Source organism: Falco cherrug, chromosome 4 (genome assembly GCF_023634085.1).
Source record: "Falco cherrug isolate bFalChe1 chromosome 4, bFalChe1.pri, whole genome shotgun sequence".
NCBI classification, from domain to species: Eukaryota; Metazoa; Chordata; class Aves; order Falconiformes; family Falconidae; genus Falco; species Falco cherrug.
Window position 1 is genome coordinate 28,982,216 of NC_073700.1, and position 232,301 is coordinate 29,214,516.

At 49.7% G+C, this 232,301-nt stretch overlaps 6 protein-coding genes and 1 pseudogene across 23 annotated transcripts; 5 read left to right on the forward strand and 2 right to left on the reverse strand.

Moving 5' to 3' along the window:
- The first annotated feature begins 902 nt into the window (after positions 1-902).
- Positions 903-48,433, forward strand: SMURF1 (SMAD specific E3 ubiquitin protein ligase 1). Of its 4 annotated transcripts, none has more exons than XM_055708500.1 (18): positions 903-1,139; positions 28,583-28,621; positions 29,287-29,395; positions 30,002-30,135; positions 30,257-30,322; positions 31,204-31,279; positions 31,641-31,894; positions 32,685-32,769; positions 35,054-35,200; positions 36,464-36,668; positions 36,921-37,024; positions 38,715-38,829; positions 39,801-39,979; positions 40,801-40,938; positions 41,269-41,389; positions 42,885-43,086; positions 43,903-43,987; positions 44,734-48,433. In XM_055708500.1, the coding sequence occupies exons 1-18, from the start codon at positions 1,085-1,087 to the stop codon at positions 44,831-44,833; spliced, it is 2,214 nt and encodes a 737-aa protein (XP_055564475.1). In that variant the 5' UTR covers positions 903-1,084; the 3' UTR covers positions 44,834-48,433. The 4 variants fall into 4 exon arrangements, with proteins under 4 accessions (XP_055564475.1, XP_055564477.1, XP_055564478.1 ...); XM_055708502.1 differs by having other exon boundaries at positions 43,912-43,987; XM_055708503.1 differs by having other exon boundaries at positions 31,656-31,894.
- Positions 48,434-50,993: 2,560 nt separating this feature from the next.
- LOC106630916 (urotensin-2 receptor-like) lies at positions 50,994-53,887 on the reverse strand (annotated as a pseudogene). Its single transcript, XR_008731954.1, has one exon. The product of XR_008731954.1 is annotated as a urotensin-2 receptor-like (transcript).
- Positions 53,888-54,934: 1,047 nt separating this feature from the next.
- On the forward strand, positions 54,935-135,925 carry RNF216 (ring finger protein 216). Of its 4 annotated transcripts, none has more exons than XM_055708285.1 (17): positions 54,936-55,087; positions 69,933-70,061; positions 71,192-71,322; positions 72,388-73,260; positions 75,042-75,118; positions 78,831-78,933; positions 79,842-80,006; positions 80,910-81,024; positions 81,310-81,449; positions 82,400-82,450; positions 83,455-83,592; positions 84,588-84,736; positions 85,180-85,258; positions 120,313-120,410; positions 122,910-123,132; positions 131,524-131,593; positions 132,193-135,925. In XM_055708285.1, the coding sequence occupies exons 2-17, from the start codon at positions 69,995-69,997 to the stop codon at positions 132,510-132,512; spliced, it is 2,799 nt and encodes a 932-aa protein (XP_055564260.1). In that variant the 5' UTR covers positions 54,936-55,087; positions 69,933-69,994; the 3' UTR covers positions 132,513-135,925. The 4 variants fall into 4 exon arrangements, with proteins under 4 accessions (XP_055564263.1, XP_055564260.1, XP_055564261.1 ...); XM_055708286.1 differs by lacking the exon at positions 54,936-55,087 and adding an exon at positions 55,146-55,699; XM_055708287.1 differs by lacking the exon at positions 54,936-55,087 and adding an exon at positions 64,957-65,130.
- A 2,327-nt stretch (positions 135,926-138,252) lies between these two features.
- Positions 138,253-149,070, reverse strand: FSCN1 (fascin actin-bundling protein 1). The gene is made up of 5 exons (XM_055709448.1): positions 148,207-149,070; positions 140,936-141,092; positions 140,335-140,456; positions 139,886-140,053; positions 138,253-139,781 (listed from the first exon to the last, which is right to left on the reverse strand). Exons 1-5 carry the CDS (start codon positions 149,027-149,029, stop codon positions 139,579-139,581), a joined length of 1,473 nt encoding a protein of 490 aa, XP_055565423.1. The 5' UTR covers positions 149,030-149,070; the 3' UTR covers positions 138,253-139,578.
- On the forward strand, positions 141,473-145,668 carry LOC129736005 (transcription initiation factor TFIID subunit 4-like). Its single transcript, XM_055709449.1, has one exon. The coding sequence runs from the start codon at positions 144,491-144,493 to the stop codon at positions 145,622-145,624; it is 1,134 nt and encodes a 377-aa protein (XP_055565424.1). The 5' UTR covers positions 141,473-144,490; the 3' UTR covers positions 145,625-145,668.
- Positions 149,071-172,520: 23,450 nt separating the features above from the next.
- On the forward strand, positions 172,521-177,320 carry ACTB (actin beta). The gene is made up of 6 exons (XM_055706687.1): positions 172,521-172,657; positions 174,016-174,144; positions 174,466-174,705; positions 175,230-175,668; positions 176,034-176,215; positions 176,569-177,320. Exons 2-6 carry the CDS (start codon positions 174,022-174,024, stop codon positions 176,710-176,712), a joined length of 1,128 nt encoding a protein of 375 aa, XP_055562662.1. The 5' UTR covers positions 172,521-172,657; positions 174,016-174,021; the 3' UTR covers positions 176,713-177,320.
- A 63-nt stretch (positions 177,321-177,383) lies between these two features.
- Positions 177,384-228,364, forward strand: FBXL18 (F-box and leucine rich repeat protein 18). 11 transcript variants are annotated; one of them, XR_008731669.1, is made up of 8 exons: positions 182,698-182,894; positions 184,077-184,277; positions 185,170-186,710; positions 189,478-189,696; positions 208,962-209,116; positions 222,081-223,429; positions 223,624-223,699; positions 224,372-228,362. XR_008731669.1 is itself a non-coding variant. In XM_055706685.1 (6 exons), exons 1-6 carry the CDS (start codon positions 178,114-178,116, stop codon positions 222,134-222,136), a joined length of 2,328 nt encoding a protein of 775 aa, XP_055562660.1. In that variant the 5' UTR covers positions 177,384-178,113; the 3' UTR covers positions 222,137-228,364. The 11 variants fall into 11 exon arrangements, 5 of the variants coding, with proteins under 5 accessions (XP_055562660.1, XP_055562656.1, XP_055562659.1 ...); XR_008731671.1 differs by having other exon boundaries at positions 222,081-222,970; positions 224,372-228,361; XR_008731668.1 differs by having other exon boundaries at positions 223,624-228,363.
- The last annotated feature ends 3,937 nt before the right edge of the window (positions 228,365-232,301 follow it).

A 232,301-nucleotide genomic window follows, 5' to 3' on the forward strand; every position in this document is an offset into this window, starting at 1 on the left:
ATGCCACCCTGTGCACTCCACGTCCCCTCCATGCCACAGCCATGTCACCCCCATGCCATTTTCCATGCCACACCCAGGCACCCCTGTGCACCCTGCATGTCACCTTGCATGTCACCCCCATATACCACCATACACACTCCATGCCACCCCTGCTGCCACCCTGTGTGTCACCCGCAAGGGCCCGTATTCACCACCATGCCACCCTGCACCCCCGTGCCACCCAGTGTCACCCCTTTGCCACCTTCCATGCCACACCATGCACCCCACATACCCTCCATGCCACCCCATGCCATCTTCCATGGCACCCTGTGCACCCTGCATGTCACCCCCACATGCCACTGTACACTCACCATGCCACCCCCGTGCCACCCTGTGTCACCCCTATACCGCCTTCCATGCCACTCCCAGGCACCCCTGTGCACCCTATATGTCACCTTGCATGTCACCCCCATATACCACCATACATGCTCCATGCCACCCCTGCTGCCACCCTGCATGACACCCCCAAGGGCCCCTATTCACCCCCGTGCCACCCTGAGTGTCACCCCTGGGCCACCTTCCGTGCCACCCCACATCCCTCCATGCCACAGCTGTGTTACCCCCATGCCACCTTCCCTGCCACCCCCACGCCACCCGTAGGTCACCCCCCGTGTCACCCCATGCCACCCCTCCACGCCACCCCCCAGCACCTCTGGAAGCCCTCATGTCCCCTCTACGCCACCCCCAGTCCCCCCCGTCGCCAGGGGGCGCGCCCCTCCTCCCCGAGCCTGTCAGCCAGCGCATGCGCCCTCCCCACTCCTCGACCTTCCCATAATGGCGGCTGAGGGGGCCCCGCGCGGCGCTGCGTGTTGACGTCACACCCGCGTCGTGCGCGGGGCGGGGCGGGGGCGGGGCCAGCGCTCTCCGCGGCCGGGCCGGGCCGGGCGGGCGCGTCGGGGTGAGGCGGCTGAGGCGAACGGCGGATCGCGGAGGCCCGGGGGCTCAACGGCATCGCCACGAACGGGCGGGCCCGCATGGGGGGGTTGCGTAGAGCCGCCGGTTGATCTCGGCGCTGTTGCTGCCGCCGTCGCCTCCTCTCGGCGCGATGTCGAATCCCGGTACCCGCCGGAACGGCTCCAGCATCAAGATCCGCCTCACAGGTAACGGGGCGGCGGCGATGGCGGGGTGTCCCCCCCCCCCTCACTACATCGCCTGGGGCCCGGCTCCCCCTCCCCTCACGCCGACAGGCCGGGGAGGGGGTGGCCGCCCCCTCCCCGGCCTGTCGGCGTGAGGGGAGGGGGAGCCGGGCCCAAGGCGGGGGGGGGAGGGGGGGGCAGCGGCGTGAGGGCAGGCCGAGGCGGCGGCGACCGAGCTCCCCTCCTTACCTAACTTTTATCAGCCTTTTTTTACTCCCCCTTCCATCTCCGTGGCCAGGCTGAGCCGTTCTTAAATCGTATTTATTTATATTTTTTTCCTGTCCCCCGTCCCCCCCGCCCCGGTGTGGACTCCCCCGGCTGCTTCAGCCCTCTGGGGCTGACACAAATTGGGGGGGGGAAGGCTTTTTGAGGGAGGGAGGGGGGCTTTTTGAGGGAGGGGGTGTCCCAGCAGGCCAGGGCACCCTGTTCCTTCCTGGGGTCTCTTCTGTACATTCCCCCATGGGGGGGTCCCTGTGACACCACACACACCAGCGCCCTGCTGCTTGCTGGGGTCTCTTCTGCACCTTCCCTGTGTGGGGGGGTGTCCCTGTGACACCCCCCAGCAGCCCAGGGCATCCTGCCCTTCCTGGGGTCTCTTCAATACATTCCCCCATGGAGGGGGGAATCCCTGTGACTCCATGCACACCAGCACCATGCTGCTTGCCGGGGTCTCTTCTGCACTTTCCTTGTGTGTGTGGGGGGGTCTCCCTGTGACTCCCCCCAGCAGCCCAGGGCATACAGCCCTTCCTGGGGTCTTTTCTCTGCCTTCCCCATAGGGAGGGCCTTGTGTCCACCCCTTCCAGCAAGCCAGAGCACCTTGCTCCTTCCTGGGGTCTCTTCTGCACCTTCCTTTTGAGGGGGGGCGGGCCTGTCCCTGTGTAACAGCCCCACACACACACTTTCCAGCAAGCTGGACCACCCTGCCCCTTTCTGGGGTCTCCTCTGCACCTTCCCCAGGAGGAGATCCAGGGACACCTCTCCCACAGGCTGCGTTCCAGCGAAGCCTTCCATAATGTGCCTTGCTTTGCTTTAGTTAATAAATCCCCCTCAGCCTTCCGTGTGCCAAGGAGGAGAACTTGGTTGCTAGTGAGGAAGCATGCGTTTAGTTGTTTTTAGCTTTTTTTTTTTATAGTGGTTTGGTTTTTTGGTGAGGTTTTTTTCCCCCTCCTTCCTCACAACTTGCTCTCACCTGGCAAATTGTGCATTCAACTTCTGAAGCTCCTTCCCCGAGTAAGAGGTGATGCCAGAAGCGGTATGTGTCGTGCCTTCTTACGAGGCCTCGGCGAGGGTACATGTATGGATAAGCCAATTTATGTTGCACCCTGAAAGATCTGGATTAAGACTTCTGGAAGCTGCTCCGGTTGATGCTGAGACTGCTGCTTTAATGGGAAGAGACATAGTTTCTGCTTCTTGAGACTGCTATATGAATTATTAATAAATAAGGTCCAATTCGGTCTTTCAAAGGCAACAGGTGGATGCTTGGAGATCTCTTGGGCTGAAGGAGCCACGGTGCTACTCTGGGTCACTGGTATTGATCTGTATAGAGCTCTTTCTGTGGGTGCATAAAACATTGTCAAATAATGAGAAAACGGCGCTAGTTAAACTTCAGTTACAGGTTAACTTGCTTCTGGCATATAACGCAATCAGTCAGAAGCAGCTCTTCAGAAAAAATCCTGGTTTTCTTTTAATCCTTTTTTTTTGATTCTGCACTGCTTGTGCTTTAGAGGACCAAAGTTTGTGAGGATAATGTAAATCTGAAAATCCTTTTCTTGGACGTGACAAGGCTGAAAATATTTTTAGGTCGTATGGATGATGTTTGATCTGAAATTAGTTTTGTGGTGATGTATACTAAATGTCAACTCAGTCATTAATGTGGCTTATTTTTATGCAAGTCAGTCAATAAAAATGTGAGTTAAGTCACTTGCGCCGTGGTCATAGCCCTTCTTCTGAGCTGGAGGATATCATTTAAATAACAGAGAAGCTGTTGGTTTTAATTTGAAAGAATGAATGCTGCATCAAAATGCTTTTTTACTTTTAGCATGCACTAGTCTACTTCTCATTGTCCTAGCTCAGAACATTTTCTAGAAGAGGCTGAAGTTTCAGTTTATTGAGCAACTTTGTGCATTTAATTTTTTTTTCCTCTCCTTTTTTAACTGTATTGAGGAAATCTGCTTGTTCAAACACATCTTCTGTTTTTACAAGCGGGAAATCTGGGTAGTGTGACAAAAATTGCTGTATTGAAAAAAAAATTGCTTTGGGAGGGGTTTAGCTTTAGAATCATTAGGCAATGCTGTATTCTTGGCTTTGCTGGAGACTAGTGTGCTGACTTTACCTGTTTCAAATAGCTGTAGTTAGTGTGGCTTTTGTTTTCTCATCTGTTTCGCTATAGGGAGATTTGTGCAGATTTAAATCAAGACAGAGGACCTCTTTTGTTATGATTTACTACCTGCATTGTGTTTCCTGTGATTAGAAACCTTTTTACATTTTGCACTACTGAAAATAGCTGTGTAAATACCACTTAGTCTAAAGATGCTTGTAAGCCTTACTTTATAAGTGGGAAGTGAACAGTGGTAGAATCTTTCATGCTTTTTTAAAGACATAATTTTTTTTTTCCTTCCTATATTGGAAAGGTATCTGTAGTAGCAGAGCGTTGGGATCATTTAATGTGAATATATCTAAAAGCTGTGGATCCTCTGATGATTATCAGAAATGATCTTCCAGCTTACACAGAATGGTGTCAGTCCTGTCACATTACAAACCGTAACAAAGTAAAATGTCAAATAATGGATCCTGTTTGGAAATATATAAACAGAACCCCAACATCAGCAAGTAAGTTGGATGGTAGGTTACTATGGCTTTGTGTCCTATGGATCTCAAATATGCTAATCTCTTGTCGTATTTCAGTTTCTCCAAAAGCCTGTTCTTATTTCCATGGAGGCTTTCACCACTGCTGGTGTAGGAGTGGCCTTGTCTCTTGCTGCTTGGAGCAGTAGGCAAAGTGTGGTAAAACTTATTGTTAAATCTGTGGTCTCCTCATGTCTGTACTGTCATCAGAGCAGTGCAAGGGTGGCAGAATTACCGAAACAGGGATGGAAATAATGAAGAGATAATTGTGTGTCTGCTCAAAAAGTCTGTTCGGGGTTCTGCTGGGTCAGGGAGGAACATGATCCACAGGCCAGGGGACCTTCGTGGAGCACATGTCTCTTTTTTACTGACGTGCTTCTCTGAAACCTTTGTTTTCTGCTGCAGTCACTGCTCCCTGGGGAAGTTCCAAAGGGTTCATCATCTCCAAGTCTTACATATGTCTTGCTCGTACTGTTATATCACCCTGAAGTACTCGGGGAAAATTGCAGTCTCATTGTGCTGGGTATCAGAGACATTCCTATTCCAGGTAGCTTGCAGGTGAAGGTTGCAAATGGAATTGGAAAGGCAGTGAAGAAGTGCACTAAACATGTAACTTTTCCACCAAAAAAAGCTGCAAGTTGTGTTTTGGCTTCATCGGTACGGGCTTTTTCAGCAGGGTCTCAGCTGAGGTGTTACAAGCTGGCTGGCTTCTGGTGCCTTTGTGCAACCAAGAAAAGATTGGGAAGGAAAAGGTGCTAGTTTAAACTTTATGGATCACTTCATAGACGGAGCAGGCAGGGGGAAGGATCTCCTGCATCAGGTCAGATGGCCGTGTCAAGGACTGATGGCGAAGCCAGTTTCTGTAACAGAACGGCCGGAGTCAGTATAACAGGAGAATACAAGTAATTGTCTCCAAGCATCTCGTTTAGCTGCAGTTCAGAGTACTCGAGTATAAAAATGCATTCCTCCTTGGCAGACCTGCCCTGGGAGGGTGCTGGGCTGCTGGTGCTGGTGCTGGTTGTTGCAGCTTTGGAAGGAGGGTGTGGGTTAGAGCCCTCCCATGTGTGAGGGGGAGGAAAGTGCGTGCCAAAAGCATTGGGGAGGAGTGAGGAAGATGATGGGCAAGCGGGCAGTTTCTGTGAGGTCAGGGGAAGGGCTGGAGGGGATTTCTAGGTGACAAGTATGATTCCTGTGAAAAGATGGTGGTGCTTAGCAGTAGCAAAGAAATGGAAACAGGTAATGCAGACAAGCATCCTGAACGCCACTTTCAGTTCGCTGTAGTCAGCACAGTTTAAGGAAGTCCCATCCACAAAACCTGACCAGTTAGTAGCTGGTAAATGGGTGGCTTTGGGTCTTTTTGCAGATATGCATTTGTAATTTAAGAAATACATAAAAGAATACAGCGACTTGAAGGAGAAAATAAAATATTACATTAAGAGCAGTGTTCGCATAGGATTGTTACAAAGGCACAGGTTAAAATGTGTCACAAATGTGGGTATGTTTTGCTTCCCTTTCATGACTGATGTATTGCTCATTGCAGCAAAGTTAACCGACTGATCAATAGCAACACTAATATTGGTGACCTGGACAGTTTTATGTCCAGTGTTCAGAAACAATGACTACCTGTTTAGGGATCTCTAGATCAGATGTCGTAAATACTTCATAGATAGCTGTAGTTTTATGGTCGTACATTAGAAAGGCTGCAGGTTACGGGCTGGGAGTGTTGGTGCAAGAAGGCAGAAACAGCTGGCTGCTCAGCCCAGCCTGCCTTGGCAGTTGGAATTTAATATTGAGCCGGTTTCATGCAATGAGGAACATGGTGGGAAGCAGTAGTTTAGTAGCTCCAAATTTATTTTGCATGGTAATCTGGGAGTATGTCGAAATCTATGTCTGGTTATTTTCCTCTGGTAAGGATTTTCTCTACTCCGCGTCTTCTGGGAGCAGGTTGCCTGGTTGTGGTTGGAGTGCTGGGCTGGGACTCGCCACTGAGCTTCGCCGCACATTTCCTGCGCGATGCTGAGCAAGGCGCTTAATCTCTCTGCCTCTTCCCCATTTGTGTTAGGAAGTAGCAGTGTTTTTGTGAAGGTAAATTTACAGCCGTTCAGAGTCCCTTGTGTAGGGATGGCAAAGAGGCTTGGGGCATACAGCTATGGGGACTTTAACAACAACAACAAAAATCTTGCTTTCATGGGGGGAAGTGGAAAGCGCAGCCTTTGCAGCCAGCCAGCTGGCATCTTTGGGCTGCCGGAGCAGGAATCCAAAGAGCAGCCTCTTCCTCTGGGCAGGCGATGGGTAGCGAGTCTCCTTTTTTGTTTCTCCCAGTAAGTCAAAACTGTGCCAGCACCATTGTCCTGGTGGAAGTAAATTAAATCTCCAAAAGGAGTTTGTTTGAATATCCCCCTCAGGCAGGGAAAGTAGAAACAATAACTACTTTGTTCCTAACTTGAAACTTTCTTTTCTCAAATTGAATGTCTTCATATAAAGAAACGCAATTTGGGATGTGCTTGTGCAGTTACCTAATGATTTCTTCTTTTTTATTCCATACTACCCAGCAGTCTAAGAACAGTTGTCTCATCGGTTTCCTTAAACAGTTTTATCACATTTCTAAAATTTTGTAGCATCATACTTTCTCTTTGTGTTGCAAAATTGCACATCAATTCTGGGATAATTTTTAGTGTTTCCAATTTCTCAGCGAGGAAGTCGATTTTTTTTCACTGCGATGTTATCTATGCTGGGTAGCTGCTGTCTTACTGACAGCAGCTCGGAGGCTGCTAAAACTGCCACTGTAAATAAAGATAAACGAGCCCCCTTGGCTGTTTCTGTAGCTGGCTGGAGGTGTGCTTGGTGGGTCGCAGGATGAAGCAGCACTGCATGGAAATAACATCCGCGTGTGGTGGAGGTTTACCTGGATTGCTGCCCAACTTGAAGCCGGTCCAGTTGACATGCTTAACGTTGGATTAATCTGGTTAGATTACTTGCTGCTATTTATGGTACTACAGCTAACTACTCGCTCAGCTGCCTTGTTGGTTCGGGCCGTGTTGGTTGAGGCAGCATGATAGGGAAGAGTGGTCTGGAAAAGATGCAATTAAGTCAGTTGATGTATACACAGCAGAGTAACTCATTTAAGACTAGAGTGATAAGAATATTAAAAAAAAAAGGCTAGAAGAGACAGTTCCATCTGCCATTTTTTCCCTAAATTAACAAAAAAGATTAAATTCTTATGTTTTCCTATTATGATTCCTCTGGAAATGGTCAAAATATTACTGTGAAAAGGACCAAATTCTGGAGTGTCATTAAAAGCTTTTACCTGTATTAGTACTTTGATGTTTTTCATGAAAACTGATGCTGATTTATTCTTCCAGGGTAAAAGAAGCTGTTACTTCTTTTGTTCTTTCCTATACCATGGAAATGGTTTGTTCTTTCCTATACCAGCAGTTGCGGGGAGAGTCGGCAAGATCTTGAGTCTTGAGATACTTGTTGACAACCACCACGTTGTTTCTTCTGTCGTGGATCTGTTTAGGTTTTAGTGTATGTCTCTGTTGAGGTCCCACGTATTGTCCATCAAGGACAGAACTACAGTTGATTGACTTCCAGCTCTTTTTACCTTGGCATCATCTCACCTTCTTTAGCATGTCTATTGGAAGGCCCAAAATAAGCATGCACGTCGTCAACATCAAGCACTCCTGTTATGGCTGGTGGTGAGGAGGCTGCGCTGCTTCCAGATTATGATGTTTCAGGTGCTTACAAATGAGTTCCTGCAGATACTGCTGCAGTAACTCAAGGTGTTATCTCCTTGCTAGTCTGCTGACCCCCATTGGCAAATTTGTCACCCACCGCAGGAAAACTGATGGAAGAAAACCTGTGCTCGCACTTTAGCTGCTTCAGTGCAAATTCAGCTTTCCTGTGTAAGTCTAGCTCAAGAATTTAAACCAAGATGCTGGACCTTGGAAAGCTGAGGTGTGTGCATGTAGCCTTCTGTTAGGATTTGATTTTGGGAGAGAAAAACAGAAACGAGAGATTTTTTAAACCACGAAGCAAGCTTTGCTAGAGCTTGTTTACTAGTATAGATCAATTTACGGAAGATTTATTTAAGTATTAATGTAGTCTAAGAAGAAACCTGCACGTATGTTTGCTAAAGGAGAGTCAGTAAGTCTGTAACAGGTTAAAATGCTGCATGTTTTTAAACTTTGTTTCACATCTCTTTGAAGGGAAACTCAGCAATTTCTGAGAAGGGGATCCCTGAGGATGTTCTTCTCTGTTTTCCATCTCTCTCTCTTTGTCAAAGTGTTAAAATGCAATAGGAGGACATAGCAAACATGTTGAAAGTTTTCCTTTTAAATATTCTCTTATGAACTGGGAACTACATTGGGAATATTTGAGGGTGTAGGAGCTGGATGATAAATTTGACGATACTCTAGTTGAATTGGCAGAATAAGCATGCATGCTGTTTTAGAAAGAATCTCTCCACAGGGCTGTAATAGCTTGATGCCTTCCTCTTCAGTAAGTCATTTTTGTCAAGTTAAAGGCCAAAATTCAAACTGGCTTGTTGTCAAGGACACTAAGCACAGCAGGCAAAAATCCCCAAGGCTACCGAATTCACAGCGTAGATAGATAAAGCTGGCAGAGCGTGGTTTACTCTTCCTCCCCTCCCCCATGAAAAATCCTCTTGCCTGAGCTTTTTTTGAGGATATGGGCACTATTATGCATACTAATATAATTTAACAGAACGTATTTAAATGGAAGGTTTGTTCATCTGTTTGTGGGTAAAACAATCAGTTATTGTTTGGGAGTAATGCAAAAATAATGCACAATCCCCCCAGTGACCGAGTGGTGCTGAGGGCGGCTCTGCCGTTCCAGCTGTGCTCACCTCTGCCACAGCTGGGGGGAATTGTCATTGGCAGAAGACCGGCTCCAGCATCAAGGCCTGGTGAGAACCAGCCCTTTACGTTGGCTGAAGCGTGTGGTGAAGCGGTTCAAATGGGTTAAACTCACAGTCCTAAATTGTGCTGTTATGACCATAAGAAATGATGGAAAATCCTGTGGAATTAGGTGTTTGTAATAGCTTTCTATTTTACACTTTGGTTCCTGATTCTCTCGTAAGAATATACAGCAGCCCATTTAGGAATAAAGGCCGATGTTAAACCACACTATTAACTTCAAGTATTATTGACCACTAGAACACTCCAGGAATATTATGTATCCCTGAATGTCCTCGCGAATGTGCACTTTTAGCCATGGTTGGGGTTTTTGAATGGTAGATGTTTCTTTTCCAACTGATTATGAGGAAGCCGTGCTAAAGAAAATAAAATTTGTTTCTCTTTCTTTCATAGATAACCTGGTATTATCTTTCTGTTGCAGTAGTTTTTGCTTTGACAGGTAACTGGTAGTAGGTAAAGAAGTATTTCTGATAGGATGCAATCTTCTTTCCTCAAGTTGATGAGGTCTTTCTAGATGCGTTTTATTATTTGGAGTAAAATGGCATTTTTGAATGACTGAATTGGGAAGAATAGCATTTTCTTTGACCTTTTCATATGTTTGCATGTTTGTCCTCCATAAAAATCTGACCATTCCTCTAATGGTTAGACTAAAATAAAATGCTTATGTTCTTATCAATGTAAAGTTTCCATCTCATTTACTTCACAAAAAGGCAAATTAAATTTGCATCTGTTAAAATCTATTCTTCTAATTACTTTCCCTAGTTTCCAGGACAGTATAATAAAAGCTGTCTTTTGTATTTTTCTCCTTAAAATAAAGGTTAAAAACCCCTTGAAGATAGCTGCTTTTTTATTTATTTTGAATTCAAAGCACTACTAACATCATTCTGGACTCTTTTTTTTTTTTTTTTTTTTTTCATGGTCCTGACTTTTCTTCCTCACACCCTAAATGTGGTCTAAAGCAAACCTGACATTGCAGCAGAAAATTCAGTCCCTGTGGTCAGTGTTTTCACATCTTCTAGCACTTAAGGTGTGTGGCCCAAAAAGTTTATTGAAAAGGAAACATCTTTGGAAATGCACATGCTCCATTTTCCTGAAGAGCAAAAGAAAAAAAAAAGTCCAAACTGCATATGAAAATTAACTGAGTGTGTGGATTGTGCTGTTGCTTCAACGTCGGTTTTTGACTACCCAAGTGTAGAATTTAGAAAAGCGGGGAATTTCAATTTGATTCAGGCTTGCAGTGATTGATATACTGCCAGGGGAAGCCTTGTTCTTTACCCTTGCAACAGATGCGTTTTGTTTGGTGGGGGTTTTTTGCGTGTGCAAACATCTTTAGAAGCATGTGGGAACTCTGAATTAAAATACAGAGAGGTGTCATATTCTGCAATATAATATAAGTCTAATTAGCAGATACCTCATTGTTGAAAAGGGCTTCTTTAGTGTTAATGGGAAGAGAATCCATTACATTTGGTAAGCTTTGGGTTTGGAATTGGGTAGGTGAATATAAGCTAAAGGTCTGCTGTCAGCCTTTGAAAGAAAAACAGGGTGAATTTTGGGGGCTCTTGAAATGATATTTACTTCAGCATTGCATGTAGTAGAAATTCCAAGCAGTATCTTTTGTGTCTCATTCTTTAAAATGTCTGCAGACAGGTAACTGTCTTGCTAAGTACTACGATGCTCATGTTGCTATTTCATGTGTCTGTAAATATCCTACAGAACAAGAGATCAGAGAGAACATAAATGGCTTGGTGAGAAAAAAACAAGTAAGTGCCTGAAGTATTGGGGCTTTTGGAATTTGCAGAGAACTTGGGTGTATCTAATTTTGCATCTCCCAGCTATTTCTTAGGTGAAGCATTTTTATGCTGTCATCTGCTGATGCATTTAACCCACCCCTGAACTTGTTTTTAATCGGAGTGAAAATACTTCTGTTGAGGTCCCACTTTCACAGATGAGTGCTGAAATAAGGTGAGATAAGGTTAAAAGGTATAAGTGACATTAGGGAGCTAGTAGGTTTCAGCGAGTGGCACAACTGCTTGAAACACAGCGTGCTACATCAGCCTATGACTGTACTGGGGTCAGAGGAGGAGTCCAGATTGTGAACTTGTCCTTTAATGACTTTGTTCGACTTGGTAACTGCGTGATGTAGCTAAGTCGTGTGGTATAACCACGCTCGGGTATAAATCTCTGCCCCTGCACCTTTTCCCAGAGATCCTGTAATTCATTAAATAACCCAACACTAAATTTGCTACTGTAAAAGCACAGGCTGTAGAACTAAATGTCTGGCTCTTTGTATGACGGACTTCTGCCTATTGTACAATAATTAACTAAAATATAGTGTGCTACATATACAGCTAATATGCCATAATAGGAACACCTACATCTTTTCTTCCTGCTTTCTAAGATTTTTAGGGAATTGAATGTTAATAGACTCTTTTCGAGACATATTAATTAGGTGCATCTGTTACAGCATGATAAATGAGCACAGGTATGAGAGTCAGTCAGCCAGGCTGACAGCATCATGCAAGCCCTAGATCTGCTTAGGGTAATGTAATCAGTTCCAATAACTGCACCAGCGATAGCTCTTGGTAGTAGTGCTTTTACATGGTCTAGAAGCAGACTTAGGCAAACAGAATAAACGGGCACTTTTCTCTGTTGTGTTCCTTAGTTTAAAATTAAACTCAAGAGTTAAAGGTCTGTCTGGTAACAGGATAAATAATATTTCAGTATAATCCAACAGCTTGGCTTGGACTTGCAGTCACAGTCATATTTTTTTAATTTTTTTTTTTTCAATCACAGAAGTAATTTGACTTGTCTATAAATAATGTTTTGATAAACTTCAATAGAAATTAGCAAACTAGTCATCAAATGGGATTTATAAAAAGTTGCTTGGGAAAATGTGTTGTAAGTAGTCTGCAATTCAAGGCATTTCCTTCGCAGGATGCTTATCAAGTCTACATGTGCTACTTCCAAATTGAACTAGAACATAGATGAGAACTATTTTTGGTAGAAGGGAAGGGGGGCGGGGGGGGGCAGAAAATAAAGCCCGACTTTGGAAAGTAGTACCAGGGTTTCTTTAATTGTTGCCTTAGGATGTACATCCTACAAGTGTGCAGAGAGACAACAGACTTGGAAACACCAGAAGGAGACACAGTAATCTGTGATGTTTGAGATGATACTGGTGTAGTGTAAACGTGATTGAAATAGTTATTGTAGGAGTGGTGAGTAAATATACTAGAAGCCTTTGAATAAACTGACTTCTCTTTGATAGTTCGTAAAAGTGAAGTAAAGACAAAATGTCCTGCTTGTTTCTGTGATGTTTCTTCACCAGGGAGGCTGTATCAGGAGCAGCTGCCAGTTTTAAGGATGGTCATGCTTCCAGATGCCAATGTGGAGCTATTTTTTTATGACAGCAGCAACCAAAGATCTGTGCAGGGGGTCCCGGTCACGGCTGCCAGCTTCTTCTGGGGTGGTGGAATTAAGTTGTTGAGATATCAAGGGGAAAAGGATCCAGCAAATATTTTTGCAGGGGTTTCTTCTGGATCAGAAAGCTGATATTGATCAGGTTTTTAGGCTTTTTGTGGCTTCACAAATCAGCCATGAAACCTGTCACACAGAAGCTGTCTACTTGGGAAACAGGGCTGCCTTAGTTGACCATCAGGCTGGTGGATAAATTTATGGGACAATCTTAATCTTTCCAGAATAAAAAATCAGCAGTCTGAAAAAGGGATCGTACCTGTCATTCTCTCCTGACTAATTTTTGGCTTTTAACCTGATCTCAGTCAAATTTGAGAAAGGGAGAGACATTTGAGAAAGCATACCAGGTCTCCAAGACTCATGGAGATGAGTAGCTTGGTAGAACACGTCCCCCCTCCTGAGGTTCACCAGAGCTGCCAGAGCAGGCAAGGATGGGTGCCTGGTCCCAGCTGTGTGGACAGGAGATGTGGAAGGAGTAACCTGGGAGAGGAGCTCTGAGGTAGGAAGGGGAGGGTCATCTATGTGTTAAGTCCACCAGACACCTATTGGTGAATTAAACTCCTAATTGGAAAACTGGACTACAAGTGCTTTGGTGGCTTTTCCCCCCTCCAGAACTTAACAACGTTCTCTGCAGGAAACATCCAGATGACTTTATCAAGCACCTGTTTTATAATACTCCCTATATGTTTTTTTTTGACTTAGGGGTTCTGTTTTGCTTCTTAACCCTGATGAAATTGTGTGTTAATTCCTTACACAAAGGTTCATCTGCATCCTGTGAGCCATGTCGCTTACAACATCAGACAATGCATCAACCTCCTACTGGCATTTTTTAATTAAAAGAACAGCACTATCGCTTCAAATTAGTGCCACATAGCTTATTTTAGTAAGGAGTGAAATGGTGTTTAAAGGTTTTTCTCTTATGAAAATGTTTATTAAATTTTGCTCTCTTTTGGTTCTATCTAGTAGTTTGTCATTCAGTGCTTGGACAATATCAGATTGCTGGGTGTGCGAGTCCTGTTAGTGATAGGAATGCAAATAAAAGGCTTGCTTTTAATATCTCAACTGTTTGATAAATAGGAACCACCTTCTTAAAAAAAAACAAAACAAAAACCAACCAAAACACCAAAAAACCAAACAACAACAACAAAAAATCCCCAAACACCAAGCAAACATTATAATATTTTATGGTTCCCACAAGGCAAGCATTAGCCTATTTTCAAGTGCATTCACTGTGTTGAGAAGGTAGTGAAGAAATAGATATTTCTAGGAGCTTCTGTGTCATGAACTGTGAAGAGATGTTTTTTGTAATCCTGTTCAGTGAAATTGTTAGGCCTCTGTTATACTAAATTACTGTGAGAGCAAGTAATATATCCAGTGAGAGCTAGCCCTAGTGAGAATTTTCCTCATACAGCATTTCATTTTATCAGGAATATTAGCACTCTTAACCATCCATGCGAAATGTAATGTATTGAATCTATTTAATCAATTTAAAATGGAAAGCAAATGTCTTAGGCTTTGACTGAACCAGCTGTCCTCATGCATTGCTGGTTTTAGATATTAAATTTTGGACTTTGGATGTGTTAATGTAGTAGTTTGGTAAAGAACGTTTTGTTTAGGAGAACTGTTTGCAGGATCCTGCAGCTGAGTGGTGTCACTTGCATAAAATCCCATGTCTGAATATGAAACACGAATGTGAAGGTTATATAGGCAGCTTCAGTTTATTTATATAATACCTTTGATCGAGATATCTCAGAGCAGTAGTGGAATTATAATTTATTGATGTAATGGCCACTGACATTTTGTACAAGGGAAATAGCACACAGTTGCTGTTGCAGGCAAAGTGATGAATGTGTAACATTGAGAAAATTGTAATCAAACATCCTGGTCAGAATAATGCACTCAAACGTTTTCATCAAAATCCCAGCCTTTGTGACTGAGGATTCAATCGGAATTAGAAAGGTTGTTTCCTTTGAGTAGCTTGCAAGTGGTTCTTTAAAAAAAAAATAAAAAAAAATTGCCCAGAGAGGGAGGGCAGTTAAGCCACTGCTGAGAAACTGACTTTGCAATGAAAGTGTTTATTTTTTTAGTTAAAAAAAATAAATAAAACTTTGCTAGATTGCTACATGCATGCTGTATGTTATCTGTTTTCATTCTAAACTCTATTTTTATTTTGCTCTCTGAAGCCAGTCTGTAACTAAAACATTCCTGGCGTCTTTTGGCTGGAGATACACTCAAAGATGTTTTTCATCCTACTTTCAAGAAGAAGGTTCCAGCCTTTCTTGAAGCTGCTCCAAAGGAAATTTCCTTCCATAGCGGGTATGGTGACAACGAGGGAAGTTGCTGCTCATGGTCCAACAGCTTAGTGACGTCCCCTTGCTGTTGTCATGTCCTCCCATGCTTAATCTGAATACAAATGGAAATATGTAACAGAGCTAGGTGGTACAAGATAAGGATTGGAGTCACCGTATCAGTGATGTTAATTCTGCTTGAGCTCACTCAACTCATGAGTTGGTTGGTAGCAGGATAATGTGGATAAATGTTTTGGGGCACAAGGGAAAGGGGCTGTGTCCATGTCCACAGGCAACAGACCTCCCTCCCCACCTTCCGACAAAATCGAAGGGTATTTGCTGTTGCAGACTGGTTTTTCTTGCTCAACCATAGATTGGCTCTGACCAGTCTGTTTGTTTTGTTGTTCATTCCTGGTGACTGTCAGTAGCACTGGGCTGAATAAACAGAGACTATTGATCAAATTTGAAGTCATTAACTTGGCAGTTTAAATAGATGCTGTCCTATATAATTAGAACAAGGGAGTAACACATAGGCTGATACAGCTTTATTCTGAATAAAAGCCTTCTTTTAATGAAATCTTGTTTGGTGCTATTCAGCTCTCAGTTTTGTGCCTCCCATAGGTCACTGAAGAATTAAACATTTTGTTTAAAATACCTAAAGTGGATTGCTTTGCTTCTGTAAGAGAGCGGTGACACTGATGTAACGTGGGTCTGCTGAACTTTAATAGTAATTGGAAATAGCGTTTGGAAGACGGGGGTGCTAACGTGAGGTTGTTGATTAACCACATCCAGCTAGAGCATGTCTTGGGGAGGAATACCCCTCCGTATTGCCTTCCATCTGAGCGAGCGGCATTCCTTCCAGCTCTGAAGCACTAGCGGTTTTTGATTGTCCATCTCGCTGCTGCTCAGCTGAGCGAAACACACATGCCCGTTAGATCGGGATGTTTATACTCAAACACAACGGGTGATTAATTATTTCTGAAGGAAGACATTTCCATTTAATGGCTACTGTTGTGCGATATTCCTGTCAGCCTTCTAAATCATTTTAACATTTTAGGTGGAGCGTGGCCATAAGACAGACGGAGTATTTTGGTGTTTGTGTTCCGCACTCCTTGAAGATCTGTTACAGACGACTGGTGGTGTAGTGTGAATGCACCAGCAAGGAGCAGCAATAATCTCATTAATACGTGTGCAGTGTGTGCCTGCAGACAGCCCGGTGCTCCTGAGTCACACTGCTGTGAGTCCCTAGAGAGCGTGCAAATTCAGCAGTAGGATGCACACGTATTGACCCACATTTCCTCGGGCAGAGCAGCAGTCACGTGCATCTCATTGCCTGGAAATCAGATGAGAACTGATGTGACTTGGTTCATCCAGCATTTGCATGACCCAAGCCAAAGTGCTTTTAGGGATTTACCACTTGTGTGACTAATAAGTGATTAGGTGGATTGTAGAGAGTGTGTGTATAGGAGTCTTGTAGACAAGACTTACTGTATAACAATGGCAGCATCAAAATGTCTCTGATGCATCATTGTCCTATTGTAGCTTTTAAATAGGACTGCTTATTAAATCAGATTTTTTTTCTCTGCATAAAAGCTTTCATACTAATTCCTAGGAAAGTTTGTTAGGTAGGGATGTTTTTCTTGCAACAGATGGAGAAATGTCCTATAGAAAAAAAAAATAGTGGTTCTGTACAGGGATTAGTAGAAAGAACAAAAGTAGGTGAATGAATGATAAAAATTTGGCTTCCAAAAGCTATTAATATCTCCGTAATTGCAGTCTTTTTTTGGAACAAGTCTCGTTCCTGTCCTGCTTTCCTTTCCCCCCTGCCACAGCTTCCTTATGTGTGGCACATAGACAGACAGCCCCCCTGCTTCCCTATGAACTGGTGCCACCACTGTCACCTCCCGCTCCCCGTGCACCCCCTGCGAGTTCAGCAGTGCTGGCGCGGGGCCCAGGCTAATAAGCCGAGACGAGGTTATTGACTGGCAGGTATCCAGCATCACTGCTCACCTTTTAGCATCGGTGCCCTTCACTAATGCAGTTGTGTGTTTGGTGCTTTCCGTGTTTTTGCATTTGTAAACAAGGAGGGTTTAAGCTGAGCTCTCCGAACAAATGAAAAAACCACCAACAAACCTGCATAAAGAAAGTGGAGAGCGATTTGTAACATCTTGGGTGGATGTTGAAAGGGATTACAACAGGCTGAATAACCACAAAACAAACTAGTGAAGAATTCGGAGTTGAAAATTTCTGGGAATTAAAAGCAATATTCTAAAACAGCTGATGTACTTTATTCAAAATCAGAAGTGATGCCAATAATTTAATTTGGGTGAACACAATTTTTCTTTCCTCTTCCTGAATTTAAACTTTGCACCTTTATTTTAGATTTTGTATTGCAAATTACTAAAGTAATTTTTCCCTTTATGTAGCTAAGCACTTAATCAGTCTGAATTAATTTTTTAAAATTTTACCTGGACAGTCAAGGTGTCGTTTTTCCAGTTTTTAGCATGTGCCTTTTGAATTGTCTGGAGCTGGATGGATGTAATTTGAATATGAACTGGTAAAGAAGACAGAAATAGATGTCTGGCTGCATTTTGCCCGGTGTCAGTACACAGAGTTGCTGTAACGGGCTCATGGTTGGTGTACCTACAGAACCCCGGTCTGACAGTGGCTGCTGCAAGGGTGATCCCCATCTGTGCAGATGTTGGGGGGGCTGTGCCCCTGCCAGCGACCAGGTCCTGCTCAGCCTGGCTGGATGGGCTTGGAGGAATGCTAGGAGGTGCTTTACGTGAAACCCTGCTCTATTCTTGACGTAAGGTGTCAGTCGTTTGTGACAAATGAAACTGCTCACCTCCCTTTTAGTACAGATTTGCTACAGCAAGGTATCCAGGTAGCTTTTTTTTTTTTAACCCCAGTAATACCTTTACTCTTGACTGTGTATTTTAAAACAAATGCAGTCTTCCCATTTCAGTAATCTCTACTGTCTTGTATTGGCACTAGCTGAAACCCAGCAAAAGAGTGGCGGTTAAAACTGTTCACTAAACATTACCTGTACAAGAGCTGGTAATAAGGTTACCATCATCAAGACAAGAAGTCAGTACAATGTTTTAATTCCATCTAGCATGGGCAGTTTTCCCCACAAGACACTAAAAGCATTTATACCTCAGTACTAAGATCCAAGTTAGGATCAAAACTTCATTTATTATGGGCTATTAGGCTATGCCACTTCTCTCCAGCACCAGCTCAGTCTTGATGATCCATGTGTTTGTTATCCTCAGGTTGATAACGACAGCCCAGGGAGCTACAGGAAGAAAGAAGTACTTCTGAATGAATTCCAGCTGTCCATTCACTAAGTAGCCTAGAACAAAATGAACTCATTGCTCTAGGCTTTTGTACACTCTTAACTCTTCACTGAATATTGACTTTCACCGCCCTGATTTTTAAGTCTGAGCTCGCTCTCAGTCTGTTCAGAAGGTACTGCTCCATCTCATCTGTTTGCTATCATGCTTACTGCAAAACGAACAACAGATTTGTGAATAAGGAAGGCAAAAGCTGTAAGAGCATGAAAAAGTTTCTTTGGCAGTGAGACCTGTGGCTTTGAAAAGCTTTCTATGACAAGACTTGAGGCTTTTCATGTTTCTATCCAAACATGCCAAAAAGCACTCAGCATACCTCAGTTAAAATACAAGCATGGGAAGCAACTAGATGCGCTAGAAATTAGGGCAAGTTTGTAAGTCATTTGTTAACCTGAGGTATGTGGTTTTAAAGCAGTGATACTGTGCTGATGCCTTGCTTGAAAGAAAGAATGCTTTTCATTTACTTGCAAAAAAATTTGGGGTGTTGACCGTGTCTCTTGAAAAGTCATCCAGTGCCTGTTGGAATTTGTTCTGGTAGCAGTTACTGAAGTTGTTAGTGCTAGAAGAGGTGCTTGGTAAGTGTTATTCTTTGCAGTAGATGTCTAGCAACTGCTTGTTCAGTTATTTAAGAAATGCAAAATGAGTCTGAGTATTACTAAACCAGCTTAAGCCCAGTGCACTGTTCTTCCTGAGGTTTGTTCTTTTTATACCTAATATTCTGTAGGCTAATTTTTTTTCTGTACAATTTCTGTATTGGAGAGTTTTCACTCAAATGTTTCAGAATGAACAAAGAAGCATGGATTCTTGAATATTGTGACCACAGCGGTCATAAGTGTATTATACTTTTATTTGTGACTTCTAAAAATTACTCTGGCAAAATCTGTTGTTTCATATTTTCAAGGTTTTTAAAGATTTTTTTTTTAATTTTTATTTTTATTTTTCATTTTCCTGGCAGTTAATTTCAACACCAGCAGCGTCCTAGGTCACCTAAGCAATTGTCTTGCCAGCTTCCCATTCTTGGTTCACAGTGCAGCGTTAGTTTAACACAGAGTTGAACAGTCCTACTTTGACCAGAACCAAACCTGTATATTTAGCTTTAAAGCAGTGTTCCGTGTGAATTGTTTAACTAAAACTCCTCTACTGATACACTTAAGCCTTCATGGGATGAACTAATAGTTTACATAGTTTACAACTTACACATAACTTAACGCCATTCATTTTTTAAATAACAATGTTCTTGCTTTTGAGCAATCTCCTTCGCTCTTGATGAAAACCAGACATTAATTTTGTAGCATTTATTAAAATACCCCCATTGGAAACTTTTGTTCCTATGAAGTTGATTTTGTACCTTATTTAATTGCAGTAAGATATCAAAGAAGCCAAATACTGGTTCTGTCTGGAAAAACAAATCTCAGTTCTTAAATTGAGATTGAGAACATGTTCATTTGCGTTTGTTTTTAATCCTTTACAATAGTTTAGCATTCAGATTGCTTTGAAATATTGAGACTACCTGTACATGAAGGGATGTAAATACCAGCCACTCTTTGGAGATAAAAAACATATGTTTTAGGTTTAAAACTGAAAAATCTGCTTCATTTTAGCTTGGAAGTTTTAGACCTTTACTGTTCGATAGAAATTCAGTGTTTGTATTGAAACGTTGCTTGGCTGTATTTAGTCAAACGTTGCCAAGATTTTCAATACCAAGGTTTCTGCTTTCACAGGTTTTACGTGTTTTGCAGTGGAAGGTCAGACTTTTTTCTGCTTTCTGCAAAACAGGCAGATGTTTTGAGGCAAGACAATATGTATGTGAAGAAAGCCAGAGATAATATTGGGTTAGAAAGTACAACAGTTGTGTGTTCTGTTCCTATCATTTCAAAAATGTTTTGCTCCATGGGCAGAACCCCAAGGCTTACGATTGCTTGGGCTTTCAACTAACACTGGGTCTATGGTTAGCACCCGCAAATGTATTGCTTCTGGTTTTGGTCTCCTGTCCTGTACTTTTTTTCTCCTTTATAAAGCAGCAGAGAGCAGTTGTGCAGGTTTTTCTCCTGGACTTAGGAAATGAACGTCTTGTAAAATCCCTTAAGTCTGTAAATTGGATGGTGTTTTGTGGGTGGGGGAAAAAAAAAAAAGCTGCTGTTAATACAGAAATGTACTTCTAACTTGAGTTTCACAAACTCGTTATAAAACATATAGTTGTAGTAGTGGTATGAGTAGCCCCACAGAGAGTACCTGGGAAGAAGGGGAATCTAAATTTCTGTGTTTTGTAGTAAACATAATACTTACTGGAAAAGCTTTTTATGTACTGAATTAGTAAGCAAATGATCAGCTGCACAGGAGACTCCTTATAAGCTTCTTTTTGGTAATGAAAATAAGGTGTTTAACACTTTATACATTTAACTTATGAAAGTAGAGATCAGAGGCATATTAAATTAAATACACCTAAATTAAATGCTGACTGAGCAGTAGACTGTGCTACACCGGAGCTCTCCTTCTCCGTTACAGGAGTGTCAACTATTTAATAAGTAATTTCTGCCTAAGTAATATCTAGAGTATTCAGGAGGGGAGGTTCTATATTTGATTAGTAATTCACTGCTGTTCATCTAGCATTTTCCAGAGAAACAAATCTGTATGCCGGAGGATTTGGACAGTATTTCTAGAAAGGACCTTTTGTTTGCTGGGAGTATGGGAGTGGGGCAGCCTGGGACCTGCTGTGAGCAATGTTGGGTTGAGTATATGATCCTGTTAGGTATTGACATTTGTAGAGATTTGAAAAAGGTGCTTTGAAAACTCCCAAGTGTTAAAAGTACAAAATATTTTTGGCAATCTTAGTAAAACTCAGTTTGGAATCTGAGTTATGAGTGCATGTGGGTGGAGGAACATGTTTTTCATGCTTTAGGAATTTTTTTCCAGATGCTTTCTCAGTGCTTGGGTAACTATAAAAGTGAAGTATTAAGACTTCATCATGGATTTATTCCTTAATTTTAATGTAATTTAAGAAAGTTGAGCTACATAGTTTCCTGGTGTGTTTTTAACTTTATTATGGCAATAATGTTGCACAGCGCACATTGGTGTCTGTTCCAAAATGTGAGCACAAGTATGTGCAAGCTGTGCAGTTAAGCCTGTCTTGATAGACACCACTTGCTTGAAAATATTAATTATTCAATGTAAGTGCACGTGGTTGGAGATACAAGAGATGTAAGGGAAGAAATCCAGAATCGTGTGTGTGTGAATCGCAGTGACTACAACTTGCACAATGAAGTGGGGAGTAAATGTAAAATGTGATTTTGTATTTCCAGTAGGAATTATGTCATTGGATTGGTTTTGTTTAGCTGTCAGCTAAGAGATTGTGTTTGCCTTGAGAATGGGATATTGTTCTGTGTGGTTTTAACAGAAATTTGGAGTTCTTTCCAGATATTTCTGTTTCTTGCTAATGTGTGCAGAGGCGAACACTATAGCTGAAGCCTGAGCATATCCTTTGTTTTCAGAGAGTTGGGAGACCATTTGTGGACACTTTAACAAAGGAAAAGCTTGACTGAATTTGGGAAATCTCTCTCTACAAAATTATTACTGCACTTGGTTGTGATTCTGGCAGATGTGTTGGTGGGAGTGGAGGGACTGAGTTTTGCAAACCGTGCCGTGGATAGAAATGATTCTATGTTCTGTTCAGTTTTTCTCTGGTAAAACTGTGTAATTGATAGGGTGTTTTTTGAGAAGGGCTGTAAAATGGCGATAGTAATAACTGACTTACCTCTTGAATTTCAGTTCTCAAAGTAAGCGGTTGTGCTTTGAATGTGTCTGTGCTTTGAATGTGTCGGAAGATAGTTGCAAAGAAAAGCTGCAAGGATGTGTGAGGGAGGATGGTGCTTCAAGGGCATCTTCTTGACGACAGAGGCGGCTTCACCAGTTAGGGTCTCACTCTTGCCGCAGCACCTCTGGCTATATTTCTTACCGCTGAGTAGTCACTGTAGGGCCAAGAAGAATAATTAGCTGAAGGTAGTGAAGCAGCAGTTTGTGAAAAGTTTGCCTTTAAAAATAAACCTTTTTTTTTTTTAAAAAAATATCCCTGGAAGTACAATTTGAGTGAGAAATAGGAGCTTAATGTAGCTGGAATGTGCCTTGCAGTACATGGGGCAAATAAATTCCACGGGCAGCTTCTGCTTTTGGAGCTGAGGCTGGGCTGAGGGTGATCTGCAGAACCCCAACGGTCGGGGGTTTGTGTCTGTCTAGGAAATAGGAGACTGTGTAGAGAGTATGAGAAGGTTCTTGGCCTGGAGTAGAGGAAGGCATAGCAAAGTTGTAAGAAAACTGATGTAATAGCTAGGATTTAATGAAAGATTTAATCTGGGAGGTAACCTTTATCTCAGGCATTTGTTAGGGGTGAGCTGAGGGGGAGGGGAAGAAAAGAAAAGTTAGTATGCAGGATAATTGGATATGCTTATTTCCACCTCTGATTTGTGCCTTTCTCTGATTCTGTACATCAGAATTAATTCATCTTCCTATTGATCTCCCTTTTTTATCCCTGCAAAGATCTTCAGCTAGTTCCATAACTCTTAGTGTTTCTCCAGGTTTTACACTAAGTCGGTTTGTTCTTAAACTTGCTTTACTGGTCTTGCGTTGCACGCAATCTCAGTTAACTGGGAATTTAATGAGTCTTGTTCTTCCAATAGTCCTATGCTGTCTTTTTAATGATTTATGTTATTGAGGGCTAAATCAGCCCTTGCTGGTGTGTATACGAAGACTTATTGTCGGTCAGTGCCCAGGAGGATTTTTCAGTTTGAGTAATTCTTAGGAATCCTGGGGATGAAACTCTTCTGTTTTGTCAACTTGGTATTGTTTGCACTACGAGGACTGACTCTTGTTCATGACTGGTTTCTGCTTAGGTAGGATGGTATTTTGATTCCTGGCTAAGTAGATACTTTAATGACATGTTAATGGGCTAATAAAAATGGCTTTTTCTGGGTGTGTGGTTTTTTGAAGATCTCTTCAAAGTTGTCTAGTGTTTGCAACTGGCTGCACGAAGCCAAGTTCCAACCCACGAGGAAAGCATGCCTTGAAAAGAGGCTTTGATTTTTACTGCAGCCTACACAAAAGGGCCACAAAAAGGCTTCGTGTATCAAATCTAGCAACTGTTTGAGAATTAAGGGTTTTTTAATGAAGCATTACTTTAATCTGGTAGTCAAGGTCTGCTTTAGCATGAGTTCAGGCAGTCTTTCAATGTCGAGGCATGATGTATGCTGGTCCTGAAGTCTGAGGGGTCTCTGGAGTTTTTTGGTTGGTTTATGTGTCAGATTGCAAATCTTGTTGGCATCACGATGCTAAGATTATTAGTGAAGGCCACTCCATGTACACGCCTGTATAAAATTAGTTCTGTACAGCTAATTGGTTTATTTGGCAAAGGTAATGGAAGACTTCAGTTTTGTTTATCTTTTTCGGCATGCTAGGCGCTGCAGTGATTCAGGTTCGGTTACTGAGAAGTTAAAGCAGTCCCTGGATTGATGCATTTCAGTCTCAAGCAGACAAAGAGAAAGACCAAAAGTATTCTTAAAGCAAACAAAAAGAGGACTAGAATAGAAACCTTGGCCTTTGTGGTGACGATGTAAACTCTAATTTGTGAATAAAGTGGTGTATTTCAGTTCAGTGATGTGGCTAGCTGTAAAGAAACAGCATTTTTACACTCTTAGTGTCTTCAGCCATCTTTCCTTTCCCATTAAACCCTTTCTCTTGTACCCTACCAAACAGAAATTGTTATCCTTAAAAAAAGCCAGAACACTTAACTTCATGGGTTGCCTAGTAGTAGAAATAAAAACAGACTTTCATCTGCAGTGAAGTCTCATTTAAAGTAATGTGCAGAGAATAGGAACAGTAAGCAGGGTTATTCGTAAAGGCAGTTCAGAAGGGGTGGCTTGTGGTATTCAGAGTATTTTCCACAAAACACTCCGAACCATTTGGACAAGAAGTGATTTCACATAACAGATTCAGCAAAGATTTTAATTGTGGGCCACAGCGCTTTGGGGCGTTAGAGCAGCATGTGGTAAATAGCTGATGTTTGCTTTTTCTTTTTCTTTTTCTTTTTTTTTTTTTGAGGCTTTTTTACACTTCAAGCACATTATTTTTGCTGTGTAGCCTTCTGAAAACTGTTTTTCAGAATGGCAGAATTTTTGCTGTGGAAACCAGCCTATAAGCTAGCGTGCATGGGGGGCTGTCCTGCTTTCAAAAGCAGAGCTGGAGCAACCTTACCTCCAACACAGGGTACCAGCTTCACAAGTCAGAAGCTAGGCAAACTTTGAAGATTAACAGCGAAGTTTCCATTACTTGGATGCATCAAATTTGACCGGCTTTGCAGCCTCTTTTGTTTTTCAGTGGTAACCAGTAATTTTAGTTTCATTTTATGTCAAGATCTTTATTCTGCTCTCTTCCAAAGCCTCATTGTTCTTCTTTATTTCTTATATCGTAAAACAAACCAACCAACCTGCAATGCTTTTAATGATTATGCTGCATATCTCTGATTAAAGATGGTCTACACAGAAGTAAATATTAAGTAAAGTCCTTTCTACGTCATCAGCCTGCTGGCCTGTGTTTATCTTCTGTCAGAAAGTAAAACGAATGTATCCTGGAATCTAGCTGCCTGTTTGTACAAGCACAAATGATTAACCTGGAATATCAAAGGGAAGGCCAAAGATGGTGGAAAGGTGTATTTGCTAGCATCGTTCAGTATGACCTTCCCCCTGGCTTTTCTAAGGAAGATGTGAGCATACTGCTGCTCTGTCTTGTCTTCAGAATTAACTTGAATGCTAAATTGAAGGCCATCTTTAGCTCAGGTCCTGTCCATGTGTAAAAGTCCTTAGTTTGAGCAAGGAGGCTCTTGCCTTTAACTCGCAAAGTGTGAACGAATGCAGTCCCCGCTGCAAATTTGCCTGCTGATTTGCATTGGCACAGGCTGGAACCTACAGAATATTTTCATCGCTTACTTCCCCCCCTGCTCCCTCCTGGTCTTAAACCACGATTACCTAGTTTTTACACTGTGCAGCTGAACACAGTTGTAGCAGCTTAGCACTGTGCTGTGGGATGGGGTATGTTGCCTGTGAATAAATCCTGTGTTGATGCAGAGACAGCGATGTGAGGACTCTCTTGCAGACCAGCAGCCATCCTTTGGACGCTGCCTATTCAAGAGGAGGAACTTGCACACAAAGGCTTTGATTTTGTGGGCTGGGTCTGTTTGGGGATGGTTGAAATGGTTCCTCACCCAGGCTGTCTTTCTCTGCCTCCTTTCCAAAAACGCTGGTCTCGCTGCGGAGATAGGTGTCTCGGTGATGAAGCAGCAACTTTCTGATGCAATTCTCGGCTGGGTTGTTCAGACATCGGTGCCACTCCGTACTTTCCTTACTACACCCATCTGTAGCTTGCTCCTGCGGCACCTCCTGAACCACAGCAGATGATTCATTTCTGCTTTGGAAGGAGGGTGGACAACTGGGGGCTGGCAGAGGAACCACTCAACTCTCTCAAGTTACATCTGCATTGAAGACATCCCCAGGGTGAATACTGACTTTGTATAAGGCTCGTCCTTCACCTCCTGCCAAATATGCTTTCACAGTAGTACTTTGCCCAGCTGGCTAATTTGGCCTTTGAAATTATCTCAATAATGTCAGGTACTTAAAAAAACATTCCCATCCCTTTATAAATATTATAATCTAGATGTAAAGACATTGTTTCAGTGTTGTTTGGGATCTGTTGTATTAAAAAAAAGTTCTTTGGTGCTGTGCAGCAATCCAGAGCGGAGTATAAACAAAAACTATGTCAAGCTGAAACAAGTCGGTTGACTTTGAGAAGGCAGAATGTAAATGCCCAAGTCAGGAGAATTAGTACCTTTTGTAACATTGCAACAAACGCGGGGAGATTGCTCTTGCTGACATGCCCTAAACCTTTCTTGTTTAAAAGAAAGAAAAACAAAAAGAAAAAGCACTTTGGAAAGATGGAAAGTAGGGAAAGATGGTGTTGGTGTGAAGCCTGTGTAAGGCGCCTCTCAGTTGCCTGGTTCACAATTAAGTATCCATCCCGTTCTCCTACACCGCCTGTGATGCAGGGATAAAATTAATAACTTTTTAAGCCTTCGTAGCTGAATCTACCCGAGTTCAGGGGTTTCAGGCTTGATGTAGCAGCAGTCAGGTCCTGCTAGCAGTCTTGCTGAAGTCTTATTGGAGACGATGCATTTAAGAAGCAAATCTGGCATATACCCAGCTTTACAGAGCAGGGAGGGGCTGTCTGCTCTGCTGCTGGCATGGTTTCATGTCCAAGTCTCCCGTTGCTGACCTTTGTCACCTGTTTCTTTACTGGAATTTAGAAATCTATGGCTTTTCAGTAATAGAGCACTTGAAAATATTTTTTACTCTAGTGGGTTTAATATGCAAATAGTGGAACAGAGCCAATGGTCCATCTCGGGCAGCATGATTCTGGAGATTGCTCCATAAAGGTTTATTTTGGCTGTTAGCTGCTGTGCCAATATTTTTCTTACAAGAAAGAGTAATGGTTTTTGCAACCTAAAATTGAGGGTTTCACAGGCTGCAACTGGAAAATTGGCAGCCGTGCTCATCTGCTGTAGACTGAAAGCGTGTGGCAGAGGTAAAAGAGTTAAATGAAAAAATAAAATTCTTCAATAATGGCTTTAGAAACTTAGGCTGCTAGTTAGCTCTAGAAAGCACACCTGAAGTATAGAATAAAGGTAATAATTATATAGTCAGACTATATGCAGATAGTTACATATGGCATACTTTTCCAGCTCAATAACATATTCTTAAAATTGAGGATGGGGAAGTAAAATGAGTTATTGAGTAAAAAAAAAAAAAAGCTCCACCTCTCACAAGAACGTTAAAATTCCTTTTGGCAGGTACTAGAACGTTCAAATTCTGATTTTACCTGTACTTATTCCCTGTTTTTTCTGGTATTTTTTCCTCTGAAGCACTCACAAAAGGAAGAGGAAATTAAAGGTTGCTCTGTTGTCCTTCCATAGAACAGCGGATGGTGATTCTGTAATCCTGTTTTGTTTCAAATTGAATTGCTGTAGTCCTGCAGACTTCTCTTTTTGGTCAGTTGTTTAAAAAAAAACAAGAGAAGCTTTCTCTGATTATGCATTTTGCCGATGTCAGGAATAAATAGTTTTTAATCCAATCTAAAAATAGTTTTGTAGTGCAGCTGCTTTAATTATTACTAAGACGGAGGATTTGTGTATTTTTTGCCATGAACATCTGGGTTAAACAGTGCACCTTTTGGCTCTGTCTGTCTGACATCTGAATTGAGGCAGTTTTTATTCCATTAGCTATGTTAGATGGGGAATGTTGCTCTGCAGCTGAGAGGTGGGCTTCTAGCAGAAGGGTAAAAAACCAAACGGAACAACAAAAGAAATGAATAAAATTGTTCCCTTATTTTTGCTACTACATCTCCATTTTACCCAATGTAGAGTTCATGTAAGAATGAGTGTAAGTCAGGAGCAAGGTGAGATAGAAATGAGGAGCAATGGTCCGTACCAGGGGAAATGGCCATTTGAGTGTCTTCTGAGCATTCATCCTCATGCTGAAAGATCAGAACTGGGTGAGAAAGAGACCACCTCAAAAATAGCTCTGTCTTTTATTGTTATCTTCCCCTCTTAGGTGCTAGTTTTAAGTAAGTTAGAGGTCTTAATATTTTCATCTTTGGCTCTGTAGTTATTTTGCCTCGCCTGTTGTAAGAGTTTAATGGATACTGAATAACTTGTATTGCTGAGATTGTACTGAGCAATCCTTACTGAAAAGCAAAATTAGACTTGTAGCTGATAATAGACCTGGTAGACATGGAGATTGATGTGAGTTTCCTGATCTGATTTTTGCTTAAACTACTGTGCTATTTAGTACAGTTGGAGAGAGGGAAATTATGTCTCTTTTTTTTGGCCCTTTCAAAGGGAAACGTACTGATGCAATTTTTTTTTTAGTATTTATTTTTTCTCTCGAGCGAGGTTCTGCCATACTTGCCACAAACCCTTTCTGTATTTGCAAACTGCTTAGGCCTTTATAGCATACCTCCCATGTTTTATTTTACGATGTATCACATAGTTTTGTGTGCAGAAAGCAGGAGGCTGCACTGTATTTGATGGGACTTAGGCGCAGAGGTCTCTTCCAGGAGTCCCAGAACCATTCTTGATTTAGTAACTGTTTAGTCCTTGTTCTAAAATGGGTGCCTTCTGAAACAACAAAAATCTGCCTTAGCACCTGTGTAAGCATGCAGTATAGAAAATTAGGAGGTTTTAATACAAAGGGACGTTCATTAAATCTTCTGTGTATTCTAACAATAGAACAAAAGCAGCAAAGGAATTTTTCTCTTTATGTAAATCCATATTCCAGTCACAGATAAAGAAAACAATGCTCACATTTAACATTTGGGTGTGTTTTTATGAATTATGATCAGGTAGTATTGTATGGTATGATTGCTAGAAAAGGATTTTTTTATGGTTTTAAGATTTCTTTATCTGATACTTTGTTTTGCAGTATTATGTGCCAAGAATCTTGCAAAGAAAGATTTCTTCAGTAAGTATGCCCTAATTCTGTAACTTTCTATTCTTGATTAATCAGATTTATTTGTAGATTATGCATTACTGTTGGGACTCATCCATGTATGTCATTTGTTCTGTGGTTTCATTGGTGCAGCAACATTGCATTGCTACATGAGTACACGTTGCCCTGAATTGTATTTAGATAGATTGTGTAGACTCCAGTAGGGCTGTAAAGACCAAGGACTCACAAATTCTAATTGAAAGTCTGGCTGATGAGACTGCAACCTGCTTGCAGTCTCACAGTTCTGTGTTGGGGGGTACCAAGAGCATCCATCTCAGGGTGGCTCTATTTGTAAAGGATGCGAGTGAAATATCCCAGTGCTGCAGTCTTGATACTGTATTAAGGACTGAATAAAAATGACTGCTTATCAGTATGCATGAGTCACTTAAGCACATTTAAATTAAGCACATTTAACCTTGTGTTTTCTAAAAGCTTTCACAATTTTTGGCAGATATAAATCTGTACGACAGAAGTTATCTAATGATGAAATCAGTTCTCTATTCTGGATTTCCTACAATAGTTTTAGGATAATGGTAACTTTCTTTTTTTGGGGGGGAAGCAGAGGCTCACAAAAGTATTATATTGGAAGAAACAAAACAAAAAGTACTGTGCTTAATAGCATCTTTTTGCTTCCACAGGACTTCCTGACCCATTTGCAAAAATAGTTGTTGATGGGTCAGGTCAGTGCCATTCAACTGACACTGTGAAGAACACATTGGACCCCAAATGGAACCAGCATTACGATCTGTGAGTTGTTTGTAAGGTCATAAGTAAACAACATTCCAGAGATTTCCTAGTAATTGGAATGCAAGGGTTGACACTAACTTCATTTTGTGTTAGCATGAAGAGTCACATTTGCTGAGGAGGACTGGTTTTTTTGCAACAAGAAACTACCTGTTAATAAAAGAGTGGTACTTTGCTTTTAGGTGTTTGAATTTGGAAATATTTGTGTGTCACGTACACAGCATAACTGCTTAGAGTAAGCTCTGCTGAGCGCTGGAGTCCAGCTTTTACAGAACACTGTTCTGTTGTAGTGATCTGTTTCCTTCAAATTATTAGAAACATAAACTTTGAAGTTTTGTATATTAATCAACTTGTTGCATAGCTTTTAATGAGGCTGTCTGTACTTAAATTCATGTTGCAGCAATATCAATTTAACATGCTGTGTGAAATCATAGTGCAGTAATTCATTAATAACACCATTTCAGACTTAAGCACTTCTGTATTTATAATAAAGCAGCATGACCAATGTACTAAAATGTATTAAAATTTGTACCAAATAAAGCATAAATTCTGCAGAGTGAAGAGAGGTTATTTTTTCTAAAGTAACTCTTATAATACATATTTTTCTAGGTATGTTGGGAAGACAGATTCCATAACCATCAGTGTATGGAACCACAAAAAAATCCACAAGAAACAGGGAGCTGGCTTCCTGGGGTGTGTCCGACTCCTCTCCAACGCCATCAGCAGGCTAAAAGATACTGGATGTAAGAACAATTCCGACCTGGCGCAATCAAGAACCTTCCATGCTTTGTATCTGAGTAGTGAATAGTAGTCCCACCCACCCCTCCCCAGTGTTTTGTTGATCTTTCCAATTCTCATTTGCAGACCAGCGTTTGGATCTATGCAAACTAAATCCCACAGATACCGATGCTGTACGAGGCCAAATAGTGGGTAAGAATACTCTTAGCTAAACTTTCACCTTCCTGGGTAAATATACTGTATGGACAAATGTTGTATTAAAAGAGAAATGTGTAGTCATTATTGCTTCTGTACCTTTTCTGTGTTGTTTCTTCTGACTTTAATGGGATTAAATTACGTAACCTGAAAATATTTGTTGTACTGCTATGTGGGAGTTTGTTTTCTATCAGTTGATAATGGAAAACAAAAAGAGGGAATGCACCTGGTGAGGTCCCTAATGCAGCTCTGGGAGGGTGAATGCTGCTGTGAAACGGATTGCATTTGGGCCAAGGGGACGGGCAAAGGGAATCTTACGTGGAAAAGAGGATCTGGAGGAGTTACAAGAAATTCTGCAAATTGCTGTTTTAATACCTTTGGCTCACATGTAACTCATTTGCAAATTTCAGTGAGGCAGTGCTAGTTTTATGGTTAATTTAGCCCCCCCCCCCCCCCCCCCTTTTGCTGCCCCCCACCCAGCCCAAGCTTTTCATTGATACAGAAATATTTGGCAAATGCCAAATTCTCACCGTAACGATGACATCTAGTGGTGAGTAATTTTTTCCCAGTTTACTTTTCCGGATCCTCATGGAACACAGATGTAGAACTTGACGTGTTTGGTATTTACAGAAAGAGACTCAGCTTAAGTTTTGAGGGGGTGATACCTATGGTTTCTCGTCTCCCTTTTTGAAAAAACAGTGATGCTTTAGGGTTGTAGAAGTAGTTTTGGTAAGTGGTGTGCTCTCATGTGTAGGATATACCTTTCCTTAATATTTTAACCTGTATAAATGTGAGTTGTTTGGCTTTATGTTGTTGGGTTTTTTTAAAGGGAACAGTTGTTCTTTTATTATTAACTTGTGTTTGGTTTCTTATTTCAGTCAGTTTACAGACACGGGACAGAATAGGCACAGGAGGTTCTGTAGTAGACTGTAGAGGGCTTTTGGAGAATGAAGGGTAAGGATTGTTTTCTTTACTCTTAATTAGAAAAATGGTTTATATGTGGAAAGAATGTAATTAACACTAGGAAAACTAAACGTCAGTGTGACTGAGATATTTTCTGGGAATATGTGTCGGGTAGTAAGGTTAGAGCTGGATACTTGCTTAAAGAAAACAAGCTAAACTGGGTAGGACTTGATAGTTTTTGTTACCTGTGCTTCTGGCACTTTTGGTGCCAGAAAACTGAGAAATTTGGGGTATAAAAACATTAAGAAAGTGACATATCTTGCATTAAAAGTTGCAGTACTTGAAGTAATGGGGAGAGAGAGAGAAACAGTTATTTCTGCATTCACTTCTCTTGTGATGGAAACTCTTGAAGTTTCCCCATTTTCAGAACGGTTTATGAAGATTCCGGACCGGGAAGGCCGCTGAGCTGTTTTATGGAAGAACCAGCACCATATACAGACACTACGGGGGCTGCTGGCGGAGGTAACTGTCGCTTTGTAGAGTCCCCCAGTCAAGATCAGAGGCTTCAGGCACAGCGACTTCGGACTCCTGAAGTCAGAGGTCATGTACAGACACCTCAGAACAGACCGCACGGTCACCAGTCGCCTGACCTACCAGAAGGCTACGGTAAGAGTTTTCCAGAACTATAAAATTGAAGCTTTTTTTCAGAAGACTTCAGAGAAAAAATCTCCCATTTTGATATATAGATGCAGCTTACCTGTTAGGACATGCAGTATCCACGTGCATCTAATGGTCTGCGTTTTGGAAAAGGAACTAAGCAGTGCAGATGGGAATTTGAGATTGGCTAATTAGCAGTTGGCTATGCCAGGATACACTGAGGGGTTGATGGTAAATTAAACATGAGGTTGTGGTATGATGCTGTTACAGAAAATTCACTGCTAATCTTGGCTGTGTATCCAGGGAGAACAAATGTAAAGAGATCTTTAAAGTAGAGCAGTAACGCTATTTTTTCCTTCCCCCTTGGCATGTTGTGTAGGTTTGAGCCCACATTTGAGAAAAGATCAGGAAAATAGAAAAGCAACAAAGCAGCCAGTAGTACAGAAGATTAGGGAGGATAAGAATAAGCATAATTTAAATCTTGGAAAAGTGTATGCCAAATCTAGGAGTAAAGAACTCTAGTTTGGGGATTTGGGTTGTCTCAAAAATCTAAAAATAAAAATACAAACTCAAACACATTGGTGCATGACTTGTGAGTTGCAAAAAGAACGTTGGAAAGTGTAGTCAAAGTGAATTTGTGAAGGACAAAACAGTCCATGCTGCAAGAGCTCAGGGGGATGGCTGAAGTACTTTCTCCTCGATCTGACAGAAAGATAATAGTCTAACGGCTTTAAATAAACTGTTTATTCAGATTTTTTCAGATTTGTAATTTAGAATAATCTTTCTTTCTTTTTCATAGAACAAAGAACAACGGTACAGGGACAGGTTTATTTTTTGCACACACAGACTGGAGTTAGCACATGGCACGACCCTAGGATACCAAGGTATGTACTTACAGTTACAGTCAGGGGGGTTTGGTGTTTGTGTCCATGACAGTAAGCCGAACCTTTAAGAGCAAAAATCTGTGAAATGGCCTGCTAAACTTAAAGGGAGAGCTACAAGCAGAGGAGTAATTCTGGATGTTTCTAGTTACCTTTTCACTAAACTGCTCTTTCTGAAGGAAAGCATTATCTTGTGAATTATGTAAAACAAAAGGGGGAAAAAAATATGTAGCCCTTCAGGAATTCCCATTTTCTTCCTAAAATGTCAACATCACTTTTGTTTTTTGGTGAAGCAACAGATTTCTGAATGTTACCTGATATTTTTTTTTACTTTGTGTGAAAACAGTTTGGACTGCAAATTGAAGAAAACGGTGACTGCTTTCTTAAAGCCCTTGTTTATTGAGCATTTCACTTGTAACTTTGTTTCTGTTAGAGCTCACTTACATAAAACTGAAGCAGAGATTACTTCTCATCTTTAAACTTGAAGTGGTGGGGTTTTTATGCTTTGGACCAGTGATTTGCAGCTAGAAAATTTGAATCATCCACATGATTAATGTAGTAAAGCCTCTTTAAAACCTTAACCTGCAGTTAATCCAGGTCTTTGTGACTAAGGTCTGGCGCTCTTCCTTGAGAAGTTTTGAATCTGGGGTGTTTCGCTGGACCACCTGCACACCAGATTCAAGAGCGAAACACAAAGTTTGTAACTTTTCAGCTGCTGCGCAGGCTGGATAATACATGACCGTGGTACAGGATATTAGAAAAATGATATAAATAGCATAGGCAAAAGTGTTGATAAAACCACAGTACATGGAAGGATATGAAAAATAAAGTTGGGAGAGAGGGAGAAAATATCTGATGGTAGATTAGCTAGTATCACTGGAAGAAGAAATGACAATGCTCATTTGTTCATGTCACTCGTGTCCGGCTTGTGTGCCCAAAGCATTGTCTCCTCTTCAAGTGATGCTGGCTGGCCTAATGAAAGGTATTGCCGCTTCTCCTGACAAATCTTAGAGCCAGGTTTTCAGGACCAGCAATGTAAGTGGACACGAGTGTCTTGTGAGTCACAGGTCACACTTACTTCAGTTAAAAGTGGCTTTTGTATTGCCAAATTGCAGTGCAAAAACCTAACCTTGGCAGTTAGCATCGATGTATGTTAAAACTTGATGTAATCAGATCTTTACAGTACTTTCAGATGCCCAGCTGATTGAAACAAATGGTTACAACCATAATCATCTTTAAGGAGCCTAACTAAGGCTTGTCTGTCTGCCTATGTATCCCCTGCTGTCTTACGCTCACTGTGACACTAATGAAGCCTTTGGTGTACAAAGTGTTTCTGCTTTTCTAAAACCTCTCGGTTTACTCATTTATATTGGCGTTGCGTAGGTAGATTTAGGTAAGGAAGTACATGGAGCGGTGTCTTCAGCCCTGGATAACAGATGAATCCATGCCAGCTGCCTAGAGAATACTTTACTTAACAATAGCTTTTCTGTCTGAAAATAATCTTCAGGTTTCCCTCCTTTCTTTTCTTGCCAGTCTTGGTGTTTGCCTTTATTAGGTGGCGGGGGCCCTGAGTGTTTTCATTTTTCTAGGTGTAAATACATCCTATGTATTGTATTTAAACACTACCTGGAAGTGAGTGACTTCCTTTAGCAGCACTTAGAATGATACCCAAAATTTATCTGTGATGAAAGGGATGAATGCATTGGTAAAGCCTTACTCTCAATGATTTATCTGTGAAATAGTTAGGATTCTAACCTTGTCTAATTAAAGAGGTGATTATTTTTTTTTTTTGTGACCTTAACATTTGGCTGCTTAGCCTCTTAATTTACTTGGGTGTTTGGAGACAGTGGTTTGTGCAGAGGCCTTTGGTAAATCATTTGGTTTTCTGCATGTGGATCACATTAATGTTAATGGGAATTTTTCTGTGACATTTTTGGTATGAAAAGTCTCTTCCTCCTCCTACAGCCCTGAGAAGCCCTGTCACCACCTAAATGATGATGCTGCATATTGAAGTTACTTCTAAGCTGTATGGCTTTGTTACTTTAAGGCCTTTCAAAGACGGGTGTTTTGCTGATTTATCTTGCTATCCGTGTACCATGCATACATGGGGAGCTGCACTGCTTCCATTGAGGATTCTGAAAAGGCAGCATTAGAATAGCTATTCTGTCCTTTCTAAGACTTTCATAGCCTAGAATCACCAAATTCATTCCCCCCTCTCCCCTGAATGTAAATTGGTTTCATCTTAACTTCAGAAGTGCTTTAACATTTTGTTTGTTTTTCTCCTTAGAGACCTTAACAGTGTGAATTGTGATGAACTAGGACCTTTGCCTCCAGGTTGGGAAGTTAGAAGTACAGTTTCAGGAAGGATATATTTTGTAGATCATAACAACAGAACCACACAATTCACAGATCCACGACTACATCACATCATGAAGTAAGAACCCTGCCTGATAAATAATTTGTGTCGTTTGGATTCTTAGACCTTTTATTTTTATTTTAACTACAGTCTAGGAGTCATGAGGGGCTGAAAAACTGCATGATAACGATACTGGGGAACAGATGCAACCAGTGTGCTAGTCAGGGTCCGAGCATTGGTTCTCAGTGCTGGGTTTATCTAAACTTTTTGCAGGGACTCTTCAAAAATGTTTTTGCTATGCTTTGCAGTCCTCAGGTTTAAGGGAGGGCTGGCTTATTTCTGCACAACACTAGTCTCTTTAAGCTGGTTTGACAAAATTGCCCTAAGCTGTGCTGGAGTGAACACGCAGTTCTGGAATTGCTGGTAGAGGGGCTGCCTGGCAGTTCCACAACAGTTGGCTCCTGCCTGCCTGGATTAACAGTTGTAGCTCTGTGCTAGCTATGGGAGACCTGAACAGGCTTCATGCTTCCTTGAGCTCCAGAAAACAGGAATATAAAGCCAGCTAGAGTCTGCTCATTTGCTGCTGTGCACAGCCAGTTCAGGTTTAGCAGCATTTAATAAGCTGCAGCCCTGCATCACGCAAAGGCAGCCAAACTGTTACAGTACTGACCCTGGAAGCAGCCTGGTGGTGCTCGTTGTGCCTAAGATCAGACTTTTTCCTGGATCTGAGTTGTCTGTGCTTGAAGCCAGCTGAGGAATCCCTGTACCTAAAAAATAATTGCTCCACAACCCAAATAAAGTACTGATGGATACTGACAGTTGAATGTATGAAGTTGCAACTATTTGGGACAGGTACCTCTTTCTCTTTTGATAAATATAGATACGGTATTTTTACTGTGTCAAGAATCCCCAGCCTTATCTTGCATGGAGCTGGAGTAAAATTCATTGTGGTTGTTAGATAGTTGCATTTATAAAGCTGTAGTTTGTTCCATTAGATGTCTCTTTTCATGTTAAACTCTTGAAAGTTGACTCCATATGGGAGTAATACCAAACAAACTTTTTAATTACTGCTCAGTCAGCATTCAGTGATCGTGCTCCACAGCCTTCCAGAATGTATTGCCATATGAAAACTGAGCTGAAAAGTGCTGAAACTCCTTATTGTAAATATCTGTATTTCTTACATCCTTGAATGTAGGGTAATGATGCTATGGAAGTTACCCAGCTGAATACACATTTCACTCCAGGTTCCTCTTAGAGAAGCTTAATCAGTTCTTCCATCATTCTTTTAGATATTCCTTATTGTTATGCTTCTAGAATAAATATTTTACTTTGCTTTCAAAGCCATCAATGCCAGCTAAAAGAGCCGAGCCAGCAGCCTCTGCCAGCTCCAAATGAGGGATCACTAGAAGACGGTGAGGAGTTGCCTGCACAGAGATATGAAAGAGACTTGGTACAAAAGTTGAAAGTTCTTAGACACGAGCTCTCTCTTCAGCAACCTCAGGCTGGTCACTGTCGCATTGAAGTGTCCAGAGAGGAAATATTTGAGGTATTTGACTTTTTTTACTACTAATAGCAGCTTTTGTCACTCGAGTTGAGTAAAACTAATCTTTGCTTATAGCAAGTTTGCTTCAAGAGGGAGGTAGTGAATACCACCCACCAGTTTGCTTCAGAATTAGCACTTTTAACAGAATAATATTTTCGGTAGTTGAGCAGCAATCTGTGTATTACAGTAGTGCATCTTAGTAGACTTAATTATAGGAAGGAAATAAAATACCTAATTGTAAAAATACACATATAGGAATCCTACCGTCAGATAATGAAGATGAGACCAAAGGACTTGAAAAAGAGGCTTATGGTGAAATTTCGAGGAGAAGAAGGCCTGGATTATGGAGGAGTAGCAAGGTGAGATTTGGGGGTTTGTCTGACACTTTTTAACTGTTAAATTGTCCTTAAAGTGACCCGTGGCTGATATCACTCCCTTTCAAATTACCTGTTAGTGGTATGCGTAAGTTATTCGTTTATAGGCAGTGCTTGTAACTTCGGTCTTCATATCATGGTAGATGGGAAAGTGGAACCATGTGATTTAACAGTTGTCCCACAGCCCTCCTGGTGTTAAAGGCTCATGCTAAATGACTTGGTATGCTTTGTATTTGGGAACATTACTGGAATTAATACCAGATTGACGCGTTTCTGTTTCCCCTCTTCTCCATAGGTACTCTGTTTTCATCACCATTACCCAGTGAGTGTAAAAGGCTTGTTTAGGATAGGCTATTGATCTTACTGGAGAAAGTGCTGATCTCAGCAACAGGCTCCAGTTTCATAAGTGAAAGTGTGATCAGCTCAAACTGTGAGGTCTTTCAAGAAGCACATAGACTCTGAAGTAAAATCCAAATCACAGCAAAGGATTTGTTAAATGCACCTCTCTGATTTCCAGTGAATAGATCGTGAGACGATAGGGGTTCCTTTTTGTTATGCCTCAGCCACATTCAGGAGAGTCCTCTGATCTGTTGGAGCAGGAGTTGGAGATGAACTAATTGTAAACTAAAGGCTAAACTTTTAGAGAGGACTTGCCTCCCTTTTAAAAATAGTAGTAATTCCCTGTGGGTTTAATCAGATCTGAAGTTGATTGTAGCATCACCAAAATGCTCATCTTTGCAGTGGCTCAAATGCATTGTGTAAATTCACTGAGCGATTTCTCAAATCCACAAAGGCTGCATCACCCACTTAGATGTCTTTCAGTAACCCATCGCTGGACAAAGGGAAAAAGTTGGAACATTCTGAGCTGCCTTACCCGAGGCAACCTTGAGTGTTGACATCCTGTTGCCCTGATGGCTTTCCTAATTGCCCATTTGTTGCAACAGGCTCTTTCAGATCACCATGGCTCCACATCTAAGCATTACATTTGATAGTTCTCTCAGAATATTTTGGACTGGGATGGGTGTCCAAATTTAAGAATAAAGGGGCATTTGTCGTGGTGAGTTGGGAGGTCATAAATAGCTTTAGTTCCATTCCAACCTGGTATGTTACTGAGGTGAGAGAATTTACCTGACCCCTCCTATTTTAATGTGTTTGGTCTCTCTGCCCCTTCTGGCAGCAGAGATTCTGTAGTTATCAAGCATTTGCAGAAAAACAACTTTTCTAAAATCAGCTCAGTCACTGGAGGTCTTTAAACAATAGATTTTTTGACCATTTCTTCATACTGTACAGGTTGCAGAGGAGCCGATCTCTTAGTTTCCAAATACCTGAACTCTGTACAAAGTCAGGATTTTTTTGGAAGCGGGTCTTGTTCAAACTCAATTTGTTGATGGTGTTGTCTTAACAGCCTGCTATAGGCTTCTCTAATTGACTTTAGTCCCTTCAGTACTTCCATACTAAAACCAGTCTGCCTGTGAGTGGAGTAAGACACTGTGGGTTTTTAAGCATACCTTTTTGGTTTGCAAATGGAAGGCAGTACAAGGTGATCTGAGTTTGAAATGAGCATTTCATAACTGATGATTCACATTAATTGTGTTGTCTGAAACTTAAGTGGAAGTTGTACCCTTCTAAAATACTTTTTTTTTTTTTTTTTTTTTTTTTTTTCCCCGTTGGGCAGAGAATGGTTGTATTTACTGTGCCATGAAATGCTGAATCCTTATTATGGACTCTTCCAGTACTCTACAGATAATATTTACATGCTGCAAATCAATCCAGACTCTTCTATCAATCCTGTAAGTATGAACTTCTGAGCGAGCAACATACCTACTTCAACAGCTGTCCCCTGCGGTTTTTTGTTATAGTTGTTTTTCCATGACGAGCATAAACTGAAAGGTAAAACAGAATAAGAATGTGTTAACGAATCTTATATTGATATAGTGTGAAGCAGAAGGGTTTTGTTCAGAAATTAAAACCTTGATGGAAGAGGTGTCCTTTGATAAATACCTGTTTTCTTTGAGATGCACGGTGATTTTTAGAAGGTGGATGGAGGTGAAATTCATCTTCATTGTGAACGCAGGCGGTTGTGCAGACAGCGCTGCATTCTAAGCAGGGTTCACCCCTGGCAGTAGGGGTTTATGTGCCTGCCTTGCCCTTTCTTAACAAGCTGCTTTGCTTGCTTTTTTTTTTTTTCCCTTACTGGAGGATTTGTATTGATGCAGACGCTGAAAGGAGCAGCAATTCTGTATTAGTACAGGCGAGTTCTTCCTGTCCTGACATTTCCTGACATTTGCTCCGTAAGGTGGGGAAGATGGATTGGCAGAATCTCAGCTGTAGGATTTAGGCCTCAGTATTCAAAAGTCAGTTTATAAGCAACATGAAAGACATGAAGGAAATAAGCACGTGGCTTGCTTCCTGAAGAGCAAAAAGATTTTGATGGTTAAAGAAGAAACTAATGTGTTTGGAATCGTCGTATCTTCTTGGATTCTGGAGGTTTTGTGGGGATTTTTTTCTTCCAATTTTTGCCCTTTGAGAGGGCTAGAGAACTTGTATCCAATTGGTTAATCGGGTAATGCACAGAGACTTGTTTGAGGCATTTAATCATTAAATGCTTGTGATGTTGGTTGCCTTATGAGGAAAAATGGTGGCTCCTCTTGCCCAGAGGGTTGCCGGTGGCTTGCGTGGGTCGCCGGGCTGATGGCGCAGACATAACCACAAGATGTCAGTCTCTGCTGCTGCCTGATTTTTCTCTCCTCTCTCCCTGCAGGACCATTTGTCTTATTTCCATTTTGTGGGTCGGATAATGGGTTTGGCTGTGTTCCATGGACACTATATCAATGGGGGGTTCACGGTTCCATTTTACAAACAGCTTCTGGGGAAGCCCATTCAGCTCTCCGATCTGGAATCTGTTGACCCAGAATTACACAAAAGTTTAGTCTGGATCTTGTAAGTACTGTATTTATCAATTGTCTCACTGTAGGGAAGGTGGGATAGAGTGGCAATAGCAAGATAATGCTTTACTGAAAATGCAAAAATCTTGTCTCAGTGGAGATCTACAAAATTACTAAACTACTCTTTCTATGTCAGAAAGCTCAAGGTACTTGAGGAAAAGTTCTCATTGCACACTCTGTGTTAGCTCTCCTTGCAGCAAAGTAAATACTAAAACATTAAATGTTGCATGAATACAGTAGAATATCACAGCATCAAAATCCAAACTCAGGACAGAGTTCTGAGGGGAAGTACAGCCTTGTTCAAAAGAAAACCGACTTTGGTTAAAATGGAAATAAATGGAAGTAATTTGGATTTCTGTATGCTTGCAGTTCAGGAGAAAATACAACGTTCAGTGTAGCTTTGGGACTCTTCAGCATTTGCATTATCTCAATTTCTTTTCCTAAATGCTGTTTTGAATTTTTTATTTTAAGTTACTGATGTTGTTGAAGTGCTTCACACTGGTATGGACCAGATTAGTGTTGTGTGTATGTATACATATATGTATGTGTGGCTTTGTGTATATAGAGTTTTATTCATTACCCTGAGTACTACTAGAATTAGACGGATGACCTACATCTGACCAGGCTCTTCAACATGCATTAAGTGTATGGAAATGGGTGGCTGTGGCAGTGTTCCTCTTGAGGTGTGAAATGCGGATGGCTAGTTACCAGGTGTATCCTGAGGACAAAGTGTTCAAATAAACTGTCAGAATCACCACTGAGAGTTACCAAAATATCAGAAATACTCTGTTTACCCCTCTGTCTTTCCATTGCCAGAGAGAACGATATCACCCCAGTTCTGGACCATACATTTTGTGTGGAACACAATGCTTTTGGGCGGATTTTACAGCACGAGCTCAAACCAAATGGCAGGAATATTCCAGTGACAGAAGAGAACAAGAAAGAATATGTCAGGTACTGCAGAACAAAAATATATCCTGCAAATGTAGTGGAAAGATGATTTTTCTTAATATAGTGAAACTAATGAAATAAGTATTTGAGGAGGAAATACCTGATTTATAAATTACATGAGTGTTTTCATACAACAACAAAATAAGATGCGTGAAGATGAAGCTGTGAATTATACGTTCTTTCTTCTGTTGATGGTGCAATAATTAATTCTTTCATAATACAAAATGTGTGTATTAAAGCAAGTTCCTCTGTAAAACGAGAGTTTTCCAGCTCTGCTACAAACAGCCCAGTCCTATCTAGCTCATCATCCTTGACTGTCTTTACCCCCCACAGGTTGTATGTAAACTGGCGTTTTATGAGAGGAATAGAGGCACAGTTCCTGGCTCTGCAGAAGGGTTTTAATGAACTTATTCCTCAACATCTCCTTAAGCCTTTTGACCAGAAGGAACTTGAGGTATGTATTTTATCCACATAGAATATTGATTTGTAATTTGTTCGATCCACAATCAAGCACCAGTTTTAAAAACAAAACCCCGCAAGCAGACGACAAATAAACACACAAAACTTATTGCTGTTTATATACCAGAAAGCTATGTATTTGTTTAAAAAACCCTTTTCGTTTTTTTCTGGACATTCTTGAGAGGGCTACTTAAAGAGAGAAAGACAAATACACCGTGTTGTCTAACTAAGGACTAATGCTGAAAGCAGGTGGTCTGAGCAGGGAGAGAGTACTGCAAGTTTGAGGAATTCTTGGCAAGACCTAATGTGTTATCTACCCCAGAATTTGTTTTCCTCATAACTTTTCATGCATGGCTGGTTTTACATGCACATAAGGCATGGCTTACAGGGACTAAAATAGAAATGTAGGACATATAGTAAAGAAGTTAATTTGTCCTCTCATTTAATCCTGAGGTGCGGAATGCTGCCTCTTAAAATAATTCCTGTTACAGCAATTTTTCCTCTGTTTTTGCCTTTTTTAAAAAAAACGAGGCAACCTGTGGAATATCAACCATTTGTGGTATTGGAAGCACTAGCTTTGTGCTAGTCGTTCGTGCATACTGATTAATCCCATGAAGTTATTGCATTCCATTTACTAGCTGCTTGAAAAGGCAGATTAAAAATCCATTAAATATTTCAATACTGTCTGCGTCAGAACAGTCACAACTGTCCTAGTAATGTAAACAAGTGTAAGTGGGTGCTGTCTTGGCATGGAAAGGCAGCTGCTAAACGGTAGCTCTCGGAAATGTGATCATCAATGTGGAATATTATGGGATATTTAGAATATGACACACATTTTGTTTTGGGGGATAGAGTTTTCTCTAAGCCGTTTATTTGTCACTGCCAGGGGAGGCAGTTAGGTTCATGGCCAGCAGTGACTTCCATTTATAGTATTTTGCAACCTGGTGTAATGTGGGAGAGAATTGAAGTAATATGTGCAGTCTGTATCAGAGCCCCTCACAAGCGACATCAGAAAACAGATGAAAAGTTTCTGTAGTTTGTTGTGGAACAACAAAAAAACCAGGATGTTGCCATAAACTGAGCAGGATTCTGTCGCAGTTGGTACTGGCACCTCTAGGACAAACCTGCATCAGATCAGTGGTGTGGGGCGCAGTAGGTGCCCTGCCTTCTTCCAGGAAGAAGATATGCTGTACTTATAAAGATATGCTGTACTCTCCAGATAGCATAGATTTAACAAAGCAGGTCTTGAATGGGCTTCTAGTTCCCTGTGCAAATTCTCATTCTGGGAAGTGGACCCCTTGACCTCCGTTTCCTTGCCATTACACTAGAGAGATTTACTGCCAGTTCAAAACTGTTCTGAAGCGTTACCTTGCACCAAAAAGGTGCTTCCAGTGGATGAGGAATGCCAGGCTTCGTGTCGGATGTGTGTTTTTATAGCTGCAAACCTGAAATGACTCTGAATGTTAAAGCATGTTCTAATCCTTTAATAGCTAATCATAGGAGGCCTGGATAAGATAGACCTGAATGACTGGAAGTCAAACACGCGTCTAAAGCACTGCATGGCAGATAGCAATATTGTGAAGTGGTTCTGGCAAGCGGTGGAAACATTTGATGAAGAAAGAAGGGCAAGGCTGCTGCAGTTTGTGACGGGTTCGACACGTGTCCCGCTTCAAGGTTTCAAGGCTTTACAAGGTGACTGATGTGGAGGCCGAGTTAACCGGTGGTGGGAGAAAGAGATAAAAATCGTGTGGTATTTACTAGCCCCTTGTAAAATATCAGCGTATTACTGGATAACTCAAGCACTTACAAACTTTAGATCCCAAGAGCCGTTTTACATTTGTCAGCAGCTCTGCTGATGGCGAACACTTTAGCCATTGCTGATAGTGATAGGAGCTGGTAAATCTGTCATCATGAGCGCTTGGACTGGTGTCAATATTAGCTTATCGGTCTCCTACAAAGCTGTGGACTGATGTTAAAATCATAGCGTGCAACCACACCACACTATTATAGAGCTGACCAAACAACTTTTTCACATGAGAATTGTAGTCCCTTCGTCGTTTGGCCACAAACCATTAGACTTCAAAAAAAGTTCCTGAAAATCGCAGGTTTTGTCATGGGAAAAGGTGGCAGTGTCCTAGACTGTTGTGATTCTCAACATTCTACCTGTTGGCTGACAGTAAACTGATGTTCAAAATTAAAATACCTAGTTCTGTTTTACAAGGAAAAGCTCCTTGTACTTAAGCCTTTTCATTTTTAAAGGTGCAACTTCGTTAATGTAAATTTAGCAGCTTTCCAAAATAACTGGTCTGCAAATTAATTGTCATGAATAGTCCTGTCGCTTCTGCCATCCCTTCATCAGCTGCACATCTGATCTACAGATCTCGCCTATGACAAACTTGTTTGCAGCTGCAACTGTGATTTGCTCTCCTGCCTTTTTATAAGTAGCAAAATTTGCGTGCGTGAATGATGTTTAGTTGAAGTGCATTAACTAGAATGTCTGTCTGTAAGGTTCTACAGGCGCTGCAGGACCCAGACTGTTTACCATCCATTTAATAGATGCAAACACAGACAACCTTCCAAAAGCCCACACTTGGTAAGATGAAAACATTCTGCATGCCACTGCTTGCTTTCCTTTTGTCTTGGTTTAAAGGAGAGTCATCTCTGTTTGTCCTGGGTATGGATTAACCATCTGATGAGCAGAGATGACTCCCAAGTGCGCTCTGCTAGCTTGAAAATACCAGTTCTCTGCAGCCCGCAAAATAATCAACTTCTCTTCTTATAGCTTGATTTGTCTTCTATACTACCTGTGGTTTTCATTTACCCCAGAGTTGATTATTCTGGATAGCGAGATGTTGTAAGTTTATTTCTATGTGTTCAGCAAAAATATTCACCAAAAAATCACTCACTGCAATGAGACCTCGTGCAGGATTACAATTTTCAGATGTAAAATGTAGGAAAAGCATGCTATTGGTATAGTATAGGCACAGAACTGAGCTCTTGTACAGAAGGCTCACTCTGTCAGAGACGGGAAATCATTTCGGCAGCGGCACAGATTGTCTGCAGGCAGAGCAGGGAGCAGGCCTGCCTGAGGTCTTGCTTTATTTGCAAGTCCTCTGCATCTGCCACCTGCCACCTCCTCCTCCTGAACGCTGCCCTATTAAGTCATGCATTCCTGCTGCAGAAATACAGTTGGTTTTTATCTTGTGTCCTTCGGCCACTGAAGTGGCTGAGGCTTTCTTTGATTTTTACAAATTTTATCTATATGTCGCTGATCTAGAATTTTTTCCCAATAAATATTTTGGATTCACATGCTGCAATGTGTTGTTATTTCACCTCTAGCTTTAACCGGATTGACATTCCGCCTTATGAGTCATACGAGAAGCTTTATGAGAAGCTGTTGACAGCTGTGGAAGAGACATGTGGGTTTGCTGTGGAGTGAAAAAGCAACCAAAGGAAACAGATGCTAGCTCATGGACCACCAAATCAAAAGCTAGAAGAAGCTTGCTGTGAACTTCCTGCTAAGCTGTCTGAAGCATCGGAACTCTAGACAACTTAGAGATGGGGCTGTTTCCCTTCCGCCGCTGGTGGATGAGGGTGGGGGTAGGGGCTCTTGTTGGTGGCTTCCAACTCAATTTTCTCCCCTTTGTTACAATAACCCCTTCCCTCTTCTTCCATCCCCCATAAAACAAAACGCAGCCAAGTTCAGCATTTGGCTTTGGTTACACAGGATATTCTGCTAGATTTGTAACACATATTGTGATAGGGTCGGTGACCTGTGGGGTTTTTTTAATAGGAGAATCAAAGTGTAATTAAGAATGAGCTTAATTTGCTGAGGACTTGCAACTGGTAGGTGTACCTGGTTAGTTTGTCTTAAATCAAGCTTGAGCCCTTGTAGAGTCCAGCGGGTGCAGAGCGTCTGACTGGCACTAGAATTTGCATTGCACATTTTCAACACCTGTTTAAAAAGTAAACTTCTAGCAGAAGATACCTCCATACGAACACTTAACTGAAAGGTAAAGAAATCCAAGTTCTGCCTTAGCAGGAAGCTCCCAGTGGAAGCTGTGGCTCACCTTGAGAAAAGTGAAGGAATCTGGGACAGCTTAAATGGTATTGTATGATTTCTTTGTGGTTGTCCTGGCTGAAATCTAATTGTTTTGCACATGAAAACAATTATTTTCTCCTGCAGAATTACTTTCCATAGTTTGTTCAGATGTAAGTACCTTGCAGAGAAGCCTTGTTAAGGAGGAGACAGAGGATAAAAATCTATTCAATCCCAAAGCTGTGATTTCTGTGCCACTGTTGTACCCAAGACGTGTTTGTGTGACTTCAAATTCTAAGACTCACATGGAAATTGCTAAAAGCTAAGTTAACAGAGCAGACTTCTGTTCCGAATTTTTTGGCCTTGGGAAAGGTTTATTTGGAGGTTGAGGTAAAAGGGTAACTATATAGTGAGTACATTTTAAATGTTACGGAAAGCTATTGGAAGAATTTATGACTTCAGTTCTGTAGGGATGAAAATTTCTCCAGGGAGCCATGTAAGGCTATTTTTTCAAATATCTGAAACTAATATTAAAAGGTTTGTTCTCTAACACATTGCTAAAACAACTTCCCAGGGGAAACAAAAGCAAATCAAGTACCTGAATCACTAACATTTTTTCCAGTTTGCACACCAAGATGAGATAGTATTTTAACAAATAACATGGCTTCAGAAAGACCCAGTTATCTATCAAACATGTCTAAACTTAAGTAAAGCAGACTTGCTTGTATAGGATTTTTTTTTTGTCTTTGGCAAGCCTGGTTTTTAGAGAGATTCATTACTGAAACATTTAACAGATGTTATGTTTATGGAATAGTGCATTGAAATTCAGCTGTGGGTAAGAGATCGTCCTTAGAAGATGTCTACTGGAATACTTCTATTTTGTCTTTTTTTAATTGAATTTGATAATAGCTTTAAACTGTGATAGGACAGAAAGTAGACACTTGTCAAAACCCTGGCATCTTTCTCTGTTTTGCTTGTGGTTTTCTTTTTTCCATTGACCATGTTTCTTGTGATTTGTTGTTGGGAGTAAGGATTGCATTGGAGGTGTAAAATTGTACCATATTGTGAGATTCGCACAGGGTGGCTAAAGATGCTCATCCTGCAAGACTGTACAGGAGAGGTGTATTTAGACCCATGTTCTGTAGGAATCTTTTGGCACTTGGGGACCAGTTTCTACAGTACTGGTTGTTGGGACGTAAATGAAACTGTGATTTTTGCAGGAGAGAGAGGAAATGCAGCTCTCAGCAGACGAGCGTCTGTACGGTCTTGGGCTGAGTAGCAGAATCCCCGCAGCCCTGGATTTTCAGAGTGGCTGTGAAGTCATACCTGTTCATAGAGTGTATTTAATCCTTTCAGTACGTTTGAATGTGCAATAAACCAGTCAGATAGGAAAAATGCAAAATGGATTATTGCCCAAAAGCTTTGCATGCAGTCTCATGTGGATTTTTCACTAAAAAGAGTTTAAAAAATGCAGATACTAAAGCCCACCACCAACAAAAATCCTATCACGCAAGCTGTACTTGCAGCACAACCAGCTCAGTAAAAACCAAGCGAGGTGAAGGTAAGGCCCTTGATTTGGAGATCTATAGGTCGAGTAGCTTTATGTCAATGACACAGTTGACATACAGTAGTTCCTGATGTCTTTGCTAGGTCAGTGTTTTATTGAATGCACAAAATAAGAATAGGCAAGGATTGTGGTTTTGAAAAGTCCGTCTGTTTTTTGCTGTATTTAAAAGCCCTTGTCAAGGTACCTCCTCCATGCTGACAGTAATGAGAATAGGGCACTGTCCTTTTTTATTATTTCAGTCCTTTCTTAACCAGCTTCACCACCTCTCCCATCGTGTTGTCTTTGCAATTTTGTGCCACTTAGTGACGACGAAGACGTTCTTTTGTATTGTTCTGTACATGCATTTGAGGCAGGCCTTAAAGCTGGTTGGGTAGATAGAGAGAAAATAAAGAAGCGAGGCGGAACGGGTTTTAAGCGATGGCTTATTCTTCCTGTGGCTGGGTTCAAGGCTAGGGAAGGGTGAAATGCAAACAAGAGTTTGCATGACTGGAGCCACTGACTCGTGGAGGTCTCGGGAGCTGTTCGAAAAACCTCAGCTGTCTGAATCTGTATGTTCATTCCCACTCGGTCTGCCAGCACTTGAACTGGTTGTTGAACTTCTCAAACTTGCCCAAAGAATAACATCAAGTCTGGTGTTCATTTTGTCTCTACGCGTTTCACCTTGTACATGGACACTCTTGGATCTGACCTGAAGGAAGTACAAGGTACAGTGTGTCTTTTGTTCCTGTCCTAAAGGCGAAGCTAAAAGCTGGTCCATTGGCACAGACCTTCAGTGCTTGCCCTGATACTGCTCATCAGCCTATACTATATGCTCAGGGATGTAGGAAAACCACCACTTTGCTCGTGTTTTAAATCGGGAAGAAACGAGACTGTTTTATGAATGTTAGCATTAACTTGGGCATTATGTTAGACGAGACCCTGCTTCAAAAAGGCTGCTCGAAGCTCCAGATGGTGAAATCAGCGTTTGCTCAGCAGTATGTACTTAGTTCAAGTCGAGGTGGTTATGAAATCCAACAGATTTTGTAAATTAGTGATCCAGCCACCGGGCCCTCTGGAGCTGGTGCCCAGGTTCAGGGCCGTGTGGCACAGCAAGTTCCCAGAAACACAGTATGGATCTGTTTTTAATTTGTTATTTTTTTTTTTGTTCCTCAACCACTTTATAATGTATTTTTTTAATTTATTATTTTGTAATGTCATGTTTAAGTATTGCTGCTATCCTTGTTATTCTTCCCACTGTTTTTATTGCAGATTTATTTTGTGAAAGTTGTACACTAATGTTTCATTTTATGTCTAAATCAAAGTATTTAAAGAAATACTAGTTCTATTTAATGTGGTTATGGAACCAGCTGGAATAAACAGTGATTGTATAGTAGGCTGGACCCAGGAGGTCATGTTCATTTTTGTTACATATGCAATAAACTCACAACTTTAAATTGGCATCTACCATTTTGTTTGTTAAAATATTTATGGAAGTCACAGGAAGATTGATACGCTTGGAATTAAAGCGTGGCAGAACTGTGCTTAGCTTAGCTGGAGGTGGGGTGGAGGATAAAGGCAGAGCGTTAAAAGCAGCAACAAAAAAAAGGTATTGCTGTTACCGAAAATGGTGTGGCACTACAAAATAGTGAGTAAAGTTTAAAGAAGAAAAATCCAGTTTGTTTGACAGACCCAGAGTTCCGTGTGATGAAGCTGCCCTGGCCTTAGCACCGGTCTCTTACACGTATTGAGCATCAGTGTTTGCTCACAGCAGTGGCTCGCTCTGTTGTGAGTACCAGCACCCCGGCCGTGGGACTGTGGCTGTGGTACCTCATTCCGTGGGCAAGGTACAGAACTGCAGCTGATTTAACAGATTTATATGAACTGTCCAGATAAAAGTCTTCCTTTCCAGGTAGAATGCTTGTTTCAGTCATTTGTCCTGTTATTTTTCTAATCTCAGTTTTCAGGAAAGAAAGTATAATCCCCCCCCTCCTTTTAATGAGAATTGGAGAAAGAGTCATTAATGCAGATAAATCTCTGCTTTCCTGATTGTTTGTTCTAATTAGTAGTGTTTGGCAAGTAGAGAAAGGCGGGTCCGAGGATGAGGATGGTGCTGGCAGCGATCATTCGGTGCTCTGTGTTGGGGTGTGCCCTGCAGCAGCGCCTTCCCTCTCTAAAGTTAAAAGCTAAGATTTCTTTAATCTGTGCATATTTGTTTGCTTTTTTTTTTTAAAGGGAGGAAAATTCAGTAATATTTTTTATTCCTTGAGTAACTTCACAATATGATCAAATGCAGTACTATATAGTGAGCAAATGGCTGGGGAGCTGGTTTCTCCCACCCCCTCGTTTCAGCCAGCAACAGGGACTGCGTGATGATTTGGAGCAAGAAATGCTTTCAGTCCTTCGGTGCTCTGTCAAACACTGGTTCTGCTGTGTGTTTTCTTTAATAAATACTTTTTGTGAAGTATTCCTGATTTCTGGGATCCTTTTGGTATGTGGACGTAGCGAACAGAGAGGGCGATTCCTGCAGCCCGCTCCAGTGGATGTGGTGTGCTGTAGGACTTGTGCACTACGTGAACTTTTTGAAAACATGATAAAAAAAATAATATTTCTCTTAGGAGATCTTGCAGAGCTCAAGGAATTGACTGCCTCTTCCATGGAAGTTTGGCAAGTCAACTAAATTCCTCAAGTAAATTTTACAGTCTCTGCCTCTTCCTGCAGGACGTACAAAACAAGACTGAGCAGAAAGTGCTGCTGTCATAGTGGCAATTTCTTTTCTGATTTGTGATGATGCTCCTGTGTCCCGGGCACTCTGCCTGCCCTGCCCCCTAGTATGCGCTTAAAAAAGACATGGCAGAATAGGGTTTAATTCACAAAGCTCTTTATATTTTCTGTTGGAGCTTTACAGTTTGATGCCTAGCTAAACCCTCTCCCTTGCTTCCCTTTTCAGTCTCTCTTCGCATGTGGCTTAGGGTAAAACTAAAACCCCAAAGCTCTGCCAATAAATAATCTCAGATTAAATCCTTTCAGGTGTGGTGGGGGATGGAGGGCAGGAGGAGAGGATGCTGCTTCAAATTAGCATGATGAGAGAGAGGCAAGCTCAAACAAGACCAGAAGGTTATAAAGATTTATACAAACCCCCTTCTGCAATCTGACAACTCCTTGCTGGATGGATGATGCAAACAACGCCCACTTCTGCAGATGCTCTCCCAGCCTTGGCTGCAGCATTATTGTGTTGCTTCTATCCCTCTAGAGAGCAAGAGCCCCTGACATGGGGCCGCGGCGCTGCTGCATTGTACAGGCACGCAGTAAAAGAAAATCCGCTGGGCGAGCTCGTGGCTGGACAGGAGATGGCAGGAAGGAGGTCAGGCACCAGCGGGTTGAGGAGGACAGATGTTTTCTTGCACCATCACCTGGGGTTTATGGCCTGCAGAAGAGAGGTGTTGCAGGGGCAGGTGAGTGTGGCTTCACAGATGCTGTGCGAGAGTCATGCCAAGTTTGCTGATCTCTGTCCCAGATTCAGAAGCAGTTGGCACCCGAAGCGGAGGTCAGGCTGCGGCTGGAAACCATATGGCTGAGCTACAGCGGTCTCTGCGCAGGGTGGTGGGGGGAGAAATGCTCCTGGGGGGTGGGGAGACCCTGGCCCTGGTTGTGGTATTTGGGCAGGACAAGATATGCAAGAGAAACCTGGATGCGGTGATGCTGCGGTAGGAAAGATAAGCAACGTGAGTCTTGCTGGTCCAGCCTGGTGACCCTGGTCGGAGAGCTACCGTGCATTGCGTCTTCCTGGGCTGGTGTAAAGCATCTGGTCTGGGAGATTGAGAAATTAAATTTTAATTGGATGCTGATTGAATGAACCTGGCTGCCTCTCCCCATTCCAGTCTTGGACACGGCCAGGCAAGGCCTGCCATCGCGGTCCCGCAGGGCTCTGGAGCAGGAGCGTGTCTCGCCCCGCTGACCCGAGGGGAGGTGGCCGGTGGCGCTGGGCTTGGGCAGCTTTTCCCGAGTGTGCCGAGGATGCGTGGGCCCGGTGCTGTGCGCCTCGATACACCTCCAGCAGCGGCAGTGACGGTGACATGTCTGCACAAGGCGGATCTGGGCTGGATGCTCCAATGGGTCCATCTCCTGGTGTGGCTCTGCAGGAGGGTGGCAAGCCAGTGCCCTTTACCCAAAGGGACTGTCCTGCTTTCAGCTGCCATAGAGTTATTTTTTCGTCTCAGGAGCTGGTACGGCACTGTGTTTTGGGCTTAGTCTGAGAACAACGCTGATAACACACTGATGTTGTACTTGTTGCTAAGTTATGTTTAAATGAAGTCAAGGACTTTTCAGTTGCTCAGGCTCTGCTGCCACAAAGGCTGGAGGGGCATGGGAAATCAGGAGGGGACACAGCCAGGACAGCTGACCTGAACTGGCCAAAGGGCTGTTCCATACCATGGGACACCACATTCACTGTGTAACTGGGGGAGTTGGCTGGGGCTTGCTGGTCACTGCTGGGGACTGGCTGGGCAGTGGTCAGCAGGTGCTGAGCAGTTGTATTGTGCATCACTTTCAGGCTTTCTTTCCCCTTCCCTTTGGATTTTATTCCTCTCCCCTTCTCTCCTTTTTTCATTATTATTATTTAATTTCAATTATTAAATTGTTCTTACCTCAATCCTCAAGCTTTACCTTTTTCCCCGATTCCCTATCCTGCTGCCGGGGGTGACTGAGCAGCTGTGTGGTTCAGTGCCAGCAGGGGTTAGACCTGGACAGGGACCGATCCCTGCCCTCTGACATGGGCTGTGGTTATTGTCACCCTGTCACCAATTACTGTCACCACTGTCACCGGCTGCCTGCGCTGTCCTGTGACACAGCCTCATGTTCAGGCTTTGGGATGGCCAGGGCTGACCCCCTGCAGCATCGGCTACTGTGCCCTGGGTGTGCCTGGGCTGAGCCCACCTCGGCGTCAGCCCCCCGCCACCCCCAGCACTGCCCCATGGTGGGGTCACCGCCACTGGCCGAGAGGGAAGGGCAACATGTCACTGGCTTCGCCTCCATGAGCATCGACAGCCGTGGAGGGGGCCAGGCTGAGGTCCCCCAGCACCCCCATGCCTTGCTTAGGGCAGGGACCCCCCCCTGCCGGGGGTCCTTATGCCTTTGCTTTTTGGTGGAAATCCAAAAGGAGTTCCCCACCCCTTCCCAGGCACTGGAATTTCATCCCCCTTTTGTGGAATGGGGGAGATGGTGGTGGCACGTGGACAGCATGAGAGGGTGGTCCCTGGGGAGCCCCCGGCAAAAGGCTTAACTCAAAGGGTCTGGCTGAACTGATCAAGGAAAGCGGTTTCCAGAGGACTTGCAGGGGGAGCCTAGAGCCCCACTTCCCTCTGGGAAATTGTTTTTCAAACTAATTTGGCAATAAACTGGTTTTTAATAGAGTTCCTAGATAAAAACTTCACTGCCAGAAAGATGTTTAACAAAAGGCTGAGGGTGAGTTCAGTGATCAGAGCTGCCCCGCCGCCGGGGAGCCGATTCTGTCCCACCGTTTGCTGCCGTAGCCGGTACCTCTTACTGACCAGCATCGTGTCCCCAGCAGAAGGGCTTAACCGGCGTGCAACACGGGCACCCACCTCTCCCAGGGAGCACCCATCCTCTCCAGAGCCCCTGGGAGCCAGGCAATGGCCGGGGGGCAGCAGGGGCTGGGGGCCAGCAGGTCCTCGCTGTAATTTTTGGGGAGCAGCGAGTTGAGAAGGGGGTGAGGCAGCTGTTGCTGTAGGCCAGGCAGGTCAGGAGGAAGCTGATGGAGATGATGGTGGTGCTGCCCCAGTCCCCCTGCTTGTACCGGGATGCTGAAGAGCTGCCCTGGCCAGAAGGGCAGGGAGCAAGCCCAGGAAGCGAGCGCAGTGCTGAAGATCATATACAGGACCTTCTGCTCGGGGCATCAGCTGGTGTCCATGCTGGGAATGAGAGCCCGCTGGAACCTCCTGTAGATCCCAGCCAGCTTGGCGTACAAGCAACAGATGGTGACACCTAGCGCGAGGATGCAGGTGTTGAAGAGGATGGTGAGGTACAACTTGTAGGTTCCCATCCACCACGTAGGGTGGCACACGCGCTTGGTCACCCTGTCATGGTGGCTGGTGTGCAGGCCAATGAAGGTCGTGCTGGGGAGGGCGAGGAGGAAGGCCACCAGCCACACCAGGTGGTGCCTTGACCTGCACAGGGTGTCCAGATGCCTGACATATGGCCAGGTAGTGCTCGGTGCTCATGATGGTGAGGAGGAAGATGCTGGTACACGTGGTGAGGAGGTTGAGGCTGAAGAGCTTTCTGCAGCCCCGGTCTCTGAAGTGCCGGTCATGCACAAATTACACACAGACCATGTGGGGGATGGTGGGCAAGTGCAGGAGGTCGGCCAGGGTGATGGTGTACATGTACGTGAAGCTGGTGCACCTTGTGCAGATGGGGTTGACCACCAGCGTGTGGCTGGTTCCCACCATCCCAACCGCACACACGGGGTCCGAGGAAGAAGGTGACCAAGAGGTTGCTGGTGCTTTCAGCAGAGGCACTGGGCTGGCTGGCAGCATTTTTGGGGTGGCAGGGCACCAAGACACGTGTGCCCAGCTCCATCCTCCCTTGCCAAGAGCTGCCCAAGGAGCTTTCCTGGGGGAAACCCCACGCTGCAGAAGCGGGCCCAGCCCTGCCGGCAGCAGGTCTCTGCCCCGGTGAACCGCGCTGCCCGGCCCTGCCTGGAGAAGCCATTTGCCTTCCCCGTGCACAGTGAGGTGGGGGACCAGCCTCGTGGAGGTGGGACTCGTCCCTCTGCCCTCACGGCAGGGACACCAGGACACCCCAGCCACCCACCAGCCCTTCCTGAGGCCTCCAGCACCTGCCCTGCTCCTTCCGTCACGTGCGTTGCTGCAGATGGATCATTTTCTACGAGATTTGGGGTTATTTACTCTTCTTTTTGATCCCCACCTCCCCCCCCCCCCCCCCCCCATCTCCTGGGCCTCTCCAGCTCTGCAGTGCTGTTTGACCTCGGGTTCATGGCCCACCACCCGCCTGCCTGCTCCCCATAACCAGGTAGCAAAGGAGACATTAATGTCATCAAAAATCCGCCGTGGTGTCTTGTCCCCAGGGCTGCTCTGTCCCTTGGCTGGGCCAGGGGGGTGACAGGGGTTGCTGGACTTTGAGGGTGTTCTGGGGACGGCAGCCGGGCAGAGGCAGCCGGGGGGGTCCCAGGAAGGTGAGGAGGGTCCATGGAGCAGCTTGGCTCCTTCACGAGCCTCCTCTGGGAGATGGCTCCTGGCTTCAGCCAGGCTTTGGGGCCAAGTGAGTGACACCGGTGACAATAAACCTGCCCGGTCCACAGGCAGCAGAGCCCCCCAGCTCTGTTCCAGGGCCGCCTGGCACCCCAACCCAGGATTTAAGGCCCCTGAAGGCAGCAGAGCCCTGGGGGGGGTGTCACCCTGGGATCTGGCTCCCAGCCCAGGGGCTCTGCCAAGCCCCCTCCCCCGGCACAGCACCCCAGGGGCCCTGTCCTCCTTCCCCCCCCAGCACAGCACCCCTAGGGGCCCAGCACGCCCCAGGGACCCCACAGCACCCCTAGGGATCCAGCACCCCAGGGGCCCTGTGTCCCCCCACCCGGCACAGCGCCCCTGGTGATCCAGCACCCCCCTGGGGCCCTGTCGTGTCCCGTCCCCGCCCCGGCACAGCATCCCCCCGGGGTCCTGCGCCCCCCCATGGCATAGCAGCCTATAGAGGCCCTGCCCCCCCCATGGCACAGCGCCCCGTGGCGTCCCTGGCCCCCCTGCAGAGCCCCCCCCTCCACCCCCGGGAGCCACGTGCAGCACCTCGCCCCGCCCCTTCCCCTCAGGCCCCGCCCCCTCCCCGGACCACCGACCGCCCGGAAGGGGGCGGGGCGGCTGTGCCTGGAGGACCGCCCTCCCCCGCCTCTATGGTAGGTTTGCCGAGACGGGACGGCGTGGGCCGCCCGTCTCTCCCTCGCCGCTCCCTGCTCCCCGCCGCTCCTCTCTATGGTGCGGGGCGGTGCGGTCACGTGGCGCGGGCCGGCCGGAAGGAGCCGGGCAGCGGCGGTTAAATGAAGCGGGGCCGGAGGGGCGGCGCGGGGGTGGATGGGTCCGGTGAGTACCGGCCGCGGCCCCCCTCCCCACCCCCGTGGGCTCGGCGCGGCCCAGCTCAGCCGCCCCGGGGAGAGCGGTGGCGGGTTCGCACCGGGGTTCCCCGCCCCGTCCCCTGGGCCTCACCCGCCCCCTCGGCGGCGGGCTCGGTCGCTGCTCCCGGCTGGGGCCGGGTTCCCCCCCGGCTCCCTTCCCCTAAGGGCCGGGTTCCCCCCCGCTCCCTTCTCGCCCTCCCCGGGGCCGGCCCCGCTGTTTCCCGCCCTGGGTCAGCGCCTGGCCCCGGTGCGGCCCCCGTTCCCCCGGGGGTCCCCCCCCCAGCGGGGCGGTGAGGCGGGTGGGGGACGCCCGGGCGCGGTTTCGGGGCGCTGCTCTCCTCACCGGTTCGTTCGTTCCGGGTGCCCCGGGCTGGGCGTTTGTGCTCGGGAAGAAAAACCGCGTCGGCTGCGGAGCTGGTGGGGGCAGGCGGCTGCGAGCCTGTGCTGCTCCCCTGACCCCCGGCTCGTTGTGGAAACACGCGGTGCCGTTGGGACATCTTGACATTTCAGGCATCTGCTGTGGGAGCTGCTGCAGAAAAGAAACCCAAAACACAGCTGTCCTCGGAGTTGAGGGATCTGTGTAAGAGATACTCCTCCTCCTCTTCCCCCCCTCTCCCTACCGATTCGAGTACTAGCTCAGCTTGGGGGGAGAGAGCAGGCGCTGGAGTGCTAACGCACGCAGCATTTCTATAACGGAGGTGTTTGGTGGGTGTTTCTGCTGCTGGAGCCGCGCTTGTTCCTCCAAACAGCTGGAGGAAGGTCGGGGTTTCACCAGCTTGTGAGGCTGAAGAGCTGTAGCTCACTCCCGTGTGCGTGTGAAGAGGAGCGGAGCTAGCCCAGGCAGCGCTCCTGCACGCCGCTTTGGGGTGAGCGAAGTGTCAGGTTGGCTTAAAAAGTTGCTGTTGGCCTATAGATCCGCTGGCTTCGCAGCTGTGCTCATTGGAAGCCCTGTGTGGCTGCTGGCAGGTAACAGCTGCTTGCACCTGTGAGTCTGGCGGGGAGGTTTTTCTTTTCATCTCACCTTCACTTTGTGACCTGAAGTGTTGTCTTCAAATGATATCTAATACCTTAAAGTCTTGTTGAAAAATACTTATGGCAGAAATGTATCTTGCGTACAAACAAATTTAGTTGCTGGTGTTTATATTGAGCTTCCTTACTGCTCATCAAACAAGGTTCATTTTCTCAGGAGAAGTGTCAAGGTTTGGTCGCTGTTTTCTGAGACCTCTGATGCTTTAAAAAAGAAAAGCTAATGTTACTGCTGTGCACTTTCATTTTCATTATCCAGTCGTAATGCTGACAGCCTATAGCTCTGTTGTCTGTGTGCTTTTCACAGTGTCTCTTGTGTTTCTTTTCCAGCTTACTGAGTGCCCTACAGAGCAGCAGACTCTTCTTACTTTGTTTTGGGCAGCAGTCCTAAAAGCAGTAGCTAATTGCCTTGGTGGCTAAAAGGCATGGGCATTCTTAGTGCTAAGACCTCTGAGCAGATCCCTGTTCTGTGTTTGTGGTTGTTTCTTCCTTTCTTACAATTTTTGCTGTCTTAATTGATGTGCTTTGGAGCTGCTGCAGGTTTCCAGGAGTAGCAGTGGAGAAGGAAAGTGTCCTCCATCAGGTCGATAGGCTGGGTTTTGTCTATCCTTGTGTGTGGCTGCCTTCTGCTTCCAGAGGGGATGGCATAAGAGCTTTTTACTTCCAGTGGCCTGTTTGGAAGGTGAGGGAGGATATTCTGAGACCCATCATTCTGCAGGCCCAGATCTTGAGCAGGTTCTGGTACATTCCTGTACAGGTACTGGGCTGTAGGAGCATGCAGCACAGACCATATGGTGGAACCCATTTTCTTTAGGACTAGTGGAATTGCAGGGACAGCTTTTAGTTGCAGAACTTTGGATTTATAGCTTTAATCAGAGCTTTTCATTTCTAGGATGAATGCTGTGCAAAAAATTCCACTGCCTTACATCAGGCTTTTTGATACTGTAAACATCTTAATAGAATTCATGTGCCCAGTGTCCACATGGTGTGACTAGATGCTAATAAACGATCATCTTGACAGGACTTTGTGCCTGGAATACCAAGACTTGGGAAAGAACTTGGACCCACTTCCTGAAGATCTGTAGAAACATTCAGCCTGCTTGGTAGTGCTGCATTTTGGTAATGGGCCTTCTTCCATTGCTTTTTCTTTCCTTCCTGGGATGTTTTCCTGTTGGCCTGGCTCGGGCAGCTGCATAAGTCTGGGCACAAGTAACAGTTCCTGGAAGAGTGGCTGGATCAAGCTTTACTGATGATAAGGTCCATGCCGGTTTCCAGCCGGAGGGTGCTGGCAGCCTGTTCCTGGGCTTGTGTTTCAGAAGCTGTCTCAGAAGTCCAAATTCCTGGGTAGACCAATGCTTTGTCTGCCTGAGAATGCAGTGGGCGTTACTGCTGCCAGTGAGCTACGATTGCTGGCAGCGCAGCTTGTGCTTTGAAATTGGACACAAATGGCTAAAAAGTCCCGTGGCAAAAATAGGTGGGGAGAGTGTGCAACTCCTGCGACGTCGGCGCAGCTGGAGAGAGGCAGGAAGCCTGTCTCAGGGGCCAGGAGCTGCTTAGCAAGCCAGAGTAACACAAACCCAAGCGCGAGAGGGATGGAGCCCTTCGGGTGTTTTTTAGTGCCTGCTGGAAGAAGCTCCCATTTGCTAATTTGCGATGGGTGTCTTATTTATTTCTCTTTAAAGCCATTGTGAGTGGTTTACTGTGTCATAGCGCCGGCAGCTTGGTGTGGCAATGGGTGTCAGGGCTTGCCACTGGCTGCATTCTTTTTGGGACAGTCAGAACTGCACCGCTAATTCATCTCATCGGAAGCTTGGGAGTTTTTTTGCACATGGATTTGGTCTGGAGATATTTTAAGTCTCCATTTAAATTATTGAATTCAGACGTCATCTTAACTACTGAAAGGAAGGGCGCTAATAGGCTCAGAAGTCTGCGTGCGCTCTAAAATAATAGCGGGTTTAATTGCTGTTGGTAGATGGGTGGGCTTTTCAAGCTGCTGCATGTAACTTTGGTTACTCTCGGTAGGATCTATCCCTGGTGGGCGGGGTGGTGGTGGTGTAAGTGCCTTTTTTTAATACCATGAGCAGTGGAAGGTGTGAAACATGCAGCTGACTTGAGACCCTAGCTTCCAGTGGCAGCCCAGGAGATAAGGTTATTTGTGTACTGGTGTGGTAGTTCCTGTGTTTGAAGTGCAGCTGAATAACATGCTGATCAGCATTAGTCTGAGGAGGAGTGGAGTAGTTTCATTTTAAGCAGGTTACTGGAACGGGAAATGTGGGAAATTGGGGGAGGGTAGGCAGGGAGAACAAGAAAAAAAAAGGAAAAGGCAAAAAAGGCCACTTAGCAGTGCCCTGGTGGCTTGAATAAGTTATCTTTGCCAAAGCACTGAGATGGAAGATAATAAGGAATGTTTTACTGAGCTGGGATAATCTTGTTCTCAGCAGCATTCATGTCACTTTTATAGAATTTCAGGTTTATTTTGGAATATCTCAGGAGTGATGTTTTTCCCCTGGGTCAGTGCTTAAGAGCTTGTGGTAGTTTTAAATTTGTAACAACCTTTGAGAAAGCTTAATTCCTGAGGACTAGAAATAATATTCCTTCTGAATGACACCTTTCTCTTAATTACCAGCACCACTGTGGTCCCCTCCCTGCGTTCGCGAGGGGAGCTGTCAGTGCCTGATTAAATGGAAAAAGCATTGGGCTTTGGGGGAAGACTTCAGCACAGGGGCAGCTGCTACCCTGAGTCATGATGCTCTCTTGCAGCGTTTCTGACCCAGGTCACGGGGAATTGAAATCTAAGCATGGCTTTCTCGCTGGCTTTGGGGGAGCCAACTCCTTTGCTGATGCCAGTGCAGCCTGCCTGTTCATGGGGTGACTTCTGGAGGCTGTTGTTGTCACTTGTAGTGAGAAGCAAAGTTGGCAAGCTGAAATCTGGGAGTGTACGTAGGTGTCAGGGTGACCTGAAATGTTTTCAGTTGGCTTCTGAGGACAAGCGCACTTGATTTGCTTACCTCTGTAAGGAGGCCAAGCTAGTGTTTGCATTATTTAGATAAATATTTGGACAAGATCTGTAGAGGCATCATGTGCTATTACACTGTCGTATAAGGTGGTCGGGATTGGTACCAGCTAGAATTTTTTTGGGGGGGAGTATAAGGATGGAAAATGGCCTCTAGTAATACATGCCTGTCAAAAGCACCTCTCCATAAAGCTCCCGTACTTTGTTGTTGATGCTGACGTGCTCTTACCAAGCTGTGGGCACTGGTGGTGTTGTGTCCTGGTTGGAGAAAGGCAGACGGCGGTTGGCTCTTCTGCAGCCTTTGCAGAACTAGAGTTAGGAACAGATTTATGCTTTTACTTCCAAATACCGTCCCAAAGACATGATGCATTCTTATATTTGATGGATGGGGGGAGGGAGGCCTCTCCCTGATGCTTCTTGCAGATCATTTTTGCTTGAAGGCACCTGAAGGCTGGTGGTGGAGGGAGCGCTTGCCCGCATACCTGTGGAAAGTACAAAATGTTGTTGGCTAAACATGTTAGTGGCACAGCAGAGTGGAACAGGCAGCGATGTTGACAGCTGCCTGCAGCACAGCGGCGATGCTGCCTAGAAGACTTTTCTCCTCTCCCTGCTCTCGCCATAGCGTGCTGTAATGCAATTTGAGGAAGATGACAGCAGCAGTATAATGGGGAGGCAGGAAAAAAGCTTTTATTCCCTTGCAGGAAACCAGCAGCGTACGGTGTTTCATACTTCCCTGCTGCTAGGATTTCCAGCTACAGATGAACGAGACTAGCAGGACCCATTAGCAGTAACTTGGGTAGCATAAATAGTTCATGTCCTCTCTCTATATTGTTAAACCGGAATCCTATTGTAGTTGAGCAGGCTTCATTGTGTATAAACTGGGAGGTGCCCTTGGATCAGCCATGACGAGCACAAACCAGCTTGCAACAGCTGGAACGCACCTCTGACTCGAACACAGTCTGAAGAATGCTCCTCAGCTTAATGTTTTTATGTTTGTTTAGCAGTTTGTGGCTGCTTTTAATGACCCTCTATCCCAGATGGTTAAATAATCTGTTTGATGTTGTACTGTTGCAACACCCAGGAAAAGAATTTATATTTTACTGTGTGAAGGCTTAAACAGTGTTGGACACTTGACTGCGATGACTAAGGGGTAGGCACGCAAATTTGCAGCCTGAAGACAGTTGTGTCCTTAGCAAATGGTCTGATTGCAGCCTGTGCAACCTCTTGGCTGTGGCCTGTAGTGGTTTTTGTAGTCTTGCTTATGCAAAATGTTTGCCTTGGGATAAAATTGTTAGGTACCTTGCAGTCTCCTAAATCTGTATGGCTGTGGACCTGGAGGATTAATGTGCAGTGTGTGCTTCTTTCCTTGCTTTTTAGCTGGCCAGCTGATCATTGTTTCATTTATGAACTTTAATAGTCTCAGAAGAGAATAATGCTGGATGTGGAGCATCTCTATAAATCTGGCCATGATCAGACTTCAGCGTTTTCAGTTCTGATGTAGTGGTATGCTTACCTCAAATACAACCTCTTTGCTTTTCTGCTATTTTAACATATTCTGCCTAAACCCTGCCGTGACCACTGCCACGCAATGTGGATGAACTCAGACTGGACAACTGTTGGGAGCCTGGAAGGGCTGCCCTCAGTTTTTGGTGCTGAGGGCTTGCTTGCTGGGCTGGAATTGGTTGGCCACAAGGCTAATGCATGAATGCGATAAAAAAAAAAACAACCAAAAACCAAAACCTAACCCCAGTTTAACAAAAGCAATTGCTGGCTGGCTTGAAAATCTTGTAACAACTGGCTGTGTGCAGTGCTTGAGCAGTAAGGGTGTAAGTTACTGTTCTTCAGAAGGGTTGGTGGTAATCTCCTCGTTGCTGGGTGCAGTAGGCAGCTTTTTTTTTTTTTTCACTCTTTCCAGCAGGAATCGGTGCAGAGTGTGGACTTGCTGCTCAGGTGTTGCACATGCCTTGCAAGGTTTCCATCGGTATTTTACTCTCGGTATGTCAGGCAGTTTAAGATGTGTTTCACTGTGCAGGGAACGTGGCCTGTTGGCTCAGTATGGCTCTAAGCTAGCTCTTGCATGTATTGAAGCCCTTCATCTGAACGTGTAAAAGCATCTTTCAAAGGCAGTGCCTGATCTTGGACTGGGAACACGTATTGCTTGTGTGCTGGTTGGGTATCAGCTGTGGTTGCATAGTGTCAGCTCTTAGGCAGCAGTTTAAGATCTTCCCCCTTCTTGCAATTTATTTTAGCATCTTAGTTGTGTTCTCCCACTTATGCCATGGTGGATGTGTGAGGAGAGAAGGCATCTGATCTGAATTCTACAAAAGACATTTTCCAGGGCATTTCTTCTCAAAGCTTAACAAATGCAGGTAGAACTCTGTGTGAGAGGAGGGTGACATGCTGTGGTGTGGAAACGTGACCATCTTAAGCAGGTCTTGCAGTGAAACCCTTTTTAACATGAAGCCACAGCTTCTGGCCGCTCACCCTTGAAATTATGGCAAGTGCAGATGCTTAACGTTGCTTAAAAAAAAGGGTACAGTTGGAATGACCAGAATATGTGACCTGTGAAGTCATTCTGTTTGGAAGTCCCTAATTCTGGGATGTTTGACACCTAGACTGGTGGCAAGCTTTTAAGTCGATACTTCTAGAAGTACTGTGCAGATTGACATGGAAATCTTCCTTTTTTTTTGCTAAGGTGGGCTAATGCAGTAAGCTGTGGTTTTTCCCCTTCTGTGCCACCTCAAGGTCAAGTCTCAGCTTTTACATTGTCAGCAGCTTTGCAAAATTGTGAGCTGTGCTTTGTGGACTGCAGCTATCCTTGAAAACAAAAATATTTTTTTTTGGTCACTTTAAAAATACAATTAAAACACCCTGCCCCCTTTCTTTCCATATTTGCTGCTGGTGGTGTGTTGTGCTTTATTCTGGAACACAACTTCCCAGGGGCAGCTTAGATGGTTTCCCGAGTCGCTCTGCTGGGCAGCAGCTTAACATCTAGGATGCCATTGCAACCTATCAATCCTTTGTTATTTTATAGTCTTCTGGCTACTAGCGCAACTAAAACTGACGCTTTGTGCTTTCTGGCCCTCTTGGTTTTGGTCTAGTCAGTCCCTCGCCGCTGCTGTTAATAGCAGTTTGCCAGTTGCGTGCGGCCTGCCTCCTCCTTATTCCCCGTGCCCCCTGCAAACAGGGCTGTGAACGGAGCAGGCTGCTGGTGCCTCATCTGTGTGATCATCAGTGCCGGAGTCCTAGGGTCACCCTAACCAGCAACCTTAAATCCTTTATTTCTTCGTTTCCTCTCCAGTGAAAAACAGTGCTGAGATGGTAACCCGAAGGCTCCTGAAGACGTGCATCCACTTTGTTAAGTAACTACTTAAAAGCTTGCGCTTGGTTTTCTTTGTTCGGTTATACCTTTTAAAGGTGACATTCAGGATCCTTGAAAAAAAGGAAAGAAAAAAGGGAAAAAAAACCCCCAAACTACTAAGGATTTGGAGAGGAAATGTGTCCTCTTTCCTGGAGAGTTCTATGAAGTGTGAGTAACAGAGGAGCACTCTCATGTATGTCCTGTGGCACGAGGGCACCTCTCTTGGTTTTTTTCTGGGTGGCTGCTGGGTTGGTGGGGAAGAGAAGGCAGCTGTAATTAATGTTACGTAGGGCTGTGACAGGGTGCGTGCAGCACCCGATCGTCCGTGGAGTCCAGCTCCTTCAGGCACTGGTGGGTTTAATAACGGTGCTGCTCAGAGAAAGGAGCCTCTGCCGCCGCCTCTTCATACGTGTGAGTTCAGGGTAAGAAAACTGGAAGTAAAACTCGCTCTGGAAGCGGCAAAGCTGCAAATCACATGATGTTGTGTGCTCTTCCGTTCGTCCCCACCCTTATGCCACAAAATCAGAACAAAACCGTTCTTTAAAGGGATGGTTTGGGAGGTTGGCCGTGAGCCCACGGAGGTTGGTTTTGCGTGCGCTGCCCTAGCGAAGTGCTGAGCTGCTAGCATCTGACTTATTGCTGAAATGCTAAGCTGGTGCCTGTTTGTGATGTGGGAGGGAGGTCTGGGATTTTGGGGATTGTGCCGGTTGACCTTGCACGTGCCAGAAGTGTGAGACAGGTGGAGTAGATAGCTCTTACAGGAGCTACCTGTGGAGACACCTTTTCTTCCCTCAAAGCCTTGAATTTCCACTTTGCTGTTAAAATGAGCCCAAGGCAATGGTATTAACTCTCCTTTTTAACCGGACTTTGTAAATTTAACTTTTTTTTTTTTCCAGGTCTCAGTTTGGTAGGGGAGGCAAATGACTGATCCAAAGCTCCCCACCTCTTGTGCGGGGCATGTTTTTTTGCATACGTCAGAATTGGTGGTCTCACACCAATCAGAAAGATGTGATGATAGGGAGCCCTGTTATCAGGGATTGTGGGAAGGAACTGAGATGTCCAGCAGTTGATCTTGGTACCAGTCATCGGGCAATAGCTCGAGGACATTGGGAACTTTGAGTTGAATTTAATTAGTAGCTGCCCAGTTTTGGGGAAAAAAGGCATCTTTTAGAAGTTTTTCATTTTAGAGAAGAGCTCACAGAGCAGAGATTGGTTTTGCTAGGAAAACTGGTACGTTGTAGGTGGCCAGCTATTAGGTGAATAAGATAAAACTGGACAGGTTTCTTTCCTCTTGTACTTTGTGTTCATAGATGCAATAAAAATGGAGATTGGTTATTTCAAAAAATTAGGATTAAGTGATACTGTCACCTTTAATGGAATGATGAACTGCAAGTGAAGTTGGTAAGTCTAGTGGTGTGCAGACTTCCAAGTTGACTTGCAAAATGAGAAAAGTATAGTTATGGATTTGAACCCAAGTAGTCCTTAAAAATCTGCTCTCTTAATTGCTCCTGACTAAGTGATTTTCATTATATTGGAGCAGTGACACATAGAGGTGGCTCATACCCTGTGAGTCCATAGCCTCTCTTCTCAAAATATCTTCTGGTGTGTTCTTGGTAATGCTGATGACTGAGAATTGACTGTGAAAACACACAAGCAGAGCTTGGAATGAAGCTACAACAGACCATACAGGATGTTAGTAAAGCTGGACAGCCCTGTGTTGGTGAGCTCGTGGTTTGCTCTTCAGGGATGCAGGGACCACTAAGCGCTCTGCAGTTATCGAGAGCCGTCACATCGGCTGTGAGCCTCGGTGGCAAGGGCATCCCTGGCTTCGGCACATGTTTCACGGGACAGTTTGTCTTCTTGGGAGCTTTTGTGAGAGAACTAGAAGTTGTGATTGCTGCCAGAGAAGCTTGATGACTCCTTGTCCCTCTTGTCCATCTCAGTAATGTTCTAGCCTGGAGCGCTGCTTCCAAAACCAGTTATGTTGCTGGTGTGGCTGCAGGAATAGTGGCCGCTCTTTTGAGATGTTTTCTGAACAAGGGGGGGGGGGGGGCTTATCTTGTATATATTGGGAGGTAACCAGCTTTGATTTACTTTTCACAAAGTAAATCTAATGCTTCTAATGTTATAGTGTCTTCTGTTTTGGTGTGACAAAATCAATTCTCTGGCTTTCAGCAGCAGAACTGTGGTACCTGGCTCTTAACGGAGAAAAAAAATTGTTCAGCTTTTGCTCCTTGATTTTTCTCAGTTCTCAGGAGTCCTGTTTTCCCCTTCTTAGAGGGCGTACATGTCTATCTAAAATAATCTGGTAAACCAAGCCAGCTGCTAATGTCTTGTGAAACATTTAGGGAGTGTTTTAAAACTTAAAAACCAATTTCATTATCAAATGATCTTCTTGTCTGTTCTTCCTCAGCAGATGTTATGGGTCCAAAAATCTACATGGATGCGGTCATCGTAAATCTATCCCCGTTCTGTGCTCTTAAGAGGAGCCTTTGTGTGGTATCTGTAGCTGGTTGTGCTGTTTTTGTAGCAAACCGAGCTGCTGCTGGAAACCAGGTGGTCTTGCCTGCGAGCCACTGCCCACGCACTCCTCTGTCTTCAGGAGGCTGGGGTAAGGATTTTGGGCTGGGGCCAATGCTTTTGTTTTGGTGTAGTTTCCTGCTTTTGCCAGAGCTGTGGACGGGCCTCCATGCAGACCTGCTCGGCAGAAGCCCTGCTGCAGGTTGCTTCAACCCCTGGCTTTATTCCTTTGCAAGGTATGGTGCGGTGGCAGTAGCTGCCTTGTGCATAGTAAATAGGGCTTGTTTGTGCCTAGCGGTTCTTGTCGGGCTTATGATCAGGGGATTTCTAATTTTTCGTTGGGATGATGCTGCTTAACACGATCAACTGCTGTTAAACTCTCCCTGCTTTTGCTAAGTGAGTGTTACAAGCAGCAGCCCCCAGCAAATCGTGAACCCTTTGAAATGTTTCAATGAAACGCTTGACAGTGAGTCAGGCTGGTTTATTTCCCTTCTGTTGTGCTTTATTTTTTTTCCGGAAGTGCTGAATTTTTAGCTTTTCATTTTGGTGGTTGTCACAAGCCATGCATTATTCAAGTAGCTTGTCTGTGTTTTAGCAGCTTGAAACGAGCTAGAAATTCACCTTGCTTGCAGGCTACCGGCACACACGTTTGCTGCCTGCAGGCAGAAAGTAGGAGTTGATGCTCTTCTGTCAGTGTAGGTGAGCAACAGTGGTGCTGCTGTATGGGGAAGAGGCTAAAACACGCAATGATTTGATGTTGCTGACATCTCTTTCAAGTTGCTCTTTTTTCTTTTTTTTTTTTTTTTTTTCCTCCTCCTTTCCCCTCCCCTGCTTCAGTTGGATTTTCAATTCCTACCTCCCCTGCAGTGCTTTCTGTCTGATCCTGTTGCCTTGAGCTAGAGCCAGAAAAGTGCTTTGAGTCTGGTCCCATCTTGGGTATGTGGGAGTTCAAGATCTCAAATGCTGTAAGTAAGGGAAAAAATACATTACACTGTGTCTCGGAGGGGGTCTCCCCTCGACTGTCGCTTTAAATTCCAGCACCATCTGAAGATGCTCATTGCAGCACAAATGCGAGGTGGAGGGAGCAGATCCGAGTTCTGCTCCAATTACTGCAGTCCCAAAACGCCTGCATATACTGGGAGTTTAAATATATGCACAGTATCAATGCTTGCTATTTTTAGGTTAGGCTAAAAATATGTAACGTGGTGTTTGCAGGGATTTTGAATGTGTTTTGGAAATCTTTGTGTAAGCATTCCATGTGCACCTGAGACCTGCTTCATCTCTTAGCAGCTGATCCCTCAACCCACGGTAGTGGTTGAGACCAGTGGTGTTATAGATTATATTTTTGCATGTAGGAGAAGCTGGTTTGGGAAGTACGTGCGACTTCAACTGCCAGTCTAAGATCTGTCAGTTCAAAGAACAGTTACACGTCAGTCCCTGATGGTCTCTTGATTTTTCCAGTGCTGTTCTGTTAATGGGTTTTCTCCTCTCAAGTTGCTGTAGGAAAAACCTGAATGGGGAGGATTTTATTGCCTGTGCAGTGAAACAACTTGGATGTGCAGAGTCATGAATACGTGGAGTGATGTGGAAAATGGAGGGGAGGTTTGGTGGAACCGCATCTGCAGCGTGGTGATCTTTGCTGTGCTGTCAGTGGGTGGCTTCAAAGTCATGACGAGAGTTTTGTGTCAGCCAGATTCTCTATAGGGATTCAAGTCCCAAGTCCAGTTTGGTGTGTGTACAGGTGGGAGTTTATAAGAAAAAGAAAAAATAATAATTAAAAAAAGGCTTGCATGTTGTATGTCTGCCTGCTGCCAGGTCCTTTTCTGTTGCAGCGGTTCTGGTACCCTGTCCTTGACTGTATTGCGTAAAAGCTGATGGTCATGTTAGAGCTTGGTTATAGGTAGCCTTATTCTTTACCTATAAATAGGCACTGAAATCACTGAGGTAGTGTGGAATAGCTGCTTTCCATCTGTCTTGCTTGCATTTTTATTACGTTGTTTATGTAGGGTAAGACCCTAGGGTGGGTGGCTTTGATCTTGTTACTTCACATTCTTGGCAGCCTAGCGCTATAAACATGAATAAACTTCTTATTCATGCCACTAGATGGAACTGGCCCATGCTTATAGATATTTGTTTAAACTTGAGCGCTGTATTGAGTATTGACACAATGAATTGCTAGCTCTCGGTGGAAGCTTGGCTTCTACCCTCAAAGCAGTGCTTTATTAAGCTGCTTGGGGTTTTATGCAGTCTGTTTTGAAACAGAAAAGTGGTATAATGCCAGTTCTTCCCAGGCTTGGCTTTTTTGTTGTTGTTGTTGCCTTGACTGTGTATTACAGTTAACGCTATTTATTATATTCCTGCTTTTAAACCACCATGGGTCTTCTGGTGATGTGTGAACATCTTTCACTTCTGGGGTTGGAGCAGGAGGTAGACAGTCTGTTATCCCAAATATAATTTCAGATTATTTGCTGTACCTCTTTCTTGGTGCTCAGGGTTGAAGTGTGCAAGTTCCTCTCTGTGGGAAGCAGAGCTGCCTGTAGAGAATATGGGCTTCATGTTAGTCTTGGGGCTTATCCCTTGTTCTTGGATGTGGACAGCTGTGGTTTAGCCAGCATTGGACATAGCACCTTTTGAGCTGTTTGGGAGAAGACTGTGCTGAGCATTTGCAGTGTCGACCCACCACACAAACACGCGTACCCAACTCTGCTAATGCATTGCATGCCCCCGTAGGGGAGAAATATCCAAGCTACTTAGCTTTGCTCAGAGCAAAGCCGAGCAGACACCTGTCTAGCCCCTGTCTGCACCGCTTGATGCTGTGAGGGCTGACTTGTGGCTTTCACAATCGTCCTTGGTCTTCCCCAGCCAGTCTTGGAGCGATCCTTTGCTGGTTTTGCCTGCTAAGAGGTTCCTTTGTTGAGCATGAGCCTGCATGAAGGTGCTGGGATGAGGCAGGTGCCAGCTATGCAGGGGCCCTTGGTTGTTGCAAGGAGTGCTTTGTAGGACCAGCCTGCTAGGAAACAGAAGTGGCTGGCATGGGTAGAGGAGCTGAGGAAGCCTGGGTGCTGCTCCTGGCTTTACTGCTAGCCTGCTTGGTGGCCCTGGCCACACTGGTCCTTTCCATGCTTCCATTTCTCCATCTTTTATATGGCAAGAAGCATATTGATCTTGATTCCTAAAGTACTGAGATAGCTAAGGATGGAAAAATTCTATGCAGGGCTAGGTGGCAGGGGGAAAATACAACTGAAATAACGTGGATGTGACCTCTCAAAAAGGACAGGGGCTGTGCAGGCTGCTGCTGCCCAAAGCTGGCTGACTCTCAGCGCTGCCATGCAGCGTGTGCTTGCTGTTAAATGTGGCTTGGGTTTTAGCTTTAAGTGCTAAATTATACTTTTTAAATTTCTTTTCTTTTTATCCTGTATTAAAACATTTTGAAGATGGTAATGACTAGTTCCTTGAGGGGGGTGTAGATATGAGTACATAGTATGCATCTGAACTGATTTCTTCATTTTGCTGTCCTAGCTGCAAATCCTATTCCCTGCAGAGGAGGTTAAGTAGAATTATTGAGGAGGAATTTATACAGCTCTTGTGTACTAGCAAACAGGGCTTTATAGCAGACCCACCATTTTCTTCCACCTTAAGCACCAATAAATATTTAACAACACAGATTCCTCTGTGCTCTAATAATGAGATGAATATTTCTCAATAAAAAGATCTCCGTTCTCATTGCAGTGATCAAATTGTGCTCAGAGTCCCCGTATGTATTCAGCTGCTCTGCAATAGTGGAATTGAGAGCTATAAGCTGACGGAGCATAAAATGGAAACCTACTGTTCAGGTTGCAGTGATTCCTCTGACCCCCTAATCCTGTCTGGGAGCCTCCAGCCGTCTCATTGTGCCTCTCTGAGAACAGGTGGGGGGAGCAAATTTTAGTCCCCAAAGCTCGGTCCTGTGGGGGAACCTGATCCCTGTCGTGCTCGCTTTTCAGTTTGAGAGCAGGTGGCGTGTTCAGGAATTTGTACCAAACCCTTGTTGAGGAGGGAATGTGCCTAAACCAGGGAGGTCTTTGCTTTAAAACAGCAGATGGTGGCTAGGAAGTGTGCTCTGTAAATGTGACTTGTTCACAGTGCAGGCACAAAACACACGCTTATATACTGCCCTGCCAGGGGTGCGGCTTCCTCCTGACATGCCAACAGCATGGATGCTGTGGAAGTGAGCTCAGAGCATCTCTGGTCCCTCTGAAGTCTTCCCTCGGCTTGGAAGCACACAAGGGCATGGAAGGTGTGATGCTGGTGGCTCCGTTTCAGCTGTGTGGCTCAGCTCCTAGTCAGCTGAGCTGCCAGTTCAGGCCCATAATATGGGCTGTTCACCACTTGTCTGTGGTAGGACATCATGGCGTGGGGTGCTGTGGGGGATGAGCTGTGGGCTTACATGGTGTTGTCTGTGGCAGCTCAGGCAAGAGGCTTTCGCTGCTCTCGCCAGTAGATGGTGGCAGTAACACCGCTGTGTGAGATGATGCATCAGGTTTTTGACTTGGAAACGGGAGAAGATCCACATATGGGGAGGGTTTGAGTCTTGGCTGAACAGAACTGCATTTTTCCCCCTCCCTGCCTTTCTGTGATTGCGTAGCTACAAGCGTCTTCGTGTCATCTTCAGAGAGGCTCCTCGGGCCTGATTGCGCTCCTCAGTTGGCTCTCTTTACTGTCGGAAGGGAAGATAACAAACGTGTCTGCTTTTAGGCACTGAGAAGGTGGTATGGAAAAGTATCCTCATGGAGGGACCGTACTGGGAAGGCCAGGAGAACCCCCCCCAAATGATCGAGCAGCTTAGTCTTGGGAAAGCTTGGTCAAGATGCTGCTGAGTTTGCCTGACTCTGCTGTTTCTGTTTTGTCCTCTAGTTCCTCGTGTGAGCCTGACTGCCATGGCTGGGCATTGATGCTTTTCAGTACAGCTGTTCAAAATGGCAGAGAAAGGTGGAAATGAAGAGGTAATTAACTTGAACAGCTTCCGTAGTCACCGAGGGAAAGGTGAGTACAGATTTGTGCGTATTTCTGAAACTCTTTGTAAAACTCTGGTTACAAGCAGCAGGATTCATAGACACTGAGCTGGCAGGAGTGCTGTTAATGGGGGCTGGCTAGTGGTCTGGTTTGCCATGTCATATGCTGCTCTGTTACACTTCCCAGCCACCTACAGAAAAGTCTTTCTTTTTATGCAGACATGCAAAATACTTGGCTCTGGTCTTTCTCATGTTGTACTGCCTTAAGGCAGATTGCTAACTTCTTGGGAACACCATGTAGAGGTATTTCGGCAGATCTAAGGGGCGTATGGTGTTCCACCTTTCCGAGAATCTCATAGGAGAGAGGCTGGCTCTGCATTCGTATCCTCGTAGGGCTGTATGTATTGGCACCTGTTCCTCCAAGAGTGGAATTCAAAATGATGCTTTCTGTGTATGCCTGAAAGGTGATAAATGAACGCTCATGAATACTTCAGCTAAAGTATAAGCCAAAACTTTGTATCACATCACAGGGAAGGCATGGTTGTATGCTCTTTCTGCAGTACAGAAACCCTCTGTTTCTGTACTGTGTGCATAGCGTGTGTATTCCACCCTTGACAGGCCTTGAGGGACAAGGTTGTCATCTAATCGCAGGATATCTTCTGTACCCAGCACCAGGGGCTCTATCTCAGTCTCACATAAGGTACTCCTGCAAAGTCACACTCTTTCAGAAGAGGCGGAATTGCATGAACAACCTTATCTCTCCTCTAGAATGCACTGCACGTTAATAAAAGAAAAGGAATCGTCCCTGAGATACTGAAAGTTCAGGACTTCTCTACAGAAATTAGGAATAGGTAGCTTGTTTGGAATAACTTTTGCAGCAGCTTGACTTGTGCTGATATTTGGGATAGAAGAATTTCTGTGTAAGTGTCAGAGTGACTGGTGCATGTGCTGGTGTGTGTGCAGGGGTTTTGGTCAGAGGGCCAAGGGAGGTAGGAGTGGTGCTAACAGTAACTTGCGAGGAACCAGTGACCTTTGAGCGCTTCTTCCCTGTTGCTGCAATGCAAATGTGAAGATTGCTTTTTCGGATGTTTCGGTACTTGTGCCCTGTAATTTCAGTTATTTACCTTTAGCAAATAGCTAACTTTACTTACTTTACTACAGACTGCATAAACCGCAGGGATGAAGGTCTTATCATGATATCAGATTCCTCGGATGAAGAATTACCCTTGCTGGAAACGCCAGCAGAGCAGAAGCATGAGGAAGATGATGACGATGTAGTCATCTTGGCAACGGTAATCTTTCATTCTTTCGCTTGCCCTGCTTTATTGATGGCCTTTATAGCAGACTCTTGTGCAAATACCTGATGCATTCCTTTGAGTGTACTGTCCGGTTACAGTAATTTGCTTTAGATGTCTGAAATGAATGTTGAAATGATGGCATTTTGCTGTCTTTAAGTGTTTAATCGTATTTTGGGCGTGGGGGGTGAGAACTAGCCTGCTAAATTGCAGTGTTAAGGTCTACTTAACGAAGGCTGTAGCTTCCATAAAGTTATTTATCTAAATCCAGAAAGGTAGTGCTTTGTAAGAGGATTTGATGTTCCTTAGAAGGTGGGTTTTCAAAACAAGCCTTGTTTGACCTTGTATGCTTTATATTCCTCTGCGCTATTTGGATTCTTGTTGGGCTGTTGCAGGCACTTAAATTTTTGCAGTTTCACAAAGCTAGCCCGCCTGATAAATCCCTTTCCACTGGTACAGGCGGTCACACAGAGGAGGGCCAAAGGCTTTAGCTTATCCTGACTATTTTAAGTGTCTAACTTCGTATCTAAGCTATACTAAGAATACATTAACTAGAGGCATTGAGGAAATGGGTTGCAAAGCTGACCTTTCTGTTTCTTAGTTGAAAATGGTAGCACAGGATACTCAGAGTGTTGGCATACAGCATTCTGTCTGCTAGAAGCAAGAACAAGGCCAGAGATCAATGTTTTGAGCTTTGGTTCCTGCCTGTTTAAATAAACTGGTGAGAATGCAAATATGCCATCAGTTAGTTCCTCCTTCCCAGACTGTTTTACTGGGAGGGAAGTGGGTACTGATGTGAGCTTAGGAAATTATTCCATTCTGAAAGTCCTGTGCATCCTTGGTTCTGCCAAATGTTTTCTTAGCACCTGGGGACAGACTGAGGATGGAGTTCAGTGAAACAATGATATATAGATTGCAGTTTTATGCCTTAAAACTGTTTAGCAAGGTGCCTTATTCATTGGTTTTCCCATCAGAAATTGATTAGATACAAAAGATCATCTGGAGCAAGGATTCTGACATGCCAGAAGAACTCCTGCTTACTCTTGTCTATCTTCTTTTTAGATCCCAAAGCATCAGCAGCTTCTGCGCCCCAATGTCATCAGACCTGCTGCTCAATGGCAGGGTGCAAACCCTGTGGGAGAAGGAGGATCTAAAAGTGCAGTCGAGCCCTTGAGAAGCGTATATCTGCAAGATGAGATCGCGACTCTGCTGTGCCAGGGAGACCGGTATAATCACATGGTGGAGAGCAGTGCTGGACCGAGCTGGGACAAGAATGTGACCTTTGCCTTGCAGCAGCCTGGACCATCTGAGCTTAATGGTCCCAAGTTTGAACTTACAAGTAACGAGGAGCCTGGCCCAAGTTTGCTTCCAGCAATGAAGACGAGTCCACAGCCTGTTGTTAACAGAGAAGTGGTTAGAGTGGAGAATGCAGACCTTCCACCACAACAGGAAGAAAAGGTAGAAGCCCCAGGATGGCAAGGAGAGGACTTGGAGCCAGAGCAAAACCCCAGAGGAAAAGGTGCTACAGCCAACACAGACCTGGAGATCCATGAGAATCCTGAGATCCATGAGAGCCAGCTGGATCACCCATACTTCCAGCCGTTGGAGGGTGAGCCACATGCTGTAGTAAATGGTTGTGCTCCTCAGCAAGGGCAACCTGAAGCAGACCCAGGATCTTTGAGGGCATGTGGAGAGAAGGCTCCTGGGCCAGCCTTCCCCCGACCTGAACCACAGCAGGATGGGATTCCAGGTCCTGCTTCACCCCAGCTGGCGCATCCACCAGAAGAAACGGGTCAGCAGGCAGCAGTAGACAATGAACAGCCAGGTCCAGCGTTCCCTGCACAGGGCTCTCATGAACTTGGCTGTAGTAATGTGCCAGAACAAGGAGCTGCTGGGCAGGACCAAGACCTCACTGCACTGCTCATCAGAGAGACAGTAAGTATTCCCAGGGCTAGTTTGCCTTCTGTGTGCCTGTTATTTTCAGACAGGTTTTTCAAGGTGTGTAGCGTTTCACATGCTCACAGCACATCCCTGTTGACTTCAGCTGCAAATCCTCTTCGTTTTGGCTGTGACTCAGCTGTGCAGCAGGTGAAGAGCATGCAGTGAACTGTCTTGGAAAACTTTGGTTTGAAAGACTAGCCCCAGCACTATGGCAGAAGTGGTGAGAAGGTCTGAATCTGGAGGGCACTGTTAGCTTTGGGATGGGCTCTTGGCCATAGAGGTTTTACGAAAATGATTGCAGGGTCTCAGGGGCGCAGCAAGGTGAAATAACTTGGGTCTGTTCCCTTAAAGGCTACTGCCCTCTCAGTTCTGTAGGATTTTTTTTGTCTGGCTGATTCCTAACCCAACTCTGTAGAGCTGATTTAGGAATGGAAGTAGAGCTAAATGAGCAGAACTGAGACACTGAACACTGGCAGAGGGATGGAGGGTGGGGCAGAGAGAGCTTGGAGGTACATGGCTGAGGGCTGCGGCTGCTTTCAGCAGGCTCTTCTGAAGTAGTTAGGTCCGTGGCCACATTTAGGCCACCATGGTGGTCAGGGGTGGGTAATGGTTGGCCTTGTGGTGTGGATTTCCAGGCAGTAGCACTGAGGGATTATTGGATAAGCAGCACCAAGACTTGTGTGTGTGAACTCCACATGCTCCTTTCTGACACTGCGTGTGAAGCTTAGCATGAGGGACACTAGCTAGAAGAACTGAACCACCAAGAAGGGTACTCTTTTAACCTTTGGTGTATTCAGCAGCTTGGGCAATGTGTATGTTTAAAAACAAAACAAAAAGTGGTGATGCTTCACATGGTCTAATGTTCCCCCCACCCTGCCCCATGCACACTTCTCCCCTTCGATTTACTGGGAAGGAAGGGTCTCTCTTGATGCCTTATGGAATACTTTTTTGTAAATAAGTGTGTACCACTAAGCCCATCCCCTCCACATCTTCCTTCCACATCCCATATCTGATTCTGTTCGGGAAAACCGGGGTTGAGGAGAATAATCGTTAAGCAGCAGTCCAACAAAATTCAGTTCTTTCCAGGTAAGACCTTGTTGATCAGCGACTTGCCTACAGATGGGCAAGTAGAATCTCTTGCATTGTCAGGATTGCTTGATGACCCTGACCAGTCCAGTCTTGCAAAGCAAAATATCATATGGTGCAATTAATTGCAATACCTGTACAGGAACCCAACAAGAGAAAGCAGCAAAGGGTGCTCTTTGCTGCATGGCTAATGCTGGGAGAGCTTTTACAGACATGCCAGTAAAGGTTTGTTGTCTGTTCTGATCTTGTTGCTAGTGTTTCTGCGTGCTTTGGGTGTGTATACATATTGTTGGGTTTTTTCCTTTTTGCTTTGGAATGTTGTATTTCAGCACAGTCTGGAACTCCTTAATCTTCTGTCTGAAGGTAAATATTAGCTTTTCTTCTGTTGTAGATCATACCTACGTGCCTCGCCTCTTGCTTGTTGGGCCAGGGGCTCATGGCCACTCACATCACTGCCCTTGCTCTTCTTGTGAGAAAGAGCTGTTAGCAATCGTTCTGTGGAGCAAAGGAAAGCCAGCAGCTTGCAGTATCCAGGCAGGATGGATATAAATGGTCTCTTGAAATTCATTTTGGCCCTTGTCTCAGGAGTGTGCTAGATAATTACCTATAAATCTCTGTCTCTGGTGCTGTTGCTAGGTTGTGCTGCACAGCTCCTCTACCTATGTAACCTTTAGCTTTTTCTACTGTAGGAAGCAAGATTCCCAGATGTGAAGAAGGAATATATTGAAGAGCTAATCAGCATCAAGAACTGCTATGACTTAAATGTGTAAGTATAAAGCTAAGAGCTAAAGTGTAGCATACAACAGTCTGGCTGCAGTCACATTTTCATTTCCCTGCCCACTAATGACGCTGTTCTAGAGCATATCCAGGCTGGGAGTCAGCACTGTGGTGATAGTGCCAAAAAGCAGTGGTTTAGGGTTTTTTCTTTCCTTTTAATAGAGCTTTTTTAAAATCCTCTCTAAGTTTGACATTGTGCTGTAGCTTCTCTTCTTTTAAGATAACTTGCTTATTTAAAGATACTACATATAATTTCCTCCTAACTATTACTAGGGTTCTTAAAAAGGGTGAGTGTCAGGATTAAGGTGTTCAGATGATTTCTGTAAAACTCTAGTATGAAGGTGAGTTGGTGAGGTTTGAGTTGAAGAAAATAGTTTCCTACCTCTTCATTTCACTGGCTTTTGGCTTTTTCCAGGTAAAGCTGACACCAGTTTGGACTCCCTTATTTAGTGTTGTGATATTGGCTTTTATCCCCTTTACTGAAGCAAGTAGCAGTGGTATTCTTTGAGTTCTCTCACGTCACTTTTTGCAGATGGAATAGAGCAAACACATTTAAGGGCTGGCAGGATTGATTCTAGATATCTGTTGAGGGACTGATTTTGGTCAAACTGAGCAGAAACACAAGCCAAGAAGGGAAGTAGACAGAGTGGAAAATCATGGTGAGTGTTGCTTTCCCAATTGTGTTAGCAGCTGAACAATTCTGTGGTGTTCATCATGCTTGGTATCTCTGGGAGTCATGTTAGAATCAAAAGTTTAAAATAAAGTCATTAACCTTAATGATAAGTTGCATCATCTCCCTGCCTTTGGGTAAAGCTTGCACAGCTGAAGGGTGAAGGATTGCGTGTGTTGGCACCAGCAACACAGAGGGAAGAGTGGTTTGAAGTAAATCACTTGTGACTTGTGTCTGATGCTAGGTGGCCCCTCTCTCTTTCTCCCTCTGCAGCTGTCACTGCTATTTCAAACATGTTGAAACTAGTTATTGTGTGACACAAGAATGAAGAATAGGTGTTGGTTGCCAGAGTATTCACCCTATCTTGTATGAATCCAATGCCCTTTCCAGTTAACTAGGGCACTAATTAAGCAGTGTGTAAGTGCATGAGGCTTAGAATTAGTTACTGGACCATAAATAAGTTAACTGGCAGGGAACTAAGGATGATCCCATCCGTTGGGCATAATTTCCTACTCTGCTGCTTTTGCCTGTGTTGTGAAGTCGTGCCTCCAAAGTAGGGCTTCTTGGTTAGAAAGTCATCAGCCTGTAACTTCTTTCCTCCCTTTCGAAAGGGCTTTCCCTGGAGCGGTGGCGTAGTCTGCATGAGAGAGGCTTTCAGGTGCCCACACCGTGTACTTGGTGCACCTCAGTGTGGATGCTTGAGTTGGGAGCGGTAGGGCCATTCCTCAGGGTGACTGAGCTCTTGAAGTTGGACATCTGGCTGCAGGACCCTCTCACAGATTGTGTGAAAAAACTCGTTATTGTGTCCTGCGGGGATTTAGCGAAGCCTGGTAGAATTAAATCCCAGTATTGGCTTCTATCAGTCTTAATGTGTTCCTTCCCTTTTTGCTACCGAAATCTCTTCTCTGCTATTGTGTGCCACAGACCCAGCGAGATGAAAAGGTGCTTACAGGCTTCCCTGTAGGCCATCTACAGTGTCTGCTCAGCGGTGCGTTACCCACTTACTGGATGATAAAGATTTCTTCTCCATATTTTTATTCCTTTAACCAAACTATCTTTTGAGTTGTCACTGCATCTTTTGTATGAGAACAAATGGGTCAAAGCACTGGTCAGCCTCGCTGGCAGGGTCTCTTTGATCTCCGTGGTACGTCAAGCTGAATCAGGCTTGAAATATAATAAATAAGGGTGGCTGGGTTTGGGCAGGGATGAGGCTTTTAACTGGCTCCGTGTCCTGTGGTGCAGATATTAATGAACAGTGCTGCGAGTGTGCGTGCATTGCGCGCTGGGACCCACTTAACTAATTGTCAGACATTGAAGGTTAACATCTCTGAAAATCCCGAGCATTGAAATGGCAACATGCAGAACAGTTCAAATGTATTCTGACTGTGCCCCAGCTGAAACCCTTGCATTTGAGCTGCAGTGGTTTGAGCTCCTTGAAGTTTCTGTTTTGTTGGATTAAAACAGTTATCTTTTGTAAAAGGGATGCGGGGGGAGGGCTGGAAGCTATTAAGCACTCAGTGCCAAGATATTTTGTTGTTTTCCGAAATGATTGTCTTAAAACTTTCAACCGATGTGAAAGATAAGATGTGGGAGCTCCTCTTAGCAGGGTATCATCTATTCAGCTTTTGTGTGCAGAGGCATTCACAGTCAGTCAAAAGCTTCTGGCTCAATATGTCAATACCTGATTAAACAAAAAGAAATGCCTCTGCTTTGAATGTGAAAGCAGGCCTAAAGTAATCGTGCCTTGATAGTGGGTTAATGCTTTAAGCCAGTTCAGATTTCTTAATTAGGGACTGATTTCTGACATCAGGAATGTAAATTAGCTGCAATTATGTCTTTGCTGCAGCCTAGCACCTTCTCATTCAAAAAGTTTTACAAATGTTAATTGCTTGTCCTAGCTCCTTTCAGAAGGATATTATTCTAAGGCTGGGGAAACTGAGGAACAGCTTATGCTCCTTGACCCAGTGAGCACAGCTGGTTAGTGGTGGTGGAGAATAAGCTATGACAGTCTGATTCAGACAGGTAGCCTACAACAAGCTTCCCTGTCAAAAGGGCTTCTGAAGTATTTGTGGATCTCCAGCAATGGGGTATTCTGAAACTATTTGCTAGAGTCTTTTCTAAGCTGAAATACTCAGTTAAGCTAAATTTCCCTGACAGTTATGATTGTTTGTGGTAAGACCTCAGGTATGCTGCATTTACAGGCTGGTATGCAATTTTTTCAGCAATCACAGTTAGTGATTTTCTAAATTATATTCTCACTAGACCAGTTTCTAGTGGAAGTGGACAATGCTGGTGTGATTTCAAGCTTTATTACAATGAAACCTGTATTCAGAGTACATGTTACATGTAAACACAGTTTAAACGTGTTTCCGTCTCTGCTGTAATGTGAAAGTAGATTGAGACTGGAGGCTTTAATTCAAACGAGGGTCTTTAATCTTTTGTTGAGGAAGACATTGGTCTTTCAAGGGTTTTGTAGGGGGTTGTATGCTTCTTTTTCCATAGATGCATTTGTATTGGGCACAGTAGATGACAGCTGTGTTTCAGTTAATGCTGCTAGTGTTGTCATTGTTTTTTCTGGTACAGTCTTCATCACGTTCATTCCAGAGTAGCAGGAAGTTAGTACGCCTCAACTCTTAGTCATGCAGGAATTGACATGTGCTTAAAGGAGGTACCGCTTTGCCACGACTTCACCCGTGGATCTGAGTGGGGAAGTAACCCTAACTGTTTACCTCTGGCATGGGGAGGTGTCTGTTGGCTAGTAGCTCACCCGTAAAACCTTCATGAGTATAAATTTAATTGTCAAAAGACAAATCTATTTGCTTTTCCTTCTGCAATTATACAGGCAATCATTCTTCACTCAATCCTCAGTCATTTACTTGCAGTTTGCTATAGTCTGGGACCTCCCTTGGTTCTTATAGGGCAGGCTGTGACTTGCCTGCCTAGCCTCCTAATTACAGGATGCTGAAAATTAGACAAGCGAGGAATGAACCTGAGCTCCCAAACCCTGAAGTAACTATATTTATCTTTTCAGACTTTGTAACTTCCTTCTGGAAAATCCAGATTACCCAAAGAAGGAAGGCAGAGTGGTTTTAAATCCCAGCAGCAGCCTGCTTGCCAGCCAAGATGAAACAAAGGCAAGTGAGAGAGTATCCTTATCTATAGTATGCCTCTCATCCAGTCTGTTCAACCGGAGTGGACCTTGGGATGTCTGGTTCTATTAGCATGTATTTTTAGAGTGTTTGGTTGAGCCATACTTTCGTAGGAGGCTTCTGGGTGCATTTAAGGTAGTGTTAAATAGCAACAGTTAGTTGCTTGCAAGATGACTTCCAAGACTTCCCTGTTTTGCTGTTGCGTAGCTGCACAGTGTCTGCTCTTTTGCCTTCAGCGAGACCCTCTGCCCTGCCTGCCTGTCAGCTCCCCCAGCTGAAGTGTTCATTTTGATAAGTGCTGCAAGAATTCCATCGTCATTCTGTCACATGAAGTAGACTTGGCCCTCGGGTCTCTCTTGTGTGACCTTTAGGCATTGCCTTTCAGCCTCCTAACTGCACATCTCCCTACAGCCTCTTGATGATTTTTCTTTTTTTTTTTTTTAAGTCCATTTGACAAAAAAATTTGAGCCACTTTGAGCATGTTGAAATAGCTGTGCGTGGCCCGAGAGAGAGAAATGCTGAGTAACTCTTTCTACTCTTGGAGGCATCTCTCAGCCTCAAGCTGATAGTTGTTCACCCTCTACAGCAGCCTACCCGTAGCCTCTCCTCACTCTCATGCAACCACGTTCAATGGCTTTAAACTCCATCGCGTGGGTCCAGCTGGGGACAGAGCTGCAGTGTGGTGCAGCTCGGCTCAGGTTGCCCACACAATGTGTATCCCCATAGGCTTCACACCTGTGCTGCGCTCTAAGCTGCTGCTTAGGCAGGTGCTCAGGACTGGGTGCCGTGTAGCCTGAATTTTGGGTGGTCTTGCAGAAGGTCCTGATCGCTGAAAGGGTGTTCTTGTCTGTATTTATACCAGCCTTTTTACATCTTTCACATTTTTTCCTTAGGTGCCTAAAGTGGACTACTTCGACTTTTCCAAACTTGCCCCACTTGACCAGCGGTGCTTTATTCAGGCAGCTGACCTCCTTATGGCAGACTTCAAGATGCTGAGTAGCCAAGACATCAAGTGGGCGCTACATGAACTCAAGGGACACTATGCAATCACACGAAAGGTTCTCCATTTCAAGTCTGTTTTCTTTCCTAGGGTTATCTCTTGTGTCTGTGGAGAGCAGTGTGACGTCTTTTGCCTTACTGGACCATCTGCTAGTGTGTGGTTATGGGTTTTTTTAATACTCTTCCTTTTCTAAGAAGTATTAATCCATTTAGTAGAGACTTGCAAAATTTATCAGCTAGATGGAACGCTGCAGGTAGCTTTTACTTTTCTCTAATAGGAGAACTGGGGAAAACACTAGCTAGTTGATGGTAGGTGACGCATTAAACTGAGAAGTGTTCCTGTCTGTCACCGCTGAAGTGTGCTATAGTTGCCAGTAAAGCCTAGGCATTTAGCTAAATCTTAAAACATTTAACTGCTGCTATTAGTTAACTGACTGCATGTAATTGAAAAGAAGCCCAAGTCTCACTGTCCTGTTTCTATTTCTATTCTTGTGGAATGAGCCCTATATCCTGGAGCTGTGAAGACACCGGTTTCAAGTATCAACAAACTGAATGTAAATGTGGCTTTAAGCTTTTGGCCAAAAACTCTTTGTCTCTTCACTTGCTTGATTGAGCACTGAGTATTTGAGCTTTTTTTCTGTTGAGTTTGGTTTTTTTATTTAAAAAAAAAAAAAGCCCAACCAGCTCTGTTGCATCAGAGTGGAAACCAGCTGTGTTAGAGTAATAGCTGAGGTGTTTTGAAGTATCATTTGGTTATCTTGGTTTTTGTGGGATGGCTGTTTTAGGAGTACATAAAGCAATAAGGTGAGCAAAGGAAAGGTATACTTGCCTCTGTATGGGGTGCTGGGCTTTCACGTTTTGGATCAGTCTTACGTGCGGGTTTAGTGTGCTTCAATTTGAAGTATGTGCTTCTGCTTTCTTCCAGGAACAGGCAGGATTTAAGTCTGTATGTTATTTTCTAGGCCTTTTCAGATGCTATCAAAAAATGGCAGGAGCTGTCTCCTGAAACCAGTGGGAAACGAAAAAGGAGGAAAGAAATGAATCAGTATTCATATATAGACTTCAAATTTGAGCAAGGTAAATACCAAGCTGTGCGTCTTGTTCTCTCTGCATCATTACTGTAAGCAGAACTGGCTTGCAGCAGAAAGTGCTGTCCTTGGGAAGGGATACGGTCCTGAAAGAGCTCCGTTTCTGTCACTGTCTGGTATCTGTTTTGGAGATACTCTTCATTAGTACCTCTGTTTGGTACGGTGCTATTTGAGATACTGAAGTTACGCAGCTGGTGGTGTGTGGAGGAAGAAAGGTTTAAGCTTTGTTCTGGCTGCTCCATCCTGTTTCATTGTGTCTTTAACTCTGCTTTAGGGGATGTGAAAATCGAGAAGCGCATGTTCTTTCTGGAGAATAAGAGACGGCACTGGAGGACCTACGACAAGCGTGCTCTTCTCCCACCGGTGCTACTGGAGCAGGAATTCTATGAGCAGAAAGTTAAAGAGATGGCAGAGGTGAGTGGTAGGAGCTGCCTTCATCTTGTGTTGCAAACGACTTCAGCTATGGTAGAGGTCTTGGCCCTAAACATGGAAATCTGCCTCTTGCAGAAATTCAAACACTGAACAAAATATTGAATAACTGACTGCCTTTGCCTCTTCACTACCTGTTAACATGTATGACTCTTCCCAATTAACTCATTTTTGAAGGAAAAAAGCCAAGCGCAGAGTTTCATATTTCCTTAAATACATAGCTGCTGCTTTTACAAATACTGTTCTGAGCCTTTTGCGTTACGAAGTAGTAAAAGCTCTACCAATTCATTCTTTCCTCTAACTGTTAGCAGGCTTCTCTGCTGCTTTAGGACTTGTAATTGCAGCTCAGTGGTGGTGGTGAACAACCACCAGGCCCAAGGCAGTCTGTCCACTCCCTCTGCCTTCCACAAGTTGGCAGTCCTCTGTCTCCAGAACGCCTTGTCTCGTGCTGAGGACCATGTGTTTTGAAGCAGAACCCTGCAACACCCGCTGGCATGTTGTCTTCCCCTCGTAGTCTAAGGGAAGACTGCATTCACAGCTCTGCACCTACAGTCTTTCTAAAGTAGCTACTGAAAGATCCTTGTCTCTTAGGCAGATGGATAGCATCCCCTTTTAAACACAAAGCTAATGTTCCTTGGGGCTTTCGTTGGAGGGGCCTGTTGGGTAGAAATCATTTCTGCCCATGGAAACCTGAACCAGCAGCCCTCAATAATATAGAATTTGGTTCTTTGTTCTTGCTGCCTTTGCTTTTCCCATCTGTTTTAGCTGAATCATAAATAGCTTAATGGATTGGAAGGATGGGCTGAATGATGTTGTAAGCAGACAGTGAGCTTTTTATGGTGGTTTGTAAGTCCTGAGGTAACGTACAAGAGTGTAGAGGCTGGAAAATTGCTTTATCTATTCCGTAAATACAGATGCACCTGTCTCTCTTACAGCATGCAGACTTTCTCCTTGCTCTGCAGATGAATGAGGAGCAATATCAGAAGGTCAGTATCTATAATGTGGTCCATTGAGTTCAGCTTATGCATAGACGCTGTTCTGCACTTACTTCAGACTCTTTTGGCTTCTGGAATGGAGCTTTTCTGAAGCTGCATTTGCACTGGGCTGCTTTTGAAGAGCTGGCAAAACCTGCGTAGTGTGTGGTTGGCTGGCTTCCAGAAAAGGTAGACAAGAGCGGAGTCCAGCAAGGCAGTATTGATGCATGGAATGATCTGTAGTAATTCAGTCAGCTGCTGCTTGTATCTTTACTGGCCAGAATAAATATTGCAATAGAATAGTACCAGGTTTGCTCTTGCTGCTACCATTATGGCTGTTTGAAACAGATATGCCGTTGTTGGAGCACTGACGGTGGAAAGGCCTTCCTCATTTGTAGAAAAGACTCTTAAAAACCTGAAAATCAGGGGAAATCAGGTCTTTGCCTTTAAACAGAGAAAGTTAGAGATCAGTTCAGCAGCTGTGGATTGCCTTTTCATTCTCAATGCCTGTTTCTTTGGAGAAGATGCTGGACCTTCGAAGAAGTGGGTATACTTGCTTTTTAACCGTGACACGTTTCCCTAGCCCTGCAGTGAAGAGAACAAGACAAGGTCCTCCCAGGCAGATGGGTAAATGTAGCTTTAGAGGGCAACAGACCTGAAGCTTCGTTTTCCCCATATGAATGGTGTGTACTCTGGGCTGCTTCCCTGTGATTGCAGCTTCCCGAACTCAAGATGCTTCTCAGCCTGCAAGCTTAAGAAATGCTAAACACCATGTGTTCTGTAGCTTTTTGGAACCTGTCAAACAGGACATGTAGATATTAAGTTACTTAAAACTGAGTTTCCGGTTGTGCTTAGTGAGTTTTGACTGCCAAAGAAGATATCTAGTGGAATGGTGTGTATCTGTTGCCCTTTTTTAGAATTAATGCTGGCGTTTATGGCTTGCACATGTATGCGGCTGTATGTTGCTATAGCTATTGATGTTCTGATGATGATAGTACCTCTGTTTATGGCTGCAGGATGGTCAGATGATAGAGTGCCGCTGTTGTTACGGGGAGTTTGCATTTGAAGAGCTAACTCAGTGTGCAGATGGTCACTTATTCTGCAAGGAGTGCCTAATTAAATATGCTCAGGAGGCAGTCTTCGGCTCTGGGAAGGTAAGAATTTCCCAACTGGGCAAGGTGAAAATAGGCAATTTGCCATCAGGAGATCACATTGCTGTTGGTGTAGCATTGCTTAAATCGGACGTAACTGCACTTCCCAGGAAGTACTTGGATGGAATTGCATCCTGAAACCCAAATCCAACAAGTCAGTCTCACCATCAGGTGAAGCCAACAACTTCACAATGGGATCTTTGCTGAATAGGATTTCGGGTTTGTTAACCTCCATCTTTTATGCTCTGTGCTTAGCAACTTGGATTAGGAAAACGTTGTACACCATTCATAGTAACAACAATAACTTGCACTCATCTGGTTTTTATTTTCTACTTAATAAACCAGTGGTGTCTGCACAGAACACACTCTTATCTCTGACTTGGCCAGTCTCCTCCTAGCTAAGAGTGTTTATTTGTCCTTCATAATATCACTGTGACCCCATCTTAATTTGGGGGTTGGTTCCTCTAACCTTCTTAGTCTCCAATTTAGTTAGCGATTACTCTGGTACTTAGCTGAGCTATAAACAAGTTCTTAACCTGCTCTGAGGTGTGCATGCTCCTTTGCCTTGAGATATGACGATCAAACTGTGGGATGCTTTTGTACCCTGGGATCTGTTTCATGTAAACATATAAGCTGGCAGCTGTTATTGTAAATGACCGTACTGAAAAGAATGCGATATGCTGTTTGTGAGCGGAGTGCTTTTTCTCAGCAGAGATCGTAATAACTGACCGCCCTGTAGTCACAGTGGACTTGGTGTGAGTGAACTGAGGTCCCAGCTGTCTACAGCATCTTCGTGCCTGGTGTTTGTGCGCAGCCTGGCTTGTTTAACTAATCCTGTTCTTTCCATAGCAAACCCATTTTCTGGCAGTTATCTGCGGAGTGAAGCTGTATTCTCTCTAAGGTTCTGCACTGGTTTATTTGGAAATGTTCTGGGTACTGAGTCTTTTAGCCTTTTGCTGGTATCGTACTGAAGCTGAGCGCTCTCCTTCCAACCCTAGTCGGAGCTCAGCTGCATGGAAGGCAGTTGCACATGTTCATTCCCCACCAGTGAGCTGGAGAAAGTGCTTCCAGAGAACATCCTCTGTAAATACTATGAGCGGAAAGCTGAGGAGGAGGTGGCTGCCGCCTGTGCCGATGAGCTCGTCAGGTGAGTGTCCAGCAGAGGATGCAGACTGCACTTACCGTTGTAGAAAATTGCTCCCCGAAACCCTAAATGCCTGCTGACTGTGGGAAAGGTAGCTTTCAAAGAGCCGTGTTATAAATTCAGGCTTCTGCCTTCCCAGATCTGTTGTTAGGTTTGTCTGCCTTTGACCAGGAGCAGATTAAAGTTCAATAGACTTGTCTCCCCTAAGACTTGCTTGCAAGCTCTATGCTGATACTCTAAATTACATGGTCAAAAGCAGTGCTGAGCATATAATATTTTGATTGCAAACAGGGAAGTGATGGAAGAAATATGAGCAAAAAGGCAGTAGTCAGCACATCCTGGCAGCAGGGGTTTGGTTGGCAGCCTGATTAACTACCACGTAGCTATTTGACTAAATCTGCTTTCACTGGCACTCTGCATTAATGTCATCTTATTCTGGGCTGTAGGTGTCCATTCTGTAACTTCCCGGCTCTGCTGGACAGTGATGTGAAGCGGTTCAGCTGCCCTAATCCCCGCTGCAGAAAGGTAATTGGGGGATACTTGCCATTTGGTCTCTCCTGGAGTGTTGGGCAGGAGAGCTGGGAGGACAGCTCATACTTCTGAGTAGCAGGTGAATGAATATCTAACGTGGCTGCATGGGGCAGCAGTCAAATTATTTGCTGGATCCTACCGATGTTCTATAAAAGCCTGTGGTTGGACAGATGAATTTCAGGGCACTCGATAAAGACAGCAGCATTCCTTCCTTTCCTTGGAAGATGTTGGCTAAAAAAGCTTATGGATGCCATAGGTTGCTGTCTTGCCTATACAGAAATGTTGTAGGTGAACAGGGAGCTGCATGTTTAAAAGGCATAAAACAAAGTTGTAATCCTTTATCTAATGAAACTTCTGGAGAATGAGCTGAAACAACCTGATGCACTATCCTTAAGAGAATTAGCATCTGCATTTTTCTTTTTTGCTGTGGCCTGAATACAGATTCAGTTGGAAGTGACAAAAAACCTTGGAAGAGCTCACTGGAATGTGAGTTGTTCAAAGGGCAGAAGATCTTTGTGGTGCTTAAAATCTATTGATGGCCGTAATGGGAGAATCGTCAGGTCCAGTGGGGGGGATGGAGCGGGGAAAACTTGCTGCTTGTGCACCATCTGTTCTGAGGAAAAATACAAGCACAAAAATGTGTTTCCCAGTCTCTTGGATGTATGGAGAACCCTGCTTACATATGGTGCCAGTGAGCCAAGGCAGTACAGTATCAGTGCTGCAAAGTGTCTTGTGTAACTTTAGCCACAACAATGAATTCTCGTGCAACATTGAGGGAACCGCCTGTCCCCCAGCAGAGATTTCTGCTCATCACTGAAATTCCTTTTGAGTGCATTAGCCTTATGCTTATAGCTGCCATAGCTTTGGGTTCTCGTAGTGATGCGTTGCCATCATTTGTCTGTATTGAGAAATTAATAGAAAGTAAAACTCCTTTCTAGAGAAGTTGAAGTTGCCAGCAGTGAACTTGGCATTCTGTAGTGAAAATTGAACTTGGGGCGGGGAAAGCTGCTTATGAAAGATGCACAATTCCATTTTTGATCTCTTAATTTCCAGATATATTTTGCTAACATCTACTGCTAGCATTTGGGAAGGAAATACAATTCCAATGGATTGCCCAAGTGTCACGAGGAGGAGGTTTGCTAGTCACTAGGTGGCAATGTTGATTCACGTTTAAATGAAAATTTTTTTCTTGCTGTTTTTGCAAAAGCTGAGTTGTATTCAAAACATACATATGTCGGCACCACGGAACAAAATTCAGGCTTGAAGAACATGAACGCTTCAATGTGCAAAATGAGTTGAAGTATCATTTTTTCTTAAAATGTGTAATGCAGCACAGTAACTGGGGTAAGAGGGGTCAGTGCTGAAACGTTCCTTTCCTTCTGGTTTGCTGTTTCATTTCCTTCCTAGTGTACTGCCTGTACCCCCCTCCCTGGGGTTACAGCATTCCAGTGGGCTGGATTTCTGGTTTCCTGGACAGCTTGTGTTGATTCATTAGCTGAAAATCTGCTGAGTAGCTTTGTGCTCTTCTTAGAAGTCTTGAATGACTTTGGGATTTGAAGTTGAGAGTGAGGAATTCAGATAGCAGGATGTGGTGTTGTCTCACAGCATCAGCTGCAGTGGTTCTTCATATTCCTGCTATCTTGTCTTTCTCCAGAATGAAGAATTCCAGTTAATGCTCTTGCTTGCAGGAAACTGTTGCCCTTAGGGAGGAAAGGGCTAATCTAGGGAACTCTACGGTGGTTGGAGAGGATGCGCTGGCTTTGCTAGCAGTGCCTCTGGCAGACTCGGCAGTGGTGATGACTGATCCTGGAAGGAGTCCCTCTCGGGTTGGAAGGACTGCACTTACACAGCTGAACCTAAAACAAGGGGAAGTGTGGAAAGCGAAAGGTCAAAATGTGCCTCTCCTGAAACCTCAAGGCTTGTCAAGGGTGGGGAGAGGAGGACCAGATGGTGGACCCGTTGTATTTCTGTGCTCCACCACCTGGATCCTTGTCTTGCTTTGAGAGTTCATCTTGATACTCTTAGGCTTTCCTTTAAATCTTGCAGAGAGGTTCATTTGTATTTGGGCCAGCTATGGATGTGTTGTAAACTAAGTGATGGGAACTAGCTAGGAGCCTTCATTTTGGCTGTATATACGTGTGCTGAGCTCAGTAAGAGCTCTAGACATACCCAGGTCACTGTTTATGCATCTCATCTGTAGTTCCAGTCATTTGCACCTTGCAGGAACCAAAATGTGGCTAATTGTAACCTGAGCAACAGGCAGAGCTGCCAGTCGCCTTCTGTGACTGAACGGCTGCACAGAGAGCATGCAGATGAGCCTGCACCATCTGCCAGGGCCACTGTGGCTCCAGCTGTGTGGCGTGACGTTTGGCTCCTAGTTAGGTGGCCAGGGCCTGAATCTTAGTATCACAGACTGCAGGGTGGTGGAGAAGCTTAATTAACCAAGGAAAAGTGTTGCCCAAGCCACCCTATGGATGTGTTCTCGTGTGTGTGTGCAGTCTGAGCTGGTGCTGGGGGAGAGGCAGCTTTCACTCAGACCTGGCTGAGTTTTGAGGTTTTGCTCTCTAACAGGTTGCTGACTACGTGTGGAGCCAGCTTGCTGGTGACAGGAGGGTTTGCCAGCATGCTTGGTCAACCTCCATCTTACTCTGCGGAGGGATCCCTGCACGGAAGCAGCACTCAAATTTCTCGTCTCTTAATGATGTGAGTTTCTCCTCCCAGTGCTCTGACAGCAAACCAAAGCTGGCAATTCTGGTAAAACTAGGAAAGGCACGTGTTGCTTGTTGACTTGTGCAGCACTGGGAGTGAGCGTGTACTTTGTCATGTTGAGGGAAGTGCTGTTTGCCACCAGAAAAGGAAGTCTGTCCTTTCTGCTCAGCCTCCCTCCTCCCCAGACCCTGTATTGTTGGTGAAGACAAGGCTTTTGTTCCTGGGCTGCTTGCTGCTATCCCTGGTGCCGTGTTGCGGGTGAAGGAGATAGTTTCCCCTCTTTGCAGTCTCAGCACAAAGCACTGCAGGGCTTTCAGCCAGCGAAGAGATGGGGAGGTGAAAGCAGCTGTTGCCATGGAAATAAGGCATGCACGGAGCAGCACTGTCCCTCCGTGCTGGAGAGCTCAAAGCCCTCGACGCTCATTTCATAGCCAGGCCACATTGCAGGGACTTGCATTTTCCAAGACTTTTCTTTAAAACCCCTTTGCATAGCAGAGGGGTTTTGTTACTTTATTGCACAGAGTCAGTGTCTGCATCGGTGCTGGCTGGATGTGAAGAGGTGATGGCGTATGGCTGCGTGATGCTAAATTGCATTGCCCTCAGACCAGGCAGTTGTCACTCTTGTTCCTGGCTCATTAGTGCATCCTGTTAATGGGCTGGGACTGGGTTTGCCTGCTGGGCATCTGAACTGCCACACTGGAAAAGTGAGCACTGGTGTGCCTGTGTCAGATGGATAAAACCCCCATTCTTTTACTTTTTAGTCTTCAGGTTAGGCTCTCTGGCCGCAGCAATCCTTCCATGTACTTTTAATTTGCAGGACTAAGACTTGGTATTTTAGGGGACTTCTTTTTAAGCTGCTGGAATGTCTCAGGATTGATTTCAGGGTGCTGGCTAGAAACAGGTACACCCAGCTGCTTCTAACCTTCACCTTAACCTGCTTTTAAGCTTGGACAGAGCTCACCCTAGCCAGCTGTGTCTGAACATGGCTTCTCTTAGCAGGGTGCCAGCACTGCGTCCACAACCCGTGTTAATAAGCCGAAGTCACGTTGTACAGTTTGCAGTAACTTGGACATGAGTGGCTTTGAAAGAAATTGTTGCATGATTAACGAGACTTAAAGCTACAGAAGGAGCTAAGGGGCATGCTGCAGTGCCTGTGATCTGTGTACCTGGTGTGGTAATGGGGCATTCAGAGGCGGGTAACGAAGCAGCCCCAGCCACCTATGATCCAGTTACAACCGTTTTATAGGGTGCAAGGGGAAACGTTTGTGTAACCAAGTACCCAGCAGCAGGGGATGTGTTCAGGATGACATAGCCTTGCAGGGATGTCATCCAACACATACCACAGGGCCCATTACTTCTGTGCTAGAGGCTGGCCCATTGCTGCCCGGAGCTGCCCTGCCTGATTCCAGATGTGCTGTGGTTTTAGGCTTAAACTATATCAAGATTTGTCACTAGCAGGGTGCATGTGCAACGGGGGGGGGGGGGGGGGGGGAATAAAATTGTTCTCATTGGAGAAATTGAGCTTGTCCAAAATGCCTCGGAATAGGATGTGTGTATGGAGAATTACTTAATTCTCCTTGTTTTGCAACATGTTTTCCCAGCTGTTGAAGTCTGCTGTCTCATCTAGCTTCCTGACAGCAGCGCAAACATTTTGCAGGTCCCGTGACCCTGTCTCATTCTCTGTTTGGCCGTTCTTATTGCTGTTCTCTGTATGCTTTTCCTTGAGCCTGTTCATTTCGATTTGATTGTGGGACTAAGCTCTAAGTAACAGCTTTAGTGGAGAGCAGAGCCGAAGGTGGCACTCCCCTATGGCAGACCCCTGTCACTTTCTGGTGGCAATGACCTCGAGGCCCAATTCCTGCATTTGACTTCCCATCCTCCTATGTCTGTGTGAATGCAGTTTAGCAAAATTTGTTGGGATGAGGAATGAAGGGAAATGCTATGTGGAGGACCTGGCTATGTGTCTTACTGGGGGGGGGGGGGGGGGGGGAATGGAACACCCATGCCTACTTTCATCCAGAGGCCTGTCTCCCACTTGTCCAGGCCAGCAGAATGGTCTAAGCCCTCTTTTCATGACTCTGCCATCTTCCTCCTCAGCACTGCATCCCCACAACCTCCTGCTCTGGAGCTGTCAGCTTTCTACTCCAGCTCAGTGCCTTCACTGCACCCTTTTTAAATGAGCGGTGCGCATGGGAACACGCTCCGCTTTATTACTGCCAAAACCACAACAAATGGCAAGTTTCCGTCTGTCATCTCAGCTCTGAGGCCCTCCATGGCTGGGCAGGCGATTTTCATTTTTCTTCCATAAAAGGACATTGAAACTCTTCTGCAGCGGCGGTGCTGTGTGCCGCAGGCAGGGCGAGTGGCGATGCTATCAACAGCAGCGCCGGCGGTGCTGCAGCAGGAGTGCCAGCGATTTCCCTATCTGTTCTCGAAGGGATGGGCACAAGGGAGGGACCAAGGCCGAAGGTGGGGTTGAGGTGATTGTAGGTGGCAGATAACCTCAGTAGATCTTACGGCTGAGTCCTAAAAAAAAAGATAGATAACAGGAGAGTGCTCCTGGTACAGCAAAGCCTTGAAAGTGCAGTCCTATGTAGGAAGAGTACACGTGTGCTAAACCACGTGGGCTGTCCCACTGAGGTGTGTAGGGTCAAGGTTGTACAGGGAGTGCTGAGAGTCGGGAGATTCTCTCATCCCCAGCTTTATGCTGGGCAAGCTACTTCTCATTTGTGGGGGCTGCAAGGGGAAGCTCTCCTTGCTTCCCTGGAAGGTGGATGGTGCATGCCCACAGCTTGCTCCCTGGCTGAGAGGGAGCACCTAGGAAAGCCGGGGACCAGGAGTGAGTTGCTGTCCCCGCAGGTACTCCCGTAGTTTGCTTTTTGGGGTATCCTTGGTCTGGGCTGGGAGCAGATATGAGACTTGAGCGGTGCCAGCAGTTGCTTGCTCCTGAAGGCCCCTTTCCATGACAATCAGCCCAACATCACGCCTTGCCTTGTCTACATAGCTGCCACCCTTCCTTGGGACACGTAGGGAGGGGGTGTAGGAGCTCTGCAAATACCTCACCTGGAAAGAGGGTAGGAGTGGGCTGGGTTAATTGCTATGCTGGGGTGGAGAGACTCCATTAGTGGGAGCTCAGGTGCTGCTGCTTTTACAAGGTCAAGTCTATTTATGCAGTGGTATGTGGAAATGCTTCACTTGATAAATGAGTCTGACAGAGGAGGAGGGGGTGAAGCCCAGCCTGGAAATGGACCTGAGGAAAGAGGTCAGTTTAAATGGGGTATCTGTCTCTTAGAGAATTAAAAAAAAAAAAAGCAAGTTGCTGAAAGCAAGAGCTCAAACTAGTCCCTTTTAAAATAGACTGTGTAAGTCAGTGCAATTTCAAGCAACAAAGCTTACTCCTGTGCTTGCTTTCTGCCTTATATAGCAATATCCATTCAGTGAAAAGGCAATTCTCCCGCTGTTTACTGACCGGTGAATACCTCTTTGTCAGGTCCGTAAGAGGTAGCAATGCTCTCTTTCCTTCGTAGCTTTGTCCTTTGCCGAGGAAAGGTCTAGAGGTAATAAGCTGAACACAACTTCATGTGGAGACGGAAAGTTCAGCCTCAGCAGTCTTGTCTCGCCTTCTCTCCCTGGGCACAGCCTGCAACCATTTAGGTGAAGGAGCCACTGAGAGCAGCTACGAGCCTGTGGTGGTCACTGCTGCCGGTGGCTTTGGAGATAAGCTGATGGGTTCCATGAGGGGTTGGAGAAGAGCACCCCTGGGCACGTGGTGCTGAGGTGTGGAAGGTCCTCAGCTGCCTTGAATGTGGCAAGTTACCGGAGTGGTCCTGTAGCCAAACTGCTGGGGCTGGAAGGACCCTGCAGGCTGTAGTTGTGCTGAGGGTGGAGCAGGGGCTGAGATGAGCTGTCAGCTTTGCCTTTTCCTCCTAGGTCCCCTGGAAGGAGAAGGGGAGGAGAGGTCTTCTTCCATTTCAGCTGGGAACAAGAGAGGGAGTAATGTAACGTGATCACCTTAACATCAGGGAGAAACCCCTAAATCTCTGTATGGACCAGAGTGCTCAGATCACGGTTTAAAATACAAATAAAACAAGTAACTTGGCCTCTGTCACCCGGCTGTCCTCACAACAGCCCTGGTGTGCTCCTGCCATGGGTACAGGTACCCTCCGCGGCAGCAGGGGCGAGTTTAAGGTTAAAAACTTTGCCCAGTGCTACTTGTATTTGCAGAGTATCGGAGCAGGGTTATCATTTTGCTGCTGCAGTGGAAATGGAGGCTGGAGAGGCTGGAAAAAGGCTGTTCCCAAGGCAAATAAAAAACATTGTTCTGACCTTACTCAAGAAGCTACATCTTCCCTCTCTTTCCTCCCCCTCACATTCCTGTCGTAGTAATCACTGATCTCTAACCTCAGCTTCATCTGCCACAGCTAACCACTTAAAAAATGCACTTAAAAACCCCCGACCCTCTGCGTGCACCTCCTCTCGCTGTACCTGAGCGCTCCCAGGGCAGAGCTGCCTTTGGAGGGGGTGAGTCAGCGCTGGAGGTTTGCAATAGCATTGTGTCAGGGCAGCTGGTGACTGTCTCCGCTGAGATGGCCTAACCTGGCATGTGCAGTGCGAGGAGGTGCTTTGCTTCTCCTTTCTGTTTGCACATAAACAGATTTCGGCAGATGACACAGTCATCAGACTTCCTGAGCTAACACAAGGCTGTTGCAGACGATGGCCGTTTTGAAGGCTGTCAGTAGAGTTTGTTTCCTAATTTGGTCACAGCGTGCTCAGGGCTGGCCTGCTTTCCTTTTTTCTGGGTGTGTGGTGGTTTTTTTTCTTTTTAAAAACACTCATCCTTTTATATCGTCTGGAGGGGAAGCTGTATCGGAGAACCTCCAGCTCCTCTCGCTTCCTCTCCACAGAGGAAGTGATACTTGAAAGGTCTCTTTGAAAAAGCAATGCAGTTCTGAAGCTCATCTTTCCAGTGGTGGGGTTTTTTTCTTCCTCCTTTGCCACTCTTGTGAGCTCATCTCAATGGGCCTACTGGCTTTTTATCCCTTCTAGGTGGCCATCAGAGCCCTTCTGTGCTGGAGGAGGATATTGGAATAGTTCTTTTAAGTGACAGTGAGCTGTGCTGTAGTTAAATAACACTGATAAGCTGATGTTTTGGAATCTGTGTTGCAGGAGGGAGAGATGTGTGTGTTTCCAGCTAATGGAAAGAGCACGCGTTTTGTTTTGGTTCGTACATCATCACTAACAAGAGGCCTGGCACCAATGTAGGAAGCTGTAAATGCCAGACACTGGGAGAAGAATTGTGTGGCTGGTCAGCTCTGCTAACAGGCCTTTAGAAGTTAACTCACGTTCTTACAAATCCTCAAGAAAACTAGAGACCACCAATCCCTTTAGCAGATGCCTGCTTTGTGGTGTTGGACCAGAGTCCATCCCAAACCAGCTGCCTTCCTGGCGTGCAGGGGATAGCTCAGCCTTTCCCCTGCTGATGTGAGTTTTCATTCAGCCCTACGAACAGGTGAGGAATCAACACCAAGCCTGTTGTCTCCTTTATTACTTTTATTTCTATGCTGGGCTTAGCAGGGAAAGAAAGAAACAAAAAAGTTTCCAGGTGATGCCCTTGAGGATGCAGTTGCAGCAGCTTTATCCAGTGTGGTCGGGAGGTCGTGGTGGTGGAGCTGTTGCTGTTGAGGGAGCTGCTGGTGGTGCTGGAGAAGACTCCTTGGCCTTGGAAGCATAGGGAGGTGCTGGGCCATCTACTCCAATCCAGTACTATTTTAGGTTCGGAATACATGTCATAAACAGCTTCAGCAGTGCCCGAGGTTAAGGTGCAGCAGGAGCAGCTTGGTTCCTGGTGGTGACGGTTTGGCTGTAGGTGGGCAGGGACAGGCTGGGCACTGCAGAATTTCCTCTGGAGAGACGAAACTTGGGTGCGAGTCGTGTGCTGGATGCCAGGTCACCGTCGACCTCTGAAACATGACTAACAGAGACATGGGAACACGAAGTGGTGAGGCAGCAAGTTTAGAAAGGGAAAGGGAAGGTGAAACAGAAGTTTTCTTCTTATTTAGGAAAAATCACTTCTATGTGTCATTCTTATTTGCATATTATCTTCTAATTAGCCATGACTGACTCACCCACCACTTCCACCTGAAAGGAACGGTATGTTTTGAAGTATATGGTTTATAATCTCAGTAGGCTAGCATTTCTACTCCTACTCCTCCTCCTTCCCCTTCCAGTGCCCCCCAAAATGCATTCTTACTGCTTTTAACCTTCAAGCCTCTTTTCTTCTGCTCTTTCTCTGTTGCTACTCTTGCATTATTAATGGGACTGTAGCAATTCAGCCAGAACACTGACATTACTAATTACTACTTGTAGCAGAGGAATGAGGGGCAAGATAGAAACTGGGTCAGGAAATGTTGTCATCGTAAAATGATAGCACTAGAACTGGGCAGCAAAACTCTTTGTATGAGCAGGTTTGCGTTGGAAATGGCCTCCTTCACCCAGTAGCATACCTGTGCACGTTCGCCACGTGCATCCTCCTCGCTTAGTCGCTGCGTGCGGATGGGAGGACCATCTCACACACAAAAAGGTTAACGGACCTGTAATTTCCAGGAGCAGAGGAACAGAGTGATATGTTACGTTCTGGCTGGTAGCACTTCAAGCATCACAAAATTTTGTGTGCTTTTCCTTGCTGGTGCTGTAGTAGGAAGCCCCTTCCCTTGTTGGTGTCTAAGGCTGAGGAGGCATAAGTGGCTGCGTCTATTTTTGCATTCAGCGAGAGCCTGTCACACTCGATGTCTTCAGATTGTCCTTGGTAGTACCAAGGGCATCCTATAGCAGCAAACAGCTCTCTGTGCTCTGTGTAAGAGAATACGTCTGCTATGAAACCAGAACAAGAACGTTATTTGGAGATGCAGTAATTAACCTGTGAATACTGGGTGCTGTAAGCATAAGGAATTGCCTGCTTCTGGTTAATGGAGCTGTGCCTCATCACTCGCTCGGGCAGAGCACCCGCCTGGGAATCTGGCATCCCTCGGAGGCCTTGCGTGAACACTTGTGCACGTTAACTTGCTCCTTGAGAGAGGGGCAAGTGTGAGAAGTGTCACTTACTGTAAAATGAATCAACTCTTATGATAAGCAGCAGAGAAGGTAATCTCTTTAAATGCATGCTGTCTTCTTTGAAATAGTAAAACCAGCTAAAATACATAGATCAGCAATAAAACACAAATACAAAATTGATCGGCGTGTGCTGGGAAAAGACTGAAGTCCATCTCCTGAGGAGATGCTTAAAAGAAAGACAAACTGAAGTCTGATCTCTCCCAGAGGTATAAATTTGCCTGCTAGTCATGAGGGGATGAGAGCACGTCTGGGTGATATGGCTGGTTCAAGGTGGCAGATGCCTTAGAAGTCTCCTGGAGACGGGGGAAGGGCCTGTGTGTTTCTTCCCTTTCTGTGTTGCTGGTCCCAGTATGGTGACCACCTGTGCGTGCATCAGTTGGGTGACACTGCTTTTGGATGAATATGGGGGAGCAGCAAAGCAATTTGTGCTCGGTCCCTGCTAGGCGGTCGTGCATCCAGAGGCACTAGTAGCGTGCTTCACTGATATTCTCGACAAAGCCGGGAGGCCAGCGCATGAGCAGCGTGACTCCCTCGCAAGTCAGGTGGTAACTCGCACAAAGCGAGCTGGATATTTAGGCTGGGCAGACTTGACAATATCCCCTTTCAAAGATTATCCTTTAAACTGTCCTCGTCACACACTGCCTTTGGCGCCTGCCTGAGCCTTTTGTAAGGATGAACAGTATTTCAAAGAGAGACTGGCTACTCTAATCTCTTCTCCGCGAGCTAAAAAAAAAATCTGTCCTGCTGTAGCTAGCCAACTTTATTTCTCTAACTGATCAAAAGTGTAGGGCTCTTAAATCCTGGCTCGTGTTTTATCCATGGTGTTGGTGGGGCCGCCTGTTATCTTGAAGTGAGCCCAAAGCAGAGCTTTGCTGGTGCGGTTTAGGGCGTTTGAGGGAGAGCGGGCGTTCTCGTCAAGCGGGACCTGATGGTAGGCAATAATTTCTACCACATATTTAATAAAGCCATGGTGGAGGTGGAAAGGTCTGGAGTTTATGACCTCGGTATTCTTTTTCTTTTTAAAAGGCAAGTACTGATTTGCCATTAAAACCGCACATTGTTGGTAAGGCAAATACTTTCTCTGTCCAAAATTTTCATGTGCACGTATTTAATTAAAAGGCAACAGGGTTAATGAAGCTTTGAGTGCATAAGGCCTCATTCCCTGAATTTAATTTTCTGTAATTGCACCAGAGATTGAAATTCCCAGCTGTGGCTATCCCCTAACATGTGAATTAAGGAACTGAAAAGGGACAATTTGAATTGTCTTGTTCAGTGCCAGCTTCTTCCTCTTCTACTGATTCGGGGTTTTTTTATCTCTTTAGTTGAAAGACAATTAGATAAAAACGCTTTCTTAAAGTCGCTGTCTTAGCTTTGCAGTGGAATTGGCAAAGCTGTGGGCTGCCGACACCTTGGACACCAGGAGTGAGGTGCAAAAAAAAAGGGAGCGTTACAGTTTTTATTCTTCTCCCACCCCAATACCCATCATCACAGTCAGGCTCAGTGGGGTTAAGTTAACTGACTTGCATGCCACAGCCCAAATCAAACCAGCCTTCATTAGCATGCAGGTTTGGGGGGGGGGGGTGGGGAGAGAACAAAATAAAAAACAGGTGTTTTAAGTGTGGATTTCTTGCTTGTTTGCAGGGGCATTTGAATAGTGGTTTTAGTGCCGAAGACGTCTGTGAGAATCAAGGTCGTCTTGTGGTCCTCTCTTGTTAACGGTTGTGCAACTCATAATCCAAGCTTTGCAAAGCTCTGTAGAAGGGCAAAAATCTAAAATGCAGCAAATCCATGTACCAGCAAAACAGTGATGGAAACAGCTGATCACATTCCTGACTTCATTATGATAAAAACAACCGCTGCTGAATGCCCCGCATGTGTTACACTCTATCTCTGTTTGTGGCAGATGCTGTCAGATATCCCAAGGCCACTGTATGCTTTTATGTGTCCTTACAGGCTTGTTAGCAATTACAGCCTGGACTAGATGGTTAATAGAAAAGAAAGCTTCCAGCAGCAACAGAAGACATCACGGGTTAATTTAGTGCATATCTAACATTGGGGCAGTAGGAGCAACAAGTGGTTTAGTGTTTTGCCTTTTGGAGGTCTTAGCTGTCAGAAATCCTTGGGGAAATATGGAGGAGCATCCCCTTGATCTGGTGGAGCCTTGCTGTATCTGCCTGGCTTGTGGTATAGATACATAAGCATCCCCTATGTGAACAGGTATTTCGAAGCTGTCGGGCTTTCTCTGTAAGATGCTGGCAGCTGCCGGTAAGCTGTGCTGGGTAAGGTGGTGCCTGGGGTGTGTTCGGGGGGCTGGGGGGTGTTAGTTTGGATGAAGTGTGCTTTGCTTTCAGGAGGGTATTTGGTCTTTTCCCATTGCTGTAGGAAAACCCGTCCTGTGGGTACCCCTGCCCTGGCCGTGGGGCCGGAGGGGTGCAAGGGTGGGCTGGGCACCCAGCACCCCAGTGATGTGCGTTTGGAGAGGTGGCACAGAGAGGTACCCTCCATGTGTGATCTCTAACCTGCATTAATGAGCTGTATCCAGATGAATCTGTAAAACCATTGGGGTTAAAAAAAAAATCATGAGTTTCTGTCATGCTTTAATCCTTCCTTATTTCCAATCAACCTGCTCGTCTTCAGCTGGAGTCAGCACAGATACCTCCCTCAAGCTTGCACTTCTAGCCTGAAGGAAACCACCTTCTTTGCTACCGTGTAACACCTCTCCTGCGCCTTGATGGTTTTAGCAACCTCTGCCCTGTCGAATAACTAATGGCCAGGTCGCCGTGCTGGGGGCCAGGAGGTCCAGGGCCTGGCCCATGTGTGTCTGCTCCTCCCACTGTGGGCTCGGGGAGCAGAGGTGATGCTTAAGTGGTCTCCATACTGCTACCAGTGTAAACAGAGCAGATGTCTCCCTGAGTCGGGGGAGCATTAATGGAATGCGTCGGCTCCGTCTGATGTAAAGCATTGCTGCGAGTTTTGGGGATGAGGTCAGTGGTACTGAAAGCTGATGGGAGTTTAATGCCGAGTCTGTCTCTCTGAGCTGAGGGGTCAACAGAGAAAGCCATGGCTAATGGAAACGCGAGTACACTTGTCATAAATCAGTGCCAAAATACTGAACAGGCAGAGCTGCTGCTGGATCCCGCAGCCAGCGATGTTTCTGTAACCACCCGTTAGCTGTTCGGTGGCTGCTTTTCTCACCGGGTGCTCTTAGTCTTTGACTCTAGAAGGGACAAACAGAGGCAGAAAACAGAGGATTGCAGGAAAGCTTTACCTCTATGCGCTGGGAAAGCCCTGCCTGCTTCACCACCGTCCCCATCGCGTTTGTGGGGTCCCGCAGTTACTGCATCCCACTGATTTGGGGAATGGCAGGAGGCCAGCTGGGATCTTGTTTCAAACAAGTTGTCCTCCTGGTAAAAGGAGATGGATCGTATTCCTGCAGCGAGGTTGCTAGGAAGTTCCGAGGCATCTAGGAAAGCGTCAAGAAGCAGGAGGCAAAGCAGGCTTGGTGCTGCTTGAAGATTGTATGTGGGTTTTTTGGAAAAAAAAAAAAAACAAAACCTTGTAAAAAGTAAAGAACAGCATTTTTCTAGACAAAAGTTAGTTTACTCTCCAAACCAACCATTTCCTGTAAAGCTGGACATTGTAACATACCATTTGCCAGCAAGATAAGGTGGTTGTATTTGTGCAGTGATTTATCCTCTGTGAAGCTAATCTGAAAAAATGCTGTATTGCTCTATTTATTTTTCAAAAGAAGCTTCTTTGACCTCATTTTTTGTGTTGGGTGCATGCATGCCTTTAAGCTAAATCTCAAAGCCGGGTTGAAATTGGAGGCTGTCTTCAGGGTTGCTGCTTAAAACACTGTATCTGTGGACTGTTAGTGGCAGAGATGCCATTCAGAAACAGGGAGGTGAGCATCCCTCCCCAAGGCTTTTTCTGTATTGAAAAGCTTTGCCACAATATCCAGCCTCATGCATACCAACAAAGCCAGTCTGCAGCTGGAAGGGGTTTGGGATTTTTTTTCCTTTCTGGGCCCTCCTTAAAGGGCAAAGGTTAAAACAAAACAGATGCTCTTGGATGATGTCTCTGCTCTGCTAAGAGGTAGTTGCTCTAAGATGCCTTGGCTCCTGGCACATGAAGCTAGGATGCTGCCTCCTATTTGCAAGCAGATGTCAGGCTTAAAAAAAACATTCGGAAAGAGCCAGATGATCCCCCTGAGTGGGGCAAGAGAGGAGTGTTATTGCATTACCTCGGTCCTAAAGTTTGTGTATGCAATTACCCATGTAAGTAAAACCTGAAAGCACCTCCCTATGACATCTTCTCCCCAAAGAAGGGAAAGGATTGCAGCTGTGGGATGGCCTGCGAAGAGAGGGATGGCTCTTTCAGGTAGCTGGGAAGCCATGCCAGTTTGGGTGTTTGCTGGTAGCATACTACTATATTTAGTTTCTCTTGACCTCCCAGAATGAATGCATTGAATCTTTCTAGATATGGAGATAGGCACGCCACCAACCAGCTCTTAACAACAGCTCACCAGCTTCTGGGCTTTATAATTGTTGTTTTCAGCCTTGGTCTTCGCCATTCCCATGTTTGGGGTAGAGGATAGTTAGATGAGTTATGTGAACAAGAGTTGGTTTTGTAGCTGTTCTGTCGGCAGGTGAAAGCTGGGGTATTTTTTGATAAAAGCTTCTTTTTGGAGTATTTTGTTATCCTGTGGCTTTAGTCCTTTGTGCTGGATTTCAGGTGTGTGGAGTGGAGGAGCGCTTTGCAGGAGTTGTTAGGTAACTTCCAGTTTGTACCACAAACAGGCATGGAGATACTTTCAGACGCAAATTTCTTTTACTGTAAGAGATCCCTGTCTTGAATAATTCTGAACTACCCATGTAATTAAATGAAGCATTTCTCTCTTACTGGAACTTTATTCTGGTTGCAGCTGTTCTATAAGCTATAGATTTCTAGATTTGTGTCAGAAAACCATGACTTCAGACCACTGGGATTTTTGTGGGTGGGTGAAAGTGGTAACAGATTAATGAGTTTTACTGAGCATCTCAATCTGCCAGATTAAGCCATGTTCTGCATAGGAGACAACACAGCTGTTTTGAGCTGGTCCTCTAAAAGCAAAGCACTCTTTACCTAGTCAAAGCTGACCCTGATCTAAAAAACACACACGGCTCTTTTAGAAGGCAGTGCCTTATTGATAAATGTATTTACTTTCCTTTTCCTGACCCAAGTGCTGTATTAAACTCAAAGCATGCAAATGAAGAAAAGCGATGGTCATACAGAGAGATGCAGGTGATCCCCTGCGGATCAGGTAGAAGCCCTGGGTACTCACCAAAGATGTGGATCAGGTTCCTTGTCTGAAATTTGAACTGTGATGTGTTGCTGGGACGCTTGCAATTGCCTTCCCTATGCTTTACCTCTGTAAGTGGATAAATTAAAACGTGTAGTATAAAACCAATTATCTCAGTCCCTACGTAGGTGACACGTACCTGAGGAAGATGGCTGGCAAGCGATAGCTGTGCACAGCCAGATGCGTAGAAGCATACACGCTTTCTCACATTGCAGTTGGCTCAAATCTCTGTCGCTGCAAAGGGCAGCCTTAAAGTCCAGCTGCAAGCAGAGCCTGGGTGAGGAATGAGATGACCTGATCAGGCAAAAGCCACTGTGTGTTAGCTGTAAGCTTTTCTGCTCCCTCCTGTGAGCCCTGGAAGCTAAATGGGAATGAAGTAGCTGCTGAGTAAGAGACATGTTATCCTTCGCCTGCATCCGTTTGTATGTGGCAAGTTGCCATGGCTAAGACACCAATCAGTTATTGTTAATTTTGAAATTTAGGATTATTCCTCAGGGTTTTTTGTTAACAAAAATGCATATCTTGTCATCTCCAGTGCCCAGAAGGTATCTGCCAAAGCAAGTGTTGATGTTAATGTGTGTGCTGCATGTGTGCCGACACATACGCACTCCCCTACCATTCCTATACACCCTTTCTCTAATTTTTTCATTGCCTGTGAGACTGGATGAACAGCCCTGACCCTAAGGAACCCAAAGGCGCTGGGAAGTTGGAGGGTGTGGGGGAAAGGCTGGCCTGGCTGATTTAGCTACGTAAAGCCGAAAGGTATTTACTCAACATATTGGGTGGACTGTTCTTGTATGTACTGAGTTGTGCAACTGCACAGCTGTATCAAAACAGACTGAGGTCCTCTGACTTGTCTCCCACATGGACTCATTACAACTAGTTGTCAGGAAGATGCAAAATTCCCGTGATCTGTTTGCATGCGTTACTCCAGATTGCTTTCTGCTCAGAGTGCCTTTCTGTGTGGAGTATCAGTCGGCTGCCTTTCTGCATTCTATGGGCTTGGTGACAGATGCTAGTCTAAAAATTTGGAGTGGATAGTTCCTCCAGGTACCTCACATCATCACGGGGAGGTGAAAGCAAGCAATGCGATTACCAGGAAAGCTGCTGTAGTCCTTGGACTTGTATGCCAGGGCATGTAGAGTCAGAGAAGGATCGTAGTTTCTTTATATTATGGCATTAGTGACACCAAGTGCTTTGTTCTGATTCTTGATCAAGAATGATGGGAAGGTTAGAAAAAGTTTTAAAATATTCTCTGCGGTCTAGAAATCGTGCCTTATGGTAAGATGTTAAAGCTAACTCCATAAGGAGAAATGTTGAATTCACTTGGTGAGTCTGTAAATGTACACCTTCAGAGATGTATGCAACATCTTAAATGTAACAAGTAATGATGAGATGGTATTAAGAGTCTAAATGGTAAAGCTTGTTGAAAACCTGTGCTTCGAGTCAGCTTGGAGCTTTTGGATCAAGTTGGATATCTTGTTTAAGAAGGAGGAGGGGGGCGATTTTTAGACTTAAGGGAATTTTTGATAGAGGGAATAGATGCTTTTAATAGGACTCCCTACTTTAATGGTCACTTTTTGGCTTCATTCTGGGTTGAAGCCTATTGCTTTCACATCATTACAAGCTGTAGCCCCACCATTTCAAGCTGTGATTCAGCTAGATTGTCCAGGCTAAGCCAGGCTAGGTGTGAACAGACAGCTGGCTGACAGCCAAGGAGCCAAAGAACTGCAAGAAGTGGTAGCCTGGATTCAGTAGGTAATGTTCTCCTAGGGGTTGTGTAGTGTGTTAATTAGCACTACCAGGGGAGAGACAACCTTGGAGCACGTGTGATTCAAAGGCCAAGGTACAAACTCAAGGAAAAAAAAAAAAAGAGAGAGCTTTTAGATGTAGTGCCACCGGTGGTGCAGAAAGTCGGTGGCCCAGGGAGCGCAGCATGCAGGAGCAGCACGGCTGCCCTGTCCACAAAGTGCTTCCCACCTGCCCTCCACCTTCCTATGCTGGAAACACAGCTCTAGGTGGACTTCTAGTGGCACCACCCAGTGTCATGCTAATTATGCTGGTGGAGAAAACTAGCACCATCTTGATACTGAGGTGTAAGAGGTCTGTATGAAAAGGGTTGTAGGTGTGATACATGGAGTAATAACTTGTGTCAATTGGATGATTGGTACAGAAGAATGGAAAACCAGAGTAGACTAAGCAGGGGGGCAGAGTGACAGACGGGAAACAGGTGCAGGAAATGGTTGCTTGCATTAGGAGTAGCCATGTGGATATGGTATTGTGAAATATTTAGCTGAGCTTTGCTGTATTGAACGAATCACCTTGTATGGTAAGAGAAAGAAGTCAGCTCTTCAGGGTGAGAAAGAGGACAAGTGAGCAAGACCTCTAACTTCATCCCCGACGACCACCAAAGGGACCCTCAACGTTAAGCACGCAGGCACAAGGAAAGGTACGCCTATCTCAAGAACTAATCTGAATAGCCATGCCGTTTCCAGGTACAGCAATGAATATTTATTAGCACAACAAGCGTAAAAGGGAACGTGTTGTTGTATAGGGGTGCGTGTTGGTGGAGCGCAGACTCCCCGCGCACCCAGCGCTGTTTACTTGCCTTTTATCATTCATAATAAATATTGCTAAATTCAGATTGAGTTGTATCCTCATTTATAAGATAGGTAATCCTTGAGTTTGGGCAGGGTGGTTTATTAAATGACTCTTGTTCCAGGCTGGGGTAGTTGGTTCTGTATGTGTATTCTGAGAGAAGGGTTATGCTATGAAGCAGGGTTCCTCGATTTCTCCTGCCAGCCCCATGGACGTGGCTGTAGGCAAGCGGGAAGGTCCTGCCCTGGGTTCTTCTCTGTGCGTTTCTGTTTGTGACTCCACTTGGTGTTGAATACGGATGTTTATGCATATACTTAGAAAAGGCTGCTCTGGAACTAAACTCCGCTTTGCAGCACTCCACCTCCCGCTTCATATTTTAAGACTTTATTCTCTCATAGTAATTTCCCAAGTGGATTAGCGCAGGTCACAGAGGCATCCACATCCGTAAAATACAGCAAGATGTTACTGTCATCTCCTGAAACACTCCAGCACTCCACCCCATTGCTTATCAAGCCGCACTCCAGTAATCCTAATAGCTATGTCATAGCAAGATTAGCAGAAAATCCAGGCAAATATTTATGGTTCCCTTCGAGGTTCATGTTAATTCGAAACTGAAGTGAGGTAGGTGCTTTATGAGGAGAACTTGGAAACCTTGCTCGTGGGGGCTGAGAAAGAATTCTGCCAGGCTGGGGAGGCTGCTGCGGTGGTGTTAGTGAGGGTGCAGGGGGGATGCAGGGGCTGGGCAGCTGTGTGCCCAGATGTGTGGCATCCCCCAGGTGGGGATGGGGAGAGGAGCCAACTGCAGCTTGAAAAGGGGGGACAAGGACCAGTGTCTTAGTTGCCCTCAGTGCTCTAGCAGCATCGTACAGCAACTCTGTAACGAGAGAAAGAACAAGAAACACAAAGACAAAGCAGAGGAGGAGCAGCTTGAGGCTGGAAGAAAGAAGCAGAAGAGCTGTACAGCAAAGTGGTAAATGCCTGGGGAGGCAGTATCGGTGGGGAGATGATAGTTTTAATCGTGGTGAAGGTTTATTCCTTTCTGTCTGTGGAGCTGTGCAGGTTTCTGGAGTTTGGGGAGTGACACGAGAGGACTAAAGAGGTACAGCTTCCTCCCTGAGGGTACGTCTAGTTCCAAGATGATCAGCTGCCAAAGTCCAGTCTAGCTAATGGTGAGGATACTTCCCTAGTTTTAAAATCTCTTGTGCTTATAAAAAGGTCTAAACTAAGATTTTCGTAGCAGCATGTCAACACTGACCAGAACCGTGCGCTCGGGGGCAGCTGTGGAGGAAAACCGAGGGAGGAGCATGGTGGATGCTGCAGCTCAGCTGAAGTCGGGCAGAGCCTGGTCTCGGAAGGGGATTGTTGGAAGAAGCAAAGGATGCTCTTCCTGGCTGGAGATCTGAACTCTAGGAGAGATCTGTAATGTTGTTAGTGTGCTATAGTCAAAGAATGCTGTGTGCCTGGCAAGGCTGTGGTAATTGCTAATGCTTATAAATATTGCCCCCTCTGTCCCAGAGCAGGGAAAAAAAGCAGCATTTCTTGTAGTTGGTGTGGGTTTGGGGAGTGGTTTTCTGAATGGGCTGCAGAGCTGTGGCACCAGAGGGAGCAAGGGAGCCTGAAATAGTTGCTTTCAACAAAAACCAGCAGCAAATAATCACAGCCTTTGCAAGAGGTAAATTAAAACCATCTCCAGCCTGGGAAACATGCAGAGCTCAGCATCTTTTCTCCATAAATATTTCCCTGCTGTTGAATCTTTGTAACCCCTTCGGAGCCCAGCAGCTGTGCTTTTCCCTGCTAGCAGCAAGCTGCCTCCTCCCTGCATGCTCCCTGTGTGTCTGCTGGGCAGAGATTCTGACCTGTTGATAACTGAGCTTTATCAGACCTTGCTGGCCTGTGGAAGTCAAGGAAGGATTGGCGTGAATCCAGTCTGGCCTTCTGGCGTGGCACTGGGCTCCCTGTGGAGTGGTGGTTAGTACTGGAGCAGTAGATTTAGCCATTTTCTTAGCAGCTCCCATGCGTTTCTAGTCCTAAAGCAATATGTAGGCTTTGGAGGAGGTTGGTCTCGCTGTCTTCTGTCACCCTTTTTAAACATGGGGGTTGCCCAGTCTTTGCACACTCGTCGGGAGCAGTGAAGGAGCTGGAAGTGTGGGTTTTCAACACTTGCATTATCAAAGCTCAGGCCCAGCCAAACAATGTTCTTTCCCACCCTATCTCAATGGCATTGCATCCTTGTCTACACAGAGATATTACGAGGCGTATGTGGGATTTTGCTCCGAGGAACCTGAGAGCAAGCTGCCATAAGAGGGCTCCAGAGCCCTGTTCTTGAGTACGCTCCTTTGTGGAGCGATCTTCCCTTTTTTCTTTACCAGTATGTCCAAGCTGCCTTGGCAAAACCCTCTTACACCTGCTCTAAATTTTTTTTTTTCTTGTATTGCTCAGACTCATTACGAACCTGGTCTCTTCATTCCAGCTTGTGTAGTTGTACGTACTACAAAAATGCCGCGTACTAACAAAGCTTCTTTCTTTGTCTGAATAGAGAAATTTGACTTAGTTGCAACAGGAGAAGGGGAAAGAGTTTTACTGTACCCCCATCGCGGGAGCTGTGTCAGTACAGCTGCAGGGAGAGGAGGTCTGAGACCACTTGGAGAGGTGCCGTTCATCTGTATGCAGCGTGCTGCGTGCCCGTCTGGTAACAAACACAATGAGACTGGGGACAGGGTTTGGGGCAGGGGAGGGAGCTGTGTTGCCATGACAATACAAATTGCAAGAGATTACTCTTCAGATAAAAGCATCGCATTTTTCAAAGGCGGGGCAGGGGGAAAGGAAGTATAAAATAATAGCAGTTGAAATATGGTGTGAATTCTAGCTTCAAGTAGGTGCAGCTTGCTAGAAAAACATGGGGCTGTAGGTGCTGATTCTGGAAATGCTCTTCCCCTTGGGGTGTTGAGGGAACATTAAGAAGATCAGGCAGGAGCCAGACATCCTATGAGTAAGCGTCCAGCAAGTTTTCCATGCAAATATTTGGACATGCAGTAATGAGTTCCAGTAATAGCTGACTGCTGACTCGCACTATGGGAGATACTGGGAGAGCTGGGATGGTGCGCTGATAGCATGCTTACCAGCGAAGGTGCAGCTGCCGGTCAGGTACAGTCAGGCGCAGTGCAGATGGCTAACTATTTATATTTCTGTTGTGCCTAGAGCAGATTCTTCTGTGTTACCTCTCTCTGGGGCAAAGTAAACGTTCCCTGGAAGCCAGAAGCAGTAAGGATGTATTTACAGGAAAAAATAGTGACGTCCAATAGACCTAGTCCTGCTCTAGGGGCTTTTTAGGAATCTCCTTGTTGATCCTGTTCAGGTGGAACATTTCTAATCCTGTGGTGAATTTGTATTAGAGACTAGTTTTGTTTTCAAGTATGGCCAGCGTAAGATCTGCTTCTACTTTTATCTGGCACCTAGCTGCTGTGTGCTTGTGCCTTTTCGACATAGATTCCAAAGGCCCCAGTTAAACAGGCTTTTTTTAAACTGTCATTCTTCCAAAACTGTTCACAAGGAGAAACTGAACTTAGGCAGTTGCCTGTAATTCAAGATGTGTGATGATTGCACTGGTGTCGCAGCCTGTTGTGTCTTGTTGAGCACAAATAGAAATTCCAAGGAAGGATGGGATAATGAGAAGCAATCTAGTGATTCTTGTGACTGTATAAAAATAACAGGACTTTTTCAGGATGAGTTATTTTTAGCTGTCTCATGTCAAAAAAGGTTTGTGGGATTTTGCATTAAAAAAAAAAAACCCTCAGTAAAACAAGGTATTGTGCTTGCTTTTTTCTTTTTTTTTTTTTTTTTTTTCTTCTGACTGTGATGTGTGCTGAGGGTCTTGCTTCATAAAATAAATTGGCACTAGAAGTTGTTGGGATAGTTAACAGTCCACTGCCTGGCTTGCAAGCAGACATCCACATCGGGTTTAGCAGAACCAGCCAAACGCTTAGTGGGTCGTGAAGATCTGATTTAAGAAGAATATGGTTCAAAGAATACACCCGAAGAAACCTTGCAGCCTAAAGCTGTGTGATGTCTATTTGATCTCTGTTTAATTTTGGTGGTTTATTTTGTCTTAAGGAAGGTGACTTTTTTCCTGTTTGCCTGTCCAGTAATGAGGCTGAGATGGGGTGTTTTTCAGGCTTGGTCTGAAAAGCTGTTCTTCCAAGGTAGAGGTTCCAGATTGGCAACCAAAGCCAAAAAGTGACATTTTTGTGGGTTTTCTGTTACAGTGTATCCTCTTTGCGCTCCTGGCAAGTCAAACAGTAGTGTTTATATATTAAAAGAAGGGGGAGAGGGTTGAGGGTCTCAACAGCTGCGCACTCTGGCTGCCCAGACGACATCTAAGCTGCCACACCGAACCACGAAGGTACTCTGTTGTAGTGTGTGTGTGACCAAAGGTAAAGCTTATGCACCTGAACAAGGCTAAACCAAACTCAAGATAAATACTGGAAGTGGTCTTGGGTGCTCAACTGGTGGGACTTTTGCTGGAGAGCAATTGGAGACGTTTGGGAGATGCCCAGAGTGAAGCAGCTTGTCCTAAGGTCTGGTGTGGGATAGAGCAGTATTTCCTTCGGTATAAAGGAGAAGAACATACATCCTTCGGTGTTGTCTGGCTCCCTTCTTGCTGGAAGTCTTCCGGTTTGAGGGGCTGGTACTGGGGAAGGGGCATGCACCAGTCATGCATGTGGGAACCACAGCAGGGAAGAAACTTGGATGCATTTGTGAGTGCAAAGTGGTAATTCTTTTACTTTCTCTAAAATGTCTTTTAACATAAAGCTCAGACTATGTAGTTTCCTCAGTAATAGCAACCTCCTCCCAAAAACCTACAGGAGAAGATATCTTGGGATCTTAATGTGCCCAACAAGCATTACACTGACTTTTCTCCCCAGTTGCCATTGTGCAGACATATCTCCCTTAATAAGACTTGACAAAATGAAGCTGGGGTTCATTTTTACTTCTGGAGTCATAATCAGCTTTGTGGTTTCCACCCAATAACTGCTGCATTGTTTTATGTGTTTCTGAAAGTGAAACTAGCGCCCAACAAAAAATGAAATTGTTCTGGCGGCTTTTGTTGTTGATGCAGCTGAAGTGCGAGGTGTAAAGCACGGATGGCAACCAGCAAGCAATTGCCGGTGGAGGGTCACTTGGCCTTCATCTTTGTGTAAGTATGTGTTTAAGGGTGTAAAGGGAAGAGAGTACTTCTCCATTTAATAAAAAAATGCATAAAAGCAAAATTACTGTTCCTGAATAAAATCCCTTCTGACTGCTCTTATTTTTGGATTGAACTTGTCTGCATTTTAAGCTCAGGAATTTGGATTATCTGATGGAAGAAACGTAGGGGTTTGTTAAGCAAACATAAACATGCAATGACTAAAAGGCCAAACGCATTCCTGATTTAAATTAAATTCTCAGCTTGCTAAGCATCGTTTTCCTGCAGATATGTAAGTCGGGTTGCGTGGAAAGGAGCACATTGGGTCACCTGGTATAACAGCGCATCGTGCATTTGCGGTGCCTGCACAGCGGCTTCCCGGACCACACGTGGGAGCCCAGGGCAGAGCTCCCGGAACACTGCCTGACTCTTGCCGGTTTGCTTCTGCCTTTTTTTTTTTTTTTTGTTTCCCCTCTCCTTTTGTCTGCTTTTAAAATGAGACATCTGTTCTTCTCCACTGTCTGCTGTCGTTGCCCATGTGCATCCCTCTCGGAAGTGGGAGAAAAACCCTTTAATCCTGACAGGGGAGATGGCAGTGGCCTTTGGTGTTTCCGGAGTTTTAAGGAAGTCGCTGAAGTTCCTCCTTGTTGACTCCACTCTGCAGAAATGTGACAGATGGGTCTTTGCCTTTTATGGCCAATAATGCTGGTTTCCCTTTGCAATAAAATCCTGGGTCAGAAGTGGAAGCGAGAAGTCAGGCAGGGGGAAGGGGCTGGTCTTACCCGCTCTGAATGGGTGGGGAGGTGATTTGCGACATGGTAAATTCTAGGCTAAAATAAACCAAGTTACAACATCTACCTGGAGGTGCTGGTTTTGTTTGCTTGAGGGGTGCCTTAGGTTCTCAGTCCTGTTGCTTAAGACAGCAACTAGGAATTGTGGCTCTCCTTCATTTCACAGGGAGAAGTTTATCTGCTCCAAACCCAAGATGGTTTCCAGATAGTCTGAGTCCAGGTGACTCTGAAGGACAATACCCACTCCTTTTGGTTATCACCTTCAGTCTTTTACACCAAGCAAGATCTGTTGGCCTCTTGGGGGGGGCTCTCTTGGCCTCTTGGGGATGTCTCAGTATAATTTTCTTTCTGAACCCTAAAGAGCAGTTTTCTGCAGCAACTGATACAGTCTTTGTCCCTGATGCATGGCACTGGCTCTCTCGTTAGCTGAGAGCAGGTAACGTCCCTCTGGGCGGTAATTTTTGATGGTGTTAGTAAGCCAAAAGCCAGCTTTGTCAGCCAATAACATCTTTTACAAATCATCCATGGCTGCAAAATACTTTTGAACCTTAAAAGTATTTTTCTAATAAGGTGAATCTCCTTTTTCTTGCTGCGAAGTGCTTCATATCCTGTTTCACGACATTAATGCAAATGGGTCATTTGGCAATCGGTTAAACGGCTCAGTTTTTGAGTGGTACAGCTTGTGTTTCTGCCCTGCAAAATCTGTTGGCTGATTGCTTTAGTTTCGGTTCATATTCAGCACTTGAGCTCTGAAACTGGGGGGAGTGGCGGGGGGGAGTGGGGAGTAACTGGCTAGGGATGTTGTGGTGTTCCCGGGATGTCCACGAGCCTCCTTCGCTTTCAGGAGCTGCTGACCTAAACAAAATGGTTCATTTACAGGCTCCCCGGCTCTTCCCTCGGGCAGGCAGCCGAAAAACCGTTCTTACCCTGGTCTGACTGGTTGTTATTTCCCTACCTGCACCTTTTGAACAAACAAATCGGACCTTTGAAGTGAGAGCAGTGGACATGGCCTTATGCATCCATCTCAGTATATTACAGATCTCGTGTTTAATTCCAGCCACCCCTCACCAGATCACTGCTTCCATTGTGGGTGTGCGGCTGGGGCTTCTGTTTTGGAGAAAGGTGTTTTGAAGATCTCCATTCCTTGGTGGTTGACTGTAGGAAGGGCAGCGGGGTTTGCTGACATGGAAAGCCTCTTCCCCAGGGTTGCTAACTGGTGAGTAGGAGCTAAACGCTTCCCCACTTGTTGGGGAAGCATTTTGGAAGTAGATTTCAGTAGCATCCGCATATTCTTCAACTCTGTTTTAACAATGATGTATTTGTGATCGCACTTTTGTTTTTTCCTTCCTCTCCTTGTCTTTACAATAGAAGTACCAAGAAAATAAGAATAGGATTTATGAGCTGCTCAGGGGCTGGGGAAATGGCCGAAAGCAGGCCTGTTTCTAAATACCTTCCTTGTGCTGCCAAAATTGTTGATTTAATCTTTCGGTATCCCACACTCTGCATTTTTGTCCGTGGTTCATACCCCTCTGAGGGTATCATACTTAATCCTTTTGGAGGAACTGCACATACAGCATAACTTAATAATCCACCCTTTTGATAAGGTAACCCCCAAAGCACCACTCTTGATCCTTACCTACGTTTGGCCATACCAAAGCGCTCCATCCTTGCAGTTCTTTTATATTTTTTTTTCTTGCCGTATGGGTGTAGGAAGAGGGAGATGGTCTGCGTGTGGTACAGGTGACCGGTGGACCCCCCCCCCCCCATCTTGCAACAGCAGCCGCTTTCCTCGGTGGCCTGAGGTGGTAGGATGGCTTTCCTTCTCCTGAACCAGCCAGGATTCTCCCCTCAAAACTGAGTTGACGTCGGCGATCCACTGTGAAATATTCCGGTTTGTTTTGTCATTGTGCTTGGGTGGTGGCAGAAATGACTGTTGCTACTTGGGAATGACTGCTGGGGCTCAGACGGATCCCTGGGGATGAGGTGGCTTGGACATTTTTTGGCTTTTATAGAAAACAGGCTTGTAACATCTCTGGTTTGTAGGCAAATAGTTGAGCACCTAAGCAAGCACACCGTTCTAGTGAAGCAGGGGGAAAAGAGGGGAACCGGTATTTGAGATCAGTGTTTGTAACAAAGGGAACTGCTTGCCTTGGGATTTCACAGCGCAGAGGGTTGCAGCGTGCACTTCCCATCTCGCAGCGATGGGCTGTCTTCTGCGCGATGCTGGGACCTCGAACACGTGTTCAAGACATTTTCTGTCTCTTTTTCCCTGCCTCTTGCCCAGTCTCACACGATTGTGAGGAAGCGAGCCTGTCTTGCTGGATTACCAGCTTTTGGTTCAGAGCTGGTGCAGGTGGAGAGGCTGCCCTTGGAATTACTAACTCAGTTTAGCTTCCAAGTCTGCAGGTCTGAGGTGGTTTTCCCCTTACTCCAAAACATTTCCAAGCCCCACATTTTTCTATGACTTTAAAAAAAAAAAATAATGGAAAGGGAATATATGATTGAAATGAAAATTAAATTACAGATTAAACAACTCTTCTAATTAGAAGACAAATGTGTCCTGAGCTACCCTCGTTTGGCAGGATATTGCAGCACCACTGCTATTAACCTGCCCGTCCTGCCTCAGGAGTTAAGGTGGCTGATCGGCTTTGGTCAAGATTAGACTGGTCTGAGGGTAAGCAGGCACTTTGGGTGGTGGCCTCAGGTGGCTGTATCCCCTCTGCCATGCTCCTTGGCGGGGCTGGTGTCTTTGCAGGGTGTGCACTGGGCATTCCTCTGTTATTTCCAAGCCTTGAGGCTGATACGATCCTGCCTGCAGAATACCCCTGTTGATGCACATGGTGCTGGTGCAGTAACCTGTGGGATGTGCCAGCGTGCCCCTGGCAAGGGCTGAAGCTAGTGATTCTCCCCCATTTGCAAGGTGTGCTTTGAGTAAGAAATACTTCTGATCGTTGCAGCCTGTGCCCCGATGGTTTTGGACATCACTTGTCTCACTGCATCTCCTTCCCGTGTCTGCCTGCTCCCTGTAGCCCTGGGGAGGCGTGTTACATCTACTAAAGCTGCAGGGCCAAACAGCCTTAGCAGGGCTTGAAAAACCACCCCAAGCTGCAGTTCTGAGCTTTCTTTGCCGCCTCTGCACCAAACAGAAACCCTGGCACAGCTGGTGTTAGGCTGGGCTGGTGGGTGCTTTAGGTGCAGGAGGGAATGGAAGCGTCATCTGGGAGCTCTGAAAGAGGAACTGGGGAGTTACTGGCACGTCTATTGCCCTGGTCAGCTTTCAGTACTTTGCTTTTATTTTGGTGGGTACTCATTTGCTTATATCTTTATTATCGTTATTATTATTTTGAACAGGCATCTGAATAGCTTTTGTGGCGCGGGAGGAAATTCAGTGGATATCTGCACTGGAGCTTCAGGTGTAAACTTCCATCACGCTGCACTTCTCAGTGGTTTTGTCTTTTTCAATTCCACACGGCGCTCTTTCTTGACGGGAAGTTTCAGCAGTCTGCTGGTACGGACCATGGGCTTTGGTTTTACCGCTAGCTTATTTTAGCATAGCAAATGAGCTGCAGATGACTCACTGTCACGTTGGTGAATTTGGAAGATGGAGGTTAGCAGTTCAGAGGGCCGTTTTCAGTTTATCTGCCATAAATACTATAGCTATAAATACTATAGTTGAAAGGCTTGTAGCTGTGGTTCGGTTCAGGGGCTGCAAAGCTCTCTTAGCGTCTGCACCGAGCTCTTGTGGCGAGCAGCAGGTACGAGGTAACTGTACCACATAGGCATTAAAACAATAAATCATCTGAACTTCTGAAGTTTCAAAGAGGCCAGGTATCGCTTTGCTTTAATTTTTCTTTATCCTAGCTAGTTCCCCAACATTTTGATTTATTTATTTTTGTTGTACTGTGGCCAGTTTAAAGCTAGGAGCACTTTACTTTGGGTTTTTCCCCTCGTTTGGGTTTAATTTCCCTAGCAAAGCAAGCTGTGCTTGCCCAGTTTCTGAAGCTGTATTTGTAACTAAACTAAAGCTATTTATCGGCATAGGTGCTCCGCTCAGACAGTTCACCTTTTCTCAACCCTTGCTGGTGTTATAATGACCTGGAGTGTTAACTTCTGCTGTAGGTCAAGAGTACAGTAAATTGGAAATGAAGTGCATTTAATGCTGGTAAATTACCATCAAAATTGCTATATTGCAGAGGCTCATTAAAAGCGGCTGTAGGAGTGTTAATAAACTGGGTCTGCACGCAACTGCTGATGGAGAAGAGGACATCTGTAACAGAGTTCCTCGTGCAATCCTTTTGTAATACAATAAAATCCGGGAGACGGTAGGGGGAGAGAGAACCACAAGAAAAATAGGACAGATCTGGAGGAGGCTTTCTCCAGTTCCTGCCACCCAAAGCCCTGGGAAGGGATTTGTGTCTTGGGGGTGGGTGGTGGTGACAGCATGGGGTGGGGAGGGAAGATGGGAAGATTTGTTTATCATGTGGTGATATAAGAGGGGAGTTTCAAAATGAACTTCAGTAATTGTTCCTTGTCTCAGTCTTACAATGCATCGTTAGCAGGTACCTCTGCAAATAAGATACCTTGCCTTTGTTACACCTTAACCTTCTTGATGTCCTTGGGTGCCACCCCTTGAGTGATCTTCCAGAGTTATCCTTTAAAAATCAGGTTGCTTGTCTTGAAATCTAAATCTCTTCCTCTCCTAAAGGTGTCTGTTGTTTCCACCAGCTCCATAGTTGCTGCCCGTGTTACTTAGCCCTGCTAGATTTCATCATGTAGAGCTGCAGCTCTTGGAAGCAGCATCCCTTTTAGGGTCAGATTGTGTGTAGGATTAAATGGATAACCTCATGGACCTCTCTGCTGAATGGGGTGAGGCAATCTGCATTGCAGGGAGAGGCAAGAGGGTCAGCTACCGAGTGCTTGGAACTAGTCTGCTAGTATTTAATTATTTACATTGGCTGGGAAGGCATATAGCTATTATCTGCAATCCAACACATCTAAAAACTGTGGTTAACAGCTACAGATGTGTTTCCAGTAACATGCACTGAATTCGTTTTAACTTTGGGCCCTATGACCTCAGGTATACTGATTTAGACAACATCCTCAGCATGAGGTCACAGGCTCTGTTTAACCTGGCTTTAAAAAGTGACCAAGCAGAGGTTTGCTCTGCCTGCACTGCAGGCTGGCTCAGGTTGGTGGGTGATCACCTCTGGGTAGGTCACAAAGCCAGTCCACCCTGGCCATATCCAAACTTCCCGGTGTGCTGAGCTGGAGAGGCACTGCGTGCGGTATCGGTCTGCTCAGGGCAGGGGACTAGCTTCTGAAAAACGTTACTTCAGTGGGGAAAGCTTATCCTTATGAGAAACACTTGTTTCTCAGTTCAGGGGAAGGGATCCCAGTGCGATGAACGTGTGATGCAAATACTCCAGTGCTCATCTATGCAACTGACCTTCTGAATGCATTCCTGACACCTCTGGAGCTTGAGAAGGAAATAGCTTTGAAACAGAACTCCTTCTTTCAAAACATCCCAAATAATGGAAAAACAAAAAACTTTTAACATTTCGTACGAGTTCAAATTAAATCATGACCCTACTCAGTGAAGGAGCTGTTTCTCTTACTCTAGTTGCACTATGGTACGTGAGCACGAGATCAGCGAGCGATTTCTCCTGCTAGCACAGTTTCCCCCTCTGAGCAGCTGTAGGGTGCCGTTGATGCTGAGCAGCACTTCTTGCGTGAAGCTGCAGGTATTTTTGCTCTCTAGGTCTCTAACCGCTGCATCCAAACCAGCAGTTGATCTGGCCTTTTAAAGTCAAGCTCTGGGGAGGGGAAAACCTTGCTTTGGTGTATGTTTTTCAGGAGCTTGTGAATTACAGATATGAGATAGTCGTCCTGACTTAGGCAAGCGTGGGGTGGGAGTTACCACATGTTTCTGGTTCTTAGATTCTAATGCAGATGACCCAAACTACCATGGGAACCAGCCTGCCAGCGTGTTTGTGGATGCAGAAGGGCATTTTGTATCTCCAGTGTCTTAAAGATGGGGAGGGAGTGCAATATGCTGAATTTAACAGGAACATGCGAAACAGGAGGCATTGGCTGTGGGGTCATTGCTTTTGGTCATGGGGTTTAATATATGGCCGTAGAAGCTTGAACCAACCCTCCCGGTGGGTGTTGGATATAAATGCATGTTTTCTTTATCCAGCTTCTAACTCTGCATCACTGGTTTCTCTTAGCTGCCGTCTCCTCCGTTCTGTGCCAGGGCCTGTGGTGTGGCTGGTGGCCGCTGAGCGGCAGCGCTGCCCGGGGAACAGCCGTGCTGGGGGAGCAGCGAGCCCACCCAGCGCCCACCTCCTCCCTCCCCAGTGCCCCTCCGCAGCATGGCGTTTGTTTCTCCATGCCGCCTGGATTTTGTGCCTTTGAGGTTGGTACCTGCCTCCTATGTCACCCGTGGCATGTGGCGATGCTGGCGGCTCCAGGAGCAGAAAGTACCGGGCGGTCAGGTACCTGCAGAGCTGTGAGCTCACTTCCCCATGCTGAGTGTTTGTACATCTCTAAAGAGGGGTCTATCACCAAAATGGATTGTCTCGGGCTGGATTATAGCCTCTTTATCCCAGCTTAACATTTAGAAAATCCCAGAAACAGCCCTGAAGGAGTTTGCTTATGAGAGCTTATCCATGCTTAAAGGTTGTATTCATTTAGCTACTTCTGCATCCATTTTTAGTTAAGGTCAGTGCAGCTGTATGGACAGTGGAGACTTTGTGGGGAGGAGGACTGTGTGGTTCTTTGTTTTCCCATTAACTCGTCTGGTTGGGAATTGCAGCCCTTTAATTAAACCAGTGCAGTACGGACTGGCCCTGAGGTGCTATTCTAAGACTCTTGCGTTCACATCTGCTTTTGGGTAAAACTTGGCCTGTTTGAGGTTAGCCTGCGCTATTGTGTGTCTAAAAGCAGGAAGAAGCAGGGAATCAATCACTGGGGCTCTGTCCCAGCGAGCATCGAAGGGATACGCAGCCTGCTTTACCTCCTTCTTGCTCCTAGCGGGGAGCGCAGCAGCCGACGTCCCCATGTGTGCCATCAGCGGAGACTGCTGGAGTGTGCAGCTGGCCCTTCCTGGGGGGACACGGGGAGCACACAGCACAGCAGCAACAGGATTTAATTAACCAGCATATGGAGAGCTAAGGCGAGCGCTGGACTCAGCTCAGAGCCACCACTGAGAGCTGGAGGGCGGTGACGACAGCCGGCTCCATTGCCTGTTGTTGTTGAAGTTGAGCCTCCCCACCTCCCTTTGCATTTTGCTCCATCAGTAAATGGCTTCGTGTAAACTCCTACAGAAGGAGCGGGCACGCAGGAATGCTGTGGGCAGTGGGTCTGTGATCTCTGTGTATCATCTGATGTTTTTGTCCATGTGGCATTCGTTTGGGTTGAAACCAGGAAAGCTGGTGCATCTGCACTGGCAGCAGTGTGTATAACAGCCTGGCTGGAGCCAAAAGGATATGGAGACTGGCAGGGAAAAGTTGATTGCTTGCGTTGGGTTTTTGTTTTTTTCCCCCCTGATAGATAAGCTGGACCTTGGAGATTTATTTTCTGTGGACAGTGGAGTGGAAAAAAAGTTTAAGCTGTGTTTGAAAACTGTGGCATCCATTGCAAGTACCAATAGAAGTACTGACGAAGGTGGTAGGTGGGTGTGAAACTCTCCCTTCTGCCTTCTTTAGGTGCTGGGACAATTAATAAGGACATCTAAGGATTGTGATGCTAAAAGTAAACTGGCCACCCTTAGCCAGGCTGGCCCTGTGCACAGAAAGCTGCGTATCCGCACTGCTGACCCTGGGAACAAAGGATCCTCCTGAACCCAAACATGTTTGTGTTAAGCCCGGCTGCTTCCTGGCAGGCAGCGAGAGGAAACGGAGCCACTACCTCTAACAGATGTACAGTGAGGAGATTACAGTGTGCGATTAAACACCCTCTCCATCACATCCTCCTCTCCGCCGGCCCAGCCCGGTGCATTAATGGACTCTCCCAGGCTGCCTGCCAAGCTTGGGCAGATGTAACAGGCAGCAGATACTTAATCTCCTGCATCCATGCCTGGTTTGGAGCCGTCTGCTAATGCCAAGGCTTCTGCAAACACACCGCCCTCGCACCGAAAGCTGCGTTAGCGGTACCTGCCTGCGAGGAGGAGCGGGCTGGGGAAAGGCAGGAGAAACGCATGGAATTCACGCTATCCAGAACTGATGAATTCAGCTGAAAAGCTGTTTAAAACAAAACGTGCTTTCCCACGTCATGTTCCCCTTACCTGAGCAGGCTAGGGTTTGCTAATGGACAAGGTGCTGAAAAGTTGGGAAGGGTATTTGTTTTGGTGGAGTGAGTTGCTTTTTGGCTGCTGCGCTTGGAGCAGAAGATCTCAGGGCTGGGAAGGATTCGTTCTCTGTTCGTGTGGGTTTTGGTGCCGCCTTACATTGTGGTAGCCAGTCTTAGTGCCAAGTGGTGCTCTTACAATAGACATAATCTAGGCTGGTTGCAAGAAATCAGCTATCCTACTGTCTGTTTAGGATAATTAACATGGTAACGGCAGAGTATGTTTCTTTATCAAACAAAAAGCTGCTTCTAAAATACAAGAACCCCCTGTGGAAAGTGTGAAGATCAGAATTGTCGCTACGTGAGATGTGCGAAACCCTCGTCAGCCGAGTTTGGATTCGACTAAAAGTAAAAATCTTTAAAAGTCACTTTTCTTCTCTCGAGCAAGAGCTGTGATCTCAGGCACTGGTGCAGTCGCCTTTGTCTGAACCAGGGGATTTCTCCCTGCCTCTGTGTGAAGGGGTCCAACGCGGGTTCCTGTAACTGCCAACAATGTGCCATTGTCTTGGGTAGAGCAAAGGGAGAAGTCGCATCGAGTTCTGCTAATGGCACATGTATCATCCATTTTTGCCCTGTCTCTGTTTTGGGGATGGCACTGCTCGGTCAGAGGCAGCACCAGGTGACACTCGGAGTTAGGAAGCCACGGGGACATCTCTTTGTGGGGTGCATTGGAACAGGCAGGCAGAGCTGCCTGTGGGTTTGCAGCTCCTCGTGGCCAACACGTCTTGGGAGGGATCCCAGAAATGTGCACAGCTGTGATGGCACTCGCTGTGCAGCAGTCACAGTAATGCAGAGAACTGGATACCTCCTATCTCATGCCATCCCAGTGCGCTTGGGAATCAGCATTGCCGTGCCTCTTCCCTATCTCCTTGCCCGCACAGAAATCCCTTTTCCCTAGTGTAGGAGACAACTGTTTGGCCAGTAACAGCAGCCTCAGCTCAAGGGAGGGCATTGTTTTTAAATAGCTGCAGCACACAAAGCAAGGATGGTGGCAGTAGCAAAAGGAATGACTTGGTACAAAAGTATAAGCGGTACCATCTGCTTCAGAAGGGCATCGTTTCTAATTCGGCAGCAAAGGAGGCTCCTGGAGTTAAGTAATTGGGAATAGTAGGCTCCTGGCTGGAAAATGTGCCAACCCTTCTGGCAAAAAGCTGCTAAATCTCTGTTGCTGGCATGTGAAAGTGGTTCGGTGTAGCAGGGCTCCAAAGACTGTCTTTTAACCCTTGATGTATTTAAAAACCCAAGACCTACGGCGCTTTTGATCTTGGAATGGCATGTGGCTGGGTGTTGAGAATAAAAGGGGAAGGTGGGTCCTCATCCAGGTCCATGAGCGGCTCAGAGTGTGATCCTCCCATGCCGATAACAGCCAGATGTGACCTGCCAACAAACACACACAAAGTGGTGCCTGTTTTAACAGCTTTAGCAGGAAGACACAGAGTATGATGAATGATTCATGAGGATCAATAGAACCAAGGCATTTACTGCCCCTGAAAACTAGAGCCTGCCTGCCAAAGGGTGCATTTGCAAGGTGAGTGATCACAAAATCCTCTTGCTGAGCTTTTGGGATGCAATCACACACTTGGCTCTCCTCATCCTACAGCCCTTACCCTGCAGTCTGCAAACATGTCCAGCTTAGCCAGCCAGCACGAGGAGTCTTTAATTCTCCAGATAAAAGCACAAGCTGTTACGCATCTCCCAGCAAGCACAAATACAAACAAGCCAACGTTTTGCAACCCCCTCCTAGGGATGGCTTCCTTGGAAGCTTTGGTCTTCATCCTGTTTGTCTGATTCATGATCAAAAACAGTGTTGCTGCCTGCGTGTGTTTTAAGCAGTTACTTCTATCATATCTCGTATAAACGTTCAATTTCTTCATTAAAATAAAATGAAGGTAACGTATTCAGACAAAATCTGTTGCTGCAGTTGTTGTTTTTCACTAATAGTGTGACCAGGGCTGGGCAAAGCTCTTTTGGGACCTTCTTTTGTGTGGAGGGGAAGAGGATGCTTCACAGCCATATGGGTTTTCCTGCCAGGGGGAGAAAGTTGGATTTAAAACCCTGAGCCCCAGCCATCCTGAAGATGAAACAGTTGGACTGTGAAATGTGTACTTTTTCCAAGTTTGATCTGGGTGTTTTTAAATCTTCCTCAAATTAAAGGAAAATCTCTTGTTTGACCCAAAACAAAATTATGTTTTCTTTGGCCAGCCAACGGAAAAAATCAACTTATCCCCAGCGTTAGTCCAAGTTCCCTTGCCAATAGTGCCTCCACGGCTCTCCGCTTCCACACAGCTTTACCAGGCTCGGATTAGAGCCTTGTTGCCAAAGAGTTTACAGGAACAGGCAAGTTCAGTCACTTGCTCTTAGTTCAGCTCTTCTGGTTAAATTAATAAATATTTGTTCATATCCCACATCTGGTTTAGGGACATTTGTCCACATCCTGTCTTTTTAAGCTGTTTACTCACATAAACTGCTTTAACTTTATTTTGTCAGGTTTTACAAAGCGTCATAGGGATTTGCTTGTATGCATGGTTGAAGCAGTTTTTGATGCAGCTGCGAAGTTTCCATCGTCTGCTGAGTTAGAAGCCCTTTCTAGAAAGGTGAATGGTTTTGGTCAGGAAACAGATGAACTGAATGTCCTTTAGCACCACATTTTCATCTCCGCCGTCTCCTCTGGGAAGTAACCGGTGAACCTGTTAGCTGTTCCGGGAGTTGGAGGTGAACTAGGATTTGTGGACTCTTTCTGTACCTGGGTTCTTGTGCCTTGGAAAACCCTTTGGCTCCCAGTATTTGATGCACCTATTCTGGTCTCCAGCGGAGGACAGACCTGCAGACCTCTATATACCGTATTGCCAGCCCCATCCTCAACTGAGACCCTCCAGCGTGGTGGGGGAAGAGATGGGAATTTTTCCAGTTCCTAATGCTGTTAGTGGTGTGCTGGGTCTTCTCTTCCTTTAATACTTGTTCTTCTCCTCAGGAGACGTGTCGGAAGTGCCAGGGGCTGTGGAAGGAGCACATGAACCTCACCTGCGAGCAGCTGGCTGAGAAGGATGACATCAAATACAGGACATCCATGTAAGTGAACTCCCTGACCAGGCAAGAATGGGGGGTAGATGAACTTGCCATAGCAGGACACTAGGCAATCTACTCCAGGGTGGAGGGGGTGAGAAACCCCTCTGTTCTTGCAACTAGCCGAGGCCCTTAAGTCTTGCTGGGTGTCACTACCTTCCATCAGGGAGGTCCTAGGGACGTCAAAGCTGAGGGGTCAGAAGGCTCCCAGGATGGGATTTCTTTCTGTGAAAGATCCTTGGTGGTGGATTCAGCTGGTAATTTAAGAGCGTGGGAGAGTTGTTACCAGAGCAGCCTGCTCCTCTGGCTAGCCCAGCGTCTCGCAGGCTGGCACCTGGTCCTTCTCTGAGGTGACAAACCCCCATTAGAGCTGCTGCTGGGGGGAGAAGGGAGGTGTCGCGCAGAGGCAAAGCAGTGTTGAGTCACAGTAAGTCATCATTGCCCTGTGAAAAATCTGGAATGGAGACAATGGGCGGTTTGCTCAGCTACTGCTTTCTGGCTTTGTGGGAGGGGATGTGTTTTCTTACAGAAACATGTCTCTGTTTCAAACAGGTTTGTAGGAATTGTTACAGAGCAGAGTCATATTTTGTAATACGCAGGTGTAAATCCCGAGTGTTTCCCATAAAACCTTTTCAGGGTTGATCTTCCTCATTGCTACAGTAAATGACAAAATTCTCTGCCTTTAAGAAAGAAGGGAAGGTTCATCCATGGAGCTGCATGTCCAGTGCAGTCAAATGGGACTTGCCCACATCACCCAGTCCTTTCCTGTCTGGTTCAGTCTCAGTCTGGCATGAGCAGAGGTTGGAAAGCTCCACACTGGAGGCTGAATGGCTGTTGCTTGCTCATTGCACAGTCCCTAATTCAGAAAAAAAATCTTTACAGATTTGATATGTCATTTTTTTTCTGCCACTTTTCCTCCCTCTCGCCTACAGGGAAAGAAACGAGTTTTCATGTCCCCTAATAAGGAAAAACTTAGCAGTTGCAAAACCGTTAGCAGAGCGTTGCTGCGGATAGAGGAGTCTAGCTGCCTGATGCAATGCGAGCTTCCTTTTGAAGCAGCGTGTAAGGAAAGGGAAGCACAGCTGGAGTTCAGGCCAAACTTCCTGCCTTGCTCCAAGTTTCCAAAAAAAAATCTGCATGAGCAGCATCCTGTTGAGTGGCGAAGGGAAGAGCAGCTGCAGCTCAGAGGAAAGTCAGTCTCAAGTTGGGTTGGGTTTTTTTTGGTGGTTTGGTTTTTTTTTTTTTTTTTCTATTCTTAGTGTATCTCCAAACGCCTGGATGCAGGTCAGGCCAGGTATAACTGCAAGGCAGCTGAAGTTTCCACCTCGCCGTCCCCCACTCCTCCGGTTGTGCTGACGGAGCAGTTGGTGGGGCTGTACCGTAGCCCGTTTTGCTGCTGTGATCCTCCTCAAAAATACCTCCCTGTCATCTCCCAAACATATGTTGATTTTGCAGGTCCGCTGGAGTAGCTGGGTGGAGATGCCTGGCTAAGGGAGACCATTCCCCACTGCCAGGTCAGCGCAGCCAGAGAACTGCGCTTCCCTCAATGAAAACACAGTCTCTTTACTCTTCTGTCATCAGATTTCACTTCTAGGTTGTGAATTAAATTGTAACGTGATCTCCAGCGGTCAGAAAATTGGCCCTTAGGATGACAACTTATATTCTTAAGTCTTTTAATTAAATGACTGAGGCTTTCCTCCATTTCTGTGCCAAAAGAGTATTGCTGTGAGCTGAGCCCTTGCACTGGAGCACGTGTTGCTGCCAGGATGTCTCCTGGGGACAAGGACCGTGCTTTGTCCTGGATTCCCATTTGCGCTCCATTAGGGTGAAACCCATCTCTTGAATCTAAAGCAAGAATCTCTGGAAAATGTATGTAGGGAATCTTAAGAGAAGAGGGAAAGCCCAGTCTCTGTGGGGAAAGGTGTGATTATTTTTCAGTTACTGATTTAAATTTAACAAAAACCAAATAAAGCTGGAGTGTAGCAGCCAGGGTTGGAGGAAAAAAAAAAAATTTAGTCGTGGCAACTTTGTAGCTGGAGCAACAGGCAAATATAAAACGAGCTAGCAGATGACAGCGGGAGGGTTTGCTTTTCCTGAACTTTTATCTCCGGAGCTGTATTTCTCCTCAGCCAAGTCAAGCATCCACATGCCCTTTGGCCCTTCAACTTTACAGTTTAAATTCCTCCCAAGCCAGAGCCTGGTGCTGCAGTGTCTTGGCTCACATGGAAACCAGGATCGGGTCTGCAGCATGCAGCCAGTGATTGACTTTCTTTCACTTAATTTGTTCTTGAGTTGTTATGGGCTGCTTCCAAGTGGAGCTGAGCCCAGACCTCCTTGGAACAGTGGTGGGGCCGTGGGGATGGTGTAGGAGGAAAGAGGAGGGGGAGAGGAGCACTGGGGAGGGGGGGTTAAAACATCGCTGGGATGGTGTAATAGTAATTTTACCGCAGGCTGGTGGCTGCAAGCACCCCTTCTCTAATTCTTTTCCCTCCTCTTGCTTTGCAGAGAAGAGAAAATGACAGCTGCCCGAATTAGAAAATGCCACAAGTGTGGGACTGGCCTCATTAAATCGGAGGGTTGCAACCGCATGTCCTGCCGATGCGGTGCTCAGATGTGCTACCTCTGCCGGGCTGCCATTAACGGGTACGACCACTTCTGCCAGCACCCCCGCTCGCCCGGGGCTCCCTGCCAGGACTGTGCAAAGTGCTCGCTTTGGACAGATCCCACAGTAAGTAACGAAGGACTTTTGTGAATGATTCGCACCCTGATTTCAATTACTGTTCCGTGCCAGCGCGCTGAAATACACGCCTTCCACCAGAGGAAAACGGCTGGGTTTAGACAGCGCGACTTTTTCCCTTTCCCCAGGCAGTTAAAAAATACACTGGAAGCCTACATCAGCACAGTGTCACATCTGACCGCAACTTGGAAGAAACTGGTGTTGCTTTAGGGAAAAACAGCTCCTGTTAGACCAAGGGCTGTGGCTGGAAGTGCTCAGAGTGGTGTTCGGGGGAGCGGGGCTTGTGGAAAGAGCTGGTGGGGAGCGTGTGCTGGCACCAGGCGCAGGAGCCAGCGCTGGGATTACTGGGACTCGTTCCTAGTTTTGCAGCTGAGATGCTGTTTGGTATGGCTTTCCGAGCTGGAGGCAAGGGAATTTGTGTCTTTTTGGTGCCTGGATCATCCGGCTGCTGGCTCTGCGGTCCCTTGGTAGAGCTGGGCCGGTGGAGAAGACTGCCTGCAAGCCAGCAGGCCGGGCTGTTCTCACGGCTGTTGTCAACAGCTGCAAAGGGAGAGCTGAAGCATGTACTGAGCTGTAAGGGAAGCTGTAGTAACTTAATACAGCTTGTAGCTGTGACAAGCATGGGAAAACGTCCTGCAACGTCTCTGTAAATAGAAGTCTTCGATACCGGGAATTCGGAAGGACTGTAAGTAGGAGCAGGAGTTGAATTTGCTGATTTCAGCAAAGCAGTGGAGCAGCGTGGATGTGGATCTGCCAGATCTGCCTTCGCAGGCTTGTCTGAGCTTTGTATTTCCCAACACTCCTTTGTTTTGGGCTGCTGCAGCTTGCCAGACTGCTAGCAGCCCCTCTTTCTGCAGGGGATGTGCACCATCCTGCGCTTGTACAGAGCCCAGGAAAAGCCACTCTCCATCTCTCCCTTCCACCTGCATGCCCTTGGGGACATCCCAGCAGTGTCGCAACCAGTGTAAACTTCCTAGTCCTCTGCTCGCCTGCTTTTATTCCCTGCATTATCCTGTCAGTGTGAGGCGTTAAACCAAACACAGACATCTCCTTCTAGGCACCCCCGTCGTGTTTCTGACACCTGGTTCTGCACTGCTCGGATTCCTGTCCCACTCCTTCCCGTTTTCCACTGGGATGCGATTCAGGGTTCTGCAGCGCTGGCATCCTTTGTTCCCATCAGGCCGCTGATTGTGCTGCATGATGGTGTTTGTTCGGAGCCAGAGAAAACATGAGGCCTCTCAAAAAGCTCCTACTGTACTTTTAAATAAATAAATAAATAAGGAGCACAAAGGGGGCACTGTCACTGGGCCATTTCCAGCTCTCTAATTAACCAATGTTGTGGCAAAGAAAAATTTCCCACCATCAGCAAAGTGCTGGCACTGCATGCTCTTTTTTTTGTTTGTTTGTTTTTTAAATGACGGAGCATTGATGGGCTGGGAGATGAAGGTGGGTGGCTGTCCTCACTGTGCCACAAAGAATTACGTGAAACTCAACTGTTGGCATCTTAAGACTGAAGTGATGGATACCTGTGCGCATGGTCCCCCTCTGTGAGGTGCTTAGTGACACTAAGCCAGTCCCACCTGGGTGGTCTGCGCTGTCCTCTGGGAGATGTAAACAGGAGTTAATGTGGTATGTGTGAAGAGGAGGAAAGCATTTGAATCTTGGCATGGGGATACGAAAGAGCAAAAGGCCATTGTATCAGTAGAGTCTTGTCCTTTGTCAGGGATGATGTGCATCCAAGGGATTACCCCATCCCAGCTCTGTTGGCTGCTGCATTGGCATCTGCTCGTGCCTGTTCCAACTCCTCTGTTTCTTCTGTTGGCTCAGTTTCTTCTGTTGAAGTCAGTATACAACAGATGCTGTGCGTGTAGGAAGATGGTATCTGCCATGGGCTTGCACCCGTTTACAGCCATGCTCTATGTGTGTGCAAGTACAGAGAAGACAAGACTGGGTCGTCTCGTCCCCTGTGAAATTTGCAGCCCTATCGCTTAGGAGCTGTCACCCCTCTCCCTGCATTAGGCTTTGCTGCGAAATGTGGAGGGCACACGTGTGGCACCAAAGCCTGGCTTCCACTGGGTGACAGGGTGTTTTTTCTTCCAATTTCTGATATCCTCACGTACAGCCTTAACTCAGACCTGCCTTTGCAGCAGAGCAGTGGCACGGTGACAGCACCGTGGTCTTGTCCGTTTGTGTTTCACGGATGTAGGCTTCGGCATTCTGTCAGACCTGGCTGATCTCATACCTTCGTGAAGGGTGTGGTTTGGATCTAACTCCCCATTACCTACAGCAAAATTGAGGGAACCTTTGTGCTTTTCCAAAGGTTTAACGTTTTCTGAGTTTGAAAGGATTCTTGCAAAAGTATAAGTAAACCTATTCATTAGCTTGGGTTAAAAACAAATTAAAGACAGTCCTCTAGGAACTGCAGCATCTGTTAGTCTTTGTCTCAAATGATCTTGAGAGAGTAAAGCAGACGCTTCAAAATTTCCCATAATAAAAGGTTAGTTAAAATCTTGTCCCTGTGCTGTAATCAGACTAGAGTCTAATTTAAATCGGTGCAATATTTGCTGGCTCAGAGACAAGCTGCAGTCGGGCTGTGGTCAGCAGCTTCTAGGGTAGCAGGCAGTAATCGCTTAATCACTGCATTTCTTCTAGAGCTAATCTGTGCCCTGCACCCCTGTAGGATGTGAACACGTGCCAGGAGCTCTCCTCAGTAAGCTGCTTGGCCAAAAATCCTCGTGTGCCTATTCCGCAGGCAGTGCTAGCTTTGGCTCGGCTTGCTGAGACGTTGCTGGCTGCAGGAGGGGCTGATGCAATATTGCCAGAGACAAAGCTCAGGACAGAGCAGTGAGAATCGGCTCTGGGACTTGGGGGCTGCCTTTTCCCCCATTTCTAAAGAGCTGTAGCAAACCTGAGGCTGATGTGTGCGTTTTAGCCGGTTTGTACAAATCCCACGGTGCAATTTGACTAATGCATTCTGATTGTTTTGGTAAACCAGGTTCTGCTCTTGTATGTATTATGTTTAATTTAATACCCGTCTTTGGACTATCAGTAATATTGCACAGCGGTGTTTTTGGCTTTCAATTTTAAGATGTTTTCACTAAACTCTTAAAACACTCCCAAAGGCCCATCATTAAAGTTCAAAGCAGAAAACTAATCAGTATAAGGTGTTTGCAATTATCCCTCCTTCTAGCAATATAAAAATAAGATGTTGAGTGAAGACTCTGTAAAACTACAGATGCATTAAGAAAATGCATGAAGTACACAGCGCTGCCTTTAGGAGTTGGAGGTGGGGGGAAGCACCCCTAAATGTAGGGCGGAGGGTGGTTTGTTTTTTTGTTTTTGTTTTTTAACATACTATAAAATGCCTTAATCACAAGCATACGGGTGATGCAGGGTATTCCCAGAAAGCTATCAAGATGGAATGCCTGTTGTTAAAATAGCTCTGCGTTTCTTAAAACACCAGCGTGTGCTTCATCCCGGTCCTGGCCCCCCTTGTCCTGCAGCACTGCGGATGCCCCGTTCCAGTTCCAGCACAGCCTGCTTTTATCCCTGCCTCCTGCTGCATGGCGGAGTGCTGGAGACAGCCGATGCCTGCTCTTGCTCAGGCTCTCCGCAGCTGATCTGGGAATGATTTGAAACAAAACCCCTTAGTCCTTTGGAAGGCTCCGTCGTGAAAAATCATTTCAAGTTTATTAGTAACGGCTGCGGCCACACGTACGTGGAAAAAGCAAGCAGTAAAAAGCCAGAAAGGGGGAGGCGGGTGGTGGTGAAGGCGCTTTCTAAAGACAGGGGAGGGGTTGTGCAGCCCAGCAATAGTTACCGGGTCTCTTGTTGTCCCTCTTTCAGGAGGGGGGCAGGCGCTTTCCTGCGACACTTCATCATTAAAGACGATGAGAAGCACAGCAGATAAAAACAGAGCTTTCAAAAGCTCGGTGGAGGGCACTTTTGTTCTGGGCAGAGGAGGTTTTATTTGGGGGAAGGGTGTCCGTGTGTGTCTTGCAGAGCTTTTATCTCCTTTGCCGCTGTGTGTTGTTGTTCCTGAGGGGCCGTATGTTTATGTGTGCAGGGCCCTGCGTGGGTGCTGGCCGTGGCTGCCACGTCCCAGCATTGTTGGAACAGGCCTCCCTGCCATGAAAAGGTGCCTGGCTTAGCAACCCAGCCCAGCTCCGGAGTTAATCCGTCCGCAGACCCCAGCCATGCCTTCTGCTGTGATTGGCTCTGTGCGCGCCGCATTCCCTGGATTCAATGGGAGAGGGCTGAAAGGAAAAGCCGCCTCCATGCCCAGATCCTTCGGCGGGTGGGGGATCGCAAAGGCAGGCTCTCGGGCTGGCCAGGGCTGAAAATTTTTGGTGGCTACAGGACTGGAGATGGTTCTGGCCAAGAGCATCCCACTGTCCGATTCAGGACAAAAATCCATCCATCCATTGTTTTGCTGCTTAAAAATGCAGCTGCTATCAATAGCCGCATTTGCTTTCTGCAGTGTTTGCAGATAAGGAGGGTGAACACATCTCATAGAGCCTTTGCATTTTTCCCTTGGCCACCTCCCTTCTCCCGTGATGCAGCGGAGCCCGGGGAAGGGCCATGCTATAGCATTGCCCCGCACGGAGAGCCAAGTTATGTCCTTGCTCAAAAAACATGCGAGCTGGCTGGTGCTGAGAACCCCCCAGGGTCTGGGAGGTTGCTTTTCTTTTTTTTTTTTTTTTTTTCTTTTAGAGGAGGGGGGTTGTGTGGTGGTGGTTTTTTGCTGTAGGCAAGGCAGCTGACAGGAAGATGACTGTTAACTTGACAAGATAAATCCCTTCAATCCATGCAGCCTGTGAGTAGGCTATTAAAATTATAATCTAATCCTTTATTAAGGGACTTGAACCCGCTCAGGAAAATGGACACAAGAGGCTTTTGAAATTGTACTGCAGCCTCTACCCCATGTGACATTAAATGGTTTCTTACCACAACTGCCAGCCGTAAGTGTGCTAATGAAAACTTAATTTTTGGTGTGGATGCTTTACCCCTAGATGCATCTGTCATCTCTCTCCAGTTACGCTGGAATCAAAATACAGCCTTTGCTTCCCAAAGAATTAGAGGTGTTTTGCAGAAATCACTGTTGTACATGGTGAATATTTGCAGCACTGAGACTTCTTTTTTAATTCTGACCTGCACCGGTGCAAGATGTAATAGACAGAACATGTGGCGTCAGCTTTCCTTCACAAATACCCTAAAATTATCTTGCTGTGCACATAGCAATTTTTTTTTGTTCCATCTGGGACATGAATCTTGCTTAAATACTGCAGGTATCGAATTGTGCTGCTTGCCAAGTGTAATGTCACCTCCTGAAGTAGGGAGGTGCATATTGTGCTGTGTATTTTTGTTCTTTCTATATTAATGGATACTGGTTTTTCAGAAATACTGATGCAAAAATCATTCTAACCCAAGGCTGGGTGTGCAGGATTAAGTCCAAATGCATCTTAACCTTCCAGTGTGGGAATACATTCTTATCAGCAGAGAAGCAACAAAGCTGATAACTGCTGTTCTCGGAGACAAGGTTTGTTACACCTCTGCTGTGATTTGCAGTTGCCAAACCAGTTGGGAACTGGTCATCTTGATGGGCATCTGTTCTCGGCAGGTTTTTTTGCACCCAGGGCGTGCTGCAAGGTGCACCCCTGCTTGAAGAGCAAGAGGGGAGGAGGTTGAGTGGGGATCTCTGGCTGTTGCAATTGGGGTGACGTGTTTTCTGTTGTCCTTGCAAGACAGACATCATTTGGGAGGTCGGGCAGATGGGGTTTGCTCTTCAGTGTTTCCCTGGAGCTATGGGAGCTGCAGTAATTGAAGCCAGCATCACCTTGGGTCTGCATGCAGCTGGCTCGCCAGCCCCAGGGGCAGATGGCTTTGTCAAGCCCTCGTTAGTGCAGAGGTCAGCTGCAGTTTAAACTGGGAGGGTCGAGTAGCCCTTGCTGCAGGAGGATCTCATAAAGTTGTGTTGTTCGTGTGCCCTGTTCCCCAGCCTTCTGCAGGACTGCTCGGTGTCAGCAGCAGCGTTTGCAGGAGCTGCAGCATCACGGTGGGGGGGTGGCAGGATGGCAGTGTCCTGGGAAAATGCTCTTTCAGGGGGTTAATCACAGCCTTAGGCTAAAGTAAAAGCACTTTTCATAAGTTAGAAGGTGTTTCTGCATGTTTCTAGGCTTTAAGGTGAGGTTTATCTTTGTGTGAGGGAGAGAGATGGGGTGACATTCAGTTGAGCTTAAAATATGTTTCTTGTCATGTAACTAAAAAAACCCTTCAGGTGCATTTTTTCCAGTAAAAGGCAATAAAGTGGGGAGGGGTGGCTGCCTCCATTTGCAAAGCTTTGGGGCCACCCTTTGGGAGTGCCGCTCAAGCGGCGAAGGAGCGGGGGGGGGGGGTTTGGTTGCTGGTTGCAGACCGTGCGCTGGTGGTTTTCCAGCCAGGGAACACTGGAATCTGATACTGGGGGGGTAACTAGAAGTTCTGTATAGGCTCAGAAGAGCCATTCTTCAGCAGTTTTTATGGAGATAGATAGGCTGTAATTAGCAGTCCGTGGAAGCAGCCTGCTTGGAGGGGGCAGGTGGCGGGGAGCATGTCCTGGGAAGTCTTAATTTTAACCATTGACTCTCAGAATACTAAAAGCGGGGGGAAGTATTGAGTTTGTTGGCTTTCTGCGCATTAAGATAACTTCAGTCTCCCAGGGAAACCTTATCTGCTGGCGGGAGGAGGGGACATCTTAGCGAGCTTCCCAGGCGTTGCTGCTAGACATGTGCAGGACCATGAGATTGGAACTGGGAAGCTGACTAGACTTAAAATAATTTCAACATAGCTGCACACATGAAGCATATTTCGGATTTAGTCCCAGAGCGCTCTTCAAAATAGAGGATATTTTCCGCATTAAGAGTGTTCAGGAAGAAATGAATGGGTTTTGGCAATACTGAAATTAGGATGAATAAAACGAGGCAGAGCCTTGTGCATTGTGGGGTGCTTGGGGCTTGGGGTTCCCCTCCTGCTCCACCGTTAGCGCTCACGGAGGAAGTGCTGGAGCAAACAGCATGCTCCTTGCTGTGCAGGTGGACCCCGAGTGCCTGATGCAGGTGGTGTGTGTCATCCAGCAGCTCCTGTTCTTGGCCTTCTTCCCTGATAACTAACATCAAGAGTACCAACACTGTCCGGGGGCTTAGCTCTTCTCATTTGTTTTCTGAAAGTGCCAGGTAGTGTTTCATCCCAACGGATGCAAAGCAGCAGCGGACGCAACCCTGCAGAGACCGGGAGGACCTCTGTTGCCATCACTGCACATATGGCCAGCAGAAGCATCTGCTGCCTGGCACAAAGAGGGAGATGTCTCTGTAGTTGTTCGGTGTGATCTTTGTTACCCCGATAGCTGTTGCATGCTGTGGTGCAGTGAAGAAACTCACTTTTCACAGCCGTTCTTGGGTGGGGACAGTTGGATCAGGGTGATTCTCTGGTTTCCTAGCAGCACTAGCACGGCCTGGTGTAAAGCTGAAGAGCTGCCTGGACCCTACGGGCTGTCGGTGCCCGTGGCCATCCCTCCAGGCAAGCCTCTCCTAGCTCAAGAGCTGTGTAGTCTTCTGCCAAGACTTTGTCCATCACGCTCCCTCGATCTAGTAAAAGGTGGTGTAAATGCCATCTCTCTAGATATTTGCAGCACCTGAGACTTCACCGCGTTGTTCGGTCTCACTGCTGCTCCTTTGGGTTCAGAAAACTGAAGATGATGAGAGGCAGAAGGTGCCTCTCATCAGTTTCTGTTTCAGTTTCTGGCTTGTCCTTGTGTTCTTGTTGAGCAGCAGGTCTGAATATTCTTGCTATAACCTCTAGATAGACACTAAAGAAACATATTATGATTTATGCCCTCGTCAGATTTACAGATAAGATCTAAATGGCCTCGTCACAGCAGCGTTTAGCTACTAGAGCCAGGATTTAAGTTGTGTTAATTCTAGCTGTTGGGCCAAAAACTCTAGAAGCGCTAGCATAATGTAAATATTTAATAGGCTATTGCCATTTAAAAGATTAACAACTCTCTAGTAACTCTTCAGATGGGCGGAGCTGGGCTGCAGTTCTCTGGTTTCCATCAAGTCAATGAATTTTAACACTGATCTCCCTGGAAAGCTGATCTTGGCCTCTTAGTCATGGTCCGTGGAGTAGGCTTGGCTCTACACAAGTGGCTTGTGCTGCCATCCCCCGTGGCAGCCTTGCTTTTGACTAAGTCTAGGTCAACCCCAGATGAGGACAATTCAGCTGAATTTACTTTTTCCCCCCTCCCCCCCGTGCAAACGTGCTGAAAAGAGCAGCAGTACTTGGAGAATAGAAGGTTGCTGCAGCAGGACTTAGCCTGTTGACTCTTGGTACTCCTGTGATTTCTAGGAAGACGATGAGAAGATAATCCAGGAGATTCAGAAGGAGGCTGAAGAGGAGCAAAGGAAGAAAAATGGAGGTAAGTCCCAGTCTGTACCTGTGCTTTGAGATCAGACTGAGGATGACAGGAGAGCTCATGGTTCCCAGCTACTGACGAGTCTGAATCATCACTGGGTTCTTCCCAGAGCCTGGCTGTTTGCAGGCTTCTCTGTGCATTGCTGTGCTGCACCCAGCATCACCCCAGTCCTGCTCCAGAGGGTGCAAGCCTCACCCTGTTCCTCCGGGGAACCCACCTAGCTTTAAAGGGCTGTTGCCAGCAGGTTTCATGCGTGTTCAGCTCTCCTTGGCGTCAGATGTCGTGGATGCACAGACCTGTCTCCTCTCCACTTGCCCTCCACTGAAGGGCAGCATAGCCTCTGTGCTGTGTCACGGGGGGTGCAGAAGGAGGTGTTCCCTGTCTGTGGTGTGGTGGAAAGATGAAAGGAGCCGACCTGGAAGGCTAGTGCCGTGCTCCCTGGTGCGTGGAGCATGGAAGGGGCAAGCAGCGATACCGCAGAGAGCGTGCTTAAGGAACGTGCCGGGGATGGAGGATGCCAACTGCAAATGTAAGACCATGGACTGAGCTTGGTGAGTTCTTGTTTGTGGGATGACGGGTTCTTTTCTCTCCTCCCTCTGCAGAGAACAGCTTCAAGCGGATTGGCCCTCCTGCAGAAAAGCCCATGGAGAAAATCCAGAGAATTGAAGTCATCCCCAGACCTGTTCCTCAGAACCTCCATCAACCCCGGATGCCCCCTTACCCCTTCGTGCACCCTCCCTTCCCGCTCCCTCCCGTCCGTCCCATGTACAATAACATCCCCCTCAACATCGGCCCCATCCCTGCCCCCTACGTCCCCCCACTACCGAACATGAGGGTGAACTATGATTTCCCTCAGATCAATGTTCAGCTGGAGCACAACTTGCCTATGCACTTTGGCCCTCAGCCCCGACACCGGTTCTGACCTGGTTCAAACAGCACTTGGTGGAGGGTCATTGCAGGGCGAAGCCACCCCCGTAACACCACCACCCTTCCTTCTGCAGCCCCCCTTGGTTTAGCCAGCGGGAAGGGGACGGGCTCTGGCTCACAGATACCTGCACTGCACCCTTCTCTAGAGCTTCTCTGAACTTCTGCGGTCAAACATTTCAACCTGTGCTGCTACAGGGCTTGGTGCTGCGTTTCCAAGGGGTCTCTCCCTCTGTTGGGCATCCAGATGTTTAGATTTGACAAAGCCTGTTCGGGTAGCTGTTGGGAAGAAAAGTGAGACTTTGTGGGGAGCACAAGGATGCAGCTGTCACTCGGGGACTTTCCAAAAATCCTACCAGTCGGAGCAGCTGCCACACAATCGAGTGAGTCTTGGGGGAAGGGAGGAGAGACTTGGCATCTGAGTAAGACCTTCAGGAGCAAGGTAACAGGAGTCAGCAGCCCTAGCCTTCTGCTTGCAGGGAGGTACAGGGCTGGGTTCCGTGTTCTCCGGCATCCCTGTAACCTGCTAGCACCTCACAGCAGAAATAAATTGTTCAAAACCAAGTCAGTCTAGTGTTTCTAGCATTTCTCACTCTACAAGTGGAGTGAGGGGATGCAGCAGCCATCTCATTGCTGAGATCTCAGTAGGAAGCCCAGGGCCATGTCTCAGGGCTTTAACAAGTAGCAAAAGACTCGGGCACCCTAACCTTTGAACTTGCCCCCTTTGAAGGGCTCAGGACTTTTTTCCCCCTAGGGGTGAGTGCCTGTCAGCTTCCAAAACATGGCCTTTGCTGTTCTCATCTGGCATCCCACATCTCCCCCTGCTTCTGGCAGCAGTCCTTACAGAGCTGATAGAAGCACCTGGAGCCTGAGCTGCATTCTTCATTGCAAAACTGCTTGGGCAAATAACCTGGTTAGATGCATAGATGGTGGTGTGTGATGTGTGTCGTAGCAGAAGGGTGAGGAACTGCCCCTGTAGTCGTGCGTGCAGGCAGCGGTGAGCCGGGAGCCCCCTTAGCCGACCCCCCTGCAGCGAAGGGGCAGCTGTAGCCTTGTGCTGCAGGAAGCTGGCTGCTTCCGCGGCGCTTAATGCCTTCTGCAAAATGTGTGTTTCGGCTTAATTGGCTTTGGAAAAGCATGTTAAAAGGCAAACGTGAGTATTGCTGGACTTAGGAAGTGAGGATTTAGGAAAAGCAAAACTTCCTTGTAAGAAGCAGGGGGTGTATTGCTGGGCTGTGGGAGGAGTGTTGGCACAAAGCCCTCTCCCCACAGGCCTTGGCTGTGCTGTCTCGTATGGGCCCCCTCTAGAAAAGAAAATGGTTGAAGTGGAAAAAAAAAAGCCCCAAAACTCTTCCCAGAAATGCTGTGCTAGCTTTTAGCAGCCCGGTTGTGCTGTTGTTGTTTCCCAAGTGGTTTGATCCGGGCTTTGTTCTGCTCTGTCTGGCTGGGAGCTGTCTGGGTGCGTTTCCTCTCCCGTTATTCCCCCCTGTATCTTGGCATCCAGGTATCTCTGTTTGATTTGTTTTTCAGGTTAAACTCCCTGCCTCTGCCACGCGGTCCCTGCCAGACCCTCGCGCAGCTCTCCATGTCCGCTCCCAGCACAGCGTCCCCTCGGGCACGCAGTGAGCGATGGGTGCAGTGCTGGTGGCGGGATGCTCCTGGGGAAAGGTAGCCTCCACCGTGGCCTGGGACAGCACCTGGGGACCACTGTTCCCAGAAGGGTCTCCCAGAGGGGACTTCTATGTCTTTTGGAGCTGAGTCAGCGATTTTTTCCACTCTTGGGCATTGCCTTGGGGTTGGACATACCCTGTGGAGTTCCAGCTCCTCAGTGCCGCCGTCTCTCTAGCAGTAATAACCAAGTGCTATTCCCTTGCTGCTATAATTTTCTTTAATTTATTTCTGGAAGTAGTCTGGGGGCTGCCGGAGCTTATCACTTGCTGCTCAGCTGGGTTTTAACCAGATTTAAATCCTGCCTTGCACCAAGCGATTCCCTGCGGTAGCCAGGAGCAGGGCGTCCCGTGGGATCTGGGGAGGGAGGGCTGTGTTCACAGCACTAGAGGGTGGCAAGAAAATGGACTGAGGTCAGAAGAAGCATGGCTGCTTCTTAGAACCAGGTCAGAAGAAAGGGAATCCTGGTTTTTTAGTAGCTGAGATTTTCTGGGCTCAAGGGTCAGCTTGGATGAGCCCTCCAGGCCTCCTGAACCTTGTGCCTTTCCCAGCAGCATGGTTGCGGTTGTCCCCCAGCACCTGCCTGTGCGAAGGGGGGGGTCAGGCAGTGGAGGGGGTTCGAGCAGTTGGGGCACAGCTCAGGTGCTGAGCCGGTGGCCCAGACGTGGAAGGTGAAGGAAACGTGATGGGTGTCACAGGGCGATGTGGCTGGGAGCAGTAACTAGCAAAACGGTGATTGGGTGCGTGTCTAGAGCTGCCTGGAGGTCTGCAAAGCCTGGGCAGGGGGGAGCGCAGAGATGGAGCGTGAGGGATGGAGGAGTGTCGGGCAGAGGTGCCAAGGGCAGGTTAGTGTCAGTGCTCAGTCCTCGTGGTCGGGATGTGATGAGGGTCTGCTGCTGCCGTGGTGTGATGGTTGTGGTCTTGGAGGAGCCTGGTGGGCGTAGGGGAAGAGGGGACCACTGTCCCCATGTCCCCTGCTAAAACCATGAGCTTATTTGTGTCTGAGAGAAGAGAAATGGGTGCTTGGTCTGCGATGCGGCTGTGCCCTGCGCCCAGCAGCCCCCAGCGATGAGCCTTAGCCCTCTGCCCAGCCCTGGGGTGGTGCTGGGCTCCGAGCTGCTTCCCTCCCCAGGGATCACTCCCTTCACCGAAAATTACTCCACAGCCAACGCGTGTGGCCTCTCCTCCCCTCTTAACCCAAGAGACCTTGAGCTGTGGTTTCTGATAGCACTTGGATCTGGGTCAGTTTATTTTAAAAGAAAAAAAGAAACCCAAAACTTAGTGCAGAAGCACCAGAGCCATCTGTGATCTGCATCCCGTTTTCCCTCCTGCCCTGCGGTCCTTGAAACCATTTGTCCTTCAAAAGGGGACAGGGAGGTTGCTGTGCCCAGGCTGATTCCATAACAGGTACTTCTCATGGTTAATTGCAGTGTCCCATTTTACTTGCCTTAAAGGTGGAGAGAGAAACTTAGTATTTGCACTTAGCAAAACATTATATTAAAAGAAAGAAACCCTGTAAAGATGTGCATGTTCTGCAACTTTGTATAACAATAGCTGAAAATAAATAGGTGGTTTGTTACAAAAAAAAAAAAGAAAAAAAAACCCCACACCCAAAAAAATCCCCCAACATATTTTTCTTTACCTTCTGGTAGTAAACTGTTCTAATATTCTGTGTGTAAAAAGTTCCTGTATTATATTGTAATTTGAATTTTTTGTAAATAAATTTGTGCACTCTGGCTTTTACCTCCGTGCTTTCGTTACAGCCGAAGCATCCTCCTTCCAGCCCAGATGCCAGGGCTGATGGCAGGCGGCGGGGATAAGCAGGCAGGGCTCTTGTGCCAGATCTCAGCCCGTGCAGTTGAAAACTCTGTAAGTTGCAAGGCAAAACCCATTTAACCCTCCTGGAAAAGCTTAATACGTTCCACATGCTCCCGAGGAAAAACTGGACGGGATAGAAAATGGTTTCCAGTTGTTTCTTTAAATGGAAACCAGGATGCGTGTGTCGAGTGGAGGAAAGGCTGTGGGGGACTTCCCCCCCCCCCCCCCCCTTGCAGGAGTGATGCTAAATGCAGAATCTGGCCTTAAAAGCAAAAGGAAATGTGTGTTGGCGACTGGGGAGGAGGGGATGGGTGAGGGTCCTCCCTGCCACGCTGTGGTGGCTCTGGAGCCCCTTCCCCGTGCTGGCAAACAGCTGAGACCTAGCTCTGAAGGTCCCTCCGGCCTGTGCCCTCCCGCCCCCCCCTGGGTTGTGCGACTGGGGGCAGCTGGCAGCCCCCCTACTTGCCCCACTCTTTGGTTTTACCAAACCAGCTTTGGATGGTTAAAAGCCAAATGGGCCGTCAGTGACCTGCAGTGCTCAGCTGGGCTGTGGGAGACAAGGGGCAGCGAAGGGGCTGGCTGCTTGGTGTGGGTGATGGAGCTGGTCCCCAGCCCCTCCATCGATGGATGCTGCACCCCAGCTTCACAGCCGAAACTGGGGCTGGCCCCAGCATGAAGCCTGGGTGGGTTGGTTGAGTTTTAGGGCTGGTTTTGGCTGTCCTGGGAGGGCTGGGGGTACATCCCAGCCATCCCAGCTCCTCCGGCCGGCTGCTGTGTGTTGGCCTGGGCTGGCTGCAGCAGGTGGGCATCCCACCTCCTTCGTGTCCTTGGTTCTTTCTTTTTCTCCTCCATATCACTGAGCAGAGATGCCACACTGCACCCAAAACCAGCATCCCGCTCCATGCAACCTGCTCTAGCAGGGTCCTGAGTTAAATCTCCAGAGGTCCCTCCCAACCCCAACCATTCCATGATTCTGCAATCCCACCGCTCTTCCCTCCTAGCAGGTGCCTCCTCCCTCTCTCAGGGACATCATATGGGGCAGGGAATATCTGAGCCACGGGGAAAAAAGGCAGTGCCTTCACAGGAGAGCTGGGGTGCTGGTGCATCCCTGACCGCTGCACAGGTGGGTGCAGTGCCCTGAGCATCTCGAGGTGACCAGCCTCCAGCCGGCTTTGGCTTTAGTCCCTTGGGTAGGATGAGCCTGTTGGCCACTGTTCCCTGGCCACCCACCCGCCCGAGCCCTCCAGTTCCAGCTCAGTCTTGGTGAAGCAGTTTGGCCCCCAACTGCCCCACGCTCAGCCTCGTGCCTCATTAAAAGGCTGTTGCAGCCCCAGCTGCAGCTGCCCTGACAGACCACACACCGCTGCTTCTATCTGAATGCAAGTTTTTTTTATTCATCTTTCTCCATTTGAAGCTTTTTTTAAGTTATACAAATGGCACTTACAAAAAAATAATAAAAAAAAAAAAACCCCAAACAAACCCAAAACTTAAAATTTTCAGAGTGAGATGTTTTCAGAGAGTCACGACACCCGATAAGGAGACAGGAGAGATGATGACCTAGTGTCACATGGGAGAAGCTGGAGCGGGAGTTACATGGTTCCAACTGCGACGGGGGACAGGGCAGAGGCAACACGGTGAGGGGGTGAAGGCCAGCAAAAAGTGTGTGCCAAGTCACAGGGTCACTCAGGGCTTCATCAAGACACTCTGTCCTTCGAGGGGCAGCGCGGTCCCCGGGCGGGTGGGCACCACAGCCCCTGGATGTGAGCGCAGAGCCGAGGTAGAGTCCCAGCCAGGATCCCCTGCGCCGGCCAGGGAGCCTGGCCCAGAGGTGTCCCCCTGGCAGGGGATGGGTCGCTCGCTGTCCCAGCTGAGAGGTTAGCACCAAGCTCCTATGGAGGGCTGCCCCTCCACATGGCTTTAAGGCTGACGAGCCCCTACCTTGCCTGCGGCGACAGGGACCGGCCCTGGTTTGGCACCGCAGCGATGCCGCGAGCACCCTTGGTGTGGGGTGGGCACCAGCGCTCCCTCCCCAGTGGGGGCCCAAAGGGAAAAGGCTCCTTGGTGTGTTTGCAGGGAGCGAATCCCGGCCCCAGGAAGGCCCCCAAAGGATAAAGTGCCTTTCAACACCCTAACGAACACGTCAGCATCACCTGTTACAAACAGCGTTATACTCTAATGCAGACCTAGTACAGACAACAGCTGGTAACACAGTGCCATGGAGAGCATATATAAATAGAGACTAACAAAAATACTGTTTTGGTCTTTTTTTTTTTCTTTTTTTTTTTTCCTTTTTTTTTTTTAATGTTTCCAGTAGGGTTGCAATGGCATGAGAGCCGAGCCCAGGTGCCCCAGGGGCGGCGAGATGAGGAGCTGCCCTCCTCAGGGTAGCCCACAGGAACGGGCACTTCCTAATTCAGCATTAGGTGTTCAGTGATTTGCCTCACTGTTCCAGTATTTTATGAGAGAGAGAGAAAAGAAAAAGAAAAAAAAAAAAGAGAAGGAAAAAAAAAAAACCACCAACAAAGCTACTGAGCAAATATCACTGTGCAAAGTTTGCTAAGGAACTTTTCTATTCTGTAAACCAAAATCTGCAGTTTATGCTTCCAGCCACCGCCCAGGGCAGGTTGCATCGGCCAGCTGGGCTCCTGCGGGGACCAAAGCCTGCCAGCGCTGGAGGTGGGCTGGGTGAAGCCCCCACCCGGCACGAGCTCTGCATCCCCCCCACGCCATCCCCTCCCAGGCACAGCAGCAGGACCAGCTCAGGCAGCCACCCGCCCGGCCGGCCCCACAGCCGAGGTCTATGATGCTCCTCCACAGCCAGAAGCACAAGGAGGGGCAGAGGGACACAAGGCGTGTGGGGCTCCATGAGATGAAAGACTGAGGCTTTCCAGACGGGATCACCCTAAAAAAATCGTTTCCAGGTGCAGGGGTTGGGGGGGTCAGCTTGGTGGCCCTTCCATGGGGACCCATGCCGGCACACACCAGCCCCAGGGCTGCTGTGATATATAAGGTCACCTCAGCGGCTCCGCCAGGGATGAATCCTGCCCCGAAAGCCAGGAGCGGAGAGAAGCTGCCAGGGAGAGCCAGGAGGAGCTGGCTGAGCCCAGCACCATCGCTCTGCCCCTGCTTGGAGCAGGTCAGGATGGCACAGGTGTGCTGGGGGACACTGGCAGGACAGATTTGGGCGGCGCCAGCGCTGATATGGTGGAAGCAAGCATGGAGGTGATCTTATTCCCTTTTTTTCAATCGAGGAGTGGAAACTGAACTACCTAAGGTGATGCTCAGGGCTGGGATGGGGGTCAGCAGTTTCCAAGCCCAGCAAACCTGGAGGGAGGCAAGGGGGGAGGAGGATAGAGACAGACCCCTCTACAGAGCTATAGGCAGGCTGCCCCATCACTTTTCCAGTTCTTACAGGGATTTATGGAGACCCACCTCCCACATAACGCACCAACTCTATGGCAGGAGGAAAGGGCAAGCCAGTCTGAAAATCCTTTTACAGAGAGGAGAAACAAAACCCAAAGAAAAAAGGACGGAGGAGGGAAAAGAGAAGTTGGCAATGGGAGGTATGCTAAAGTGCATTAATATTCCCAGAGGGTGGAGGCGTCAATGGCGTCGGCGGATGCCTTGAGGACCCCAGCATGGTCACCCTTCAGGTATTTGCCATTGATTTTGATGGCCACTTTGTTATAGTCGCAGAACTCAAAAAAGAAGTCCACGGGGGTGTCGCTGCTGCTGGTGACGGACGACTCACTCCCCACCATCCAGTACTTCCCAGTGGCATCTGCAGGCAAGAGGGAGAGGGGACAAGGTGGCCCTGTGAGCCACCACAGGGACCCCAATGGCCGTCACCCTGCCCCCAGCCCGTAGCCGCCCCCAAGGACTCACCCTTGATGTTGTAGGCTCCGTCATTGAACTCCAGCTGGAAGACATCGTAGGAGGATCGGTTGGAGTCCAGGGTGCCGGTCACCTTCCGGCACCCGATGAAGCCGTGCTCGCCACGGAGGACGATGATGGGCCTGTTGATCAGCTTCATCACAAAATGCTCCGTCTCACCTGCGCCGGAGGGGAGAAAGGATATGAGAGCAGCCCAGGGGGTGCAGCGCCCGGACCCCACAGCCGGCAGGCAGCAGTGAGGAGGGTGGGCTGTGCCCCCCACACATTTCTCACCCACCCCATCTGGCCTCCCACCTCACAGCATGTGAAACTGTCATTAAGAAAACTTACTGCCTGCATCCCTGAGCATCATTCGGAAGAGGAGTCTGGTTCGGAGCGGGGACTTTGTCCATCCCCTGCCACCCCAGCACAGGACAGGGGTCCCTAAGGGGGTCCCTTACCCGCTGTCTCCATGGAGGCCGCCAGCTGCCCGTTCTTCTTTGCCGTCACGTACTTGCCGTTGGCAGCTTTCAGGGTGATGCGCTTGTCACACCACTCGATGTCAAAATAGCAGCTCGCGTTCCTGCAGGGGCAGAGAGAGCCTTCAGTGGGATGTGACAGATGGGGACCTGCCGGTGCCACCCCACCACCTTGGAAAGGGTCACAGCAGGAACCGGGAGATCCCAATTCGATCCATTTTTTGCAGGATGGGCCACATCGTAGTGGCCATCAAAGCCCTCACCCCACGGGCAGGAGGCAGGCAGGCAGCCAAATGCATTTTTGGGGTTTCTGCCTGGCTCGCAGAGGGTTGAACTGCGGGGTAAAGCATTTCAACAGCCCCAGCCGGCCGGGAAGGATTACGTGGCCCGAAGGACTTCCTGAGCATCGTGGGTGGCAAGCCCCGGGCCAGCCCCAGGGCTCTCCAGGGAATTCACCGCCTTCGCTGGAAAGCGTTTTGGGATGAGCGCCTAGGCTGGAAAATCCCCAGGATAACCCTGGCAGATGAAGAGGGGTCCCTGAAGCCCATGCACGGCCCCAGGCTGGTGGGGGCAGGGGACTCACTTTGTGGAGGCGGTGGACTGGATGCCCCCATTTGAGGTGAGCGTCCAGTACTTCCCAGTATAGGTCCTGAAGGCGCATTTCTTGGTGTCCTTGTTGATCTCCAGCTGGTAGGTCTCCTGGTCACCCTCCTCATCTTGATTGGCTGAGAGGTCCATCCCTGCAGGGCAGAGGCAGATGGAAGTGGGGGTGCACAAGGCCGGGGGGGACCCCAAACCACCTCTAGCAGGTCCAGGTGTGGAACCAGCCCAGGAAACCCCACTGAGAGGGGCTCCCACTCCCCTGGGTGAGCTTTGCTGACTCCCAAATCCCTCGCACACCATCCCATCCCGGAATTTTGCGTTCAAATCCAGGTTTGCATTTGGCTGCTCAGGTGTTGAGGCCATAAACTGGACTGAGCTGAGGCAGCCACCTGACTCTCCGGCTCCACCACCATCAGCTCCATCACGATTAAGCATCGAGCAAAGACCAGCCAAGGTATTTCACGCACAAAGGGCTGTAGTTTTTTAAACACACACACACCCTGAGGGTGACAGCCAGGTTACTGAATCCATTAGCAGAGGCCACTGGGCCACCTATGAATCCCCAGCTCACGGCGTGGTTAAGCACCGTGGCACCATCTTTCATCCATAAATTGTCACAGCCTGTCAGGGCTCAGGGCGGTGAGGTTTGCAGGGAGGCAGCTCGGGAAAGCCCTGGGGCAGCCAAGCCTTTCCCAGTCAGACCAGCCGGTCCCCCAGCTCTGCCAGCCAGGATGACCCATCCCTGCACCAACGGGACCAGAGACAGCATTTGCCCTTGGCAACCTTGGAGGCAGATGCAGCTGGTCCTGGGGCCACCAGCCACAGTCCTGGGGCAACCGCTGGCCCCCCCAGGCCACATGCACATCCACCCACAGGCACTGAGCCTAAGCAAACCTGCTTAGTCAGGGCTAGCGGGGCCAAATCCTCTCCAGAGCTCTCCAGCTTGGTGGATTTCTGCCCAAAAATACTTCTGAGGAGGCGAGTCACAAGCCGTAGCCTGCAGCCAGAGCAAAACAGCCAAGCTGCCGTGCTGGGTTTTGGGGAGGGAGCTGGGGCGCGGTGCTCGGCCCCCGCTTCTCCCTGTCTACCTACAGCTGGGATGAGTGGAGATGGGCCCCAGTACCACCAGTGGAGCACAGGTCCATAACCAATGGGAACAGCTCAGGGGAGGATGGCGATACAGACTGGGGTCTAGTACAGCTGGGTAAGTTTTTCACAGCAGAAAGCACCCACATCCCTCTCCTGTAGCACCCATGTGGTGTCCAACCATGCACCAGGTCCTGTAAAGGATGCGAGGTGCGTGTGCAACCTTTCTGCCCAACTCTGCCTTTTCCTGGAGCCAAGGACCTGCTCGTGGGGCTGGTCAATGTGTTTGGCCCCTTGCACCTTCCTCAGCTGCTGGGAGTGGGAATGCCGCAGTACAGGGTCACTGGGAGGGCTCCAGGGACCGCCGCCGGGGTGGCCCTTGTGTACGGCACAGCCACCAGTGAGTCCCACCAGCTGCACCCACCTGAGGAGGGACCATCCACCTCCACACACCAGCTGTCGGCCTCAGAGGTGGCGATGGTGGCTTCCCATCGCCCGCCTGCATCTCTCGAGAGCCGTCCCCATCCCATGCCACCCCTATCCCAGGAGCCATCTCTGCTTCGCTTATCAGTCTCCCACCTTTCCCAAAGGGATCAGGCTTTGAGGGCTTTGCTTTGTTGGCTGTAATCTTCTCTCCCACACCCAAACTGTCCTATGGCTGCCACACCGCTGCCTGTTCTCAGCTCCCTCTCCCACTGAGCATCCTCCGGCACCTTCTGCAGCTCCCGATGGACACGCCACCGCCCCGCTGCTCTGCTCCCCGGCGTATCTGGGGCAGCACGGGGGGCAAAGGGGTGCTGTAGGGCCACCAAGCCCAGCCCCGCCGGTAGAGTCCTCGGCTGGCACAGCTGTCCCACACTCGCCGCCTCCCAGGGCTGCCAGGGGCTGAGCCAGCGGTCGGTGGAAACATTTGGTTTTGATTTTTGCACCCCCGCCGGGAAAGCAGCGCCGCAGCGGGCTGCTCCGAGAGCTGTACAGCCGCCTGCGCGCTGCACAGGGGGGCTCTGCGGGGGCTCACAGGGACAGACTGGGCTGCGGGCGGGGATGCCGGGAGGTGCAGCCCAGCACCCAGGGCTGCCAGCACCCCTGAACCCCCCTAACCTGCAAGTGCTGATGATGATGATTGCGGTGGGGGGCAAGCAGGCAGCAGAGCTTCCTCCTTGCCAGGCTTTTCAGCAAAGAGCTGCCTGACCTGCAGGCACCAGGATGGGGAGAGCCTGGGGGGATGCTCTGCGCCACAGATGGGCTGGAGGGGGGACAGGAGCACTGGGAGCCTCCCAACACCATCCCCTCACCCCCAGGGACCCCTCACCACAGAGCACAGCGAACCCACCGGGCTCCCCCCACCCCGCTGCCGTGCAGTTGCCCAGGCTCTGGCCGTGGCAGGGAGGTTTGGCTTTTGCTGGTGCTGCAGGAGGGTCTCCCACCGCCCCCTCCCCAAAAGCGGCGCTGGGTTGGGTTACACCGACTCAGCAGAAAGGAATGCAATTATGGCGGGGGCAGAAGGCAGCTTCAAAGGGCTGTAACTGAGCTGGAGCAGGAGGTTTGGGGGGTCAGAGCGGGGAGGGATGGGATGAAGCATGGGCAGAGAGGCGGTAGGACCATGGCAGGTCTAGGAGCGATGTCCCCGTGTCCCCATGGTGAGGACACAGAGGCTGTCCCTCCAGCCACCCCCTGCCACCACCCCGCTTTTTGCAGCCCAGGGCTGTGGCAGGGAGCCCACAGCCACCCGCCCTCCCGCAGCGCCCGGCCCGGCTGTGCCGCTCCCATTGCAATCACGCTTTAATTACCGCTCTTGGTAAATTTACAGTCTGGAGCCGCACGACTCTGCCTGACCTTGACAAAGCTGCTAATTACAGCTGGAGGCTGGAGGGGGGCAATCACACAGCGGCAGGGCAGCGTTTGGGGAGCAGGGGGGCACGGCTGCTCCCCCCCAGATTCCCTGTGTGGGATGTCCTCCGGCTCCATCCACAACATGGGTTTGCTAGGGGGGTCCTGGGGAGGATGCAGAGGCTGGAGGTGGGAGCTGAGGCACATCCCCCCGCAAGGGCTGCCTAACACTGTGCCCCACCCCCCACCCCCAAACAAAGCCCTGGGCTCAAGGTCCTCGGAGAGCCAGGGAGGGTGATGGGGGACAAGCCGGCGCTGGCGCAGGGAAGGGCTTCCCAAGCCCCTCAGCTGCTGCCAGCCCCTCGGGTTTGCAGGATCAATGCCCCAGCCCTCGCTGCTCTCCAACCCTGGATGGCAGATGCGCATGGAGGCCTGTGGCCATCCCAGAGCACGAGCCTTCCCACATCTCCTGGGGAGAGGCTTCTCCATCTAAAGGAGCAGTTTGCTGTACCTGTGCCACCAGGGGCCACACACCCAGTGTGGGGGTCATTTACAGCATGTAGAAGACCTTCCCTCTACATTAAACTCACACAGGTGGTGCCCTACATGCCATCCTGGGATGCTGGTGAGACCCAGTGGGATGCGCTCCATGGGGAGGAGGCCAAGAGCCCGGCGGACCATGGCCAGCCAGTGGGACAAGCCAGCCGGAGCAGTCCCCATGCTCGGACCCACGGGGGGCAGACCCACACGTCAGGAGCTGCCCGTGCACAGGCTCTGCTCGCTGCCTTCCTCCAGCTGGGAGCTGGCAGGACCCGCAGGCAGCTGCCAGCCCTGCCCAGCACCCGGAGCAGACGGGAGGCTGCACCTTTCCCATCCTCCGACTCCCCAGAGGCCAAGAGGCTCCCTTGCAGAAACACCACGGTTATGGCTGATAAAACCTGAGCCTGCCTTCCTCCAAGGGAGTGCTGGCAAAGCCCCCGAGCCCTCGTGGGTGGCAGGGCAGGATTTCGGGTCCTGGTGCCCCAGCAGCCCAGGGGATGCTGCAGCCAGCTCTGCCGGCGCACGTTGGGTCCGGTCTCCCTGCAGGGCTCTGGCACCCCACACCACAGCTGCACACGTGCTCCGAGACTCGTCCCCTCCAGACGGGCTTATGCTGCAACCGTACATAAATCCAAAGATGTTTTTATCTAAAAGCAACAGCCTGGAGCACCCAGGGACCACACAGCTCCTCTGCTGGGGGTGCAGCTCTGCAAGGGGGTCACGGGTGGGGGTGAAGCATGGATTTCCTGGAAAACCCGCTCCTCCTTCCCTATGGATTTCCTGTGGCTTTGTGGTCTCCCCCAAGCACCAACGCGCCACTTGGCATCTCCAGATGAAAACCTGCACCCGAGCGTGTGCCCCCAGTCACGCTCCCCACCCAGAGCCACATCTCCCCACCTCAGGCCAGGAGGGCTCCCAGCCCCGGAGCAGAGCTCCCGGTCACCAACCTGGCATGCCCAGGCGCACTCCCATCACCGCCCTGCTCGCTCGCCCCCCTCCCTGGACCCCCATTTCCCGAAATGCCTCGCTTCCCAGTCGGCCCATCCTCTCCCCCCCCACGGGTGGGGGGGGGGCAGGCGGAGCACCTCTGCCGGGCGGGGGGCTGGCAGGGGCCCAGCGGAGCGGGGAGGACGCCAGCGTTCTGCCCCCGGGGACCCTCGCGCCCACAAAGGGCCTTTTGTTGCCGCAGTCGGGGCTAGAAAGGAGCCATTGAGGCGGGGAGGAGGCCGCTTTCTGCTGGCAGCACCCCGACACGGCTCCGTTCGGAGGCGCGATGGGGAGATGGGGGTCTCACGGAGCCTGAGGCTCCCCAGGGTGCCCATCCTGTGGCTGGAGGCAGGGCAGCGGTGCCAGGGCCCCCCCAGCCCCAGTGCTGGTGCAGAGGCAGGGCTGGCACCTACTTCATGCTTCCCCCGGGATGGTGGTGTCGTGGTCCCCAGTGCCCCGTATGCAGGCGGTGGTGACACCGGCCATCCCAGGGACAGGGAGAAGGCTCCCGGCCAGGAGCTGACTCGACACTTGCGGGACAGCGCTGTCCCAAGCTTGGACCAGCTCCAGCTCCCAGCCAGGGGAACCACAAAATCCCGGTGGCCCTGTCCCCACTCCTCGGGGGGCGGACAGCCACTGCCATCCCTGCTCCCTCCCTAACCCCAGGCGGGCACAAGCTGCCCATTCCCAGGTGCAGCCGCTCCGTGCCCACCGCCCGCCTCCCATGCCCACCACCCGCATCCCGGGCAGCCATCCCGGGTGGCCATCGGCACTTCTGCCAGCAGCGCGGCGCTTATCAGCGCGGCGGGGGAAAGGGCTGTCTGCAACCACTTCCTCCGACGGTTGTTTGTCGGCTGCCTCCTCCGAAACCTTGGGAGGACAAGGCACTTTTCCCGACGGGAGAAGGGAGGGCGAGCCCAGAGCGCGGCAGCTCCCAGCCTCTCGCTGCTGCCGGGCAGGATAAACCAGGTAGAAACGGCTTCTCCGGCCAAAATGGACTCAAGCAGCGAGGGTGTGCAGCCCCGGCGCACCCTTCCCCACTGGATTTTGCTTGGAACGGGGCCGGGCCCAGCCCAGAGCCCCCTGTTGCTGGGGAGATTTGTGCCCCCTCCCCTTCCCACCACCCCCATCCATGTGAATCACACAAAGCCGGCAGGTCCGCCAGCAGTGCTCCCACTCACGCCGTGGGGCTCCCGCCACCGCCACCCCATCCCGCACAATCTCCCCCCACATCTGGTTTTCCCATCTCCGGTGACAAAGGGCTGCAGCAAGCCCTTCCCCCACGGCGCTGCGGCAGCCTCCCGCCATCTCCATCCTCCTCCTCTCTTCCCCAAACCCCTACGCCTGGGCAAATAGTCCCCGCTGCCCATCTTCGCAGGCATTATTTTGGTTTTTTTAAGGGGCTGCTCTGCAGCACAGGATTTGCTCTCTGAAAGGAGAAAGGTGGCGAGCTCCCGGCAAGGAGCTGCTCAGGCACAGACGAGGATTCACCCTGAAATATTGTATATACACACAACAAAAATTCCCCGCTGCTTGTTCCTCCAGGCTTCGCTGCAGTGAGACATGCTCGCACCCATCCCGCGCCCGGCGTGTGCCGGCCTGACTCGGCGTGCCGGTGACGTGCCCCACGGCTCCCACACCAGCCCGGCAGGCAGCCATGCACCTCCAGCATCGCCCAGCCCGCAGAGCCGGGACCCCCGGCTCCCTGCCAGCACCCTGCAAGCTAGGGGGTGGGATGCGCACCGGGTACTCGAGGGCAGGCAGGCGGCCATGTGCCCAGGGCAGCCGTGCCGTGTGGCCGTGACGCCCGAAGCAGGCAGCACGGTGGCCCCTGGGGCGAGCGGCAGGAACGGGGATGGGTGCGGGCGGCGCGGCAGGCGCAGCGGCTGCCTTTGTGCGGGTGGATGTGGGATGCGGGTGCATGTGGGATGCGGGTGTTTTGGCGAAGCCGTTTATGTAACACTGCCAAGGCTGGGGGTGGGCTGGGCAGCACCCAGCCCCCACACACTGGGAAATGCAGCCCCACGGGTTTGGGGGGAGGGGATTACTGCCCCATGGGGGCAACCGCAGCCTCCCCAGGCCCCATTCTGCAGGGCACATGGCTGAGGGAAGGGGGAGGTTGGTGGAGGCTTTGTTGGGTGAACAATGAGCTCTGCAGGTAGGAAGGCGAGGGATGGCAGCCCTGCCTCCTTCCAACAAGGGAAGGCCCCATCCACCCCCACAGCCCCCCTGCCCTGTCCATCCCCGCACCCCAAAGCAGGCCCCTCACTGTCCCCCCTGCCCAGGGCACCCTGCAGAGGTGACACTGAAGGGCTGGGGGGGCCAGGGGACCCCAGGCAGGCGATGCTGCAGGGCTGGGAGAGGGGGAAGGGAGGGGTGCGGGGGGAATGGGGGTGGAGGGGTTGGGGGAGGGACCGCGGGCAGCCATGCTGGAGGGGAGCAGGGGTGCCCTGGGGCGATGGTGGCTTCAGGAGAGGGGTGTGGGGACTTGTGCGAAAAGGGGTTCAAGCGCGAGGGGGGACACCCTAAAGAGGTGATGGCAGAAGGATGCAGGGGAGCCCCCTTGGGGCGGGGGGGGCTGCCGCTGCAGGAAGGCAGGGGATGCTGCAGGGACGCGGGGGGCTGCCAGGGGGGCAGCGCTGGGGTGGCACTCCGGGGCGATGGAGGGGATGCGGCGGTGGTGCCCGAGGGATGCAGGGGGGCAGCTCGGGGCAGGCAGCTCCCTAGGGACGCCGATGCCGGCGGGATGCAGGGGCTCACCCCGGGCTGGAGACCCCAGGGACTCCCCCCATTCCCACCCCCTCGTACCTTGCCGGGTAGAGACATTCCTGTCGTTGCCGGCTCGGAGCACGACCTGCGGGCAGCTCTGCTCGAGGGCGAAGAGCTCGTCCTTGCCCACCTTGGCGCTCTTGCCCGCCTTGAGGGTGCCGCTGGGGCCCGAGGGGGCGAGGTAGCGACCCTCCCCGTCGCGAAAGGCCACCTTCCCGCAGCGGAACTCGAGGGTGAAGGCGGTGCCGGGCTCGGCGGCGGGGACCAGGCGGCCGTCGCAGCGCAGCAGGCGGTGGTCGCAGCTCTGCAGGCTGTAGCGCTGCTCCACGAAGAGCAGGGTGATGAGGGCATCCACGCCCCACGGCACGTCGCGGTCCACGGCCAGCTCGTCGCGGCGAGGCCCCAGGTGGGCGTAGCGCTTGCGGGCCAGGCTGTAGAGGTTGGCCTGGGGGTGCATGGCCAGGTGGACGCTCCATTTCTCGGTGGCCGAGACGGCGGGGGCGAAGCAGGAGAGCCGGTCCTCGGTGCCGCCGAAGAAGCGGCGGTGGGGCTCGGACTGGAGCGACCAGCGCCCGTCGCCGTGAGCCACCACCAAGAAGCGACAGTCGGGACCCGGCTCCTCGCTGTCGCAGCTCACCCGGCCGTCCTTGTCGGCTGCCAGGTAGCGGCCCAGGTGGCTCTTGAGCAGCACGGCGCTGGAGTCCTCCCCGTCCTGCTCCAGCGTCCAGATCTGCTTCTTCTTCATGCTGGCGGCCGAGGCGTTCACCTTGAAGCCGAAGGCCTCCGCCGTCAGGTACTTGTTGCTGCAGTTGATGAGCCCGAACTGGATCTGCACCGGCTCCGCCGTCCCGTTCGCCGTCATCCTGCCGCCACCGCCGCCGCTGCCGCCGACCGCCGCGCCCGCCCCGACGCCGCCTTTATAGCGCCGCCGCCGCGGCACCGCCCCCCGCCCGCCGGGCCGGCCCCCACCGCGACCCCCGCCCGCCGCCCCCCGCCCGCCGGGCCGGCCCCCACCGCGACCCCCGCCCGCCGCCGCTGCGCCCCCGCACCGCGGCGTGGCAGGAGCCGGCCAGCTGCGGCCACAGCCCCCTCGGATGGCGGGACAGCCCCCGCGGTGAGGCTCCACTGCATGGCAGGAGCCTTCCCCGCGTTACAAAAGCTCCGTCCAATTGGCAGGACCCTCCCCACTGCGAGACCCCCCTGCATGGCAAGACCTCCCCAGGCACTGGAGAGCCCCCTCGAATTTCAGGACGCTCCCCACCGCAAGACCCCACTGCATGGCAAGACCTCCCCAGGAGGATCTCCCCCACTGCAAGACCACACTGCATGGCAAGATCCCCCCAGGCACTGCAGAAGCCTTCTTGAACTTCAGGACACCCCCCCACCCCCACCCCGTGCCTGATACGTTGCAAGACCCCTTGGCATGGCTAGAGCCTTCCCTGCATTGCAACAGCCCCCTTGCACTGCAGGACATCCCCCCACATTGCAAGACCCCTACTGCATGGCAAGACCCTTCCCTGCATTTCAGGAGCCCCCTTGATCTGCAGGACACACAGGCACAATGCAAGTGCCCACTGCATGGGGAGACCCCCCAGGCACTTGAATTTCAGGACCCCCCATATGTGCTAAGACCTCTTAGCACAGCCAGTCTTCCCTGCATTACAACAGCTCCCTTGCACTGCAGGATCCCCCCACATTGCAAGAACACCCCCTGCGCAGCAAGACCCCCTCCCACACTGCAAGACCCCCTATGCATTGCAGGAGCCCCCACATTATAAGACCACCGCCTGCATTACAAGTCCTCCTCCTGCATTGCAAGAATCCCTCTGCATGGCAAATCCCTATCCCACTGCAAGACTCCACCTACAGTGCCAGACCCCCACAAACACCCCCTCTGCCCCACCAGGCTGTTGGCCACGCTGCAGGGCTGCAGGACAGGAGGGGAGAAGGGTGAAAGGTGCCATTGCCCACCACCACCATCTCCGAGCCATTGCAACACCCTGTGCCAGGCACCAGTGAGGCTGGAGCATCCAGGCCCTGGGGAACCCGGATCCCGGCAGCAAAGCCGGAAGCAGACGATGGGCACCCCTGCGCCAGGCGGGTGCTCCAGGTGGTTTCCCAGGGTGAAGGTGAGTGGTGCTGCGGTGCAGCACAAGGCCATGCTCCGCTGGCACCCAGGGCAGGGCTGCCACCGAGATGGGAAGGGACCAGCCTGGGTGCAGCACAGGGAGAGGCGCCTGTGCTGCCCAGGAGTGCTGCCCTTCCGCTCCTTGGGGACAGGGACACTTCTCGTGGATGCTTCCACGTGGAAGCAAACACAGATAAATACGAGCATGGCTGCAGACGCAGATTTGAAGCCCCCCTGCTGCATGCGTGTTCCCGGGCACTTGCAGGGGGGGAGCTGGCTGGGGGAAATGAGCTGTTCACTGGAGAAACGTGCGGAACCAGAACATCGGAGAAAGGGGAAGGGAAGGACGCAGAGGATGGTTTTCAGCTGGACGAGTGAGCTGCACCACCTGCCCCAGTTGAAGCAGGACAAGGGAAGGGCTGGAGCCTGGGCAGAGGTGGGAGGGTCCGGCTGTGCACCCACTGGGGGCTGGCTGGCACAATGACCCCCCCCAGGTTCATCCAATGCAGGCAGGACCGCGTCCAGCCCCCACCACCCCAGGCCCTCCAGGCTCCACTGGTTCTGCACTGGCTGTACTGGTTAGTGCCACTGCTCCAGCTCAGGGCTCAGCCGCCGGCACCCATCCCTGCCCTGGGGGGCGATGGCACAACTGCCCCAGGGCAAACCTGCCAGCCCTGGATGGGGTTTGTTTGCCTGGATGCCTCGGCCAGACCTGCTGGTGCTCCTGCTTGTCCTGCAAATCTGCAAATCTGGACAGACAGACAGACAGACCATTTGCAACCACAACCAACCCCACAGTTGGGTGGGAAACAACCCCACCCCACCCCCCAGCTCCAGCAAGGCAGATCCACGTTTGTCTTGCAAACCCCTTTTGCTCCTCTTGCTAAAGGTACCCGGGCGCTAGGACCCGGTCATGAGGGTGAGCAGCTGCCCAGGCCCACAGCTGCTGGGATCTGCCTTCTCCTGCCGCAGCAGGCAGATGGTGAGAAAGAAATGGCTTTTCTGCTGGACACACACACACACACAAGAAAAAAAGCAATTATGCAGGGGGAAAAAAAAAACCACCCTGTTTTCTCCCCATTGCCCAGCATGGATGGCTGGCACTGCCTGGCTCAGCCGCGCCTGCCCTCACAGAGTGGGCAGCCTGCCTGCACCCTCTGCTCGCTAGGGGGGGATGGGAGAGCCCCAAATCCTGTCTAAGATGTCCCCACATGTCACTGTGGTGGCAAAGGCTGACCAGTGTCCCTGAGCCTGGGGATGCAGCGGCCAAAACCTGTCTCCTGAGTGCATCCGTGCGTGCCGTGTGCGCTGGAGCAGTAAGCAAGGCGCTGGGTTTCCCTCTATATATTGCATTTCCCTTCGTCTTTGCAAGCCACCGTGACTAAACGCTTCTGAGGTCACACCCCCCGCAGCCCTCCCACCACCGCTCCAGCAGGAGACCCAATCCCTGGCGCATGGCATCCATGACAAGGGCTTTCCGGAGGGCGGCCGTATCCCCTCCAGAGGGGCTGCGTGACTCACCCGCTGGGACTTCAAATGAACCCGGGCTCGGAGAAAGAAAAGCAAAGAGAAAAGGAGCCCCGGTCATGGGGTGACCCTTGTCATGCCTGCCTTGGGCACAGAAACGCCCTCGGATTTTCATGCTTGCCTGGATGCTTTTTGTTGCAGCTCGGCTTCCTTGGCGAGCAGGCCTGGGGCATTTGGTCCAGCTCGTGAGATCGGGCTAGAGGGGCTTGCAGAGGGCAGAGATGGCAAATGCATCCCTGCAATGCAAATGCCACATATGGCGATGTCTGCTGAAGAGTTATAGGGGTGCAATGGGTTGTTTCATCCCTGTGCCCCCCAGGAGGGCAGCGGAGCCATCCCAGGGCAGCAGATGTCCCCGGGTGAAGGGGCAGCGTGGTGGCAGAGGCAGCAGCCCCAGGCACAGCAGCGGGGGATGCTCTGGGTTGTGTCCCCAGCCCTGCCGCTGTCACACAGCCCCTTTGGGCACGGCTGTGTCACGGGGTGTCCAGAGCTGGTGCAGCAGGTCACCTCTCAGCACAGCTGTCCTCTGGCTTCAAGACACATCTCGGTTGCCAGCTTGGCCTGAGCCCTCCTCGTCCTTGCTGGAGCAATCCTGAGGGCTCACTGCAAGGGGGCTGCTCGCAGGTTTTCATCCCAGCACCACAGGGGGCACGGGCTGGCTTACAGCCCCCTGCTTCCCGCAGGACCCCTGCATGCCACAAACCCTGGCTTAGTGTCACTGGCATGTGCAGACAGGCACCCCAGGGGTGTCCATGTCCCTTGTGGCAGTGGCTGTGAGATGGCCAAGGCTGGCCTGGGAAGCTCCCCCAGGGTGGGTAGCCCACTCAACCCCCGGAGGGGCTTAGCAGAGATTGGGGACTGCAGTGCTGGGTGGCCACCATCTCTCCAGCCGCTTCTGTCCTTGAGCAGTACAGGGCTTGGTGACAAGACGAGCCTTTGTACAGGACAGAGTGACCTTGTGCAGCTCAGTGAGCTGTCCTTTGGTGGGATAACGGGCTTTGCTAAAACAGCCCAGCGATCGGGGACCACTGGACTGGGGCTGGGAACAAGCCCCAGGCACAGACCAAACACCCTGGCTCGAGGCTGCATCTCCCCGGCATCCCCAACACATCCCTTGCGGCTGCTGGGGGCCACGGGGAGCACCCCAGGGTGCCCGGCTGCCCCGGCCTCACTGCCATATGCCACCAGGCAGCTCAGCAGAGGTTCCCCAGCGTCTCTCCCGACAGTTGGCAGGCGCCCCGGCCTCATTAAAATTGTATTAGGCAGTATTTAAAAAAAAAGCAGCAGCACCAGGGAAAACAAAGGGCAGCCCTAAGAGAGGGGTTTGGAGTGGCAGACCGTGCTCTGGGGGAGTTTTCCCATGGGATGCTGCCCCAAGGGGGCTTGCCCAGCCCCACGATCTGGGAAGCAAGGGATAGTGGTGGAGCATCATTGAGACTCAGACATGTCCCAGTGTCTCACGACCTTCAGGAGTGGACATGGTACTGGTCATGGTGATTGCTTGGTGCTTCATTAGCTGGGTTTATCTCATTAGCCTAATTTAATTGCGTCCAGAGTGCAATAAGGGATGGAAATGCTTGAAGTGCCCCATTTCAAGCAATTTGGGTGTTGGGCATAGGCAAGGCTCAAACAAATGAAGGAAGAAAATGGACAGGAAAGCACGTACGGCCAGGCAGTCCTGTGTCTGTGTTGGGACCTTGTCCCTCTCTTCCTGCTCAAGCTTGTTTTCTGGTGTGGTTTTTACATTATCGGAAGCCAAGACAAAAACCTCCAGCTCCCCCCAAGGACCCCACAGAGGTGGGACAAAGGCCGGAGCCTGGTTCATCCAGCAGGAGAATTAATTTTATTAGGAAAGCTTAAAAGACCTTCTGTGTAGTAGTTATTAACCTTGGCCACGGGGACGATGCTCTTTTTCCTGGACCCAGCACCCTGCCTGGTCCCCGGGGGCTCTGCCAGGGCACGAGGCACTGTAACCCCGTGGAAGTGCCCAGGTGCAGCAGCTGAGAGACGCAGGGCAACTTGTGGGCCAAAATAATCAGGTAGCAGGGGATGCTTTCAAGCCTTTCAAAAGAAAAAAAAAAAAAAGACCAAAAAACCAAGGGAAAAAAAGAACAAAATTAGGGACGTGACCATTCTTTATTGCCCATCTTGCAGCAAAATTTAGCACATGTTGCAAGCAGAGCATGTGACAGCCCTGGGGACATTTTGTAGTCCCTTAGGGGACAAACAAGCTACCTCTGTGTGACGGTGGCAGGTTCCTGCAGTGGCCTCCACCTGTGGGCAGTGTCGCAGCGTGTTTGTCTCTCACCAGCCACCCTCGTGGTGCTGGATTTTGGCCCCAAACCCAGTTCAGAGGAGGCTCCGGCAGAGGTGATGCTGCCTGCCCTGCTCCCCCCGGCTGCTCTGGCGAGGGGGTCTCAGTCGGGGTCGGGTCGGTCTGTGGCAGCAGGGGGGTGATGCTGGGGGAAGCCACAGCGGTGCTGCTGCCCAGAGGTGCGATGAGCGCGGGTGTGCTCAGTTCTACCTGCAGCTCACACCCATCAGCACTGAAGCCACAGCCACGACCCCAACCAGGAGGCCAAAGGGGAAGATTTCAGTGCCACCCCGGCGCCCAGTGCACGTCCCTGCTTTTAACTCCCCGCTGCAGCACGGAGTCAGCATGGAAGAATTTGCAGGGAAGAAGAAAGTGTGTTATCAGCATCTGCCCACGCAGCGCTCCAAAATAACACGGCCCCAGCCACTTGGCTGTGCCAGGCGGAGCAGGTGACTCAGCTTGCGACAGCAGCTCCTTTCTGCTCTGATTTTCTCACTTGGTCATGCCTGGATCCATGTTTCCCACTGCAGTCGGTGCACCGTGCCCGATGCACAGCCCCAGAGCCACCTCTGCTCCTGGCCTCATCCAGGGTTGCCAAAGGGTTTGGTGGACAGAGGACTGGCACTGCCTGCATCCCCAGGGCATGGCTGCTCCCTCCGAACATGCAGCATGCTGAAGAGCTGGTCTGAGCGAGCCTGGGGTGGCAGTCCCCACCCCTGGCACACCACCGCTGCCATCAGACACAACGCAGTGGCTCCATCTTCACCTTGGGGTGGTGCCCGGCGCATCCCAAAGAGGACATGGAGTAGCCTTGGAGCAGCTAGAAATGAGTGAGAGGGTGGCAGGGAGGGATGTCGGGAACAGGGAACAAAGCGAGCAGGCTGGGAGGAAGCCACCAAGGATGGTGGTGGCTTGTGGTTTTGTGTTTGCCACCTCCCCAGCTTCTTGCTGCAGGCTCAAGGCGCGGCTTTGGAGCAGATGCACGGACTCCCTTTGCAGTGTGCTGTTGCAGAGGGGCCAAGACCCCTCTCCCCTCGGGGTGGGGTGGGGGGGCTGCACCCATAGGTGCACAAGTCTGTGTGCAAACCCCTCTGGTGAGGGGAGAGGCTCAGCCTGGAGAGAAATCAAGGCCAAGCCCCAACAGGACCAGGGATTCCCCCAGACACCCCCTAAGCAGGAGGGGATCTCTTTTAAGGTTGAGGGAGCAGTAATAGGAGCGGTAATAGGAGCCAGCTGGGAAGCCCCAGGGGACCCCTATAAAGGGCTGAGAGGGGTAGGGAGGGGGAAGCATTTACTGTCTGGCTTGGAGAGGAGGTGAGGGGGTTACTTGCCTCCTCGGTGGAGTTACTGGGGCAGGATGCAGGGCAGCAGCAGTGCATGCAGCCGGAGCAGGGAGCACTGGGGTTGGTGGGGGCTGGGATTTTGGCCCAGGGAAGGAGCTGGAGGCCGTGGTTTGAAGCTGGGGGGAGCAACCTTCCCTGTCCAGGCACAGCCCCTGCCAGCTGTGCCTTCCTGGGCCTGGAGATCCCCTTCCAGATGGATAACTCCTTTGTCAGTGGTGAAAAGAGTCCATTAGTCAGGATTAGGAACGGGGCCTTGGGGGATTAGCCCTGCACCTCCCACCCAGCCCTCCCCCGCTTCCTGTGGGTGCTGGGCTGGGGGGCCTATCTCTGCCTCCTTGGGGTGCCCTCCCCCGCCCCCTGCTCTGTTTTCGGATGCAGGAGGGAATGGAGCCCTTGTTGAGCTGTGGGGCTGAGAAATGGGGGAGCTGGTGGGAAGCGGTGAATTGGGTCCCCAAGTCACCCACCATCCTGCTCCCTGTTGCTTTTTCTCATGTGCTTGCAAACTCCCCCCAGCAGCAACACCCCTTGTGCAGGGGCGATGCAGCCCCGGTGGCACTGCTGCCTTGTCCCGGTGGGGAATGGCTGCTGGAAGGCAGGAGGGAGCCTTTGGGGTGAGCACAGCCCTCCCTGCTCTTGCTGGGGGCAGGCTGTGCTTTTGTAGGGGTGGGGGCAGCTGTGTGCCGGGGGTGCTCAGGGCTGCAGGAGGGAAGGGGGTGTTGTCCCAGGGCAGGATTTTGGCTCTCGGACAGCCTGGGAGTGCTTGCAGACCCTCGACCCTCATTTCTCTCTTTTGGGTACGTCCATGCCCATCTCCCTTTAGTATCTGGGCTCCCTAGCATCATTACAGGGTCCCAGGGGAGTTTTGCAGATGGGGAAACTGAGGCAGGGGGAACCTGGCAATGCTTGCAACTTGTCACCTGGAAAACCACACCTAGGCTGAAAACAGAGGCCATGCTTCCTATGGGGCCTGCAAGGGGGAGGGGCTTGGGGGGCAAAATTTGGACCCCCTGGCTGCCCATGCACTTTCCAAAGAGGTGCTGGATCTGACTTTGAAATCAGGGGGCTCTGGGTGTGAAACCGGCTGTGATGGGAGCCAGGGCACTGTGGGGGGACTTTGTCCTTCCCCCTGCCCCAGCCCACCGCTGCCTCATGCCGTCCAGTTGTGGGGGACTGTGGGGGTCGCAGGGAAACCCGGAACAGCAGGAATGTGGGTGGTGGGTGCTGGTGGAACCCAAACCTCGGTAGGGCCCCGCTCGGCATCCAGCCTGGCTGGGGGGTCCGGGCCCCGCACCCGCGGGGGGGGGAGGGCGGGGGCTGGGCTGGGGGGCTGTGCAACCCCCCTACAGCGGAGGTGCTGGTCACCGGCTCACCAGCCGGGGTTAAGCTTCCCAGCTGGAAATGGAGGCGAGGAGGAGACTAAACCCCCGATGATGTGGGGCTGGGGGGCACGGGGGAGGGGGGGCGGTGGCACACAGCGGTTACCTGGCCCTGGGCTGGCGTGTGCATGCCCAGAAGCCCGGCTGGGGGTGCTGCGCTCTGGGGGGGTGCTGGTCCCCCTGTGCAGGGCCACTGCAGGGACAGGGGCTGCTGTGCCTTTGCAGGACAAAGCAAAGGCCCTCCGGGGTGGAGGGCACAGGCACTGGTGGCTGAGTGGGGGCTGGAGCTGGGTGATGTCCTTGGTTGGGGGGCCATGCTACCTGCAACATGCACCTCAGTGCCTGTGATTTCTTGTGCAGCACGCCTGTGTTGGTATGTGCAATCTCACATGCATCAGTCATCTGCACACAATTCCTTGTGCAACACATGTGTTGCAATCCCATGTGCAGTGTGCACCTTGGTGTGCAATCCATGTGCTGTGCACATGCAATTCCTTGTGCAACATGCATTTGTATGCAATCCTGTATGCACCTTGGTACGTGTGAGCTCATGTGCAGTGTGCGCTTCTGTGTGTGTACCTTAGTGTGTGTAATCCCATGTGCTGTGCACATGCAATTCCTTGTGCAACATGCATTTGTATGCAGTCCTGTATGCACCTTGGTATGCGTGATCCCATGTGCAGTGTGCGCTTTGTTTTCAGCCCGGTACGCAGCGTACACTTCAGCATGTGTGCAATTTCTTGTGCAACTTGCATGTTGGTGTATGCAATCCCATGTGCAGCATGCGCCTAGGTACCAGTGATCCCACGTGCAGTGTGTGCACTGTGCTTTGTTTAATCTGGCGTGCAGGGTGCACCTCAGCATGTGCAATTCCTCAGGCAACACGCATGTTGGTGTGCCATCCCTTGTGCAGTGTGCACACTGGTACAGGTGACTCCACGCGTGTCGGGCTCAGGCCCCGAGGTGCGTGTGCGCGGTGCGCAGCCGGGTGCGCAGCGCTGCAGCGCAGTGTGCATCCCAACACTGCCACCCAGCAGCCCGGCCGCGCTTTGCAGAGGGTCGGATGGGTGTTGCAGCTTGTGGAAAATCCTTGGAGGGGTGGACAATATGGAGACCAACCAAGCAGTCTGGAGGCTTTGCTGCCTGCTCAGCCCCCTTCGGAGCGCCTCTGAGCCCCTCTGGCGATGCTGCGTTTTTCCAGGAGCAGACACCTTGCTCTTGCACATCTCTTGCACACGCAAACCAGGAGTCTGCAGCAGTCTGGCAGCTGGTGTGGCAGGATTTAAGGCCAGGGTGGGAGTGAGCATCACAGCAAGGGGAGCTAGGTGCCCCAGTGCCAGCCAAGCCCCACCAGTGAAGCTGGAGGCTTGGTGCCCCTGATAGCAGGCTCCAGCCTGATGGCTAGGGCTGGTTCATTTTGCACTGTCATATCACACAGTGATGCTGTAACTACTCACTCCATCACAGTCTGATCCAGATGGTGGTACCTAATGCAGGGATGAGAGGCTGCAAGTCCCCCAGGCCCCCCAACCCACATGATGCTCTTAGCATCACCCTCACTGCTGCTCCCTGTGGCTGGGGGAGGACTGGCTCTGGCACAGTCCCAGTCACCCTTCGCCAAAACATGCAGGAAAACTGCACTAGAAAAGCACAAACTATCCCAAAGCCCTGGTCATCCCTTGGGGCTCCCTTTCGTCCTGGGACACTGCACACCACACAGCCCCACACACACCTTTGATGCTGTGAGACCAGAACACTTCCCCAGGCTGTTATCACTGGGGTGAATCACTTAGCGGGGCAGCCAAGCTGCCTGCAACAGCCTCGTAACAGCCAGTGCCAGCTGAGCTCAGTCAGGATGACGGGGGTCTTGCACCCCAGGCATAGCTGTGAGTGGAGGGGTCACTGTTGGTCCCTCTGCAGGGCACCAGCTACAAAAGGGGGGTTTAGGTGATGGGGCTGACAGTTGATGCATGGCTGAGGTTGCTGCCCACCTAGGGTGGGTCTGTTTAGCCAGGATCTGGGGCAGCTCTGGAGTGGGAACCCAGCCGACATCTCACTGCCAGGATGGCTGCGGGGCTGGCTGTTGCCCCTTTTCTGCTTTGGGCTCCCCATGAATGTTTTTGGGGTGTTTGCCCCATTGCGCAGGTGGGGGTGACACTGTGCTGATCCCCTTCCAGCTCTTTGGGTTGGGGAAGGCTCTGAACTGCCAGGCATGGTGACAAGGGGTGTGTGGGTGACACAGCCAGCTGGGCTGTGTCCTGGGGCGATGAGAGGAAAAAGCCGCTCCCTTGCACCCCCGGGCATTTGTTCTGGTGACGTAATCCCGGGTGGATGTGTCACACGGGCAATCCTGATCCCTGGTTGCCTCTTGAGGGCTTGTTAAAGCCCCCTGGGGTGGCACATGTCCTCCAGGGGGAAATGGAGGCAGAGCTAGGGCCGGAGGAGGTGGCATAGGGATGTCCCAGGGATGCCCCGTGTTCCACACTCTGCATGGCTGGAGGATGATGGGCCAGCTCGGGTGTCACCTTGGAGCAAGCCTGGCACTGGGATGGGACCAGGATCCTGTTCCTGTGCTCTAGCTGGACTGGAGGTTCTTTCTGTTAATGGTGGTCTCCATGACGCCTGTCCCATGGGCAGCGAACGGGCTTTGCCCACCAGGCTCCAGGTGCTTCAAGGTGCTCCCGGGTGCATTTACATTTCTGTGCCTCTAGACCAAATTCTTTGCAGAAAGCGAGATTTTGGTGCCTGACCCACTGCAGTACCACCGCACCAGGTGCCAAACTTGCTGCTTTCCCCATGGCACATCCTTCCCCCGGCATCTTGTTGCGGGACCGTAGCAGCATCTCCCCAAGCCCAGCGACTTTCAGCCAAGCCCAGCGTGTGGTGGCCGGCACAGGGTGCTTTTGGCACCATGTTTGCTGAGGCAGAGCTGCTCCTCCCTGTCCCGTCCCCCCCCCCCCCCGCGCAAAGGGGAACGCGGGGAGGAAATTGCTGCTGACGGAGCGGAGCTGCCGGACTGGGGATGACTAAGTTTGGCAGTGCTACCTGCCGCCTGTTCTTCCTTTTATGGAGGATTTGAGCGAACCGCTGGAGCAATTCTCCGAGAGAACCCAAAGGGATCCACCCTGACCTTGGGCATGGGCACTGCCGGGTTGGGGACAGGGTGGCTGGGGAGCAGGGGGGGTGGCGAGGCACTGGGACAGCATGTGGCTGGTGGACGCGGGGATGGATACCCCCCCCTTCTCCCCCATCCGGACTGGGCACCCAAATGTTTTCACTTTCTATTTTAAGGAGCTGGATGCTGGCCCTGAGTGGAGGCCTGGCCTGTGGGGCCAGCCAGGGCATGCTGCTGCTGGCACCCTCCGTGCCACCCGCCTTTGAGGCCACCCCTCCATCCCACATCCATCCCAGTGTGACTTTCCTGCAGGCTGGGGGTCCTGTGGGCACGGGGATGAAGGGAGAGAGGATGCAGGGGTGGCAGCATCAGCTGCACGGGGGCGTGCTGTTGCAATGTGACAGCATTGCAGGGGGGACATCACCACAAAGTGACACCACCCCCCAGCTCTGCACCCCAGGGCTGCTCCGTGGGGCTGAGGTGGAAACAGGGCAGCTCAGCCTCAGAAAGTCCCCAGCTGGTGAGAAATGCAGAGAAACAAAAATAGCATCTTTCCTTCCAGCGGCCGGGGTGGCTCTGGGGCCAGGACCAGGCTGTGGCCAGGCTCCCCCAGCACCAGGGTGGCTGCCCCATAGCCCCCAGCCCATGCTAGGGGTTGGGACTGGGCTTCTCGCGTTGTGTCCTGCATTCTTGGCATTATTCTCCTTTTTTCTCCTCCTCCTCCACCCGGGATGAGCTCTCAAACCTCTCCATTTATGGACAGGAGGTTAGGTCAAGTGGGAGGCTGAAAGGACGCCTGGGTCCCTGGGGAGGGATGGGGGTCCCACGTGGGAATGGGGCCCATGCCCACCGCTGGGGGTCACAGCAGTGATGGTGTGTGGAAAGTTGAGGGACACCCCGGCATTGCCCTGGGACCCCCATCATGATGCCCTGTGCCACTGGGATCCCCACCCAGGCTGGTGGCTGGGGTCACCCCCTGGACCCCCCAGGATGCTGGAGCACCCTAAGCTTCTGCGAGCAGCCAGGGAGAAAACAGTCCCTGTGAATGGGGAGGGTTTGTTCCTCTTGTTTTACATTTTATTTTGAAACCAAACACTGCCAGTTTGGGGGTGAGGCTGCAGCAGCTGCCCCACCCCCCCACCCCCCCCCAGGGGAAGCTGGATGTGTCCTTAGCCCCAGGCCACCAGGGAGTCACTGGGGCATGGTGAGATGACTCCAAAGCAGCTCTAGATGATGAAATGTCCTGATTCATTCCTATCATTAGTCTTATATATATATATATATATATATATATAAAAGACTAAAGAGGTGACTCAGGCAGTAGTACCCTGCCATTTGGTGGTGACGGAGCAGCTGCTTGGGGTTAGGCTTTTGGGGTAGATCTTCCCCCAGTCTATAATCACCTTTTGGGATGTTGCTGAAGGCAGTGAGCTGGGGTAGAGGCAAATACCCAAGAAAATGTGGTGCTGGGGATGGCCCTCTTGCGCTGCCATGTGAGGCAGGGCTGGGAAGCAAGGATGCTTTAAAGGGCAGCACCTGCAAGCCCCCCCAAGTCCCAGGTTGCCCCCTGGCTGGGGAAGGACCTCGGCACCTCATGGGGAAGGGTGAGATGGGTGAGCCTTGGCTGTCTTTTGGTGTATTAATCGGCCCCGCAGTCCCCTGGCCAAAACCCTGACCCAGCGGGCTAGGGGGCAGAGGGAGGGACGCCAGGGACTTGTCCCTGCTCCCTGTGGGGACCCATTGTCCCCTCCCCGGCTCCTGGCTGACTCAGCCAGACGGGATTCCCACAGTTTCCGTCAGGTGCTGCCTGGAGTAAGTGGGGAAGAGGTTTCACAAGCCCCAGTAATTAATGCTAATTACAGAGCAGCAACATGGGAATCATTTCTTCCCCAGGTGTCCTTCCAAAAATGGCTTTCTGCAGGTGTGGCACCATCCTTCGCCTGTCATTAGGCACTGCTCCGCCTCAGAGAAGGTAAAACCTTCGAAGGCTGGGACTGTGGGAACCGTGTGACGGAGGACGATCCCCGCAGCCCTGCGGGCGCCTGGCCCGGCTGCAGCTGCTGGCAGCTGGGTTTGGCTGGAGGGCACGGCTGCTCAACCCTGGGTCAAGGCAACCCATGGGGAAAAAATACCATCCAACCTCCCTGAGCAGCATGACTGCTCCTGACAGCTGCCGGCAGAAAATTAAAACCATGGAGAAGGGGCTTGGAGCTTTTTTTTTTTTTTTTTTATGGCTTGGTTCTGCTGCCTGCATTTAGAGGGACAATAAGGTCCAGGACAAGGAGCTCATGCCAAGAGGGGCTAAGCTATTCTGAGGCTTGAAAAAAATAGGGTGAAGAGGTTTAGAAAACTCTTTTGTCTTTGTTTTTCTTCTCCTCACTGAGCTGGTTGTGCTCAACCCCCCTCCCCCCCCCCTCCCCTTGTGTGAAATATTGGAAATACAGTGGGGTGGAGGTGAGCTGGGAGACCTGAGCTCCAGACCCAGCCATGATGGGGTGAGAAAAGCCTTGCCTGCCTTAGAAACGTGCTGAGCCTCCCCAGTGCTTGGGCTGCAGGGAATCTCCTCTTCCACTTATATGTCTGGAGAAAAGAAGTTAGAGGAGATGCATCCGGGCAAGATGGAGAGGAAGGGACCACTTTGGCCTTTGTGGCCACAGTGACTGATGGCAGAAAACCTAGGCTGAACCATCAGTGCCAGAGATGTGGACGAGAAGTGAGGAAATCCTTCCCATGCAGACTGTGGGGTCACTGTCCTTGGAGCCTGGTTTTGTGTGATTTTTCTGCAAGATTGAGCAATGGGAAGCAGGTCGGTAGTGACCCAGTGATGCAAGACAATAGCCAACTGCTGGTGGTGGCATCACCTTGAATAGTGAAAATCAGCCACCCTGGACAGCAAAGTGCTGGCTGGCTGCAGGGACTGACCGCTCTGCTGGTCTCCTGCAGCCCCACTTTGTTGTTTAAAACTGGTCTTAGAACTACAGGATTTAGGTCTCTACCCAACAGGGGTGGTTGTGCCCTATATTGTTTAAGCCTCAGGGCTTTTGTAGCAGAGGGAGATGAAGGGGCTGGTGCTTCCCTGTTTGATGAAGAAGCACATGTCCCATGCTGGAAACATCTTTTATTATTTCAGAGTGGAAACAATTTCAAAAGACTTGGTTGAACCTCACAGAAGAAGAAATCAGACGGGATTAAATCCACCCAGAGCCAGTTTCCAGGTTGTTTCCATATTTCTTCTCCAGGAGGAAATGCTCCCAGTCCAGGGGCTGCAGGTGCTGCGACTCCCCGGCCAGCCAGGGTGGGACCCTGTGACAGAGCGGGGCTGGCGGACAAAGCTTCATCCCCATGGGGCTGGAGAGCTCAGAAACCGGTCCTGGCACAGAAGAAATCCATCTCCTCTGCAAGCTCAATGAGAGCTGTCTGTGTGGTTTTTAAATAATCGTGACTTTGCTGAGCTTATTTCTTTTTGATGTGTGCAGACTTTTCCCTCTGACTTTCCCTTTGCAGATTTTCCCTTGCAGCAAGGGGAGTTGCTGCATGTATCCCAACGGACAGGTCTTCTCCCACTGCTCCATCCTTGCTCCCTTCTGAAGGTAGGGTGGAAAAAGGCAACACCAAAACCAGTGCTCCTGTGTGCAAGCCAATTCCCCCAAGGACGGTTGCTTTAATGAGATGTCACAGCTAACAAGTCTGCTGGCAGAGCACTCATGGAGAAACACGCTGGGAAATGGTAACGCAGCAAGTCTTGGCGTTGGGATTGCAGCTTTCTGGGCTGTCTGTCCCATCCCAGAGATGTGAATCCATGGGAGCAGCTGGGTGAAGGTCCTTGGTCTCCATGCCAGCATCAGCCAGCAGCGGCTTGCTGACAGCCCACTGCCTGCTTGCTGTCAGGATGTGATTCAACCAAGTGTAAGAAATAAGTGTATTTGAAAAAAAAAATAAAGGGGTGATAGCAAACAAACTGGTCAAAGCAAATATTGGGAGCTCCGGACACGCCGGGCACCCATGTGGGGTTCATTAGGTAGGACTGGTGATTTGTGGGAGGAAATCTGTGAGGCTGGTGGACTTGTTCTGCAGTGCAAGACCCTGCTTTGCCCATAGCCCAGCGGAGAACACTGACCTTGCAGAGGGGCTCAGGCTGCTGGTGGATCGGTGGCTCTTCTTCACAGGCACTTGGACTTGAGGGGGCACCTCGAAATCCCCAGGTAAGGGAGCATCCAAGCTCCTTTCCATCCCAGTACATGGAGACTTTGGGAGCTCAGAAATGTTTTCACTGCTGAGCACAGTTCTCTTGGAAGCAAGCACAGGCCTGCAGCACTTCAGCAAATTGTGCCCTGGCACCTGCTGGAAGTCAACCTGCAAAGCTAACAACGGGGGCTCACTGGGCTCTTGTCCGTCATTGTTCCTTGAGCAGATGCACAAGGAAGGGGAAATATGGAGACCTTTTCCCTCCCTGTGCCTGTCCTGGGAACAGGGGTGCAGGATGATGCAGGATGCAGGATGATGTGGGGGTGCAGGATGACCCAGGGATGTAGGATGACCCAGGGATGCAGGATGACCCAGGATGCAGGATGATGTGGGGGTGCAGGATGACCGAGGATGCAGGATGACCCAGGGCACCCATCCCATGGGAAGGCACCCCATGGCTCAGATGGAGCAGAGGAGGGAGGGGACCATTTGGAAGGGGTGTTCCTGCGAGGCTGCGGGGCGATGGAGGGTGGCAGGCCTCGGTCGCTGTCTGGTTTCCGTTTCCACTGCCTTTCCCCGGCTGGTTACGCCGAGACAGGGCCAGGTTTTGCCGTTTACGGGTTATTTCCGGGGCTGCCACGCTGGCGGCTGCTGGGGAGGTCAGTCCCTTGGCCGCTGTGTTAATTAACACGTGTGCTCTGAGAGGAGCGGGTTCTGGTGGGCGAGCAGGGGGGATCCTCGCCATCCCAGCCTCCCTCCTTGCCATGTCTCCCCCTTTCGCTGACCTCCCCAGCAAGGGAGAAAGCCCAGGGAAGAGACCTGGGTTTGGCTGGGGAGCGGTGTGCCCGGTGTTGGGTCGGCAGGAGAAAACCTTTCCCAGTCCCAGAGGCTGCAGGGTCTGGGCAGGGGGGCTGAGGTCCCATGGGGCTGGGTGAGCAGCCCCCTGCCCACCACCTGCCCTGAGCGAGGCACCCGAGCTACGTGATGCCCAGGCTGTGCCAGGGCCAGAGCTGCCCTGGGCTCGGGGCTTCCTCATTCCCAGCACTGGTCACTGTGTCTTCCTCTTGCTCGTCCCCCACCCCCCTGCTCTTGCAAAACAAGAACAAGGGCTCCCAGAGAGTGAAGGGTGCTGTGCAGCCATCTCACAGCCATGGGGGGTAGTATCGGGACCGAGGGGGCTCCTGAAAAGCCCCTGTAGGAAGATTGCTCCCTGGTTTTCTGCTTTCTGGCTTGTGCCTTCCTTGGACTGAGAAGCTGTAGAGAAAGCAGCCACCCTTCGTGTCTCATCCTGTTCTCTGAGTCCCACCATAGCCCTGGTGGCCGCTGTACCTGCTTGCTTTCCTCTGCTGTCCATAGTGCTCCAGTGACGGAGGACATCTAGAAGCCACCTCTGCAACCCCGCACAGCTACAGCTACAGCAGGGAGAAGAAAGCAGGAACATGGAAGTCTTAACCCCATTTATCATTAAGGGCTGGAGGAGGGAGAGGTGTCTTCATACACCACCCTGCATGTGCCAGCACGGGGTCCCCTGGGGGATGCCTGGGCCAAGGCAGGCAGGGTGTCCCCAGGGCAGGACCATTGCTCTGGTGAGCGCAAGCTGCAAGCCCTTCAGGTATAAATGGGACTTAAGTGTTTTTAAAATATTCTCGGAGCCAGTAACACTTCTGTCACCCGGCAGGGGCTCAGTGCCCACTCAAGCACACATCACCAGTGTGGGACAGCAGAGTGGGCACCCAAGGGTGGCAGAGGGACCCTGTCCCCAGGAGCGAGCAGAGGGCTGTTCTCCTCCTCCTCAGGAGGAGGAAGGGCCTGACAACTCACAAAACCACACGCATCCCATCAGACTTTCTCTTTCCAGATTTCCCTCCTGCAGACAAGCCTGTGGTGGGATGAACATTGGGGTGTCCTCCTCAGTCCCGGGGCAGAGCTGGTGAGGAGCTGGCAAGGTAATGCACCAGGGGAGTGACAGTCTGTACACAGGCACCCATGGCTTTTGTTTGCCTTTCTCTTGAGATCTTATCTCCTGCCAGCAGGAATGTGTGAAATGAGCCAAACAAAGCATGCAAGGAAATACTGTCTCGAGTGAGGGGTGGAAACTTCGAGGGCAACGGGCTGAGAGGGTAACTAATAAACTGGAGTGGGGATCAGTGCCTCTGCGCATAGTCTTTGTGGCGGTGGTTTCCATTCATCCCCAGTTTGTGTGCAGAGTGGCCTCTGGATGGTATCAGAGGGATGGATCGTTGCAAACTCGCTGGCTTTGCTGCAGATCTCAGTGAGAGCGGGATCAGAGGGGCTGGCTGGCAGTAGCATCACCCCATGGAGCATGCGGGGGCTCTCCTTCCCCCACCGGCATCACCTTGCTGTTATCCCTGCCACGGGGACCAGAAACAAGCCTGCTCTGCCTGGCACTGGGTGAAAAAAAGCTCCCCAGTCCTCTGCTACACCAGCTCCCCGGCAGAGAGCCAAGGTGGGGGGACATGGACAGCAGCTGGGTTTCATTTCTGGTGGCTCTTTTGAAAAGGCTGAGTGCTCTGTCCAGGCTGGATCATGCCTGAGGGTTTATTTTAACCCAGAGGAGCAGGGGGAGTGGATGGGGCATTGATAAGAGCAGGTCCCACTCCTCCACTGCCAACTCCCCGCCTGGGGCAAGCGGCTCGTGTCAGGACTCAGCACTGGCTGCACAAACAGGGCCAAGGGCCAGCCCAGGCAGGGATGGGGCTGGGATGGGCCCCGAGCGGCTCTGGTGGATGCCTCTACATCCCTCCTTCTAGGAATGGGTAAACCCTGCCTCACCTGCCTGTTCGCTGAGCATCCCTGATGCCTGCAGGCAGGGGGGCTGCCAGAGCGGTAGGGGTCCCCATCTGTGGGCACTCCGGGCTGCCCCAGCAGCACAGCACAGCTGTCTCGGACCCTTCTCTTCCATTTAACTGCTAAGCCAACATGATCCTTGTTGCTAGAGATAAATGGGGATTACACCCCCAAACCCAAAGCACAATTGCCTGCAGAGTCAGAAGTGCTTTGTATTGCCTGGCACAGGTGGGAGAGCCATCCTGGCCAGGGGCAACGGGCATCCTCCCACTCTGCTCTTCCATTTCCCACACCGAAAACAAAGGCAGTGCTATTCCCTCCCTCTCCGAGGTGGGAGAGGTCACCTCTGCCGAAGGCTTGAAGCCCCCAGATGGAAAGTGCCATTAGCCCAGCAGAGATCAAAGCAAATTTCCTGGTGTGCTTGGATAGCCCAGGATCTGTTTCATTTCTTAGGTATGATACGAGCAGAAAACTCCATCCAGCTGCTTCCCTGCCTTTATTGTCAGCGACCGAGAAAAATCAATTCTCAAAGTAATTAAGCAGTTGAAAATACACTGTACAGCTCGGCATAGGGCCATGTAACGTGTGCAGGAGTTTTTTGCCAAGACAGGTAACCAAATTCTGGGGGGTATCCTTTGCAGGAAAGTGTCCCCTGAGGCTGCATCATGGCAGAGGTGTCATTCAGTGGCATTTGGGAGGCGATGGGGTTGGGGTGAGTGGGGCCAGAGGGCTGAGACATGCAGAGAAAGCCCAGGGACAATCAGCTTTTTCTCTTCCTCTTCTGTTTTTAGCTGGAGGAAACATCCCCTGAAGCTGATGCTGGGCCTGGCTGGAGGGGCAGGGTTGCTCCACTGCTCTCAGTTGCTGTGGGGAAGCTCTTTGCCTGGGGCAAGAGGCCATTGTAGGGCTTAGCTTGTCCCATTGCGGTAGGAAAGGTGGACCCCAAAGATGCACAGGGTGGCTGAGAGGGCTGAGGCTGGGAGCCCGGCCGGTATCGCCCCAGGGGTCTGGCTGCGCTGGTGTAATCGCACTGTGCTGGGGAACGACCTTGGGCTGAAAACAATTCGATGCTGGGGCCTCACCGGCTCTTGCTATCAAGGTCAACCAAGACAGCACATTTAGCTGGTGGGGGAAGGGACAGTTTTCCTCTGTTCCAGCCGAGCCAGCTCAGCCCAGGGCGGGTGGGAGGGCGGCATGGCTGCTGGGGGCCCGGGATGGAGCTGGGCAGAGGATGCCCAGCTCAGGTACCGGCTGACAGCTGCTTGCTCAGCTGCCTGCAAGGCGGGGAATGAAGCCCTGGTCTCCTGCTGCCTGTGTGGGCTGGGGTACCGTGGGCAGCATCATGATCTGGAAATGTTGGCACAGGGATCTGCTCAGGGGAATGCAATGAAGAGGCCAGGGAAGGCACAGGGGCACAGATGGAGAGATGGGGCTGGAGGTAGCAAGGACAGGCACAGCTGAGGAAAGGTGTGGAGAAAAAATCACTGCTCAGGGCTTCAACCCCTCCAGCAAAGTCCTGCTTTCAGGGAGAGCAGGCTGTAAACCAGACACATGTCCCCTCCTGCCACCTCTGCTACCTGGGCAAGCATGCCCTTTCCAACAGTCTCAGCAAAACTTGGCACAGGTTGTCTATCGGTGCCCTGAAGATGGAAAGCGGTGAATTTGAACAGTTTTCCAGCCTGATACAATACAATGAGTTACCTTCGTTGTGGGTGGGAGGGATGCTCAGGATTAGCCCATTGTGGATGCAGCAGACCAGGGGTTCCTTGCACATGGAGGTCTGCAGAGGGAAAGACTTTAATCTCTCTCTGCGAAAGGCACTGATAAATGAGAGAGAGCTCAAGGATCAATACAAAGGAGCAGGAACCTCGGGGAGGGATGTACGAGAATGGAGAGTGATGCTTGAAAGGGGAGAGGAGAGTCTGCGGCTCGATGAAGGTGAGCTAGCATGGGGGATGCAACGCAATGAGTCAGAAAAATGTTGGGGGTGGTTCTGCTTCAGGTCTTAACACTGAATGTGTCCCCATAAAGGGAGAGGTGGGGGCTGTGGAGAGGCCAAAGGGGGAGATGGGCCTGGGGTTCCTGCTTAGATTTTACCTCCTGCAAATTCCTGTGGCAGCTGATGCTGCAAGGAGTGAATTGAAAAAGAGGAAGGTGCTGGGACGGTCCCCGTGCCTGCGAAATAGGGGATGTGGGCAGCACCTTTCCCTCTTCCCCTTGGGGAGCGGGAAGGGAGGGGAAAGGCAGTGCTCTGAAAAAGCTCTGCAGTTTTTGCAGGAGGGTGATTTAAAGCACGGGGCTGGTTTCAGAAGTTTCCACCTCTTTTCTCATTGTTACGACATAACGAGGGGAAGAACGGAGGCCCGAGTGCATGGCAGGGGCAGTGATGGAGGAGTTGGCACTGAAGGGAATGTGTGGAAATTCAATTTCACAGCCCCGAAAGCTGCCAGGATTATTCTCCCACCCTTGACCCTCCTCTCCCTGAAAGTGTGTCAGATGCTGTCTCAGTGTGGGCAAAGGGCTCCTGCTCTAGGGGAAGGGCTGAAAGAAGTGAGTGGAAAGGAGAGCTCACATGTTGTCCCACAAGTGCAGAAATTCAAGCCTGGCCGTATCAACCAGCAAAGGGCAGCAGGATCCTCCCCTGGATAGTTTTGTCCGGAGCCAGGGCGAGCCGAGCGCCAAGGACAAGCAGGGAAAAGTGAAGCAAAATAGGGAAAGCTGAGAGCCTGTGATGTCTGCTCAAGGGTAACACGACAGCCCAGGATCTCTTTTCTCAGTTCCCCTTTCTTTCCTCTTGGCTTTTGCAACCCCCCAGGAGGAGATGGGAGGAGTGCCCCGAGCCGTGGCTGGTGGAGCCAGCTTGGTCCGTCACACCATGCATGGTCTGGGTGGTAAACATGGGTACGGGCTGGTGGCTTCCCTATCAAAGTGTCTTCAGGCTGGGAGGAAGCGGAGGCGCCTGGCTGTGTGCTGTGGGCCACATCCTGCCATCCCCACTGAGGTCAAATCTCACTGCCCCCAAAAGCCAGGAGACGCAGGGCCGGTGTTACTGCCCGCCGGATGCTGGCGGACTGATTGCTTTCTGATTCAGTCCAATAATCAAGAGACATTAATGACCCAGTAATTCCCCTCTGTGCCTAATGGGCTATCTCGCATCCGTGGTTCCCCAGCCTCGCTCCACCCAGCCGGCTCACTGGGATGCAGCGGAGTGGAGCATCCCATCCCTCTGATGCACACCCCATCCAGCTGACCAAGACCCCCATGAGCCATGGTGGCTTTCCCACCTGGTCTTGATCCGCTGATGTTCCTCATCCCAAACCCATCACCCCAGTGCTATTGCAGGACATTTTCTTGCTGCTGTTTTCTGCAGACCCCTCATCAGTGCGTTCGTGGACCACGCTTTACACCCACAAGGGCCACCAGCTATACCCATGCCTTGTGGCTCCCCTTATTTGACGTATAATCTTCTAATTAATAATCAGCCTTTTCAAAGTGGAGTGCAAACATTAATTAGTTCCCTGTCAGGTAAGTAATTAACAGTGATGACTCCCATTTTACTGCAAGGGAAGCAGCGATACAGAGATCTTGCACGATCCACCCGAGGTGGCAGGGAAGTGACTGTGCAAAGGCAGCTCTGTGCTGGCATGGTCCTGCAGCCACCCTGGGTCTCCTTCCACCAAGGGCTTCCCTTGGAGACAGTCCCCGTGTGCTGGGGTGTCTCTGCTCCACCACCGTGGCCATCTCCAGCATGGAGCGGATGGCATGGTCCCAAGGTGGCTCCACTACCACGGCCAGCTCTGCCCTAAGGATTGGGGCATGGCCCTGGGGTGGCCCTGCAGAGCCCACAGAGCTCCTGTCTCTCCTCTCCATATCATCCTCTCCGAAGCACCCATCTGGGAGCAGCCACAGTGCTAGGTTTTGAGGCACCTCCACCAGCTTCTGGAGAAGGGGATGCCGTTGCATGGAAGAGGGCTGCTGCTCATGTTCCCATCTGTGCCTGGTGTCCCACCTCCTCCCATCTCCCCCCCCAGGTAATTGCAAATCTGCATCTCAGCAGGCTCCTGCAGGTTTCTCCTGCTGCTCTGCTCCTTTGTGTGTCCCACAGCAGGGAGCAATGCTGGGGGGGGATTACACCTCGGTCCCCCCTTCAGCCAGACCCTAAGCTGGGGAGGGGGGCCAGCAGTTCAGGGAGGGAGCCCCATCCTCCAGGCCCCATCCTCATCCTCACTGTCATCTCCATAGCTCCCTGGTGACAAAGAGCTTGCAGGTGTGGGCTGCAAGACCTTGATGGCAGGGCTGGCTCACCCCACGATGCCGGGCGAGGGGCGTCCCGTGCAGAACAGGCATTTTTAGCAGTTGGTTTTTTTCCCTGGGAATTTCATCGTCGCTGTTTTCAAACCGCCGAGATGAGACATTCAAGGTCCCCGTGCCGAAGTCTGCATGCTTCTAACAACGGGCAACAGATTGCGAGTGGCGGCTGCTACTTTACTTACAGGGCTGCTTAATTAACTTGATTAATCAGCCCGTGTTCGCACAACGCTCTGGAGACGCAAAGCCCCCTTGTTGCTGCTGCCTGCTGCTCCGTGGACGCTGCCCTCGCCTTGATTCCCAAGCGATATTCGATGGGAACAGGCGAGGAAGGGATGGCAGCCGGGGCTCTGGCAGGGACCCCGCTCCGGCAGGGACCCCCGCTCTGGCAGGCTCTGCATCCCAGAGGATGGGATCAAACGGTGCCCAGATCTGACCCAAGCCCCGCTCCTGCCGTGACCCCTGCCAGCCCGGGGTGGGATGGGGAAGGGTCCCCCGTGGAGCATCTTCTCGCCTTCTCCCGGGCATCGCCGCTGCCGTTGGGGATACGATCTGTACCCGGGGTGGCGGCCACGCTGCCCGGTGGGTGCAAGGGCCAAAGGCCTGGCAGCGGTCGCTGCCTGCTGACATCAGCATTGAACTTGGCCCCGCATCCCAGCCGGGGCCCGCCGGGGGTGACCACTGCATGCCGCAGCGTGCAGCCCCCGGCCCCCCACCCCGGCCAGGGCGGGGGGCAGCGCTGCGGGCAGAGCCCCCCCGCGGGGAGGGCAGCGGGGTCCTGCAGCACGTTGCCCCCAGGGGTACCCCCTCCCTCACCTGGGGGGCTGCAGCTGCGCCCCGCACACCCTGCCCCCCCCCGCGGGGCTTTGTGTGAGGGGTGCGGCTGTGCGCCCCCGGGAGCGGGTTGCATGGGAGGAGGGGGACACACCGCCGCGACCCCCACCCCCCCGGGGGTGCCGCGTACGGGGCGAACAGGCCCGTTCGCCGCAAAGCAAGGTGAACCTGGGGGTGAGGGGGGGGCTGCAGCCGCAACACGCCCGCTCCGCTTTGCTGGCCTTTGCTTCACTTCGCCCCCCTCCCCCCCCTCCCCCAGTATTTTTTTCTCTTTGCAGGGCGGGGGGCGCTGCCGGGCGGGGCGGGGCGGTGCAGCGCGTGCCGGGCGGGGCGGGGCGGCACGAGGCGGGGAGGTGCGGCGGGGGCCAATCAGAACCGCGCGCTCCGAAAGTTTCCTTTTATGGCGAGGCGGCGGCGGCGGCGGCCCGATAAAAGGCGGGGCGGGCGGCGGGCGGGAGCCGCTGCGAGCTCTGCCTGCTTCCCGCGCGCGCGCGCCCCGCTCCCGCCGCCTCGCGCCGCCCGCCCCGGCTCTGACCGCGCAACTCCCCGAAGGTGAGCGGGACCGGGGGGGGAGGGGAGCGCCTCTTCGCGCTCCGTCGTTCAGTCCGTCTTGTTACTAATATGAGTTGTGTTAAGCTTGTTTAGAAGATGGCGTGCCCGCTGCCGGGATGCCCTTTGTTTGCTGGCGGGGGGGTGTGTGCGCGGGCCGCCGCGCCGCTGCAGTGTATTAAGGGATGTAGAAAGAGACGGTGCTTTAATAATGGTTTGGGGGTGCTGCTTGTGTGTGCGGGGGTCGCCACCCTGCTGCCCGTGAGGTTAATCCGCCTCCTAAGAGGATTGTGGCGGCCATGAGCGGGGCCGGGGAGAGCGGGCGGCTCGGCTATTGTGTCTCGAGGGGAGGAGCGGCGGAAATGGGGCGCGGGGCTTTGTCTGCTCCGCGGCTGCTGGTGGGGGGCTTGGGGGGTCCGCGGCGCGGCTGGGCCTGGGGGCGTTGTCCCCCACTGGGGAGGGGCGCGGTCCCCCCGCCTGGGCACATGTGAGAAGCCCCGCTGGCTTTTTTTTCTTGCAGGGGGAAAGGGGGGCGGCACCCCCTCCCGAGGGGCGAGGTTGTTGCATCGGAACAAAAGCTGTATGCGGAGGGACGGGGGGGGGGCGGGAGGGGACGAGCCCTCGGGTGCCCGGGCAGCGGCCGTGCCCTGGTGCAGGCAGCGACTACACTTCCCAGGCTGCCCCGTGCGGGGCTGGCACATGTGCCGGCAGCTGCCGCCGGCCCCCCGCCTTGCCGGCGATTACACCAGGCGCTGTCGGCGGCGCTGAGCTCGCCTTCTCGCGGCGGGCGGCAATTGCATAAGACCCTGGCTTTAATCTCCCCCGCGCCGCGCTGCCGCTTTCCGGTGGGGCAGAGCCCCGCCGGTCACCTTTGGCTAGCGGGCTGGGCGAGGTGGCACCCGCTGAGCTGAGGGTTTCCCGGGGGGGGGGGGCGGGGCGAGCGGCGGCCGCCGAGCGCCGTGCGGGACCCGCAGGGGCGTCGCGCAGGCGGCCGAGGCGTGGAGCGGCGCGGGCTGGCACACGGCGGGGCGCTGGGGCGGGGCCGCCCCGCCCCGGGGCGTGGCTGCCGCGTCCCCCCGAAGCCGGCGGCGGGCGAGGCCGGCGAGGCGCGGCGCGCTCCAGCCATTGCCTTTTATGGTAATAACGCGAGCGGGCGCCGGGACGCGCTTTGTCCCCCGGCGGTGCGGCGCCGCCATCCGGCCGGCCTCGCACCCTCTAGCGGGCGGCGGGCGAAGCGGTGCGGCGGCGGCAGGAAGGAAATGGGTGGGGAAGGGCCGCGGCGGCATCGCCTCCCCTTCCCCTCCTCGCCGAGGCTGGTGCCGGGCCGGTGATGCTCACGGCGCTCTCCTCTCCCTCCGCAGCCAGCCATGGATGACGATATTGCTGCGCTCGTTGTTGACAATGGTTCCGGTATGTGCAAGGCCGGTTTTGCCGGGGACGATGCTCCCCGTGCTGTCTTCCCATCCATCGTGGGTCGCCCCAGACATCAGGTAGGTGGCCGGGGGTGTCTGTTCTCACACAGGGGAGAGGAGTTTTTGGTGGAAGCGGTTCCCATAGAGACACTGAGCTTTGAGAAGCCCCTTGATTTGGGTTTATAACAAAGAGGCTTCTGCGCTGCAGCATGGCTGGTGGGGGCAATACAGCCTCCTGCAGAGCTTTTGGTGGAGCAGCTGGCTGAAGCCTGCCCTGATGGAGTGGGGACAGCGGAGGGGTGGCAGCTGGGGACCTAGCTTTGGGAAGAGCAGGTTATCTGTCCGGTGGGGCTTGCCCCCTTCAGCATCTGTACTTACCATTTATTCTTTGTCATGCAGGGTGTGATGGTTGGTATGGGCCAGAAAGATAGCTATGTTGGTGATGAAGCCCAGAGCAAAAGAGGTATCCTGACCCTGAAGTACCCCATTGAACATGGTATTGTCACCAACTGGGATGACATGGAGAAGATCTGGCACCACACTTTCTACAATGAGCTGAGAGTAGCCCCTGAGGAGCACCCTGTGCTGCTCACAGAGGCTCCCCTGAACCCCAAAGCCAACAGAGAAAAGATGACACAGGTGTGTAAAGCTCTGGAGCTTGGAGCTACCGCAGATGTTGCTGCAGGCCAGCTCTCCTCTTCCATGTTGTCCTCTCTCCTTCACCACTGTTCTCCATTTTTTGCCATCTTTACAGGGTTTTCCTTTCCTGACCTGAGTCTGCTCTTTGCTGGACCTTGACAGGTTTTGTTTGCTCTTCTAAGCTGGCTTTCTCTGAGACTGAACTAGCAACTTTTAACTGCTGTTTCTGACTAGACACACTAATCCCATTTACCAGCCTTGAGTGACTGTACTGTAGTTTACTTGGCATTTGTGTTTTTCCTTGCTGTGACATGTTGGATGGGTCTGTGGTGGTGGTGTCCCTGCTTGGGCTCTGACCTGGCAAGTGTGGGTGGATGCCAGGCAAAGATAAGCATGGACTTCGAGGGGGAGAGAAATCTCTTACCCAGGGGCAAAAGTAAAACCACTTGCATGGACCTGTTGTAGACCTGTAGTGAGAACCTTGCTTTTTGCTGTGGACTCAACCCCTTCTTTTCTCTCCCTAGATCATGTTTGAGACCTTCAACACCCCAGCCATGTATGTAGCCATCCAGGCTGTGTTGTCCCTGTATGCCTCTGGTCGTACCACTGGTATTGTGATGGACTCTGGTGATGGTGTTACCCACACTGTGCCCATCTATGAAGGTTATGCCCTCCCCCATGCCATTCTCCGTCTGGATCTGGCTGGCCGTGACCTGACGGACTACCTCATGAAGATCCTGACAGAGAGAGGCTACAGCTTCACCACCACAGCCGAGAGAGAAATTGTGCGTGACATCAAGGAGAAGCTGTGCTATGTTGCCCTGGATTTTGAGCAGGAGATGGCCACAGCTGCCTCTAGCTCTTCTCTGGAGAAGAGCTATGAACTCCCCGATGGCCAGGTCATCACCATTGGCAATGAGAGGTTCAGGTGCCCCGAGGCCCTCTTCCAGCCGTCTTTTCTGGGTAAGTCCAGCTCTTCCAGGATACCACGTGTTCTTAAATGTTCTTTCTGTAAAGGGTGACCTGGAGACCAGGGTAACTCAATTACCACATTACTGCTGGTCCCTAGCGATGCCTGTGCTGTCATGCTAATTAGCCTCACTTTTTGCACAGTCTAAAGCTTGTTTGTTGGGTTTTTTTTGGGGGGGGGGGGGCGGGGAGAGCCTTGGGGTTGGTAGAACAGGAGGTTGAGCCTGTTGGAGCTGTGGCTTTTGTATAGTGCCTTACCACAAAGCAGCTGCTGGTCTCTTGGTTTGCCCATAGCAGCTCCTCAGACTTCTTGGCTGTGTCTTAACCCTTGCTGACTGGAGACTGCTGCTTCTTCACAGGTATGGAGTCCTGTGGTATCCATGAAACTACCTTCAACTCCATCATGAAGTGCGATGTGGATATCCGTAAGGACCTGTATGCCAACACAGTGCTGTCTGGTGGTACCACAATGTACCCTGGCATTGCTGACAGGATGCAGAAGGAGATCACAGCCCTGGCACCCAGCACGATGAAAATCAAGGTAGGATGGAGTTGGGGGAAGCTCTCGGCACCCCTCTTAGTGCTGACACGCAGGGTGGGTGGAGGGGCAGTGCAGTAAGTTTAAACTGCTCGAGAAGATAGAAACCGTATTTCTGTGTCTGGGGTAGCCTTAATGGCCTTGGTCTGGACAAGATGGCATGTGCCCAGCCACATGCGTAATGGGATTAGTGTAAATACTGGCCGCAGGGGAAGGGGAGGGGGTGTATGTCTTAAGCCTGTTTGGACTTCACTGTATCTTGGCCAAGGCTTAGATGAGGGAATGAGGCAGGGGCCATGTGTGGGCAGTGAGTGTAGTATGCCACTGTGCATCTGACAAATTCCTCTTCCTTGCAGATCATTGCCCCACCTGAGCGCAAGTACTCTGTCTGGATCGGAGGCTCCATCCTGGCCTCCCTGTCCACCTTCCAGCAGATGTGGATCAGCAAGCAGGAATATGATGAATCCGGACCCTCCATTGTCCACCGCAAATGCTTCTAAACCGGACTGTTACCAACACCCACACCCTTGTGATGAAATGAAACCCATAAATGCGCATAAAACAAGAAGAGATTGGCATGGCTTTATTTGTTTTTTTTTTGGCGCTTGACTCAGGATTAAAAAACTGGAATGGTGAAGGTGTCAGCAGCAGTCTTAAAATGAAACATGTTGGAGCGAACGCCCCCAAAGTTCTACAATGCATCTGAGGACTTTGATTGTACATTTGTTTCTTTTTTTAATAGTCATTCCAAATATTGTTATAATGCATTGTTACAGGAAGTTACTCGCCTCTGTGAAGGCAGCAGCCCAGCTCGGAGGGAGCCGATGCCAGTTACTGGTGTTAGGTTATAATTGCTTGTCTGTAAATTATGTAACCCAACAAGTGTCTTTTTGTATCTTTCCGCCTTAAAAACAAAACACACTTGATCCTCTTTCTCTTCGATTTGTCAAGCAAGCAGGCTGTGTTCCCCAGTGATAGATGTGAATGAAGGCTTTACAGTCCCCCGCAGGGTCTAGGAGAAGTGGTGCCAGTACGTGCGGGAGGGAGGGGCTACCTGTACACTGACTTAAGACCAGTTCAAATAAAAGTGCACACCATAGAGGCTTGACTGGTGTTGATTGTTCGTTTTGTTTCTTTCGTGCCACTTCTTGACAGTTACTGTGTGCTCTGATCTAGCCTTGCCAGGCTGTGCGGGCTGGGTGCTGGTGCTGCAGGCTGGCTGGTGTGCAAGCCAGGTGGCTTGTGGTGATACAGCTGGGAAGAGCTGTGCCTGCCAAATCTTACAGGTCTCCAGGGCTGGAGCTCTCCAGATACTGCCAGTGTGTGCAATGGGGAGCTGCTGGAGGAGCTGGGATCTGTGGCAATCCAGCATCTTCTGAAAGCTTTGTGGAGACTCCTTAGCAGTGCAGTATGGCTAGCTTTGGCTTGATAAGATAGTGGTGGTGGTGTCATAAACAACATGCCAGAGCAGCTGGCGTCTCCCTTAGCCAAGGCTGCAGCCCTCTGTGACCCACGGGGCAGTGCCCCTGCTTTGCCCCGCACCAGCTGCCTGAGCTTGTCTGTCCTGCTGGTGCTCGGGCTGGGAGACTTGAGTGCTCTGGCAGGCTGCTTGCAGGGTGGAGCAGCTTCTCAGGTGAAAGCGAGAGAGTCTCCTGTGAAGTGGAAAAAATTCCCTTCAGAGAGCAGGGCCGCTGGGCAGGGGTGCGGCTGGGAAAAGGGTGTGGGGAGGGAGGAAGCTGTTCCAGGGCGAGTGACAGCTCACAGCTCCAGGAGTTGCTGTGGGCAGGGCCGATACCTGCCTGTAGCCCAGCCTCTGCCAGAAAGGAGGTTTGCGTGGCTTCTTGGCTCTGTCCCCATCCTCTGGGGCTTCTGAACCTCCAGTGAAACTTCAGCTTGGTTTGATGGATCAAGTTCTCCCATTTTATGAAAAGGAGCAGCCACTACGGGGACCCTCACAAAGCTGTGCTGGGAGCTGGGACCCTCCTGGGCACAGCAAAGCCTGCGAGCCGCTGGAGCTGCTGCTGTGGAAGGAAGATGGAGAGGACCGAGGCTGCCAGGTCAGGGATCAGGGAGAGCAAAGCCAGGTGACACTGTGCATTGACAACTCGGGCAGACCAGACCTTGCAGCCTTGCTCACAGGCGTGCTGGCTTCCCAACCCTGCGCTGTCTTTGAAGAGCTAATGGCTGCGATTGTGTCACACTCACAGCAGATGAAAGGCAGGGAATAGGCTCCATTGGCCCTTTAATCCTCTGCCTGGCCTGATCATGCTCTGGCAGCATGCTGAGTTGAGGGTGGACCTGCTGGTTTCCACCCTTCATCTCCCCAGCCTCCCTCCTCGCTGCCCCGGGTGCAGTAAGAGCCTGGCAGGGCTGTAGGTGCAGACACTGAGCTGGGCAGACGAGTTACTGGAAGCACCAGTTCGCAACAGCGGAGGTGAAACAGGTTGGAGCAAGGCTCAAACTGCGCTTACAACCTGAGGTCTCGGGGAAATGGGGTGAAGAGGCGGCAGTGGCAGCTCCTGGAGGGAGCTGGTGGGAGCAGGGCAGGAAAAAGACGAGGAGGCAAGAAGAGATGATGGCAATAGGGAAATGGGGCGCCTTTCTTCAGCCGTCCCTGAAATGATTACTGTGGAAAAATGTGTTGAGGCACAAAGGACAGAAGAGGTGGTGGTGAGGGAGAAACCACAGCAGCGGAACGCCAGGGGCCGAGAGCAGCTCAGGTGGGCAGGGGTGCAGACACAGGGAGAGGGTGAGCAATGGGCTGGTGCAGACCTGTTGGGTGCAGGGATGCTGGTCTGATTTTTGTGCTCCCGAGCACAGCAGGTAAGACTTTCTGTTAGTTAATACTTTGCAGGGTGGGGTTTTTTCTCCTCTATTCCTATTTCACTTGCAGATCCAGGCAAGGAGCCCCCCCAATAAAATGAGGCCGAGCCTTTCACAGCCCTTCCTGATGCCTCTCCAGTGTGAGGCCGGCACAGTGCGCACAGCTATTCTGCAGGCTGCTCCAGCCAGGCTCAGTTTATTCCTCCTCTGGGCCATTACATGCTGGAGAAAAGAATGTGGTGCCGGGCAGGGAAGCCTGTGAGCATTACTCACTGCTCCCAACTACAGCGAGCAGGGGGGAGCCCGGGGTGGTTTCCTCTCAGGAACGCCAGGAAGAGGGGGGATTTTTTTTTAACTGCAGTTTCTCCGTCATCACGTTTCGAAAGGCTCAGTTCACCCCTTACTGTTTCAGAGGTGGGGAAATGCCAAGGGGCTTGCCACAGGAAGGGTGGTAGAGGATTCGGTTTAGCTGTGTCCTGGCTCTTGAAGCCACCAGCCATGGACTAGACCTAAAGGAGCTGTGTAGGGAATAATCAGTCCCCTGGCTATCTCCTCCTCCTCCTCTCCAGAACACAAATAGCCAGGGATTGTGGGGAGACCAGGAGGTTTAAAACAGCCACCCATGGGCTGGGCTGAGCGCGTCCCGCTGTCTGGTGCAGCGCTGGTGACATACCAGGGTTTCTCAGGCTGCGGAGACGGCGGGACTCAACTGCAGATCCTTGCAAGCCACCCAGCCCTTTCTCACCTCCCTTTAGCTGCCCGGGAGGGAGCTAGCTCGGCTCAAGGGAGCTGAGCAAACACATTTTACGCCCTTTCTTCCCCCAGAGCTCCCAACTTTCGCTCCTGCTGGAGACAGTCACTGGCACTTCACCTGCAATTAGCTGGTGACCTGGAAAGTCACCTCGCTGAGCTGCTTATGGAATCAAGCCACTACCAGGAATTAGTGATGTCCTTGGCAAAGGAGACAGTGGCAGCTCTCAAGATTTAGCCCTGAAGGGCCTCATTGTCTCTTAGCTGTGTTGGGGAGCGTTGACCAGAAATGGTCGCTGGCTGGGGGGGTCCCATTCTCTTGTTAGCGAGTGTGTGCTGCTTCAGGAAAGGTGCCAGCTGGCTGCATGCAAAAGTCCCAGGAAATCCCAAAGTGTTCAAACAAAACTGGCCACCTCACAGAAGTCCTGTCTGAGGATGCAAAGCGTCTGCTTCAGAAAACAGGCTTTCTGAGGTATCAGTTCAGGGATGGGACTGTGGGTATCGGCTGTGCTTGGGGCAGGGAGAGTCCTGGTTTTTGAAGCTGGTCTTTGTAGAAGGATTGCTGACCTGGAGCTTGCCCTGACTTGTATTACACCCATCTGTAATCTACTTTAGCAGGCCTTATGGTACTAAACTGTATCAAGTATTGAAAATCACTTACAGCAGTGGAGCTAGCAATTCACCCAAGCATACCAAGCTCACTGGCCACCGTAGTCTAGCTGGGCTTTAGTCATGCTGACAAAAAGATGAGATGTCCAGACTGTATCAGTCTTAAGAAGAATCAGAGGAAAGAAATGACCCAAGACTTTCCAAAGGGAAAAATGTAAAATCCTCAGGTCACTCTGGTATTGAATAGTTAAGATATTTTGTTTTATACAGCGTGAAATACCTTGATACTAGCAGTAATTTGTTTGGTTGCCCTCGTGGACTGGGACAGCATGGTATGTACCTGCCTTCTTTGGGCTAAGAAAACTGTTTATTAGTCATAAGAAGAACGAAGTCTGCCCTGAGATGGCCCAGCCCTGAACTGAGCCCATCTTCACAGAAGGCTCCCAAGTGCCCACACAGAGAAAAGTGTGCCTGAAGCAAAGTGCAGCAGGGAGGGTTTCTCCTCTCACCGGCTGGCCACCGACCAGCAACCACCAAGAGAAATGCCAGAGTTCAGTGTAGCTGTTCTGTTTCCTTCCTCCTTTACGTCCCGCCGCTGCCTACTGTTCAACCTTCATGTCTTATCTACACCACCACATTGCTCATTTATTTGGTGGATCGTGAGTCCAAGTGCAACTCCTCTTATGAACTGCTCTGAGCCTTGTTTCTCCTCAGGAGGTTCTTACACCTACCTGTCTCTGTTCCCAGTTCTTATTTGGGGTTGTCAGCTGCTGTCTGGTCCATGTATGCTGCAGGGCTGGAGGGAACCTGTGGCTCGTCTTAATGCAGGCTGTTCCAGCTGACCTGGCTCTCTGGGCAGGGCTTTTACTCTGCTTATGGGCCTGGCTGATGATTTTATTTACCATTTGCATTGGAAATGCAGGTCTCCTCCACCCTGGTCTCTGCTTTCCCTGATGACTGCAAATATGGTACGGTGGTATTTTCCCCAAGACGTCAAACAAGTCAGTCTTGACTGAAGTGCCTCCGGATTTGTCATTACCTTCTATTTAAGTGAAACACATAACAAAGCAGGTACAGATTCTCTTACTGAGGTTCTCCCTCATCTAAGGGCTAAAAGGGGTTTTCCTCTTCAACACCAGAGCCTTCTCACAGGCCTAGGAGCAAAACAGGTAATCAAGACTTGAGGCACTTGCTATTTCTAAGTGAACCCCCTAGTCTACTCCTGATCTAAGTCATAGCCTTAAATGGCAACAATCAAGCAGGAAGAAAGCTGCAACCTATTCATTTTCCTTTGTGGGTCATCTTTAAAACACATTTTCTGTGAACAAAATTCCTGAAGCATACACGTAACTGGAAATTCCAGCGCTCTAGTCCTGTCTGTACTTGAGATTTGGGATGAGGAGCTAATAGTAACAGTGCTGAGCCAGCTGCTCCCCTTGGACTTTGCCGTGTGCAATGGCTGCGCTCACAGCAGCCCTGGATGACTTCTGCATGGCCCTCTGTGCATCAGTGAAGGGAAGGATCGTGTCTCACACCCACAGCCAAAGTTACAATATTTAGCCCAGTTTGATGAACTTCGCATACATGACCAGCGAACCTGAAGCTGACAGGTTTGTATTTAGGGTTTTCCTGGGAGGAAAGGGGTGGTACCTGCAGCCCCCTTGTTAGCACCAACCCGTTCAGTGCTCACGGGTGTCCCATCTTCCACACCCTGGCTGCTTCCAACCCACAGCCTGAACGGGAGAGGACTGTTCTCCCAAATGCTCTGCCATCTCTCCAGAAAACCAGGGCGCTCACCCCGGGGGCTGCACAACAGCCTGGCTGGGGCTTCCCACCAAACTGGTGGGGCTTCTTCTGCCCCCCGCTCGCCTGCTGAGTCACTGCTGTGCCCAGCAGCTCCTCACAGGGTGGATTTACGTTTTCAGAGCCGACTCAGGGCTTCGCGGGGTGTGGGCCCAGCGTGAGTCAGCTATCGGGGTGGCAAAGGGCCCGCGGCTGCGGGCTGCCGAGGGCTGAGGAGGCCAAGCGGCCGCTCGCCGGGCTCCTGCTGTGCCCGATGCCTCAGCAGTGGCGGCCCTGGGGCAGAGGCGAGGGAGCCACGGTGCTTCCCGCTGAACAATCCGGATTTCACCGCCGCAGAGAGCTGCCGCCCCCACGACGAAGGCGCCCTCAGCGAGAGCTGAACTGTGAGGGGACGGCACCGAGGCGGGCGCCCCAACCCGGACCTGCCACTCCCATCATGGCGCCGCCGCTCTCAAGATGGCGCCCACCGGCGGCAGGCGCCTCCTCCCGCCGCGCCACGCTCAAGATGGCGGCGCGGGGCGGCCGAGGGGGCGGCGGGGGAGTGGCGAGCCGCGGAAGCCGGGTCATGGCAGCGCCGGAAGAACCGTGCGGCGGCCGGGCCGGCGGGGAGCCAGGCCGGGACGCGGCCGGTTTGAGCGGTGCCCGCGGGAGGCGGTGGCGGGACCGCGCGGCCGCCGCCATGTTCCGCTGTGGGGAGGTGAGCCGGGGCGGGGGAGGGCCCCTCTCGCCCTCCGCTTCCCCCTCCGCCCCGGCCCCTCGGGGAGCCGTTACCCGGGGCTGTAGCGGGGCTCGTCCGCCGCCGCCGCCTCCCTGGGCTGGGGGGAGCCGGGCTCCTCTCAGGGATGGAGACGAAGCGAGCAGGGCGGGAGCCGGCCTCGGCGGCGGTGAGGGGGCTCAGATGGCGGTGGTGGGGCGGGTGGGGCCGGCGGCCCCTCTCCCCGCGGGGCTTGGCCCGGGCTGCCCGACGGCGTGGGGAGGCCCCGGGGAGCCGGTTCCTGAGGCGGGGCTGGCGGGGCCGGCCATGGCGGGGGGCAAAATCGCCCACTTCTGGCGGGGTTTCGCAGGGGCTGTGAGGTGGCACCAGCTGCCCCCCTGGAGGGGCATGCCGTGGCATTAATACCAGACTAGGTTTTAGTAAGGACGGTGCTGCAGCCCTGGCCGCCCCCCAAACCGCCATCAATGCGGGGGGGTGGGCTAGGGGCCGTGCCCCCTCCTCGCACAAGGCACCCTGTCAGGCTCCCGGCGGGGTTGGGGTGCGGTTGCTGGGGGTCCCTTGTCACCCCAGGGTCGAAGGAAGGAGCGTGGGCTGGGGGAGCAAAGGGGCTCCCGTGTCCCCGTTGGAGCCTGGCTGTCAGAGCGCCGTGTCGTACGGTTGGGGTGTAAGCACGTGTCAGAAGAGCTGTGGGTGTTCCGGTGCTGGGCCGCAGTTTTGTTTGTGTGTCTGTGTATATATATATACACAGATATATATGGTTACATAACCCTTAAGGTTTTTGAAATGGATGGCACTTAGCAGTAGGATGTAGAAAGAGACTGCTGTGTTATATTTAGAAAAGAATCAGGGACGGTCACTTAACTGCAAAGTAAGTGGCAAAAGGGTAAGGAATGTCAATGTTTTTTTCTCTTCATTCTGAAGTAACCAACACCAAAAGGTACTGTGGCTTTGTGCGAAGTTTTGCGCTGCCTCCGTATTAGTGTCTAAGGGAAGGCTCTTGGTTTCATGGTGCAGATGGAAGTACTTAAAGATTCAAGTGTTTCTGTTTTGTCTCACTTTATAAATCTTTGAGACTCGGGGTATCTGTTTTCTCACAAGCGTTGCTGAAGTTTCTGACCTAGTAGCTTTTCTCTTTTTTCTTTTTTCTTTCCCCACCCCCCCCAGGAGATCATAAGTGGGGAGAGTGAGGAAGAAAGTAATGGCGTCAACTTGATGGAGTTCTCAGATGAGATCCTTTTGCACATCCTCAGCTACGTCCCTTGCACAGACCTTGTCCTGAACGTCAGGAGAACCTGCAGGAAGCTAGCAATGCTTTGCCTTGACAAGAGTCTAACACATACAGTTTTACTTCAAAAAGACTATAAGGTGGGAAGAGTAGCTTGCTTCTTCTGTTAGCTATGAAGACAAATCTGACTTGTGACAAAATGCCAAGAAGTAGAACTTTCCAATGTGTCTGCATAAATGAACTGCTCTTGAACTCTGAAATCAAATAAACAATAAACTGTTTTATAAAAGCATTTGTTTTCCAGAATGCTTTGTTAGAACAGCTCTGTGGTCCCTTAGTTATATAAAATACCGTCAGTGAAAACTATCTTCTCTGTGTTTCTGGAAGCTAAAGTGAAAGTAAACATGACTTTCCCTTTGTAGCTGTGGTTGTGTAAAGTTACCATTTCCTCAAAATATATTTTCCACGTTGTTGTGCAAAAATACGTTGTGCATATTGCTGCCAGGCATGCATTCAGCTCAGCCTGAAATTGTATGTGTTAAAACAAAAATAAAGCTTGGAAATGAAGGGTGATACATTTTATGAGGACTGTATCACCAAGTGCAGGCAAGGGGTAACCTTTTTTACTCATTTCCAAAAGAGGAAACTGGATGGAGAATGGAAACATTCTTCTTTCAATTTGAGTTTCTGTAGATAGCTAGCTCTGCTGAAATAGCTTTGCTGTTAGAAAATGGAGATGGTCTTCCATTCCACTGTCGGTTGCTGAACAGATTTGGCCTCGCAGTCAGTAATGCAGAACTGCACAGGCTAAGAAGCTGAAGGAAGTATAATCTTAAAAAGAGTCCAAAGCATGGCAGACTAAGCCAGCTACCAGCAGTATAATAATTCTTAGACTGCGCTAGCATCCCGAAACCTTTGGTGAGCCATGTAATCTAAGTGCTAATCACTCTTATCCCCATTTTCAGATGGGAAACTGAATCAGTACACACTATTGCCGTATATCTCATTGAATGTGGTTTTGTTTGAGTACAGGTAAACAAAGACAAAGTGAAGCAGCTGATGAGGGATATCGGAAAAGAGATTTACCAGCTGAACATGGCTGGGTGCTATTGGCTGCCCAGCTCCACTATTGATCACGTAACGCGATGCAAGAACCTGGTAAAACTGAATTTGTCTGGGTGCCACATCACCTCTCTCCGTCTCTCAAAGATGCTGTCCACGCTCCAGCACCTGCGCTCCCTGGCAATAGATGTAAATCCGGGTTTCGATGCCAGTCAGCTAAGCAGTGAGTGTAAAGCCACTCTTAGCCGTGTCTTGGAATTGAAGCAAACCCTTTACACGCCGTCATATGGTGTCGTTCCGTGCTGCACTAGCCTTGAGAAACTGCTGCTTTATTTTGAGATCCTTGATCGCTCACGAGAAGGCTTTATGCTCTCTGGGCAGCTAATGGTAGGTGAGAGCAATGTACCCCATTACCAGAACCTCCGTGTCTTCTATGCCAGGCTGGCTCCTGGCTATGTTAATCAGGAGGTGGTGAGGCTGTACTTGGCGGTGTTAAGTGATCGGACACCTGAGAACCTTCATGCCTTCCTTATTTCTGCCCCTGGTAGCTTTGCGGAGACGGGAGCCACTAAAAACCTCCTAGACTCTATGGCTCGAAATGTACGTCTGGATGCTTTACAATTGCCCAAAGCCTGGATTAATGGCTCTGGGCTCCTGCAACACTTGAAGTTCAACAACCCTTTCTACTTCAGCTTTAGCCGATGCACCTTATCTGGTGGTCACCTGATCCAGAGAGTTATTAATGGTGGGAAGGATCTTAAAAGCTTGACCAGCTTGAATCTCAGTGGCTGCATTCACTGTTTGGCTCCGGAATCCTTGTTTCGAAAAGCAGAAGATGACATTGACAGTAGCATTCTGGAAAGCCTGGTCATGTCTTGCTGCAACCTGAGACACCTCAACCTCTCTGCAGCCCACCATCACAGCTCGGAAAGCATAGGGAATCACTTGTGCCAGCTTCTGTCCAGGCTAAAGCACCTGCTCTCGTTAGCGCTACCGGTTTGCTCCATCACAGATGTTGCTGCAAATGTGGAAAAGCCTCCCACGGCATCTAATTTGGTGCCCCAAACATTTGGAAGGAAAGTTCGGATTGGGATACAGACGTATCCAAGGAACTTAGCGGATCAGGCAAATCAGAAGCTGGAGTCTTCTGTATTCTGGGCTTTGATGGGAAGCCTCCGCTTTTTGGAAACCTTGGAAATAATTGGTTCCAGTTTCTCCTCTGCCATGCCACGCAATGAGCCAGCAATTCGGAACTCGTTGCCTCCTTGTGTCCGGGCACAAAGTGTGGGGGATTCAGAGGTGGCTGCCATAAGCCAATTGACTTACTTGCATAGCCTCACCTTAGCACAACTGCCAAATATTCTTACCGGCTCTGGGCTTATTAACATTGGATTGCAGTGCCAGCATTTGCGGACTCTTTCATTGGCCAACCTGGGCATGATGGGGAAAGTGGTCTATATGTCTGCTCTCATGGACATGCTGAAACACTGCAAGTGTTTGAGAGATCTCAGGTGAGGGGCTGCCGTTGAACATCTGCATTTTGTTTGTGGATCTCCAGAAATGTGCTGCGTGGTTTGTTGTAGCTGGTGTTAAAACTGCGAGTGTTCGTCTTCTGGTCAAAAGCAGCTGTAATGGCTTGAACACTGGGTGTTTTCCTTGCTGGCTTGTGGAGAGCGGGAAGGCATTACATGCTCTCCCTGAGGGCTCAGGATATGCCCTTTAAGCAGTGTTTTAAAAGCAAAAGCTCTCTGTGCTGCAGCTGCCTTCCTTTTAGATAAGGAAGAGTGGATGCTGCATATTTGGGAGCTAATGACCTGCCAGGGCTAGGTTAAATACTATGTGCTTTTGCTGACTTTTTGGCTTTGTGTGCATGTACATCTCTTAAACTTCCAGGAAGGAAGAGACTCCTACAACGTCTAGATAATGTAGAGTGTTCCTTAGGTTTGCCAATGAGATACTTTTCTGCCTTCAGTTTGTATTAAAATCTTGCCTTTTAATTTTTTTTAAATTTTTAGTACGTTGAAAGCATTCCGGATTTAGAGTTTGTCCTGTTGGTGTTCCTCTCCTGGTAGGATTTAAAGATCCTACCAAGGATCTGGTCCTAAAGGGTGCGCAAAAGAGCTTCACAGTAACCAAAATGTGCTTAATAAAGCAAAGGGCATGAACTATGATGGTTTCCTTGCAGCCGTCTATAAAAACACAAATGTTATTACTTGAGAAATATGGGTTTTTTTCTTCTTTTGTCCCTAAATTGGCTTCTCTTGATTCTGTTAGATCAGTCCCATTGTCATTTTCTGTTCACAAATGGGTCTAAAATGCCTAACAGTAGCAAGGTCACTCCTGTGATCACAAAGATCAGCAGTGGCACTAGAATTATTGCTCATCAGCTGAGACTGGTGTTTGTGTGCATGTTCCTGATCCTTTGCAATAGTGAAAGGAGCCAGGGTGGCTAAAACACCTCAGGAGGGTTTTTGTTGTTCACCGCTTCCCATTTATAACAGGCAGGGAGCATGTTGGTCTCTTAGTCAAGGGACGGCGGCAGTTGGAAATGCAGTTGCTTAATGGCTTGGGTCACATGAATGTATCTTTAACCTTCAGGAGACTAAGCAGTCATGGAGGAACGAAGATCTGGGGACGGGGGTTTGGGTGCACAGTGTTGCTTCATTCAGTCTAGGTCCTGTAGTTTCCAGAGGCTTTGAAATGGAGGCCAGGAGCGATAAAGATGGGAGGCAGCGCAGAGCCTTGAATGAATGACAAACAAGGGTGCCTCCTTGTAACAGCCCGGCATTTCAATATAAGCCGCTGTTGTTCTTTCCTGTGTAAAGTCTAAGGTTTTATATAGGTTTAAGAGGATTTTAATGTTTAGCACTTCCTCCTGATAATGTAGTTTCCTTTTCATTTGACTAATTCTCTGCTGCTTCTACCCTTTTATTCTCTTCCCCATTTTCCAAGCTGAGAAACGAGTTTGCGGTGATATTCCAAAGCAACGTTGCCATCTAGCGAGTGAAAGGCAGTATTGCAAGTAGGGCTGTCGCGTCGCGGAGATTAACCTAGAAACCTGCGCTGAGGTTGCAGGAAATCTGTGCTTCTTGTCCTAAGTTTACGATGGACCAATAATGCAGTTCAAAAATTTAAGAGGCTGCCCGTTTCCTTAATATTAATTTTAATCTATTACCCAGAGTGCCCATGGGCTGTTAGGATATCTTCAGGCTATGCTACCGGACCAGCAGTTGCAGGGTGAGACTCTAAAACAGAATTTATCAATTAACAGGATTAAGTGGCTGAGATAGTCCTGCATACTACAAAAGCCTATGCAGAGATTATCCAGATCAGGCTGGGACAGACAGCTTGTTACCACCTAATGGATTAACCTTCTCAGAGCTCTTGGCCTTGCTGACCCAATGACTGGGATTCCCAAGTGCTCTGAGGCCCTGTAGTAAATCTACACTGAGCAGACGTACTCTCCTGGAGGCACTGTCCCTGAGCCAGTTCTGCTTCCTACAGATTGGTTTCTGTGAGGGAGTCATCCAGTTATGCAGCTAGGTAAAACATAGACCCCTTGTTGGTCAGGTGTGGCTTCACCATGTCATTTTGTCGTCCTGCTCTGGGCTGTGACGCAAGATTGTGGATAGCCATGATAGAGGATCCTGTCTCTCTTCTCCAGGCCAAGTGTTTAAGACAAAGCCTGGATTGATGATGGTTATTCTTCTGGTGTGAGAGCAGTAGCTTTGATCCTTTGCCATCCTCTGACCGGGGCAGGATGGTTGTGGTCACTCAGTTGGCTCAGAGGCCCAAGTTCTGCATCACCATGCATGTGTTGTGGATTTTTCATGCCCATTTCTCTCGAGGCAGTAAACTGAAGATGACCGGTTTGATCAGTGTTTGGTGCACTGGAGCAGTAAGTCCTTAAATCCACATCGAGTGCTTGGTGGATGCCAGGCAGCAAAAGCTGGAAAACTTGCAAAACCAGGGTTGCTCCCTGCGGGTGCTGGAATTCTGCAGTTTAGGGCCTTTCTGCCTATTTGTCTCCTTGTCTTTTAGCACACGCTGTCCAAGAGCCGCTAGCAAGCAAGGGGTACGAGCTTGCAATGTTGGGTTTGATATGCCATACCGCTGCCATAAGCAGGTAGAAGGTTATCACCTGTGTAAGTGAAACAGGTGGTAGGGGACACTGGTTGCTCCAGTTGCCAGCCCCCCATGAATGTGCTGTCCCCCCTCTTGTCTGAAGACGGCCCAAGTATGAATTGCCCATTGACTTGGTTTTGTTTATTCTTGCAGGCTGGAACAGCCGTACTTCTGTGCGGGCGCCCAGTTCTTCCAGGCACTGAGTCATTGCTCCTCTCTCCAGCGGCTTTGCATCGTCTCCCGGAGTGGGACTCTGCAGTCTGACGCAGTGATGTCATTCATGGCCAACTGCCTTGAGGTCATCATGTGCCACATGTTTATGGGAGAATCTCTTACCGTTTGCAAAAATCTCCAGCAATCTATTGTCCGGAGGTGAGTGCGGAAAGGGGTTGATGTGGGATTTCTGGAGCTGTTGAAGATTTATCTCCGTTTCCTGGCTTGCCAAAGTTTATATGGCTTGGAGCACTTGTTCCAAGAAGCTAATAGGTACTGTGTAACCACTTGGCACATGAACTAGCCTCTTATTTTAATAAGAGTGAATCAGTGAAATATTTGAAGGTATTATATGAATTTTTTATTCCATTCCCACCCATGTTCTCTGCAGTTCCGTTGGCTGAGTTGAAGTTCTGGATGTAAAGCTTCATCATAAATCAAATTACGCTTTTTCTGTAAACAAAACATCTGCCGACATTTTAAGTACTGAGAGATTTGACCTTGAAGCTTTCCTCCTTTCCCACAAGTGACTAAGATAATTCTCTGTCCTCTAATCACTTGTAAATGTCACTTACTGATAATCCCCTGGCAGCACAATTCAAAGCCTTTAAAGGATTGCTGTGAAGGGTTTTTCTTCGGGGTGTGTGTGGGGGGGAGAATTGGTACAAACTGCTTTGCACGTTTGGCAGTTCTTAAATGCATTTTGCTTGGCCCCTTGCAGTGTTCTGAGGCTCACGTGGTGGCAAACGTTTGTGTGCGAGCCATGAACTGCATTTGAAAAGAGAGCTTTTAATTAGGCTTGGCATTTTGAAATCTTCTAATAGTGGCAGTCATCTTACAAAATATTTCCCATGCAACAGACTTTCCATTATTATTTTTTTTTCTATAAGGCTTTTTCTCCGCCTTCAGTCTGTTTTCTTTGTCACCTACTGTTGCTTTGCCCTGTTAAGCTCTAATAAAAATTTCAAATCACACGGCATTATTACTGCATCCTAAAGGGTGCTCCTCCCCCCCAGCCTTTCTTCTGCTTCAAACTGACTTATTACACTTGGCTTGTTTCCGCGGACCAGATCCAGAAGAGCCTATGACTATATTAGCTACCTACCAAACGGCACACGAGATTGTTTGTTACTGCCTCCAAAATGCTCCGCGCCCTTCAGGGATAGTGATTGCTGGAAACATCTGAGTAAATTCCTTGTGGTGTGACAAGGATTCTTGGAGTTTGTTTTTCACAGAGCTTCATATCTCTAAAAACATTTCTTGGTTGCTATCAGTTGTGTTTTGGGGATCCTTAGAAAGAACCAAAAATCGACAGTTCCTGTTTTTTATTTTGCTCTCCCCTCTGGATGTAATTGGAGCACTGGCCAAAATTTTAATGTCCACTTGCTGAGCAGAAATACATTGCTCTGCTGTCTTTTCACCCTCTTTCTCTCTGTCGTGGATGGATTCTCACTATGTTCTGCACCTCTTAATAATTTAAACCCTGGGAACTTTCCAAAGAGCAGCTGATGCCTCGTGGAAATGTTAAAAACCATTTTTATATTTAGCAACAGTTCTGGCTGTCATACTATTTTTTTCTTCTTTTGTATTTTATTAATAGAGACATTTGTATGAAAACAGGATTTTTTTGAAGTTTTTTTTTTTCTTTTCTTTTCTTTTTTTTTCCTGAAGAGAGCATCTGCTCCTGCTGCAGATTCTACACCTGAAGTCATAATCCTCTGTGACATTGTAATTGGTGGCTCTGGAAACGATTTTGATGTCACGTAAGATTATGACTTCAGGAGGAGTATAAGCAGTGGGAGCAGATGCTCTCCTAAGCAACAAAGATCCCGTTCTCATGCAACTGTCTCTAATAATAAAATGGAAGGAACAGAATACAGAAAATGATGTGTAAGCAAAGCCTGGAGTCTTCCACGAGTCATCAGTGTGTTTAACCACGTGACTTTTCCAGTGATCCCATTCTTATCCTGGCACAATTGTGCCATCAGATGGGGTCAGGAACTGACTTTCTCTTGACTGCATTTTATTTACTACTCCAAGGGCAAAGAGATGTGCAGTAAAATCGTGTGTGAGTTAGTTCATTGCCTAAACCTGTGGATAAGGCTCTTGATTCACACAACATGGCTTCCTTTAAAAACGTGCCGCTAGTCTGTCCCTTTAATCCAAGCTTTAACCTGGGAGGGCCCATTGGGCAGCAAGTTTAAAGTCATGTATCCTTGTGCCAGAATGAAATAGGGTGATTTATCCTTTGTTATTTTTTTGGGGTGTGTGTGTGTGTTTGCCTGCAGATGCTGCGTGTGCGGGGACAACATGGAGAGCGGGTGAGGAGGAGGAGGCGAGAGGAGGGAATGCAAAGCTATGAGCCTTCCTTTCTTTGCTTCCTTCCTTGAGCTAGGGGAATTGACCCATATTCCGTGGGTCCTGTGAAGGGTTAGAGTTCCTGTTTTAGGGCTGTGGGGATGGTCTTGTTTAGGCTGAGAGCAGCCAAGTGATTGCCGTTTATGAACAGGGAGATGGGGCCAAAGTCATCCCCATTCACCCAGTGCCTCAAAGAAGAGAAGAGAAATGTGAGTGGGAGCTGGAAAGGCCTAGGGGTGGGCACACACCAGAAGTTTGCTGCAGGTGGTAGAGCTGGGAGGGCCTGAGAATGCAATCTAGCGCAGTGCAATCCTTTTTCAGACGTGGATGCACAGGAGGGTTCAGATCACAGAAGAGGCTGGGGCCAATTTGGGGAGAACAGACTGGTTTCAGCTGCGGTGTTGTATTGGAAGATGGTGTCTATACAGGGTGCGGTGGTGGGAGCCTGGGTATTAAATCTCCTGCACCGCATGATGGTTTAAAGCCTGGACTGATTCTCAAACTCTCCCCTTTGACTGTAAAATACGGTTAGTATTATGTATTTCTGTTCTGCTTGTCTGAAAAGAGAGTTGTTCTCATGTCTGTTAGTCTTGTGACAGCTCTAAACCAGGCCCTGTGGCGTCCAGCTTTCTTGTGGGCAGTTTTCTGGTTGAAGTTTGTTGCTATTTGGGACAAATTAGTTTACGTATTTAAGTCATTAAAAACCTCTGATTCAGTTCTGCCTCTTTTGCAATGAAACATAGTAAGCAGAACAGCACTCATCTGGAGCCCTCATCAGCAAACAAGAGGCTTGCAAGGGCAAGGTCTCCTCTGAGCTTTAGAGAAGACTGTTTCCCTCTGGGCAGATAAATCATTGCAGTGTTTTTCTTTATTCTTTTTTCTACAGTGTGAATGGGAGGGGTAATCTCCTTTATGGTTCAGGGAGATACTCTGTGCACATAAGAAAGGCCTAGTGGTTAGAGGGGGAGATGTGCCTTGAGTGGTCCATATCCACTCCCCCCAGCTTCCTCAGATTTCACATGTGACAGTGGCCTTGTCTCAGTTTCTCTGTAAAATTACGTATTTTTTTCCCCTATCACATGGTGCTCAGCTGCTGCCTCACTTCAGATAGCAGCAGATCTAATGAATACAATGTTTTCCCTTTTATGCTTGGACCCTAACTTTGCCGAAGTGCTTAGCTCCAAGCCCATGTTGTCTTTGTTTAAATAACTCTTCTGTTGAAACCACTTCACTGGTAATTCTAGAAACACGAAAACACCACAGTTGGAGGACCCACAGTTTTAGGTTCAAGCGTGACATCAGACCTGTTGCTGTGCAAAGGGGCTTCTTGGCAGAAAAGGGAGATTTGTTTTTCCCGTTTAGGCAGAGTTGCTGTGCTGAGATTCTTCCTAAGTGCTCCGAATCCCGGTCCGAGGGGACGGGGATTGATTGTTTCGAGCAGCTTCCCCCGAGGGTTTCTGCACTGTTATTTCGTGAAATGGCCACTAGATGGAGCTGTGGCCTACGGAAGGTGTCGCACCGCTCACCGCGTTGCATGCTAAGTGAGTATTTATACGCCTGTATTTCTCTGCCCCGCAAGATTTCAGAAATCTTGCGGGCAAGGAATCTGGATGACTTCTGGATTGCGCAGCTACATGGCATGGTTAATGGGCACTTCACAAGTGTGCAGGAGAAGTTGCTTTCCTGGTAGGGCTTACCAGCAGAAAACGGGCAGGAAGAGGGGTTGGGAAATGCTTTGGCAAATATCCTCTTGGCCTCAAGGACAAATTTAATTTTCCAGTGTGTTCATTTAGAATTTTGTTGGTTTTAGCTTAAGTGTTTAGATAACTGCTATTGTAATGATTTCAGGGACTCTACAGCACCAGACGATACAAGCCTGTGAAAAGTCCTTGAAAAAACACCTTGGAAAAGATCAAGAAAGCAACAATAAAAAAACCCCAAACACCAAAGCAAAACAAAAAAAAATCTGAGCACGTGGCGTCATTAGGGATTCTTCATATGTAGGGGGAAAGTGTCAAGGCACGGAAGTGAGTTGTGATTTATAGAAACGCAATCCAAGTTAAGCCATGGTAGAGCGTGTGGTCAGGAAGCGAAAGATCGTGGTGCAGCTGAAGTGTGTTTTGGGGAGGTGGGTGGATAGCTGGGCTCATCTGCTCACATTGTGGTTTCCTGGGGTCTGATAGCTGTTGGGAGAAGGTGCAGGGGGCTGGGGCTGGCTGGAGTCCTGGTGCAGCATCCCGCAAGAGCTGTTGGGTCAGAATGGGGAGCTGACAGTTCCAGCTCAAGCTCTGTGCCCCTGTTCCCCGAGCCGTGCAGGGCTACCTGTCTCCAGCAAACGGCTTTGCTCAGCGAGTGTGCAACTTGTCACTGGTGAGGCTGCACCTTGAATACTGTGTTCAGGTTTGGGCCCCTCACTGCAAGAAAGACACTGAGGTGCTGAGAGCGTGTCCAGGGATGAGCAACGAAGCTGGTGAAGGGTCTGGAGCACAAGGCTTAGGGGGAGCAGCTGAAGGAACTGGGGGTGTTCAGCCTGGAGAAAAGGAGGCTCAGGGGAGACCTTATTGCTCTCTACAACTACTTGAAAGGAGGTTGTAGTGAGGTAGGGGTCAATCTCTTCTCCCAAGTAACAAGTGATAGGACAAGTGGAAACAGCCTCAAGTTGTGCCAGGGGAGGTTTAGACTGGATATTAGGGGAAATGTCTTCACCAAAAGGGTGGTCGGGCATTGGAAGAGGCTGCCCGGGGAGGTGGTGGAGTCCCCATCCCTGCAGGGATTTCAAATGCATGTAGAGGTTGCACTTGGCAACATGGCGTAGCGGTGGACTTGGCAGTGGTTGGACTTGATCATAAGGGTCCTTTCCAACCTAAATGAATCTGTGATTCTATGACTTAGGTGACTCTGAGGATTAACCAGTGCTGGGAAGTGCAGAGTGTTTTCCTGTTTTAGGACAATCTGCCTGTTCTGGGGATCGCAGACCCAGAGAAACACCAACGTAACCTACCTTCCTTCTGCCTGTGTTGGGTATGAGCGCTGCTTAGCTTGAAGCGGCTGTCACAGTACGACTTCTGCCACTTTCTAGGAATAGCTATTTCAGTCTGAATTAGATCTTACTATTCAAGCTTCTGTAGCATTACTTAATTTTTCCTCTGCTTGTTTTTGTCCTTTCTTAACACGAAACTCTTGGCTGGATCTTACCTTTCCTTAAACTGCTGATTCCAGTGGCCCTGTGTGGCTGTGAGAGTCTTGATGCTTGCTGAAGGGATGAAGCTCCCTCCTGGGATTATGAAGCCCTGCAGAAATAGGGCTTCCAGGTGGGAGCATGGGGGTGAAACTGAGTATTTGGAAAGTGCTGAGTGATCGAGTCCCTCTCCTGGCATTTAACACAGGACTGAACTATCACGAGAGAATTTTTGCTCACCTTGGAGCTAAGCATTCCCCCCTCCCTTGTTGCTATTGCCCTGGATATCCCTGCAGTATTCCTCTTGCCTGGATTCTCATTGTGGGCTTGGCCTCAGAAAAGCCCTTTTGGGTAATCCTTTTTGCTGTTAGATTGGCTGGGAGAGGGCTGTTGGGGCAGTAAGCAAGTGCAAGATCATCTCTGAATTCAGCAGAGTCCTCCAGCGTCCCTCCTGCACTGCCCACCTGACTGCTGCAATTGTATTGACGCTGCAAAAAGCTGGTATTATCACCTAGGGCTTATTTGAGATTTTCTAGCTGGTTTTGCATCCCTTCACCACCTTCTCTTCCTTCTGACCTTGAAAAAGTCCCTCTCAGTACACTGCTGGCTTTCCTGGGTCCCAGAGCCAGCATGGTAGCTGCCAATCCCACTCCGCTAGCCTAAGCTTGTTGTGGGCTCAGGCCCTGCGTCTGATTGCAGAAGACTTAATGTATCGCTAGGCTGGTGTAGTGAATCATTAGCATCCTGTTCCAGCTTTCATTGTCTGTTTCATTTCCTGCTCTTGGAAACCCCTGAATCATTCTGTCACAGACTGAATAACAAACTGCATCCTTGTCAGCTTGCGTTACCCAAGAATTTCTTGGCGGGCTTGGCAAAGGCTGACTTTGCTTGAGGTGTGGCCTGGACACCTTTGCTTCTACCGGGGATGTTGTTTATGGGTGGGTTCAAATGCTTTACAAGCCAGCACGGCTTGTGGGACCATCCTCGGTTTGGCATATTAATGTGTCTTCTTTGGGGTTGTTAACATACCCCCTTCTTAAATGCATTCCTGTGGTTGACCCAAATGGCTTGTTCTGACTGCTAGCTCCTGTGTTTTGAAGGGAATTCAGTCCTGAAGCCATCCTTAGTGGGTAGATTGGTTTGTGCATGAAATAGGTTTCAAGGATTGTCCTCTCTCTCTTGGCTGAGAAATAATATTGGAATAGTACTGTCGTGCTTTCTCTTCATGAGGGTGTAAAAGGCTGAATAGAAGCATTAACTGCAGCTTTAAAGCATTTCCATGGTAAAATAAATCTAATTGAGCAGTTATTGCAGTAGCTTTATAATTTGTGGAAGAGATTAGGAAATAACTTCCAGCTTGCTCTGGCAGAGCACTCCCCTAGGACGTGTCCTGGGTGCTCTGGCATCGCTCTTTGGGTTCTTATTCCCTCCCCTTCTAATTGTCCGGTCACATTTGACTGATGCAGAGTTCAGCCAGAAAAATAATGTAAGAACTTCAGTCTGCGAGCATGTTTGATATAAACCTCAGTTTACAGAAGTAGCACAGTGTCATTCGTGCCTTACGTTTTGCTTCTGTGGTTTCTCTCTGTAATTTGTCTCTTCTCGGGGTGAGTCTGATGTGTATTGCTCCTTGCCCACGACACAATGCGGTGGTAGAGGATGCTGCATGGAAGATAATGGGAGAGTGGCAGTGTTGTGTGTGAATGACTTCCAGAGTCTTAGCTACGTCCCTTTGTCTCAGGGTGGAGGCTGCAGTGGTGGGTCTTAAGGTGGGGGAAATCGCAGACCTTGGGAGAATGCCAGTTTGTCTCTAGACAGGAGGGCGTGGAAGACACCCTTAAAGGAAGACACTTTATGGAGGAAATATCTCATTGTGTGGAGTTAAGAGCAACCTGAGGAATCACAACTTTCCATTTCTGAGGTTTGAAAATGAAGTCTGCTCCGTGCTGGTACTCCAGTAGGGTTGGAAGTGAGAATGGCATTAAGGAACGGGTCTGCTTTAGAGTCAGTATGTGGGGGCTTTGGACCCCTCTTGAGAGGCTTCTGGGAGATGAGTTGGGGGGCAAGGGTCCTCCCTGCTCACAGAGGAAGGGGCCTGGGGGGAATCCTACCCGCAGTTTCTTTGGCATGGCTTGGAAGATGCTCTGGAAAAACTTAATTTTATGCTATTGGTAGTCTCTGTAAGCAAGGAGAGCTTTCGCAGTTCCCTGGTACTGAGTTCAGGGCACAGCCAGTGGAACAAATTTTAAGTGTATGTATGGCTTTCCCTGAAAAGGTGAGAAGAGTGTGTGTGTGTATGTTGGGTCATGCCACTTGTCAGCTGTTCCAGCTTGTCCTGGCTCTTCCTCTGTTCTGCTGTGCCATGCTTCAGGGATGGGAGTTTCCAGCCTGGCTCAGGTATGCTGGCTGAAGCTTTCAAGACGGATGCCACATTTGAACTTTCAGATGTGAGCAAGTCTTCCAGTGAAAACAGACTTACGCTGTGCCTGGCAGAGGATTAACAGGGGTTTTGTGCTTGTAGGTGGAAGAGCTGCGTACAGGGCAAAATGTGAGTTGGTCTGAATTCTCTTCTCTAGGGAAACTTGTGCCTCTCCAGTAGCAGCTCACCAGCCTGTGGGGAAAGTCTTAAATGGAGGGGACAGAAGGTGTGTGACTGCAGCAGACATTGGTTTGCATTTGTGAGAGTCATGCAAATTGGAGTCCACATCTGCTCTGTTCCCCCAAACCAAGCTTCTCCTGGTTTACTTCCTTACTTTCCTTCTCCGGAGCCTCTTTTCCCATAAGCTCATCTCAGTTCGTGGAGTTCAAAAACCTGGTGTTGATCCACTCCTGGTACTGTTTTTCCTCATTTTATCTGGTGTGTGCTCCTTCTGTTGCCAGTGCTTAACTATACCACTTCGTGTGCCCTTATTCCTGCTTGCCAGCTTTTGTGAAGTGGGATGAGCTGAAATGCCTGAATTTGGTGTAGGTCTTAGGTTTCTTGGCAAATCTCAAGGGGGAATACATCCTTCAGTCCCAAATACTGCCTTATCCTTTCCTTACGAGTAGGAGAAGGTAAGTTTGAGCAGCACCTAACGCAGTGGAGCTGTCGTCTTCTGGGGTCTGTGGTGCAGAGTTGCAGGGGGGCATAATCCATCGTTACAGGCTGGCTGGTGACATTCTCCTGTGGCTTTGGGCTGCCCTTTAGCTCTATCAGCAGGTGGAGTCCTGGGGACTCGCCGGCCTCTCTAGAGAAGTATGTCTGAAAACACATGCTGAGAGTGTTTGCCAGGAGATAACTGCATTCCAGGGAGTGACTCTTTTGTCTTGCTAAAATCGAGGAAATCTGATCAAAGTGCAGCCTGGCTTTGGAGTTTTTCTCTTTCTTTTTGACTTTGTCCCTGACCTACATATTGGATCCTGCCACACTGGTTGGAAGTAATTGAGACCGTAGTGTTAGGCTATTTACCAAGCTGTTCACTTGAAAATAACCTTACTGTGTCCAGTCCACACCTGTTCTGGGATAATTCTGGAGGCAAATAACAAAGCGCCATTAACCCTTTCAGCCACCTGCAGCCCGCTCAAGATCAAACTGTAGAGTGAGGTTATACCTTTGCTGATGCCAGGAGGAATTTGTGACAAGGGGTGCGTTTCACTGTTCGTTTCCCAGCTCCGTGAATGACTCCAGTCAGCTGCTGAAGTCAGGCCCGCTATGTGTCCACATCCAAATGAGGACACATTTCAGAGACCTCCTTGTAAAAGTTCCCACTGGGTGGTAGTTGGTTTGGTGTTGAGTCTGCTGGACCAGAGGCAATGCTGGAAAATATATGTGTGTGTGGGGGGGTGGGTATTTTCTTTGTTATCCCAGTGGTTGTTTCTGATTAAAGGATCTGTTTTGAAGGGGCTGCTAGTCAGTTGCCTAGAAAACTTGCTTTCATTTAATTAATCATGATGAGTTTAGTCTGGAGGTTTTGTAGGAGAGAGCAAGTAAGCATATCCTTGGCTTCTTTCCTTGGAAAAAAAGCAGGATTTCATGTCTGAAACTGCAGCTCTTTTGTCTCCTGGGGTCGACATCCTTCTCTGTCCTTCGGGTTTTAATTTTACAAGCCATGCGCTTGCAGAGGTGGATCGAGTTTGAAGTCCATCCAGGTGTGGAATGAGGAAAGAACCGTCAAGAAGATTACAGGAGCTATTCTGCAACTCATTAACTCAATCTCTTCCCCTTCTTGTTATCTCCTCCCCATGCCTGGGGCCTTTCAAACTAGTGCTCTAAGTGCTTCTCACTTAATCTAGCCCACCTGGACAGGTGTATGAAGAAAGGAATTGCCTTCCGGGGAAGGACTAAAGGAGCATAGATTGTAGAGGGAGTCTGCTTTTGGGATCTGCTAATCCCAGTTTAACATTATGACAGCTGCTCGTTAAAATCAGGGTGTTTTTTAACAGGCAGTTAAAGGAGAGGCTTTGCACGCACATTTAGCTGAGAATAATAGTGAACCATGTGCATTTGATTTTTTTTTTCTTAAATCACGCAAATTGTACATGGAAAGAATTCTCCGGCGTCAACTTGCTGGGGTATGGAATTTACAAGGTTTGCAGTAACATACAGTTTCCTGTTGAGGGGGGGAGAAAATTACAAAGCTTTCTTTTTTTCTTTTTTCTTCTTTTTTTTTTTAAGATCGAGTTCAAACCTCTCATATAAATCCAGCCTCTTTGGAAGGTATACTTACTGTGTTGGGGCTTTTCAGTTGTCTTGGTGGCAGATTGTCATGTAAACTTGTCTAGGTTCTCATTTTTATAGCTACATGTAAAGGCTGCTTATAAACTACAATTTTGTATACGGTGAGAAGGCAGCATGCAGATCTAATTTGGGAGAGTCTATATACAAAGAAAGAAGCAGAGGTTTCTTTGCCTTGGGGAGATGGCTGTTTCTTCCTAGCTGAATGTCAGTAAACCTGGTCTATTAACGTGATTTTCTCTGCAGGACTGTGGTGTTGGATAAGAAACATGAAGAGCTGAGGCAGAGGAGGGACTATCAAAGAGACATTTGCTGTATTTTATGTAATTTCACTGCAGACTTTACCAACTGCCTCACAGATCAGTGCTTATTTGCTGGTTGATTTCTTGCAGGCAGTGCTGTGGAAGTGAGAAACTGTGTGGCCACTACACACGCCCCCAGATCCACTGAAGGAGCAGTGTCCTTTTCTGCCAGCCCTTAGGCATGAGGCATGAAGGGCAGGTCTGTGATGCAGAAAGATTGAAAATTGCCCCGGGTAGTTTTGTTGCTGGAAATCCTTACTCCTGCAGCTACTTAGGTTCAGGCAAATTAACTTAATCCACCGGGACTGAGCAACTAGCCTTGGAATAGGAGTTTCTCTGCTATGTTTTTGGCAGCGCTGCTCCAAATCATTTGTGGATGGGAATAACCTTTCTGTCTCCTGGGAAATGCCAGTCTCTCGTGGCCTTTTCTTCGGCTGGCTGTATTGCTACCTGGGATTTTCATATGTGTTTCCAGCAGCCAAATATCCAGCCGTTCCCCCTCTGTTTGACAGAATTCTGGCTGTTTCAGAGCTGGAAATTTTCCAGACGTGCATCAGTATAAGAGAAGTTTGTTGAGCAGTGTCGAGCAGAACTTCTCTTTCAACTCAACACAACTTGCTTCAGCCTCAAGGGGCTGATGCTGCCAGTTTGACCCTGCCTCCTTTAGAATGATAATGAACTGGCTCTTGTCACATGGTTTGGAAAGCATCTTTGTGGCATGGGGCTAATAGTCACAAGTCTTTTTAATCTCAAGTGTGTAATTCTGAAGCTATAGTGCAACTTCCCTTTACCCCCCAGCTTTAAAAGACTGAACTCTTGTTATGCTACACTGAGTAATAATGTTTTTCTTCCCCCTTGTTCCCTTACTCACCAGGTTGTTATCATGTAGAGTACTTGCTGATGGGTACTTGGGATTTTTTTTTTTTTGTCTGATTCTTTTTACATTGCATAGATGGTTTACCTGGTGCGCTCTTGCTCTGCTCTGTACTTACAACCCTGCCTCTCCTCTCTCATGTTGTGTCAGGCCTTTCACTTGCAGGCTCCAAGATGTGTGCTGGAAGGCAAGACCCCGTGGTGTGATGCTGGCAAGAGGAGCTAGGAGGGCAGGAGGAGAATGCAGATTTCTCTAAGAGGGGACCGAAAGACTGAGGCTGTAGATTCAGAAACTGGAACCCAGAACTCAAGTGGCAAACAGGGATACTTGTGTGTGTTTCTGTTAAGGCAAATTCTTGTGGTGCCAAGACAGGTTTTCTGCAATTTGGGATTAAAAAGGAGGCTGCAGTGTGTGTGTGTGTGCATGCACGTGCTTGTGCGTGCACACTTAAACGCTTATCTCCAGATCTGAGCTTTCTAAACTTGCCTGTGCTCTAATTGCAGAGTGCAGACTCTGCATGCAGAACAACCCAGCCTGAAGTGATAATCCCAGGCTCAGTCCCCAGGGAATGCCTGGCACTGCTCTGGCCTGGTTTTCTTAATGGCTCTGCTACTTGCTGCTGGTTTGTAGGGGGTTTAAATTGTTATCTCTGAGCACCTTGCCCAGTTTGGGCAGAGCTCTTAGGATCTCTGCTCCCCTAAGAATACCTGTATGTTGCAAATTATCTATTAATTTTTTAAAACTGCTCCCTCCCTCCCCATGATGGGCCCAATTTGGGCTTGTGCCAGCTCAACAGACTCACTGAAAAGGGGTGCAAGCCCAGCCTGCACTCCCCGTTGACACACAGAGAGGAGAGTGGGAAACCCTGACTTCCAGCTGTCCCTGCCTGCTCCGAACAACCAACCCACCCTTGCCCTCACCACTGCATGATCTATATACATGCAATCCCCTTCTCTTGCACAGGAGAATTCCTATTTTTCCTTGGCTAATAATCTGTGTCTGATTTAGTTTCCAGGCGGACCGTCCTGCATTAAATGTCGTCATTTTCCCTCTGCTTCATGAGGACTTGACAGAGGTCATCAGAGATGTCCCCATGCGGCACTTGGATGAAATTACCTTGTTTAAAAGCAGAGTGGCTGAGGAACCTCCCAACTTGTGGTGGTGACTGTCACAGCATGGAAAGGACAGTCAGAGTGAGCACATGAAATAGCTTTTTGTTGGCCTGGATTTCCCATCTTCAGCTCCTGGCCACCTTGCTAGATGCTGTACAATCACTTTTAATAGGTGCAATTGCAAAATAAAAAAAGCTGGTCCTTTGCAGTGGGAAAACATCTATTGGATAGCGCTTGCATCTGAAAATCCTCTCTCAAAGGCTTCTGGAATCTGATGAGTATTTCCTTGCAGTTGATAGGAATTGTTTTGTTATTTTACTGAAGTTAAAGGTAAGAGAAACTGACTTAACAATGCTCTTTCCCCTGTGTCGCCTGGTGTATTTCCTAAGGACCCCTGTGTACTTTGGCAGTGTGCGTTGTGATATTGGTGGAAATCATTCTTTGCTTTGGTCTATTTTTGGCAAAGTAGAAAGTCTGAGCCAGCTAAGAGGCACAAAAATGTGTTGCTCAATTGAAGTGCATCACATCTTTTCTGTGTTACAAATATGCATTTGTAGTCACGCACATGCAATCAGATATTTAAAGGGTTTTTTTGATTGAGAAGTACCACAAGGACTCTCTTTTATTTTTGAATAACAAATTTAATTCATTAGCACCTCGATCATGGTATGTTCTTGCTGATGCTGTTTCCATCGGTCTGGTGGAAGAAGTTCTCAGCTTTTTTGGAAATCCTTGTCCTAGGGTAGATGGTGCCTACAGTGAATAAGCTGAGGCTCAGATCTGATTTAAATGCAGTCTGTCTTGCAGTGTAGATGGGAATGTAGTGTTCCAGTTCTGTCCTTAGATCCCATGCCTTGAGCTCATGCTAATTTTAGAGATGTTATGATGTATTTTCACAGTGTGATTTCAGTCAGCTTCTCTGCTCCACAGAACTTCCTCAGGCGTCAGTAGTGGTCTGGATCACTTTCATATTGCCTTATTTACTGAGCACTTTTGAAAGCATCAGACAGCTGTACCAAAAGCCGAGTTACCAGTTCCTGGAGCCACGGTTCTGGGCGGTAGTTGGATTTCCCTTCTGCTGGAGTATTTTGTAGTAGCACAGTGGGTCAGTCTGATGCAAAACAGCTATCAACCAGAGCTAACTTCTCCGCCTAGACACTTGCTAATGAGTTGAGCAGTGCTTTTCTGAGGAGGCCCAGTGTTGTCCAAAGATGATGTCCCCATCTCCTTTGTCGGCATTTTCAGCACAAGATGCCATCTCCCAAACGGTTTTCTGCTATCAGTTTATAGGAAGCCTGGTCTGATGGAATAGATTTGAGAGTAAAATGCATCTCCCAGCTTTGGAAGACTTTCCCTCCTTACTTTTCCGTCAGTCACATGTGAACCTGCCGGGAAATCTGTCTTGCTGGTGTAAGTCTTGACCCAGACTGGGGTAACACTTGTGCTCAGATAGATTACAGTGTTAATGAGCAGGTTAATGTTAGCCTTCTACTAACAACAACATTGCTAGAACTAACCCCTGCATGCGTTTGCTGTCTGCCCTGAGTTTCTTTCCCTTCCCCACTCAGGACAGGGTGCCAGCACTGGTCTCCGGTTTGTAGCCTGTAACAAGGTGGTGAGGCTGGCTTGTGCTTTTTCTGGAACAGCTGCAGCTGAGCTGTGATCACTCCTCAAGTATTTGAGACTCAGCCTTAGGTTAGGCACCTTGCAGGTGAGTGTGAGGAGCTGGTGCCCTGCTCTTGGCATCCTGCCACTGTTTTCTTTCCTGATCTCCCAACGAGGTCATTCTTTCTACCTCTTGTCATATTACTTGCCTGTTTGAACCCCTCCCTCCCTTTCCAACAGCTTTCTTCTGTCCTTCTTCCCTCAATTCAGCAAATCAGATGTACTTTTTGGTAGGAACGTGAGCCACTGCTTTGTCCAGTTCAGGCCACTTCAGGTCTGCCTAGTTTTTGCCCGTGTTCCTTTGCTCGAATAAATAAGCAAGGGTTAGGCAGTGAGTGTTTGCAAAGCTGCTTTCTCCTCCTTGTTTGAAAAATTAGTAAAGCTGCTTTCTCCTCCTTGTGCCTCTAGCCTCAGGGCAGGGTTGAGAGAAGGCTGAGGGTATGGAGCCAGTTCTCTGATGCCTGAGGGGACCTGTTCTGTCCTGTGGAGGAATCCCAACATTTGGTACATGCTACAGGAGGCCATTCCGACTCTCAGCAGGGATTTCCCTCCACGTGCACGCTGTGGCATGGGCAAGAGTTTGGCAGAACCGCCAGCTTGCCTGTTCCTGCCCTGCTGCAAAATCTGGGCTGGGGGACAGTGGTACGCAGAAAAGACCTGCTGCTTAATGGTGGTGTTAACCCTTTGGTCTTGGGGGTTAGAGTAACCCCATGAAACATGCCGTACCTTTTGCTTGGCAAAGTGATACCCATCTGCCTGGTGTCTTGCTAGATCGGGGCAGGCAATCAGGCATGTTTTATAACGGCATTATTCTGCTGCCTGGAGTATGATGTTTAGACATCTGTATTCACACAAGCAGGTCAGAAGTCCTGATGCAAATGCTACCCGTTATAATCGGGGCTAGGAAAGGTCACCTACAGGTAATAAAGATAGCACCACAAATAGAAATGAAGAGCTAAAAACTCCTTCCACCCCCAACCCCCCAACTTTGGGCCAATGCTCAGTATCTCTACTACAAATCCTCTCATGGTGAGTGAGAATTTCCGCTGCTTCTGCACTCCATGCAGGATTCACCAGATGTTAATAATGTGCTTATTTTCTCTAAGTGCTATTTTGGCATCGGTGTTAATTACAATTTATATTCTGCAACATTTACACTGGGAAAAGAACCCACCCTAATAGTCCCCAATTGGCAGAGCCGGGCTATTAAACATAGCACCATATGTTCTGAGCAGAGCAATATATGGGACTCGGAGCCCGCTCAGCACCAAGACTCCGGCGTGCAGCATTAGAAGAGGAGAGGAGAACAGGGAGATGGGTGTTTTGTTCCTAGCTTTTATTTAATATGAAATTCCCCCTCCTTTTCTCTGGACTCTGTCCCCATCTCTCCAGAAATCTCCCTCCTGCTATCTGTGAGCATCTAATGAGGTCATCTCTGAGCCTGCTGATGCCACTGTCCGTAGTCTAAAATAAATGAATTCAATTACAGAAGGTGCCCTTCTTGCAGGGAGTGCCTCTGCTGGATTCCCAGTCCCTGCTGGCATGTTTCTTGCTGCACTGCAAATCAGACCTTCGATCTTTGGGGACTGCAGAAGAAATCTTTGCTTTGACCACCAGCAAGGTGTCCGTGCTCCTTTGGGACAAAGATATTCTGGGACAAGTGCCATTAACATGTAAAATCAGAAGTTGTTTGCTGCTCTGCTGATGTCCAAACTCTTGTTTAGCAAAGTGACACTTGGTTCCTGCAGGCTGGCAGGGTCTAGACCTGGAGAGTGACAGTGGTTTTGTTGCGGGGAATTTGGTGGGGCTAATTCATCAGTGTTTCAGTAGGTTTTGTAGAAGGACTGTAGGTTAAAGGGTTGCTTCCTCAGCTGTTTTGCAAAGCTGATTTCATGGTCTCTTTAGAAAATGGCAGTGTATCTGCTGCTCAGTTTGGGAGGGGGACTGCATGACAATGGCCTCTTCCTTCAGGAGGGCTTGGGCTGCAGTCGCTTGTCTGTTAGGGAAGTGGTTCGGCAGGAGGGGAAGGGATGGCAGTGAAAGGAAGCAGGGCAGGACTGCGTCGTATACCTTGACCTGTCGGCCAGACATGCACTGTGAGACTTGGCCTCAGTTTCCCCACTTGTGCAAGGGGAGGAGGGCTCACCTGCCTCGTGCAAGGGAGCTTGCAGGCGTGCAAAATGCGCTCCCCTGCAGACGAGGATGTGCTCCCTTGGGAGGGCAGGGCAGGGCTGGGGCTGCTGATGCAGGCTGCTGAGGAGCAGAGCAGCAACCCTGCTCACGTTTATTTGCATGACTGCCGCCTCCTCTGCCAAGGCACCTGAGACCCAGGGGAGCAGAGCGGGATCTGTCCCTTCACCTTGCTGATCTTCAGAGGCATGAAAGTCCTGGGGTGACGTACAGGAATGGGGCTGTACGCTGTGAGGTGCTGGGTACTTTCCCTCAGCAGCCTTTATTGAGGATGGGTTACATCCCCCACGGCTGCAGAAATGTGGGGCTTTTCCGTTTGTGGAGTTAATCGGTGCGGAAGGGTTGTTTTGGCTGCTTGAGGGAGATGCAATTCCCCCTCGTCAGGTCCTAGGGGAGCGTGTCCAGCCAAAGCTCCTCTCCCCTGCCTGCGGGGAGCCCCGTGCAAGGGAGCCCCGTGAGCCGGCCTGGGTACTGCAGGAGCAAATCTCCTTCCATTGCAGCTCTCCTGCCTCTTTGATTAGATGCGCAGGCAGCCGGGGTACTCTAGCAGGAGAATCATTTCCATAGAAACCAATTGGGATGTTGTACAGGGAATAATGATTAATAGTGAAGGGATGTTGCCTTAGGCCCTTTTCATTTTTTAGGGGGCAGCAAGGGACAAAACGGAGCACAGGTAGGGGGACAGGCAGGCTCGAAAACTAATGGAAACCATCCCTTCCATCAATTTCCAGGGCAGCTTCCCCTCTTCTCCTCCTACCCTGCCCCCCACTGCTGCTTCCCAGCTTTCGTCAAATTTTCAAAATGACTAACCTGGTTAGAAATAATCATAATAATAAAAAAGGATGGATGAGGTCTGACTACTAACATTGTTGCTGTTAGCAGCAGGATTTCAGCCATAAAACATGAAGCAAGGGAGGCATTGACCTTTCTGCTGTTTGAAATGAATGGAGACATCAATATCTATTGTTTTGTGGCATTGACCTCTGACGCTCTTGTTTCGCCCTCCCCTTTCTTTTTTTTTTAATTTCCCCCTGACACTTGAGGAAAGGGGTCAGTTTGTACCATCTATTGATCCCGATCTTACTTGGTGATAGGGAAATAATTAGAATTTTAAAGATCTCTGCTGCATGCTGGCAAAATACATACACAGACGTGCACACTAAGCCCCCGCTTCCTGCGTTGCGTTCTCCCCCCTTTCTTGCAGAGATTCAAAGCTCTGAGATCTGAAGGAAGAGAGATCAATATAGGTTTAATCATGATGGGGTTTTAATTTCAGTTTTTTAAATGGTGAAGTGTAACGTTTTATGTTAATGTTGTCGGAGTCTGGCTGCCTGGTGCCTTGTTTTATTTATTGTTTTAAGTAGCCCCTTCTTTTGTGAACTTCATCTATGTACAGAGAATGTGAAATCAGGCATTGCTAATTAGCTGTATGACAATTAAGTAATGTAGCACAAAACCATTAGGACACTGGATTTGTTTTTGAAGTTTGTCCTTTGAAGTGGAAGCTGCAACTCCCTGCCCAAGGCTGCTGGGGAAAATGTTTTTCTATCAAAACTTTCTTTGAAAATAAAATGTCAGTGTAAGAGTCCCTATTTCTGTCGTCTCTCCCTATAAACAGCGGGTGGAAGTTGTTTCTCATTGTAAAAACTGCTGGCATTGATAGAAAGGGGAATTTAGAACAGCATTAAGTGGGCAGTTGGTCTCCAAACACCCTCGGTTCTGGTAGAGATGTTACCAAAGCTGCTTGTTTAGCTTGTTGCAGGAGAACGGTGCTGCTTTAGGAGAGGAGACCCAGTTCACAACCAGTGCCCTGGAGATGGCAAAGGGAGGTGGCCCTCCAAACTGTGGGTTCGCCTCTGAGGCCTCAAGTGCCATTAGGATGTGGCACAGCCTGGTCGCAAATACTGACAAGCTCCTCGGTTTGGGCTCCTCCATCTGTGCGCTCGTTTGACACTTGTGTTTGCATCTGGCCCTTTGTTCTAGTAGTGAGTCAAATTCTGAATGTGCAACTTTCATGTACGCTGGTGGCATGTAAAACTTCAAATAAAGAGTGAAACGGATTTGAACCAGGTCTCTGCTGTTGCCTTCTGCCTCTGATTTCCCTCTAAAACCAAACCCAAAGCCATCCTCCTAGGAGGCACGCTTTGGCGTTGCATTTTAAGTTTAAGCAATGTGGGGTGAGTTGCTGCATGGGCAGGGACGTGCCTGGGTGTAGCCCCAGTCTGGACTGGGAGCAGTGGAAGTGTCACCCGCTGGGAGTGCTGGGCTGAGCGGTGCTAATGGGGTTTACAGCCCTGTTCCCCCAGGTCTGAGGTTTGCCAATGCTGCTCTCCGCACCTTGGTGCTTGTGGCTCTGGGCTCAGCTGCAGGTTAAAGAAGGAGCTGCTTTGTGTTTAGGAAATGCTTCTCCTCCATGGGCCTTGGAGCACGCCACTGCTGAGCCGTGTTGCTGTGGGACAGAACAACAGTTATCCCAGGGTAAGTGAACCCAAGTGACTTGCAGAAGGTCCGTTACTCTGAGAAACCCCAGGGTATACCCTGTGCCGTGCCCCAACCTCAGGCAGCAGGCTGGGTCGGCACCGCTTCTCTGCGTGAAGCCAAGCGCTGAAATCAAGGATTAAATGTGAACGGGGGTGGCCAAAATTCTATTAATGCCCCCGCAACTGCATGGATGTAGTGGAGCTGGGGTGGCTGCGGCTGTGGGAAGGGGAAGCTGGTATGGTGGAAGCAGGTAGTGCTGCTTGTGACGAAGGAAACTGCAGGGATTAACCTGCCCTGGCAGCAGCACTTCTGCCCTTGTAGCTACGGCAGACGCGTGGACCCTGGATCCTGGGGGGCTGCGGTGGTGGCTGAAAGCGTATCGCCACCGTTGGGGGGGTGGAGGGGACTGGGATGGATGTCCTGGACCACAGCCCTGTGCACGATACAGCTGGGGCAGCACCAGCTGCTGGGCTCGCCTGTGTGGAAGGGCTGGTCAGTGCTAAAGAAAACGCATATCCTATTGAACCATCTCTTGTGTTGCTGTTTTTAGGGTGCCGGATAGTGATCCGTGGGGAACCCGGGCTTCAGGTACTTGCAACGTCTACTTTGGCTTTACAAAATCCACAAAACAAACATGCAAGAGGAGCAGCTTGGTGGAAAATGGTGCAGCTCATGTACCCACAGGATTAAATCAACTCACCCCAGGTAGGTGAAGCGGGAGATCACTCAAAATTGACGTGTGATCAGTTTTTAGAAGGTGAGTGAGTCTGTGCAGGGCACGGGGTGGGACTGCAGGAGAGCACGTCTGCTACAGTCTTGCCCTGCAGTGCTCCAAGGGCCTGCGCCAGGTTTTATTTCAGAGGGGATCATGGGCTCTCTGTTGTTTTTCTTTTCTGGCAGGTCTGCTCGCTAGGGCATGGAATGGAGACCCTCCCTCCATCTCTCCTGCGCTTGTGTTTAAGTTATGGATTTTATTGTTCCAATAACTTTTATCTAAATGTGTTTTTGGGGGAGGGAGGAAAGAGATAAGGAGGGAGGAGGCTGAGGAAAGAATGTGCTTTTGGACTCTGCTAAGTCTCCAACTTATCGCTGGGACTTGCCGTGGGGTTTCAGCATTAACAGTGCCAGAGGAGGACTTCAGGGGGAAATGGCTGAGAGGGCCGTGGTCGGTATGGTACACGGGTGGGAGGAAACCTGGGGAAGGCCTGTGCAGAGCAACCCTCTCCGCGCGCAGTACTGATCTTGTGCCCTCTGCCAGCTTATCTGTTGGCAAGGAGCGACACGACGCGGTTTCCAGGAGGGGAAACCGGAGCAGAGGTGTGGAAAAGCTGAGGGTGAAGAGCTTGGCAGGGGGAGAGATCTCCTGCAACCACTTGGATGTCTCAGTGTGGTTTTGGTTTTGCCCTTATCTATACAGCCATTATTTAGGAAAGTATTGATCTCTGTGATGGGGGAGGGGGCAAGAGGCACTTCTGCTCACTGTGGGGGAGGAGGAGGCTGGGCAAGTGCCTCAGACTAGATCACGGCAACCCAGGATGCATTTAAAGAGAAGAAAAAATAAGTTTGGGAAGGCTACTGGCTTGCACTGTGGGTTTTCTCTCTCCTGCCTGTCTCCTGATGAGGATGCTGGAGCCCTGCACCTCCAGAGATGCTCGATAGTCCCTGGGCCATCAGAGACCTTTAGGCTGACAGCAGCCTGCAGATGTGCAGAAGACCATTTCGAGATCCTCCTCGTCCTCCAGACCCAGCTGTGTGCAGAGGGGAGGGTAGGACCTGCTCGTGGCGAGCAAGGCTGTGCCTGCCATGGCTTGCTGTGTGAAGGGGCAAGGAGGCCTGTACGTGCAGGTCTGGGTTGTTAATGATTTCCCCTCCCTGCCGAAGTGCCACGTGGTGGGGCAGTGGCTGTCCCCTGCTCCCTTCCCCACCCCGCTGCCTCCATTTTCTGCCCAACCGACTTGTTGCTCCCTGGTTTAACTGGGCTTGCTGGGAACCAGCAGGTTACTAACACCACAGCTCTGCAGCCTGCACGTTTCGGGCAGAGGAGGGTCAGCGGCGGGGGTGATGCACTTGGGGTGTGAAGAAATCCTGGAGATTCAGCAAGGAGGCAGGGGTGAAGCATCTTCAACAATGTCTCTAGCCCTGGAAAGAAACTGGCTGGTAATTATAGTTAAGGGTTCGGGGAGGACATTTCGATGGATCAGGTGATCCAGTACTCTTCTGCCTGGAGATCTGCTCCTCTCTCCACTTTGCAGTCTCTTGCTGCTGGATTCCTGAGCACTGCAGGCCAAAATGGGAAGCGTGGATAAGCGCTAATGCTGCCCTCTGGGCTGGTCCACCTGATCTGTCTTTCATAGCCCTTATCTCCCACCAGCTGCTCTTCAGCATTCAATGTGTCTTGGGTGGGAGCATCTCAGAGGGGGCAGGTCTGCAGGGTGCTGGCTGAAACACCTCCCAGACCCTCACCCTCAGCCTACAGCTCCGAACGCTTGTTCTTCCATCTTCTGCCACCTTGTCTGGGGGGTCTCTAGGCTTGGGATGGCAGAAGAGGTCCTCCAGGTCTGTGCTCTGAGTGCAACTTGTCACCCCCTGCATCATGTTTGGGAGCAGGCTGTGCATCACTGGCTCCAAGCTGGAGGCAGGCAAGAAGGGAGTACGGAGGAGAGAGGCCGAAACGTTTCATCTCCCAGAGGCTTCGTCTGTGGCCATGGGATGCAGCTGACAATTTCCAAGGTGCTACTTGTGTGCTTGCTGCCTCCCAGGCCCCAGTGACAGCCTCTCCCCAGGGGCTGACGGGTGAGCTGGAGGTGGAGGACGCGTGCATGAGCCAGAGTGTGCGTGCGAGTGAGAGTCTGACCATGTGGATGGATGGAAAGTCTTGGGAGGGACCAGAAGGAGACAAGAAATGGTGTTGCCTGTGCATGGACAAGTTGTAGCCGCAGTTCAGTCCCTGTGATCCAGCCCTTCTCGCGTCGTTCCCCTGAGATATGATGGTTCTTGTGGTGCTGTGGTCTCATCAAGCAGAGATCCAGAGAGTGGGGTGGTCCTGTAGTGCCACCCTCTGGGGCTGGCATCAGGGTGGACTCCAGTGTCCTGTTCTCATTTCACTGTGTTTGAATTTGCTTTCTGGTGTGCTGGTGAAGGCTTGCGTGGAGAGAGAGAGCCACAGCAAGTGGGAAAGATGAGGGAAAGGGATGAGCTTTCTCTCTCCTATGAAGCACAAACGGATGGAGAAATATTTCTGAACAAACAGGTCCCTCATCCCCGTCTTCTGGAAGCTGTGTTATCAGAGTACCATCGCTGTCCTCTCTTCTCCTTCCCCCCAGTGAACAGGAATTAAAAATACAACTAATAAAACCATTTTACTTTCTCCAGGAGGAGGGGAAAAAAAGAAAAAAAGAAAAAAAAAAAAGCCTTGAAAATGCTAAAGGACATAAAGGGCATTCATGAAAGGGTTGGATGGTGGTTATTGCAGCAGGGGGAAAAACATTATTTCACTGTGCAGATAAAAGGAAGTGGAAAAGCAGCATATTTATAGCTAGGGAGCCTGGATTCCTTGTTAAGCCGCTATTATCAAATTAATGTCAAAATGCATCAAACAGGCACGAGTGTTCTGGGCCCCTTATGCAAAGTGCTTGCAAATTGGTTACAAATACATTTGTTTACAGGGTACGAGGCAGCAGCGAGCTAATTAGTCATTGTACCAGGGTTGTTTTGTGTCTTTTTTTTTTTTTTTTTTAAATTTTTTTTGGCAATTACACAAACAAGCTGTTTTGAAGTATAAATATGAGCTGCATTACAGCCCCTTTAAAAGGGAATCAAATAGAAATCATGGGATGCGGAGGGCTTGACGTGAGTGGCGCGGAGCACCGTTGCCCCTCATCGCCGGCCTCTGTGCAGATGCAGCAGCACTTGCTGGGGGCTGGGCTCTGGGAAGTGGCGTGAAAACCCGTCTGAGAGCATCAAGGGGATAAGTGGGTGGAAAGGGAACAGCTTGTGCTTCTGGGTCCTCTGGGGGGGATGAGAGCTGCCCCTTGTGTAGGACCTGGTGCCAGGATGGGGATGGCTGTAGCCGCTCCAGCTAGCCCAGTGCTTCAGATGCCACAAGGCTGCAGCCACGTCCCATGCTGGGGACTGGCTTTTTTCATACAGGACCTGTTAAGGTTTCAGCTGCCCACCAGTACCGTGGGAATTCACTTGGGGCCTGGGATATTTTGGGGAGCTTTAGCAGCAGCTGCCAACTCGGGTTATGAAGCGGCTTGTGCCCAGCCAGAGGGTACCAACATGGTTTCAGGGGATGCTTAAATTTAGCGAGCATCCCATGGATGGGGGATGGTACCCACTTGGCATGAAGAGTCTGGTGACCATGTTTTTGGGGCTTCTTTAACCAAACCATGGGCTGTGCCTCCAAACTTGTCAATGAGGGAGCAAAGCAGGAAAGCTTATCTGATCCTCAGTGGTGGGAATGGCTGGGAAGGGGAATTTGGTCGGGGGCCAAATGGAAACTTCCCACTGCCCTACATCTTAATGTAACCATTCCGGGAGTAAATCACACCTCTGCCACTCAGGGAAGCTGCTAATTGCATCTGCTCTGGTGGGGGAGGATAAAGCCAAGGGGAGTTTACTACCGTTATTATTATTTTTAATTTACTAGGAAAAAGAAAGGAGAAAGGAAGAAACAAGTTGTTGCCCCTCTCATGCTGGAGGCCCCAACATTTCTTGGCAGAAGGTGTGCAAAGAGCCCTGCGGCTGCTTCTCTGTTTGGATTTGTTTCTGGTAAATCTGCCCTTCAGGCTGGAATAACCCTTCTGAGCAGGTCCCGCACTACCAGAGGTGCTGGGAACATTGAGTTTAATGCTGTCGTAAAACCCTGCTGTGGTTTCCATTCCCTCGAGGGGGGCAGTGACCGTGCAGGACAGCTGTGCTCAGCATGGCTTTCGTGCCAGCAAAGCCTGGGGTGCCTCAGGTCCTGCCGTGGTGTGGATGGAGCTGGGTGGCTTCCCAAGGTCCCTTCTGGGGTTGGAGTTTTCTTCTCAGAAGCCCATGGGCTCGGTGCAGCTGAAGGGCTGTGAGCCCAGCTCTGCAAACCACACTGATGATGGTAGTTGATATTTCCATGTGTGAAGAAGAGGTATTTTGTGTCTTCAGCCTCCCAGCTCTTCTGTGGTTTGCAGATGTTGGGTGCAGCACATCACTAAGCTCATCTGGGTGGGAAGTGAGGACCACCAAGAGTGGTGGGAGAGGGCAGGGCTTTCTCCAGCCTCCTGGAGAAGCTCTGATGTTTGCACCAGGTTTCATTCTTTTAAAACTCAAGGTTTTTCTTCTTCTCTGCACCTAGGACCGGCTTTTCAGTGGTACCTTCAAACTCCAAATCTCTCGTGACCTTTTTCTTTCTTGTCCTGTTGACTTTTACAGGCTCATTTGCCTTGGGGAGGGTGACCAGCTCTGCCAGGATCAGGGTGTATGATTTTGAGGAATGTTCCCATTTCCAGAGTAGTCCTACCTCAGCCCTACCAGCTCCACAGGAGCACGACTCAGCTGGTCAACAAATGTGTGAGCAGCCTATTGCGATCAGGCTTTAACTAGGCACCCAGTTGCTTTAATCAGAATGTGTCTCTCTTCATTTATAGCAGGGTTAAGGCTCTGGTTTGACTGTCGTCTCCTGTTACTGCTGGTGGCCACGTCAGGGGAACGGATCCTGCTCTGTTTTGAGCGGTTGGGTGTTCCACACCTGCTTTTCTTACGCAGGGTTGTGCCAGCACCACCTTGCTCTGACCTCAGATCCCCACCCTCCTTAAGTTACACTGGTTTGTGCCCTTCCTCTTGGATCAGTGCTGACCTTCAGCTGGATGAGGTCTTCCGCCCTGCTCAAGATTTTACTCCCCTTGAAATATTTGCCTTTCAGATGAGGTTCCCCCTGTGTCTGGTCTAACGGCACTTGTATTCCTCTGCCTTTACTGAAAATGCTTCTCACATCTAAAATTGCATTTGCCTTTTCCCCCGTCAGTGGCTCTCGGTCAACTCCTGATGTCCCAGCACACCTGGGTCATCCCCACCTCACCACTTCCCATGCAGGCTGCTACCTTACACCCCAAATTTGCCCTGGCTGAATGTGTCACTGTCCCCATCGTGCTGCTCCTCGGGGCCAGCCGGCTCCAGGGGAAGCTGGCTTTTCCCAGACCTGCTGCCACAGACATTTCTTTTTGTGCCGGGATTAGCTGTGATCCCAGGACTGATCTTCCTTTCTCAAGAAAGTCAGGTGATGCCAGGGAAATCCAATATGATCTTACTGTTCTTAGGTGTAGGTGACAAAATATTGTCCCACTTATATTTTTGCTTTCTCTCCAAATGGAAATGGGCTCTAGAGCTGCAACTTACTGCTGACATTGGCCTAGGAGTTTTTTATTTCTCCCTTGAGTTGCTTTCTCCTTTCCTAATGATGGTGACAGTGTTTGCCCTCTTCCTGTGCTGTGACACCACTCACATCGTGCCAACACCGTCTGTCAAAATCCTGCAGTTCCTTGAGCCGCATCCTTTGATGTTCTGGGCTGGAGGTGGTCAGACCTTCTGCAAGTGTCCCTTGCCAAGGAGGCTCCGTACGAATCTTCCAGGTCCCTACCGCCTTCCCTGGGCTGCAAGCTGCACGTAGGAAAAGCCAGCTACTCCTGACGGGCAACATGCAACTTGCAGCTCATCCCGGTGAGTGATGCGGTGGCGGTGGTCCGGGGATGAGGCAATGGAGCTGCCTTAGCAGGTGTGCTCACTGCACGGACCCTGCGCTGGGTTAACCACAGGAATCCAGCTCCATTTACAGCCTTTTTTAAAAAGAAAGAATTAAATGGCTTGCAGGAAGCTTTAAGGGTACGTGACTCAAAGGGCTTGTAAGTCGCAGCAGACTGGAGTGAAGGTGGTGGGGCAGCGCTCCTTGCCTCTTGGCGGCAGGATGCAATCTCTCCTGACGCTGCCAGGACCCGCTCCCTTCAGAAGACCGAGATGCTCAGGGTCTCCCCACTGTGCTGGTCCTCTGGGAATGCCACGTGTCTCCCCGTTCGCTTTCTCCTTCCCTGCCTGCGGCCTGCCGGCACCAGCATCGCCCAGTGCCTGGATGGGACCAGCTGGGAATGCCAAAGGGCCAGGCAGTGGCGTGCCGGTGCTGATCAGGGCAGCGTGGGAAGCTGGGCTGGAGGGACACACTGCGGTGCCTGGAGTGTCGCTTCGTCTCCTGGATGCTGGGCAGGTTTGGGTGTTCGCAGATGCTCTGTGGTGGTGCTGATGGTGATGTTTCTTTGATGAGGAAGAGCACAAACCGCCTTGGGATCACAGACCAGGGCCAAGTCAGTGCTTTCTGCTCTGGGGGCAATACGCTGCCTTTGATGCAAACACCTCACAAACCCTTGATTTACACCAAAATGAGCCGGTGGCTTTGACCTGGGGCTTCTGCGTTGGCATGTTGCAGGGTACATGTACGCACACGCAGGCACTTTCCTGCCTCTGGCCGAGGATGAGAGAGCAAAGATGTGACAGATGTTAGTCACTGTTGGCGGTGGGGATGATGCGGTGATGAGCACCCCAGGAGGACCTGAGCAGAATAGCACCCGCGTAATGAGCGCAGGAGGGAGGGTGGGAGTGGGGAGAAGGGGAGAGCATTTCTGAGTGGCTGAATTTTTCTTGCTTTCGGGTGAAACCTGTGGATTTTCTGGGGTGGGGAAGACTGGGAATTGGCTCCAGGTGGCTGGAGCTGCAGAGCCTGATGGTTTTGCCTTGGTGGGATGGGATGATGAGACAGGGCACAGTCCCTTGCTTGATTTTTCTTCTGCACTGTTAATTAACATAGCAAAGGTGAAGCATTTCTTGGAGAGACAGGTGCTGGAATGGCGTGAGCACAGACCAGAGTGGCGGAGACTTCCAGGCTGCCTTGTGAACTGAAACCCTCCAGTTCCCAAACCTGCCCAAAGTACACAAGGATCATACTTGGTGTGTCCTTGGATGTGTTCCTTGATGATCCTCCTCTCCCATGTCCAGAGGGGATGGCAGCGCTGCCCTTCAGCTCTGCCTCCTGCACCCACCAGAGAACAGGAGGTTCCCTGTCCAGGTGTTGGTTGAGGTATCCAAGGTTTCTTAAACTCTTGCAACAAAGAGGGGATCGTTACAGTTGTCCAGTCCTTGGGCTTGTTGAGCAAATGGTCAAAGAATGAAGAGGTTTCCCGCAGGCTGAGGGACTGGACTGGCCTTGGGTCCCAGCCATCGTCATCCACCCAAGTGGCAGGAGCGGGGTGGAGATATGGGGACAGCCACAGCTCCGGGGCTGGGGGACAGCACGGGCACGCGGAGGGCTCGGGGACATGCCGAGGGTTTGCTTGTCCCTTGTTCACAGTCTGAAGCTGGTGGTTCCCTCCCAGGGGCCGTGGAGGCGGCGATTACCCCGAGTGTGGGAGCGAGCATGGGGGGGTTCAGGGCTCGGAAGGCGCAGGGTGCCTGCTGCCCGCCCGATAAGGCTGTGAGCGCTGCCTGCCGTTAGTGTGAGTTGGGCATCCTCTTCCTCTCCCTGGGGGGTGGGGGGGGACACGCAGCCAGCAGGAGGGCTGAGCTGGGCTGGGGCAGGGATGTGGCCTCTCCAGATAAGCCACTCTGGTTTCTGTTCCTGCAGATTTACAGCCGGGGAGCGGGGAGGTGGGTGCCGCGCTTTTTGGTGCGGTGATTTATAGTGGCTCAGGGCGGCAGCTGCTTTCCTCGCTGGCAAGGTCTTGGCGGTTGCACGGGGTTTTATGGCTGCCGTGACTAAGCTGTGGGCGAATTAAAGGCTCAGCCAAGGTCACCGCATGGCAGGACACAGGTGGGAGCGGGTCTCTTTTGGCTGTGGCTTGGAGAATGTCCCCATCTCAGCCTGGGGAGGGCTGGGGCCGGCAGCCTCCCTGGGAAGGGGGCTGCCGTGGCTCGGCCTCTGCGAGGGGCTGGCTTCATGGCAGCAGTGGTGCTTTCAGCCCTTCGATCCCTGGCCTCGCGTGCTGGAACCTACCAAAGACATGAGCGAGATGAGTTGGAGGTTCTCAGCTCTCAGACCCACGTGGGAGGCAAGGTCCCCCCCAGGCATCCCCAGCCCTGCGCCGCTCAGTCCCTTGGCCCTGCGTTCCTTTGACACAGACCAAGCGACGCTGGGAGGGGTGAGCTGCGGCAGGCGAGGAGGGGGCAGACGATGGGGAAGGAAAGGTCAGATGCCATCACTGTGCTCCTTTTCACGCGCCAGCTCCTGCCCGGGTGAGCTTCCCAGCTCTTCTGTTTTGTTTTAGAGGCAGCGCGGGGGCCCCAGAGCCCTGCAAACCCTTCGCGCTTGGGGTTTTATTGGCATGTGGAAATAGTTTTGTCTGGTTTCAGATCTGGCTGATCACTAACCTTCCCGCTGCCCTCCCCCCAAAAAGGGCTGACAACCGCGGGTGACTCAACCGCACTTGTCTTCCTCCCTCTTTCTTTTTTCTCCCCACATTGTTCTCTGAAATCCCAGCTGCTGCATTTCTCCCCCCTCCCTTTCCTATCCTTGCACATTAGCTGGAATGGAAGTATCTGGGTTTTGTATAAAAGCTCTTTTTTTTGTTGTTTGTACTTCTCTCCCCATCCCGGGGGTCTCGGGGTGCCTCGCTGTGCCGCCGCCTCCTCTTCGGGGCCATGCAGGGTCAGGAGCAAGAAGACAGCTCCGGGCACCCTCGCTGTCACCCCCAGGCTGGCAGCGGCAGAGTGGGGAGCCTGGGCAGGGGCAAGGGCACCAGTATCTCCAGAGCCCTCGTTTTTCATCTCGGATGGAGAAGCCTGGCAGATCCTGGGGGCCAGAGCCGCCGCATTCCTCCCTTATTTATCACTGGCAAAGCGCTGACGCGGGGCATTCCTGACGAGCCGGCTCCTGCTGGATGGGATGGGATGAGATGGGATGGGATGAGATGGGATGGGGCAGGTTTTCTCGTGGCTGTGGGCTGCTCCCAGATGAAGCGTGGGCTCCTTCCAGGAGAGTGTATTGATGTGCCAGTGCCCGGCTGCAGCTCCTGCGCTCAGCAGAAAGGCTGCTGGCTGCCAGCCCCAGCCCAGCTGCATCCAGGTGGCCGAGCAGATCCCCTGGGACCCTCCAGCATCAGTGGGAGCCTCCACCCTGGGGAGTTCTTCAGGGGGACCCCAGCCCTGGGAAAGGACTGAGCCAGGCTGCCCCGGCTCAGGTGGTGAGGCCGTGGGGTGGACGCTGAGGTTGCTTCTGTGGGTACTTTGGGTCTCATCCCCCAAACCTCTCCCCAGGCGGATGTACCTACTGCCACAGCTTGTGACACTGCTTTGTCCTTGCTGCTGGGCAGCCTTCCTGGCAGCCAGCATCCTTTGCAGAGCCAGGGCCAGAGCAAAACAACCAGCCTTATCGCTCCCTAAAACTACCTGAAAGGGGGCTGCAGCAAGGGGGGTCGGTCTCTTCTCCCAGATAAGAAGTGACAGGGTAAGAGGAAACAGCCTCAAGTTGCGCCAGGGGAGGTTTAGATTGGGTATTAGGGAAAATTTCTTCACCAAAAGGGTGGTCAGGCACTGGGACAGCCTGCCCGGGGAGGTGGAGTCACCATCCCTCTAGGGATTTAACAGACATGTAGATGTGGTGCTTAGGGACGTGGTTTAGTGGTGGGCTGGGCAGTGCCGGGTTAATAGCTGGACTTGATCTCAAAGGTCTTTTCCAACTGAAGTGATTCTATGATTGTATAACACCGCAGGCAGGGTCTGAGTGAAGATGTTGACCCCCTGGCTCTGGCTCCCCGCGTGGGTGTTGCACCCCAGTGGGTGCCAGGAGCCTCTGCAGGTGCAGTGGGAGCCTTGCAGAGAGGAAGGAGAGGAATGGTAGTTTTAGAGGAGAAGAGGTGGGTCACGTCTGGGTAGTAGAGGAAGGAAGAGCTGGTCCTGAGCAAGTGTGAGCCACGCAAGGCAGAGCTAGGAGGAGTCTTTGGAAATGGTTTTCCATCATCTTGCTGTTAGGAAAGCCTCCTCCTACCATCTGCCTGGATGGCCCTGCAGGGTGCATGAGCTGACTGCGTGCTTTGGGCTTCCCTGCTTTGTCAGCAGTAGACATGTAGGACACAGAGCTCTGGACACCCACCTGGTGTGGTGGGATGTGATCTCAGGAGCTGGTAGCCATCGTAACTACGATGACACGCCAGGAAGGATGGAGGCCCCTGCTCATCCTGCAGTGGGCTACAGCGAGGAAGACTAGTGAGGTAGATCCATACTGGTGCCTTTTTTGTCCTTCAAAGTAAGGGGAGCACTGCAGAGGCACTGGAGAGGTGTGACCCAGTGACCCTGGCATGACCCAATGGTACCTGAAGAGATGCTTGGTGTGAGCTGGTCAGGGGTCCCCAGTGTCCCCATCTTTCTGGCCGGTTCCCCTTCTCAGTGCTCAATGACTTTTTCTACCACCAGTCTTCCCACCCAGCCTCTGCCCCATGAAGGCACCTGGGCAGCCTCAGCAAGGAGGAGGAAACTTTCCTGGACGTCCCAGCCTGAGCCCTGGGGTCGTTCCCTGTGCCCTGACCTCTGCCCGTATCTCTGCTCCTGCCAGGGATGCTGGCTGCCGCTCCTGCCAGTTTGCGGTGTGTAATAAATTGCTCCTTCGTGACCTTTGGGTGAAATCGCGTTGATTAACTCACCAAGACCACGTGTCCAGGCTGTCCCAGCTGAGATGGAGATAGCTACAGGCTGAGGACCACTTGTCTGAATGTCCTGGGAGCTGGCAGGAGCCAGGTGAGAGTGAGGAGTAAGAAGTGGAGGAAGGCAGCGTGTGACACCCCTGAGCCAAATCCCTTCTAGGCAGTGGGAAAACCGTCCTGTGGGCTTTATCCTCCTTTGGGTGGGCTCTGGCAACCCAGAAAGTGGCGTGTGTGGGTCTGGTACCTCCTTCCCTGTACGGCTCCACATGGGACCATGCCGCCAAGTTAGCATCTCCCTAGGTGATTGCTTTTTTTCTTTATTTTTTAAATAATTCTAAATGCATGACTGGCGACTCAAGAGAAAACAGAAGAAATGCTGATTATTGCTGAGGCTCTCAGCCCAGCCGGCGGCGATGTGTTCCTTTTACGTAATGAAACATCCGTCAGGGAACAGTCATGCAAATTTCTTTTGCTTTTCTTTTTACCTATTTCATTGATCCAGAGCCTACAGCAGCTGGCTCATGGCGAGAGAGGTTTGCTCATTCAGGAGTCTAGCAAAGCCTTGGCTGGTGGAGGACAGAAGCTTGCTGAAGCTCCTGGCTTGGGAAGATGCTTTGTGCCATGAGTGGGGACCGCGGCAGCATGGGGTGGGACACCAGCCCACCAAGAGAGGTGGGAGAGGTGTTGGATCTAGTCCCCGGGCACCGTGTGGTGCCTGGAGTGGCCCTGGAAAGGCAGGGAAGTGTCACCAGCTCTGCCAAAGCTGCTCTCCACCACGGGAAGGGACAAGGACCCTTGGTCACACTGCTGGGACCGTCGGCACCAGCCCCGGGGTGCTGGGTCAGTAGCCCTGAGGAGCCTATAAACGTGAGTCAACCCCTTAAAATCACAAGATGGGCTGAAACCAAAGCCAACTATGAGATTGCATTTATTTTTATCATTATTATTAGACTCTGCAGTACTTCTGGGTGTTTTCAGGGGTCACCTGCGAAGCTTTTCCCTGCCGCTGGGAGGTTTAGGATCCTGTAGCTTACAATGGGGTGGGTTACTGCTGCTTCTTGTTGGAGATGGGTGATTCCAGCCCGACGGCTCACTGAGCATCCGTGGCTGGTCTTGGCAAAGGTGGAAGGCTGCCTTGTGTGGTTTGAATCTTCTCCTTTATCGGTCTCTTCTTCTGGGAATGAAGAGCAGACAGAGCTGCCTGGGCAAGGGTCAGAAGCTGGTGCTCTCGCTGCTGTGGAGCATCTTCTGCTCTGGTCAAGGGGGGGGGCCAGACCCCCGGCAGCAGGAGCGAGTCTGGCAGCTGGAGCCTGAGAAGCCACCGCACGAGCCTGTTGCTGCTGGTTGTTGCCATTCTCACTCCCTGCCTCCCTGCAATGCTGCTCCTCTTCTTTTCTGCTGAAAGCATTGCTTCGTCCTTCAAGAAAATTAATTTTTCGCTTGAGTTGAGTATACTGGGGTGGGAGGGTTCCCCCAAAGCCCGTCTCCATGTGTCTTTGCAGGCCAGCTCTGGTTCCTGTGTGGGAGGCAGGGACCGAGCCCTCAGGTTGGTGACTCTGAATGAGTTAAGACAGGTGTGGGTGTCCCCACCACATGGGCTTGTGCGGCTGTAGAAGAGCCACCGAGCAGCCCTGCTGCCGAACAAACTAGGGAGACGCTTCATTAAAACAATTTTGGAGACATTCATCCAAACAGAAATTTGAATTTATTTTGCTCACGCTGACTTTCCTTTGGCGTCCTCTTCTACGAAGCTCCCAGCGGATGAATTTGCTGGTAGGAAACAGCAAACCCAGGGATGTCCAGGGGCTCTTGTCTGGAAATGGAGCTGGGTGGTGGAAACCCAATGACCTGGTGCCTCCTCTGCATCCATCCGCTCTCTTCTGCGTCGCCTCCAGCCGTGGGGTCCGTTGCAGCTCTCGGTATTTCTTGCACTACAGATGCTAAATAATCATAACAACACCGTATCTTCCCCAGCCATGGACTCATCCTGATGATGATTCTTCCTGTCGTTTCAGGTATCGCCTCCTTTCCCCAGGCTTTTCCTCAGCCCAGCAATGGCTTGTCTGAATAATTCAACTAAAAATTCAGCATCGCAAATAAATACGGGATAATTGCTAACAGCTCGCAGACAATCCGCTGCCAGAGGAAGGCTAAACTCCTGGTGAATTATTTATCCACTATGAATTATTCACTTGGCCCTGTTACGGAAGAAAAGCTCCTTCCCAACCTTTGCCTGCCAAATGGCCTGGCTGGGGGTGACTCTCCTGGTGCTGACTCAGCCCTTTCCCGTGGCTCCCGCTGCCTGCCTGCATCGCTCCACAGGGAAGCGGCTCTGGGGAGCTGACACCTGCCTTGTGCAGTTCCTCAGCTCCTCCAAGGACCCACAAGTGTGGGGCAGAGGAGCCTGCGTGCCAAGCCCTGGGGTGGTCAGGACCTGACCCCTCTTTTTTGACTGCGCCGAAGCTGTTTTGCTTCCCTGCGTGTGGCCAAGCCCCAGTGTGAGTCCCGCCAGGAGGTGAAGGCATCTTTCTGATGGGGCAGGAGTCCCACGGAAGCAGCCTGCCGGCGGAATCGTTACCCCTGTTACAGCCCCTGCCTGCACCTTTGGGAGAAGGTCTGGAAAGCATCAAGTCCTGGGGAAAAAAGCAGCTTGGCTCCAGAGCACTGCGGCTGACGGCGGAGCCGGTCCCTGTCCTCAGGTGGTAACACCAAGGAGGGTCTGCGTTTCGGTGTCTGGTGTCACATATGGTGCCACTGAGTGTCTTCAGTGCATGGAGAAGTTCTGAGCAAGCATCTCTCTTTCAGGGGGGGCGACATGGGAGTACCCCAAGGCAGCTCCAGCCATGCTGCTGGGTGCCTGGCTGGCTCCTAAAGCTTTGGGTCACACTTGCATCCTTCAGGGCAGGTACGAGGGTCTGACTCCCAAACCATCCTCTGGCTGCAGAAATACGTCTCTCCATGGCAATCGCACGCTGCCTTGCGATGTGAGCCTGAGTGGCTCTGCCTGGGGGAGATGGAAGGGGCTCCCGGGGTGCTCTTCCCACCTAAAGCCCTGGGAAGAGCAGTCGGTGTGGGGATGGAGTCGGAATGGGGATGCAGGCTGGAGGTTTCCTGTGGGATGCTCACTGGCTGAAAGGCAGTAACGCTGTGGGATGGTCCGTGCTGATGTCTCCCAGCCCGCTCCGCAGCGAGGGCCGGGTGCTGGGAGCTCTGCCCGGGCCACGGGTGATGGTCTCTGTGAAGCAGAACTCATGGGCATCCCTCCCCCAGAAGAGATAGAAGTTGCCCTCAGAGGTGAGGAGCTGCCAGCCTGTGCTCATCAATCTCCATTTGCATCAAAAATAAGGAAAAATAGAAGATTTAGGTGAGAGATCAATATTCTAAGAGCCTGGTGGTTTTTTGTTCTGGTTTTTTTTTTCCGGTGCTCTTCTGGGGGTGGGAAACTCGAGGCAGGTACCAGGAATAAATCCTCCCAGCTACCTTGATGTAAATCAGGAGGAAGATGATGGATTTATGGGAGTCGCGCCTGATTTATGCTCCTGTGTCTGGTTCCTGCAGGTCGGCGTGTGCCCCTGGGGAGGCCAAGTGCCGGATGGGGACTGGAGCCACCACCGCGCATCCTGCTGCAGCCGAGGTGGGACTGAGGCTGGGGGGCGGGGGGGGGGGTGAGTTTGCTTTGCCTTTTAAGCCCAGTTTGGGGCACTCAGGTATTTTTGTTTTGCCTCTTTCTGCTGGTGGTCAGCAAAGCACGTCTGCTCAGACACCAGTCCCAAGGCATGGTGATGCCCTGCTGCGGGCGGACTGTCTGACTCGGTGGAGAAAAAGGCTTTCGAGTCGCTCCCAGTGATGCTCTCCTCTCCCATCCTGAGAGCTGGGGAGGACTGGCTGCTGGCAGGGTTGGTGTCTCCATGGAAGAGGGAAAGGCTCTTCCTCGGGAAAGTCCTTCTTTGAGGGCTCTGAAAGGCCCCGGGGTGGTGATGGGGGGGCTTGTCCCGGCCCTGGGGCTCCCCTCTCCGAAGAGTCCGGGTTCCCAGCCATGACGGGGCTGGAGCCGGTGCAGGGGAGCTGTTGTTATTCCTCTCATGCAGCAGGAAGGATTTCTGCGAGTGCCATAAACCCATCACGTGGGCAGAGCCTGGGTGAGCTCTAATTGCTTCTATTTGCATAATGAGGCGAGGCTCAGCATCCTGCTGATATTTGAAAGAAGAAAATCAAAATCAGCTCTAGATAAACAACTCTTTCCCCCCCCCCCCCCCCCCAGTCCCTACCCCCACTCCTAATTTGCACATTTTCTCCCTTAATGCAGGTTTTTCAGCTCTTCGGTCTCCTCTGGAGCACCACAGCCCCCCTGGGACCCCTGCCCAGGGAGCATGGGTGCTGGATGCTGGGGGGGTGCTGCCCCCCCCCCCCCCCCCCCCCCGGCTGCCGTGGTCTGGGGGCTTTGCCTGGAGCTGGTGGTGGGGCATGAGATGTGGAGGTATCTGAATTGGAGCGGGAGAGGATCGGGGTGGTCTTGGGGCTGGCAATGTGGAGCTGCGGCTGGAGCCCCTGGGCTGCGTGCGGGAGCAGGACCTGGTCAGGGCTGTGCGGTGCCAGAGGGTCTGTGGCCAGCCCGGGCCTGGAGGGTTTCCTGAGCGAAAGCCCAGCAGATGTCACCACAGCCCGATGTCACCACAGCTTGGTGGCAGCTCAGCCTGTGTGGGGACCATCCCGCCTGGGGACATGGGCCAGCTGGGATGCCGTCCTGCTCACATGCCCCGTGCTGGCCCCGAGTGTCCTGCTGGCTTCTGGGGACCTGCCAGGGATGGGATGGGACAGGACACAGGACCCTTCCTCACCTGCGAGCCTCTGGGGTGGCAGGAAGGGCCTTGCTTGCACCCCAGATGTTGCTGGTTGGGGGGATGCTCCTGCCCTGGGGCCCTCAGAGGACTTGGTAGAAGGTCCAGAAGGACCTGAAAAAGGGGGTGACATCCACTGGCTGGGCTGTGTCCCCAGATGCGCTGCTGCTCTGTAAGCCCTTTTTCCCAGTCACTCACAGCCCCAGAGACCAGTAGCATCCCTGCTCCTCCTGTCCCCTCAGGTAGCCAAGGTCCTTCCCCAGCAGCCAAACCTGGGGGTCCCCTTGTCCCTGGGGGTCCCTCAGGCATTGCCAAGACTCTCTCAGCACCCACAGCTTTTGGGAGCTGGAGGGGCTGTGCTGGCCGGGGTGCTGGGGGGTTTGCACCCTTCGCCCCAGGGAAGGATGGTGACTTGCTCACTTGAGGCCAGGCAGCAGACACCAAGCAGAAATGTGCTACGTCCATTCCCCCAGGGACCGGGCAAATGGACTCCTTCCTCCTCCTCTTCCTCCCCAGCATGAGGGCTGGTATCCTCTGAATCCTTCGCTACCCTTTGGGGGAGAAGTGCTGACTCCAGATGTTTCCCTAAATGAGAACCTTCTGCAAACAGCACCAGTTTATTTTCATATCGAAAGAAAATGAAAGGGCTGTTGTGATGGTGATTATTAACGTTTTTACAGCCCGTGTTTGTAGCGGGGGCTGCTATGCCAGTGGGCAAGTGGATAGACAGATGGACGAGTGCCTGGGGAAGCCGTGTCCCCCCTCTACCCCCTGCTCTCTCTGGGTGCATCAACGCTCTGGCTGGCTCCATCTTATCCCAGCCCTCCGGTGCCCCTGGTCTCCCTTCCCCAGCCCCGGTGGTCCAGGGATGAGCTTGAGGGGACAGGACAGGACCAGGACCCCTGGGACCAGGGACTGTGGCTCAGCAGCACGAGGAGCATGAAGCGCCTGTGCTCAGAGATGTGTAAGGGTAAAAGGACAGGGCTGAGAGAGGAAATCTCTGTGCACGGGTGTTACTGAGGGCACACGCTTGTCTGAACGGCTCCCGTGCCCCCACCGGGGCTCCAGGTGTGACCGATGAGCCCCAAATTGCTGCTGTGGCCCAGGACCCTGCCTGGTGTGGAAGGGCAGCACCAGCCCCATCCTCAGCCAGCTCCTGTTTCTGATTGAGCTGAGTCTCTTGCTGGGATGATCTTGCTGCTCCCGTGGTCTCCTCCAAGGTGAGCAGTTTCCTCCCCCGACTCCCATTTTGCTTGGGCTGCTAGTAATACCCTATGAGCTCAGACACCATCAGCCCAATACGATGTAATGTTTGCTTTTAAAACGGCAGATCTCTGCTCCTCCAAAGCCACCAGTGTCCCACCTGCTGACCCCAGCCCACAGCCCGGCGCCTGCTCTCGTCCTTTTTGCTTTCCCAGCCCATGGATGCTCAGTGCCCTTCAGCCGGCCGCGGGGCTCGGAGGGCAGGGGGGCCCCAGCTGCCAGCACTTGCTGCTCGCTCGGCTCTCCTGCCCACGCCAAAGCCCTGGCCAGGGCTGCCACCCCCATCCACATCCCCAACCGCAAAGGTCCCCCCTTCCCTGGGCCCTTGTGGTGTGCGAAACCCCCTCCTCCGGCCGGTGTGCCAAACAGGAGGGGAGCAGCAATGCTTCCCCCAGCCCCTCCTCATCCTCTGGCCCCGGGGAAGCTGGGCAGGATGGAGAAAAGGAGGAGAACCCTCAAAGGTGGAAAGAAAGAAATCCCCCTGGCAGCTTTTAACTGAGGAGGAGAAGGAGAGGGAACAAGATGGGAGGAGAGGTTGTGAGCTGGAGATAGCTGGCACTTGCAGCGAGTGATGTGTGTGTACACATGCCGGCTCCCCACCAGCCTGATGAAAGGACCGGGAGCTCTCAAAGCCAAACTAAGGTGAGGAACCTGTGGCTGTCCTGGGGGTGGCAGTGGGGGAAGGCTGGTTTACTCCAGCGCAGCAGGGATGCTCTGCCAGGAGCCGGGGTGGCCGGCTCTGCAGCGGTAACAGCTCGCTGAGGAGGGGCTGTGTTCCAGCATCCCAGCCTGTGCAATGAGAGGGATGCTGGCCGGGCAGCTCTGCTGTCAGCCCCCAGATCGGTGATCCAGGGCGATGCATCGGCTGGGGATGCAGCATGGATGGGGGTCTGCCTCCTCCCTGGATCCCTGCGGGGTGCTGGGGCTGGTCCCCGCTGTGGTGGGGCTCCCTGGGTATTCGGTGTAGCAAGCACAGCCCAGACACCAGCTGGGAAGTGGTGGCTTTGTGCTGGCCTGGGTGAGGAAGGGTCTCTGGTCCCTCCTGCCCCAGCAGCAAGGGGATTTTCCCCCCTCCCATGCAGGCATGAAGCTCTCACTCCAGTTGCACAGCTCCCTTTGCCTTGCCCAGGGCTTCACTTGCACCCGCACCTGCAAATTTCCAAGGGCTTCCTTGTCACCCCCATGTTGCGTTTGGGATTTGTATTTAATTCTTATTATTTCTTCATAGGTTTGTCCCTGTCACTGCTGCTATTCCCAGCCCGGCTTTCCAGCAGGTTTTGCTCTGCAGAGAGCTGCAGGTTGGCTATGAAATATGACAAAGCGTTCATTTAAATGCACACCATGATGTCGGCAAGTCCATTAGGAGAATTAATTTGAATGGTTGGCATTTAATAAACAGCCTCGTCCCTCCTCTCCCCCTGCCGCCGCCATCTCGGAAGGGTTAAAAAGAAACCACATGTGGATATTGGAGGGAGAGGGGAGCAGGTATCTGGGGCTGGGGGGCGGGGGGTGGGTGGGGGATAATAAAAGAGAGCTGGCGTTATAAAAGGAATTGCAGTTTGTTTTGTTCACAGTAAAAAAAAGCACATGTGGAAGGGGCTGAGCCGAGCAGTTTGGGTTCACAGGGTGTTTGGTGCGTGGAGAAAAGAGGGGGATGAAACAGTGATGGAGCCGGGGAGGAGACGCTCCGGCCGGAGGGTCCCAGCCTGACTCCAAACACGCGGGGCTGGGGGAAGGCGAGGGGGTTCTGAGGACGTTTCTCCCCATATGGTGTGTATTACAAGCTCCTTTCTAGTTGTAAAGATTAATTTAAAGCCTTTCTCACCTCCCCCCCATCCCTCTTTCATTGACAAATGAACATCTGGGCTGAATGCTGCCCAGATCCTAATCAAAGCATTTTTTCAGGGCCGTTGTCTGCCTTTATGGCTATCTGCTTTTCGGATTCTCAGCAGTTTCAATGCACTTGGCAATTCAGCCTGCAAATACCCCTCTCCAGGATTTATGATTCGGGCTAATGTGATTTTTCTCTTTGCTTCTTGATTCGTTTGTTTGGTTTAGTTTAACGGCATTTTCTTCTCTGTGTATAAGTTAGGGCACGAAGGGATTTCCTCCCCCCTCCCCCCCTTCCCTTCTTTGCTCTGGGTTATTAACAATTAGCAAAAATGGCTTTCTTGGGGAGGCTACACTGGCTGATGGGGGCACAGGGCGGGGGGGGGGGGCAAAGGCAGCCCCCAATCCCTGATGAGCATCCCCCAGTGATCCCAAACCATCTATTTTTCTTACAGAAAGCTTGTTTTTTTGAAGTTATTGCCGAGAAAGCAGCTTTCCACCAAAGTGAAGCTGAGCCCTTTCCACGATGCTCAAGGACTTCTTCAGCAGGGAGAGGCAGCACGAGCCGCAGCCCAATATGGAAAAGCCATTCACTTCCCAAAATGATGCTCAGGCAGCTGAGATGCCTGAAAAATAGGGAGTGCTGTGGCGGGGGTCCCATTCCCGTCAGGCTTGATTTTTTTCCCCTGCAAGTTCCAGTTTGGGAGTTAAAGGATTAATATTTAAAACCTAGCTGGGATGTTGAATAATGTTTGTTGTGTCCCAGGTGCTATAGGAAAGGCTGGTGGTGCTGGAGCCGGGGCAAAAAAGCAGAAAAATCCCTTTAGGGCAAATATAGGGACTTGCAGGGGACACAGTGTGGGGTTTGCTGTGTTGGTCCCCATCCCTGAAACCCTGGGAAACAGCCCTGAAAGCTGGGAAACACAAAGGTGATGTTTCTGGGGTATATTCAGAGCATATTTATTCCTGCAGAAAACCCTACGCCTTGCCCTGGGCTTCCCCTTCTCTTTGGCAGAACAGCGAGGCTGGTTATTTACCCCGACGGACGCCTTAATTAAGGTGTGTGATTTCAGGCCATTTAAACCATCAAGGAGAGGTCTTGTTTATACAGCGAGTGCACGGGGTAATGGCAATATTAATTAAAAATGTACTTCTAAGTGAGATAAAAAATCACCGCAGTGGAAAGTACTTTGCTGCTCTTCCCCGGCTCGCCAGGATGAGGGGGAACCCAAATCCCAGAGCCTCCTCCAGTGATGCAGCAGTGGGTACCATCCATCACTGGGACCCTCTCCACCCGAGGATGTGGCTGGGGAAGCCAAGCTTTGGCTGGGAAACTGGAGCCGGTTGGGAATGGTGGTGGTTTACACTGCTTTCCAGCTTGAAGCCGGCGTGGCTTTTCCCGTGCATGGCCAAACCCACGTTTTGGCAGTTGTAGGGAAGGCTGTGGCTGGGGCAGCATCCCTGCTCGGGGTGGGGAGTGGTTTTGAGCAGATACAGATAATCCCCTGTCACAGGTGCTGGGCCTGTTTTTTCCCGAGAAATACTGAATTTCCCATGAATGCAGTGAGCCAGGATGCAGCAGACAGGTCCCTGGAGGTGGATTTTGGAGCATGAAGAGCCAGAGCCAGACTCCTGATGGGTATGGAGCTGAGGTGACCCCAGCTCTGACCCTGGATGAGGACAGCTGCCCATGCAAAGCTTCGGAGGTAGGGAAACACCTTCCTGAGCATCTGGAGGGGGCTGTGGCATGGGTTTTAATTTATTTGCATTTTTGCTGCTGATTTTTAGAGTGCTCAGCACCTCCTGCCTCTTTTTCATCCCTTTCCTCCTCGATACCCACCTGAATGAGCAGCAAGCATGGCCACCGACCATGGGTCTTCCCAGCAATGCCATCACTGCCCTGTCAATCTGAAGGTCAGGGTGAAGCCTGGTGTCAGCCCGTAGCTGAGCCAGCACATCTGCGGGGTGAGAGCAGCCACTGGCAGCCCCAGGGTGAAGGGGAGGTGGATTTATGGGGTTTCGTATCGGTGCTACCAATAGTCAGGGCCGTCGTGGCGGCAGGAGGTGGGATGGAGAGTTGGATGCTGAGGTGCATTGCAGCTGAGGAGGCTTTTTGGGGAGGAAGGGGAGGGAGGCGGCGGTGGCTGGGGGTGCTGGGGAGCCCTCCCCGATGTGCCGGTGGAGGATGCGATGCCCAGCAGCTGCGTTTCCAGCCTCAGCCCCAACCGATGCGCTGGGATGGAGCGGGAGAGGGCAGCCACGGACAGTGCCCCACTGAGCTGGTGCTGAGCAGGGATCTGCGGCTGAGCTCTGCTCGGAAAGTCGCTCTCAGGCTTTTCTCATTTCGTTCTGGATTTAAGGCAGCTTCCAAATTCCTGTGCAGCCAAATCCTGCCTGGGGCTGCCAGGAAACCCAGCCAGCAACAAGTACGTGCCGTTTCTGTACCCACGACACAGCCAGTATTGCTGTTATTCTGCGGGTGACGATGATGGGACGGAGCTCCAGCCCTCCCGAGGATGCGATCGCAGCCCTTCCTGGGCTGCGGCCGGCACCCTGCCCTGGGTGCTGCCCGGGGAGGGAGGGCGGTCGGAGCTGCGGCGTTGCCTCCCCTTCATCACTGCCTTTTTATAAACAAAAAAAAAAAATATCCACCCCACCCCAGATTCCCTAAACTTCACCCGCCCGCCCTCCCTGTAACCTCCCGCTTTCTCAGCGCGTGGAAGCACATCAGCTCTATCCGCTCCCACCGGGATTTATGATCCCCAGGACTTCCTGCGCTGCCTTTCAACACACTCGCCTCCTTCCCGCCACCAATAAATCAAACCTGTTTGTTTCGGGTTGCTCCTTCCCATTTTTTCACTGATTTTTATTTCTCCCCCTGCCGCTGCCTCCCTCCATCCCCAAGGGTTCGGGAAGACACCAGAGGGCACAGGGGACAGTGGCAGAGCAGCAAAGCAGCCCCAAGACCAAGGTGAGGGCACACGGTGGGTCTCCATGTGAAATGTTGGTGGCCGAGAAAAGGGGGGTCGGGAAAATCCTGTGCTGCTGGTACAGACTAAACACTGCTCCCGATGTCTAAACACCACCAGGATGCAGCCCCGCTCCTGGAGGCCCTCGGTGCTTTGGGTTTTTCATTGGATCCATCCCAGCGTGACCCCAAAGTAATTTTACTGGCAGCCTCGGGAAAGCCCCCCAGCAGGGTCAGGCATCCGAGAGAGACATGGCGCAGGTACCCAGGGCTGCACATGCAGCATCTCCCCGCCGAGCATCCTCCCGGCCGCGTTGGGGACAGGGGGCTGGCTCTGGCCAAGCCCACCCATGGGACGCCTGATCTGGTCTTTCCACTGGTGACTCACGGAAAATACTTGTTTTGCAGCAGCCGCTCAGCATGACGGGTGTTTCTGCCACTGTGCCTTGCTCTCCCTTTTTTTTTTTTTAATAAAGATCTTTGGTATGAAAATATTTGGGATCCTGACCTTCCTGTGGAGCTTGCCTCACCTGAAGGCAATTTTTTTTCTCCCTGCCTGTGTGCAGGGCTGGCTGTGCAAACCATGCTCTGTTGGCCACCTGGGAAGCAGCCTGGTCGCGCTCCCAGGGTTGAATTTTTTTTGGATTATTATTGTTGAGCGGCTCTTATACAACAGCAGAGGAAGCTTGGAGGGTTTCCACCGCCCCACGCCAGCTCCTTGCGTGCTGGTTTCAGCACGCTTGCCAGCACCGCCGGCTGCATGGGGCCCCCCCAGCCTCTCGGCAAGGTTTGTGGCACGACCTGGGGTGACAGGGTGGGGACTCAGCCTGGCTCTTTCTGGGTGTCCCCACTGTCCCCAGAGCCAGGCAGGACAGGGTGAAGTGGGACCTCGCTGTGTGGCTTGGCTCCTTGTTGCCTTGCAGGGAGCAAGCAGGATCCATGGGTAGATTTGGGTTAAAACACTCAAAATGGTGAATGATGCTGATTTACGCTTTGGGTTCCCAGCACCGCGCTGCTTCCCAAATACTTGCCTTTCACCTCCTTCCCCGCCCCCATCCTTCAGAGGACAGGGATGGAGTATGGCCCCTTCCCAGTGGGACCAGCCCATCCCAGCCCCGGCCAGTCACAGAGGGAGCCTGGGGCAGCTCTATATTTAACTGAATTGGCTTTAAAAAATGTTTTTTCTTGGAATGGGCATGGAGAGGGATGCTCCTCAGTGCATCCCTCACTGCCATGAGCTTTCCCCCCTGACTCGTCATACAAAGAACCAACCCTGCCACCGCTCTCTGGAAAGCAGATCAGTGGTTGTTTTTTTTGGTTTTTTTTGGGGGGGGGAT

Excerpts from the sequence above, each read along its gene's own strand:
- SMURF1 (XM_055708500.1), top strand. The coding sequence starts at position 1,085 with ATGTCGAATCCCGGTACCCGCCGGAACGGCTCCAGCATCAAGATCCGC. Across the intron at positions 29,396-30,001 it reads TGGAACCAGCATTACGATCT|GTATGTTGGGAAGACAGATT; the intron begins GTGAGTTGTTTG and ends ATATTTTTCTAG. Across the intron at positions 39,980-40,800 it reads AAAAGTTTAGTCTGGATCTT|AGAGAACGATATCACCCCAG; the intron begins GTAAGTACTGTA and ends TTCCATTGCCAG.
- RNF216 (XM_055708285.1), top strand. The coding sequence starts at position 69,995 with ATGGCAGAGAAAGGTGGAAATGAAGAGGTAATTAACTTGAACAGCTTC. Across the intron at positions 81,450-82,399 it reads AAGTTAAAGAGATGGCAGAG|CATGCAGACTTTCTCCTTGC; the intron begins GTGAGTGGTAGG and ends TCTCTCTTACAG. Across the intron at positions 120,411-122,909 it reads ATCAAATACAGGACATCCAT|AGAAGAGAAAATGACAGCTG; the intron begins GTAAGTGAACTC and ends CTTGCTTTGCAG.
- LOC129736005 (XM_055709449.1), top strand. The coding sequence starts at position 144,491 with ATGCTGGTGAGACCCAGTGGGATGCGCTCCATGGGGAGGAGGCCAAGA.
- FSCN1 (XM_055709448.1), bottom strand. The coding sequence starts at position 149,029 with ATGACGGCGAACGGGACGGCGGAGCCGGTGCAGATCCAGTTCGGGCTC. Across the intron at positions 140,457-140,935 it reads CAGTCCACCGCCTCCACAAA|GAACGCGAGCTGCTATTTTG; the intron begins GTGAGTCCCCTG and ends CTGCCCCTGCAG. Across the intron at positions 139,782-139,885 it reads CGGAGCCTACAACATCAAGG|ATGCCACTGGGAAGTACTGG; the intron begins GTGAGTCCTTGG and ends TCTTGCCTGCAG.
- ACTB (XM_055706687.1), top strand. The coding sequence starts at position 174,022 with ATGGATGACGATATTGCTGCGCTCGTTGTTGACAATGGTTCCGGTATG. Across the intron at positions 174,145-174,465 it reads TGGGTCGCCCCAGACATCAG|GGTGTGATGGTTGGTATGGG; the intron begins GTAGGTGGCCGG and ends TTTGTCATGCAG. Across the intron at positions 174,706-175,229 it reads ACAGAGAAAAGATGACACAG|ATCATGTTTGAGACCTTCAA; the intron begins GTGTGTAAAGCT and ends TTCTCTCCCTAG.
- FBXL18 (XM_055706681.1), top strand. The coding sequence starts at position 182,703 with ATGGCGGCGCGGGGCGGCCGAGGGGGCGGCGGGGGAGTGGCGAGCCGC. Across the intron at positions 184,278-185,169 it reads TACTTCAAAAAGACTATAAG|GTAAACAAAGACAAAGTGAA; the intron begins GTGGGAAGAGTA and ends GTTTGAGTACAG. Across the intron at positions 186,711-189,477 it reads AAGTGTTTGAGAGATCTCAG|GCTGGAACAGCCGTACTTCT; the intron begins GTGAGGGGCTGC and ends TTATTCTTGCAG.